At 32.9% G+C, this 279441-nt stretch overlaps 90 protein-coding genes, 2 non-coding genes and 21 pseudogenes across 113 annotated transcripts in view, besides 39 other annotated features; 56 read left to right on the top strand and 57 right to left on the bottom strand.

Annotated features, from left to right (window-relative positions):
* TVAGG3_0176780 (ER to Golgi vesicle-mediated transport) overlaps positions 1-1662 on the top strand; it is a gene marked incomplete at both ends in the record, with an annotated part of 1920 nt that extends 258 nt beyond the window's left edge. The window contains one exon of the mRNA XM_001309293.1: positions 1-1662. This exon is cut by the window's left edge and continues 258 nt beyond it. Within this exon, the coding sequence (XP_001309294.1) occupies positions 1-1662 (1662 nt within the window).
* A 1962-nt stretch (positions 1663-3624) lies between these two features.
* Positions 3625-10351, bottom strand: TVAGG3_0176770 (uncharacterized protein; the record flags this gene model as incomplete). Its single annotated transcript, XM_001309294.1, has 1 exon — positions 3647-10351. One exon carries the CDS (start codon positions 10349-10351, stop codon positions 3647-3649), a length of 6705 nt encoding a protein of 2234 aa, XP_001309295.1.
* Positions 10352-11119: 768 nt separating this feature from the next.
* On the bottom strand, positions 11120-12829 carry TVAGG3_0176760 (neurofilament triplet H protein family; the record flags this gene model as incomplete). Its single annotated transcript, XM_001309295.1, has 1 exon — positions 11120-12829. The coding sequence occupies one exon, from the start codon at positions 12827-12829 to the stop codon at positions 11120-11122; it is 1710 nt and encodes a 569-aa protein (XP_001309296.1).
* Positions 12830-12905: 76 nt separating this feature from the next.
* Positions 12906-13969, top strand: TVAGG3_0176750 (uncharacterized protein; the record flags this gene model as incomplete). Its single annotated transcript, XM_001309296.1, has 1 exon — positions 12947-13957. One exon carries the CDS (start codon positions 12947-12949, stop codon positions 13955-13957), a length of 1011 nt encoding a protein of 336 aa, XP_001309297.1.
* Positions 13970-14169: 200 nt separating this feature from the next.
* On the top strand, positions 14170-14243 carry TVAGG3_0176740. Its single transcript has one exon. It is a non-coding gene; the product is annotated as a tRNA-Lys (tRNA).
* Positions 14244-14552: 309 nt separating this feature from the next.
* TVAGG3_0176730 lies at positions 14553-14626 on the top strand. Its single transcript has one exon. It is a non-coding gene; the product is annotated as a tRNA-Lys (tRNA).
* A 51-nt stretch (positions 14627-14677) lies between these two features.
* On the bottom strand, positions 14678-15841 carry TVAGG3_0176720 (glycine-rich protein family; the record flags this gene model as incomplete). The annotated part of the gene is made up of 1 exon (XM_001309297.1): positions 14703-15629. One exon carries the CDS (start codon positions 15627-15629, stop codon positions 14703-14705), a length of 927 nt encoding a protein of 308 aa, XP_001309298.1.
* A 247-nt stretch (positions 15842-16088) lies between these two features.
* Positions 16089-17223, top strand: TVAGG3_0176710 (STKc MAPK domain-containing protein; the record flags this gene model as incomplete). The annotated part of the gene is made up of 1 exon (XM_001309298.1): positions 16096-17193. The coding sequence occupies one exon, from the start codon at positions 16096-16098 to the stop codon at positions 17191-17193; it is 1098 nt and encodes a 365-aa protein (XP_001309299.1).
* Positions 17224-19029: 1806 nt separating this feature from the next.
* On the top strand, positions 19030-21996 carry TVAGG3_0176700 (uncharacterized protein; the record flags this gene model as incomplete). The annotated part of the gene is made up of 1 exon (XM_001309299.2): positions 19030-21996. The coding sequence occupies one exon, from the start codon at positions 19030-19032 to the stop codon at positions 21994-21996; it is 2967 nt and encodes a 988-aa protein (XP_001309300.1).
* Positions 21997-22059: 63 nt separating this feature from the next.
* Positions 22060-22174: a mobile genetic element.
* A 1685-nt stretch (positions 22175-23859) lies between these two features.
* Positions 23860-24302, bottom strand: TVAGG3_0176680 (uncharacterized protein; the record flags this gene model as incomplete). The annotated part of the gene is made up of 1 exon (XM_051225483.1): positions 23860-24302. A coding segment is annotated over one exon (443 nt), but the record flags the coding sequence as incomplete, so codon positions are not given.
* A 448-nt stretch (positions 24303-24750) lies between these two features.
* Positions 24751-25367, bottom strand: TVAGG3_0176670 (uncharacterized protein; the record flags this gene model as incomplete). The annotated part of the gene is made up of 1 exon (XM_051225482.1): positions 24751-25367. A coding segment is annotated over one exon (617 nt), but the record flags the coding sequence as incomplete, so codon positions are not given.
* Positions 25368-30415: 5048 nt separating this feature from the next.
* Positions 30416-30452: a terminal%2Cinverted (terminal inverted repeat of MuDR-5/MuDR-7_TvMULE4 transposon ID:TVAGG3_0176660).
* Positions 30416-31243: a mobile genetic element.
* Positions 31242-31269: a terminal%2Cinverted (terminal inverted repeat of Mariner transposon ID:TVAGG3_0176640).
* Positions 31242-32541: a mobile genetic element.
* On the top strand, positions 31338-32461 carry TVAGG3_0176650 (annotated as a pseudogene). Its single transcript has one exon. A coding segment is annotated over exon 1 (1124 nt).
* Positions 32514-32541: a terminal%2Cinverted (terminal inverted repeat of Mariner transposon ID:TVAGG3_0176640).
* Positions 32541-32671: a mobile genetic element.
* Positions 32634-32671: a terminal%2Cinverted (terminal inverted repeat of MuDR-5_TvMULE4 transposon ID:TVAGG3_0176630).
* A 2480-nt stretch (positions 32672-35151) lies between these two features.
* TVAGG3_0176620 lies at positions 35152-36099 on the top strand (annotated as a pseudogene). The gene has a single exon. A coding segment is annotated over exon 1 (948 nt).
* A 58-nt stretch (positions 36100-36157) lies between these two features.
* TVAGG3_0176610 lies at positions 36158-36975 on the top strand (annotated as a pseudogene). The gene has a single exon. A coding segment is annotated over exon 1 (818 nt).
* Positions 36976-37278: 303 nt separating this feature from the next.
* TVAGG3_0176600 lies at positions 37279-38133 on the top strand (annotated as a pseudogene). The gene has a single exon. A coding segment is annotated over exon 1 (855 nt).
* Positions 38134-42207: 4074 nt separating this feature from the next.
* Positions 42208-47197: a mobile genetic element.
* TVAGG3_0176590 (uncharacterized protein) lies at positions 43210-44215 on the bottom strand (the record flags this gene model as incomplete). Its single annotated transcript, XM_051225481.1, has 1 exon — positions 43210-44215. A coding segment is annotated over one exon (1006 nt), but the record flags the coding sequence as incomplete, so codon positions are not given.
* TVAGG3_0176580 lies at positions 44387-45372 on the bottom strand (annotated as a pseudogene). Its single transcript has one exon. A coding segment is annotated over exon 1 (986 nt).
* On the bottom strand, positions 45992-46474 carry TVAGG3_0176570 (KilA, N-terminal/APSES-type HTH, DNA-binding family; the record flags this gene model as incomplete). The annotated part of the gene is made up of 1 exon (XM_051225480.1): positions 45992-46474. A coding segment is annotated over one exon (483 nt), but the record flags the coding sequence as incomplete, so codon positions are not given.
* A 2855-nt stretch (positions 47198-50052) lies between the features above and the next one.
* Positions 50053-51317, bottom strand: TVAGG3_0176550 (kinase-related family; the record flags this gene model as incomplete). Its single annotated transcript, XM_051225479.1, has 1 exon — positions 50053-51317. A coding segment is annotated over one exon (1265 nt), but the record flags the coding sequence as incomplete, so codon positions are not given.
* Positions 51318-53335: 2018 nt separating this feature from the next.
* Positions 53336-55327, top strand: TVAGG3_0176540 (ribonuclease H-like family; the record flags this gene model as incomplete). The annotated part of the gene is made up of 1 exon (XM_001284565.2): positions 53336-55327. The coding sequence occupies one exon, from the start codon at positions 53336-53338 to the stop codon at positions 55325-55327; it is 1992 nt and encodes a 663-aa protein (XP_001284566.2).
* Positions 55328-55572: 245 nt separating this feature from the next.
* Positions 55573-55610: a terminal%2Cinverted (terminal inverted repeat of MuDR-5_TvMULE4 transposon ID:TVAGG3_0176530).
* Positions 55573-56647: a mobile genetic element.
* Positions 56611-56647: a terminal%2Cinverted (terminal inverted repeat of MuDR-5_TvMULE4 transposon ID:TVAGG3_0176530).
* A 439-nt stretch (positions 56648-57086) lies between these two features.
* TVAGG3_0176520 (uncharacterized protein) lies at positions 57087-57884 on the bottom strand (the record flags this gene model as incomplete). Its single annotated transcript, XM_051225478.1, has 1 exon — positions 57087-57884. One exon carries the CDS (start codon positions 57882-57884, stop codon positions 57087-57089), a length of 798 nt encoding a protein of 265 aa, XP_051110464.1.
* A 1129-nt stretch (positions 57885-59013) lies between these two features.
* Positions 59014-59081: a mobile genetic element.
* A 464-nt stretch (positions 59082-59545) lies between these two features.
* TVAGG3_0176500 lies at positions 59546-59871 on the bottom strand (annotated as a pseudogene). Its single transcript has one exon. A coding segment is annotated over exon 1 (326 nt).
* A 145-nt stretch (positions 59872-60016) lies between these two features.
* TVAGG3_0176490 (uncharacterized protein) lies at positions 60017-60253 on the bottom strand (the record flags this gene model as incomplete). Its single annotated transcript, XM_051225477.1, has 1 exon — positions 60017-60253. One exon carries the CDS (start codon positions 60251-60253, stop codon positions 60017-60019), a length of 237 nt encoding a protein of 78 aa, XP_051110463.1.
* A 706-nt stretch (positions 60254-60959) lies between these two features.
* Positions 60960-61409, bottom strand: TVAGG3_0176480 (uncharacterized protein; the record flags this gene model as incomplete). The annotated part of the gene is made up of 1 exon (XM_051225476.1): positions 60960-61409. One exon carries the CDS (start codon positions 61407-61409, stop codon positions 60960-60962), a length of 450 nt encoding a protein of 149 aa, XP_051110462.1.
* A 36-nt stretch (positions 61410-61445) lies between these two features.
* Positions 61446-62962: a mobile genetic element.
* Positions 62963-63584: 622 nt separating this feature from the next.
* TVAGG3_0176460 (His-Me finger endonucleases family) lies at positions 63585-64289 on the top strand (the record flags this gene model as incomplete). The annotated part of the gene is made up of 1 exon (XM_051225475.1): positions 63585-64289. One exon carries the CDS (start codon positions 63585-63587, stop codon positions 64287-64289), a length of 705 nt encoding a protein of 234 aa, XP_051110461.1.
* A 12005-nt stretch (positions 64290-76294) lies between these two features.
* Positions 76295-77812: a mobile genetic element.
* On the top strand, positions 76319-77156 carry TVAGG3_0176450 (uncharacterized protein; the record flags this gene model as incomplete). The annotated part of the gene is made up of 1 exon (XM_051225474.1): positions 76319-77156. A coding segment is annotated over one exon (838 nt), but the record flags the coding sequence as incomplete, so codon positions are not given.
* Positions 77813-77848: 36 nt separating the features above from the next.
* On the top strand, positions 77849-78202 carry TVAGG3_0176430 (uncharacterized protein; the record flags this gene model as incomplete). Its single annotated transcript, XM_051225473.1, has 1 exon — positions 77849-78202. One exon carries the CDS (start codon positions 77849-77851, stop codon positions 78200-78202), a length of 354 nt encoding a protein of 117 aa, XP_051110459.1.
* Positions 78203-79829: 1627 nt separating this feature from the next.
* Positions 79830-79866: a mobile genetic element.
* Positions 79830-79866: a terminal%2Cinverted (terminal inverted repeat of Banshee-A3 transposon ID:TVAGG3_0176420).
* A 1059-nt stretch (positions 79867-80925) lies between these two features.
* Positions 80926-81118: a mobile genetic element.
* Positions 81119-81297: 179 nt separating this feature from the next.
* TVAGG3_0176400 (uncharacterized protein) lies at positions 81298-81624 on the top strand (the record flags this gene model as incomplete). The annotated part of the gene is made up of 1 exon (XM_001288146.1): positions 81298-81624. The coding sequence occupies one exon, from the start codon at positions 81298-81300 to the stop codon at positions 81622-81624; it is 327 nt and encodes a 108-aa protein (XP_001288147.1).
* A 3219-nt stretch (positions 81625-84843) lies between these two features.
* TVAGG3_0176390 lies at positions 84844-85687 on the bottom strand (annotated as a pseudogene). The gene has a single exon. A coding segment is annotated over exon 1 (844 nt).
* Positions 85688-86137: 450 nt separating this feature from the next.
* Positions 86138-108264: a mobile genetic element.
* On the top strand, positions 86980-87827 carry TVAGG3_0176380 (annotated as a pseudogene). Its single transcript has one exon. A coding segment is annotated over exon 1 (848 nt).
* On the top strand, positions 89212-89364 carry TVAGG3_0176370 (uncharacterized protein; the record flags this gene model as incomplete). The annotated part of the gene is made up of 1 exon (XM_051225472.1): positions 89212-89364. The coding sequence occupies one exon, from the start codon at positions 89212-89214 to the stop codon at positions 89362-89364; it is 153 nt and encodes a 50-aa protein (XP_051110458.1).
* TVAGG3_0176360 (phage tail repeat-like family) lies at positions 89384-89968 on the top strand (the record flags this gene model as incomplete). Its single annotated transcript, XM_051225471.1, has 1 exon — positions 89384-89968. The coding sequence occupies one exon, from the start codon at positions 89384-89386 to the stop codon at positions 89966-89968; it is 585 nt and encodes a 194-aa protein (XP_051110457.1).
* TVAGG3_0176350 lies at positions 90016-92154 on the top strand (annotated as a pseudogene). The gene has a single exon. A coding segment is annotated over exon 1 (2139 nt).
* On the top strand, positions 92344-92607 carry TVAGG3_0176340 (uncharacterized protein; the record flags this gene model as incomplete). Its single annotated transcript, XM_051225470.1, has 1 exon — positions 92344-92607. The coding sequence occupies one exon, from the start codon at positions 92344-92346 to the stop codon at positions 92605-92607; it is 264 nt and encodes an 87-aa protein (XP_051110456.1).
* TVAGG3_0176330 (HNH endonuclease family) lies at positions 92657-93340 on the bottom strand (the record flags this gene model as incomplete). Its single annotated transcript, XM_051225469.1, has 1 exon — positions 92657-93340. One exon carries the CDS (start codon positions 93338-93340, stop codon positions 92657-92659), a length of 684 nt encoding a protein of 227 aa, XP_051110455.1.
* Positions 93373-93957, bottom strand: TVAGG3_0176320 (uncharacterized protein; the record flags this gene model as incomplete). Its single annotated transcript, XM_051225468.1, has 1 exon — positions 93373-93957. The coding sequence occupies one exon, from the start codon at positions 93955-93957 to the stop codon at positions 93373-93375; it is 585 nt and encodes a 194-aa protein (XP_051110454.1).
* Positions 94702-95280, top strand: TVAGG3_0176310 (uncharacterized protein; the record flags this gene model as incomplete). The annotated part of the gene is made up of 1 exon (XM_051225467.1): positions 94702-95280. One exon carries the CDS (start codon positions 94702-94704, stop codon positions 95278-95280), a length of 579 nt encoding a protein of 192 aa, XP_051110453.1.
* TVAGG3_0176300 (uncharacterized protein) lies at positions 95309-95509 on the bottom strand (the record flags this gene model as incomplete). Its single annotated transcript, XM_051225466.1, has 1 exon — positions 95309-95509. The coding sequence occupies one exon, from the start codon at positions 95507-95509 to the stop codon at positions 95309-95311; it is 201 nt and encodes a 66-aa protein (XP_051110452.1).
* TVAGG3_0176290 lies at positions 96031-96507 on the top strand (annotated as a pseudogene). Its single transcript has one exon. A coding segment is annotated over exon 1 (477 nt).
* Positions 100258-100706, bottom strand: TVAGG3_0176280 (uncharacterized protein; the record flags this gene model as incomplete). The annotated part of the gene is made up of 1 exon (XM_051225465.1): positions 100258-100706. A coding segment is annotated over one exon (449 nt), but the record flags the coding sequence as incomplete, so codon positions are not given.
* Positions 100737-101551, bottom strand: TVAGG3_0176270 (annotated as a pseudogene). The gene has a single exon. A coding segment is annotated over exon 1 (815 nt).
* Positions 101556-102092, bottom strand: TVAGG3_0176260 (protein of unknown function, DUF4106 family; the record flags this gene model as incomplete). Its single annotated transcript, XM_051225464.1, has 1 exon — positions 101556-102092. One exon carries the CDS (start codon positions 102090-102092, stop codon positions 101556-101558), a length of 537 nt encoding a protein of 178 aa, XP_051110450.1.
* Positions 103415-104373: a mobile genetic element.
* Positions 103415-104373: a terminal%2Cinverted (terminal inverted repeat of MuDRx-1_TV_TvPhantom-3 transposon ID:TVAGG3_0176250).
* Positions 104397-106515: a mobile genetic element.
* Positions 105678-106501: a mobile genetic element.
* Positions 105678-106501: a terminal%2Cinverted (terminal inverted repeat of MuDRx-1_TV_TvPhantom-3 transposon ID:TVAGG3_0176240).
* On the bottom strand, positions 107219-108024 carry TVAGG3_0176220 (annotated as a pseudogene). The gene has a single exon. A coding segment is annotated over exon 1 (806 nt).
* A 353-nt stretch (positions 108265-108617) lies between the features above and the next one.
* On the bottom strand, positions 108618-110606 carry TVAGG3_0176200 (protein of unknown function, DUF4106 family; the record flags this gene model as incomplete). Its single annotated transcript, XM_051225463.1, has 1 exon — positions 108618-110606. A coding segment is annotated over one exon (1989 nt), but the record flags the coding sequence as incomplete, so codon positions are not given.
* Positions 110607-111374: 768 nt separating this feature from the next.
* Positions 111375-111411: a mobile genetic element.
* Positions 111375-111411: a terminal%2Cinverted (terminal inverted repeat of Banshee-A3 transposon ID:TVAGG3_0176190).
* A 1114-nt stretch (positions 111412-112525) lies between these two features.
* Positions 112526-113044: a mobile genetic element.
* A 5403-nt stretch (positions 113045-118447) lies between these two features.
* Positions 118448-118959, top strand: TVAGG3_0176170 (phage tail repeat-like family; the record flags this gene model as incomplete). Its single annotated transcript, XM_051225462.1, has 1 exon — positions 118448-118959. A coding segment is annotated over one exon (512 nt), but the record flags the coding sequence as incomplete, so codon positions are not given.
* A 446-nt stretch (positions 118960-119405) lies between these two features.
* Positions 119406-119768, top strand: TVAGG3_0176160 (uncharacterized protein; the record flags this gene model as incomplete). Its single annotated transcript, XM_051225461.1, has 1 exon — positions 119406-119768. One exon carries the CDS (start codon positions 119406-119408, stop codon positions 119766-119768), a length of 363 nt encoding a protein of 120 aa, XP_051110447.1.
* A 94-nt stretch (positions 119769-119862) lies between these two features.
* Positions 119863-140623: a mobile genetic element.
* On the top strand, positions 120788-121774 carry TVAGG3_0176150 (annotated as a pseudogene). Its single transcript has one exon. A coding segment is annotated over exon 1 (987 nt).
* On the top strand, positions 124005-124980 carry TVAGG3_0176140 (annotated as a pseudogene). Its single transcript has one exon. A coding segment is annotated over exon 1 (976 nt).
* On the bottom strand, positions 127137-127438 carry TVAGG3_0176130 (annotated as a pseudogene). Its single transcript has one exon. A coding segment is annotated over exon 1 (302 nt).
* TVAGG3_0176120 (uncharacterized protein) lies at positions 127815-128055 on the bottom strand (the record flags this gene model as incomplete). The annotated part of the gene is made up of 1 exon (XM_051225460.1): positions 127815-128055. A coding segment is annotated over one exon (241 nt), but the record flags the coding sequence as incomplete, so codon positions are not given.
* On the bottom strand, positions 128083-128472 carry TVAGG3_0176110 (uncharacterized protein; the record flags this gene model as incomplete). The annotated part of the gene is made up of 1 exon (XM_051225459.1): positions 128083-128472. One exon carries the CDS (start codon positions 128470-128472, stop codon positions 128083-128085), a length of 390 nt encoding a protein of 129 aa, XP_051110445.1.
* Positions 128698-129303, top strand: TVAGG3_0176100 (uncharacterized protein; the record flags this gene model as incomplete). The annotated part of the gene is made up of 1 exon (XM_051225458.1): positions 128698-129303. One exon carries the CDS (start codon positions 128698-128700, stop codon positions 129301-129303), a length of 606 nt encoding a protein of 201 aa, XP_051110444.1.
* TVAGG3_0176090 lies at positions 129332-129531 on the bottom strand (annotated as a pseudogene). Its single transcript has one exon. A coding segment is annotated over exon 1 (200 nt).
* On the top strand, positions 130340-131000 carry TVAGG3_0176080 (annotated as a pseudogene). Its single transcript has one exon. A coding segment is annotated over exon 1 (661 nt).
* Positions 132398-132817, bottom strand: TVAGG3_0176070 (protein of unknown function, DUF4108 family; the record flags this gene model as incomplete). Its single annotated transcript, XM_051225457.1, has 1 exon — positions 132398-132817. The coding sequence occupies one exon, from the start codon at positions 132815-132817 to the stop codon at positions 132398-132400; it is 420 nt and encodes a 139-aa protein (XP_051110443.1).
* TVAGG3_0176060 lies at positions 132854-133849 on the bottom strand (annotated as a pseudogene). Its single transcript has one exon. A coding segment is annotated over exon 1 (996 nt).
* On the bottom strand, positions 134118-134914 carry TVAGG3_0176050 (annotated as a pseudogene). The gene has a single exon. A coding segment is annotated over exon 1 (797 nt).
* On the bottom strand, positions 135162-135699 carry TVAGG3_0176040 (annotated as a pseudogene). The gene has a single exon. A coding segment is annotated over exon 1 (538 nt).
* Positions 136076-137683, bottom strand: TVAGG3_0176030 (protein of unknown function, DUF4106 family; the record flags this gene model as incomplete). Its single annotated transcript, XM_051225456.1, has 1 exon — positions 136076-137683. One exon carries the CDS (start codon positions 137681-137683, stop codon positions 136076-136078), a length of 1608 nt encoding a protein of 535 aa, XP_051110442.1.
* TVAGG3_0176020 (protein of unknown function, DUF4106 family) lies at positions 137901-138965 on the bottom strand (the record flags this gene model as incomplete). Its single annotated transcript, XM_051225455.1, has 1 exon — positions 137901-138965. A coding segment is annotated over one exon (1065 nt), but the record flags the coding sequence as incomplete, so codon positions are not given.
* A 950-nt stretch (positions 140624-141573) lies between the features above and the next one.
* On the top strand, positions 141574-142758 carry TVAGG3_0176000 (attachment subunit-related family; the record flags this gene model as incomplete). The annotated part of the gene is made up of 1 exon (XM_001582235.1): positions 141574-142758. One exon carries the CDS (start codon positions 141574-141576, stop codon positions 142756-142758), a length of 1185 nt encoding a protein of 394 aa, XP_001582285.1.
* Positions 142759-145430: 2672 nt separating this feature from the next.
* Positions 145431-145478: a mobile genetic element.
* Positions 145479-146978: 1500 nt separating this feature from the next.
* On the top strand, positions 146979-148526 carry TVAGG3_0175980 (DNA-directed 5'-3' RNA polymerase protein; the record flags this gene model as incomplete). The annotated part of the gene is made up of 1 exon (XM_001582236.1): positions 146979-148526. One exon carries the CDS (start codon positions 146979-146981, stop codon positions 148524-148526), a length of 1548 nt encoding a protein of 515 aa, XP_001582286.1.
* A 344-nt stretch (positions 148527-148870) lies between these two features.
* Positions 148871-151903, bottom strand: TVAGG3_0175970 (mannose-6-phosphate receptor family member family; the record flags this gene model as incomplete). Its single annotated transcript, XM_001582237.2, has 1 exon — positions 148871-151654. The coding sequence occupies one exon, from the start codon at positions 151652-151654 to the stop codon at positions 148871-148873; it is 2784 nt and encodes a 927-aa protein (XP_001582287.1).
* A 40-nt stretch (positions 151904-151943) lies between these two features.
* Positions 151944-152702, bottom strand: TVAGG3_0175960 (metal dependent phosphohydrolases with conserved 'HD' motif family; the record flags this gene model as incomplete). The annotated part of the gene is made up of 1 exon (XM_001582238.2): positions 152041-152700. The coding sequence occupies one exon, from the start codon at positions 152698-152700 to the stop codon at positions 152041-152043; it is 660 nt and encodes a 219-aa protein (XP_001582288.1).
* Positions 152703-153593: 891 nt separating this feature from the next.
* TVAGG3_0175950 (RNA-binding domain, RBD family-containing protein) lies at positions 153594-155294 on the top strand (the record flags this gene model as incomplete). The annotated part of the gene is made up of 1 exon (XM_001582239.1): positions 153903-155075. The coding sequence occupies one exon, from the start codon at positions 153903-153905 to the stop codon at positions 155073-155075; it is 1173 nt and encodes a 390-aa protein (XP_001582289.1).
* Positions 155295-155449: 155 nt separating this feature from the next.
* Positions 155450-156932, top strand: TVAGG3_0175940 (spectrin binding; the record flags this gene model as incomplete). Its single annotated transcript, XM_001582240.1, has 1 exon — positions 155477-156883. The coding sequence occupies one exon, from the start codon at positions 155477-155479 to the stop codon at positions 156881-156883; it is 1407 nt and encodes a 468-aa protein (XP_001582290.1).
* Positions 156933-157852: 920 nt separating this feature from the next.
* TVAGG3_0175930 (pectin lyase-like family) lies at positions 157853-160473 on the top strand (the record flags this gene model as incomplete). Its single annotated transcript, XM_001582241.2, has 1 exon — positions 157875-160154. One exon carries the CDS (start codon positions 157875-157877, stop codon positions 160152-160154), a length of 2280 nt encoding a protein of 759 aa, XP_001582291.1.
* A 1636-nt stretch (positions 160474-162109) lies between these two features.
* TVAGG3_0175920 (spectrin binding) lies at positions 162110-163168 on the bottom strand (the record flags this gene model as incomplete). The annotated part of the gene is made up of 1 exon (XM_001582242.1): positions 162110-163150. One exon carries the CDS (start codon positions 163148-163150, stop codon positions 162110-162112), a length of 1041 nt encoding a protein of 346 aa, XP_001582292.1.
* A 459-nt stretch (positions 163169-163627) lies between these two features.
* Positions 163628-165782, bottom strand: TVAGG3_0175910 (AAA-family ATPase family; the record flags this gene model as incomplete). The annotated part of the gene is made up of 1 exon (XM_001582243.1): positions 163707-165749. One exon carries the CDS (start codon positions 165747-165749, stop codon positions 163707-163709), a length of 2043 nt encoding a protein of 680 aa, XP_001582293.1.
* Positions 165783-165876: 94 nt separating this feature from the next.
* TVAGG3_0175900 (uncharacterized protein) lies at positions 165877-166635 on the top strand (the record flags this gene model as incomplete). Its single annotated transcript, XM_001582244.1, has 1 exon — positions 165888-166601. The coding sequence occupies one exon, from the start codon at positions 165888-165890 to the stop codon at positions 166599-166601; it is 714 nt and encodes a 237-aa protein (XP_001582294.1).
* A 31-nt stretch (positions 166636-166666) lies between these two features.
* Positions 166667-167560, bottom strand: TVAGG3_0175890 (protein kinase superfamily; the record flags this gene model as incomplete). The annotated part of the gene is made up of 1 exon (XM_001582245.1): positions 166698-167552. One exon carries the CDS (start codon positions 167550-167552, stop codon positions 166698-166700), a length of 855 nt encoding a protein of 284 aa, XP_001582295.1.
* A 1167-nt stretch (positions 167561-168727) lies between these two features.
* Positions 168728-169769: a mobile genetic element.
* Positions 169770-170030: 261 nt separating this feature from the next.
* TVAGG3_0175870 (Listeria-Bacteroides repeat domain (List Bact rpt) family) lies at positions 170031-172439 on the top strand (the record flags this gene model as incomplete). Its single annotated transcript, XM_001582246.2, has 1 exon — positions 170049-172295. One exon carries the CDS (start codon positions 170049-170051, stop codon positions 172293-172295), a length of 2247 nt encoding a protein of 748 aa, XP_001582296.1.
* Positions 172440-173082: 643 nt separating this feature from the next.
* Positions 173083-173120: a terminal%2Cinverted (terminal inverted repeat of MuDR-5_TvMULE4 transposon ID:TVAGG3_0175860).
* Positions 173083-173795: a mobile genetic element.
* Positions 173758-173795: a terminal%2Cinverted (terminal inverted repeat of MuDR-5_TvMULE4 transposon ID:TVAGG3_0175860).
* Positions 173796-178291: a mobile genetic element.
* Positions 174199-174548, bottom strand: TVAGG3_0175850 (uncharacterized protein; the record flags this gene model as incomplete). The annotated part of the gene is made up of 1 exon (XM_001281309.2): positions 174199-174548. A coding segment is annotated over one exon (350 nt), but the record flags the coding sequence as incomplete, so codon positions are not given.
* Positions 174696-175567, bottom strand: TVAGG3_0175840 (annotated as a pseudogene). The gene has a single exon. A coding segment is annotated over exon 1 (872 nt).
* A 331-nt stretch (positions 178292-178622) lies between the features above and the next one.
* TVAGG3_0175820 (WD repeat-containing protein family) lies at positions 178623-180285 on the bottom strand (the record flags this gene model as incomplete). Its single annotated transcript, XM_001582249.1, has 1 exon — positions 178830-180011. The coding sequence occupies one exon, from the start codon at positions 180009-180011 to the stop codon at positions 178830-178832; it is 1182 nt and encodes a 393-aa protein (XP_001582299.1).
* A 624-nt stretch (positions 180286-180909) lies between these two features.
* Positions 180910-180972: a mobile genetic element.
* Positions 180973-181123: 151 nt separating this feature from the next.
* Positions 181124-181251: a mobile genetic element.
* A 312-nt stretch (positions 181252-181563) lies between these two features.
* Positions 181564-182496, top strand: TVAGG3_0175790 (uncharacterized protein; the record flags this gene model as incomplete). The annotated part of the gene is made up of 1 exon (XM_001582250.1): positions 181564-182358. The coding sequence occupies one exon, from the start codon at positions 181564-181566 to the stop codon at positions 182356-182358; it is 795 nt and encodes a 264-aa protein (XP_001582300.1).
* Positions 182497-182838: 342 nt separating this feature from the next.
* Positions 182839-183204, top strand: TVAGG3_0175780 (negative regulation of mRNA splicing, via spliceosome; the record flags this gene model as incomplete). The annotated part of the gene is made up of 1 exon (XM_001582251.1): positions 182839-183204. One exon carries the CDS (start codon positions 182839-182841, stop codon positions 183202-183204), a length of 366 nt encoding a protein of 121 aa, XP_001582301.1.
* A 111-nt stretch (positions 183205-183315) lies between these two features.
* Positions 183316-184572, top strand: TVAGG3_0175770 (uncharacterized protein; the record flags this gene model as incomplete). The annotated part of the gene is made up of 1 exon (XM_001582252.2): positions 183316-184572. One exon carries the CDS (start codon positions 183316-183318, stop codon positions 184570-184572), a length of 1257 nt encoding a protein of 418 aa, XP_001582302.2.
* Positions 184573-185038: 466 nt separating this feature from the next.
* On the bottom strand, positions 185039-186131 carry TVAGG3_0175760 (uncharacterized protein; the record flags this gene model as incomplete). The annotated part of the gene is made up of 1 exon (XM_001582253.1): positions 185066-186088. One exon carries the CDS (start codon positions 186086-186088, stop codon positions 185066-185068), a length of 1023 nt encoding a protein of 340 aa, XP_001582303.1.
* Positions 186132-186185: 54 nt separating this feature from the next.
* Positions 186186-186890, top strand: TVAGG3_0175750 (RNA binding; the record flags this gene model as incomplete). Its single annotated transcript, XM_001582254.2, has 1 exon — positions 186213-186821. The coding sequence occupies one exon, from the start codon at positions 186213-186215 to the stop codon at positions 186819-186821; it is 609 nt and encodes a 202-aa protein (XP_001582304.1).
* Positions 186891-187044: 154 nt separating this feature from the next.
* TVAGG3_0175740 (uncharacterized protein) lies at positions 187045-187737 on the bottom strand (the record flags this gene model as incomplete). The annotated part of the gene is made up of 1 exon (XM_001582255.1): positions 187045-187737. One exon carries the CDS (start codon positions 187735-187737, stop codon positions 187045-187047), a length of 693 nt encoding a protein of 230 aa, XP_001582305.1.
* Positions 187738-187954: 217 nt separating this feature from the next.
* TVAGG3_0175730 (protein of unknown function (DUF3447)) lies at positions 187955-189088 on the top strand (the record flags this gene model as incomplete). Its single annotated transcript, XM_001582256.1, has 1 exon — positions 187955-189088. The coding sequence occupies one exon, from the start codon at positions 187955-187957 to the stop codon at positions 189086-189088; it is 1134 nt and encodes a 377-aa protein (XP_001582306.1).
* Positions 189089-189183: 95 nt separating this feature from the next.
* TVAGG3_0175720 (spectrin binding) lies at positions 189184-189474 on the top strand (the record flags this gene model as incomplete). Its single annotated transcript, XM_001582257.1, has 1 exon — positions 189184-189474. The coding sequence occupies one exon, from the start codon at positions 189184-189186 to the stop codon at positions 189472-189474; it is 291 nt and encodes a 96-aa protein (XP_001582307.1).
* Positions 189474-190466, top strand: TVAGG3_0175710 (spectrin binding; the record flags this gene model as incomplete). The annotated part of the gene is made up of 1 exon (XM_001582258.1): positions 189474-190466. The coding sequence occupies one exon, from the start codon at positions 189474-189476 to the stop codon at positions 190464-190466; it is 993 nt and encodes a 330-aa protein (XP_001582308.1).
* Positions 190467-192226: 1760 nt separating this feature from the next.
* On the bottom strand, positions 192227-195430 carry TVAGG3_0175700 (eukaryotic translation initiation factor 2alpha kinase protein; the record flags this gene model as incomplete). Its single annotated transcript, XM_001582259.1, has 1 exon — positions 192865-195417. One exon carries the CDS (start codon positions 195415-195417, stop codon positions 192865-192867), a length of 2553 nt encoding a protein of 850 aa, XP_001582309.1.
* An 87-nt stretch (positions 195431-195517) lies between these two features.
* Positions 195518-195919: a mobile genetic element.
* Positions 195920-196063: 144 nt separating this feature from the next.
* On the top strand, positions 196064-197733 carry TVAGG3_0175680 (maturation of SSU-rRNA; the record flags this gene model as incomplete). The annotated part of the gene is made up of 1 exon (XM_001582260.2): positions 196075-197643. The coding sequence occupies one exon, from the start codon at positions 196075-196077 to the stop codon at positions 197641-197643; it is 1569 nt and encodes a 522-aa protein (XP_001582310.1).
* Positions 197734-198255: 522 nt separating this feature from the next.
* On the top strand, positions 198256-199221 carry TVAGG3_0175670 (RelA-associated inhibitor family; the record flags this gene model as incomplete). The annotated part of the gene is made up of 1 exon (XM_001582261.1): positions 198256-199221. The coding sequence occupies one exon, from the start codon at positions 198256-198258 to the stop codon at positions 199219-199221; it is 966 nt and encodes a 321-aa protein (XP_001582311.1).
* Positions 199222-199280: 59 nt separating this feature from the next.
* Positions 199281-202685, bottom strand: TVAGG3_0175660 (Rad25/XP-B DNA repair helicase family; the record flags this gene model as incomplete). Its single annotated transcript, XM_001582262.1, has 1 exon — positions 200449-202671. One exon carries the CDS (start codon positions 202669-202671, stop codon positions 200449-200451), a length of 2223 nt encoding a protein of 740 aa, XP_001582312.1.
* Positions 202686-203084: 399 nt separating this feature from the next.
* TVAGG3_0175650 (nuclear export signal receptor protein) lies at positions 203085-206106 on the top strand (the record flags this gene model as incomplete). Its single annotated transcript, XM_001582263.1, has 1 exon — positions 203092-206106. The coding sequence occupies one exon, from the start codon at positions 203092-203094 to the stop codon at positions 206104-206106; it is 3015 nt and encodes a 1004-aa protein (XP_001582313.1).
* Positions 206107-206478: 372 nt separating this feature from the next.
* On the bottom strand, positions 206479-211294 carry TVAGG3_0175640 (armadillo (ARM) repeat-containing protein family; the record flags this gene model as incomplete). The annotated part of the gene is made up of 1 exon (XM_001582264.1): positions 206668-211182. The coding sequence occupies one exon, from the start codon at positions 211180-211182 to the stop codon at positions 206668-206670; it is 4515 nt and encodes a 1504-aa protein (XP_001582314.1).
* Positions 211295-211534: 240 nt separating this feature from the next.
* On the bottom strand, positions 211535-212387 carry TVAGG3_0175630 (ADP-glucose pyrophosphohydrolase protein; the record flags this gene model as incomplete). Its single annotated transcript, XM_001582265.2, has 1 exon — positions 211644-212369. The coding sequence occupies one exon, from the start codon at positions 212367-212369 to the stop codon at positions 211644-211646; it is 726 nt and encodes a 241-aa protein (XP_001582315.1).
* A 312-nt stretch (positions 212388-212699) lies between these two features.
* TVAGG3_0175620 (SCF-dependent proteasomal ubiquitin-dependent protein catabolic process) lies at positions 212700-214340 on the top strand (the record flags this gene model as incomplete). The annotated part of the gene is made up of 1 exon (XM_001582266.1): positions 212700-214340. One exon carries the CDS (start codon positions 212700-212702, stop codon positions 214338-214340), a length of 1641 nt encoding a protein of 546 aa, XP_001582316.1.
* Positions 214341-214637: 297 nt separating this feature from the next.
* Positions 214638-214871: a mobile genetic element.
* A 1704-nt stretch (positions 214872-216575) lies between these two features.
* On the top strand, positions 216576-217670 carry TVAGG3_0175600 (uncharacterized protein; the record flags this gene model as incomplete). The annotated part of the gene is made up of 1 exon (XM_001582267.1): positions 216576-217232. One exon carries the CDS (start codon positions 216576-216578, stop codon positions 217230-217232), a length of 657 nt encoding a protein of 218 aa, XP_001582317.1.
* An 865-nt stretch (positions 217671-218535) lies between these two features.
* TVAGG3_0175590 (protein serine/threonine kinase protein) lies at positions 218536-220086 on the bottom strand (the record flags this gene model as incomplete). The annotated part of the gene is made up of 1 exon (XM_001582268.1): positions 218536-220086. The coding sequence occupies one exon, from the start codon at positions 220084-220086 to the stop codon at positions 218536-218538; it is 1551 nt and encodes a 516-aa protein (XP_001582318.1).
* Positions 220087-221899: 1813 nt separating this feature from the next.
* TVAGG3_0175580 (beta-tubulin cofactor D family) lies at positions 221900-225434 on the top strand (the record flags this gene model as incomplete). Its single annotated transcript, XM_001582269.1, has 1 exon — positions 221928-225341. One exon carries the CDS (start codon positions 221928-221930, stop codon positions 225339-225341), a length of 3414 nt encoding a protein of 1137 aa, XP_001582319.1.
* Positions 225435-225888: 454 nt separating this feature from the next.
* On the bottom strand, positions 225889-227154 carry TVAGG3_0175570 (O-acyltransferase protein; the record flags this gene model as incomplete). The annotated part of the gene is made up of 1 exon (XM_001582270.1): positions 225889-227154. The coding sequence occupies one exon, from the start codon at positions 227152-227154 to the stop codon at positions 225889-225891; it is 1266 nt and encodes a 421-aa protein (XP_001582320.1).
* Positions 227155-227364: 210 nt separating this feature from the next.
* On the bottom strand, positions 227365-228354 carry TVAGG3_0175560 (O-acyltransferase protein; the record flags this gene model as incomplete). Its single annotated transcript, XM_001582271.1, has 1 exon — positions 227365-228354. One exon carries the CDS (start codon positions 228352-228354, stop codon positions 227365-227367), a length of 990 nt encoding a protein of 329 aa, XP_001582321.1.
* Positions 228355-229728: 1374 nt separating this feature from the next.
* Positions 229729-233739, top strand: TVAGG3_0175550 (spectrin binding; the record flags this gene model as incomplete). Its single annotated transcript, XM_001582272.2, has 1 exon — positions 229746-233594. One exon carries the CDS (start codon positions 229746-229748, stop codon positions 233592-233594), a length of 3849 nt encoding a protein of 1282 aa, XP_001582322.2.
* Positions 233740-235890: 2151 nt separating this feature from the next.
* On the bottom strand, positions 235891-236624 carry TVAGG3_0175540 (uncharacterized protein; the record flags this gene model as incomplete). The annotated part of the gene is made up of 1 exon (XM_001582273.1): positions 235944-236624. The coding sequence occupies one exon, from the start codon at positions 236622-236624 to the stop codon at positions 235944-235946; it is 681 nt and encodes a 226-aa protein (XP_001582323.1).
* Positions 236625-237121: 497 nt separating this feature from the next.
* Positions 237122-238821, bottom strand: TVAGG3_0175530 (imidazolonepropionase family; the record flags this gene model as incomplete). The annotated part of the gene is made up of 1 exon (XM_001582274.2): positions 237205-238821. One exon carries the CDS (start codon positions 238819-238821, stop codon positions 237205-237207), a length of 1617 nt encoding a protein of 538 aa, XP_001582324.1.
* A 1998-nt stretch (positions 238822-240819) lies between these two features.
* TVAGG3_0175520 (thioredoxin-like domain family) lies at positions 240820-241767 on the bottom strand (the record flags this gene model as incomplete). The annotated part of the gene is made up of 1 exon (XM_001582275.1): positions 240820-241767. One exon carries the CDS (start codon positions 241765-241767, stop codon positions 240820-240822), a length of 948 nt encoding a protein of 315 aa, XP_001582325.1.
* A 444-nt stretch (positions 241768-242211) lies between these two features.
* Positions 242212-243432, bottom strand: TVAGG3_0175510 (spectrin binding; the record flags this gene model as incomplete). The annotated part of the gene is made up of 1 exon (XM_001582276.1): positions 242212-243432. One exon carries the CDS (start codon positions 243430-243432, stop codon positions 242212-242214), a length of 1221 nt encoding a protein of 406 aa, XP_001582326.1.
* Positions 243433-246956: 3524 nt separating this feature from the next.
* Positions 246957-250632: a mobile genetic element.
* TVAGG3_0175500 (uncharacterized protein) lies at positions 248048-250360 on the top strand (the record flags this gene model as incomplete). Its single annotated transcript, XM_051225454.1, has 1 exon — positions 248048-250360. The coding sequence occupies one exon, from the start codon at positions 248048-248050 to the stop codon at positions 250358-250360; it is 2313 nt and encodes a 770-aa protein (XP_051110440.1).
* Positions 250633-251472: 840 nt separating the features above from the next.
* On the top strand, positions 251473-252627 carry TVAGG3_0175480 (uncharacterized protein; the record flags this gene model as incomplete). The annotated part of the gene is made up of 1 exon (XM_001582277.1): positions 251473-252627. The coding sequence occupies one exon, from the start codon at positions 251473-251475 to the stop codon at positions 252625-252627; it is 1155 nt and encodes a 384-aa protein (XP_001582327.1).
* Positions 252628-252963: 336 nt separating this feature from the next.
* Positions 252964-253995, top strand: TVAGG3_0175470 (lactonase, 7-bladed beta-propeller; the record flags this gene model as incomplete). The annotated part of the gene is made up of 1 exon (XM_001582278.1): positions 252964-253995. One exon carries the CDS (start codon positions 252964-252966, stop codon positions 253993-253995), a length of 1032 nt encoding a protein of 343 aa, XP_001582328.1.
* A 237-nt stretch (positions 253996-254232) lies between these two features.
* Positions 254233-255880, bottom strand: TVAGG3_0175460 (uncharacterized protein; the record flags this gene model as incomplete). The annotated part of the gene is made up of 1 exon (XM_001582279.1): positions 254252-255673. The coding sequence occupies one exon, from the start codon at positions 255671-255673 to the stop codon at positions 254252-254254; it is 1422 nt and encodes a 473-aa protein (XP_001582329.1).
* Positions 255881-255936: 56 nt separating this feature from the next.
* TVAGG3_0175450 (uncharacterized protein) lies at positions 255937-257997 on the top strand (the record flags this gene model as incomplete). The annotated part of the gene is made up of 1 exon (XM_001582280.1): positions 255959-257965. The coding sequence occupies one exon, from the start codon at positions 255959-255961 to the stop codon at positions 257963-257965; it is 2007 nt and encodes a 668-aa protein (XP_001582330.1).
* Positions 257998-258365: 368 nt separating this feature from the next.
* TVAGG3_0175440 (NAD(P)H-dependent FMN-containing OXIDOreductase YWQN-related family) lies at positions 258366-259031 on the bottom strand (the record flags this gene model as incomplete). The annotated part of the gene is made up of 1 exon (XM_001582281.1): positions 258366-259031. One exon carries the CDS (start codon positions 259029-259031, stop codon positions 258366-258368), a length of 666 nt encoding a protein of 221 aa, XP_001582331.1.
* A 494-nt stretch (positions 259032-259525) lies between these two features.
* Positions 259526-260861, bottom strand: TVAGG3_0175430 (uncharacterized protein; the record flags this gene model as incomplete). The annotated part of the gene is made up of 1 exon (XM_001582282.1): positions 259599-260861. The coding sequence occupies one exon, from the start codon at positions 260859-260861 to the stop codon at positions 259599-259601; it is 1263 nt and encodes a 420-aa protein (XP_001582332.1).
* Positions 260862-261438: 577 nt separating this feature from the next.
* TVAGG3_0175420 (DNA ligase/mRNA capping enzyme domain-containing protein) lies at positions 261439-263371 on the top strand (the record flags this gene model as incomplete). Its single annotated transcript, XM_001582283.1, has 1 exon — positions 261594-263060. The coding sequence occupies one exon, from the start codon at positions 261594-261596 to the stop codon at positions 263058-263060; it is 1467 nt and encodes a 488-aa protein (XP_001582333.1).
* A 55-nt stretch (positions 263372-263426) lies between these two features.
* On the top strand, positions 263427-265325 carry TVAGG3_0175410 (glycosyltransferase family; the record flags this gene model as incomplete). Its single annotated transcript, XM_001582284.1, has 1 exon — positions 263427-264767. The coding sequence occupies one exon, from the start codon at positions 263427-263429 to the stop codon at positions 264765-264767; it is 1341 nt and encodes a 446-aa protein (XP_001582334.1).
* A 5342-nt stretch (positions 265326-270667) lies between these two features.
* TVAGG3_0175400 (uncharacterized protein) lies at positions 270668-273398 on the bottom strand (the record flags this gene model as incomplete). Its single annotated transcript, XM_001582285.2, has 1 exon — positions 270668-272923. The coding sequence occupies one exon, from the start codon at positions 272921-272923 to the stop codon at positions 270668-270670; it is 2256 nt and encodes a 751-aa protein (XP_001582335.1).
* A 112-nt stretch (positions 273399-273510) lies between these two features.
* On the top strand, positions 273511-275257 carry TVAGG3_0175390 (HSP60/chaperonin protein GroEL; the record flags this gene model as incomplete). The annotated part of the gene is made up of 1 exon (XM_001582286.2): positions 273545-275224. One exon carries the CDS (start codon positions 273545-273547, stop codon positions 275222-275224), a length of 1680 nt encoding a protein of 559 aa, XP_001582336.1.
* Between the last annotated feature and the right edge of the window lie 4184 nt (positions 275258-279441).

Genomic DNA, 279441 nt, shown 5'->3' with positions numbered 1-279441 from the left:
TCAACCCAATACATTCCTAAATGCTTTTCATGTGGTGCATATCCAAACATATGCTGCAGAAAGGTGCCTGATAAAAACTCTGTTATTTGTCCTATCTGTGGAAGCGAAATTACACTTCCAAAAGATATGGACGTTCAAAAGCACCAATTTTTCACATCTCCTGTATATGATGTAATCTTACAAGAAAGTACAGAACATTTAAGTTTATTAAATTACGTAATTTTGATTGATACTTCAAAATATGCCGTAGAATCAGGAATGACAAGAGATTTTTGCACGTCATTGATCAAAATGGTTAAGACTTGCAATGAAAATGCATCTTTTGGTATCATTACTTTCGATGAAACGCTTCAATATTATGATTCTTTGAAAAACAGAGTTATTCAGATTTCGGACCTCGATCATTTCCAGTTTCCACCATTAAAACTCAGAACACTATCTGAAAACAGGCAATGGATCTTAGATTCTCTCGAAAAAATTTCAAATACAAAAAGTTCTTCATCTGCTGACAATTGCTTCCCATCAGCATTACTAGCAACTCTTAGACTATTAAATGATGCTGGAGGCTCCATAATTGCTTCAGTTTACGGAAATCCAAATTATGGTCCTTTTTGTTTGCCAAAATCAGCGCCACAACTGAACGATTTCAGTGATTTACTATACAAAGAGACCAAACAAAACGATTTCTACTTGAATTTAGGAAAAAGTTTTAATATTTCCGGAATTTCGCTTCATTTATTTGCCTGTGTTGATGGAAGTGATAACATGAACATCTTCGGACTTATGCCTGGTGTTTCGTCCGGAAATCTTCGAGTTGTAGAGAAATATTCAACTGAAAAAGATTTTCCGAAATTAGACTGCTTTATTAACAAAATCGCTAATACTCCTTACTTCTACAACGCTACGTCTACTCTTTTGTTCGATACTGATGTCTTTTCCATTGATAATATTTCATCAAATGGAATTTTCTCGGATACTAAGGAATTATCACTCGGAAACTTCCCATATAGCTCTTCCTTGTTCTACGACCTCAATATGCACCAGCCAACTAAAATTGGAGTCGTATTTTTCCAGCATTTGATGAAATACAAGGATTACAAGGGAAATTCCAGGGTCAGAGTATCAACGCAATGGTACTTAGTATCAAACGACCCAACCTGCGTGAAAACTAACATAGATCCCGGTGCATTTTTGGATTATGTTGGCAGAATGTTCGCAAACAGCCTACTTTGCGGTGATTTAAACAAATGTCTGCCAATGATCAAGTCAATAGGCGAACAATTGATAAATTCTTTGATTGATTACATGAAAAATTCCGAAATTGCCCAAAAGATCCACAAATTGGGAGTTGATGGAAGAATTCAGGATATCATATATATAAGAAACTCTAATGTGTTTGATTTCCTCCTTTATTTGCATCCAAGAACAAAATCATTCGGACCAAACAACTGTATCAAGGCAAAACAAGACATTGATGACATTTTCTTCCAAGTTTCGAAGAAATCTAATTTAAACTACATCAAAAACGCTTTTGGTTGTGAAGATTTGAACTCCCTTCCTTCTGACCTTCCTCAAATTGATTCTCAAGAGAATGCAGAGCTCTGGAAATTTGTTAGAAGATATCCACACGTTTGCCAGGCAAAAATTAAACTTGTTGAATAAAAAAAAAGTTTTTTATTTGTTTTAGAAATACGAATTTTTTCATATAGAGAATTTATCTGAGTAGTAGAATTTATAATTTAAAAATAAATATATAGATCCAATAATTATAGTTCACAATCTTGTCCTGGTGTAACATTTGAACATCTGCTCAATTAATTAAAGATTATTCATGATGAAAATACTCATGAGAACAGTTTATTACGGAACTTCTGCCTTTCCTTGATTCATTAGAAATCTTCAATATTGTCTTCATAGATAATCATTCGAAGTATCTCTAAAAATGAACACATCCCGCCATTTCAGTTCTCTCCTTTCAAATTGTATTTATAATATATTTTGAGGTGTATCACTATTGTAGCTAAAACATTATTTACAAACTGTAAGAGCATTCTTCTATTAAAAAATTGGTTATCTTTTGAGACTCTTCCAATTCTTTGGTTATTCATCTCGTAATTCATGATTTATGTACATTTGATTTATTAAAATATTTATTTCATTCACTATATTCAAAATGTTATTGGTATCTTCTTTCTATTTAAAAATGATTATTAAAATGGTTTATAGTTTAATACGATTGGTACAAAACAATGTTGATTAAGTTTTCTATTACTTTTATTGATATTTTCAAATTCTGCTTGACAATTTCCAGTTGAAAGATGAACCAATCTGTTAGTGAAATATGCTTTTGAATTTTTAGGCAATACATTTTTATAAAATGTATTTGGAATCAAATCATCAATATAGCAATTCCAAATCGTTAGCTCATTATAGTTACATATTAAAAATGAACCTTCAGGAGCAGTGTTTTTAATAAAAGAACAGCCAGAAGCAGAAAGAGTTTTTCCAGAATGAACAATAATACCCGAATCTGATTTTGATATACTATTATTTATTATATTGCAAGACTCAATCAACGAATTATAACGAATACCTAGAATTGTATTGTAATCATTTGTTGACTTACTATTAATAACAGTAGTATAGTTAAATTTTGTTTTGTAGTCATCTAAAAATGTATCAAAATATCCCATAACTTCTCTTGTACCTTTACAAGAGGAAAAATTTGATGATGAAATTAAGATATTGCCATCTAGAACGAAAATTCCTCGTTCACCAGCATTTTCATTTCCTAAATCGAAAAGTGAACTGTCAATAATAAAGTTTAAGTTTCTTTGGCCTACTGATGTATATGAAAAATGACCATTTTTAGAGCTTTGGCACCTTGTACAACAGAATTTTCGTTGAACAATTGAAGTATCGTTTTTTGAAAGGTAGTAAATACAGCATCCGTCTTCTGTTGAAACACAATTATTAAAAGAACAGCGATTATGTAGAAACAATGAACTCGCAATTTCGCTGAAATTGATAATATGGTCATTGTCATCAAAAAAACTGCAGTCATCTAAGTAATATTGACTTTTCCCGGCTGTAATATTGCAGTTTATACATGATTTGGTTTGTACCCCTGTAAATTGACTTGTGAAATAACTATTCCATAGATCGTCATCTCTTAAAGATGACTTTCCAGCATTCTTACACAATATGACATAAATATAACGGTTTTTTATCCATTATTTGTAAAATATGAACATTGAAGTATCAATATAAATTATATGAAATAAATGGGAAAATAATGGAGAATTTAACCATCAAACTTGTTCTATCGCAACTTCGATTGTTTTTAATCTTGTATTCTCCTAGAATTTTAAAATTTCTTGTAGTTTGAGAATATTATCATTGAGAATTTTTTTTCTCACTAAAGGGTGATTTTTCCTACTCTAACAAAATGACTGGATTCTACAGAAAGAAATCCAAACACTTCGAACATATATTAAAGAAGGAAATACTTCACTTATTTGTGCATCAAGAGATCATCATACCCTTAAAAATTCACATCGCTTCACTTCGAGAGATAAATTGAGTTTAAATTTTTCCTCATACAAAAAAAATCTGGATCCAGAATTAAAATAAATAAATATCTTTTTTATCCGACTAATTTGATAGCCTTGATTATTCCTGTCAAAGCCTTTTGGATGATCTTTGTTAACTTGTCATCTGATATTCTCTGGAATCCGAACTTCGTGGCTGTTTCTGTGTAATCAACACCAGAGTCTGGAATAGACATGAACAAAGCAGAAATTGTTGCGTAAAGGTCCAAATCTTCGAATGTAATTGTCTTTGCATCAATCATTCTCCAGCATCTACTTACAACATTAGCTTTGAATGGCTTGAAGAATGGAGGGAACTTCTGTGCGCCGTATGTCAAAACTTCTGCAATTCTAGATGTGTTATTCTTGCATGCGCCGTCAGCAACACAGTTTGTCATGTAAGCAGCAATGTAAACTTGATCTAACTCTCTTCTCTGTTCGAAGTTTTCGAAGATGATTTCTGCTGGTGTCGTCATCTGAGAGAAACAAGAACAGATAGGAACAATGTCTTCGCTCGTGTAGCAAATCAATGGCATAACAAAATGTGTTGCCAGGAAAGGCCTGTCTTTAAGAGCGTTGATACATGTTTTGGCGACATTTATTGCTTCCGCTTGTGTCTCCAATAACTCGAAACCTCTTGACAAAGCTTGTGACAATGTGTAAATGAAGGAATTATCTTTGTCACTTCCGAAAGAATCCTTGAAATTAGACAATGTCTTTGTCAATTGCTCTGAGATATATGTTGTTGTCTCAATACCACCGATGTTCTTGAAATCGCCGTGGTCGTAAGCAAATTGCAAACAGACATTTAACAGTTTCAAAGCTGAATTTCTCAACTGCATATTCAAGTGGCAAGAAGAGTAAAGAGCCGGCCAAACCAAGATCAAAGGAACTAAAGATGTACTTTCCATCAAAGGAATGATGGAGCTGAGAGTTTCGAAGCAGAGTTCCAGACGAAGATGTCCAGGCTTGAGAGCGAAAAGAGAAGGCAACAAATCAACGAATTTGTTGACAAACGATGTATCTCTGTTTCCATTTTGAACCATAGCAGCTGCTTTGATGTACCACATATTTGGATTCTCTCCTGGCTCCTGGGATTTGATGAATCCCTCGTATCTGGCTTTTTCTTGTGGAGAGAAAGCTTGGCACAATTCTATACCAGCTGTAACAAGATTGGAAACAATCATTTCTCTGTGGTGTTCCAATAATTTCTCAATGACTTGGAAACGTGTTAATATTATACCGCTTTTCTCTGGATACTTCTTTTCCATGCAAACAGCCGTTGATCTCAAGAAAGTAATGATGGAATTCGTGTCTTTCTCGACGTGGACAGATCCGAAAACAGAAGAGAAAACAAGAGGAGCAATATGCCCTTCAACAAATTGAGGACAATCGAAAGGAAGATGCTGCAAAGCACCGAAGATTCTTCTTGATTTGATTGAGTTTCCGAATGGATTTCTTCTGATGTTTCCATCCAAAATTTTCTCGATCAAAAGATTGCCCATGTATTCTGGATCTGAATCAACGAATTGCTTGAAAACATAAGCAACTGTTGTCTTTGGAACTTTGTTTCTCAAGAGTTCTGCACAAGCGATTTCGATTGCTTCTCTTGATGTGATTTTGCTCCAAAGGAATCTGTTGATCATGTATCTCAATCTCTGCAAAGGTCCTGTAAGTTCTTTCTCTTGATTCATTGGAATTCCTGGTGCCAATGGACCATTAAGAGACTTAGTTCTGTTTGTTGTTGCGCTTGTGTTTTGGGACCTTGATCTACTTGTTGATTTGGATTTACTCTCTTCATCTTCGTTAGTTGTCATCATGCATTTGATGATGTTCAAGATAACTCTTGATAATTTCTCAGTGTTCTTTTCAACATTGAGATATTCAACCAAAAGAGAAAGAAGAGGAACACATGAATAAGGAGATGAAGGAAGATAATCAGACAATCTCGGAACAACATCATCAACGAGATTTGAGTTTTGCAACTCTTTGAAGAAAGCGGAATAAGTTGCAACAGGACCAAGAGGGAAATAAGAATCTGGAGAATATTTCGTGTTCTTGATCGCTGTTTCAAATAAATGAATTGCTGAAGTAACTAAAGCATTTGATTTAACGGAAATCAAATGTAATGCTAAAGCAGCGCATTCTCCTCTTATTGATTTAGTGCAGATCAATTCGATTTCTGTTGGGCTCAACGGTTGTTTGAATTTCTTGAAATTGACAATCGCTTTAAATGTGTTGATAAACAAATCAGGAGCGATTGTTTTCAGTCTCAAGATATTGATCTTCTTATCTGCTCTGTAATTGATTGTTATTCCGCCGTCTTCATTGATGATTTCTGTCACTTCAGAGATATATATTTCATGGAAAGTAGAAATGTTTTTGTCCATTAATTTCGGAGATGTTGGAGATTGTTGGTTTTTAATAATGATTTCGGAATCATTCATTATCAATCTCGCTGTTGCTCCTGATGGAGTTGTTACCAATCCATAGCATCTGGCTGTTTCTTGTGGATCTAATGCCCATATTGGTAATGTTATTTGTGGTGAATCTCTGAAGAGTTCAGCGATATCTTCACAAAGATTTACTTTGTCACCGAGTTTTTGGAATTCAACATCTTTGATTTTTCCAAAGTAATAAGTAGAAACTCTTGTAATATGGATCTTTCTGAGTCTCGTGTTGAATTCTTCAGTCATTTGGCCGAGGAATGGTTGGAATCCGTTTGTTATGTGTTCAGGAGTTCTATCTACATAAACAACTAAATCAAAAATAGGATAAGGATTCGTACAAATGATTAAATGTGAAGCTACAGCGTGAGGATGAACAGGAGGAATCTTAGAAAGTCTTAATAAGAAAACAGGAACATTTTCATTGTTTGTTCCAGCGAATTCAATCCATCTTGAGTTCTGTAACAACAACATATCATTTGCAACAACAGGAATAGATGATGTAAGTGTTTTAGGAATGTAAACTGTTGATTTGTATTTTCCTACAACTGATAAAACAACTTCTCTGTCATAAGCAATTGTTGGAACATTGATATGACATAAAATTGGTTCCATCTTGAGAATTCCGCCTACAGCGAAATCTAATGCTTCTGAGACTTTGATCATATTAATAAACATGTTCAAATCTCCTGTTATACTTGCAGTTTTTACGTTGTAATCCATCGGACACATCAAATAAGGTCTGATGAAACATTCAACGTATAATTCTTTGCATAATTCCTTAGAGTTCGTGATTTGGAAGAATTTCACGAAATAATACGCCCAATAATAATTTGGCTGCATTGATTCCATGAACTTCTGTGGATTTGGATTGATCGCGTGGTGTAAAGGTGTTGCCAAATCCCAGTTAGAAACCATTGCAAGGAAGAAACTTTCGAAAAAGAACTTGAGATTATCAGGAAGTTTTGTCATTCCAACGCATTTCTTTGCCATGTGATCAAAGAGTTCATGGATCTGTGGACTCATGGCTAAACATCTAACGCATGATGCCAAAATTTTTGATTTGTTTGTAGGAGGATTTTCGAAGAAAGCGAAACCGTTTTCACACAAAATATCTGTTAAAACTTTTGGTTCTTTTTGTGTGAAATCAAGTTTGGATTGTTTCCTTAATGATCTTGCGTATTGGATCAAATTCTGGATGACGTATTTCTCTTTCTTCAATAATTCCTTTGGACTCAACTGTTCTTTTTCTTGTACAAGGTTATCGGGATCGAGAGATTGAACTTTTTGTATTTGTTCATCATTTAATTTAGTGACAACACTAAATCTCATGCCCAAATACTCTGTCAATGCTTCAACAATCAAAATAGACATAACTTGCCCTGTTTGTTGTGCAATGACAATCAATGTGCGCCATCCTGTTCCTGGATTTGCTGCAAGTATCTCAAGACATGAATCGTAAATGTAATTTACGAGTTTTGGTGATAAACATGTCTTGAAACATTGATCAAAAGCATTAATGACATAAAACATTGTTTGTGTTGCATAAACTTGCAAATCGTTATCAGGAATATGCGCTGTATTTTCGGCGCCATCGAATTTGAAGTTATGCAAAATAACAGGGAATATTTTTGCCATTAATTCAAGTTTTTCTTGGCTAAAACCGCCAACTCTTCTATCGGCAAATCTCACTAAAACATCAGCAAGTGAAGTGACTGTCAAATGCCATCTCAAATGGTTCACTTCATTTTTGTTTTCGTAGACAGCTTTGACGTAATGGTAAAGTGCTTTAGTGAGTTCTGCTTCGAACTTGAAGAACTGCTGGATTGAATACAAAGAAATAAACTGGCAAATTGTTTCTTGTAAAATGTTAAATGATTCTTGTGACAAACTCTGATCACTCGCTCTTCCCGTGCACATTTGGATGTAGTTCACCCAGTAATTGGTAGATGCAAAGCGGCTGTTTAAGTAGGCGTTGAATCCATGTGACTTCAATGAGTCATTAAACGTTTTGTCGACACTCGGATGGAGGTGTGAAAAGCCTTGGCCAAATCTCTTGTCCAAAATTTTGACACGAGAAATAAATTGAAAGGCAGCATTGAAGAAACACTCTGCTGTCGGGCCACAGACCTTTCCATCTGTTAATGTGAGTGTTGTATTGTCGACATAGCGCGTAATGAACTCTGTCATCACGGAAATACGCTCAGGAGATGGAATATTTGTCGGATTTCGTTCGGCACCTTTGATAATTCCACGGGTAAAGGCAGCAATGTAGCCGAACCATGCGCGGAGAACGATGTTGATGGCTGGCATAGCTGGAATTTGGCTCGAATCTGTACTTGTCGTGTAAGGATATCTGATAAGTGGTGGCATCTCGAAAACTTTGAAGATTCTGTCGAGAGTGTCCTCGCAAATGTCATAAGCTCTTGATTTACCGCATGTTCCACGTAAAAGAGCGACGACAATGATACAATTATCTTGGGATGTAGATTTGAAGGTCGCTCCTTCGATCTTCTTGTCACCGTGAGCACGGCTACGTCTAAGTAAGATTGTTTCCGCCCATCTGAGGAAGGAAAGGAAGATTCCGGGTAAGATATCGAGAGATTGAGAATTATTATTCACGGCATCAACAACGGAGTTGCGGATTTCGGATGAAAGATCGTTAACTAATGTACATGTTAAATTAATATTCTCTTTGGACCAAAATGGAGTATTTGCCCAAATAATAAGTAATAATGGAATTAATTCGGTAACAATGTTATGCGCTGAGTTTGCAATTGCCTTGAATAACGAACAGAGAATTTTTGAGCTTGTACTGTTGTCGCGGATCGCATTCAAAAATGTTGTTAAGGTAGTTGTTGGTTCCCATGTATTTACAGGGTCACCACGAGCTATAGTAAGAGCGGCAACGATTGGATCTCCATGTAAACCTTGTGTAAGGTATCTGGCGATTGATGTTGCGGCCAAAGCGGCATTTTCGTATTTCTCTTTATCGTTTGTAGGAGTTAAGATTGTATCGAGTGCCTCTGATAAGCGTGAGCCAAGAGCTTGGTACCTACTTGTCTCAAATTTAAGATTTGCTGTTGGTAAAGGATATCCGGCAGTAACGATGTAATGGAATTGGGCCATTGGTCCCCATCCGTATAATGACGTATTCGATATTTCTTGAAGGAACTGCATTGCTGGACCATCGACTTTTTTAGAGAAATCGCAAGCTCCGAAACGAGGAGCGAACTCTTCGATCAAGCGAGGATCTGTGTAAAGTAATTTATCTTTCTGGTTGAAAATTGCTTTCTCGAACTTTTCCTGGTGTTTTTTGAGGAAATTTTGTAAAGGAGAGGCGTAGTCTGCTTTGATATTTTCGAGATGGATCACTGCGGTGTATAATTCAAGATAAGCAAAGCAAGCTGGTATGAAATTCTGGTTCTTCTTAAATTTAACATCTCCCAACATTTTCAAGATGGCGTGGTATGGGCTCTTCTTATTTGCCTTCATATCCATGAGGCATGTCTTGCAGAGAGGAAGCAAGGCACATAATACAGGGAGTTCTTCTGTTTCGTTTGAAGTCTTCCAGGAAAGGATGCCATCGATAACCATTTGGGCTTGGTTAACTGTCAATGTAAGCATTTCATGGTGCATATCGGGATGTTCAACGTTGAAAGAGCCAAGAATATTATAAAATTCAATGCAAAATTCTTTTCTCGATTCAAGAGCAAGGTTATTAATGTAGGACATAATCGCACCAAGTACGCAACGAAAAGCTGAAACATTATGTGTTCCAACCTTCACAGATCTTAATAAACCAATAATGTCGCTATTTTGCTTAACAAGTAGGAGGCCTGGGATGGGGTTCGAGCCAGCAATAACTGACAGCCTGATGACTTTGTCAATAGCTTCGTAAACGAGATTTTGGAATTCCTTTGAAACGATTTCGGTTGAAAATCTTGCTTGAAGAAGATCTGTAAGTGCGATGTTAATATTTGGCGATGTCTTGTGAACAGGAAGGAGCATGATTAATTCGCATAAAACAAGAATGAATTTAATTTCAGAAGCGGTTGGGCCTTCCTGCTTAGTCATGAGCTTAATTTTATCGCGAAGAAGAGAGATCATGACTGAATAAGGCACATTCGGGCCGAGAATAGCAAAAGATGATATATCTGCAGCATAATTTGTAAAAGATGATTGAAGCCAGCAGAGAGGTTCGAAACTGTATGTAGAATCTAAACCTGTCTCTGATTCTTCAATATCCCTTTGTAATTTTTGGCAAAGTGTAACAATCTCTTTGGTGAGAAAGTTATCTTCTTTGTCTCCCATATTGATTTTAGATGTCTTTTGAATAGAAAACGATTATTTTCTCTTTTGAAAAAAAAATTAATGTAATCTGTTAAGATTAATTGATGGGATTTGCGTGTGTATGCTAGCATTCTAGAATTTAATTCCTTGATTTCCTTTTCACTTTTTTATCGAAATTCATTTTGACAAAGCATATCAATTTTCAAATGGTTTATCAGTTTTAATTTACCTCTTATTCTAATGGTACCATTATGAAAAATTGTCAGTTATAAAAATTTTTATCAGAATTCAAGGTTATTTTTTCAAAGAGATTTTAGAATTGGATGCAATTTCATTTTATTGGAATACTAAAATGAGTAACGGCTGCCTAATAAATCAATATAGAACTGTTTTGGATGACTTTATCTGTTTATTAAATGAAAAATCCCATTCTTGATATGTTCATCAAAATTATTGATACTCTGTCTAGTATTAGAAATGAATTAACTTGCTGTACAATATCTTTAGCCGATGATCGGAGGGAGATTTATCAATACATGTATAATAAAAATTAAAGTTCATAATTAAGTACAAAATCATTCTTTAACTCCTCAATCAACTCGATTCTTTTAGCTCCTTTGTCATGTTTTCTAAGTATGAATACCATGGAGCCTGAGAAGAATTTCAATTATTGTGTATTTGTCATTAAAGATTCAGTAGTTTTAATAATAACAATATTTATTCATACAATAAAAACATTAAATGCCCATAAAATGAGTAACTATGTGTCAAATAAAAAAATTATTTTTCTTATTTCTTGCTGGATGATTTGCTATACGAATAGCTAACGCTACTGCTGCTTGTTTCTTCATTATCATGCTTGTCACTGTCATCTTTCGGTTTATTTTCATCAGATTTTGGTTTTTCTTCCGGTTTTGGCTTTGGTTTATCTTCGCTTGGTTTTTCTGCTTCATCCTTTGGTTTCTGCTCATCTGGTTTAGGTTTCTCTTCTTCTTCCTTTGGTTTTTCTTCATCAGATTTCGGTTTTTCTTCCTCTGGTTTGTTTTCTTCAGCTTTTGGTTTCTCTTCTTCATCTTTAGGCTTTGTTTCAGCTGTTTCTGGTTTTTGTTCTTCAGCTTTAGGCTTTTCTTCTTCAGGTTTTGGTTTTTCTTCTGGAGGAGGCTGAACTCCAAGTAATTTACGAGATTCAGCAATAATATCCTGAACAAAAGTCTTTATTGGTGAATATTTGGTCTTATCGTAGCAATCGAAGCTGTGTAAATAAAGATTTCCCAAAGCACGGAAAACTTTGAGGACATTCTTATGTGCAACACCTGGATTTTGGCTGACAGAGCGTCTGTTTGGATATTCAACCTCTGTGTCAAAGTTCTTCCTAATGATTTCTTTTAATCTTGTTTGATTAGCAGTAAGTTCTTGTTTCTGTGGTTCAAACAAGATGAATTTGATAAGTTCATCATTCTGGGAATCTATTTTTGCTCTTTTGATTTCATAAAGATGCTTAATAAAATATCCAAGGAAATATCTCGAGCAAGTCTTAAGTGCATCATCTTCTCCGTACTTTTCCTTGACCAAATGATATAATTGAGATCCAATATATTGTAATTCCTGCTTGAAATTGAAATTAGAAAAGAAATTCACCAAAATATTGGCCTTTGTAGCTAAATCGGCATCACTTCTATAACCAGGTGCAATAATGGTGCATCCATCACGTAATGAACGGCCAAAAGCATCAATAGAAGCTTGTAAAAATGGAAGCAAAAATTCGGATTTTTTGTAAAAGTCTTCAGAGTTATCGTACTGCAATGAAATATAGCGTATAATGTTTGTGAAGGCATAAGCAAATGATCCAGCTGAGTGTGCTAATGAAAAAGTGGTGTATCCTAAGAAAAATTTGAATTTTCCATTTACATCTGAGCTGATGCTTCTAAATACGAAGTCCATGGTTGGACTGAATAGGCATGGTGAAAGAATTGAACGAAGGTCTGGGAAAATATCAAAAGGATAACGAGCTTCGGAAAATGAAGCAAGTAAAAATTCATAATAAGGAGGTTTGTTGTCAGAATAAAGACTACGAACGTAAGGTTCTAGTACATCAATATCATGATTTGCAACAAATTTCAAGAAAAGCTTGGATTCAAATAAAACTTGTAATTTTGTCTTTGATTTAATTGAAATATCGACAACGTTAGATTTGAATGATATCTTTTTTGAATTTTTGATATCATAAGCAATCATTTTGCGATCTGTTGTAAATATAAGGAAAAATGTTGATTCTTTTGTAGTTTCTGGATGTACAAATACAAAAATAAATGGTTCAGGTTCATAATGTGACTTTATAGATGCTTTTTCGATCTTTCTAACAACAGAATCGATGTCTGTTATTTTGGAAATTGATTCTAGTTGATCTTTTGAGAGTTTTGATGCAAAATCCTTAGCTGATGCTGCATGGCAAATATCGCGTGGCTTTAAGACTGAAAGATAGATAGGTTTTTCCGACATTTTGAAAGAATTTATAAAAAAATGTCAAATTAGAAAATCATAGTCAATTCCATATTTGAGACTCTCATTGTATTGACTAGTTTTATTCAAATTAAAATCATAATTGCGGAATGGAAAATGTTTTCAATTTTCTTTATCTTCGAGTTGTTGAGTAAAGAAGAAATTCAAGCAGCACAATCAAAAGACCATGATATGAAAGAAGCATCCATGAACAGTAAAAGCTCTGTTATTATATCAATGAGATGGCTTTCAATTGAAGAACAGTTTCATCACTTGGTATTCGCAATAACAATTTCCCAGCTCTTAAATCTTCCATTTCAGGTCGACTATTTAAGATATCCTGAGAATGGAGAACAACCTCAAGATTATTTTAATATGAAACAATATTTGTTGACAAAATCTTATGAAAACAACTTTAATAGGCTTAGAGTTGATAAAGAATTAACATGTAAAGCCTCTGATTTCTTCACAAAAAATTCATCGAAAAATATCCTCATTAGGAACTATTTGGACATCGCTGTTTTATATGGTAACAAGCATTTTCATAACATATTAGTATCACAATATGGTTCTCGAGCAGTTTATCAAATTGCAAATCAATTCATTCTTAGAGAGAGAACAAAGTATAATTCCACATTTTTGTATGGAATTGATATAACAGTTTTTAAATCTAAGAAACTTAAGAACCTCTCTGATGTATCAAACATCATCCAATCTTTTGAAAAAATATTTAATGATCTGAACATTCATAAAGATAACTATCCTGATATGCTATTCACTTCTAATGAACCTAAACTCCTTAAGAAGCTCAAAAAGAAGTATCCAAAGTGTACTTTTATGCTACATGGAAAAGATTCATTCTTTAATTTAATAAATTGTAGAACATTCATAGGAACATATAGATCTGAGTTTTCAAATGCTATCATACAGTCAAGAGCTGAAGGAAATAATATGATTGATTATGGCGATGTCAAAATTGAAAAGATCAACAATGAAATGCCCGAGTTAATTTATAATATATTAGATGAATGCGAAATATGTGCTGATATTTATTCATATACACTCAGAGTATGTGGAGATAATGATGCTGAGTTAGCTTATGTCAGCAATAATTTTGTTCATAAATAGATGACTGTGTTAAGGTTAAAGATACTTGTGTAATTGGTATAAATATTGTTTATAATTTTATAATTTTTTGGTTTAATCAACGAATTGAGAACAAAGCAAAAAACAAACTATAGTATACATCGGAATAGTGTTCTTAGGATAAATTTGTCAATTCATTTGTAAAAAGCGCTATTTAATTATTACAAATACTGAAAGACTTAATGAAATGTAAAGCTTTCCTAGCTCAACAGGATAGAGCTTTGGACTTTTAATCCAAGGGTTTGGGGTTCGAGTCCCCAGGATAGCGTTTTTTATATATTATTTTTTTCGATTGTTCCAAATATTTTGGATAGAGATACTAAGATGAATAATTATAGTTATTTATTCGACATTTGTTTCGAAAGCCAAAACATAATAGTCCAATAATAAAATTATTATATGATTAATAAAAGGACATTATGAGTAAAAGCTAGTATCTAGGACGGTGATTACAAGCCTTCCATTGCCAGCCCAAACGTATGGATACCCATCATTCAAACTGAAGAAATACGATATAAAAGTTATGAAAAGTGCATTTCAAATATGATAGTTACTAATTCAGGTCAAAAATCGTGAAGCTTTCCTAGCTCAACAGGATAGAGCTTTGGACTTTTAATCCAAGGGTTTGGGGTTCGAGTCCCCAGGATAGCGTTTTTTTAATCATTATTATTATTAACAGGAACTCAAAGAATTATGAGGAGAAAAAAAACTCTTTAATATATTATTTTTAGTTTGAATTAGATTCGATCAAGATGATAAACAAAACAGAATATGAAATGTGCATACAGCTCAAAGTCAAAGATGGATATATAATGGAGTCGAGAATAGTTATTACTAGTCTACCATTTCCTTCCCAGATACCCGGAATTGATTTAACATCACTGAAAACATATCCATCATTCAAGCTGAAGTAGTAAGGATGACTTTCGGATTCGTTGTAATAACTCCCTTTTGCAGGAATATTGCCAGGTGGGATTATTGCATCAGCAGAGAGTGCCCAAGAGCTTCCCCCTCCTGCACCCCCATTTTCATTGTGCCCAGCAAATCCACCAAACCAACCACTTCCTGCACCAGGTTTATCTGTATCCCCAACCGGTTGGCGGACTCCATATTGGCTTTGAGACCCAAATTGTTGAGCTGATTCGCCATATCCAAATGTAAAGCCAAATGTTGAATTTGCTAATCTTTCAGAGTTCAGGATCCCATTAACCCAATAACCTTGAGCGGTAACACCACCTCCAGAGCCTCCTGATCCATCATCTTCCATTGTATCTTTAGTAAAGCCGTTATCTGACCCGCCTCCAGCGCCGCTCACAATCACGCGATGCCAAAGGTCATTTGCCAGAAATTTAACAGCAGTTTGACCTCCACCACTTCCAAAATCTTGAGAATATTGTTCAGGATTATAATTAGATGCAGAGCCCCCACCTCCATAGCCACCTTTCATTATTTTAGTTCCACTTGCGAATTTAACTGTTCCCTTTCCACCTATCGTCGCATAAGCGATTAATCGGTGTGAAAGCTTGATTATGCCTGAAATATAGCCTCCAGCACCACCACGACTTCCAACTTTGTTGCATTTTGTGTTTCCATGATATATCTCAACAATAGCATCGTTGATGCAATTACCATTACTATCTATGAATGAAGACATAAGTCCCTCATTTGCACCTCCTGAAGCTCCATAAAGCTCAAATTTATATATTCCTGGGTGAAATTTAATGACATAATCTGTACAATCATAATTTAAGGGGCATGGGTAATCGAATATATATGTCTTTGAGTCTCTACTTTCATTTACTTTACTTTGGTAATGTAGATTGTCGTCTAAACTATATGATAATATTTAAAACGAAACCCTTGTTTGAATGGAAATTTAGAAAAATGAATAATCTAACTGTAAAAACGTGTGAAAATATATATGTTCGTATATTTTAATGATTATTCTTGTTTTTTAGGTTCAAAACTCAAGGAAAATTTGATTTGGACAATAACGTTTCAAAATTTAACATTTTGAAGATGAAATATAACTCTATTATTTGTTTTTCGTCAAAATATCAAATATAAATGCCTCAACTTTTCTTACATCCTATAAAATTTACAATAACCGTTGACAGCTAATGAACGAAGATACAAAGCATATCATAGCAGAACTTGAAGAAGTAACCGAAGGGCGTTATGAAATTAAACGTCGATTAGGAAGAGGTGCATATGGAGTTGTTTTTGCAGCAAAAGATAAGAAAACTAAAAAGATGGTTGCCATCAAAAAAGTTGAACACATCTTTGATACACTTTTAGATGCAAAAAGATGTCTTCGTGAAGTGTGCATACTTTCGCATTTCAATCATGACAATATAACGAATTTAATTGATGTCACATCACCTTCGGACTACAACAAATTCAATTACTTAATTATCATCATGGATTTAATGGAAACCGATTTGCATCGTATTATTAGTAGTAATCAACCTATTACGGTTGAACATCATAGATTTTTCATTTATCAAATCCTTCGAGGTCTTAAATACATTCATTCCGCAAATGTACTCCATAGAGACTTGAAACCTGCTAATATTCTTGTAAACGCAAACTGTGATTTAAAGATTACAGATTTCGGTCTTGCCAGAGTAAGCGAGTTAAACGATGATAGCGATTTCCTTTCTGAATACGTGGCCACTAGATATTACAGACCTCCGGAAGTTCTTTTGAATTATAATACTTATGGACCTGCTCTTGATGTTTGGAGCGTTGGCTGTATCCTTGCTGAAATGATTCTTAGAAGACCTTTATTACCGGGTAAGAATACTCTCGATCAGATTGCTTTAATTGTGAATTTAATTGGATCTCCTTCAGAACAAGATTTAGAAGAATGTCCAGCTCAAAACGCAAAGAAATACGTACAAAGTCTTGGTGAGAAAAAGAAAGTTGCATGGAAAACAATTTTCAGAGGTAAATTATACATTGATGAAGAGTTAGACCTTCTTGATAGAATGCTTACATGGGATCCACGCAAGAGAATCACTGTTGACGAGGCTTTGGAGCATCCTTTCTTAAATTCATTACATGATCCAACAGATGAACCAGAAACATTCCCTCTTGAAGAATTCGAATTTGAAACAGATAAAATACACCTCAGAGACCTGAAAAGAAGACTCTGGGAAGAAGTTATTCAATATCATCCTGAATTTGGAGAGGCACCTCCTGTTAAGGAGACCTAATTATTACATGTAAAGAATTGCGTTTATTTGTTTTCAAACTTAAACTTTTTCTTAATAAAAAAATCTCGAAATATACTCTCAAAGAATTGGTTTTATTATGGTCAGGTATTGAATGTCCATCACAAAACTTTAATTGTTTATCATTAATTAAGAATATATGATAGACAATTTTCTTATCAAGTTGCTACAGCATTCATATAAGTTTCCGCATTATATAAAAAGATTAGAAAACTCTTTAAATAATCAAATCTTGTTTTAATTCTATAGATACGCTGCTTTCAGTGAAAGAATTTAAGGTCTTTTTTCATTTAAGGTACCCTATTCAAAAAATGAAAGGGGGTCCCTCACAAAATTGAAGGGGTATCATTCAAATTCTATCGAAATAGTACCTTAATTAAAAAAGCTCTCAACCGGTACCATTCAAATTCCCTCAAAAATATTGAAAAGATTTTAGGTATGCTGCTAATATAGTTAGTAGCATCATACAGAATGCATAGACAAATTTTTTACTAATTATTTTTTCTTAGAACCATAAGCATAATAATTTTGCAAAAGGTATGGGAATAATTTGAAAATTAAATTCAAAATTATTAATACTAGTGCAAGCTAGTGTAAGCATGTAAATGCATATTTGTGCACTGATTCGATACTCTTTTTTGGAAATTGTACTTTATCTTAAATTTCGAATGCAAATTTTTTGAATATGTGTATTGAAACTGTAACCTTTTGTCTAAGTTGCATTCTAATATAGCTCGAATTCTAAAAATGGGACTTTACTCCTCTTTCTTTGAGAAAATTTTAGACAATAGCCAAATTGCTAATTTTGTTGGAGTAATACCTGCATTGGGAGGTATAATATATTGTTCAGGGTTGAAACAAGGAGGTAGTTAGTGATAAAGCATAGTTACCACATGAAATGCAGTAAAATTTTGAGTCTAAACGTCTTTTAAACCATCAAGTATAAATTATAGAAAAAGATACTTTATATATAGTTAAAATAAAAATGATTAGAAAATAGCGTTTTTGATCAAAATTTCAAATTTTTATTTCCGAATATCTCTATTTGTGTCTAATTAGAGACATTTCTATAATTTTAGTGCGCAGCATATGCAATTCCTCTTTGGTTATTGCATTAATTTCTCAAAAAGAAAAAAGTCTTCAATAATTTTTTCAACAATACAGTACTAAAGCTAAGAACTTCTAAACACATGAAAAGTTATATCATTCTCGTTAATATGTAGATTATCAATGAAAAGAATATTGTGAAATTTGAATATTTTTTAAAATAGAATGTAGAAATACTTATCAATGCTTAAAATAGAGATATGTGAGAGCTAGATCCGTATTTATTTACGTTTTCGTGCATATTTTGAATATCAAATTAAATTAATTTTAAGATTTTATTATTGGTAGGAGAAATTTTTCAACTTGGGAGACAAATTTGAGTGTCACCTCCGATGAACAAAATACACGATAGTAATTTTCTTTGTTTTTATTTTTTGGGGCATTCAAAATTTTTTCTGGTCTTGTTTTTTAGGGGTATTATTATTGTCGTCTGGCGGTTTTAGACGACAATGCGAATTTTCAAATAATAGGATTTTTAGCCAGATAAAGAGCTACTCCATATATCATGCGTGTTTGCATACTATATACATAGATGGAATTGATGTTCTTCCTTTATTTAGGTACCGAAACATGCTTGAAAAATCTATTTTTTAGACGACAATGATAATTTTGTCACTTTTCCAGACGACAATAATAATTTGTCACCTTTTTAGACGACAATAATAATTTTGTCACTTTTTCCAGACGACAATAAAACATCCTCTGTTTTTTATGATACCATCCGATCCAAGCAATGTTCCACTTGGAGAGGTAGTTGAGCTGAGAACGTTGCTTTTTGGAGCACTGAGTTACGTAGAAAATTCTTTGAATTCTCTTGTAAATTCTCCAAAAACATACTCATCTAAGCTAAAACTTACAGAAAAACTGTACAAATCACAAATAGTTTTAGCTCGATACTTAACTCTCCTCAGATGGTATCGAAAAAACAAAAGTATATATCGATTTTTATTATCTAATAAAACGAATTCTGATGGTTCGATTAATACTCAAAAATTCTTAAAGTCAACGCAACAACAGATTCAGCAATTACATAAAAACGAAAGAATTCAAACATATAAGCCAGATTTATCGATATATAACTTCAATCCTCAACCATCTAAAGAACAAATACGTTTATTCTATGTTATGTTACTCATGCGAAAGCCTGCTTCTAGGCGTCTTCGTAATTTTACACAAGTTTCAATTAACGAATTTGCTTTTCCAAATGAGGAATATATGTTGCAGATTAAAATCGATTCTAGTCAGTTTTTACAGATAACAAGAGTGGACGTTCTATGGCCGAAAGAAATTCCTTCAAAGAAAGATTTTATTCGAAATTCTATCAGTCCTTACATCAGACTTGACTTGAAACTATTTGAACAGCTGAAAGATCTCGATATTTCATTACACCATATATACTTAATCGGTCAATATTCGCATTTTGCAAACTTATTATTGAAATATCAAGATGAATTCAATTTTGTTTTAAAAAGACACGAAGATTGTATATTAATACAGTTTTTAGGATACTATGGCTCTCGTTGTACCTTCGGAGTTTACATTCGTAACGAAAATGTCCAAATTATCAGTAAAATTCCAGTTTTAGAGATCCCGAGTAATCTTAAAACTGCTGAAAGTAACTTTAGTTCATCAAACGATACTCCAATGAAGTTCAACAGAAAGATTTTGTCGATAAATATTGGAAAGAATCCAGATGTTCAATCAATTCTTACGAAATTACGCGATACAATGATATTTACTCACATTCACAACATATATTTCTTGATTTGCAGATCCCTCGCTTTTTCTCCTTTTTCATTATTCAAAATCTCTTTAATATTTCCGAATACGAACGTTACGTGCGGACGTATTTCGATTATATACGCTGGATTCCCTGTTACAAGTGTCACTTTCTCTTCAAAAACAGGATGTCCATCCACCATCTCAGAATTTCTACCTGCTGGCAACGTCGCTCATCTTGCAAAGGCTCTTAGACTTGGTCCTCGTGATGTTGCCGACTCAATCAGCGCTCTTGCCATGAATCTTTGGTCATTCAGAGTTATTCGCATTGCACAGAACCCGAAAGCCTCTCTTCCGCCTGTTCCAATACAGAACCTTTCAAGGGCTGCCGCTTTGTCCATCTGCGTTTCGTATTCGTTCGCTCAGAACTTCAAATTGATCGCAACAAGACTTCCTCAGAAATTTTTGGTAAAAGTGATCGATAAAAACGGTTTTCGCATTCAAAATTATCGATCAATTGTATTTGAAAACAAAGGTGTCACAGAGTTCCAAAAAGTTAATGAGCACATTAACAGTTCTATGTTTTCCATTTTGCTTCTTTCTCTTGAAGAAAAAATGAAAGGAACAGCATTGAACATTGTCAGAAACGAGAATTCGATTGCCGCAACGTTTCATCCACACATGTACGTGAAATTCAAGATCCACAAGACAGGCAGTTGGAAATTACACGTTGACAGAAGAACATTTCCTTTCTTATCGTTTGGCGGCATCGTTTTCATTGGCCAACAAATAACGATGAGATTTGATGAGTACATCATGTATTTGATAACTTCTGTACAGTTCATTGGCTTGTATTTGAACAGAGTTACAGGTACATGTGTCGAACTCAAACCAGATAACATCACGTACATCAATGACTTGAATTTCTCAATCAGAGCTGCACAAATGACTTTGCACATGAGTTTCGCGGAAAACAATGATAATTACAAAGTTGGAAATTACGCGCTCGTGTTCAAAGACATAACAGGAATTGCTCCAATCCCTAATTTCTCATTCACCCCGCAATTTCCTCTCAACTTCCCTCTTCTTCCTCTGAAATATTCTGTCGCTGAATCGTTTGGAGCAATTATTTCCAGACGATTAAGTTCGTTAGTTCAATTCAGAAGAATTTTCAATAGAAGAGGATGGTTGATAACAAGCATTGACCCCAACCTCTGTTTCTCATTGATATTCACCAAGCCTCCTTCAACAGCTTTGACGTTGAACATCCAACTCAAGTCTGTGAGAGATTTCGCAGTTGTTGTTCCAACAATTGGTCAAAGCACAAAATTAAAATTGCCACTGTCACGTTTTCCGAGATTATTCAAGTCCATTCCTTTGTCGCATGCAGCTTTCAGGATCAAAATGGAGCAGTGTCTCGAGATGCGCACTTACATCGAGACATACATCAAAGAAGATGATTACATGAGAATGAGAGGTTTCGTTGGAACAGAAGAAAGCGATTTCACAATAAATTACAGGAATTCAAAGAACGATGTAACTGTTCATCACACTGCAGAAGGTTTCGAAATCAATTCGCCAAGATATCCGGGACTTAATGAGTTGTCAATGTCTTTGGTCGAATTGATTTCTGATCGACAAATAAGAACTGCAATCGCAACTCTTTTGATTGAATGCGCTTCTTCAATGGACCAAGATATTGCTTCTTTCGTGTTCACATTGGTAAGTTCATTGACTCATATAAGTGACAAAATGAACTGGATTGGATTGTTTAAATCCATTTCAACAAAGAAAGGAGTTTTTCAATGTAATGTTATATGTGGTCAGCCTGAATTTACTATTCTTGCAAATAATGCAAATGGAATTACTCACTTTCTTGCAATGAGTGGCATTAATACGCTGTTTCAATGTCAAGACAGTGAAATTTTCATGAATTGGTTTAATAATTACGTTAGATAAAATTTGTTTATTTTGTTTTTTGTTTTATATATAAATGAATGTTTTTTTCTTATCCCTTAAAGGTGCACTTACACCCATCTGACTTTAATTCAAATTTCTGACAACTGGCGTGAAGCGCCATTGAAATTAAACCCTAAAAACCAGAATTGAGTGCTAAGTCATACGGGCGTAAGTGCACACTTAATTGAAGAATTTTTTTGAAAGAAAAATTAAGTAGTTTCCATTTATCTTAGGATAATATTTTGAATACATAATAATGAGTTAGATCTTAGCAATTTTCAACACGCGAGGACATAATGGATAGATAATTGAGAACCACATTAAGTGATATAAGTAATTCTCTTAATTCCTTGCAGAATGTTTCATCCAATCATTTTCTGACCACTACTTTCTTCTAAACATTGGTCAGAAAATTTTCTCACAATGATATCTGAAGATGTAAAATAAGAAGTTTTGCTTCCAATATAATGAGGAACTTTATTACAACATGCAATTTTGGAATCGAGACTTCTCGATATTGAATAAGAATTTTGAAAACTATTGTACTTCACTATCGACACCTACAGAGATAAGATATTTGACAACTTCATGGTGACCTTTTTCTGTAGCAATCAAGAGTGCTGTCTTTCCATTTTTATCCTTTGCTTCTTTATTTGCCCCAATAAAGATAAGATATTTAACAGTTTCAATATGATTTCGAGATGCTGCCAAGATGAGTATAGATCCAAGGTGAAGTCATTTTTCTATCCCTGGGATAGACGATACACCCAAAATGTCACCTTTTTGGGATTCTGTTTTTTTTTGTTTTTTTAAGGTTCTCGCTGGCGACCCCCCACGTTCGTCGAAAAAAATTGGTGATTGGGGGGGTCGCCAGCAAAAATCAAATTTTTTCGACGAACGGGGGGTCGCCAGCGAGAACCTTAAAAATAAACCTCTGAAATTTTAAAAAAGAAAAAAGTGTGAAAATCCCCTTGATTCGAACCAATGGACTTTACGATTATACTATGACTCTTACCATTGAACTATGACTCTAAGGGTTCGAAAATTTATTTGGTGATAATATAAACTTTAATGAAAAATTAATCAGATCAATTTAGAAATATTTATTTCATAATATTGAATGAATGTATAAATCTAAATAGTATATTATCAAAAAAAAAATAAAAAAATAAAAAATAAAAAAAAATAAAAAAAAATAAAAATAAAAAATTAATAATAATAGTACCATCACCACAATTAGCAAATTCAAAAGATATATGAATTGCTATCGATCTCTTTCAAACAAACACATAGAAATTTTGATTAAGTATTTCAAATTTTTATATGAGATAAATATTGAACAGATAAAATATAAAACAATTTTTAATAATAAATATAGATATTTATTTTGTAGCCATTAAAATTTCTCGGCTATCTAATAAAATTTTGTGAGAACGTAATCTTTTCAAATTTAGTATCAATCTTTGGTCTTTTATTGTTCTCTCACATGTTGCTTCTGAAGGTGAAGCGGAGATAACACGAAGGGCGATATCTGCAAAGATTGATACATTGCCATCTCTATGAGAGATTTCTTCCCAACCGTATTCTTGACGTTCTTGAATCATATCATCAGAGAAGATATCATTATCACTATTAATATACGTGTTAAATAGTGTAATAATATCTGTTATTGTTTGACCCGGAATACGAAATTGTTCCAAAATACTTTTGAGATACTGCCTAGCTGCAACAAAATGGTTAACCGGCTGATTTGAACTAGATGTTACATCTGCGAGATCAAGCATAGGAGGGTCAATTGTAGCAGTTACCTGACGAATTGATCCCTCCTCAACCATATCAAGAGAAACTTCAGTCGAACCTTCTTCAAAGATAGAGTCCATATAGATAGATTGAATGTCTTCTACTGGATTAACGAAAGTTACGTTTGTAATATCAAATGAATTAATTGCCGGAGATTCGTTGATCTGCGCTCCGTGGACGAATTTTTGGTTGAAATAATACCTACCTTTCGGTGTAAAAGCGAAGGCTAAGCACCAAAGACCTCCAAAGTCCGATCCAAGGGTATAGTTCAACAACGATCTTGAAAGGATTCCAGCAAAAGGATTGTTGTTGCTGCTGGAAAGGTATTGGAGTGCTTCAATACCCTTGCAAAGCCATACGTAGCAATCAGATATCTTGGTTTTATCTGATTCGAACGTGGAAATAAGCTTCTTGAGAATTGCCAAGCAGTCTCTTAAGAACTTGATGTTTTCAATATCAATACGCGTATATCTTGAAATTTTGTCTTGATACTTGATAATAAACATACAAATATTATAATCATAGATCCACCTGGTGGATACATGCTTTGGACAGAGAGCTCCGATGTCTTCAACATGGATTCTACAAAGAGCTGATATTTCGTGGATATGTTTCACAATTGCTCCTAATGCTACGTCTTTTGTTGTCATATATTGATAACAATTATGAATCCTGTGGCATAAACACGGGATAAACAAGATTTTGAATAACCTTGGGTCATTTGAGTTGTAGAACGATTGATTCCATCCTTTCTGAAAACATTTCAATTGCGCTTTATTGCCATCGCAAACTACACTGCTGATCTTAACATCTCTAATGAAGATTCTGTTAAATCCTTGAGTAAGCGAGTGGATATAATCTTCAGATGTTCCACCATTCATTTGGATTGACTCAACAGGATAGGGCCGCTTGCTTTGCAGAGGATTTGTGAGGGAGAAGTCCAGATTGTGAAACTGCTGAGTCTTCCCCTCATCAATGGCAACACAGGTACAGGCAAGCTTAGCAAACTCATCAACTTTTGCAACATGGATTGAATTTGCAATTTGTATCATTGTTTGCCTTAGTTTGTCAGTTGAAATAGGCTGGTATATTTGAGAAGCTAGTTTATCAACATTGATGTTAACATTGTGTAACTGTGGGAACTTCAATATCATCGAGTCTGCAGTATACATTATAATGGTTTTAACTAGCTTTGTAAACTCTGGGCTTGAGAAGGTATTCAGAGCCAAGTTAAATCTTCCAGTAAATGTAGCAAGCTGTTCATAGATATCCCCTAACGATATAGGTGTAAGCCCTGTTGCTGGGACGTTTTGATAGTATTGATCGATTGTTTGTTGTGATGCTACTTCTCCTGGTGTGCATATGTGCCGTTTGTTTTGGATCCATTTTTTGAAATGATCCTCACGCATTTCTTCCATTGCACAGTGGCATATAGTTCCGTCAGGACGCTTTACTAGTTCATTGCATTTAACATAATATTTTCCGTACTTGTCGCCTTTTTTATATCTAAGATACTGATGCTTAGTACCGACCTCAATGTCTTTATAGTACATCGGTACTGCATCAATCATTGTTGAAATAATGAAGTGATTACTTAAGCATTTTTATTCTCAATTTGTTTTGAATAAATTCAATTTTTTAATGCATAATTTTTAAAAATTCTCTAATATACCTTAGATATAGATACATTTATTATCAATTCAAAAATTTCAATACAGTTTTGGGATGGGTAGCCCATCCCATATATTCAAATTTTCAATGATTTTGGGTTGGGATTCCCAGACCAGAATAATTTCTAATTATAATTCGTAAAAATATATGTATATCTCATTATTACATCATTTAATATATTTTTAGTTAAATAGTCACTATTTTCACAATTTTTATTATTAATTACTGAACTAAACAGGTTTCAAATAGAAAGAGTATAAAAGATAAGTGTTTTTCTACATGTGTTTCGATAAGAATTATAATAATTGATGGTTTTTACAGCCAAATTTATTTTATTATTTAAATTTCAATGAAAAAAGATAAGAATTTTTTAATAAAAATTTTTTATTAAGAATTTTTTTTTGTAAAATTGACATTGGGATGACGATAGGGCTGGGATCTTATCCACCCCGTTCATTTGGGAAAATTGCAGATCTATAAGATGAGTGGAGTATATCCGGTCTGATTTCTTGATTCTTTATCATATCTAATAGTGATAAAAAATCTAACAACTTCTAGTTGACAATTTTCTGCTGCAGATTTTAATTTTACGTATTCTTCTTTTATTATCAAAACTTCAATTCCAATCTTGCCAAATCTCACTCTGATTATTGTTTTATGCTTGATTTCAATTGAATATAGCATCCATTTCTTGAGGAGTCATATTGATTGAAATAATTTAACTATTTAAGCCTTTTTGGGATCTGCCATTTTATACGATCAATTAAGAACCCGTAAATTTGGATAATTTAGAGAGTACCTTCGCTCATTATTGATTCGATAACTTCGCTGTTATCTTCTCTTATTTTCATTAGTGAAGGTGAGCAGTTCCTCAGAAAATTAACATCATTCAAAAAGTACCAGAATGATAGAATTCTATTTCAGTCCATATTACAATAGATTTCTTATAAATTCTGAAATTTATCTCAAAAACTGACATATCTAAAAGTTGTTGCAAGCCATGTCAGCTTCAGAACAATTACCAAATGGAGGCGAACATTTCTTTAGCAGAACTACGCTAATTGAAGAATTCAAATACCCTAGCCAAGCTTCGAAAATTATAAGGAACGTAAATTCCACTAATATTTTACAAACAACATCACAAATCAATGATCTCATTAGAACTAACAAAATACCTATCCAAATGGCACTTTATTTGATTGACAATTTTCGAAAATTCGTGTTAAAGAAATTGAATTATTTGCGGAACTTTATCAAAAGATTTCAAACGAATTTTCATTTATCATCAAACCGAATAATGAGAGGTTAGCAACAATTTTACATTATAAAGGTCTCCATTTCGAAAATTTCGTTGCAAAATTATCACAAGAAGAAATTCTCAAATTATATCCAACAGAGTCACCTTTATTCTACATTGCATGGGATAAAGTTGATGACCTTAACAGTAAGTTCCCAAGTCTTGATATTAACATGATAATAAATGAAATCACTACACTTGATTGTGCAATTAAATACGGCTCAGAATTATGTTTCAATTACCTTAAGAGCAGGGGTGCCCGATACACAGATCACTCCGAAAAATATGCTGTTCAAGGCGGAAAACAAAGCATTTTTATGCAAATGTTACAAGAAGGTAAAACATTTGATAAGATGATTAATGCAGCATTGGATTATCAAAACTATGAAATTGCTGATTACCTTCAATCACATTATGGACAACAACCTGATTCAATAGCAGAAAGCATGTATTTCGGAAATTATGATGTTGCATCTTATTTACTTTCTCTTGGAGGTGATCTCAACAAAAATTACATCATTTTTCTTTTAATGTCTATCATCGTTTTACCGTATTATTTTTCTATTGATGTTCTTCATTACTTTTTGCAATTCTCTTTATATTCATACTTATCATTGTTTTATGAAATTGTCTTTCTTTTTATGTTTATCATTGTTTTATGAAATTGTCTTTCTTTTTATGTTTATCATTGTTTTATACAATTCTCTTTCTCTTCATATCTATCATCGTTTTATTGGATTCTCTTGATATTAATGAATGCGCTCTTAGTTTAGCAGTCAAAGCCAATTCTATAGCAATCGTCGAATTCTTAGTAGAACATGGTGCTGATGTTAACTTGAAACTTATTCTCTTTCTTTTCATATCTATCATACTTTTATGGTATTATCTTTCTTTTCAAATTTATTATTGTTTTATCAAATTCTCTTTCTTTTCATATCTATCATTTTTTTATAGAATTTTCCTTTTTTTTATACGTTAACCTTAAGGTTTATCATTTATTTATATAATTATTTTTCTTTTCATATTTATCACTATTTTATGGCATTTATTTTCTTTTCATATTAATCAATACTTTATTACAATCTCTTTCTTTTCATTTTTATCATTATTTTATTACAATCTCTTTCTTTTCATATTTATCATTATTTTATTACAATCTCTTTCTTTTCATATTTATCATTGTTTTTTGATATTCTCTAAATATTAATGAATGCCCTCTTAGTCTTGCAATCAAAGAAAATTCTACAGAAATTGTCACATACTTTGTTGATCATGGTGCTAATGTTAACATGAAACTTATTCTCTTTCTTTTCATATTTATTATTGGTTTACAACATTCTCTTTCTTTTCATATCTATCATTTTTTTAGAGAATTTTCCTTATTTTCATATTTATTAATGATTTATGGAATTATTTTTCTTTTCATATCTATCATTATTGAATTGCATTATATATCTTTTTATATTTATCATATATTTACACAATTCTCTTTCTTTTCATATTAATCTTTGTTTGATATAATTCTCTTTCTTTTTAGATTTATCATGTTTTTATAGAATTCTCTTTCCTTTAATATTTATCGTTGTTTTTTGGTATATTGTTTACTTTCATATTCTTTAGTGTTTTATGAAATTTCCTTTCTTTTCATATTTATTGTTGTTTTATTACATTATATATCTTGTTATACTATTCTCTTTCCTTTCATGTCTATCATTGTTTTATGACATTATCTTATCTTTCATTTTAATTATTATTTTATGAAATCTTCTTTCTTTTCATCTCTATCATTATTTTATTACATTACTTATCTATTCATATTTATCTTTTACTTTTTATATTCAGCATTGCTTTATTACATTCTTTTTCTTTTCATATCTATAATTGTTTTATGAAATTATCTCGCTATTAATGAATCCCCGTTTTCCCGTGCAATTAAAGCAAATTCCGCAGAAACTGTCAGATTCTTAGTTGAACATGGTGCTGATGTTAACATGATATTCATTCTTTTTCCTTTCATATTAATCATTGATTTATAATATTTTCTATCCTTTCATATTTATCATTGAATTACCAAATTCTCTTATTTTTCATATACATCATTGTTTCAAACAATTCTCTTCTTTTTCATATCTATCTTTAATTTAGAATATTATCTTTCATTTCATATTTATCATTGGATTATGGAATTATTTTTCTTTTCATATTTGTCATTGGATTATAGAATCTTCTTTCTTTTCATATCTATCATTGTTTAATACAATTCGTTTTTCTTTCATATTTCTCATTGATTAATGTTCTTCTTTTTCTATTCAAGTTTATCATCTCTCTCATATCTTTTATTGTTTTACAGTATTATCTTTCTTTTTATATTCATCATTGTTTGATGCTATTTTCTATCTTTTCATATTTATCATTGTTTTAATCAATTCTCTTTCTTTCCATGCTTATCATATTTTTATAAAATTCTTTTTATTTCCATGTTTATCATTATTTAATACCATAATATATCTTTTTACATTTATCATATTTTTATGATATTCTCTTATTTTTTCATATTTATTAATGCTTTATAAAATTCTTTTTCTTTTCACATTTATCATTGCTTTATGACATTCTATTTCTTTTCATATTTATTATAGAGTTATGAAATTTTTATTCATTCCATATCAGTCATTGCTTTATGAAATTCTCTTGATTTTAATGAATGCCCTCTTACTTTTGCAATCAAAGCAAATTCAATTGAGATTGTCCATATCTTAGTTGAGAAAGGTGCTGATGTTAACATGAAACTTATTCTCTTTATTTTCATATTTATCATTGTTTTATAACATTCTCTATCTTTTCATATTTAATAGCATTTTATACAATTCTCTTTCTCTTAATATTTCTCATTGTTTTATGAAATTCTTTTTCTTTTCATATTTATCATTGTTTTATGTAGTTCTTTTTCTTTTCATGTCTTTCATTGTTTAAAACAATTCTTTATCTTTTCATATTTTCTATAGTTTTATCACATTGTCTTTCTTTTCATATTTTTTATAAATTTATCACATTCTCTTATCTTTTATATTTATCATTTTTTTAAACAATTCATTCACTTCTCATATCAATCATTGTTTTATTACATAATCCATCCTTTCATGTTTGTCTTTTTCTTATGCAATTCTTTTTCTTTTCATATTTTTCATTGCTTTTTGGAATTCTTTTTCTTTTCAAATTGATTATTGTTTTATGGCATTATCTTTCTTTTCATATTTATTATTGCTTTAGACAATTCCTTTTCTTTCCATGTTTATCATCATTTTAGACAAATCTTTTTCTTTCCATGTCTTTCATAACTTTAGACAATTATTTTTCTATTCATACAATTCTATTTCTTTTCATATCAATCATCGTTTTATGAAATACTTTTTCTTTTCATATCAATCATCGTTTTATGAAATACTTTTTCTTTTCATATCAATCATCGTTTTATGAAATACTTTTTCTTTTCATATCAATCATCGTTTTATGAAATACTTTTTCTTTTCATGTCAATCATTGTTTTGCAAAATTCTTTTCCTTTTCATATTTATCATTGAATTATGGAATTTTTATTTATTTCATATCAATCATTGTTTTATGAAATTCTCTTGATATTAATGAATGCCCGAGTGGGGGACAAACTCGCCCATTGTCACTTTTCATTAACCTTAAACTTGTAATTTTCATTATTTTTAATTAACCTTATTTCTTTCCCAATTCCTGATTTATTTTATTCACTTACTATTAAAAGTCACATTTTAATAAAATATAATAATTTATTTATAGCATTTTTTACTATACTGTAATAAAAAATTAATTATAATAAATTAAATGTTTATTAAATCAAATGTTTTCTTTGCAATAATATTTTTAATGTTGAGTAAACAATGTTGGGATCAAGTGTATCATTTTTCAGATCTTTCTGAACAGCTTCAAGCATACTGATGCATTCGACTTTTTAAAATTGTGTCATTTCTTCGAAATCTCTTGTGACTTTTTTGATAACTTTAACACTTCTCTCTGAATCCAGACCTTTAATTTGCAACTTAATCAGGAATGAAGGAACAACACTGGAATATAACTCGATGACAAGTTCATCGAGTCGAAGATTTGGTTGTACACCATTTGTATGTGCCGGATACCATTGTGTCAAATTTTTTCTGAAATTAACTTTAAAAGTACTAAGTAAGATCATGAGATATAGCAATATATGTTTAAACTAACTTATATTTTGGTTGTACACCACTTGTATGTGCCGGATACCATTGTGTCAAATTTTTTCTGAAATTAACTTTAAAAGTACTAAGTAAGATCATGAGATATAGCAATATATGTTTAAACTAACTTATATTTTGGTTGTACACCACTTGTATGTGCCGGATACCATTGTGTCAAATTTTTTCTGAAATTAACTTTAAAAGTACTAAGTAAGATCATTTATTTTTGCATAATATAGGGTGTCCAAAGGTGCGTTTAGCACAGCGCTCTATATGAGACTATTAAAGGAGATATATGCTGATTATAAATATATAATAAAAAATATGAATATATGTATATGATGAGTAAGTTGTATTTTGGCGCCATGCCGGGATATAAAATGAATTTTGAGACAAGAGGCGGTTTCGCGGGAAATTTTGGCGGGATTTTTTTCATTTTTTTAATGAATCATAAAGAAAACATCCTCGCTCTTGCAAAAAAATGCAAAGACTGTAAAAAAATCTACGAGACATTGGTAAAATGCTTCGGTATAGATGCTCCTAGCTATTCCACTGTAACATATCATGTTAGGATGTATCACTTCATGAACAAAAAGGCGCCCATCATAAAAATTGACAAAAAATCGCCGGATCAAAGAAAAATCAAAGCAATTCTTCAAGCGCTAGATGAAGACCAAGAGCATCACTCAGAAGGATAGAGGAGATGACAAAGATACCACGTACAACAGTCAGTTATTATCTGCACAATTATTTGAACTACAAACTAGCGTATACACGTTGGGTTCCGCACAACCTTAATTCAGTTCAAAAAAAATCTAGAGTCCAATCTTCGAAAGAGCTCCTCTCTATATTGGGTGCGTATCAATCCAAGAAGTTTCGCTTTTTAGTAACAGGGATGAGTCTTGGTTTCAATATGCAACAGAAGCCAAAATCATGTGGATCCCGAAGGATGAAAATCCGCAAACATTCCCGAAGAAAAAAATTGACACACAATGATGATGTTGTCGTTTTTTGGGGCGTGAATGGCATCATCGCAATTGATATTCTTCAAAAACCTAATACGATGAATGCTCAGTATCTAATTGACAATGTTCTTACTCAAATTATCAATTCTGATGAGTTTGAGAAATCCAAACAACAAAAACAAAAGTTTGCAATTCATTTTGATAATTCAAGAGTTCACAAAAGTCATAAGGTAATGAATTACTTGTTGGAAAACAATGTCAAAGTTGTTCCAAACCCAATTTATTCACCTGATATTGCACCCTCTGACTTTTATTTATTCGGCACGCTAAAAAAGAGAGCTGAAGGACGCGAATTCGCGAGTCCAGATGATCTTGAAAATTTTGTAAGAGAGCAATTTGAGCAATTTTCTCATGATGATTTAAAGCGTGTCTTTCAAGCCTGGATCGATCGCTGCGAACGCGTGATTGAATCCAATGGTGATTATATTTAAATAAACTTTATATATATGTAACTTGTTTATTTCTATTCGCAGTATTCAGGTTTGTGCTAAACACACCTTTGGACACCCTATATAATGCCAATATGGTTTCTTTTGATTTTATTTCATTTATAAGCAAATCAGATTTACCCAAAAACTCCACTCCATAAGCGTTCATTTGCTAAATTAAAAAGTGACAATGGGCTAGTCTGTCCCTTTCTCATGAATGCCCTCTTAATATTGCAATCAAAGCAAATTCAACTGAGATTTTGAATTTATAACGATGATACGGATATAATATTGGTAATATATTATATTCTTATAAAACTATATAGCATTTTCACGATATTAATTATTCAGAATGCAAAGATGAAAGCGATTCTGATTTTTACATTGGTAATAAGATATCTTAGAATTTAGATGGAAAATGGAATAACAAAATTAAAAACGTGATCGTAAATCTGAATTTCAGATTTTACAAGTGATCTTTTCCTGGTAAATTACTCTCACAATGACAAACACATATATTGTAACAAAATGAGCATTATATGACTCTTTAATGATCGAATAAAGGGATAATTATAACAAAATAGGAATGGTGGCTTGGTGCTTCATTGCGCTAAACTTTTAATAATGAGTAGTGGAAATATTGAACAAACGAATCATATAATCACTGTTTTAAAAATCTGTATTAAAATATTCTGGAGTAGTAGGGTATGATGGGTTGTGTGACTTTTTTTGTTACATCTATATATAGACGATGCATTAAAATATATTTATTTATAAACACATTAAAAAATTAACATTAATTTTAAAATAATTTATTTTTTATCTTTTATAAAAGAAGTTATATATAGATGATGTCAGATATTCCGCGATTAATTAAACATTGTTTAAATCCTGAATGGGTTAAACTTCAATTTAAAAATGAAGATTGTGAATTATTAAATGAATATGAAAGCCAAAATAAGCTAATGAGGTATAAATATAATGATAAAGAATATTTAATTTCATGGAATCAATGGAGTCATAATCAAAGACCTCATAAACGAGAAGAAGAAATTGAAAATAATGAAATGGAAATCATTGATGACATTAAAGAGGATGGAATTCCTAAATTTTGTAGAAAAACCTTTAGAACTAAGTTAGGAGCATATAAACGTAGAGTATTAAATCCTGAATATCTTAAACATCAATTTAAAAAGGAAGACTGTGAATTATTAAACGTTAATGAATATGAAAATGCTAAATCAAAACTGAGATATAAATATATTGGAAGTGATGAAAGGTGTAAAGATAAAGATAAAGTTTATTCAGTTTCATATAATAACTGGCACACGTTAGGGATAAGAAAACATTTAGGAGATTATGGGAAATGTTCTGAATTCTTCAAATCTAGTATGTACGAGAGAGTAAAAGAAATTAGAAATAATTATTTTCATGAATAAAATAAACTTTAAAAATTCATGTCTTACATTTTTGAATAATTTATTTTTTATTTAATGATAAATGAGTATAACAACTAATTCATTGAAATCTTTAAAGTTCACTAATTCAGAATTAGAAAATATTTTAGAAAATTTTGGAGACGGTTCTTATCCAACATATATGCAGAATGTGAAAGAGTTTTCCAGATTGTTGAATGAATTTAAATATAACGGACCAATTACTAAAAAGGCTATAATGAGATATTTATATCCCAAAAAAGTTGAAAAACAGGAGAATATTCCTCTTTATGGTCCAGAGGACCTGGGCTCAGAGAGCCTTGAAACACCTCCTGAATATTTTGAAGAAAAAATTAAACAAGATGAATATTATAACGATGAGATTGAGAAATTGGAACAATTAAGAAATGAAATAGATGAAAGAATTAGTGAATTGAGAAATGCTGAAAATGAAGTAGAGGGTTTAATGAATATCCCAGCTTCAGAATCAGAAGTTCAAAAATCACATGAGGAAAGATATAAAAATTACTTTTTGGAATCTACTAAAAATTTATTAGATGGTGATATTGACGAAACACTTTCAGAAGAAGGCACAAAATTTATTCGTAAACATAAGCTTCAGTTTATTGACGATGGAGATTATCCATGTATATTACTTTCACCTCCTCTTGATTCTGAAAAATTCAAAAAAAGCACTGAAAAATGTAACATATGCAACAAATAACAATTAAGAAAGAAGACCATGATATTTACACAAATTATTATTTAAATAAATGTACAGGTGTTGATAAAGTTTTTGATTTGTTAGATAAAATATCAAAGAAACAATTGGAACCATAAAATTTTATGTGATTGTGGTTTCATTATTGAAGATACCAATAATGTTTCATATGAAAGAACAGCACCGAAGGAAGACGAAGTGGAAAGGTCTATACATTCGTTATTAAGAACATAAAAGATATGAAAACTTATAAGCATTATATTTATTCATTTATTTCAGAAAAAATGAAGCAACCCATAAAACATCATCTCATCATTTTATAGCTATTCATACATTCCTTTTCAAAGTTGTGAAATTAAATAAGACAGGAATTAGATTTAATGTATCAGGGTAACGCATTCTTGAGTAAATTAAAATGTATTCGTCACGTCGCGGATGATAAAATTTATGTGTCTTAATTCATTTTATGGACTTTAGCCCTGGACTTTAAAGAATAAACTTTATTTTATTTATTTTTAATTTTTATTCTTACATAAATGAACAAAAATGGAACAGCTAAAATGAATGATAATCAAATTAGAGCAGAAGGTAGAAGGTTATTTAAACACTTCTATAACATTCCTGATAGTGTTAATCCTAAACTCGTAGAAGCTATTTAAATGAAGCCATAGATGCATATGAAGGATTTGACATTTCATCAGAAGTGAGAGGTTAGCAAGAATGTTAAACGTTAATATTGATTTCTATTATTGTGATCCTCAACCAGAAGACGTGGACATAAATAAGGTAGACTTTCCATTAGTGGAATCAATAATGATAGATCCAGAATTTGAAACAGTAAATATTTTATTAACACAGAGTCCATGTGGAAACTTCACGCTGACAGAAAACAGACGTTGAAGACTCACGGGATATAAAGTTTGCCCTTTTGCAAAGAAGAAGTATATTCTATCCGTGATGATCCAGAAAGGAAAAACAAAGAAGATTTTTAAAGCATTGTGAGAAATGTAAAGAAAATAATGAAGATTAATTCAGACGTTCAATTGCAAAAGACACAGAACCATATGCACCACATATTACAAACAGAAGATATATCAGTGGTTATTAGCTCATAATTTGCAGGAATATTATCAACCGACAAGATATTATATTACTTTTGACTTCGAAACATTAGAGACTAAAGAAGAATTACAACTTTCTGAGTGTGCAACTTTGACGCTTACTTAAAACCATTCATGGTATCATCAACGGTTAAATTAAACGATAACATATACGAGGAATTTTTGCTTAACTTCGAGTGATTCTTTTATTTCTGATTGGATTGAGTTTTTATTTTCAACCTGTTCATTAGTTGCTAAATCAAATATTGAACAATATGAGAATTATTGAAGTCGCAAACATTAAATGAAAACAGAAGGAAGCATTTAAAGAACTTCTAGATGAAGAATTTAATAAAGTGAATATCATTGGTTTAATTCGGGAAAGTTTGATTTAAATTTAATTCTTCGTGATTTAAACACTGCAAAATGGAAAATAAAATCAATGCTGGGTTCTTCTTCTCAATTTAAGCAAGTCATTGTAAAGAAAACAAACGTTCCATATGAATTGAGATTATTGACATCAGAAATTATATAGCGGGTGGGACATTAGACCAATTCACTCAAGATTTCGGAAACAATAAATCACGTGTTAAATCCTTTTTCCCTTATCAATTCATCACATGGGAAATTACGAAGAAGAATTATATAAAGAGGAACCATTCACGAAAGATTCATTTTATTCAGCATTAACACAAGAAACAATATCCGATTCAGATTATCAAATATATCTCAATGATGCTAAAAATTTTAAGAATAGATTAGAATATTTTATTCATTATTGCAATAAAGACGTTGAAATTATGATTGACCCAATTGATAAAATTATCGAAGAAACATTTGTTTATAAAATTGATATGCTTCATAATCTTTCTTTATCATCGAATGCTTCAATGATTCGTTACGCTTTAGCATATAAAGACTTTAATCCTAATGAAACATATCCAGAAGAAGAAAATGTGGAATCAAGTTTTGAATTAACAAAAAAGTATTGGAAATATAAAATTGAATCATATAAGAAACAAGATGAAAAAGCAGAAAGGGATACTAAAAACAATGTTTCAATGGATGACTATCAATACTATCATGATTTAATCCTTTCATCTAAATGCAAAATGTGTGGTAAAGCGTTTACATATGCAAATAAACCAACATTGGATAGAATCGATAATGAAAAACCACATACCAAAGAAAATTGTCAGTTAATGTGTTGTTATTGCAATGTCGTAAAATCAAATAAAGATGAAGATGTTCAACGTTTAAGAATCAATTTAAGAAATTATGCATTAAAAAAATAATTTACCAATGACTTAGATTCGTTGAAGCTATACATTCTCCGTAATGGAAATTACTGGTGGTCTATCAAATGTTCAACATCGTGTTAATCTTAAAGGAATCACGCACATTAATAAACTTTCATATAATCCAGAAACTAAAACTGTATCAAATGAGGACACCACCAACATTATGACTCATTTCGTTGGAGTTGACTTTAATTCATTATATCCTTCATCATTTTCATCTAATCCTCATGATTTCATTCAATATACTGACCATAAAATGTATATGCCGGGAAGATTGAATGGTGTTATCATTTGTGATACAGCAACAAAGAAGCAAAAGCACTGGGAATTATTAGAAAGAAAAATACTTTATTCGTGGCTGAAGTAAAGGGTCACATTGATGAAAAATACATTAATGATTACATAAACTTTTTACCGATAATAAGAAACTTAGATATTATCACAGATGAAAAACAATTGGCAGTTTTATGTATAATTACATGAAATCAAACAATCTACCAGTTGACCAGAAACAGAGAAAATTAACTCAGTTAGCATCAACACACAACCAATATCAACCATTTTCTTCTTATTATCTTTGGTATCTAATAGACAGATTTCATTTTATCATCGATGATATTCAATCAATTTTAACATTTACGAAAAACACTTGTTTTAATGAATTTGCGAACAAATTCATGAACGAAAGACAAAAGGCTGAATTAGAAGGAAATAAAGGAAAAAGTTTATTTTGCAAGATTTCACTTAATGGATCATATGGTTACGATGCAATGAATACACAAAATTACACAAAGACTAAAATAATGAATGCACAGAAGTCACGCGTTGCATGTATGTCAAATAAGTTTAAAAACATAAGAGAAATAGGTGAAGATACATATCAAGTGATGCTTAAAGATAGATTTTATAGATGTGATACATGTTTACAAGAGGCATTCTTCACTTTAGATAATGCTAAATACTGGTATTTGGTTTTCATTTATGATTTTATGTATAAATGCATGAATGTTAATCGTTTTCATTTCATTGAAGGTGATACTGATTCATCTTATTGGGCAATCGCTGGTGATCCAAATCTTCCTAACACTCAAGCATTTCAAGCAATTGTTACCGATAAACAATTTTATGATAAAAATATTTTCAAATTCGCACCATTTGATTTCTTCTGTTTTGATGAGAAATTTAAACCTAAATTAAAGAATAAAGCTGAAGAAAAAGCACATGAGAAGAAGTTATTGGGTTTAGCAATTGAGAAACAACAATAACATGGTTGCTTTATGTCCTAAGTGTTATACATCATTCAATGGTTCAATTGATGGAAGTGATTTTAAAAAGATTGCACAAAAAATGAAAGGTGTTAGTTTACGACAAAATAAACAATTAACACCTAAAAATTATTTGGATATAATAAATGATAAAGTGATATTTGATGGTCAGAATATTAATTTACAACTTAAAAACGGGTCTATGACTCGCTTAACAATCGGTAAGACTGCATTAACAGGAGCACACACTAAGGCTGTATGTTGTGAAAATGGATGTTGTATGCCATTTATTTAATAAAATACCACAGAAGAGACAAAAGGAACCGTTAATGATGGTTTTGATTCTTGATCAAAGAGGTGGGCACCCTTAAAACATTGATTTTATTTTTATATAAATGGATAACGTACATTTAAAAAATTTAATTGCTGATTTAGTACTTAATCAAAAATTTCTTAATTATTATGATTTAAAAGCATATCTCCAAAAATATGATAACAATATAACGGGTGATGATATGGAATATTATTATCCATATTATAAAAATGAAAATTTGAAATATCATGATAAAATAATTTCTAAAATTAAAGACAAAATTAAAAATAATGAATATTAAAGGGAAAAACTAAATCAAACTTAAACAATTGAAAGATTTCAAAAATAAAGTATTAACAGAAGAAGATATTGATGGATTATATAAATTATATAATCCCGAGCCGCAAAAAACAAAGGTGCAAAACGCCCAGGTCATTCAGACCATAAATGAAGCACAAGCTTTAATTTATGATTCATTAGTTAAACCACACTCAGCCCGACTTTTAAATGAAGATCAACTTTTGGAATTCATCCTTCAACATAAACTCGAAGTGGGAAAGTATATCAAACCTTTATATACAGCATATTTAAAACAAATGAATAGAATACATCCAGAATTAATGAAAGGAGGAATGAAATCCAAAATCAAAGCAGATAAAATTAAACCACTTACAACACCAAAACCTCCAACGACAGTACCGCCTCCTCCTTCAGTTAATCCTTCATCATTCACTTTATTATATCCATTTCAAACATTAAAGAAGCAAAAAGATTTTAAAAAGGATTTCAAGATATTAAAAAACCAATTGACCAAAAATTCAACCGTTAAAGGAAAAATTTAGTCGACCTTCATTTGCTCCATATCCATATTCATACGAAATTGATCATCTGGAATATTCAAAAGGAAACGTTACTTATTTATTTGCCATTAACATTAACACTAGATATTTATATTGCATTCCGGTGAAAGGGAAAACAGAACAGGAAACAAGAAGAGCTATTCAATACTTACTAGATCATGAAAGAGTAGATAATATCAGGGGTGATGGTGATAAAGGATTTCAGGCAGCTATGGCTCATTATTTCCCACAAATTAATTTTACTTTTCATCCTCTCCATATACGTTTCATAATAAAAATGTTGATGCGGTAATGAGAACTCTTAGAGATGCGTTAGGGTTAACGGTCAGATATACTGGGATGGAAATCATGACTCCATCATACAGCAGTTTATATTATTATAATAATACATGGCATAGAACTATAAACATGAAACCAGTGGAAATGAAAAATGATATTTCAAAAGAATGGGAATATATTAGAAAGCAAATGGAAAAGTTAAATGATGTTAAACGTGAACAAATTAATTCGGGGCTCATGAATTTTAAACAAGGAAATAAAGTTTTAATTCATCTCGATTATGGAAAAACTGATAAATCAATGACAAAAAGAAGACGAAGATTTGACACAATAGCTGAATTTGTTAGATATATTAACGGCAATGCATTAGTTGAGTTGACAATAAATTAATAGAAATTCCGATTTATTTTATTACTCCATTATATTTAATAATATTTAATTTTTTTATTTCGTAAGAAATGAGTGGCAACGAAGCAGCCAAGAGTCCAGACGATATATAAAAAGAAACTAAACAAAATTAAATCAAAAATATGCTATTACAAAAGAAGCCACAATGCGGTGGGGTTGAAAACGATAAAGAAATAATCGAAAAATTAGAAACTTACCGTTCAATCCTTAAACTGAGTGAAGCAAAAATAAAAGAATTTAATAGAATAAATAAATTTGGAAGAGATGAATTTAAAAGATGAATTTTTAAACTCAATCCAAATTTAATTTTTATTCTCTTCGACAACATCTCTTTTCCATCATTACTGCATAACCACATTTTCTCAATTTTAGTGGTTTGTATTATTTTTAACATGTTCTTGCCATCATTTTTATCATTTCCTCCCTTGTTATGATTCGTGGTAAATTTTGAGCTGTTTGTGGTGGTATTCATTTATGATAAAATAAAAATTTAAATTATGCCGTTCTAAAGTTTGAGACAACATGACATTTTGAAACATCATGGGTTATTCAATAATTAATTATTTTGAAGAACTGAAGGGGTCACCGGGTCACCAGGTCACCAGGTAATTTAACTTTTCTGAAAAAATGAGACAACATGACATTTTGACAACATCATGGGTTATTCAATAATTAATTATTTTTGAAGAACTGAAGGGTCACCGGGTCACCAGGTCACCAGGTAATTTAACTTTTCTGAAAAAATGAGGACAACATGACATTTTGACAACATCATGCGGTTATTCAATAATTAATTATTTTTTGAAGAACTGAACTGGGGTCACCGGGTCACCAGGTCACCAGGTAATTTAACTTTTCTGAAAAAATGAGACAACATGACATTTTGACAACATCATGGGTTATTCAATAATTAATTATTTTTGAAGAACTGAAGGGGTCACCAGGTCACCAGGTCACCAGGTAATTTAACTTTTCTGAAAAAATGAGACAACATGACATTTTGACAACATCATGGGTTATTCAATAATTAATTATTTTTGAAGAACTGAAGGGGTCACCGGGTCACCAGGTCACCAGGTAATTTAACTTTTCTGAAAAAATGAGACAACATGACATTTTGACAACATCATGGGTTATTCAATAATTAATTATTTTTGAAGAACTGAAGGGGTCACCAGGTCACCAGGTCACCAGGTAATTTAACTTTTCTGAAAAAATGAGACAACATGACATTTTGACAACATCATGGGTTATTCAATAATTAATTATTTTTGAAGAACTGAAGGGGTCACCAGGTCACCAGGTCACCAGGTAATTTAACTTTTCTGAAAAAATGAGACAACATGACATTTTGACAACATCATGGGTTATTCAATAATTAATTATTTTTGAAGAACTGAAGGGTCACCGGGTCACCAGGTCACCAGGTAATTTAACTTTTCTGAAAAAATGAGACAACATGACATTTTGACAACATCATGGGTTATTCAATAATTAATTATTTTTGAAGAACTGAAGGGGTCACCAGGTCACCAGGTCACCAGGTAATTTAACTTTTCTGAAAAAATGAGACAACATGACATTTTGACAACATCATGGGTTATTCAATAATTAATTATTTTTGAAGAACTGAAGGGGTCACCGGGTCACCAGGTCACCAGGTAATTTAACTTTTCTGAAAAAATGAGACAACATGACATTTTGACAACATCATGGGTTATTCAATAATTAATTATTTTTGAAGAACTGAAGGGGTCACCGGGTCACCAGGTCACCAGGTAATTTAACTTTTCTGAAAAAATGAGACAACATGACATTTTGACAACATCATGGGTTATTCAATAATTAATTATTTTTGAAGAACTGAAGGGGTCACCGGGTCACCAGGTCACCAGGTAATTTAACTTTTCTGAAAAAATGAGACAACATGACATTTTGACAACATCATGGGTTATTCAATAATTAATTATTTTTGAAGAACTGAAGGGGTCACCAGGTCACCAGGTCACCAGGTAATTTAACTTTTCTGAAAAAATGAGACAACATGACATTTTGACAACATCATGGGTTATTCAATAATTAATTATTTTTGAAGAACTGAAGGGTCACCAGGTCACCAGGTCACCAGGTAATTTAACTTTTCTGAAAAAATGAGACAACATGACATTTTGACAACATCATGGGTTATTCAATAATTAATTATTTTTGAAGAACTGAAGGGTCACCGGGTCACCAGGTCACCAGGTAATTTAACTTTTCTGAAAAAATGAGACAACATGACATTTTGACAACATCATGGGTTATTCAATAATTAATTATTTTTGAAGAACTGAAGGGGTCACCAGGTCACCAGGTCACCAGGTAATTTAACTTTTCTGAAAAAATGAGACAACATGACATTTTGACAACATCATGGGTTATTCAATAATTAATTATTTTTGAAGAACTGAAGGGGTCACCGGGTCACCAGGTCACCAGGTAATTTAACTTTTCTGAAAAAATGAGACAACATGACATTTTGACAACATCATGGTTATTCAATAATTAATTATTTTTGAAGAACTGAAGGGGTCACCAGGTCACCAGGTCACCAGGTAATTTAACTTTTCTGAAAAAATGAGACAACATGACATTTTGACAACATCATGGGTTATTCAATAATTAATTATTTTTGAAGAACTGAAGGGTCACCAGGTCACCAGGTCACCAGGTAATTTAACTTTTCTGAAAAAATGAGACAACATGACATTTTGACAACATCATGGGTTATTCAATAATTAATTATTTTTGAAGAACTGAAGGGGTCACCGGGTCACCAGGTCACCAGGTAATTTAACTTTTCTGAAAAAATGAGACAACATGACATTTTGACAACATCACAGCAGGATTAATGTAAAAATAAATTCAAATCACACTTTATAAAGCTTCATTTACAGGTATTTCATCGTCAGTAAATGATTCCTCATTATCGTTTGGTTCAATTTGTTTATATAATCCTTTCATTTCTTCTTTCAAAACATAATACCATGTTTGTTTACCATCTATTTTTCTTTGTTTCCTTTCACATTTATCCTTAATGCTCATTTGGAAATTCTTGTCTTTCATGTCTGATGGTTTGCAAAATAGAGCATTTTTACACGTCATACCTGCACATAATTCATCATAATGTGTATTTATCCATTCATCTAAAGGATTTGTTGATAATTCAATTAAATCTTGTTTGGCTTCAGTCATCGGTATGATTCGTACATTAAATGATGAAAGGTCATATTGCATAAAATATGTTAAAAGGTTATCATAAAATTCCTTAGTGCATGAATCCATTAAATTCTTGAAGTAATCAAATTGACCCTTGAATTTACCATTAACCCTTAAAACTACGTATCTTCTGTCTCCAACTTCAATTTTGACAGGGTAGACGTTGTTAGTTACGAAAACAAAGTTTGCAACATTCTGAGCAGTTCTTCTGGGTTGATTCTTTTCATTAATTCTAATCTCATTATCCGTAATAATTGATTTCAAAGCGTTGAAGTTTGCGAGTCTGTCTTCACCTACATTCTTGAGTTCATTAAGTACAAGAAACATTTTATTTTCAACAACCGAATTGAAATTACCCGTTAGCTCACCTATTTCGGTAATGTTTTTACATGAATAACCAGCGAGAAGTTCAGAAATAATATCTGTAAATCTGTTTTTACCCGTTCCCTGAAGTCCTTTCAAAATAATTGCTGTTTCATTCTTGATTCCAGGATGTTGAATCATTGATGCAATCCAGCCGAGAAGGTATTTATACACTTCATCGTTATTATCACAAATGGCTTCTTTAATGAAATCCATAAACATCTCAATTTTTGAGTAATCAGGCTTTTCAAGAATGTTGTATTTATAACCCTGAAACGTTGAGAAAACATCTGGAGAATCAGATTTAAAGCAAACACCCTTAACGGTTAATGAAGACAATTGATTTAGTAGTACGTCCCATGCTGTTATTGTTTTACCTTCTTCTTTAAATAATTTAATCATTTTGAGTGACTCTTTCATGTTTGATTGAAGAACGAATGATATTTGATTCATTTTGTCGTGTATGTTGTAATCTTTCTGAATGAAATATTTATTTCCACAATCTACAAAACGGATTACACGTGATAAATCCTCAATTACTTCAGAACTGTTTTTATACTGATGATTTTCAGCCTTGCGTCTAATATCTGTTATCAAAAACGAGTCATCAAGTTTGATATCAAATGTTATTTTTGGCTTACGTAATAAAGGCAAAACATATTCATCATAATATTCCTTTTGATAAAGTTTTAGAATCTTCACCAAAACAAATGGAGAAGTCATTAAATGTGCATATCTACTACGTGCTTTTTCAAAATTACTTTTTGCATTTTCAGTTAAGTTGCAGAAGTTATAAACGTTATCGTATGCTTCATTAATTAAATGATCCGGTAACGAATTAATTGCTTGAAACAGTGTGAATAATGTAACTTCTTTTTCTAAATTCATGTTTCCACCGTCATTATGTACTTCAAAATCACAGATGCCATCGACTATGCTCTGGGCAAGTTTATCGTCAATGTTTACATCTTTGTTTTCATTCATTATACTCTTTATTTCTTCATTCTTCTGTTCAACTCTTACCTTAATATTCAAATCATTTAATATATCATTCACTGTTCTGGTTAATGTTGAATCATAACTTCCACGAATGAATGAGTATGTATTGATTGGTTCTGATGCATTCTTGCGAACTCTTGAATCAGCCATAACCACTAATGAACGCTTTGAATCATCAATAGAAGTCATTATATCAATATCATAATCATTGCAGGAATAACATTTAATCATTCTGTTCGAGGTTGAATAGAAGAAATTAGTGTTGCAATAAATGTGAAGACCTCCTGAAGCAGTTTTAACGATAACATCTTTATCCAAAGTTTTGATAAAATGTCTTTTCTAACTGTTTCTTTAAGTTCATCATTGTATGATTTATTGATATCAACATCTATAATCGTTAAATTTGAAATTTTATTTACTAATAAAGCTGTACCAGTTTTCCTTCCTCTTCCCCCATCATGTTTGAGGTAGTTATGTAAATCAATCTTGTTTTCACCAATTCTTTCGTTGAGGGCTTTAGTTTCTGCCACAACTAATTCCTCAGCTAATGAATCAATAACTTTTTCATCAGAAATGATATAGTTGCTGTTGCTGTTGTTTGTTGCTGTCATTTATATAGGAATAAAAAAATAAAAATAATTTTAAAACTAACTTTATTTTTGGACTGCATCAAATTTCCAGTGATGTTGTCTAAATGTCATGTTGTCTCATTTTTTCAGAAAAGTTAAATTACCTGGTGACCTGGTGACCCGGTGACCCCTTCAGTTCTTCAAAAATAATTAATTATTGAATAACCCATGATGTTGTCTAAATGTCATGTTGTCTCATTTTTTCAGAAAAGTTAAATTACCTGGTGACCTGGTGACCTGGTGACCCCTTCAGTTCTTCAAAAATAATTAATTATTGAATAACTGGGGAAAGGAATTTACGTCAAATGTGCAATTTATAAAATCTTATGTCGACGAGCGTTCATTGAACTCTATACCATTAACGTAACCATTAATGATAACATATATTTCTGGTCGTTTATGATAAAAATAAATGGTTCATTTACTCACAATATTTTTGTACAAAACAACCCCAAGCTTTTAACTTCTTTTCTGCAGCTTCTAATGCTATCTTAGCGAGTTCATATTCTCTAAATTCTCTCTTTAAATCTTCTTGTTCCCATTGGTCTAGTTCGTATGGGGAATCTCTATAACCATAACATATCTCACGTTCATGTTCTAATTGTTTTTCGCGCATTTTTCCAACTTCTTCTTCAAACAAATGTTTAGCATTCTCTACTGTATCTTTCGAGTCTTCTTCATCTAATTTCTCATGAACTTTCTTGTCTATGGAGTCCATAATTTTTCCAACTGCTATGCAATATTTTGGAGAAGCCCACATTGCTATATAGTTTATAAGTCTTGGGTCTACATACGTTCCTCTAACCTGTTTGATTTCATCAGGAATTCCTGCATGAATTTTGTATAAAAAGCAACTGTCGGAATTCCGGCGGTTGCTATATTCTTCACAAAATGCCTTATAATACTCTTCCCAGGACTTATTTTCCAACAACTTTCTAAAGTCTTTCCTAAACTGCTGACACATCTTTGTTGCATTAATGTAACCATCCTTGTCTCTACGTAAGACTTCAATACCGTTATAAGTGCCTTTTGTGAATGTTTCACCATTAGATTTGTTCGTGAATGTTTTTGCTTCGACTGACATTTCTGTTCTTACATACAAAATAAAAAAAATAAATAAAAATAATTTTAAAACTAACTTTATTTTTGGACTACATCAAATTTTCGTAAATGTTGTCTAAATGTCATGTTGTCTCATTTTTTCATAGAAGTTAAATTACCCGGTGACCACCTGGTGACCTGGTGACCCCTTCAGTTCTTCAAAAATAATTAATTATTGAATAACCTAAAAACATTAACGTAAACATATATTTCTGCAGTTCATCAATTACTTCATTACCTAATTAATTACAGACATAAAATATATTTAGTTCATTCAATAAATGCGGTACCATGCGAATACAGTCATAAATGGTGGCATATAATCTTTACCCAAGCCTGTTGGATTTGTTGTGAAAGTGTGTGAATGATTTCCTCCTGGTTCAGTTGGTCGAAAAGTCTTTTTTGCCGAATGGTTATAATCTGGAGATAAAACGTCATTGCCAGCATAATATTCTGAGTTGTATAATGGATGATCTCTTAATGAGTGACTATGGTCGCCAGAAAAGTTTGTCGTTCCTGTATGAGTGTGCGGTGGAAGGTTTGCTTCAGTAATTTTCTTCGAACCACCCATTTCCTTTGAAGAGTTTGCACAATACAAAAACCTGTCGACTATTTGTTCCCATGCACCAACACCAAACATTGCTTGAGGACCTCTCACATCCATAGATGTATAAATAGAACCTACTGGGTTCATTAAATCAAACATATGAGATAATATAGGATTGTCTCTTTTGAACTTAAAATATAATGCAACAATTTCGGGTTTCTTCTGGTTTGTGTCAGAATATTTTTTATAATATAATCTTATGTTTTCAGGGTAGGTAAAATCTTGACTATAATATTTATTTCCGTCATCTATATAATAGTATACTATTCTCGTTTTTTCTATTGCATTATATCTTTTATATCTATAATAATCTAAATATAATGTTTGCTTTTGTTCATCTGCGTGTAGTGTTCTGTCGTCATCTCCATAGTCATAATAATATGGTGCTGGAGCTGGGTCAGGCAATGTCATATCTGCCATTTCATAAACTCTTAAATATTTCTTTTGTTCGTCTCCATATAAGTTTAAGTAACAGTTGTTGTCTAATGGAACTTTAACTTGTGTGTCATCATTCTTTTTATAACTTACATACATTTCATTGTTATTTTTCGGAATGAGTTTATACCGTATACCATTTCTTAAGGAGTGTACAAACTGCCATCTAAAATATTTATTTTCTTCATTGACGGAAAAGTCACCAGCAATAGTTTCAATATTTTTAGTTGTTCCTATCAAACTTTGGTATATTTCATTCACACAATCCTTATCTGCCTTCTTCATTAACTCACTGTTGACATAAGTTTTATCCGCTTTAAGGTCTAAACATCCTAAAACCCATCCTGTATCGGCTTTAGTTTTTAAAATCTTTGATGTCCATTCATGATACCTTTCAACCCTTTCTTTAATTTCATTATCTTTTTCATTAACATATTCCTTATCTGCTTTCTTCATTAATGCACTAGCCACAAGTCCCTTATCTACCTTCTCCTCTAACTCACTAACCACATATTCCTTATCTGCTTTCATCTCTAACTCACTGTTGACATATTCCTTATCTGCTTTCTTCATTAACTCACTGTTGACATATTCCTTATCTGCTTTCTTCATTAACTCACTAACCACATATTCCTTATCTGCTTTCATCTCTAACTCACTGTTGACATATTCCTTATCTGCTTTCTTCATTAACTCACTGTTGACATATTCCTTATTTGCCTTCTTCATTAACTCACTGTTGACATATTCCTTATCTGCTTTCTTCATTATGTCATTTAGGAAACCTTTTATGAATTCCTCATTTAAATTAAATCTTCCAATCTTCAAAACTTTAGGAAATGCATTTAATGCGTAATATCTCTGTTCTTCTGGTGGAATTGATGTTATATCATCCGTTATACCTTTAATTTTTGAATTCATAAATAAAATTTCTTTTATATTTGATATCACCGCACCACCTTTGCAAACGAATTCGAAATGGTCATTTTTCAATACTATCTCCAAATCTCCATATTTCAACCTTTGCGTTTGTTCTGCCGTCTTTGAATTATATGCATATGTGGCGTATGTAATGGTCTGTGCCTTAAGTTGTCGTGGTTGTTGTTGTTTAATCATTTATTATGATTTAAAAATAAATATTTAATCTGTTATCTCATCACCTATTTTTTCTATTTGAAATTGCCATAATATTTCATTCATGAATTCTAAATCACAATCAAATAGGTCAGTTATTCTAAATTTAATATTTGATAAATCTTTTGAATGAAGAATAAATGAATTCCCGGATAATTGAAACGGATATGATAAAGAAAATATGTTTAAGTTGATGGATAAAATGTTTTGTATTGATGGGTAAGAGTTAGGGTCTAATGTTTGATGTGAAAATCTCATTGGGGTATTAACTTTATCACATTTGATTAAAATGAAATTGGAACCAGTGTCAGAATACAAAACATCCCCAACATCTTTTTCAAAATTTAATATCCCCAACAATGAACGAAGATGAGGAGTACAAAATTTAATTTTCAGCGGAAATTTAATAAGGTTATTTATTTCATCAAGTTCAAAAAGTTTATCAGGTTTTGATTTAAAATTTTCTTCATACCATACGATAAATGATTCGTTTAAATAACTTAAAATCGTGTTAATATCCCATTTCGTTATCACATTATTTATATGCATATCATACGTTTTTTCATGGTCACCTTTAATAAATGATATATAATCTGAAGGGTCTAAAAGAATGGGATTAAATTTACCACTCACAGAAACGAGAGTAACATTATAAATTCCGCTAACTGTTAAATTTAATTCACAGTTATTATTCGAAATAATATTGATAATTGACATTTTTATTACGATTAAAAATATGGTAAAGCGTTATTTTCCAGTGATAAATAAAACTAGAATAAGATTACCTCAAGAATTCATAAATTCAACGAATAAGAAATTCATTCATGTTATAAATTTTAGTGTTTTCAGAAAATATGAGTCAATGTCATATTCATCAACAGGTTATATTTCACTTCATTCAAATTTAGTTCAATCAAATCCATATAATGACCATTTCATAAGATTTTCAGATGGTATTAAAAATGTAATTGATAGATTAAAATATGAACAGATTGACAATATCGAATTTTTGGAATTTTGGTTTAAATATCCTGATGGAAAAAAGATTGAAGTTAAAGATAAAGCTGATACTATAACAAAAACAATTACAATGACCGATCCAGATAGTGGGAACAAAAAGAAATAAAACAAACGATAGAAACCGGTGAAAGGTCAATTATTATTGATTATGATTCAAAGGATTATTATTCAATAATGTTAATGCTTGAATATTAAATAGTCTTAACAAAGAATTTTTCAAGTGATATTTATATTCATCAACTATTTTATTATAAATATCATTATATGTTAAATGAAGTTCAGTTGTTGTTCCGTTCTTTGATATCTTAATTGTGCTAATATCCTTTATAGGATTTATTTTTGCAACTGTTCCACAGCATGAAACCTCATCATCTATGAAAAATTGAATCTTAACGTCTGAATCTTGAACATCACAAAGAATGGCGATAATGTGAATTAATGATTCATAAGGTAAAATAATTAAACCGGATTGATCAATTAAATTTATTATTGAATCATAATTATTAATTATTATATCACGGTAAATTTTCATTAATTCTGAATTAATGTCTATTTTATATGGGTTCTCAATGTTTGATGAAAGAGGCGGGGGGTATGTTGGATAAGTGGGAATTTCAACAGGTTCTTTACCGGGTTCAGATAAAATGATTGGGTCTCCATTCTCATGGTTTTCTTCATTCTCCTCATTCTTCGGTAAGTCACGAGTTAATAAATTTGGTTGAGTTGCTGACCTTGTTAATTCAGGGCTAACATTAACTTTAACTGTTGGTTGTGGTGCAGTGTTTTGAACTGTTGGTTGTGGTGCAGTGTTTTGAACTGTTGGTTGTTGTGTTGGTTGTTGTGTTGGTTTTGGTGCATGCCTGTGTCTGTGTCCATGTGACGATGTAAATGTTTTAGGTAGTCCTGGTGCAGGTGCTTCTCTTGGAGGGTTTGGTGGTATATAAGTTCCACCAGCTGGCACATATGTTCCATCTGCAGCATAATGTCCTACCTGACTTTTCGTTCTTAAGAAAGCATTTACTAGGTCTGTTTTGGTCTGTTGTAACTCTTTTTCTTGACTTTCCACAACAGTTGCTCTAACGGCGTCATAGGCACTTTGAACTGCCTGTCTCGTTGCTGCATCTGTTATTTTCGTCATATTTTGTGCTACTTCTCTTAACTCGTTGTCGAAACCTTCAGACTTCAGTTTCTTTCCAGATGAGAAGTCGTTCACTAGTTTCACCTTACTATGAAGAGCTTCGAAGGCGTTCTTAAAGTCAGCATTCATTAAAGCTTCATTTGAACTGTCTTCATCCGCTTGTATTTTTGTCCTTATTGACCCTATAAGTTGGGCTGCTTTAGCGTTGGCTTGGGCATCTAACCAGTCATTATTAGCTTTTATATATTCTGCGCTTTTCATTACCTTTTGCATGGCTGCGTCGTTATTTTTACTTTCTTGTGCTAAGTTTTCATACTGTACGGTTTGGTTTTGCAACTGTAAAAGTTTTTCTGCCTTTACATTTGCTTCAACTTCTTTTTTATACTCATCGCTATCCATATATGTCTTCAGGGCTTTTTGTTTTATTTCTTCATCTTTCAGTACTTTATATTGAGTAGTATGGTTTTTCAAATTTATAACATCTTGTTCCATTTTTGCTACTTCTGCTGCTTTTTCTGACACTTTTTTCGCATATTCCTCTGTACTTAGTTCTTTCAGTTGTTCTTCTTTCTTCTTTTTCTCTACGTTTAACTCATTGAGTTTCTTTGTGTGTCTGTCATATTCTAGTTTCTTTTCGTTTTCACTTTATTTGTTTCTGTATGTCTATGTTTGACTTTTTGACATCTGTTATTTGATTTTTGAGTGAACTCAAATTCATTTGACTTTGAGGGTTATAAGCTGTTCCGTCTGCAGCTCCACCATAGCCTGCCATTTTCGCTAAAAGTGCCGCTCTTAAACCTCCACTCTGTGCACCAATAACTCGGTTTAAAAGCATAGGGTTGCTTGACATTTGTTGCAACATAGTGGGGTCATTCATAATTTGTTGTTGCAACTGTTGTTGTGGTGTCAGTTTTACTATTGGATGTTTCAATGCTCCCTTCCTCTTACGTATATTCTTACGTAGCTTACGTGGCATTTTAAGTGAAGTAAAAAACGGTTTTTGACAGATGTTTATATGACACTTTTTGTTCAGCACAAAAAACTACTCGGTCAAAGTGTTGTCAGTTTTGTAAAATAACCGTCCTATCTCATTCTATAAGGGGGAAAGGCTTCTCAAAGTATACTTCCTTGGAACGCCTGTAACTTTTCCTGTAGCGACGATAGACCCTTACTTGTCCGGACAAAGTTATACTAAACATCTTCAGGGCTAGAGGGCATGAAGTGCCTGGAGGCCCCAATACCTTTTTTTTTAATATATAACTATTTTATATAAAAATCAAATTCAATGATCTTAAAAGCGAAGGATAAACCTCAAAATTTACGAATATAATGAGTGGGAATATAATGCTTATCTATCATAAAACCATATGAAATATCAATTTTTGCTTTACGTCTAATTTTTGACGACAATTAGCAAAAAATGTTAAATGTTAACACTCAGTCCATTTGAATATGAAAAATAAAATTGACTTTGATTAAATGTTTTTATTTATCATGCAATTCTTCTTGCGACCAAAGATTTGAATAAAAGTTCAAAAAATAAGATAGCTTAAAAAATAATATACGGTAGTGTTTACTAATAGATGAATAGTATATAAATTCTATTAAAATGGATTTGATCCAAAAAAATATATAAAATTTGATCATAAATAAAATTGTTTAGTAGTCATTTAAAATGCATTCGTCTTTGATATATAACTCCCATTTTTGCATTTCTGGCTCGTACCAAAATTTTGAAACTTCGAATAATTCGTTAGGAGTGTAATTACTATTCGTTTTTGGATTAATATCGAGAGATAAATGTGGTGTATTGTTGTATTTTTCAATGAACTGTTGAACTGAGTCCTTGATTTGTTGAATATCATCCAACTCGTCTGGCAAAAACTTTTCTAAGCTTGGCCACAGGCGCTCCACCTTGCCGTTCTGTCTTGGTATAGATCTGCAATTTTCCCAAATGAACGGGGTGGATAAGATCTTAGCCCTATCGTCATCCCAGTGTCAATTTTACAAAAAAAATTCTTAATAAAAAATTTTTATTAAAAAATTCTTATCTTTTTTCATTGAAATTTAAATAATAAAATAAATTTGGCTGTAAAAACCATCAATTATTATAATTCTTATCGAAACACATGTAGAAAAACACTTATCTTTTATACTCTTTCTATTTGAAACCTGTTTAGTTCAGTAATTAATAATAAAAATTGTGAAAATAGTGACTATTTAACTAAAAATATATTAAATGATGTAATAATGAGATATACATATATTTTTACGAATTATAATTAGAAATTATTCTGGTCTGGGAATCCCAACCCAAAATCATTGAAAATTTGAATATATGGGATGGGCTACCCATCCCAAAACTATATTGAAATTTTTGAATTGATAATAAATGTATCTATATCTAAGGTATATTAGAGAATTTTTAAAAATTATGCATTAAAAAATTGAATTTATTCAAAACAAATTGAGAATAAAAATGCTTAAGTAATCACTTCATTATTTCAACAATGATTGATGCAGTACCGACGTACTATAAAGACATTGAGGTCGGTACTAAGCATCAGTATCTTAGATATAAAAAACCAGGCGACAAGTACGGAAAATATTATGTTAAATGCAATGAACTAGTAAAGCGTCCTGACGGAACTATATGCCACTGTGCAATGGAAGAAATGCGTGAGGATCATTTCAAAAAATGGATCCAAAACAAACGGCACATATGCACACCAGGAGAAGTAGCATCACAACAAACAATCGATCAATACTATCAAAACGTCCCAGCAACAGGGCTTACACCTATATCGTTAGGGGATATCTATGAACAGCTTGCTACATTTACTGGAAGATTTAACTTGGCTCTGAATACCTTCTCAAGCCCAGAGTTTACAAAGCTAGTTAAAACCATTATAATGTATACTGCAGACTCGATGATATTGAAGTTCCCACAGTTACACAATGTTAACATCAATGTTGATAAACTAGCTTCTCAAATATACCAGCCTATTTCAACTGACAAACTAAGGCAAACAATGATACAAATTGCAAATTCAATCCATGTTGCAAAAGTTGATGAGTTTGCTAAGCTTGCCTGTACCTGTGTTGCCATTGATGAGGGGAAGACTCAGCAGTTTCACAATCTGGACTTCTCCCTCACAAATCCTCTGCAAAGCAAGCGGCCCTATCCTGTTGAGTCAATCCAAATGAATGGTGGAACATCTGAAGATTATATCCACTCGCTTACTCAAGGATTTAACAGAATCTTCATTAGAGATGTTAAGATCAGCAGTGTAGTTTGCGATGGCAATAAAGCGCAATTGAAATGTTTTCAGAAAGGATGGAATCAATCGTTCTACAACTCAAATGACCCAAGGTTATTCAAAATCTTGTTTATCCCGTGTTTATGCCACAGGATTCATAATTGTTATCAATATATGACAACAAAAGACGTAGCATTAGGAGCAATTGTGAAACATATCCACGAAATATCAGCTCTTTGTAGAATCCATGTTGAAGACATCGGAGCTCTCTGTCCAAAGCATGTATCCACCAGGTGGATCTATGATTATAATATTTGTATGTTTATTATCAAGTATCAAGACAAAATTTCAAGATATACGCGTATTGATATTGAAAACATCAAGTTCTTAAGAGACTGCTTGGCAATTCTCAAGAAGCTTATTTCCACGTTCGAATCAGATAAAACCAAGATATCTGATTGCTACGTATGGCTTTGCAAGGGTATTGAAGCACTCCAATACCTTTCCAGCAGCAACAACAATCCTTTTGCTGGAATCCTTTCAAGATCGTTGTTGAACTATACCCTTGGATCGGACTTTGGAGGTCTTTGGTGCTTAGCCTTCGCTTTTACACCGAAAGGTAGGTATTATTTCAACCAAAAATTCGTCCACGGAGCGCAGATCAACGAATCTCCGGCAATTAATTCATTTGATATTACAAACGTAACTTTCGTTAATCCAGTAGAAGACATTCAATCTATCTATATGGACTCTATCTTTGAAGAAGGTTCGACTGAAGTTTCTCTTGATATGGTTGAGGAGGGATCAATTCGTCAGGTAACTGCTACAATTGACCCTCCTATGCTTGATCTCGCAGATGTAACATCTAGTTCAAATCAGCCGGTTAACCATTTTGTTGCAGCTAGGCAGTATCTCAAAAGTATTTTGGAACAATTTCGTATTCCGGGTCAAACAATAACAGATATTATTACACTATTTAACACGTATATTAATAGTGATAATGATATCTTCTCTGATGATATGATTCAAGAACGTCAAGAATACGGTTGGGAAGAAATCTCTCATAGAGATGGCAATGTATCAATCTTTGCAGATATCGCCCTTCGTGTTATCTCCGCTTCACCTTCAGAAGCAACATGTGAGAGAACAATAAAAGACCAAAGATTGATACTAAATTTGAAAAGATTACGTTCTCACAAAATTTTATTAGATAGCCGAGAAATTTTAATGGCTACAAAATAAATATCTATATTTATTATTAAAAATTGTTTTATATTTTATCTGTTCAATATTTATCTCATATAAAAATTTGAAATACTTAATCAAAATTTCTATGTGTTTGTTTGAAAGAGATCGATAGCAATTCATATATCTTTTGAATTTGCTAATTGTGGTGATGGTACTATTATTATTAATTTTTTATTTTTATTTTTATTTTTATTTTTTTTTATTTTTTATTTTTTTTTTATTTTTATTTTTTTTTTGATGAGAAAGGGACAGACTAGCCCATTGTCACTTTTTAATTTAGCAAATGAACGCTTATGGAGTGGAGTTTTTGGGTAAATCTGATTTGCTTATAAATGAAATAAAATCAAAAGAAACCATATTGGCATTATATTATGCAAAAATAAATGATCTTACTTAGTACTTTTAAAGTTAATTTCAGAAAAAATTTGACACAATGGTATCCGGCACATACAAGTGGTGTACAACCAAAATATAAGTTAGTTTAAACATATATTGCTATATCTCATGATCTTACTTAGTACTTTTAAAGTTAATTTCAGAAAAAATTTGACACAATGGTATCCGGCACATACAAGTGGTGTACAACCAAAATATAAGTTAGTTTAAACATATATTGCTATATCTCATGATCTTACTTAGTACTTTTAAAGTTAATTTCAGAAAAAATTTGACACAATGGTATCCGGCACATACAAGTGGTGTACAACCAAAATATAAGTTAGTTTAAACATATATTGCTATATCTCATGATCTTACTTAGTACTTTTAAAGTTAATTTCAGAAAAAATTTGACACAATGGTATCCGGCACATACAAGTGGTGTACAACCAAATCTTCGACTCGATGAACTTGTCATCGAGTTATATTCCAGTGTTGTTCCTTCATTCCTGATTAAGTTGCAAATTAAAGGTCTGGATTCAGAGAGAAGTGTTAAAGTTATCAAAAAAGTCACAAGAGATTTCGAAGAAATGACACAATTTAAAAAAGTCGAATGCATCAGTATGCTTGAAGCTGTTCAGAAAGGTCTGAAAAAATATACACTTGATCCCAACATTGTTTACTCAACATTAAAAATATTATTGCAAAGAAAACATTTGATTTAATAAACATTTAATTTATTATAATTAATTTTTTATTACAGTATAGTAAAAAATGCTATAAATAAATTATTATATTTTATTAAAATGTGACTTTTAATAGTAAGTGAATAAAATAAATCAGGAATTGGGAAAGAAATAAGGTTAATTAAAAATAATGAAAATTACAAGTTTAAGGTTAATGAAAAGTGACAATGGGCGAGTTTGTCCCCCACTCTTTTTTTGATAATATACTATTTAGATTTATACATTCATTCAATATTATGAAATAAATATTTCTAAATTGATCTGATTAATTTTTCATTAAAGTTTATATTATCACCAAATAAATTTTCGAACCCTTAGAGTCATAGTTCAATGGTAAGAGTCATAGTATAATCGTAAAGTCCATTGGTTCGAATCAAGGGGATTTTCACACTTTTTTCTTTTTTAAAATTTCAGAGGTTTATTTTTAAGGTTCTCGCTGGTGACCCCCCGTTCGTCGAAAAAAAATTTGATTTTTGCTGGCGACCCCCCCCAATCACCAATTTTTTTCGACGAACGTGGGGGGTCGCCAGCGAGAACCTTAAAAAAACAAAAAAAAACAGAATCCCAAAAAGGTGACATTTTGGGTGTATCGTCTATCCCAGGGATAGAAAAATGACTTCACCTTGGATTTATAGTCTTGGCATATACGGCAAGGTGTGCTTCCAAACTATTCCGTTTTCCTGCATAACCTGGCCGAATTCACCGCGGTTTTCACCGCCGTTATCGGTCCAGATGCAGTAAAGAATAAACTCCTCTAAAAGTTTTCTTAAAACCTTCGCTGTTGAGTTGGAAGACTTGCTTTTCAATAATTTAGTTTTGAGAACTTTACGTGTCATATCATCCAATATGGCAAAAAATGGAAAAGAAACATTACCGTGAAGGTAATGAATATCGCAGTGCCATATCAAATTCTTTGATATGGCACGATATTTGGTAGGTGGATCTGCTGGTTTGTAATCTCTTTTTGAAGATAAACCTGATTCCATCATAAATTTTTCCACTTGATGATGCTTTATTTTTTGTAAATTGTCAAAAATTTGATCTTTTGTCAAATCTTCTATATTTTCAAATTCTTTTGCAATTTCTTCTTTTTCTTTCTCACAATCGGGATTTTGAGCAATATTTTGAAACCTTTTAATCAATAAATAAGTTTTTAAAATTCCTCCTTTATATTGTGAAACACAAGAATTAATTAATTGTTTTTGCTCAAATGTTGGTGGATTTGGTTTTCTGCCGCGACTAACTTTTGGTAATTCGATTTCTTGAAGTTGAAATGCTCTTCTTATTGTATTTTCGGCAACATTCAATTTAATTTTACCGTTTTCCAATTCAACTTCCTTTCCCACACTTTTGTAAGATTCACCTTCTTCTATTCTTCTTTTAGCTTCAAATAGCCATTCTCTGCTTATAGATTTGGCAGTAGTCATAAAAGTGGTCCTTCTTTTGTGATAAGATTCAAATTTGAATGTGGATGATAAATATAAAACCAAAAATAATTGTTATAATTTAAATGAAGAAGTAATTTAAAACGATTTTATTTATGATCAAATTTTATATATTTTTTTGGATCAAATCCATTTTAATAGAATTTATGTTGCATGCTAAGTTCGGTCAACGATAGGAATTGAGGGGAAATTAATCGTCGAGGAAGTACGATTATGTAAAGTAACAAAATGTTGTGGGATTTTTAATATTGTATATAATTTTATAATAAAATTTTTGTGAGACATTTTAAGAAGCACATATAATTTTTTGAATTTAAAAATTAAAGTAGTGTTGAATGAATTTATTGATTAATTTAATACGGATATTTCTCAAAATTAATCAAAAATAGGTTTTCAGAGAACTTTTGAGATATCTTTTCAAAATGTCTTTTTGAAAATATATAAGTATTATATCAAATTGAAAAAAGGTATTTATCAAAATTCTAAATTCTTAATAAAAAATAACTTTTCAGAGGATTGTGATTTTGAAAGCATGAGTAATAAGTAAAAATATCTACAATTTTAATGAGGGAATTGTTCCTTATGAGGTATACATTATAACTATATACCTCATAAGGAACAATTCCCTCTTGATAGCTGGGAAACTTTCTCTGAATAACTTATCATTTGGAGAAAGTTTCCCAGCTATCTATTAGAAACTAAAGGCTGTGAGGCACTAATTTTAATCAGTGCCTCATAGCCTTTAGTTTGTTATTAAAAACGAGAAAACTTGTTCGAAATGATAAACAATTTCGAACAAGTTTTCTCGTTTTAAGGAGGGAATTGTTCCTTATGAAGTATACAGTATGAATATATACCTCATAAGGAACAATTCTTTCTTTAAATGGGAGAAACTTTGTCCGAATGTTAAACTATTCGGACAAAGTTTCTCCAATTTGTAGTGGAGATGGAAGGCTTTGAGGTATATTATATTAATATGTACCCCAAAGCCTTCCATCTCAACTTGAAAGTTCCAAAACTTTGGGTTAATGTCTTGCAATTAACCCAAAGTTTTGGAACTTTCTAGAAGGAATTGCAGGGTAAGAGGTATATATTCATACTATGTACCTCTTACCCTGCAATTCCTTCTTAAAATGGGAGAAACTTTGTCCGAATGTTAAACTATTCGGACAAAGTTTCTCCAATTTGTAGTGGAGATGGAAGGCTTTGAGGTATATTATATTAATATGTACCCCAAAGCCTTCCATCTTTATTGTACAATTTAAAAATTCAGGAAAAATGTAATAAGATTTTTATAAAAATTAAGCGTTTATTCGTAATTGTGTATTCAATGGTTCGGTATTTCTTTGATTTCGAAGTGTCCATCAATCATAACTCTCCAAAATGGCGTTTCACCCTGTTTCCAATGTGGTGTCTCATTGTAACACTCTTCTGGAGTCATGGGGCGAAAACCCTTTTTGGGAGTTAGTATACATATCAAGTGTACGGAGGCACTGCGAGCCTCCTTACACCTGATATGTGAATTTGACACTTTACAAAACCGTTAACGTATATTTTACAACACAAACACAAACACCAACTTAACCTTAAATATTTATAAAGCCGCCAACCACTTCACCTTACTACTGTAAAAATAAACGTTCTCACTTACAAAAGTATTGCAACTCTTCCCATTGCTGTGCTTCACACAATAGTTCATATTCTTCAGTATCGCTGCTGTCGCTCAATCGTCAGAGTCAAAATCACTGTCATAGTTTATACCTGTAAGTTTTGACAAAGCTAATGAAACACGCTGACCGTTTGTATCGTATGCTTGTATAAACTTTCCATTCTTCATTCCTTCATAAACGCTCAAACTAACTTTACCCTTTCTCCCTCGTATCTGATAGAATGTATTTTCACGAGGAACGAAGAACAAATTCTTGAACTCATGACCGTTGTAGTTTGTTATCTCAATAGTTTTCGTCATTTATATAAAAATAAAATAAAAATAAAATAAAAAATTAATGATATCACCACTCCCACACGTATGAAAACATCCATTTAAATTTAGGGTAGAAGGTTAGATCTAACCTCATTTCTACCCTCATTTCTACCCTGTTGAATTCATTGCTTTATAACTCTCTTCCTTTCTCCAACTCTTCTAACTTCTTCCTAAGTTCAGCAATGTTGTCCTCATGAAGTTTAATCTTCCTTAATATACCTTCTTTATCTAATGGTTGCTTTATCTTTCTAAACTGAACTCTACCATCCTTCATAGTATGAATGTAAAAACCTTCTGGAATAGTTCCTGATTTAATGTATTCTACCAAAAACTTTTGTTTCATTGCTTCAGTGACTTTAGTCGTCATTTCAATCAAAGGTGAAGCTAGCACAGCGATAATGGATTTCATGACTTTTTAGTATTTCATGCAATCTTAACAGATAGCCTTACAAGTACTTCCAGTGTCCCTAGCTGCCCTCCTTTTTATATAACTCCATGACATTTATAATCTCGCGAAACTTAACAGGTAGCATAACAGATTAAAATCAGATGAGGTTTTGAACCAAAATTTCTAAGCAACGTTGTCAAGGATTTTGAGGAACTAGGGACAGAGTGTGGCAAAGTCCAAGATTTAATTTATCTTCATCTGTTTCATCAGCTATCTCATCTAATATGCCAATATTTTATTCATAACTCGTGGCAAACTCACTAACTTTCATTATGTTCATCTGCATGCTTCATCTGATAGAAAGTATGACTTTCATTAACTCTGTGAGATAATGAAAACTACTAGGGACAGAGACCATGGCAAAGTTTATGACTTTCATTATTTCCAGAACTTAATGAAAACTACTAGGGACAGAGGCCATGGCAAAGTTCATGATTTAATTTATTCTCTCACTAACAACAAACACAAACTCCAACACTAACATCAAGTACTAACTTCAGCACAAATGACAAACACTAACAACAAACACAAACTCCAACACTAGCATCAAGTACTAACTTCAGCACAAATGACAAACACTAACAACAAACACAAACTCCAACACTAACGACAAAAATAAATGTCCTCACTTCTTAACAAAGTAATATGTGCTTCTTACACCACCATAGCTCAAACGTTTCTTTTCAAACATCGATTGAAACTTATTTTGAGCCATTGGCTTTAGTCTCTTTTTCTTCAAATACGCCAAGAAATCTTCTTCACATCTTTTCACTTCATAGCCTTCTTTAAACTCCTCCTTGTTAAGTTCTATGAAATCCTTTATATCATTCTTTGTTGCAATGGCTTCTTCACGAACGACATCGTGAACTATTTCATCATTGCATTCATGTATGACCTCCTCACTGTTCTCATGAACTATTTCAACACTGTTCTCATGAACGACCTCCTTACTGTCTTTCATAAGCGTTTCAAAGTCTCCTTTACTCATTACTTCAATCTCATGCTGTTCACAGTAGTACTTAAACTCACTGTATATGTCTTTGTTGTATGTTATATTGCTTCCCATGTACTCCATGAATTTTTCAAGCACTTCCTCATAATTCACTGTTTCTTTCTTTCCACGACCTTCTAATATCATACTTGCTTCGTAAATATAACTTCTTGCAGAACCGTCTCGCTTTCTACTTCTCTTCACAAATTCTCTCATCTTGCCACCAAATACATTTGAACTACATGCAAAGAATTCATTCTCCTTCGCAAATTCTTTATATCTTCTGTAGCACTCTGTACAATTCCATCCGGATACAAACTTTTCATAGAACTCCTCGTAAAACATTTGGTAAGGTGTTTTGTTCATTTCGATGAGTTCTTGTTTAGCCCTGGTGAATGGTATCTTCCTTACATCAAATTCACTTAAATCTTTCTTCATGAAGTACGTCAGTAAGTTTGAATAAAACTCTTCATTAAAGCTTTCAATGAGATTTGAGAAATATTCGTAATTTCCTTTGTATCTGCTGCTTACGTCAATGACAACAAATCTTCTGTCGTCTTTGTCAATCTTTACTGAGTTGAAGTTGTTAGATATCATGATGATATTACAAACATTCTCTATCTTTCTTACTGGCTGACACTTCTGATTTAAGTCCAACTGAGTCTCTGTTACTATTGACTTTAGTGCGTCGTGGTTCATGACCTTAGACGTATCGCATGAGCTTAGTTCATTGCATACGATGAGCTTCATGTTCTCAATAGCAGCATTGAATCTACCAACCACATTCTCTATTGCCGTTATATTATTGTTGGCGTACTTGCTAATGAGCTCGCATAGAACATTACTAAGTACATTCTTACCAGTTCCTTGCTTTCCTATTAACAAAAGTACTGTTCCAGTCTTTCCACAAGGATTTTGAACGATGTAGGCGAACCAGTTCAAAACATACTCATAAAGCTCTTCATCCTCATTACATATGACATCGTGAACATGTTTCAAATATCCTTCAATAAGCTTTCATCTACTTCATTCAGTACCTCATACTCATATCCTCTGAAATAGCTGTAAATGTCATCTCTTTCGTCAAAGAATCTCATGCCTGACTTCATAAGATAGTTCTTGTTCTGACCCGCTTCATAAATCATCAGTGCGTTCACATCCTTCTCCTCAATACGTCCTACATAAACACTCTTCATGAGCTTATTGAATTCCTTGCTATCTACTGACACAAGTGTTGTTGTGTCTCGTATTCCATCATAATCTTTCACTAGATATGTCATACGTGCTCCGTCAATAACGACAACACATCTTCTTAAGTCATTTATAACACTAGCTATGTCAATACCTTCACTCATGTACTTATTTCTTCTCAAGTCCTTTAGTGTGAAAGTGTCTCTAAGTTCTATTTCAAGCAATTCATTTACACATCCTTTGCAATACTTCTCTATAAAATATTTCTGTCGTTCTTTACTAAGTTTCTTAACAGCTCTGAAGAACCATGTGTTTTGACTCAAACATCCTTCACAACTTCTCTCATTCATTCCTAGTTCTTTCATGTCATTATCTTCAACCTCTATGGTCTCATTGACTAAGGTCAAAGGGTTCTTAGTCATTGCTGGTCTTATCTGAAACAATGTTTGTGCAACAGGTTTAACTAGTTCAGCAACGTCCTTCCTTAATATGAATAGCTGTTTCCACTCATCTTTGCTAACAGTTCTTTCATAACCACTGACAGTAATGATTTCATTTGCTGACCTTAGACACTTATGTTCTATCATTTGTATTGCTTTTGTGTAAGGCTTTCGTGAGCATAGGTTGTATATGTCATTCCTGCAATGTTCATTCATGCCAATAGTACTAAATCCTTTCTTTGCTGTTGAGTGCATAATATCCATTAGTTCCTGTGTTCGTATTGCTGTCTCATAAAATACAACAAGACCTTTGTCATCTATGACGTACTTACCGAAAACATTGCTTATATTCTTTAACCATGAAATAACATCCTCATTCATGCTGTCAAACATGAAGTAAGGTCTTACATACTCTTCACTTATAAGATACTCCACAAAGTACTTGTTAAGCTCTATGTCCTCGTGAGCGATTTCATTAGGTTTGATATTAGTTCCTTTTGTCATTGCTGTCATGTACTTCACTCTCATAGTTCCTTTCAATAGCGTAAAAATACTTCATTGTTTCATAACTGCTCTAAATTCTGTTCAAAATTCGTACAACATAACTTTTTAACATTAGTGAAAGAACATGAGCGAAACAACAACATCTAACATTACAGAAGAAGTCAATGACAATGCCGATGAAAACATTACAGAAGGAGCTAGTGAAAATATTGACGAGTTCAGTGAGGAAGAAGATATTGAGGACGTCAATGAGAACGTTAGTGGGGAACAAACTCAATGGGAAACATTGAGAAATCATGAAGATTATGAGATTTGTACGACATATCCTTTTACTATTCGTCGAAAGAAAAACAAACATATTAAGAGTGAATGCTTAAATAATCATGGTTATATTGAGCTTAGTTTAAACAACAAAACACATTTAAAGCATAGAATTATTGCAGAACAGTGGATTGAAAATCCAAACAATTTGAAAGAAATAGACCATATAAATCATGATAGAACGGACAACAGAATCTCAAACCTTCGTTGGTGTTCTAAATCTGAAAACAATAGAAATAAAAGCAAGTATGGCGATATAGTTTATGAGTTCGTTGATGAAATATCTGACGAAGCTGTTGAAATAACAGATTATGGTAAGCATTCGTTTGAGTTCTACTACTATGTTGAGAATGAGGACGCATTCTATTATTATACAGGTCTTAACTATCGAAAACTTCATATAAACTTTACAAAAACAGGTGCTGCTTATGTTTGTATGATAGATACAGAAAACAAGAGAGTAATCTTATGCATAAACAAATTCAAACGCTTGTACGGCTTCATGTAGGACAAACATTATTTTTCAACACTAACGCCAACACGTAGGACAAACATTCATGACTAACATTACTGTATAACATAAATGTTTTGTCATGATTTCATCGTAAATGTTTTGTCATGATTTCATCGTAAATGATTTGTCAAACATGAACGTATATGTTTTGTCATGATTTCATCGTAATGAGTGTAAATGACCCAAAAATAATGTTTATGTTAGAATGTTAGATCTAACCTCATTTCTACCCTCTTTTCTACCCTCTTGAATTTTCATACGGAATCTCTTCTCTCGGTTTTCCGAGGGAAGCAATCATATGAGGAAATTCTTCTAAAAGTTCTTTTGTCTGTTGGTTTTCAAACCAATGATATGCTTGCTTTGTAGAACGAAGAGTATTATAAGGCATTTTGTGAAGAATATAACAACCGCCTGAATTCAGACGGTTGGTTTTTATACAAAATTCACGCAGGAAAATTCTTGAGTTTTGGTTGAAAGAATACGGTGGAGCCAAAAGTGGCTCGACCTCAAAACAAACATTTTATGAGCTTACTAAGGCATTTATGAATGAATTCAAAGGTATTTGCATACATCCTGACCTCGTTCATTTTGTTGTTGAATTCAGCAAAAATAATGTTTAGGGTAGATGGTTTTTAGGTGTCACTACGTCACCATGTGTCACTCGGTTAATGAACTTCTCTTAAAATTACTGACAACATGACATTTAGACAACAGTCCAGGAAATAAACTTCTTCGTACATGTTTTGTCGAAACTAAACGTATATGTTTTGTCGAAACTAAACGTATATGTTTTGTCATGATTTCTTCATCGTACATGTTTTGTCGAAACTTCTTCTTCGTAATGAGCGTACATGTTTTGTCATGATTTCTTCATCGTAATGAGCGTACATGTTTTGTCAAGGTTTCATCGTACATGTTTTGTCGAAACTTCTTCTTCGTAAATGTTTTGTCAAGACTTCTTCGTACATGTTTTGTCATGATTTCTTCATCGTAATGAGCGTACATGTTTTGTCAAGGTTTCATCGTACATGTTTTGTCGAAACTTCTTCATCGTATATGTTTTGTCATGATTTCTTCGTAAATGATTTGTCGAAACTAAACGTATATGTTTTGTCATGATTTCTTCGTTTATGTTTTGTCATGATTTCTTCATCGTAATGAGTGTAAATGTTTTGTCAAGACTTCTTCATCGTAATGAGCTAAATGACCCAAAAATAATGTTTATGTTAGAATGTTAGATCTAACACCTTTTCTAACATGTTTTCTCACCTCATGAATTTTCATGACTTCTTCATCGTAATGAGCGTACATGATTTGTCGAAACTTCTTCATCGTAATGAGCGTACATGTTTTGTCGAAACTAAACGTATATGTTTTGTCGAAACTTCATCGTACATGATTTGTCGAAACTTCTTCTTCGTACATGTTTTGTCATGATTTCTTCATCGTAATGAGTGTAAATGTTTTGCAATATGTACCAAATGCAAAGTATTTTGACAGCATGTTTTGTCGAAACTTCATCGTACATGATTTGTCGAAACTTCTTCATCGTAATGAGCGTACATGATTTGTCGAAACTTCTTCATCGTAAATGTTTTGTCATGATTTAATCGTATATGTTTTGTCATGATTTATTCGTATATGTTTTGTCATGATTTCATCGTTTATGTTTTGTCATGATTTAATCGTATATGTTTTTGTCAAACATGAACGTAAATGTTTTGTCAAACATGAACGTAAATGTTTTGTCATGATTTAATCGTAATGAGTGTAAATGACCCAAAAATAATGTTTAGGTGAAGAGATGAGATCTCACCTCTTTTCTCACCTCTTTTCTCACCTCATGAATTTTCATGATTTCTTCGTAAATGATTTGTCAAACATGAACGTAAATGTTTTGTCATGATTTCTTCATCGTAATGAGTGTAAATGTTTTGTCAAACATGAACGTAAATGTTTTGTCATGATTTCATCGTTTATGTTTTGTCATGATTTAATCGTAATGAGTGTAAATGACCCAAAAATAATGTTTAGGTGAAGAGATGAGATCTCACCTCTTTTCTCACCTCATGAATTTTCATGATTTCTTCATCGTAATGAGCGTATATGTTTTGTCATGATTTCTTCATCGTATATGTTTTGTCATGATTTATTCGTATATGTTTTGTCATGATTTCTTCGTAAATGATTTGTCGAAACTAAACGTATATGTTTTGTCAAACATGAACGTATATGTTTTGTCAAACATGAGTGTAAATGATTTGTCATGATTTCTTCGTAAATGTTTTGTCATGATTTCTTCATCGTAATGAGCGTAAATGACCCAAAAATAATGTTTAGGTGAAGAGATGAGATCTCACCTCTTTTCTCACCTCTTTTCTCACCTCATGAATTTTCATACGGAATCTCTTCGTAAATGATTTGTCATGATTTCTTCATCGTAATGAGCGTAAATGTTTTGTCATGATTTCTTCATCGTACATGTTTTGTCGAAACTAAACGTATATGTTTTGTCGAAACTAAACGTATATGTTTTGTCATGATTTCTTCGTTTATGTTTTGTCGAAACTAAACGTATATGTTTTGTCGAAACTTCATCGTACATGAATTTTCATACGGAATCTCTTCGTAAATGATTTGTCGAAACTAAACGTATATGTTTTGTCATGATTTCTTCGTACATGTTTTGTCATGATTTCTTCGTAAATGATTTGTCGAAACTTCTTCATCGTAATGAGCGTATATTGCTTTGTCGAAACTTCTTCATCGTAATGAGCGTAAATGTTTTGTCATGATTTCTTCATCGTACATGTTTTGTCGAAACTTCTTCATCGTAATGAGCGTAAATGATCCAAAAATAATGTTTAGGGTAGATGGTTAGATCTAACCTCTTTTCTCACCTCTTTTCTACCCTCATTGAATTTTCATGATTTCTTCATCGTACATGTTTTGTCGAAACTAAACGTAAATGATTTGTCGAAACTAAACGTATATGTTTTGTCATGATTTCTTCATCGTAATGAGCGTAAATGATCCAAAAATAATGTTTAGGGTAGATGGTTAGATCTAACCTCTTTTCTCACCTCTTTTCTACCCTCATTGAATTTTCATGATTTCTTCATCGTACATGTTTTGTCGAAACTAAACGTATATGTTTTGTCGAAACTTCTTCGTTTATGTTTTGTCAAGGTTTCATCGTAAATGATTTGTCGAAACTTCTTCATCGTAATGAGCGTACATGATTTGTCGAAACTTCTTCATCGTAATGAGCGTAAATGTTTTGTCATGATTTCTTCATCGTAATGAGCGTACATGTTTTGTCAAACATGAGCGTAAATGACCCAAAAATAATGTTTAGGGTAGATGGTTAGATCTAACCTCATTTCTACCCTCATTTCTACCCTCATGAATTTTCATACGGAATCTCTTCGTAAATGTTTTGTCATGATTTCTTCATCGTAAATGTTTTGTCATGATTTCTTCATCGTAATGAGCGTAAATGATCCAAAAATAATGTTTAGGGTAGATGGTTAGATCTAACCTCATTTCTACCCTCATTTCTACCCTCATGAATTTTCATACGGAATCTCTTCGTAAATGTTTTGTCATGATTTCTTCATCGTAAATTTTTGTCATGATTTCTTCATCGTAATGAGCGTAAATGTTTTGTCAAACATGAGCGTAAATGAATCCAAAAATAATGTTTAGGGTAGATGGTTAGATCTAACCTCATTTCTACCCTCATTTCTACCCTCATGATTTCTTCGTAAATGTTTTGTCAAACATGAGCGTAAATGACCCAAAAATAATGTTTAGGGTAGATGGTTAGATCTAACCTCATTTCTACCCTCATTTCTACCCTCATGATTTCTTCGTACGGAATCTCTTCGTACATGAATTTTCATGATTTCTTCATCGTAAATGTTTTGTCATGATTTCTTCATCGTAATGAGCGTAAATGATCCAAAAATAATGTTTAGGGTAGATGGTTAGATCTAACCTCATTTCTACCCTCATTTCTACCCTCATGAATTTTCATACGGAATCTCTTCGTAAATGTTTTGTCGAAACTTCTTCATCGTATATGTTTTGTCGAAACTTCATCGTAATGAACGTATATTCTTTGTCAAACATGAGCGTAAATGTTTTGTCAAACATGAGCGTAAATGACCCAAAAATAATGTTTAGGGTAGATGGTTAGATCTAACCTCATTTCTACCCTCATTTCTACCCTCATTTCTACCCTCATGAATTTTCATACGGAATCTCTTCGTAAATGTTTTGTCATGATTTCTTCATCGTAAATGTTTTGTCATGATTTCTTCATCGTAATGAGCGTAAATGTTTTGTCAAACATGAGCGTAAATGATCCAAAAATAATGTTTAGGGTAGATGGTTAGATCTAACCTCATTTCTACCCTCATTTCTACCCTCATTTCTACCCTCATGATTTCTTCGTAAATGTTTTGTCAAACATGAGCGTAAATGACCCAAAAATAATGTTTAGGGTAGATGGTTAGATCTAACCTCATTTCTACCCTCATTTCTACCCTCATGAATTTTCATACGGAATCTCTTCGTAAATGTTTTGTCATGATTTCTTCATCGGAATGAGCGTAAATGTTTTGTCGAAACTTCTTCGTAAATGATTTGTCGAAACTTCTTCATCGTAATGAACGTATATTCTTTGTCATGATTTCTTCATCGTAATGAGCGTAAATGTTTTGTCATGATTTCTTCATCGTATATGTTTTGTCATGATTTCATCGTAATGAGCGTATATGTTTTGTCAAACATGAACGTATATGTTTTGTCATGATTTCTTCATCGGAATGAGCGTATATGACCCAAAAATAATGTTTATGTTAGAATGTTAGATCTAACACCTTTTCTAACATGTTTTCTAACATGGAGGATTTCATTAGATATAAATATTCTTCCTTCATTTCATTCTATACACAATTTACATCATAGACGATTTAATAGATATAATACTTTACTGTTTCATCTGATATACACATTCTTCCTTCATTTCATTCTATACACAATTTACATCATAGACGATTTAATAGATATAATACTTTACTGTTTCATCTGATATACACATTCTTCCTCCATTTCATTCTATACATAATTTACATCATAGACGATTTAATAGATATAATACTTTACTGTTTCATCTGATATAAACATTATTTGTTGAAAGTATCCTAAAAATATTTGATGGACTTTAACTAAAATAATGTTTAGGAAGAATATTTATATCTAATGAAATCCTCCATGTTAGAAAACATGTTAGAAAAGGTGTTAGATCTAACATTCTAACATAAACATTATTTTTGGGTCATATACGCTCATTCCGATGAAGAAATCATGACAAAACATATACGTTCATGTTTGACAAAACATATACGCTCATTACGATGAAATCATGACAAAACATATACGATGAAGAAATCATGACAAAACATTTACGCTCATTACGATGAAGAAATCATGACAAAGAATATACGTTCATTACGATGAAGAAGTTTCGACAAATCATTTACGAAGAAGTTTCGACAAAACATTTACGCTCATTCCGATGAAGAAATCATGAAAATTCATGTACGAAGAGATTCCGTACGAAGAAATCATGAGGGTAGAAATGAGGGTAGAAATGAGGTTAGATCTAACCATCTACCCTAAACATTATTTTTGGGTCATTTACGCTCATGTTTGACAAAACATTTACGAAGAAATCATGAGGGTAGAAATGAGGGTAGAAATGAGGTTAGATCTAACCATCTACCCTAAACATTATTTTTGGATCATTTACGCTCATGTTTGACAAAACATTTACGCTCATTACGATGAAGAAATCATGACAAAACATTTACGATGAAGAAATCATGACAAAACATTTACGAAGAGATTCCGTATGAAAATTCATGAGGGTAGAAATGAGGGTAGAAATGAGGTTAGATCTAACCATCTACCCTAAACATTATTTTTGGGTCATTTACGCTCATGTTTGACAAAACATTTACGCTCATGTTTGACAAAGAATATACGTTCATTACGATGAAGTTTCGACAAAACATATACGATGAAGAAGTTTCGACAAAACATTTACGAAGAGATTCCGTATGAAAATTCATGAGGGTAGAAATGAGGGTAGAAATGAGGTTAGATCTAACCATCTACCCTAAACATTATTTTTGGATCATTTACGCTCATTACGATGAAGAAATCATGACAAAACATTTACGATGAAGAAATCATGAAAATTCATGTACGAAGAGATTCCGTACGAAGAAATCATGAGGGTAGAAATGAGGGTAGAAATGAGGTTAGATCTAACCATCTACCCTAAACATTATTTTTGGGTCATTTACGCTCATGTTTGACAAAACATTTACGAAGAAATCATGAGGGTAGAAATGAGGGTAGAAATGAGGTTAGATCTAACCATCTACCCTAAACATTATTTTTGGATCATTTACGCTCATGTTTGACAAAACATTTACGCTCATTACGATGAAGAAATCATGACAAAACATTTACGATGAAGAAATCATGACAAAACATTTACGAAGAGATTCCGTATGAAAATTCATGAGGGTAGAAATGAGGGTAGAAATGAGGGTAGAAATGAGGTTAGATCTAACCATCTACCCTAAACATTATTTTTGGGTCATTTACGCTCATGTTTGACAAAACATTTACGCTCATGTTTGACAAAGAATATACGTTCATTACGATGAAGTTTCGACAAAACATATACGATGAAGAAGTTTCGACAAAACATTTACGAAGAGATTCCGTATGAAAATTCATGAGGGTAGAAATGAGGGTAGAAATGAGGTTAGATCTAACCATCTACCCTAAAACATTATTTTTGGATCATTTACGCTCATTACGATGAAGAAACATGACAAAACATTTACGATGAAGAAATCATGAAAATTCATGTACGAAGAGATTCCGTACGAAGAAATCATGAGGGTAGAAATGAGGGTAGAAATGAGGTTAGATCTAACCATCTACCCTAAACATTATTTTTGGGTCATTTACGCTCATGTTTGACAAAACATTTACGAAGAAATCATGAGGGTAGAAATGAGGGTAGAAATGAGGTTAGATCTAACCATCTACCCTAAACATTATTTTTGGATCATTTACGCTCATTACGATGAAGAAATCATGACAAAACATTTACGATGAAGAAATCATGACAAAACATTTACGAAGAGATTCCGTATGAAAATTCATGAGGGTAGAAATGAGGTTAGATCTAACCATCTACCCTAAACATTATTTTTGGGTCATTTACGCTCATGTTTGACAAAACATGTACGCTCATTACGATGAAGAAATCATGACAAAACATTTACGCTCATTACGATGAAGAAGTTTCGACAAATCATGTACGCTCATTACGATGAAGAAGTTTCGACAAATCATTTACGATGAAACCTTGACAAAAACATAAACGAAGAAGTTTCGACAAAACATATACGTTTAGTTTCGACAAAACATGTACGATGAAGAAATCATGAAAATTCAATGAGGGTAGAAAAGAGGTGAGAAAAGAGGTTAGATCTAACCATCTACCCTAAACATTATTTTTGGATCATTTACGCTCATTACGATGAAGAAATCATGACAAATCATTTACGATGAAGAAATCATGACAAAACATATACGTTTAGTTTCGACAAATCATTTACGTTTAGTTTCGACAAAACATGTACGATGAAGAAATCATGAAAATTCAATGAGGGTAGAAAAGAGGTGAGAAAAGAGGTTAGATCTAACCCATCTACCCTAAACATTATTTTTGGATCATTTAGCTCATTACGATGAAGAAGTTTCGACAAAAACATGTACGATGAAGAAATCATGACAAAACATTTACGCTCATTACGATGAAGAAGTTTCGACAAAGCAATATACGCTCATTACGATGAAGAAGTTTCGACAAATCATTTACGAAGAAATCATGACAAAACATGTACGAAGAAATCATGACAAAACATATACGTTTAGTTTCGACAAATCATTTACGAAGAGATTCCGTATGAAAATTCATGTACGATGAAGTTTCGACAAAACATATACGTTTAGTTTCGACAAAACATATACGTTTAGTTTCGACAAAACATGTACGATGAAGAAATCATGACAAAACATTTACGCTCATTACGATGAAGAAATCATGACAAATCATTTACGAAGAGATTCCGTATGAAAATTCATGAGGTGAGAAAAGAGGTGAGAAAAGAGGTGAGATCTCATCTCTTCACCTAAACATTATTTTTGGGTCATTTACGCTCATTACGATGAAGAAATCATGACAAAACATTTACGAAGAAATCATGACAAATCATTTACACTCATGTTTGACAAAACATATACGTTCATGTTTGACAAAACATATACGTTTAGTTTCGACAAATCATTTACGAAGAAATCATGACAAAACATATACGAATAAATCATGACAAAACATATACGATGAAGAAATCATGACAAAACATATACGCTCATTACGATGAAGAAATCATGAAAATTCATGAGGTGAGAAAAGAGGTGAGAAAAGAGGTGAGATCTCATCTCTTCACCTAAACATTATTTTTGGGTCATTTACACTCATTACGATTAAATCATGACAAAACATAAACGATGAAATCATGACAAAACATTTACGTTCATGTTTGACAAAACATTTACACTCATTACGATGAAGAAATCATGACAAAACATTTACGTTCATGTTTGACAAATCATTTACGAAGAAATCATGAAAATTCATGAGGTGAGAAAAGAGGTGAGAAAAGAGGTGAGATCTCATCTCTTCACCTAAACATTATTTTTGGGTCATTTACACTCATTACGATTAAATCATGACAAAACATTTACGTTCATGTTTGACAAAACATTTACGTTCATGTTTGACAAAACATTTACGTTCATGTTTGACAAAAACATATACGATTAAATCATGACAAAACATAAACGATGAAATCATGACAAAACATATACGAATAAATCATGACAAAACATATACGATTAAATCATGACAAAACATTTACGATGAAGAAGTTTCGACAAATCATGTACGCTCATTACGATGAAGAAGTTTCGACAAATCATGTACGATGAAGTTTCGACAAAACATGCTGTCAAAATACTTTGCATTTGGTACATATTGCAAAACATTTACACTCATTACGATGAAGAAATCATGACAAAACATGTACGAAGAAGAAGTTTCGACAAATCATGTACGATGAAGTTTCGACAAAACATATACGTTTAGTTTCGACAAAACATGTACGCTCATTACGATGAAGAAGTTTCGACAAATCATGTACGCTCATTACGATGAAGAAGTCATGAAAATTCATGAGGTGAGAAAACATGTTAGAAAAGGTGTTAGATCTAACATTCTAACATAAACATTATTTTTGGGTCATTTACGCTCATTACGATGAAGAAGTCTTGACAAAACATTTACACTCATTACGATGAAGAAATCATGACAAAACATAAACGAAGAAATCATGACAAAACATATACGTTTAGTTTCGACAAATCATTTACGAAGAAATCATGACAAAACATATACGATGAAGAAGTTTCGACAAAACATGTACGATGAAACCTTGACAAAACATGTACGCTCATTACGATGAAGAAATCATGACAAAACATGTACGAAGAAGTCTTGACAAAACATTTACGAAGAAGAAGTTTCGACAAAACATGTACGATGAAACCTTGACAAAACATGTACGCTCATTACGATGAAGAAATCATGACAAAACATGTACGCTCATTACGAGAAGAAGTTTCGACAAAACATGTACGATGAAGAAATCATGACAAAACATATACGTTTAGTTTCGACAAAACATATACGTTTAGTTTCGACAAAACATGTACGAAGAAGTTTATTTCCTGGACTGTTGTCTAAATGTCATGTTGTCAGTAATTTTAAGAGAAGTTCATTAACCGAGTGACACATGGTGACGTAGTGACACCTAAAAACCATCTACCCTAAACATTATTTTTGCTGAATTCAACAACAAAATGAACGAGGTCAGGATGTAATGCAAATACCTTTGAATTCATTCATAAATGCCCTTAGTAAGCTCATAAAATGTTTGTTTTGAGGTCGAGCCACTTTTTGGCTCCACCGTATTCTTTCAACCAAAAACTCAAGAATTTTCCTGCGTGAATTTTGTAATAAAACCAACCGTCTGAATTCAGGCGGTTGTTATATTCTTCACAAAATGCCTTATAATACTCTTCGTTCTACAAAGCAAGCATATCATTGGTTTGAAAACCAACAGACAAAAGAACTTTTAGAAGAATTTCCTCATATGATTGCTTCCCTCGGAAAACCGAGAGAAGAAGATTCCGTATGAAAATTCAAGAGGGTAGAAAAGAGGGTAGAAATGAGGTTAGATCTAACATTCTAACATAAACATTATTTTTGGGTCATTTACACTCATTACGATGAAATCATGACAAACATATACGTTCATGTTTGACAAATCATTTACGATGAAATCATGACAAAACATTTACGATGAAATCATGACAAAACATTTATGTTATACAGTAATGTTAGTCATGAATGTTTGTCCTACGTGTTGGCGTTAGTGTTGAAAAATAATGTTTGTCCTACATGAAGCCGTACAAGCGTTTGAATTTGTTTATGCATAAGATTACTCTCTTGTTTTCTGTATCTATCATACAAACATAAGCAGCACCTGTTTTTGTAAAGTTTATATGAAGTTTTCGATAGTTAAGACCTGTATAATAATAGAATGCGTCCTCATTCTCAACATAGTAGTAGAACTCAAACGAATGCTTACCATAATCTGTTATTTCAACAGCTTCGTCAGATAATTTCATCAACGAACTCATAAACTATATCGGCCCATACTTGCTTTTATTTCTATTGTTTTCAGATTTAGAACACCACGAAGGTTTGAGATTCTGTTGTCCGTTCTATCATGATTTATATGGTCTATTTCTTTCAATTGTTTGGATTTTCAATCCACTGTTCTGCAATAATTCTATGCTTTAAATGTGTTTTGTTGTTTAAACTAGCTCAATATAACCATGATTATTTAAGCATTCACTCTTAATATGTTTGTTTTTCTTTCGACGAATAGTAAAAGGATATGTCGTACAAATCTCATAATCTTCATGATTTCTCATGTTTCCCATTGAGTTTGTTCCCCACTAACGTTCTCATTGACGTCTTCAATATCTTCTTCCTCACTGACTCGTCAATATTTTCACTAGCTCCTTCTGTAATGTTTTCATCGGCATTGTCATTGACTTCTTCTGTAATGTTAGATGTTGTTGTTTCGCTCATGTTCTTTCACTAATGTTAAAAAGTTATGTTGTACGAATTTTTGAACAGAATTTAGAGCAGTTATGAAACAATGAAGTATTTTTACGCTATTGAAAGGAACTATGAGAGTGAAGTACATGACAGCAATGACAAAAGGAACTAATATCAAACCTAATGAAATCGCTCACGAGGACATAGAGTTAACAAGTACTTTGTGGAGTATCTTATAAGTGAAGAGTATGTAAGACCTTACTTCATGTTTGACAGCATGAATGAGGATGTTATTTCATGGTTAAAGAATATAAGCAATGTTTTCGGTAAGTACGTATAGATGACAAAGGTCTTGTTGTATTTTTATGAGACAGCAATACGAACACAGGAACTAATGGATATTATGCACTCAACAGCAAAGAAAGGATTTAGTACTATTGGCATGAATGAACATTGCAGGAATGACATATACAACCTATGCTCACGAAAGCCTTACACAAAAGCAATACAAATGATAGAACATAAGTGTCTAAGGTCAGCAAATGAAATCATTACTGTCAGTGGTTATGAAAGAACTGTTAGCAAAGATGAGTGGAAACAGCTATTCATATTAAGGAAGGACGTTGCTGAACTAGTTAAACCTGTTGCACAAACATTGTTTCAGATAAGACCAGCAATGACTAAGAACCCTTTGACCTTAGTCAATGAGACCATAGAGGTTGAAGATAATGACATGAAAGAACTAGGAATGAATGAGAGAAGTTGTGAAGGATGTTTGAGTCAAAACACATGGTTCTTCAGAGCTGTTAAGAAACTTAGTAAAGAACGACAGAAATATTTTATAGAGAAGTATTGCAAAGGATGTGTAAATGAATTGCTTGAAATAGAACTTAGAGACACTTTCACACTAAAGGACTTGAGAAGAAATAAGTACATGAGTGAAGGTATTGACATAGCTAGTGTTATAAATGACTTAAGAAGATGTGTTGTCGTTATTGACGGAGCACGTATGACATATCTAGTGAAAGATTATGATGGAATACGAGACACAACAACACTTGTGTCAGTAGATAGCAAGGAATTCAATAAGCTCATGAAGAGTGTTTATGTAGGACGTATTGAGGAGAAGGATGTGAACGCACTGATGATTTATGAAGCGGGTCAGAACAAGAACTATCTTATGAAGTCAGGCATGAGATTCTTTGACGAAAGAGATGACATTTACAGCTATTTCAGAGGATATGAGTATGAGGTACTGAATGAAGTAGATGAAAGCATTATTGAAGGATATTTGAAACATGTTCACGATGTCATATGTAATGAGGATGAAGAGCTTTATGAGTATGTTTTGAACTGGTTCGCCTACATCGTTCAAAATCCTTGTGGAAAGACTGGAACAGTACTTTTGTTAATAGGAAAGCAAGGAACTGGTAAGAATGTACTTAGTAATGTTCTATGCGAGCTCATTAGCAAGTACGCCAACAATAATATAACGGCAATAGAGAATGTGGTTGGTAGATTCAATGCTGCTATTGAGAACATGAAGCTCATCGTATGCAATGAACTAAGCTCATGCGATACGTCTAAGGTCATGAACCACGACGCACTAAAGTCAATAGTAACAGAGACTCAGTTGGACTTAAATCAGAAGTGTCAGCCAGTAAGAAAGATAGAGAATGTTTGTAATATCATCATGATATCTAACAACTTCAACTCAGTAAAGATTGACAAAGACGACAGAAGATTTGTTGTCATTGACGTAAGCAGCAGATACAAAGGAAATTACGAATATTTCTCAAATCTCATTGAAAGCTTTAATGAAGAGTTTTATTCAAACTTACTGACGTACTTCATGAAGAAAGATTTAAGTGAATTTGATGTAAGGAAGATACCATTCACCAGGGCTAAACAAGAACTCATCGAAATGAACAAAACACCTTACCAAATGTTTTACGAGGAGTTCTATGAAAAGTTTGTATCCGGATGGAATTGTACAGAGTGCTACAGAAGATATAAAGAATTTGCGAAGGAGAATGAATTCTTTGCATGTAGTTCAAATGTATTTGGTGGCAAGATGAGAGAATTTGTGAAGAGAAGTAGAAAGCGAGACGGTTCTGCAAGAAGTTATATTTACGAAGCAAGTATGATATTAGAAGGTCGTGGAAAGAAAGAAACAGTGAATTATGAGGAAGTGCTTGAAAAATTCATGGAGTACATGGGAAGCAATATAACATACAACAAAGACATATACAGTGAGTTTAAGTACTACTGTGAACAGCATGAGATTGAAGTAATGAGTAAAGGAGACTTTGAAACGCTTATGAAAGACAGTAAGGAGGTCGTTCATGAGAACAGTGTTGAAATAGTTCATGAGAACAGTGAGGAGGTCATACATGAATGCAATGATGAAATAGTTCACGATGTCGTTCGTGAAGAAGCCATTGCAACAAAGAATGATATAAAGGATTTCATAGAACTTAACAAGGAGGAGTTTAAAGAAGGCTATGAAGTGAAAAGATGTGAAGAAGATTTCTTGGCGTATTTGAAGAAAAAGAACTAAAGCCAATGGCTCAAAATAAGTTTCAATCGATGTTTGAAAAGAAACGTTTGAGCTATGGTGGTGTAAGAAGCACATATTACTTTGTTAAGAAGTGAGGACATTAATTTTTTTGTCTTAGTGTTGGAGTTTGTGTTTGTTGTTAGTGTTTTGTCATTTGTGCTGAAGTTAGTACTTGATGCTAGTGTTGGAGTTTGTGTTTGTTGTTAGTGTTTGTCATTTGTGCTGAAGTTAGTACTTGATGTTAGTGTTGGAGTTTGTGTTTGTTGTTAGTGAGAGAATAAATTAAATCATGAACTTTGCCATGGCCTCTGTCCCTAGTAGTTTTCATTAAGTTCTGGAAATAATGAAAGTCATAAACTTTGCCATGGTCTCTGTCCCTAGTAGTTTTCATTATCTCACAGAGTTAATGAAAGTCATACTTTCTATCAGATGAAGCATGCAGATGAACATAATGAAAGTTAGTGAGTTTGCCACGAGTTATGAATAAAATATTGGCATATTAGATGAGATAGCTGATGAAACAGATGAAGATAAATTAAATCTTGGACTTTGCCACACTCTGTCCCTAGTTCCTCAAAATCCTTGACAACGTTGCTTAGAAATTTTGGTTCAAAACCTCATCTGATTTTAATCTGTTATGCTACCTGTTAAGTTTCGCGAGATTATAAATGTCATGGAGTTATATAAAAAGGAGGGCAGCTAGGGACACTGGAAGTACTTGTAAGGCTATCTGTTAAGATTGCATGAAATACTAAAAAGTCATGAAATCCATTATCGCTGTGCTAGCTTCACCTTTGATTGAAATGACGACTAAAGTCACTGAAGCAATGAAACAAAAGTTTTTGGTAGAATACATTAAATCAGGAACTATTCCAGAAGGTTTTTACATTCATACTATGAAGGATGGTAGAGTTCAGTTTAGAAAGATAAAGCAACCATTAGATAAAGAAGGTATATTAAGGAAGATTAAACTTCATGAGGACAACATTGCTGAACTTAGGAAGAAGTTAGAAGTATGGCATTCCAAACGGGAACCGCGGTTGGTTACCATGGATTTCCGTCACCGGTCACATTTTAAAGATTTTTAAAGCCTTATAAAAATATGCTTTGTAAATCATTTTTTGTAAATCGGCAAAAATTTGGTAATTTTCTTCAACTAATAAATCTGCGAATAGCATTTATAATACAAGAACAATCTTTTAAAATGCGTTTGATTCATTTTTGTATAATTTCATATAGGCACATATATTCTTCCGGGACTTTCCGTGATTTTACCGTAAATCATTAGTTTACACCAATTTTTTCCGTATTTTGAATAGTTTACTGCACTTTTCCGTAAAATTGAGTTACGGGAATCCGCAAAATTTCCGGACCTCATTTTCATAGAATATAATAATAATATTTGATAAAAAGATATATTATTTATATTTTGATTTTTGAATTACGGAAAAAGTGAATTGATAACTTGATTTTTTATATGGTGAATTTTTCAAATGATATTATGAAGATCTAAAATATTAAAAGTAAAAAATTGAATTACGGAAAAAGTGAGGTCAAAAGTGAAATAAATTTGCAGAACAATTTTCATTGAAATAAGCTTTATTTTTCATTATTAATAACAATGCTGTAATAAACAGAAATTCATCAAAAGTGACAGCTCTCAATTTTTTGACATTTGTAAATTTCTAAATTGAATGAGAAAAATGAAATAATACTAAGCATAATACAATATTCTAGATTTAATTATAATTAGGAAAAAGTTAGTTTTGAGAGTACTTTTCATAGGCATATAGAATGAAATCTTCTGAAAAATAATATCACATAAACTCATATTATTTTCTAATATATAACTATTTTATATAAAAATCAAATTCAATGATCTTAAAAGCGAAGGATAAACCTCAAAATTTACGAATATAATGAGTGTGAATATAATGCTTATCTATCATAAAACCATATGAAATATCAATTTTTGCTTTACGCCTAATTTTGACGACAATTAGCAAAAAATGTTAAATGTTAACACTCAGTCCATTTGAATATGAAAAAATAAAATTGACTTTGATTAAATGTTTTTATTTATCATGCAATTCTTCTTGCGACCAAAGATTTGAATAAAATTTCAAAAAATAAGATAGCTTAAAAAATAATATACGGTAGTGTTTACTAATAGATGAATAGTATATAAATTCTATTAAAATGGATTTGATCCAAAAAAATATATAAAATTTGATCATAAATAAAATCGTTTTAAATTACTTCTTCATTTAAATTATAACAATTATTTTTGGTTTTATAGTTTTTTAAAGCTCATGTGGTTTTTTAACCACAGAATACTTATGTGCTGTAGCAAGCTTGCAATCCAAAGCTCACGTTAGACAACAAGAGTCATGAAGTCTCATACTAAGGGATATCCAACATATATTTTAATAATCTAATGTTTGTGAAATATTCAACATAAAATTAAGTTTTCGTTTCGTTACAAGGCATTCATACTTTGGAGATATCATATTTAATGTACAGAAAAGTTAATATTAAACAATACATGCTAAAGAATTAATAAATAAGATAATAAAATAAATTTATACGTAATTACTTTCATTTAATATGCTTTATGCTGTATAATATTGATTAAGAGGCATTAAAAGGTTCCATAATCTGCTTTTATAGGCAAGATTTTTGATAAAAATTTTAAATTTTGAAAAATGATGAGAAAAGGAAAAAAAAGGTAAATGAGAGCAAGAGGAGGGAAAAAAAGAAAAAGAAAAGGAAGGGAAGGGAAAAATAAAAGAAAGAAGGACATATAAAAATTTAGATGCGCATTCTTAATGCCGAGGCGGCTTGCCGCCGAGGCGCGATTTTTTTAGGCCTCTACGGTAACCCGGCAATGTTTTTTTAAATCTTGTACAGCCCTAGTTAGAAGAGTTGGAGAAAGGAAGAGAGTTATAAAGCAATGAATTCAACAGGGTAGAAATGAGGGTAGAAATGAGGTTAGATCTAACCTTCTACCCTAAATTTAAATGGATGTTTTCATACGTGTGGGAGTGGTGATATCATTAATTTTTAAGTTTATTTTTTATTTTATTTTTATATAAATGACGAAAACTATTGAGATAACAAACTACAACGGTCATGAGTTCAAGAATTTGTTCTTCGTTCCTCGTGAAAATACATTCTATCAGATACGAGGGAGAAAGGGTAAAGTTAGTTTGAGCGTTTATGAAGGAATGAAGAATGGAAAGTTTATACAAGCATACGATACAAACGGTAAGCGTGTTTCATTAGCTTTGTCAAAACTTACAGGTATAAACTATGACAGTGATTTTGACTCTGACGATTGGAGCGACAGCAGCGATACTGAAGAATATGAACTATTGTGTGAAGCACAGCAATGGGAAGAGTTGCAATACTTTTGTAAGTGAGAACGTTTATTTTTACAGTAGTAAGGTGAAGTGGTTGGCGGCTTTATAAATATTTAAGGTTAAGTTGATGTTTGTGTTTGTGTTGTAAAATATACGTTAACGGTTTTGTAAAGTGTCAAATTCACATATCAGGTGTAAGGAGGCTCGCAGTGCCTCCGTACACTTGATATGTATACTAACTTTGGGAAGGGTTTTATGTGGTACTGAGTTGTAATTTTTCCTGAATTTATCAAGAAATTCTTGAATTTGTTTTGCATTTGAAGACCGGCCGACATTTCTTTCAAGAGACGGCCAGAGCCTTTCAATCTTGCCGTTCTGGCGCGGCATATGGGGGAGAGTGTGGCGGATTTGAATGTTGTTTCGCATGAGCCAATTATAAAATTGGCCCATATTCTCTCCCCCGGTGTCGGACCAGAAACAAAATGGCTTTTGATATAAGCCAATCGTTTCTTCGGCAACTCTTGTTGTAGATTCGGAAAATTTATTGGCAAAATTTTTAAAGCCAAACAAAAACCGAGATTTATCGTCTATTATACCATAAACAGGTAACCTCTGTGAACCGTATAAAAAATGAACATCTACATGCCATAATGGCATCAGGTTTTGTTTTGCTTCATATGGCGTATAATATTTTTGAGGGGGCCTGTCACTTTTTGGTTCTTTGATCTCCAAAATACTGTAAATTCTTCTGAGTTTATTGTAGGAAACTGAATAAACATTTTGATCCATGTTTAAACGCCAAAACATCTTTTGGATTCCGCACTTATATTCCTGAAATTTTTGGAGAACATATTGCAAATTTTCAGGAGTAATATCATCTGGTGCCGGACCAGGTTTAACGTTTGGGGGTGTTAAATTTGCATTTGTGTATGCTGCTTTAAGTGTGTTTTTCGAAATTGATCTAAATTCACACTTCATTTCATCCTCGGATGGAACTCGCTTACACGCAATTAAATAATTGAGTTCGCGAGATTCAAGTTTTTCGCGTGTTTGAATTAACCACCAAGAAGGAATGGTTGGTCTACTCATAATAAAAAATGAAAAGCCAAATTCTCTCAAAAAGTTAAGTAGGACCAATTTTTATAAAAAAAATCCAATTCCATTATGAATGTTAATTAATTTATATAATTATTGAATAAAAAATTTTCTTTGAGATTATGAAAAGTTCTTTGAAAAGTTATTTTTTCTCATTTTTAAATATTGTATTAGCCTATTTATTTATATAAATCTTTAAATTCAATATTTAAAGAATAATTTTGAAGGAATTGAGTTACTTTCCCCGACGATAAAATTGAGAGGTTTACATTTTGACCGAACTTAGCATGCAACATTTATATACTATTCATCTATTAGTAAACACTACCGTAAAAAAAAGGTAGTGGGGCTTCCAGGCACTTCGTGCCCTCTAGCCCCGAAGATGTTTAGTATAAATGAAGTTTTTATTCGGAAAATTGTTAGTCTTCTGGTGTGAATTCGGAGGACTCTTCTTCTTCCTCCATTGCTTCTGGGAAGAAGCCTTCTTCTGGGTCGAAAACATTATATAATGTTTCACTTTTCACAAATTATATATGTTTTCATGCTTTGTCACTTTTCTGTCACTTTTCGGGTAAAAACATTTTTATTATTATATATAAATGAATTTTACAAAACCACCGTTACCGTTCTTTGGAAATAAGAGTAAATGTAAAGATATTATATTGAGAGAACTTAAGAAACTACCGAATGGTCTAACATTTGTAGATTTGTTCGGTGGAAGTTTCTATATATCCCATTTGTGCCATACAATATTCCAGACTCAAAGATTATATGCAATGACTTCGACAACTATATGGACCGTCTCAAACATATACCAGACACAAACAATATATTGAAAGAGTTAAAAGAAAAGATACCTATAGGTAAGATGGAACGTATACCATTAGATAAGAAAAATATTGTGAGAGAGGTTTTGAAAAAAGCAGAATATATAGACTGGGATAGTATATCTGCTAGACTATTATATAGTGGTTCTATAAGAGTTCATGACATTGAAACACTTATGTCAAACGTTTTATATCTTAACTATACAAATGTTTTCAAAGAGGACATAGAAAAATATATTGAGGGTATAGAGTTTGTGAGATGTTAATGGACAGAGTTGTATGAAAATATAAAGACAAGGAAAATGTTTTCTTTATAGTGGACCCGCCGTTCTATAACACATGGGATTTTCAATACCAAGTAGACTGGACTTTGAGAGACTCTTTAGAAACTTTAGACGTTTTACATAACCATCCATGCTTTTACTTTACATCCGATAAAAGTGGTTTGGAAACCGTTATGAGATGGTTAGAGGACATACATGACTATGAGTTTAGATATGACAAATAGAATATGAGAGAGGTCCTATAAACCGGAGAAAGTGTCATAACAAAGAAATTTTATTAGTAAGTAAATGTGGTTTGAAATAGGACTACTTGTTTTAGGTTTTTTCCATTGTGTCATTTATTTATTTGACGTGGCAGAAAGATATAGAGAATATGAAGATGAACCAATGCCTGCAAATGTTCAGTATATGTACTCGTAAGAGATATTTTTTATCTAATATTAAATGGACGCACAGAACTTAGCGAATGCGCAGCAACCTGGACAACCAAACCCAGAGAATATTCCAAATGAAGTTAGAATACAAACTGCAATGGCAAACTATGGTCAAGTGCCAACAGATGTACAAATGCAAACTGCCATGTCAAATGACGCTGCGTTAGGTTTGCCACCATGGTATGCAAATATGAGATGGAAAGAGTTTTTATACAAACCCTGAAGTGGGATATAAACAACTTTATGCAGATGACGCGAACACAGGAGTTGACCCAGAATATGTTTTCTACCAGAGGAGAAACAGAATGTATGAGCTCCAGTTAAAGAATGCTATGGAACTCAACAGGAAACGTAAGAGACTAGGCGGACATTAGAATTTTTACATATAGTAAAATGGGTTTCTTCAGTAAGATAGGAAACTTCTTTCGAAATGTTGGAAGAGGTATATGGAATGGAATAAAAACCGTAGGAAGAGGAATTTGAACGGAGTCAAAAATATTGGTAAAAGAGTAGGTCAGTTCGTTGGTATTATACCTAAAGACCCTGAACCAGAAGAACAAGCTCCTGTTATACAACAGCCTGAACCTGCACCACAGTCTAGTTGGCAACCAAATCCAACACCTCAACCGTATTAAAAAATTATATTTTTACCGTTCGATAGTAGTTGTATATGAAACTAAGTTCTAAGTAAAACGCATGGTATAATGGAATTATTCTTTTTCTTCCATCTGTAGTAAACCATACTTGAAAGTCTGAAATACTTCCACTTGGTGGTTCGTATAACTTTGTAGGTTTTTCGTAAAAGTCATTTGCCAAGCATAAGAAAGAGTTTTGGGCGCCAGAAAATGAAGCATGAACAATAATAGCAGCTGGGTCGAAAACATTTTCATATGTTCCATTAGGTTTTCGACTTCATAAAAGTCTGGGTGTACTGGATATGCTGCAGGCTGATTTAACATCCTCATAAATCTATACCATGCCAAGTTATATTTTGTAGAAATATAAACGTTTCTCCAAGGTCTTCTATTCTATTGATTTTAACAGTTGCATTTTTCCTGTCATAAATAATATCGAGATGGTATTTCTCCTTCGTCAATGTTATACTGTTTTGCATATTCGATATAGATATCGTTTATTTTTTCTTGAAAAGCTTGAAGAGTTGTTTCTAAGTTTACAAGCAAACTAACTTGTAAAAGTTTTCCCTGTTCAAATTTCTCATACATACGTTTTCTTTGTTATAGTATCGAACTTCAAAACCGACCGTAAATGGGAAACCATGTATGGCTTCTGAAATGAACTTCATTCTACGAAAGCCAATAGCTTTTGTGACAGATGGGTCTCTTAGCCATCTTAATGGGTAGTCAAAACGATAGCCTTCATGCTTTACGGTCTCTGTCTCAAACTTTTGACCGACATTAGTAAAAAGTTCATCTAATGGTTTAGTTGTAGCAACTCTTGAATTTTCTTTTTCTATTGGAAGCATATTTATCTAGAATAAAAATGTCAAATGAAACAGCGTCTATGAGAGAAATACAACACAACCGACAACTCATTATGCAAGCTCTAAATAAGAACACAACAAGCTTTTCAAACTATTCTAAGATATCTGAGTCATTGAAAGAAGGAAACTTAAAACTGACATTAAACCCAATGACAGATGAGTTTCTGTTTCAAGACAATAAGAACCATACTGTCTGTATAAATCCAACAAAAGGAACTTTAAACGAGAAACCTATAAATGAACTTTTTGAAAGCAGATGTTGACAACAAAGCTGACAAAGAATATGTAGACGATGCAATAGCAAAAGAAGAAGAAAGAGCTAACAATGCTTATGCAACAAAAGAACATACTCATCCTGAACTAGCAGACAAAACATATGTTGACAATAAAATGTCAAGTGAAGTGACAAGAGCTGAAAACGAATATTCTAAAAAGACTCATACACATTCTATATCTGAAATAACAGACTTACAAGAAACCTTAAACAGTAAAAGTGCCGTTGGACATACACATACCATTGCAAATATTACAAACTTACAAGAAACCTTAAACAGTAAAAGTGACGTTGGACATACACATACCATTGCAAATATTACAAACTTACAAGAAACCTTAAACAGGAAAAGTGCCGTTGGGACATACACATTCTATATCTGAAATAACAGACTTAAACGTTAGCCTTGAAAAGAAAGCAGACAAGAACCATACACATACCATTGCAAATATTACAAACTTACAAGAAACCTTAAACAGGAAAAGTGCCGTTGGACATACACATTCTATATCTGAAATAACAGACTTAAACGTTAGCCTTGAAAAGAAAGCAGACAAGAAACCATACACATACCATTGCAAATATTACAAACTTACAAGAAACCTTAAACAGGAAAAGTGCCGTTGGACATACACATTCTATATCTGAAATAACAGACTTAAACGTTAGCCTTGAAAAGAAAGCAGACAAGAACCATACACATACCATTGCAAATATTACAAACTTACAAGAAACCTTAAACAGTAAAAGTGACGTTGGACATACACATACCATTGCAAATATTACAAACTTACAAGAAACCTTAAACAGGAAAAGTGCCGTTGGACATACACATTCTATATCTGAAATAACAGACTTAAACGTTAGCCTTGAAAAGAAAGCAGACAAGAACCATACACATACCATTGCAAATATTACAAACTTACAAGAAACCTTAAACAGGAAAAGTGCCGTTGGACATACACATTCTATATCTGAAATAACAGACTTAAACGTTAGCCTTGAAAAGAAAGCAGACAAGAACCATACACATACCATTGCAAATATTACAAACTTACAAGAAACCTTAAACAGGAAAAGTGCCGTTGGACATACACATTCTATATATGAAATAACAGACTTAAACGTTAGCCTGAAAAAGAAAGCAGACAAGAACCATACACATGATTTCTTCACAACTGTTGCTATAGAAATATTGAAGGAACGGTTGAAGAAACTGGTGGGGATGCATTATATTGTAAACCCCTAACTTTCCACAAGGTTTAACATCGGATGACGACATAACGACGATGAGAAACATTAGATGTAAAGATGTTTATGTCATGAAGGATGAACAAAATATTAAATTCACTGCTCAAGATTTATATGACAAGAAAGCAGACAAAACGAGCTTCAAACATTAAAGACAGAAATACTTCAAACATTATATCCTATAGGCTCTATTTATACGTCAATGAACTCTACCAGACCAGAAACAGTTCTGGGTTTTGGAACTTGACTCAAATAGTCGACAGGTTTTTGTATTGTGCAAACTCTTCAAAGGAAACAGGTGGAAGTAAAACATTTCAGGTGAAAATTTTACCTGCACACAGTCACTACATAGATTTAAGTACATCTCAAGCAGGTTGGCATAAGCATAGATATTGGGATTGGTCAGCAATGATAAAAGGTAAAGGATATGATGTTAAAGAGGACGTTAAGTTTGCTATAAATTGTTACTTGGAATAACACTGAGGGAGGAGGAAACCATACACATCACGTTTCAGGATATACGCAAACAACGGGACAAAAGTAAAGAATACATTGCCACCTTACATGACAGTTTACGCATGGTATAGAAATGCTTAGTCGTCATTTTCAACTTCTTTAGCATATTCGTCAGGAGTTGTCTTATATTTGTTAGGAACTGTCTTTGAAAGTATACCACCTTGAACTTTGACAAGTTTGAAACGAGGTCTGACAATAGTAGTTTTATCTTCTGCTTGCAGTGTGTACATTTTTGCCATGTTTGCCTAAAACTTCATAATATTCTCTTGTATACTTTCTTCTATTTTTACGAACACGAATGTGAGTACCTGTCGGGTTCCCATTGTTGTCATAGTCAATAGTATTTTCATATGGGTCGCGTTTAGGTATTTCTATTTTTACTTTGTCACCTTTCTGAAGTTTGAAGCCCGGCATTCTTTCTTGTTTGTCTCTTTTGACTAAATTATTAAATATATAGTCTTTCTCTAAGTCAGGGTTGTTTTTCATTTCTTCGGGGATGGTTTCCCAAACCTTTTTTGTTTACGGCTATTGTAAATATTTAAAACTTGTCTCATCTTTGCCATGGAGAAGTGTCTATATTTGTCGTCATATGACATTTCATTTGCTTCACACCTGGTTTAAGTCTCTTATAACATTTATACAACCGTCAATGACACCAAGAGCAGAATGGTTTTGGTCGACAATGAAATATTGGTTTACATTTTTTGAACGCAGATAGTTTTTTACATCATCTGATTTGAAAGAACTTTCACAGTCAGATGTCAGTTTTGTTGGATGTATTTGTCAACGAATATTGTCAAAGCAGTTTTCACATCTAAAATATTTTTGGACCATAATGGTATGGCTTCACAGTATCTTGTGTTTTGACCGACAAATATTAGCCAGTATGGTGGTCCATCTGTTCTAACTCTCGGAATGTTTTCCAAAATATCCATAAACCAAGCATTTGGTGTTGAACTAAAGATTTTTATCATGAGTGCTTTTTTTGTCGCTTTAGAAACATAGGGGTCCTTGTTTGGATTCGTCATTTTTATCCTATAAGAAATGGGTTTATTTGGCGCATTAGCAGGAGTTGCATCCAGATTTTTGCCCGCAGTGGGAACAATAGCCAGAGGTGTATTTGGAGTTGGAAGGAAGATTTTGAGTACATTAGGTATACTTAAAGAGAAAGCACAACCTATTATACAAACTGTACAGAAAGGTTGGGATGTAGCACGAGATGCAACAAATCTTATTCCAAATCCTGAAACAAGAGGAAAAGTTCAAGGATGGATGGACAATGTAGGAAGACAAGCAGGAAACTATTATAACAAAGCAAATGACTACTATAACCAAGCAGGACACTATATGGACCAAGGTGAAAGATTCTTTAACAGAGGATATAACCATGCACAACAATGGGTAAACAATAACCAACCTCAACCGCCTCAAACGTGGGGAATGTAAAGTTTTTTACTGAGATGAAATGAACAATACAGCATTGAGACAAATGGGTTCAAGATGGATTTGTCGACTTCCAGCAGTTACACCACGTGTTTGTCAAGTTCTTCCTATACCTCAGGAAGTTTTAGACCGACTTAAAAAACAACAACAACCAGTTGAAAACAAACCAAACTAAAATTTTTTACTGAGATGAAATGACCGAAGAAGTTGAAACGGTAGATTTGACACCACAAACAAAAAGTTCAGAACCATTGTCAAAACCTGTCAAAGAACTTACAGATGAAGAGAAAAATTCAATAATAGAAAGTGCCAGGTCTGGAAATACAAACCCTAACTACAAAGTCACTTTTCATAAAAATGGAACGGCAAGTATCTCAAAAAAGAAACAGACTCTCACAAATAAAATATTGAAGTCTGAAGGAGCTTTCGAGACAACAGATGGAAAAGTTTACTTCACTGACCAACAGTTCATTATAGAACATCTCATTGACTTAGAGTCGAAATATTCTAAACTTTACAACAAACACAAAAAGTTGAAAGGAAAACAAAAACAAATGGCATATGATATTTATGAAGATGTTGACGACACAACTGTTCCTGCAAGTGAAGTAAAGTCAGAGGAACCGAAAAGTGACGAAAAACCGATAGAAGAAGAAAAACCAAAAACTGAAGATAAACCAAAACCAAAGTTTAGTTTGGAAACTAAACCAAGTCAACCTTCATTAGCTGGTATGGGTTGGCGTCAAAGACTTATGGCAGCAGGCGGTTATGTTAAGTAAAGAAAAAAATATTTTTTTTTATTTTTATAAAAATGCCCCCATATAGAATGGATAGAAAATCTGCTAGAATAAAAGCAGAGTTGCAAAGATATGGTTGGAGAGTTTCGAAGAATTTTAAATATAGGAAGGGAAGACCCATAAAAGTCTATGACAAATTGTCTGGTCTTCGCTACGAAATGGATTTGGAAACAGCACGTGCAAATTATCCAAACAGACTAGAGAGGTTAGAAGAAGAACGTCTTATGGACATGCCTTTCGATGTTAGTGAACCTCAAGTTGAAGGACACGACGGCTTTGCCAGATTCTACTGGAAACATGACGAACAATTGCATCCTTTGAGAAGGAAAAAAGGTAGTGCAGAGGATGGTCATGCTCCCATGGAAAGAACAAGATATGCATATGAGAAGTACCGTGAAGTTAGAAGTCAAATTACATCTGGTCGAACCTTTACAGTAAACTTTGACGAAGGAAAGAACAAAGAAGGCTTCATGGGTGTACTTGCTGCCATACAAGACGGAAATAAGAAAGGACACAATCTCAGATTGACCATAACAGATTTGGATGGTCACATTTACTATGCACATGGCAATGTCACAACAGCTGCAATGCTTCTTGACGCTTTCAAGACTACAAGAGAGAGAACAAATGGTTGACTCCGACTCAGACATTTTGAATGCAATTGAAGGAATTGCAAGTGTCAAGTTCGAATGGTACCAACCTAACCCTCAAGCAGTCAGACAACATGCTGGATACTTCCCGTTCATAAATAAGTCTGACATTGACTTGACAAGGTATGGAATTTACAATTCAATTGAAACAATTGTCAATGAACCTTGCATTCTTACATGTCTCAGGAACTCTGGTCTTGTTACAGAAGAGAAGATGAAGTATCTTGAGTCATGTGTGAAGACAAGGTACATTCTCAGAGGTCAATTGGCAAAAATTGCACCGTTGGCAAATGTCAATATCCGAGTCAACATACCTACAGCTAAAGGTTCTTCACATGACGACTATGTTGTTGAGTTCAATTTACCATGGTTGAAGATTGTAATTGTCCACAACCACTTCATGTTGAACGAAAGTCTTACAAACCCATTGTTCGGAAAAGGCAAGTGCAACATTGTCAGAGCTGTAAACATTCTTTTCGAGAAAGGTTTGTTGGAACCAATTCCAGATGACAAGCTGACAGAAACTTTTGTACCAAAAGACGAAACAAACTTTTCACTGTTAGCAAGACCAAAAGTTGTTCCAGACAAAGTTCTAGTACAAAAGAAGTACACAATTCCACAAGGAGTTGGATTGTTCGGATACCAACCTGAACCAGAAGAACTTCCAATGAGGTTGCAAGAACTTCAAGATGCTATAAACAAACTTCCATTGAGACATCCAATTGACGTCAAATTGTATTGGAGAGCATCTGAGTTAGGTCAGAAGGTTTTATATGAAACAGGTTGCTTCGACGATGTTTATGAGATAACAGGAGAAGTTTCTCAGAAGATAAGAGACTCACTTGAATTTCCACAAACTGGACCAATTGGTTGCGACAAGTTCGACTCAGATGAAAAGATATACTATGTCGACCTTAACGCTGCATACATGAGGTTTGTCCAATATATTCCGACTGGAATTCCAAACGAAGATGGTGAGTTCCCGGGAAGGAACTATACAGTTGGAAAAGTCATACAACAACTGTATGATATTAGGAAAGCTTCAAACCCCAAACTTGCAATGACACTCAAATTGCTTATGAATTCGACATGGGGATATTCCATTAAGAAACCTCAAGAGATGAAGAGTAAACATTATGAGAAGGTCGACAACTTTGTTGAAAGGTTTTCTCCTTTTGTTTTGAAGTACGAATTCACTCAAGGTCAAAGTGGCTTAGTAACCACATTAAAACCTATTGTCGAACATTGGTCTTACCCTCAGTTCGCAAAGCAGTCCTTGACAACTACAACAAATTCTTCTCCGAAGTCAAATCGAAAGTCAAGGTTTACTATGAGAACATTGACGCACTCATGACGAACGAAGAAGGATACAACAAACTCATTGAAATGGGTATGGTCGGTGAAAAGATGGGTCGATTCAAATTGGACAAAATTTTCACCGAAGTTCATGTCCTCTCCAAGCGTAAGTATTGGGGCATACTTGAAGACGGCACAGAAATAAAACATTGCATGAAATAAAAAATTTTTATATTCCTTCCTAGCTAATTTCCGTTTAATTTCATGGTCGCCCTCGGAGTCTTTGAATCGGACAGGTCGAGTTACACCATTCTTGGTCTCAAACTCATATATAACCTGTTTGTCTGTATTTTCGTCGACTATGGCACGAGACACAAACATTGACCAAACGGACAAAAAGTGTCATTTCGGATGGTCAAGCAGCCAATCGCATTCGAGCACTTCGAAGAAGCCTTACGTTCCAAGGGAGAGGGTGTCTGGTGCAAGGCAGAGGTCATGAAACTCTACGAGCAGTACATCCTCAATGCCTGGGAGGACAAATCGTCCTTGGATTGGCAATTCTACCAACTCCTCTGGGACGACCTCCTACGCAACTGGGATAACGAAAGAGCCCAATTCAAAGGTCGGGAACTAATTTTGCAAATTACCCTTAATTTAACATACTTATCCAAATAAACACCTAAATTTACTTGGGGTTTCCCCCTAAAATAAATTTTTTTTACTCTTAGAACCACTCGAGGTTCTCCTTACGGTTGTTGAGCTTGTCACCGTCAATGTGTCTGACCCTCGTCTTCTTGTCTGGATTTGGAACCCATTGCATACCGACAAGCCTTCCCATGGAAATTGAACCGTAATTCCGAAGGTTAAGGTTCAAGTGTCCCAAGTTGTTGAGGACTGGGGTAAGAACCTTGCCTGTCTCCTTGTTGCGGATTTGGTATGGGTAGGGTTGGGAAATTTCGTAAGCGTCATCGACAACAAGGGTTGCCCAAACTTCCTTTTCTTCGTGTTTCTCTTCTTCTTCCTCTTCTTCCTCTTCTTTGATAATACCTTCGGCAATTCTGTGTTCACGAAGTACGGTGTTGCATGTTCTGTCCTTTCCGAGTACCTTCCAGATGGCGTCTATCTCTTCGAAGAAACGGTAGATGAGTCGGGCAAGGTTTTGGTTCTCTATGTTGTATTGGCGCAAGGTTTCCGCGAAATCGTTCAGGACTTTCTTATTGGAAGCTTGGTTCGTGAGGACTTCGACTTTGAGATTGGTTATCTCTTCCATAAGACTACTTTGGAGAGTCTTAATGGTGTTTGACAGATGAGCGTTCAATTGGGCAATTTGAATTTGAACTGGGCGCTTGTCTGGCAACCTTGAAAGGACATCTGCCATTGAGTTTGGCTTCGGTGCTTGTTCGGACATCGAAAAAATGAAGTGGTTTGAGAATGGCGGTTTTACTTCAAAAAGCTTGTTATGACAGTTATGTCATACAACAAGTTTAAAATAATATCTTGTTCTTCTTCTGAACGTTTGTTGTCTCTTCCGATAAAAGTTTGGAACATGAGAACCAAAAAACGTTTTTTGAGGAACCGAAAGAGTTCAGGCAAACGTTCATATTCCGGATATGTTGGGAGCAGTTCGAAACATCTGAGCTGACTTTCGGACAAAATTGGGACAATGTCAACAAATTCATCTTTGGTCGGACTGCTTGAAGGTAAGTCCCTTACATGTAAGTAGCTCTGGTAAAGTCTTCTCATTTCTGCTAACTTTTGGAGTATAGCTTCGTAGTTTAGAAGTTTTAATTTTAATTGTCTTATTCCACTCTTGACATCTAAACGGTAACTATCCATGAGGTCAAGAGTAGCTTTGGTAGCTTTAAGTGGAGCTATCTGTTCCTTGACCTCTGCAATTTTGGTTGCAATTGTGATTTGAGCTCCTTTAAGTTCGCCGTCTATGTCGTTCTCAACGTCTTCAACGATGGCTTGAAACTCTTCATCGGTCCATTGAGATTGGTGTGGGACGAATTTAACTTGCTTCATTCAAAAAATGAAAAAAAATGTTTTTACTCTAAACGTTAAGGTTTACTGAACTGGTTGGATGTCGCCTTCACAGGTTATGTAGAACGGCTGACCCGAGAAGTGAAGGAGACCCTGAGAATTTGGTTCATTCTTGGGAAAGGGTTCTCTCTGTTTGGAAGTTGTATCCAAGACGCTTTGCAAAGAACTTGAGAAGAGCTTCTTTCTTTGCTTGCTTTATGTCGTCGTAGGCTGTCCCGTCTGGTATTTGAATTGGAATTCCAGTCGAAGTCTCGAGATTCAAGGCAGCCCTTCCGTTATCCAACGTTAACAAAGCTTGCCTTTTACATTCTGCCTGAGGAAGTCTTTAACAAGCTCGTTAATTTCAATTAGGTAAATTGCCTCGTCGGTAGGTTTCGACCTCGACCATTGCTACTGTCAGAAAAAGTACTGCTACTGTCAGTAAAAGTACTGCTACTGTCAGTAAAAAGGAAAATTTGAGAGGGTTTTCGAACGATAAAGTACTGCTACTGTCAGTAAAAGTACTGCTACTGTCAGAAAAAGTACTGCTACTGTCAGTAAAAGTACTGCTACTGTCAGAAAAAGTACTGCTACTGTCAGAAAAAGTACTGCTACTGTCAGAAAAAAGTACTGCTACTGTCAGAAAAAAGTACTGCTACTGTCAGTAAAAGTACTGCTACTGTCAGTAGCAGTACTGCTAGTAGCAGAGATTTTTATCGTTGTGGTCCGACGGTTAAGCCACAACGAATGTCCGACGTCCCACCAACCGAGTCCATTCCCAAACCAGAGGAACCTAAAGAACCACAACAGTCTCCTCAGCAACCTCAGTTCCAGCAAGTACCTCCGATTTACTACCAATTTCCACCTCAAGGTTACTACCCACCACAAGGCTTCCCGAACTACCCTCCTCTGCCTATGCCTTACTTCCCCAACCCTTGGATGTTCCAGCAAGCTCCACCCCAGCAATTCCAATCTCAATCCAAATCGAAGAGAGACCAAGAGTTCGAAGAAGGTCTGAACCGTTTACGCAAAGATTATGCCACAGTCCCGATGGAAGACGACAGGCTTTCAGTCTCTTCCCTCAAATCGACCGATTCGACTCGTACCACAGATTCGGTTCGTGACCGTGACGACTACCTCAAGCAGTCTGAGAGACTCTTCATCCTACAATCATTTACAGTTGGAGCTCTCAAGAACATGCACAATTACGAAGGTCAGACACCAGCTGGAGACCGCAAAACAGACATACTCACAAGAGCCGTCCAACTGGTCAAGACAAAGACTGAGATAGTCGACTTCATTCTTGCAGCTGGCCCTTACAAGTAAAAAAATAAACAATTACGAATTAAACTTTTTACTCTTTCTTTTCTGAGTTGTTTAGAGCTGGTTTCTCTTGTAGGAACCTTTCGTACTCTTCCATGGTCATGTAATTGCGAATTTTGTACGCAATTCCAGGTTCGTTGTTTTTGAACCTTACGTATGTAACGCTTCCATCCTCCTCAGGGAAGTAAGCTGCTAACATCTGACCAAGTTTTCTCGGTGACTCGGAGCTCATTAAAAATGTCACTTTTTAAACGTTAAGTTTTTAGTCTTATTTTACCCTTTGTTTGTCAAGGTAGTATTGGAGCGCAATTTCTCCAAATTCTCTGTGTCGGAGTTCTTCAGCATTTTCCAAGGTGTACCTGGAGAACTCAAAGAAGTTGTCAAGAACATACTGCCATGCTGCTCTTCTGAGTTCGTCGGTATTTTGGAAGCGTTGCACCTTCGAGTCTTCTGACATGAAAAAAATGACACTTTTTCATTTTTTTGTATTTGACGAGAATGTCGGGTAGATGGTTAGATCTCACCTCTTTTTTCACCTCTTGAATTTGTCAAGACTTCTTCGTAAATGTTTTGTCAAGACTTCTTCGTAATGAGTGTAAAGGACCCAAAAATATAATTTAGGTGAAGAGGTGAGATCTCACCTGTTTTTTCACCTCTTTTTTCACCTCTTGAATTTTCATGAATTTTCCCGAAATAAAAAATAAAGTTAGTTTTATTTTTTTTTATTTTTTTATTTTGTATAAAAAAATAAAAATGTCAACAATCGGCACAACAACAATTCAAACAACAGCACCAAACTCTTTAGTCATGAATCCAACATCTATGTTAGTAGAGATGAAAAGCTTCATTCCTTCTTCATATACTTTTGAAACAGAAATCCAGAAGATAAAGCAAGAACTTTTAACATGTAATTTAGACTGTAGTGCGAAAGATGAAACAAATGAACAGTATCTTTATGAAATGCAGGACCTCATCGCCATTTACCCAAATTGCCTGAAATCCAACAACAAAAACTCACTATTCCTGAATTCGACGAAATTGAAGTCAAAGCAACTGACTCAGTAGAAATAAAGAAGTTCATACGAAAGGTAAACTATGAGTTTCTAGGATTTCATTGCAACCATAAGGTTATGGACAAAGATTGCGACATGGTATATAAGAATGTTTCTGACATATATAAATCTGAAGAATTTAAGACCTACGACAACTTTGTTTCGTTAGTTGCTGAATGTGTATGGCAGATAAGAGATAAAGATAGAAGAGGCAAAGTATGGAACAAACAAATAAGACCCGCTATGTTTGAGATGAAGAGAGCAATTGACGCTTTAGTTGTTTTAGCTGGTAAGGTTTCAGAATATAACGCAAAAATGAACCCGCAATGTTCTAAATGTAAAGCAGCAATGAGGAGATATAACTACTCCGTCAAAGAGATAGAAATGAGAAAACGACTATGCAGATTTAAAGAAAGAAGCAGAAAAACCAGCAAAGAAGATAAAATGGACATGTTAGAATTTCTGAACAAAAACTATCCAACAGCAGAAGATTTCCTTCTATCTGACGTCAAGAAGAAATATAAAGAAACCTTCGGCATAGTTAAAACATTCGATGTACTAAAAGAAGAAATAGAGGCTACAAAACTGTTTAGGATTTCAAATATACATCGTACAATTCATGTAAAACGCTTGTGAAAAAAAGAGGTGAGAAAACAGGTGAGAAAACAGGTGAGATCTCACCTCTTCACCTAAACATTATTTTTGCTGAATTCAGCACAAAATTCTGAGTAAAATAATTTTTAGGGCTTGTGTCCAACCGTTGAGTTTTTCACAAAAATTCCAAAAATAACGTTTACCATGTAAAACGCTTATAAAATAACTGAGGTGAAAAAACAGGTGAGAAAACGGGTGAGATCTCACCTCTTCACCTAAACATTATTTTTGCTGAAAAATGACCAAATTTCATGAATTTCCTCATATGCTTGCTTCCCTCGGAAAACCGAGAGAAGAGATTCCGTACGAAAACAGTGAAGAACAGCGAGTAAGTAAAAAACCCCAGTCGCCAAAACTCTATGAAAACAGTGAAAAATAACAGAGTATTTTGACAACTTCAAACAAGTAGGGTAGATGACACTTTTCTATTAAACCGTTTTGACATTTCTCATGAGTGAGTATAGTTCTGCCGAACCATTGGAAGAGAAGAAGTACCCTTGCTGCAAAAGACAAAAATAGTTGCCTTAGTTGTCATTGCAATTGTACTCGTAATTGAATTCATTGTACTTCTCTTCACGTACCTAAAACTCAAGGACGGCATATGCTTTAAGAAGCTACCATCTTACTAAGACTAACACTTAGATTTTTCAAGCTTGACTTTTTACAATTTGAACTTTGTTTGCGTAGATATGAATTCTGAAAGAAGTATGAGGGTCTTGTATGACTTATACTTCTCCCATAGTTCATATCTGTCAAACTTACCTGCCATGGACTCTTTCATAAGTTCCATGAAATCGTCTTCGGACAATCCAGGAAAAGTATAATGTCAGTAAGTATTCTTTTAACATCCTTACTTAAACTCTTTGCTGTCTGTACACAAATGACAACTGAGATGTTAAAGTGTCTGAGCTTCTTAAGAATTCGACACATGTCTTGTTCTCTGTTCTTTAACAAAGGATGAGAAGCAAAGTCATCTAAGATAAGAAGACATCTATGAGGTAAGTCTTCCAATCGTAAGATTGCAATTTCTTCGAAATGTATTCTATCTCTTTCTGTTTGTTTCTGAAGTGTTTCTTCTCTAATATCTCTGCATTTCCTCATTTGGGTCTTTAAACTTAGAATTTATATACTCATTTATAGCATTTATACTTCAAAACTCTTCTTTGGTACTTCTTTATCCAATCCAACAACTCAGAGTCTTTTATACATACTACTTAGACTTCTTTATAATATCTTTGAACGAATTGACGGTTTGGTCAAATTGACCAGAAGTACTACAAATGACAACTAACTCATAGAATGGGTTTTCTTCTCATCTAGTTCTTTGTTGTTTGCAGCCATTTTAAGATAAGTGAAAGTCTTACCCGACCCAGGTGGTGCAATTAGACCTGTTATAACCATTCTGAGCAAATAAGAACTTGTCATGTATAGGTTTTATCTGAGCATTTTCTCTTCCTCCTCTTGTTCTTGTTTAAAACATTCTCAATTTTTTGTCAATGTCAGCAAACTTTTTTCTAAACATTTTTTAGAAAAATTAAAATTTTTATCTTTTAGAAAATGTCTAGCGATTTCGCTATCTATATTCGAGACAAGCTTTTCGACAGCAAAACACTGTCGACCATAAAATCTTCATAGTGTAAACAAAGAAAGGGGAATTTGTTCTAAAGTTCTGTTTCTGGGAATATGACAAGAACCATAAAACATTAGGCAGAGAAGTCTTAAAATTTGTCAATGACAGACTTGTTGACAGAGATGACGCCTCTTGGAGAGATAAGTCCAACAAAACTTCTTAGAATGCAAAGAAGACACATGCGCCGTTCTTGAAGATGAAATAGAAAAACAGAATAGATGAGCTATTAAAGGACAAAGAACTTTTACATAAATATAGTTGCGCCAAATTTGACATAACTCCACCAGAAAAGAAGAAGAAAGAAAAGAAAGAAAAGAAAGTAGAAGAAGAGAAGAAAGAACCTGAACCAGTTCCAGAGAAAAGAAATTTGACATGTAAAAATAAAATTTTATTTTTAGAACATTTCTGGGTCAATGTCAATGTTCTCTTCCTCTTTAGGAGTAAACACTGGCTTAGACTCTAAAATCTTTTTACCCAATTTACCTTGAACTTCTACAACTTTAGACTCATAATATTCATAGTCGTCTGCTTTCTTTGGTTCATAAGGTATAACAAGTTTTGTATGCTTTGCCTTCTTTAAGGTTTGAAAACCTCTGTCAAAACTTTCTTTGACTGCTAACAAACCTTCTATGTCTAAGTCTTCAAATTTCGCACCATTTTTAGTCACAATAGCAAACTTAAACTGGTTCGATGTTCCAAACTTTGCTGAATGAAGACTTTTCAAAATGGTAGAAGTAAACATTCAAATATGTGAATGGGTCTAGTTTCTTCTTAAGTCCTGACATGTACTTGTTTACTGAGATGAATTTTGCCAATCTTTTTCTATCGGATAAAAAAATATTTTTTTTAAAATTTACTCATAAAAATTTTTCTTTGTATATACACCTTTCTGTACGTCTAAAAGACTTTTGACATTTGCCAAAGAATTTTCGTTTAGACGCTGTCATATAACCATATTCTTGACAATTTTGTTTTATACGAATCGTACAATGACCTTTCATCTAAACACTCAAAGTCAGTTTCATCTATGAACAGTTCATATACACTCTTGTTTGCTTCTAACAATGTTTGTCTCTCTTCGGTATGTGGAATTTGTCTTGGATTGAACTTTGAAATATCTAATGTCATAAAGTATGAGAAACAAGTGGTTGTAAAAGTCAGATGTCAAAGTTTTCTGCTAAGTCGTCAAAATATTCTGTATCTTGCATATGAGAATCTGACGTTCTGACAACTACATATCTTCTGTCAGAACTTTCTAACTTCATCGGAACAGCATTGTTTGAAACCATAATGAAGTTTGCAACATTCTCACAAACTCTTTGGTCTTTATACTTTCTTTCAACAACTCCAACTTTATCTGTTATAAGACTCTTCAAAGCATCTGAGTTCAAAATTTTTGTTGTATCTATACTTTGAAGTTCATTGCAAACTATAAGTTTCATATTCTCAATAGAAGAGTTAAATTTACCGCAGATGTTTTCTAAGTTTGTCATATTCGGATTCGAATAACCTTCTAACAGTTTGCACAAGATATCTGTAAAGAAAGTATTCTTACCAGTTCCTTGTTTTCCAATTATAATGAGAGCAGTTTCATTTTTAGCACTTGGATGTTGTAAGATGTTTGCAAACCAACATAAGATATACTCATAAACCTTTTCGTTTCCATTGCATATAATTTCTTTGACATGGTCTAACCAAGCTTCTATAATATTTTCTTTCCATTCTACTTGTTCATATTTATATCCAGTGAAGATAGAATAGAAGTTTGGAGAAGGTGTATAGAACTTTATACCTCGAACTGAAAAATCTTCTAACTTTGACAATAAGATATCCCAAGCATCTAACATCTTCATGCCAACTTGTACGACTTTTATTTTCTTAAGTTTCTGTCTACATTCTTGTTCAGACACTATTGTTGCTCTTGGTTTGTTAAAGACAACATCCCATTCTTTCATGACATAACATTCTGGGGCAGAGTCAACATAAATGACTAAACGTTTCAAATTCTCGACTGCTTTGTTATAGTCTCGAAATGGACACATATTTCTGAATGCTTGGAAGTCATAAAAATCTGAAACATCTATTCTGTACATTTTTATAAAAATAAAAAAAATATTATTTTTTTATTCTTGACTTTGTTGTTCCATTTGTTCCATTTGTTCCATTTGTTGCATTTGTTGTTCTTGAGCTATTTGTTGTTGAAGTTGTTCTTGTAATACAATACTTTCACCAGTTGCATCTTCCAATTCGAAACTTTCTGCCGTCATTGACAAATACATAGGACATAAAAGTTTTACAGGAACAAAGTTTGCGTCAACTAATGTCAACGTTATACTTGCCAAAGTGTTTGAGTTCACTAAGGTTGAAAATTCAGCATTCGAATGAACAATAGGCAAACCAGCAGAGAAAGTATTGTTTATACGCATAAGTATCTTTTGGTCATAATAGTTTCTGTCGACATTCGAATAACACTTTGAACCTAAGTTTGAAACAATATATAAGATTGGTGTGCTTAATGTCAATGGAATAGACATTCCTTGTATGACACCTTTTCCTGTTATAGGAAACTGTTGGTAGTAAAAACCAGAAATAAGTTTTGTATTATAGCTCATATCGTTTATAGTAAACTCAGTCGGACATCCAAACATAATGAAACCTGCTCTAGTTGCAGCACATGTTACACCCGTCCTTAAAGTATTAAATAAGTCAACAAAACCTGTTGGTGGTATATCTGAGTAAGTATCTTCAAAGGAGTATTTTTTACCATTCACAACAATAAAGTCTTCTGGTGTCAAAAGAGCAAAACAGGCTTTAGTCGTCATTGTGTTTAAAGTTAGTTTACAATACCGTCCTTGAGGACTTTGTAAGTTTGTTGTTAAGAATTATATGACTCAGGGTTTTTAGTCGTAATAGTATAAACCATTATATCTTCTGCCATTTACTTAGCAAATAAATTTTAATGAAATGTTGTGGTCGTCAAATATTTTTATGACGTCTGGGAAACTATACTTTAAGTTCAACGTTTCACCTCCTTTCATAACGTATATCTTGTCAATGACATTATATGAAACACCACAGCAACTAATGTCGGGTTCTATTTCTTTGATGTTTATATCGTCTGCCTCTGTCAAAAGTTTCAATAGTTCTTTCAAAACTTCATGAGGTGCAATGACATATGAGTTCACTTTTACAGGGTTGTGTTCGACCAAGTTTAACATTATACTTAAAGCTTGACAAATCTTCTCCTGAGTTTGAAGTTTGTCTTTCAGTTGTTGGTAGTCGTTTCGAATATCTGCAACAGAACTTAAGTCTCTGCTAACTTCAGGATATGTTGGTTGTTCTTTTACAGGAACAATTGTTATACCATCTTCGTCTTCGTATGGTTTCCCCACTTCAACATCTCTGTCTTTGACATTGACAATAACACTTTGACTGTTTGTTTGAGTTGGTGAATTTAACTTCACATCTGCCACCGCCATTAAACCTTTTGAAACACTTACGCTTCTATTTTTCGGAAATGACATTTTACTTAGAATAAAAAGATGGACGTATTCGGATATCTCTTCGAATTGAAGCAGAACAAAGTTTACACACACAAACAATACAAATACATTGACAGAATAGTTCTTTACACAAACAATGGAAAATGTTATAGAATAGCAATATTTGCTGAACCAAAATATTTTCATAAAGCAAAGAAAGTTGGTATAACTGAAATGGTGAAAGTTCTTGACGTTGACAAAAATATAACTTCAAAACTTACAGATATTTCTAAAGGTAAGTTTATCTTACAATATTATGTCAAAACTGGCGTACTGTCAATATTTGACGGAGAGAAGTCAGTTCAAGAACAACTTACTGACCTGCTGCCAAAATCTGCTCGATGGAAGCTGTCGTTATGCCAATCTGAGGAGCCCCAGCAGGTTTCATCGAACGAATCTTCAAAAGAGCATCTTCCGTGAAAAGTGCTATTGGTTTTGTAAACTTCTTTGCTCTCAGTTCATCTGGACCGTCTCTGTCACCAGTATATTGTATTTGTACAGTACCAACAGTTGAAATACCACCCATAAAGTCTTCTGAGTCAGCAAATGGAATGCCAAGCCAAAAGTTTGAACGGTCTCCATTTGTATATTGAGTTTTTTGACCTCCTGTATGAGTCCATACTTTCACATATGGCATAATAGAACTTTGCATTTCAGGGTTAATGGTTGTTGTGAAGTTGTTGTTAAAGTTCATAGCATCTAATGTCAAGTTGTATGACCTCATATCCTCAACTGTAGAATATTCTTCTCTTGGATAATATTTGCCATCTATGTTTATATGATATTTAATACCGGGGTTGTAGAAACAAGAATAGTCATTTATAGTTCGTCTGAACAGTACAAACATAGTATCTGCATGTTTCATTGCAGTTGTTAAAGCAATATCTGTTCTTGCACCTGGGTCAGCACTTTGGTTTCCAACTTCACCTGCAAAGTCTTTGACAGATATTTGGTGTATAGGGAACATAAGTGGAACTGCAATATATTTGGCAGCTAAAGCATTTGAAATATCTGGGTCCAACATATAGACTGCAAGTCTGCTTTCTATTCTCTTGCATTCAAATTTTTCGCATGTAAACTTAACTGGGTCCCAAGCAGTTCCAGCAGCATTGAAATAATAGTTTACTTCATTGTTGAAGTTTGAGAAACCAAAGTCTAAGTCAACTTTGTCTTTGCAAAATTCGGCGAATGACGTTTGATTTGTTCCCTTTACGTCTGTAATAGTGAATGGGTCTTGTGTTGGTGCAATGACTAAGTTAGAGAAAAAAACATAGCACACATTTGCACACATTTTGACACTTTTTCTGACAAACATCATTCAAATTTGAAGAAAAACCTCTAAATTTCATTCAAATTTCTGTCAAAATGTGTGCAAAATTGAAATAGGCACACATTTTGACATACGATTATTTATATACGTTATTTTAATGGTTTCAGAGAAATCTTCGTTACACATTATTGAAGATTACTCAATATTTAAGTGAATGACTCACTACCACCTGTTTAGAAAAATGGTAGCATAAAATCCAAATGTCACATATATTATTTCTTATTTCATACAAATAAACTTACAATTATAACCTCAACTTGTTTGCAAAGCAGAAACTCAATATAAGCAATCGATCAGTAGTGTATTTAAAAGTCGAATTTAAATTTAAAAATTTATAATCTTATTTCGGAACCAAATAGTATAAATTTAGGACAAAAAGCTACGTGGTGTTGATAACAACTATTAAAATTCAAATATTACTACCATGAACAATACAATGGCTCATATTGATAATTGATAAACGTGCATATAAATTGCATATATCATCAATGTCATTAAGTAAAATACATGTATATAAATAGATTAGAAATATTTTTCGGTTAGAATTAAAATCTATGTAATAAAAAATAAGTTATAAAAATAAATACCGAATTTTTATTTGTAATATAAACTGCTACAATATGCTAGTGTATACAAATGTATTTGTCGTATTGATTTGAAAGATCTTCAACATGGTTCAGATCTAAATTTGAAACTCGTAAAATAAAGCGAATCTTTATTTATAATATAAACTGCTACAATATGCTAGTGTATACAAATGTATTTGTCGTATTGATTTGAAAGATCTTCAACATGGTTCAGATCTAAATTTGAAACTCGTAAAATAAAGCGAATCTTTATTTATAATATAAACTGCTACAATATGCTAGTGTGTACAAATGTGTTTGTACAAATGTATAACTCTTTGTCAACATATTTGAGCGTGATAACCATATCAAAAATGAATAACCTTAATTTATAAATCTGAATTTGATTTTAATAATAAAAATAATATATATATATATGTAATTCATGAGTTATATTTTTACACTTCATTTTACCTGAACAAATATAGCTGATATCAAATAACAATTTAATATAGAAATTGAAATTGTTATATATGCAATGTAAATACACATAATACATATATTATAATTTATCAATGATTATTGTCTAGACCAAAATTTGTAGATGGAATTATGCAATTTCTCAATTTAAAGTCCCAGCTGTTTGTATAACAACTTCATATTGAAATTTACTAATAAACACGGTAAGTTTCATAATTTTTATTATGATGATCTTACATTTGATTAAAATCGACGATTTTTCAATTGGAAAATAGTGCAAAGTAATAAAGAATATATTTAGCAAATTTTAAATTTTTTTCAAAAATTTTAGAATGAATCTTATAGAAGGACTAGCAAAGATTTAAAGGAAATTTGAATAAACTCATAGAATTTTTGAAAGAAGAAGGGAGATTTGAGAGGATTTTTGGTCAGAAAAATATAGAATTAAATGAATAATTGGGTATGATAAGATAAGTGAAGGTAAAAGATAATTTTAGTAAACGAAAACGTGTAAAGTTGAAGCAAGGTAATATTTTAATCATTTAAAAAAGAAAAAGAGGAAAACTTGTTCTTGAATCTTCTTGGTGAAAGACAAAATTCAATGAAACAATGTTGATTGATGTACATTGACACAGAAACATTGATTGTGTAATCAATCTATTGAAACTACAAAACTTTGTTCTTGAATCTTCTTGGTGAAAGACAAAATTCAATGAAACAATGTTGATTGATGTACATTGACACAGAAACATTGATTGTGTAATCAATCTATAAAAATTCATTAAACTATTTTAGCTTTCCTTTAATTAATTTTATTATTTTAATTATTTGATCATTAAGTCTCATTGTTTTACAACATCCCCATTCTCTCATTATCTTCGTTTAAATTAATATCTATTTTTAGATTTATTATTATATGAACTTTTGTTTAGGTTCTTTTAAAATAAGTTTCTTTGCGAGAATTAATTATTTTTTGTTTTCCGAAACTTACACATTTATAATGAACATTCAAGCTAAATCGACATTGTTTTGATAATTAAATATGCATTTAATGAAAATATTAATTGTCACTTTTTATATTTGTTAATGAAAATGATTTTTAAGTTATAAGGTGCCATAACAATTGACAAAGAGTTATACATTTGTACAAACACATTTGTACACACTAGCATATTGTAGCAGTTTATATTATAAATAAAGATTCGCTTTATTTTACGAGTTTCAAATTTAGATCTGAACCATGTTGAAGATCTTTCAAATCAATACGACAAATACATTTGTATACACTAGCATATTGTAGCAGTTTATATTACAAATAAAAATTCGGTATTTATTTTTATAACTTATTTTTTATTACATAGATTTTAATTCTAACCGAAAAATATTTCTAATCTATTTATATACATGTATTTTACTTAATGACATTGATGATATATGCAATTTATATGCACGTTTATCAATTATCAATATGAGCCATTGTATTGTTCATGGTAGTAATATTTGAATTTTAATAGTTGTTATCAACACCACGTAGCTTTTTGTCCTAAATTTATACTATTTGGTTCCGAAATAAGATTATAAATTTTTAAATTTAAATTCGACTTTTAAATACACTACTGATCGATTGCTTATATTGAGTTTCTGCTTTGCAAACAAGTTGAGGTTATAATTGTAAGTTTATTTGTATGAAATAAGAAATAATATATGTGACATTTGGATTTTATGCTACCATTTTTCTAAACAGGTGGTAGTGAGTCATTCACTTAAATATTGAGTAATCTTCAATAATGTGTAACGAAGATTTCTCTGAAACCATTAAAATAACGTATATAAATAATCGTATGTCAAAATGTGTGCCTATTTCAATTTTGCACACATTTTGACAGAAATTTGAATGAAATTTAGAGGTTTTTCTTCAAATTTGAATGATGTTTGTCAGAAAAAGTGTCAAAATGTGTGCAAATGTGTGCATTTTATCCATCTCACTAAGTTATTTTTGCTTGGAGTAAGTTCGATAGAAATTTTTCCTGCCCAGTTTGGCAAGTATCTTAAAAACCTGAAGATGAGGAAAGATGACAAAGGAACTCTAAGTTTCAGTTTTACTTTGGTTACTGCTGCTGCAGTTTGTCCAGAAAGGTTAACATAAACTCCTGGAACGTTAGGGTCAAGTCTTCTTATTTTCTCAATATTTGCATACTGGTCTGTTTGTTCTCTAGCTTGTGGTTGTACTGAGTTTCTCAAAGCGAACCATTCATAGTTTGCCCATGTTACTGTTTGAACTAAGTCAGAGTTAGAATATATCTTATATCCCATGAAAACTTCTGGAGCATATTGGTATCCGACATAGAAAATTCCATTGCAACCTTTCTTGTCAGACAACTTGGCAGAAGGTTTTATTTCAATGTCTTGTTCCACGTATAAGAATGAGTTGTCAATAGAAATAATATGAAACCTGTCGCAAGCAATATCTACTGTTGTTGAAGAACCTTCTCCAAACTCACCTACATTTCCATAAGAAACAGCAGTTGTATATTCGTAAGTTCCAGGAACTATTTCTGACCTTCTAATGGCATTGTCGCATTCGTTATACCATTCGGAAACATTTCCGTTCATGGCATCCAAAACTGTTGGCGTTATATTCTGAGCGGCGTACATTTCATATGGGTAAAAATATAGAATAGTTGGATTTATGTGTCATAATAGAACCCACTCGTACCAAGCTTTACTTTCTTCCTGACTGAGTTTTTAACTCTTCTTTTTCCTTCATTGCCACTACTTTCACTAGATGAAGTTACTTCTTCACTACTTTCACTTTGTTCTACTCTTCTCTTCTTCTTTGGTGTCGCTTTTGGTAACTTGCCCTCTGCTTCAAGTTGTAGCATCTTTGCCTCATGTTCACCTAGTATGTTGTAAATTTCCCATGTCCTTTTTGCCTTTGGGCTCTGGTCGCCCATCTCAGGTAACCAATATCCTAGAAAGATTTTGTCATAGTTTGTATTTGAGTCTTCGCGTATTGTTTGCATGACTCTTTCCTGAGTTTCCGGTTCAAGCTCTTCAAACAGAGCTTGTCCATATGGAATAAGCTCGTTTCCAAATATATGTTTTTGTAGCCATTCTGGTTTTCTTTCCATGTTACCAATAATATCTTTTGTGAATGGGAAAGCTTTTACCCAATGTTTCAGTCTTGCGTCATTTATTTCTGTAGTTGGTTTTATTTTGTCAAGGAACATGTTTTTCAATACTAACATTTCATTTGGTACTGTCCATTTGAGTTTTCTTAAATATTCATCCTTCTCAGTTCATTGTCTGCAAAGTAAGTTTTTATGACATTTTGTAAACTTTCGTTTGCAATGTCATGTACAATAGGTTCTCTTCCTTCTATCTCCCTAACTTTCTTTCTAAACTCTTCACCAAATATACCATCTCTATGGTTCTGTGTAGTTCTTTGAGATAAATGTTTTAGAACGTCAGGTGTTATATTTCCATCAGCCATGTTCATTTCATACTGGTCCAAAATATCTGCATGTTTCATATCTTTCAATGGCATTAACGCCGCGCTGAAAATACCAGCTATATCTGGTTCACCATTCACTTCCATTGCGTCTACAACTTCTTGGAATTGTGGTTGTAAGTTTATGAACCACCTATCCGGATTAGCTTTATGACCCCATCTCATTGTAGTTCCATAGTCTGCAGAAACAAAAGTAGGTTTGTTTCCATATTGGTTAGGTTCTGAATGAACTTTAAACAATGTTTCATTTCTATATGTTTTGGTGAAATTTAACCTTTTATTTTCACCGAGTTCAGCCAAAGATTGAACGTTATATGGTCGTAAGTAAAAAGGATTGTTGTATTTGCGTACACTTTCTTTCAGTTCTTCCATTCTATGCTGAATATTTTCATCTGATGTTGGAGTCTTTTGTATGTCGGCGAACATTTTTCGATATTCTTCTACTATGTCAGCTGAATTTTTCTTAGACTCTTGGAAAGATTCCATATTCTCCGCATACACTTGTTGAGGGTCAAGATTTTTCGGCTGTTCCAAATCTTCATCTAGTTCTGTGAAGTTAGTTTCCAAAGGAGGACTTGTTCGTTTCCTTCTGGCTCTTCTAGCTGTTGTTGCTGAACTATTTCTTCCATGTCTGGTTGTATCTGAACTTCTTCCTGTGGAGTTTCTTGTACCTCATCTGCTGGCATTTCATATATTCCGAGACCGTTTTTAACAAGTTCCCTATTTAAGTCATCCGCATTCATAACCCTTTCTTCTTTCGTTCCGTCTCTATTTTTTACGCGTTTCATGAAGATAGTTGACTTATCATTTATCTCTGACACCAAATATCTCGGAGTAAATTCATCCATGTCATTTGGATGATATGCTATTAAATCATATCCCTTAGCGAGCTTGTATTTTCCAGGTTTGAAATTATATCCCATTTGGTGCTGAACCATAAAGCTAAATAGGTTCGGGTCAGTATTTCCTTCCTTGAACTTTCTAATAGCTTCTTTATATCTGTCACTAAAGTCAAGAGTATCTGGGTAACCATAATTTTCCTTAAGCATTTTTAAGAATTCTTGGTTTCCTTGTTCTCTACTTCTTTTATGTCCTTGCTCTGTTTGTGGTTGTTGTTGTGCAGTGTTTTGAACTGTTGGTTGTGGTGCAGTGTTTTGAACTGTTGGTTGTGGTGCAGTGTTTTGAACTGTTGGTTGTGGTGCAGTGTTTTGAACTGTTGGTTGTGGTGCAGTGTTTTGAACTGTTGGTTGTGGTGCAGTGTTTTGAACTGTTGGTTGTTGTGTTGGTTGTTGTGTTGGTTTTGGTGCATGCCTGTGTCTGTGTCCATGTGACGATGTAAATGTTTTAGGTAGTCCTGGTGCAGGTGCTTCTCTTGGAGGGTTTGGTGGTATATAAGTTCCACCAGCTGGCACATATGTTCCATCTGCAGCATAATGTCCTACCTGACTTTTCGTTCTTAAGAAAGCATTTACTAGGTCTGTTTTGGTCTGTTGTAACTCTTTTTCTTGACTTTCCACAACAGTTGCTCTAACGGCGTCATAGGCACTTTGAACTGCCTGTCTCGTTGCTGCATCTGTTATTTTCGTCATATTTTGTGCTACTTCTCTTAACTCTTTGTCGAAACCTTCAGACTTCAGTTTCTTTCCAGATGAGAAGTCGTTCACTAGTTTCACCTTACTATGAAGAGCTTCGAAGGCATTCTTAAAGTCAGCATTCATTAAAGCTTCATTTGAACTGTCTTCATCCGCTTGTATTTTTGTCCTTATTGACCCTATAAGTTGGGCTGCTTTAGCGTTGGCTTGGGCATCTAACCAGTCATTATTAGCTTTTATATATTCTGCGCTTTTCATTACCTTTTGCATGGCTGCGTCGTTATTTTTACTTTCTTGTGCTAAGTTTTCATACTGTACGGTTTGGTTTTGCAACTGTAAAAGTTTTTCTGCCTTTACATTTGCTTCAACTTCTTTTTTATACTCATCGCTATCCATATATGTCTTCAGGGCTTTTTGTTTTATTTCTTCATCTTTCAGTACTTTATATTGAGTAGTATGGTTTTTCAAATTTATAACATCTTGTTCCATTTTTGCTACTTCTGCTGCTTTTTCTGACACTTTTTTCGCATATTCCTCTGTACTTAGTTCTTTCAGTTGTTCTTCTTTCTTCTTTTTCTCTACGTTTAACTCATTGAGTTTCTTTGTGTGTCTGTCATATTCTAGTTTCTTTTCGTTTTCACTTATTTGTTTCTGTATGTCTATGTTTGACTTTTTGACATCTGTTATTTGATTTTTGAGTGAACTCAAATTCATTTGACTTTGAGGGTTATAAGCTGTTCCGTCTGCAGCTCCACCATAGCCTGCCATTTTCGCTAAAAGTGCCGCTCTTAAACCTCCACTCTGTGCACCAATAACTCGGTTTAAAAGCATAGGGTTGCTTGACATTTGTTGCAACATAGTGGGGTCATTCATCATTTGTTGTTGCAACTGTTGTTGTGGTGTCAGTTTTACTATTGGATGTTTCAATGCTCCCTTCCTCTTACGTATATTCTTACGTAGCTTACGTGGCATTTTAAGTGAAGTAAAAAGCGGTTTTTGACAGATGTTTATATGACACTTTTTGTTCAGCACAAAAAACTACTCGGTCAAAGTGTTGTCAGTTTTGTAAAATAACCATCCTATCTCATTCTATAAGGGGGAAAGTCTTCTCAAAGTATACTTCCTTGGAACGCCTGTAACTTTTCCTGTAGCGACGATAGACCCTTACTTGTCCGGACAAAGTTATACTAAACATCTTCAGGGCTAGAGGGCACGAAGTGCCTGGAGGCCCCAATACCCTTTTTTTTACCGTATATTATTTTTTAAGCTATCTTATTTTTTGAAATTTGATTCAAATCTTTGGTCGCAAGAAGAATTGCATGATAAATAAAAACATTTAATCAAAGTCAATTTTATTTTTCATATTCAAATGGACTGAGTGTTAACATTTAACATTTTTTGCTAATTGTCGTCAAAAATTAGACGTAAAGCAAAAATTGATATTTCATATGGTTTTATGATAGATAAGCATTATATTCCCACTCATTATATTCGTAAATTTTGAGGTTTATCCTTCGCTTTTAAGATCATTGAATTTGATTTTTATATAAAATAGTTATATATTAGAAAATAATATGAGTTTATGTGATATTATTTTTCAGAAGATTTCATTCTATATGCCTATGAAAAGTACTCTCAAAACTAACTTTTTCCTAATTATAATTAAATCTAGAATATTGTATTATGCTTAGTATTATTTCATTTTTCTCATTCAATTTAGAATTGACAAATGTCAAAAAATTGAGAGCTGTCACTTTTGATGAATTTCTGTTTATTACAATGCTATGATATTTTTATGCCTTATTTCATTTCTCTTATACCCTACGTTCCCAACTTCTGGAAAACGGTTTTTCACCTTTATGATCAGTTTCAGACACTTTGGGAGTCTCCCAAACTTTGATATTTTGCATTATGATAGAGAAACGTGTCTAGTTTAACGCACAGTTGTTTTAAAGGCAAATGATGATATCACATGAAATTATCAAATTATCAAATTTTGAAGTACAAGTCCAAAGGGTTAATTAGATCCTACACAGATGTGCGATAGTGAAACATATGTGTTCTTGATTTGAGAAGTCCTACTGATAGAGGTATGAATCTCACAGCTTTGTGTGAGTGTGTCTGACACTTGTATAGAGTGGAATATGCGCCGACATATATTATATAATAACATGTAGTTGATAATTATGAAAAAATAGAATTTGATGCGAATGATATTGAAAGTTGTTTTGTAATTTGATATTTTTCTTATATGTGTTAATTAGTAAATGGCTTGTTTGTTGTGATCGTACTGTGAAAAATGAAAGGTATTTTAAATTAAAAAAATGAGATTTTGAGATATCTCTAGAATTAAGAATTTATTATGTATTTGACTTTTATATAACTATGTGTAAAGGATCTCGATGTCTATATGCTTTAAATAAAATTAAATAAAATGAGATAAAAAATTAAAATGGACAAGAAGATATATGGAAATGTAATTTGTATTGTATTGGTTGTTGGCAAAATGATTTTAATACAGATTTAAGGATTTGGAATGGATTTGAAATTAAATGATTTTTATTCAAGGAATAATAAGATTTTGAACTGGTTTTTATTTTGAGAATGTAAACTCCTTCCATAGGATATGTATTAGAAAGATCAATGTCAAACTTTTTGAAAGAATTGTTTTTTTGTTGAGCGATTTTCTCTCATTTGATAATATTTTTAAGTTGGCGTATCTTACTCCCTTCCAAAAATATGTATTAGAAAGATCAATGTCAAACTTTTTGAAAGAATTGTTTTTTTGTTGAGTGATTTTCTCTCATTTGATAATATTTTTAAGTTGGCGTATCTTACGCCCTTCCAAATATTTCTTAAAAATTTAAATTTGTCTCATCTCCAATTCTTAAGGGTGGCTTCCGACCAAATTGTCACTTTTTAGCCCAAGTGAGAAAATTTCGTAATTTATAACCAAGTTTTTTAAAATCTATATTTAATAAAGATTCTATTTTTCTTATTAAATTTCAAAAATGAGGGGGTTCGGAATCGTCCACAAATTGCCGAAAGGGTTTTTGCCAGTTTTGAATCCGCTTATTTTTATCGACCAAAATTATAATAAATATAATTTTCGATAAGTATTCTACCCAAATGATTCTTCAAAAAATTATTTTTCGGATTTTATTCCGTAAAAAAAAGTTACAGAAAACACTTATAAAATTTCGAATTTTCCCTAAAAAATTCAGTGCAGGTCGATTTAAGAGATTTTTCAAAAATAATCATATCAGTAGATAGGGTATAATATAGAGGAGCTTTATGAATAACTCAAAATCCGGGAAACTCAATATTCAACGAGAAAAACGCTTAACGAATCTCACTTTTGGTGTAAACATCACAAAAAATTGAGAGAGCTTTCTGGTCGGAAGCCTCCCTTAATTTAAAAAAATTTCAAAATCCATAATAGTAAACATTTCTTATTTTTATTTAAATCTGAAAAAAAAATAAATTTAAACAATTTCTCTACACACGACGGTTTCGGCGGTTTTCAGAATGGTTGACAACTGAATTCATCAGGATAATGTCGGTTGGGGTGCCCTTCTTGGCCTCCTGAGTACTCACCAAGATACCCCCAGCTCCCGCAAAACACCTCCCATAGGTGAGCATTAACTGATGAAGTTATTGACAACTTTATCTGATTTTTTTCTTTGTTTTTTTGTTAAGATTTCTTAACCAAAGACTCGAAAACAAAACTTCGCTTCAAGTTGCTGTCTTCCCAGTTACTCTGTCGCAATCTTTTGTCTGATTGCGTGCAAAGTTCTGCTCCTTTGAGACTTTGCCCGACAGATGCATCTGGGAAACAGCATCCAAGCAGCTTATCGCTTCAAGTTGCTGTCTTCCCAGTTACTCTGTCGCAATCTTTTGTCTGATTGCGTGCAAAGTTCTGCTCCTTTGAGACTTTGCCCGACAGATGCATCTGGGAAACAGCACCCAAGCAGCTTATCGCTTCAAGTTGCTGTCTTCCCAGTTACTCTGTCGCAATCTTTTGTCTGATTGCGTGCAAAGTTCTGCTCCATGAATTATCAAATATGTGCCCTTTCAGGAGAGATAACAAGCTCATGCCTCCTGGAATGGCGGATTGTTCAACAATCTTCTTCTGATTGCAGAACTTTCAACTGACAAGAGTGCACAATACACTCCTGTCGGTCAAAGTTTCGCATTCAAGTTATGAATGGGGAACTTGATATCATTCTGGGAGACATTCAGTGACAATGTCTCCCAGAATGAGACACTGTGACCGACAAGAGTGCACAATACACTCCTGTCGGTCAAAGTTTTGCAATCACATTCTGATTGCAGAAGATTGTCTCATTCTGGGAGACATTCAGAGGCAATGTCTCCCGGAATGAGACACTGTAACCGACAAGAGTGCACAATACACTCCTGTCGGTCAAAGTTTCGCATTCAAGTTATGAATGGGGAACTTGATATCATTCTGGGAGACATGCAGTGACAATGTCTCCCGGAATGAGACACTGTGACCGACAAGAGTGCACAATACACTCCTGTCGGTCAAAGTTTTGCAATCACATTCTGATTGCAGAAGATTGTCTCATTCTGGGAGACATTCAGAGGCAATGTCTCCCGGAATGAGACACTGTAACCGACAAGAGTGCACAATACACTCCTGTCGGTCAAAGTTTCGCATTCAAGTTATGAATGGGGAACTTGATATCATTCTGGGAGACATGCAGTGACAATGTCTCCCGGAATGAGACACTGTGACCGACAAGAGTGCACAATACACTCCTGTCGGTCAAAGTTTCGCATTCAAGTTATGAATGGGGAACTTGATATCATTCTGGGAGACATTCAGAGGCAATGTCTCCCGGAATGAGACACTGTAACCGACAAGAGTGCACAATACACTCCTGTCGGTCAAAGTTTCGCATTCAAGTTATGAATGGGGAACTTGATATCATTCTGGGAGACATTCAGTGACAATGTCTCCCAGAATGAGACACTGTGACCGACAAGAGTGCACAATACACTCCTGTCGGTCAAAGTTTTGCAATCACATTCTGATTGCAGAAGATTGTCTCATTCTGGGAGACATTCAGAGGCAATGTCTCCCGGAATGAGACACTGTAACCGACAAGAGTGCACAATACACTCCTGTCGGTCAAAGTTTCGCATTCAAGTTATGAATGGGGAACTTGATATCATTCTGGGAGACATGCAGTGACAATGTCTCCCGGAATGAGACACTGTGACCGACAAGAGTGCACAATACACTCCTGTCGGTCAAAGTTTTGCAATCACATTCTGATTGCAGAAGATTGTCTCATTCTGGGAGACATTCAGAGGCAATGTCTCCCGGAATGAGACACTGTAACCGACAAGAGTGCACAATACACTCCTGTCGGTCAAAGTTCCGCATTCAAGTTATGAATGGGGAACTTGATATCATTCTGGGAGACATGCAGTGACAATGTCTCCCGAATGAGACACTGTACCGACAAGAGTGCACAATACACCCTGTCGGTCAAAGTTTTGCAATCACATTCTGATTGCAGAAGATTGTCTCATTCTGGGAGACATTCAGAGGCAATGTCTCCCGGAATGAGACACTGTAACCGACAAGAGTGCACAATACACTCCTGTCGGTCAAAGTTTCGCATTCAAGTTATGAATGGGGAACTTGATATCATTCTGGGAGACATTCAGTGACAATGTCTCCCAGAATGAGACACTGTGACCGACAAGAGTGCACAATACACTCCTGTCGGTCAAAGTTTTGCAATCACATTCTGATTGCAGAAGATTGTCTCATTCTGGGAGACATTCAGAGGCAATGTCTCCCGGAATGAGACACTGTAACCGACAAGAGTGCACAATACACTCCTGTCGGTCAAAGTTTCGCATTCAAGTTATGAATGGGGAACTTGATATCATTCTGGGAGACATGCAGTGACAATGTCTCCCGGAATGAGACACTGTGACCGACAAGAGTGCACAATACACTCCTGTCGGTCAAAGTTTTGCAATCACATTCTGATTGCAGAAGATTGTCTCATTCTGGGAGACATTCAGAGGCAATGTCTCCCGGAATGAGACACTGTAACCGACAAGAGTGCACAATACACTCCTGTCGGTCAAAGTTTCGCATTCAAGTTATGAATGGGGAACTTGATATCATTCTGGGAGACATGCAGTGACAATGTCTCCCGGAATGAGACACTGTGACCGACAAGAGTGCACAATACACTCCTGTCGGTCAAAGTTTCGCATTCAAGTTATGAATGGGGAACTTGATATCATTCTGGGAGACATTCAGTGACAATGTCTCCCAGAATGAGACACTGTGACCGACAAGAGTGCACAATACACTCCTGTCGGTCAAAGTTTTGCAATCACATTCTGATTGCAGAAGATTGTCTCATTCTGGGAGACATTCAGAGGCAATGTCTCCCGGAATGAGACACTGTGACCGACAAGAGTGCACAATACACTCCTGTCGGTCAAAGTTTCGCATTCAAGTTATGAATGGGGAACTTGATATCATTCTGGGAGACATGCAGTGACAATGTCTCCCAGAATGAGACACTGTGACCGACAAGAGTGCACAATACACTCCTGTCGGTCAAAGTTTTGCAATCACATTCTGATTGCAGAAGATTGTCTCATTCTGGGAGACATTCAGAGGCAATGTCTCCCGGAATGAGACACTGTGACCGACAAGAGTGCACAATACACTCCTGTCGGTCAAAGTTTCGCATTCAAGTTATGAATGGGGAACTTGATATCATTCTGGGAGACATTCAGTGACAATGTCTCCCAGAATGAGACACTGTGACCGACAAGAGTGCACAATACACTCCTGTCGGTCAAAGTTTTGCAATCACATTCTGATTGCAGAAGATTGTCTCATTCTGGGAGACATTCAGAGGCAATGTCTCCCGGAATGAGACACTGTAACCGACAAGAGTGCACAATACACTCCTGTCGGTCAAAGTTCCGCATTCAAGTTATGAATGGGGAACTTGATATCATTCTGGGAGACATGCAGTGACAATGTCTCCCAGAATGAGACACTGTGACCGACAAGAGTGCACAATACACTCCTGTCGGTCAAAGTTTTGCAATCACATTCTGATTGCAGAAGATTGTCTCATTCTGGGAGACATTCAGAGGCAATGTCTCCCGGAATGAGACACTGTAACCGACAAGAGTGCACAATACACTTAATGTTTTCAAATTTTCAGATTTAAATTTAATCTTTATTTTCATCATCATTTATAGTCTTGTTCCTTTATACAGTTATAATAAATTATCGTCAGATTCTAATATTTAAGATTCTTACTACTCAATTCAATATAATTATGTTAGTCACTCATATTCAGGAGAATAATTTAAAAATCTATAGCTCATATTTTGATAGTTATATATTTAGATGATATATATTGCAATTCCGGTTTCAACACGATCAAATGCCAAACCAAGACAAAATATATATGAATTTTCAAAATATCGATTTACATTAGAATCTATATCTAATTTTATCAATACACAAGTAGTGAATGTTCAATACATCTTTGAGCAACGTGAATAGCACAATTTTATAGGATTATTAGTTGATTATATAAAATATAAGCCAAATCGAATCTGCTGTATAGTACTTTAGTTTATCATTGAATGTTAAATGTGTTCATATAAATATTTGTGTCAGATATTGCATTTTCTAATTTCAAAATTTATCTCATGAAGTTAGAATTTATTTGATCATACAACATCATGTTAGTCAAACCAGAGTTCAATGGCGATTCTAAAATGGAACAAATGCTTGTTTTATCAAATTGTTAAAATATTAATCTAAAAAACTTAATATCTAACCAAACCATTCTAGAATTATTATATACAGGTATGGACAATCTAAATGCACACAGAATTCGGAAAATTAAAAAGAATATTTATGAGATTATTAAATCTTATGTAATTCAATGAAAAGTAGATAATATGAATATCCATAGGCTATATATCAAAATATGAGTTTTTGGTTTGACCAATACTATACTAATGTGATCAAATTAATCTGATTTCTTAGATTTTCATTTGAAGCATTTGCAGTAGTAGGGTACCTTTATATATTAACATATTAAAAAATTGCGCTCCGATTCGCAGTTTCTTCATGATTTTGAGATTGCATTAGATTTCGCGATGCAGAAAAAAATCACTTTAGATCCCCGTCAAACTCTAAGTATAAGCATGTCTCGATATGTAGAAACTGTCTGCGCTATTTATTTCCCGGCTCAAAAAACCACGGTGTCTGTGTGAGGAAAATACCCATTTTAGGACCCTGGGTAGGGGGTCATGAAAATTTTCCAAGAGTTGGAAATATAGGGTATTTGATAATCTGGTAAAATATAGTTCAGACTATAATCATTTTAGATTATTGATATATTTATATAGGTTAGAATAAAATTAGTTTCATTTTCTACTTTTATTTTGAATATAAATATGGGACAAATATACTCAAATACTTATAAAAAAGGAACTTAAAAAAAAAAAAAAAAAAAAGGTAGTGGGGCTTCCAGGCACTTCGTGCCCTCTAGCCCCGAAGATGTTTAGTATAAATGAAGTTTTTATTCGGAAAATTGTTAGTCTTCTGGTGTGAATTCGGAGGACTCTTCTTCTTCCTCCATTGCTTCTGGGAAGAAGCCTTCTTCTGGGTCGAAAACATTATATAATGTGTCGCTTTTCACAAATTATATATGTTTTCATGTTTTGTCACTTTTCTGTCACTTTTCGGGTAAAAACATTTTTATTATTATATATAAATGAATTTTACAAAACCACCGTTACCGTTCTTTGGAAATAAGAGTAAATGTAAAGATATTATATTGAGAGAACTTAAGAAACTACCGAATGGTCTAACATTTGTAGATTTGTTCGGTGGAAGTTTCTATATATCCCATTTGTGCCATATAATATTCCCAGACTCAAAGATTATATGCAATGACTTCGACAACTATATGGACCGTCTCAAACATATTCCAGACACAAACAATATATTGAAAGAGTTAAAAGAAAAGATACCTATAGGTAAGATGGAACGTATACCATTAGATAAGAAAAATATTGTGAGAGAGGTTTTGAAAAAAGCAGAATATATAGACTGGGATAGTATATCTGCTAGACTATTATATAGTGGTGCTATAAGAGTTCATGACATTGAAACACTTATGTCAAAAGTTTTATATCTTAACTATACAAATGTTTTCAAAGAGGACATAGAAAAATATATTGAGGGTATAGAGTTTGTGAGATGTCATTGGACAGAGTTGTATGAAAAATATAAAGACAAGGAAAATGTTTTCTTTATAGTGGACCCGCCGTTCTATAACACATGGGATTTTCAATACCAAGTAGACTGGACTTTGAGAGACTCTTTAGAAACTTTAGACGTTTTACATAACCATCCATGCTTTTACTTTACATCCGATAAAAGTGGTTTGGAAACCGTTATGAGATGGTTAGAGGACATACATGACTATGAGTTTAGATATGACAAGATAGAATATGAGAGAGGTCCTATAAACTGGAGAAAGTGTCACAATAAAGAAATTTTATTAGTAAGTAAATGTGGTTTGAAATCGGACTACTTGTTTTAGGTTTTTTCCATTGTGTCATTTATTTATTTGACGTGGCAGAAAAGTACAGAGAATATGAAGATGAACCAATGCCTGCAAATGTTCAGTATATGTACTCGTAAGAGATATTTTTATCTAATATTAAATGGACGCACAGAACTTAGCGAATGCACAGCAACCTGGACAACCAAACCCAGAGAATATTCCAAATGAAGTTAGAATACAAACTGCAATGGCAAACTATGGTCAAGTGCCAACAGATGTACAAATGCAAACTGCCATGTCAAATGACGCTGCGTTAGGTTTGCCACCATGGTATGCAAATATGAGATGGAAAGAGTTTTATACAAACCCTGAAGTGGGATATAAACAACTTTATGCAGATGACGCGAACACAGGAGTTGACCCAGAATATGTTTTCTACCAGAGGAGAAACAGAATGTATGAGCTCCAGTTAAAGAATGCTATGGAACTCAACAGGAAACGTAAGAGACTAGGCGGACATTAGATTTTTACATATAGTAAAATGGGTTTCTTCAGTAAGATAGGAAACTTCTTTCGAAATGTTGGAAGAGGTATATGGAATGGAATATAATGGAATTATAATACCATGACATTGCAGTGAATTCTGTATATATTTGTTCGTCTTTCTTTGGATTGTCTTCGTAGATTTGAAATGACACTTGTGAATTTTGTTTGTCATATACAATTCTCACATAAAGTGTGCTCTCGGTATTTGCATATTCATCAGCATATTTTGCATAACATGAATTTATTTTATCTTCTATATTTTTTAACGCAGTCTGTAGAGAAGATGAAAGGTCAACTTGTATTAGCTCAATTTCTTCCCACATTTTTCGTTTCCCTTCAGATATATAATCTATATGAAACCTTACAATAAATGGAAAACTTTTATCTTCTACAGACACAAACTTCATTCTACGAAAGCCAATAGCTTTTGTGACAGATGGGTCTCTTAGCCATCTTAATGGGTAGTCAAACGATAGCCTTCATGCTTTACGGTCTCTGTCTCAAACTTTTGACCGACATTAGTAAAAAGTTCATCTAATGGTTTAGTTGTAGCAACTCTTGAATTTTCTTTTTCTATTGGAAGCATATTTTATCTAGAATAAAAATGTCGAAAGATATTGCTTCCATGAGAGAAATACAACACAACGACAACTCATTATGCAAGCTCTAAATAAGAACACAACAAACTTTTCAAACTATTCTAAGATATCTGAGTCATTGAAAGAAGGAAACTTAAAACTGACAATAAACCCAATGACAGATGAGTTTCTGTTTCAAGACAATAAGAACCATACTGTCTGTATAAATCCAACAAAAGGAACTTTAAACGAGAAACCTATAAATGAACTTCTTTTGAAAGCAGATGTTTGACAACAAAGCTGACAAAGAATATGTAGACGATGCAATAGCAAAAGAGAAGAAAGAGCTAACAATGCTTATGCAACAAAAGAACATACTCATCCTGAACTAGCAGACAAAACATATGTTGACAATAAAATGTCAAGTGAAGTGACGAGAGCTGAAAACGAATATTCTAAAAAGACTCATACACATTCTATATCTGAAATAACAGACTTAAACGTTAGCCTTGAAAATAAGGTAGATAAGGGACTTATGGCTAGTGTGTTAGTGAAGAAGGCGGATAAGGAATATGTGGATGAAAAAGATAAAGAAATTATAGAAAGGGTTGACTGGTACCATGAACGGACATCGAAGATTTTAAAAACTAAAGCCGATACAGGATGGGTTTCAGGATGTTTAGACCTTAAAGCAGATAAAACTTATGTTAACGATGAGTTAGAGAAGAAGCAGATAAGAACCATACACATACAAGTTTTACAACTGTTGCTATAGAAAGTATTGAAGGAACGGTTGAAGAAACTGGTGGGGATGTATTATATTGTAAACCTCCTAACTTTCCACAAGGTTTAACATCGGATGACGACATAACGACGATGAGAAACATTAGATGTAAAGATGTTTATGTCATGAAGGATGAACATAATATTAAATTCACTGCTCAAGATTTATATGACAAGAAAGCAGACAAAACAGAGCTTCAAACATTAAAGACAGAAATACTTCAAACATTATATCCTATAGGCTCTATTTATACGTCAATGAACTCTACCAGACCAGAAACAGTTCTGGGTTTGGAACTTGGACTCAAATAGTCGACAGGTTTTTGTATTGTTGCAAACTCTTCAAAGGAAACAGGTGGAAGTAAAACGATTTCAGGTGCCAAATTTACCTGCACACAGTCACTACATAGATTTAAGTACATCTCAAGCAGGTTTGCATAGTCATAGATTTTGGGATTGGTCAGGAATGACAAAGGTAAAGGATATGATGTTAAAGAGGACGTTAAGTTTGCTATAAATTGTTACTGGAATAACACTGAGGGAGGAGGAATCCATACACATCGCGTTTCAGGATATACGCAAACAACGGGACAAAGTAAAGAATACATGCCACCTTACATGACAGTTTACGCATGGTATAGAAATGCTTAGTCGTCATTTTCAACTTCTTTAGCATATTCGTCAGGAGTTGTCTTATATTTGTTAGGAACTGTCTTTGAAAGTATACCACCTTGAACTTTGACAAGTTTGAAACGAGGTCTGACAATAGTAGTTTATCTTCTGCTTGCAGTGTGTACATTTTGCCATGTTTGCCTAAAACTTCATAATATTCTCTTGTATACTTTCTTCTATTTTTACGAACACGAATGTGAGTACCTGTCGGGTTCCCATTGTTGTCATAGTCAATAGTATTTTCATATGGGTCGCGTTTAGGTATTTCTATTTTTACTTTGTCACCTTTCTGAAGTTTGAAGCCCGGCATTCTTTTCTTGTTTGTCTCTTTTGACTAAATTATTAAATATATAGTCTTTCTCTAAGTCAGGGTTGTTTTCATTTCTTCGGGGGGAGTGGTTTCCCAAACCTTTTTGTTTACGGCTATTGTAAATATTTAAAACTTGTCTCATCTTTGCCATGGAGAAGTGTCTATATTTGTCGTCATATGACATTTCATTTGCTTCACCACCTTGTGGTTGGTTTAAGTCTCTTAACATTTTTATACAACCGTCAATGACACCAAGAGCAGAATGGTTTTGGTCGACAATGAAATATTGGTTTACATTTTTTGAACGCAGATAGTTTTTTACATCATCTGATTTGAAAGAACTTTCACAGTCAGATGTCAGTTTTGTTGGATGGTATTTGTCAACGAATATTGTCAAAGCAGTTTTCACATCTAAAATATTTTTTGGACCATAATGGTATGGCTTCACAGTATCTTGTGTTTTGACCGACAAATATTAACCAGTATGGTGGTCCATCTTCTCTATACCTCGGAATGTTTTCCAAGATATCCATAAACCAAGCATTTGGTGTTGAACTAAAGATTTTTTATCATGAGTGCTTTTTTTGTCGCTTTAGAAACATAGGGGTCCTTGTTTGGATTCGTCATTTTTATCCTATAAGAAATGGGTTTATTTGGCGCATTAGCAGGAGTTTGCATCCAGATTTTTTGCCCGCAGTGGGACAATAGCCAGAGGTGTATTTGGAGTTGGAAGGAAGATTTTGAGTACATTAGGTATACTTAAAAGAGAAAGCACAACCTATTATACAAACTGTACAGAAAGGTTGGGATGTAGCACGAGATGCAACAAATCTTATTCCAAATCCTGAAACAAGAGGAAAAGTTCAAGGATGGATGGACAATGTAGGAAGACAAGCAGGAAACTATTATAACAAAGCAAATGACTACTATAACCAAGCAGGACACTATATGGACCAAGGTGAAAGATTCTTTAACAGAGGATATAACCATGCACAACAATGGGTAAACAATAACCAACCTCAACCGCCTCAAACGTGGGGAATGTAAAGTTTTTTACTGAGATGAAATGAACAATACAGCATTGAGACAAATGGGCTCAAGATGGATTTGTCGGCTTCCAGCAGTTACACCACGTGTTTGTCAAGTTCTTCCTATACCTCAGGAAGTTTTAGACCGACTTAAAAAACCTAAACAACCAGTTTGAAAAACAAACCAAACTAAAATTTTTTACTGAGATGAAATGACCGAAGAAGTTGAAACGGTAGATTTGACACCACAAACAAAAAGTTCAAACCATTGTCAAAACCTGTCAAAGAACTTACCGATGAAGAGAAAAATTCAATAATAGAAAGTGCCAGGTCTGGAAATACAAACCCTAACTACAAAGTCACTTTTCATAAAAATGGAACGGCAGTATCTCAAAAAAGAAACAGACTCTCACAAATAAAATATTGAAGTCTGAAGGAGCTTTCGAGACAACAGATGGAAAAGTTTACTTCACTGACCAACAGTTCATTATAGAACATCTCATTGACTTAGAGTCGAAATATTCTAAACTTTACAACAAACACAAAAAGTTGAAAGGAAAACAAAAACAAATGGCATATGATATTTATGAAGATGTTGACGACACAACTGTTCCTGCAAGTGAAGTAAAGTCAGAGGAACCGAAAAGTGACGAAAAACCGATAGAAGAAGAAAAAACCAAAAACTGAAGATAAACCAAAACCAAAGTTTTAGTTTCCAAACTAAACCAAGTCAACCTTCATTAGCTGGTATGGGTTGGCGTCAAAGACTTATGGCAGCAGGCGGTTATGTAAAGTAAAGAAAAAAATATTTTTTTATTTTTATAAAAATGCCCCCATATAGAATGGATAGAAAATCTGCTAGAATAAAAGCAGAGTTGCAAAGATATGGTTGGAGAGTTTCGAAGAAGTTTAAATAATAAGACAGGAAGACCCATAAAAGTCTATGACAAACTGGCTGGTCTTCGCTACGAAATGGATTTGGAAACAGCACGTGCAAATTATCCAAACAGACTAGAGAGGTTAGAAGAAGAACGTCTTATGAACATGCCTTTCGATGTTAGTGAACCTCAAGTTGAAGGACACGACGGCTTTGCCAGATTCTTACTGGAAACATGACGAACAATTGCATCCTTTGAGAAGGAAAAAAGGTAGTGCAGAGGATGGTCATGCTCCCATGGAAAGAACAAGATATGCATATGAGAAGTACCGTGAAGTTAGAAGTCAAATTACATCTGGTCGAACCTTTACAGTAAACTTTGACGAAGGAAAGAACAAAGAAGGCTTCATGGGAGTACTTGCTGCAATTCAAGACGGAAATAAGAAAGGACACAATCTCAGATTGACCATAACAGATTTGGATGGTCACATTTACTATGCAAATGGCAATGAACAAACAGCTGCAAAACTTCTTGACGCTTTCAAGACTACAAAGAGAGAACAAATGGTTGACTCCGACTCAGACATTTTGAATGCAATTGAAGGAATTGCAAGTGTCAAGTTCGAATGGTACCAACCTAACCCTCAAGCAGTCAGACAACATGCTGGATACTTCCCGTTCATAAATAAGTCTGACATTGACTTGACAAGGTATGGAATTTACAATTCAATTGAAACAATTGTCAACGAACCTTGCATTCTTACATGTCTCAGGAACTCTGGTCTTGTTACAGAAGAGAAGATGAAGTATCTTGAGTCATGTGTGAAGACAAGGTACATTCTCAGAGGTCAATTGGCAAAAATTGCACCGTTGGCAAATGTCAATATCCGAGTCAACATACCTACAGCTAAAGGTTCTTCACATGACGACTATGTTGTTGAGTTCAATTTACCATGGTTGAAGATTGTAATTGTCCACAACCACTTCATGTTGAACGAAAGTCTTACAAACCCATTGTTCGGAAAAGGCAAGTGCAACATTGTCAGAGCTGTAAACATTCTTTCGAGAAAGGTTTGTTGGAACCAATTCCAGATGACAAGCTGACAGAAACTTTTGTACCAAAAGACGAAACAAACTTTTCACTGTTAGCAAGACCAAAAGTTGTTCCAGACAAAGTTCTAGTACAAAAGAAGTACACAATTCCACAAGGAGTTGGATTGTTCGGATACCAACCTGAACCAGAAGAACTTCCAATGAGGTTGCAAGAACTTCAAGATGCTATAAACAAACTTCCATTGAGACATCCAATTGACGTCAAATTGTATTGGAGAGCATCTGAGTTAGGTCAGAAGGTTTTATATGAAACAGGTTGCTTCGACGATGTTTATGAGATAACAGGAGAAGTTTCTCAGAAGATAAGAGACTCACTTGAATTTCCACAAACTGGACCAATTGGTTGCGACAAGTTCGACTCAAACGAAAAGATATACTATGTCGACCTTAACGCTGCATACATGAGGTTTGTCCAATATATTCCGACTGGAATTCCAAACGAAGATGGTGAGTTCCCGGGAAGGAACTATACAGTTGGAAAAGTCATACAACAACTGTATGATATTAGGAAAGCTTCAAACCCAAACTTGCAATGACACTCAAATTGCTTATGAATTCGACATGGGGATATTCCATTAAGAAACCTCAAGAGATGAAGAGTAAACATTATGAGAAGGTCGACAACTTTGTTGAAAGGTTTTCTCCTTTTGTTTTGAAGTACGAATTCACTCAAGGTCAAAGTGGCTTAGTAACCACATTAAACCTATTGTCGAACATTGGTCTTACCCTCAGTTCGCAAAAGCAGTCCTTGACAACTACAAACAAATTCTTCTCCGAAGTCAAATCGAAAGTTGTGGTTTACTATGAGAACATTGACGCACTCATGACGAACGAAGAAGGGTACAACAAACTCATTGAAATGGGTTTAGTCGGTGAGAAGATGGGTCAATTCAAATTGGACAAAATTTTCACCGAAGTTCAATGTCCTCTCCAAGCGTAAGTACTGGGCATACTTGAAGACGGCACAGAAATAAAACATTGCATGAAATAAAAAATTTTTATTCGAATTGAATTAAAAATGTGGGAATTCTTGGGAACGGGAAAGGCTTATTTACTTGAGGAACAGGTAAAGGTGGTGGAGGTGGAGGTGGTGGCAACCAGTCCATTTTATATTCCTTCCTAGCTAATTTCCGTTTAATTTCATGGTCGCCCTCGGAGTCTTTGAATCGGACAGGTCGAGTTACACCATTCTTGGTCTCAACTCATATATAACCTGTTTGTCTGTATTTTCATCGACTATGGCACGAGACACAAACATTGACCAAACGGACAAAAAGTGTCATTTCGGATGGTCACGCAGCCAATCGCATCGAGCACTTCGAAGAAGCCTTACGTTCCAAGGGAGAGGGTGTCTGGTGCAAGGCAGAGGTCATGAAACTCTACGAGCATACATCCTCAATGCCTGGGAGGACAAATCGTCCTTGGATTGGCAAATTCTACCAACTCCTCTGGGACGACCTCCTACGCAACTGGGATAACGAAAGAGCCCAATTCAAAGGTCGGAACTAATTTTGCAAATTACCCTTATTTAACATACTTATCCAAATAAACACCTAAATTTACTTGGGGTTCCCCCTAAAATAAAATTTTTTTACTCTTAGAACCACTCGAGTTCTCCTTACGGTTGTTGAGCTTGTCACCGTCAATGTGTCTGACCTTCGTCTTCTTGCCTGGATTGGAACCCATTGAATTGCGACAAGCTTGCCCATGGAGATTGAACCGCGATTCCGAAGGTTAAGGTTCAAGTGTCCCAAGTTGTTGAGGACTGGGGTAAGAACCTTGCCTGTCTCCTTGTTGCGGATTTGGTATGGGTAGGGTTGGGAATTTCGTAACCGTCATCGGCAACAAGGGTTGACCAAAAACTTCCTTTTCTTCGTGTTTCTCTTCTTCTTCTTCCTCTTCTTCCTCTTCTTCCTCGACAATTCCTTCTTCAATTTGGTACTCACGAAGTACGGTGTTGCATGTTCTGTCCTTTCCGAGTACCTTTCCAGATGGCGTCTATCTCTTCGAAGAAACGGTAGATGAGTCTGGCAAGGTCTCGGTTCTCTCTCTCGTAATTGCGCAAGGTTTCCGTGAAATTGTTCAGGCATTTCTCATTGGAAGCTGGTTCATGAGGACATCGGCTTTAAGTTTCCTTCATCTCTGTCATAAGACTACTTTGGAGAGTCTTAATATGTTTGTCAGATGAGCTTTCAATTGGGCAATTTGAATTTGAACTGGGCGCTTGTCTGGCAACCTTGAAAGGACATCTGCTATTGTGTTCGGCTTCGGTGCTTGTTCGGACATCGAAAAAATGAAGTGGTTTGAGAATGGCGGTTTTACTTCAAAAAGCTTGTTATGACAGTTATGTCATACAACAAGTTTAAAATAATATCTTGTTCTTCTTCTGAACGTTTGTTGTCTCTTCCGATAAAAGTTTCGAACATGAGAACCAAAAAACGTTTTTTGAGATTGCGGAAGAGTTCAGGCAAACGTTCATATTCTGGATATGTTGGGAGCAGTTCAAAACATCTGAGCTGACTTTCGGACAAAATTGGGACAATGTCAGAAAATTCATCTTTGGTCGGACTGCTTGAAGGTAAGTCCCTTACATGTAAGTAGCTCTGGTAAAGTCTTCTCATTTCTGCTAACTTTTGGAGTATAGCTTCGTAGTTTAGAAGTTTTAATTTTAATTGTCTTATTCCACTCTTGACATCTAAACGGTAACTATCCATGAGGTCAAGAGTAGCTTTGGTAGCTTTAAGTGGAGCTATCTGTTCCTTGACCTCTGCAATTTTGGTTGCAATTGTGATTTGAGCTCCTTCAAGTTCGCCGTCTATGTCGTTCTCAACGCCTTCAACCATGGCTTGAAACTCTTCATCGGTCCATTGAGATTGGTGTGGGACGAATTTAACTTGCTTCATTCAAAAAATGAAAAAAAATGTTTTTACTCAAAACGTTAAGGTTGACTGAACTGGTTGGATGTCGCCTTCACAGGTTATGTAGAACGGCTGACCCGAGAAGTTAAGGAGAGACTGAATTGCCAATTTCATATGGGGTAGGGGGTTCTCCTTGTTTGGTATTTTTATCCAAGGACGTTTGTTTAGGAACTTAACAAGAGCTTCTCTTTTGGCGTCCTTTATGCCATCGAAAGGAGTGTTTTCTGGTATTTGAATTGGAATTCCAGTCGAAGTCTCGAGATTCAAGACAGCCCTTCCAGAAATAGCGGTGAACTTGACCTTGGGCTTCATTACCCTGCGCAAGTACTGCTTAACAACTTCATTTATCTCTATAAGGTAAATTGCCTCGTCAAATCCTTCTGGCATTCCGAGTCCTTCCATCCGACAGGAAAATATTTTCCCGACAACTGGAAAAAATTTTCCGGACAAAGGGAAAAATTTTTCCTTCCGACAGGAAGAACTCTTCCAGTTGTCCGTCCGTAAACCATTCAAATTTTCGAAAATTGAGAACTTTTTGGTCGAACTTCAGGAAAAATTTTTCCTTCCGACAGGAAAAGTTTTTCCTTCCGACAGGAAAATATTTTCCATCCGACAGGACACAAACGAATGACTGACGTTCCTCTTCCTGAATGCCTTCCAAAGCCAGAAGAACCGAAAGCTGCAGAACCACAACAGTCTCCTCAGCAACCTCAGTTCCAGCAAGTCCCTCCACCAAATTACTACCAATTTCCATCTCAAGGTTACTACCAATTTCCACCTCAAGGTTACTACCCACCACAAGGCTTCCCGAACTACCCTCCTCAGCCTATGCCTTACTTCCCCAACCCTTGGATGTTCCAGCAAGCTCCACCCCAGCAATTCCAATCTCAATCTCAAGAGAGACCAAGACTTCGAAGAAGGTCTGAACCGCTTACGCAAAGAGTATGCTACAGCCCAATGGAAGACGACAGGCTTTCAGTCTCTTCCCTCAAATCGACCGATTCGACTCGTACCACAGATTCAGTTCGTGACCGTGAAGACTACCTCAAGCAGTCTGAGAGACTCTTCATCCTACAATCATTTACAGTTGGAGCTCTCAAGAACATGCGCAATTACGAAGGTCAGACACCAGCTGGAGACCGCAAAACAGACGTACTCGCAAGAGCCGTCCAGCTCGTCAAAACAAAGACGGAGGTAGTCGACTTCATACTTGCAGCTTGCCCATACAAGTAAAAAAATAAACAATTACGAGTTAAACTTTTTACTCTTTCTTTTCTGAGTTGTTTAGAGCTGGTTTCTCTTGTAGAACCTTTCGTACTCTTCCATGGTCATGCAATTGCGAATTTGGTACGCAATTCCAGGTTCGTTGTTTTTGAACCTTATGTATGTAACGCTTCCATCCTCCTCAGGGAAGTAAGCTGCTAACATCTGACCAAGTTTTCTCGGTGACTCGGAGCTCATTAAAAATGTCACTTTTTAAACGTTAAGTTTTTAGTCTTATTTTACCCTTTGTTTACCCTTTGTTTGTCAAGGTAGTATTGGAGTGCAATTTCTCCAAATTCTCTGTGTCGGAGTTCTTCAGCATTTTCCAAGGTGTTCCTGGAGAACTCAAAGAAGTTGTCAAGAATACTGCCATGCTGCTCTTCTGAGTTCGTCGGTATTTTGGAAGTGTTGCACCTTCGAGTCTTCGGACATGAAAAAATGACACTTTTTCTATTAAACCGTTTTGGCATTTCTCATGAGTGAGTATAGTTCTGCCGAACCATTGGAAGAGAAGAAGTACCCTTGCTGGCAAAAGACAAAAATAGTTGCCTTAGTTGTCATTGCAATTGTACTCGTAATTGAATTCATTGTACTTCTCTTCACGTACATAAAACTCAGCAATGGTATTTGCTTTAAGAAGCTACCATCTTACTAAGACTAAACACTTAGATTTTTCAAGCTTGACTTTTTACAATTTGAATTTTGTTGCTGAATTCAGTAAAAATATAATTTAGGGTAGAAGGTTAGATCTAACCTCATTTCTACCCTCATTTCTACCCTCTGAATTTTCATGAATTTTCCCGAAATAAAAAATAAAGTTATTTTTATTTTTTTTATTTTTTTATCCGGAATATAAAGACAGATATGTCAACAACCGAGAACACAACAACAGTTATAGTCCATGAAGCTATAATGAAGAATACGAGTACATACAGTTTAACAAACAATTGCGTCTAATTCGTTCGGTCAAAGACGATATGTACCAAATGCAAAGTATTTTGACTGCATGTTTTGCTCCAGATACCAAACACGCAGACGATTGGTTCAAAAACCGAAGCACACAAGAACTTTTGAGTGAAATTTCTCTAGACCGAGAATTCTCGGTCTTGCATAAAACACATGAAAATCGTAAAAATTTGCCAATAAATTTAAGAGGATATTATGTACATAGACTTCTTGTAAATGCTGTTGCAATGTGGGCTTCGCCTCGTTATGCTTGGTATATTTACAGACTTCTTGACGAAATTCATAGACAAGAACGTGAAGAGCTAGAGAACAAGCTTGAAGCAAAAGACAAAAGCATTCAGAAAAGAATACCACGTTCGGTACCAAAAGGAAAGGAAAAGAACTATAAGTATATGATTTATACTGAAGAGATGGAAAATGAAGAAGACAGAGATATGGTTATGTTGCATTTAGTCAGAAGAAACAACAAAAGCTTTTACGACCTTGCTAAGATTTACAAATCTGACAGAAATTGGTTCTATCGCGAAAACTTACCGATTTCAATGACCCCAAATGAAGATGTGAAACAAATAGTTCAAGATACGTTACCTCAAACACACTATGATATGAAAGGTTGTACAATACTTACCTTCAAAGAAGATTACCGCTACTGAAAGGAAAAAATAACAGAGTATTTTGACAACTTCAAACAAGCAGAGTAAATGAACTCTTTATTTTTCAAGCTTGACTTTTTACAATTTGAACTTTGTTTGCGTAGATATGAATTCTGAAAGAAGTATGAGGGTCTTGTATGACTTTGTACTTCTCCCATAGTTCATGTCTGTCAAACTTACCTGCCATGGACTCTTTCATAAGTTCCATGAAATCGTCTTCGGACAATCCGGGGAAAAGTATTATGTCAGTAAGTATTCTCTTTACATCCTTACTTAAACTCTTTGCTGTCTGTACACATATTACGACTGAGATGTTAAAGTGTCTGAGCTTCTTAAGAATTCGACACATATCTTGTTCTCTGTTCTTTAACAAAGGATGAGAGCCGAAATCATCTAAGATAAGAAGACATCTATGAGGGTAAGTCTTCCAATCGTAAGATTGCAATTTCTTCGAAATGTATTCTATCTCTTTCTGTTTGTTTCTGAAGTGTTTCTTCTCTAATATTCTCTGCATTTCCTCATTTGGGTCTTTAAACTTAGAATTTATATACTCATTTATAGCATTATACTTCAAAACTCTTCTTTGGTACTTCTTTATCCAATCTAACAACTCAGTATCCTTTATACATACTAACTTAGACTTCTTTATAATATCTTTGAACGAATTGACGGTTTGGTCAAATTGACCAGAAGTACTACAAATGACAACTAACTCATAGAATGGGTTCTTCTCATCTAGTTCTTGTTGTTGTGCAGCCATTTTAAGATAAGTGAAAGTCTTACCCGACCCAGGTGGTGCAATTAGACCTGTTATACCATTCTGAGCAAATAAGAACTTGTCATGTATAGGTTTTATCTGAGCATTTTCTAACTTCCTCTTGTTCTTGTTTAAAACATTCTCAAATTTCTTGTCAATGTCAGCAAACTTTTTTTCTAACATATTTTTAGAAAAATTAAAATTTTTATCTTTTAGAAAATGTCTAGCGATTTCGCTATCTATATTCGAGACAAACTTTTTGACAGCAAAACATCTGTCGACCATAAAATCTTACATAGTGTAAACAAGAAAGGTGAATTTGTTCTAAAGTTCTGTTTCTGGGAATATGACAAGAACCATAAAACATTACAAAGAGCAGTCTTAAAATTTGTCAATGACAGACTTGTTGACAGAGATGACGCCTCTTGGAGAGATGAAGTCCAACAAAATTTCTTAGAATGCAAAGAAGACACATGCGCTGTTCTTGAAGATGAAATAGAAAACAGAATAGAAGAGCTATTAAAGGACAAAGAACTTTTACATAAATATGGTTGCGCCAAATTTGACATAACTCCACCAGAAAAGAAGAAGAGAGAAAAGAAAGAAAAGAAAGTAGAAGAAGAGAAGAAAGAACCTGAACCAGTTCCAGAGAAAAAGAAATTTGACATGTAAAAATAAAATTTTATTTTTAGAACATTTCTGGGTCAATGTCAATGTTCTCTTCCTCTTTAGGAGCAAACACTGGCTTAGACTCTAAAATCTTTTTACCCAATTTACCTTGAACTTCAACTATCTTAGACTCATAATATTCATAGTCGTCTGTCTTCTTTGGTTCATAAGGTATAACAAGTTTGTATGCTTTGCCTTCTTTAAGGTTTGAAAACCTTCTGTCAAAACTTTCTTTGACTGCTAACAAACCTTCTATGTCTAAGTCTTCAAATTTCGCACCATTTTTAGTCACAATAGCAAACTTAACTGGTTCGATGTTCCAAACTTTGCTGAATGAAGACTTTTCAAAATGGTAGAAGTAAACATTCAAATATGTGAATGGGTCTAGTTCTTCTTTAAGTCCTGACATGTACTTATTTACTGAGATGAATTTTGCCATCTTTTCTATCGGATAAAAAAATATTTTTTTTAAAATTTACTCATAAAAATTTTTCTTTGTATATACACCATTCTGTACGTCTAAAAGACTTTTGACATTTGCCAAGAATGTTCGTTTAGACGCTGTCATATAACCATATTCTTGACAATATTGTTTATACGAATCGTACAATGACCTTTCATCTAAACACTCAAAGTCAGTTTCATCTATGAACAGTTCATATACACTCTTGTTTGCTTCTAACAATGTTTGTCTCTCTTCGGTATGTGGAATTTGTCTTGGATTGAACTTTGAAATATCTAATGTCATAAAATATGAGAACAAGTGGTTGTAAAAGTCAGATGTCAAAGTTTCTGCTAAGTCGTCAAAATATTCTGTATCTTGCATATGAGAATTCTGACGTTCTGACAACTACATATCTTCTGTCAGAACTTTCTAACTTCATCGGAACAGAATTGTTTGAAACCATAATGAAGTTTGCAACATTTTCACAAACTCTTTGGTCTTTATATTTTCTTTCAACAACTCCAACTTTGTCTGTTATAAGACTCTTCAAAGCATCTGAGTTTAAAACTTTTGTTGTATCTATACTTTGAAGTTCATTGCAAACTATAAGTTTCATATTCTCTATTGAGGAGTTAAACTTGCCACAGATGTTTTTCTAAGTTTGTCATATTCGGGTTCGAATAGCCTCTAACAGTTTGCAAAAATATCTGTAAAGAATGTGTTCTTACCAGTTCCTTGTTTTCCAATTATAATGAGAGCAGTTTCATTTTTAGCACTTGGATGTTGTAAGATGTTTGCAAACCAACATAAGATATACTCATAAACCTTTTCGTTTCCATTGCATATAATTTCTTTGACATGGTCTAACCAAGCTTCTATAATATTTTCTTTCCATTCTACTTGTTCGTATTTATATCCAGTGAAGATAGAATAGAAGTTTGGAGAAGGTGTATAGAACTTTATACCTCGAACTGAAAAATCTTCTAACTTTGACAATAAGATATCCCAAGCATCTAACATCTTCATGCCAACTTGTACGACTTTTATTTTCTTAAGTTTCTGTCTACATTCTTGTTCTGAAACTATTGTTGCTCTTGGTTTGTTAAAGACAACATCCCATTCTTTCATACATAACATTCTGGGGCAGAGTCAACATAAATGACTAAACGTTTCAAATTCTCGACTGCTTTGTTATAGTCTCGAAATGGACACATATTTCTGAATGCTTGGAAGTCATAAAAATCTGAAACATCTATTCTGTACATTTTTAAAAAAAAAAAAAAAATTATTTTTTTTATTCTTGACTTTGTTGTTGCATTTGTTGCATTTGTTGTTCTTGAGCTATTTGTTGTTGAAGTTGTTCTTGTAATACAATACTTTCACCAGTTGCATCTTCCAATTCGAAACTTTCTGCCGTCATTGACAAATACATAGGACATAAAAGTTTTACAGGAACAAAGTTTGCGTCAACTAATGTCAACGTTATACTTGCCAAAGTGTTTGAGTTCACTAAGGTTGAAAATTCTGCATTCGAATGAACAATAGGCAAACCAGCAGAGAAAGTATTGTTTATACGCATAAGTATCTTTTGGTCATAATAGTTTCTGTCGACATTCGAATAACACTTTGAACCTAAGTTTGAAACAATATATAAGATTGGTGTGCTTAATGTCAATGGAATAGACATTCCTTGTATGACACCTTTTCCTGTTATAGGAAACTGTTGGTAGTAAAAACCAGAAATAAGTTTTGTATTATAGCTCATATCGTTTATAGTAAACTCAGTCGGACATCCAAACATAATGAAACCTGCTCTAGTTGCAGCACATGTTACACCCGTACTTAAAGTATTAAATAAGTCAACAAAACCTGTTGGTGGTATATCTGAGTAAGTATCTTCAAAGGAGTATTTTTTACCATTCACAACAATAAAGTCTTCTGGTGTCAAAAGAGCAAAACAGGCTTTAGTCGTCATTGTGTTTAAGTTAGTTTACAATACCGTCCTTGAGGACTTTGTAAGTTTGTTGTTATAGAATTATATGACTCAGGGTTTTTAGTCGTAATAGTATAAACCATTATATCTTCTGCCATTTATATATATTTAAAAGTTTTTCTGAAAGTGGAGAAGAACTTCATCTAAACTTTCACATGGCGTTTCTTGAAGTTCTCTGTCTAAGAAGTTCAAATATTTTGTAAAGACATAGAACTTTCCTTTGTCTACACGAACAAACAAAACAGGGTCTTTCATATCGTTCAAAAGTGTGTAAAGTCCTTTACATGAAATAAAGTCTATATTATTTTTCTTCAAACATCTTTCAAGAAGTTTTGACATTTTTACTTAGCAAATAAATTTTAATGAAATGTTGTGGTCGTCAAATATTTTTATGACGTCTGGGAAACTATACTTTTAAGTTCAACGTTTCACCTCCTTTCATAACGTATATCTTGTCAATGACATTATATGAAACACCACAGCAACTAATGTCGGGTTCTATTTCTTTGATGTTTATATCGTCTGCCTCTGTCAAAAGTTTCAATAGTTCTTTCAAAACTTCATGAGGTGCAATGACATATGAGTTCACTTTTACAGGGTTGTGTTCGACCAAGTTTAACATTATACTTAAAGCTTGACAAATCTTCTCCTGAGTTTGAAGTTTGTCTTTCAGTTGTTGGTAGTCGTTTCGAATATCTGCAACAGAACTTAAGTCTCTGCTAACTTCAGGATATGTTGGTTGTTCTTTTACAGGAACAATTGTTATACCATCTTCGTCTTCGTATGGTTTCCCCACTTCAACATCTCTGTCTTTGACATTGACAACAACACTTTGACTGTTTGTTTGAGTTGGTGAATTTAACTTCACATCTGCCACCGCCATTAAACCTTTTGAAACACTCACGCTTCTATTTTTCGGAAATGACATTTTACTTAGAATAAAAAGATGGACGTATTCGAGTATCTCTTCGAATTGAAGCAGAACAAAGTTTACACACACAAACAATACAAATACATTGACAGAATAGTTCTTTATACAAACAATGGTAAATGTTATAGAATAGCAATATTTGCTGAACCAAAATATTTTCATAAAGCAAAGAAAGTTGGTATAACTGAAATGGTGAAAGTTCTTGACGTTGACAAAAATATAACAACAAAACTTACAGATATTTCTAAAGGTAAGTTTATCTTACAATATTATGTCAAAACTGGCGTACTGTCAATATTTGACGGAGAGAAGTCAGTTCAAGAACAACTTACTGACCTGCTGCCAAAATCTGCTCGATGGAAGCTGTCGTTATGCCAATCTGAGGAGCCCCAGCAGGTTTCATCGAACGAATCTTCAAAAGAGCATCTTCCGTGAAAAGTGCTATTGGTTTTGTAAACTTCTTTGCTCTCAGTTCATCTGGACCGTCTCTGTCACCAGTATATTGTATTTGTACAGTACCAACAGTTGAAATACCACCCATAAAGTCTTCTGAGTCAGCAAATGGAATGCCAAGCCAAAAGTTTGAACGGTCTCCATTTGTATATTGAGTTTTTTGACCTCCTGTATGAGTCCATACTTTCACATATGGCATAATAGAACTTTGCATTTCAGGGTTAATGGTTGTTGTGAAGTTGTTGTTAAAGTTCATAGCATCTAATGTCAAGTTGTATGACCTCATATCCTCAACTGTAGAATATTCTTCTCTTGGATAATATTTGCCATCTATGTTTATATGATATTTAATACCGGGGTTGTAGAAACAAGAATAGTCATTTATAGTTCGTCTGAACAGTACAAACATAGTATCTGCATGTTTCATTGCAGTTGTTAAAGCAATATCTGTTCTTGCACCTGGGTCAGCACTTTGGTTTCCAACTTCACCTGCAAAGTCTTTGACAGATATTTGGTGTATAGGGAACATAAGTGGAACTGCAATATATTTGGCAGCTAAAGCATTTGAAATATCTGGGTCCAACATATAGACTGCAAGTCTGCTTTCTATTCTCTTGCATTCAAATTTTTCGCATGTGAACTTAACTGGGTCCCAAGCAGTTCCAGCAGCATTGAAATAATAGTTTACTTCATTGTTGAAGTTTGAGAAACCAAAGTCTAAGTCAACTTTGTCTTTGCAAAATTCGGCGAATGACGTTTGATTTGTTCCCTTTACGTCTGTAATAGTGAATGGGTCTTGTGTTGGTGCAATGACTAAGTTATTTTTGCTTGGAGTAAGTTCGATAGAAATTTTTCCTGCCCAGTTTGGCAAGTATCTTAAAAACCTGAAGATGAGGAAAGATGACAAAGGAACTCTAAGTTTCAGTTTTACTTTGGTTACTGCTGCTGCAGTTTGTCCAGAAAGGTTAACATAAACTCCTGGAACGTTAGGGTCAAGTCTTCTTATTTTCTCAATATTTGCATACTGGTCTGTTTGTTCTCTAGCTTGTGGTTGTACTGAGTTTCTCAAAGCGAACCATTCATAGTTTGCCCATGTTACTGTTTGAACTAAGTCAGAGTTAGAATATATCTTATATCCCATGAAAACTTCTGGAGCATATTGGTATCCGACATAGAAAATTCCATTGCAACCTTTCTTGTCAGACAACTTGGCAGAAGGTTTTATTTCAATGTCTTGTTCCACGTATAAGAATGAGTTGTCAATAGAAATAATATGAAACCTGTCGCAAGCAATATCTACTGTTGTTGAAGAACCTTCTCCAAACTCACCTACGTTTCCATAAGAAACAGCAGTTGTATATTCGTAAGTTCCAGGAACTATTTCTGACCTTCTAATGGCATTGTCGCATTCGTTATACCATTCGGAAACATTTCCGTTCATGGCATCCAAAACTGTTGGCGTTATATTCTGAGCGGCGTACATTTCATATGGGTAAAAATATAGAATAGTTGGATTTATGTGTCATAATAGAACCCACTCGACCAAGCTTTACTTTCTTCCTGACTGAGTTTTTAACTCTTCTTTTTCCTTCATTGCCACTACTTTCACTAGATGAAGTTACTTCTTCACTACTTTCACTTTGTTCTACTCTTCTCTTCTTCTTTGGTGTCGCTTTTGGTAACTTGCCCTCTGCTTCAAGTTGTTGCATCTTTGCCTCATGTTCACCTAGTATGTTGTAAATTTCCCATGTCCTTTTTGCCTTTGGGCTCTGGTCGCCCATCTCAGGTAACCTATATCCTAGAAAGATTTTGTCATAGTTTGTATTTGAGTCTTCGCGTATTGTTTGCATGACTCTTTCCTGAGTTTCCGGTTCAAGCTCTTCAAACAGAGCTTGTCCATATGGAATAAGCTCGTTTCCAAATATATGTTTTTGTAGCCATTCTGGTTTTCTTTCCATGTTACCAATAATATCTTTTGTGAATGGGAAAGCTTTTACCCAATGTTTCAGTCTTGCGTCATTTATTTCTGTAGTTGGTTTTATTTTGTCAAGGAACATGTTTTTCAATACTAACATTTCATTTGGTACTGTCCATTTGAGTTTTCTTAAATATTCATCCCTTCTCAGTTCATTGTCTGCAAAGTAAGTTTTTATGACATTTTGTAAACTTTCGTTTGCAAGGTCATGTACAATAGGTTCTCTTCCTTCTATCTCCCTAACTTTCTTTCTAAACTCTTCACCAAATATACCATCTCTATGGTTCTGTGTAGTTCTTTGAGATAAATGTTCTAGAACGTCAGGTGTTATATTTCCATCAGCCATGTTCATTTCATACTGGTCCAAAATATCTGCATGTTTCATATCTTTCAATGGCATTAAAGCCGCGCTGAAAATACCAGCTATATCTGGTTCACCATTCACTTCCATTGCGTCTACAACTTCTTGGAATTGTGGTTGTAAGTTTATGAACCACCTATCCGGATTAGCTTTATGACCCCATCTCATTGTAGTTCCATAGTCTGCAGAAACAAAAGTAGGTTTGTTTCCATATTGGTTAGGTTCTGAATGAACTTTAAACAATGTTTCATTTCTATATGTTTTGTTGAAATTTAACCTTTTATTTTCACCGAGTTCAGCCAAAGATTGAACGTTATATGGTCGTAAGTAAAAAGGATTGTTGTATTTGCGTACACTTTCTTTCAGTTCTTCCATTCTATGCTGAATATTTTCATCTGATGTTGGAGTCTTTTGTATGTCGGCGAACATTTTTCGATATTCTTCTACTATGTCAGCCGAATTTTTCTTAGACTCTTGGAAAGATTCCATATTCTCCGCATACTCTTGTTGAGGGTCAAGATTTTTCGGCTGTTCCAAATCTTCATCTAGTTCTGTGAAGTTAGTTTCCAAAGGAGGGACTTGTTCGTTTCCTTCAGGCTCTTCTAGCTGTTGTTGCTGAACTATTTCTTCCATGTCTGGTTGTATCTGAACTTCTTCCTGTGGAGTTTCTTGTACCTCATCTGCTGGCATTTCATATATTCCGAGACCGTTTTTAACAAGTTCCCTATTTAAGTCATCCGCATTCATAACCCTTTCTTCTTTCGTTCCGTCTCTATTTTTTACGCGTTTCATGAAGATAGTTGAATTATCATTTATCTCTGACACCAAATATCTCGGAGTAAATTCATCCATGTCATTTGGATGATATGCTATTAAATCATATCCCTTAGCGAGCTTGTATTTTCCAGGTTTGAAATTATATCGCATTTGGTGCTGAACCATAAAGCTAAATAGGTTCGGGTCAGTATTTCCTTCCTTGAACTTTCTAATAGCTTCTTTATATCTGTCACTAAAGTCAAGAGTATCTGGGTAACCATAGTCTTCCTTAAGCATTTTTAAGAATTCTTGGTTTCCTTGTTCTCTACTTCTTTTATGTCCTTGCTCTGTTTGTGGTTGTTGTGGTGCAGTGTTTTGAACTGTTGGTTGTGGTGCAGTGTTTTGAACTGTTGGTTGTGGTGCAGTGTTTTGAACTGTTGGTTGTGGTGCAGTGTTTTGAACTGTTGGTTGTGGTGCTGGATTTTGAACTGTTGGTTGTGGTGCAGTGTTTTGAACTGTTGGTTTTGGTGCAGTGTTTTGAACTGTTGGTTTTGGTGCATGCCTGTGTCTGTGTCCATGTGACGATGTAAATGTTTTAGGTAGTCCTGGTGCAGGTGCTTCTCTTGGAGGGTTTGGTGGTATATAAGTTCCACCAGCTGGCACATATGTTCCATCTGCAGCATAATGTCCTACCTGACTTTTCGTTCTTAAGAAAGCATTTACTAGGTCTGTTTTGGTCTGTTGTAACTCTTTTTCTTGACTTTCCACAACAGTTGCTCTAACGGCGTCATAGGCACTTTGAACTGCCTGTCTCGTTGCTGCATCTGTTATTTTCGTCATATTTTGTGCTACTTCTCTTAACTCGTTGTCGAAACCTTCAGACTTCAGTTTCTTTCCAGATGAGAAGTCGTTCACTAGTTTCACCTTACTATGAAGAGCTTCGAAGGCGTTCTTAAAGTCAGCATTCATTAAAGCTTCATTTGAACTGTCTTCATCCGCTTGTATTTTTGTCCTTATTGACCCTATAAGTTGGGCTGCTTTAGCGTTGGCTTGGGCATCTAACCAGTCATTATTAGCTTTTATATATTCTGCGCTTTTCATTGCCTTTTGCATGGCTGCGTCGTTATTTTTACTTTCTTGTGCTAAGTTTTCATACTGTACGGTTTGGTTTTGCAACTGTAAAAGTTTTTCTGCCTTTACATTTGCTTCAACTTCTTTTTTATACTCATCGCTATCCATATATGTCTTCAGGGCTTTTTGTTTTATCTCTTCATCTTTCAGTACTTTATATTGAGTAGTATGGTTTTTCAAATTTATAACATCTTGTTCCATTTTTGCTACTTCTGCTGCTTTTTCTGACACTTTTTTCGCATATTCCTCTGTACTTAGTTCTTTCAGTTGTTCTTCTTTCTTCTTTTTCTCTACGTTTAACTCATTGAGTTTCTTTGTGTGTCTGTCATATTCTAGTTTCTTTTCGTTTTCACTTATTTGTTTCTGTATGTCTATGTTTGACTTTTTGACATCTGTTATTTGATTTTTGAGTGAACTCAAATTCATTTGACTTTGAGGGTTATAAGCTGTTCCGTCTGCAGCTCCACCATAGCCTGCCATTTTCGCTAAAAGTGCCGCTCTTAAACCTCCACTCTGTGCACCAATAACTCGGTTTAAAAGCATAGGGTTGCTTGACATTTGTTGCAACATAGTGGGGTCATTCATCATTTGTTGTTGCAACTGTTGTGTGTGTTAGTTTTACTATTGGATGTTTCAATGCTCCCTTCCTCTTACGTATATTCTTACGTAGCTTACGTGGCATTTTAAGTGAAGTTAAAAAGCGGTTTTTGACAGATGTTTATATGACACTTTTGTTCAGCACAAAAAACTACTCGGTCAAAGTGTTGTCAGTTTTGTAAAATAACCGTCCTATCTCATTCTATAAGGGGAAAAGGCTTCTCAAAGTATACTTCCTTGGAACGCCTGTAACTTTTCCTGTAGCGACGATAGACCCTTACTTGTCCGGACAAAGTTATACTATTTTGAGTGCTCTACAAAAAAGTCAACGCGACGACTCTCAAAAACCGTTGTGTAAAAAGTTTTACCGTTGGACAAAAAAGTATATATAGAAAACAAAAAACGTTTATAGTTCATTCAATATTTGAGATGGAACGGTTTGCCAACGGTAACTATTAAATAAAATAAAAAAATAGAGGGGTCTCCGTTGGTAAAAACCGTTTATTTTAAACTTTTCTATGAGTAGTCCGAAAAAAACAGTTTATTTTTCATAATGGAAGGAAGAAAAAGTGTCGCAAACAATTCGTCGACTACCTCTGCAGTTAAAGTTCCTACAACTTATGTCTCACCATTCTCAAAACCCTTACGACCTCCTATAATACCAAAGCAACTTCCTCATACAATTCAAGACAATTTGTCCAACAATTTGAGTTCTTCTTCTCAAAACACAACAGATACAGTTGTCCAAACAGCACCAGAACAAGTTTCACATAGTTCTACAATTCAAGACAAATTGTCCAACAATTTGAGTTCTTCTTCTTCTCAAAACACAACAGAAACATCTGAAACAGATTTACAACCAGCACCAGAACAAGTTTCACATAGTTCTACAAGTATGTTAACAAGAGCACAATTTCAAGATTTAATTTCTCTTGAACAATATTCGAGTAACGAAACACAAACCGACGACTGTAACCTCTCGCTACCCGAATCCATTCAAAGAAAATACGCCATGAAAAGACTGAAATTGTTGTATAAACTTCTTAACAATTGGGGGGTCGAAGACAACACAGATTATAGTGAAATGTTTAACAAAGTCATAGAATCTGTTAAACCAATTGAAAACGACATAAAAAATCCCGGTGTTCTTGTAGACCTTTTCGCCTCAAAATTACCAGTTACAACCAATCTAATAGCAACACAAGCTATAGAGCAATTTATTTTATGTTTTCCCAAGCAATATAGACAACACCTGAGGGAAACAAGAATAGGAAAATTTCAATTGGTGTATCCTACAACATACAACTATTACGAAGAAGCAAATGAATATGGAGAACTCTCATTCCATTTCACACTTTCAGTTCCTGAGGGAGAAGAAAAAGCAATCTATCATGTACAATCTCTTGCAGGATGTGAAGGAAAACCCCACATAATAACTACTGTTGCAATTGACAAACCTGCAAGAGTCGAAGACGATGTTTTGTTCGCGTCCATTGCTGGTTTTGGCATGGGAGAACCAATTCCAATTTCCCATTTCACAGAATACTCAGCACAACATTTTCAAAATGTAGAATTCGTGTTCTACGACCATCAAAAGTTCCTGCTAACAAAACCAAAGAAACAATTTGTCTCAATATTTGTTGCTGGTCATGTGGCTGACAAAGAGCCATCAGATACTGACTATGAAGAAGAGGAGGAGGAAGAAGAAAACGATAGCGATGTCGTTCTTATCGAATAAAAACTTTAATTTCTTACTATATAATTTTTTAGTTCTCCTCTAGGTTTTTTAGGGGCTAGAAGGGGCGCAGCCCCTGGAAGCCCCACTACCCTTTTTTTTTTTTTTTTTTTTTTGATCTGATAATTATTTTCCGGAATAATCATTCCGAAGAATGCACTGATTCAGAAAAATTTTATAATTAAAATGATATCTACATCATATTTGCATAGTTATTTATATTGAAGCTCGATCAAATCTTTCACAAAAATAAAGTAACCGATTTTTTTTATAACAGGTAAGGTTAATATTGCAACAAGAATGAAAAAGTAAATATGTTTTTAGAATTATTGACTGAAATATAAATTCAATGTAGGGAAGACGATACGATTTATGTGGTCGCATTGTTGATTTAAATGGTCGGACTTTTCAATCGGTTTGGATTTTTTGTTATGAGTAATTTTAAAAAACAGATATATACATAAAAGAAACCATAACTCATTTAAATATCGATTGAAGCTGATAAACTTTCCCATAAAATTTTTTTGAAAATCTTTAGTATTCTATTTAAATATGCCATTATAATTTGATTACAATTTTTTAGTCAATTTTGATATTTTCATTGAAAACTTCAATTTTCAATTTTAACCGCTGAATCACTAATTTTTAGAGAAAATATGTATGTAAAATTAATTAAATTTATTCTTTTTAAAAACTCATTAAGAAGCATTCAATTTATAAATCATCTAAATTTTCATTTCATATATTACCCACTTCAATAACACACCCGATAATAAAAATATATTGATTGAGTGAGAGTTATTTGAGAGTAATTCACACAATTTCGATTTTCAATACCTATTTAAATTGCTAACTTAGGAACTGATTATAAATCACTAAAGATTTGTATACATTAAAATTTGATATTTGGTGCTCGAAAACTGTCTGATGGGACTCCTCCAAAATGAACCAATCTATCGCTGAGGACCAAATTAGATGATGTGGATGGTGTATTCTCTAATTCTAACTTAGGAAGAATGGGAACAAAACGAATGACGACAACAACATGTCAAACATAGATTAAATATCTATGAATCAATAAAGTATACGTGCATTGAAGGTGATAACGATCACTTGAGGCTTATAACTCTTTGACTAAATTATGCAATAATTAAATATAATCATTTTTATATTTTTATACTGATAGTAATTAATATACTATCCTGCTTAATAAATGGTATGATCAAATTTGTTTGAAAATTTAATTATGTATATGAAACTATGTCTTCTATATAAAAATCAAAATTTTCGGACGAACCTAGATTGAACCTTTATGAAAATCTATCATTTTTGTTAATTGAGTTAATATGAATCTTTTACATATGTATATATAGCATTGATAGCTTATATAATCATGGTTTATTCCATATTAACATATTTTTTCAGTTAAATTTGTTAATAATATCATGTAACAAATTAATTCAAGATTAGAATGTCTACAAAATGCTAACAAATAAGAACAAAATACGATTTCTCGACTTAAATTTTAATATGGAGTAGTTTTTCGTTTAAATCTAATTAAAAATGAATAAAAACTTATCTTGTACTATTTTCATTCAAAGATTTTAATAATGTAAATCATGCATTTTCATAATTCAGTACAGTTCTTTTTAGAATTAAAGTTGATGAGGATGATATTTGTGATTTAAAATAATTTGTTAATGTTCACCTTTTATTCATCACCTTGTGGTATGCCCTAAAGCAATAGCATTATCAATTCTGCTGAATTGATCAACTCAAAATTCCAAAAAAAATTCAAAATTTCAAAAATGAAATTAAACAATTTGAATTTTCACATGAAAAAATCAATTTCGAAAAAAATTTGGAAAATCAAAGTATTTGATAATTAGTCAAATAATCAATTTACATCGTTTTTACTCATAAAAAACAACTAATTTTTGATTTTGATATCATATTTGATAAATACTCATTCCAGAGTTGACGTAATGTATTAATTATTGTTAGAGATATTGCTTTCGCAGCAAAATTCTTATTTCATGAAAGAAAAAAAAAATGATTTTATTCCAACAAAAACAAGTAAACAGATGAATGGAAACGTACTATATTTTCATAAATGTAGTAATCAGCGTGTCGGCTTTTGTTTATCATGTTCGAGTCAAAATGTATTAACTTGTAATAAGAAATATTCGAAGATTATATGAAGTATTGAGCATTCTTTGTAGAAATATTTGTAATTCATTACTAACATATATAATAAAGTTGTTTTTTTTTCCTTATTGCAATAATTTTGTCTGATTTTAATAACTTTTCATGTATACGAGTTGTGTGAATATGCATCATAATATGCGTAAATATACTTATTTGCGACGAATAATGTGGTTGCATAATGGAGGTGCTAAATTTTGATTTTTAATATGGGGCTTTGGTATGTATAATCATGTTCTTATCTCAACGTAGGAGTATTGGTGCAATATGATTAAAATTTACGAGGTTGATCTTAAATTGAATAATTCTGGAGTATAAATCACAATGCAGCTAATTCTATGTTAAAGATAGATACAGATTGTAGTAATCAATTAGGGAGTACAAATTCATTCTTTCATTTCTGTCGTATTGAGCAGAAAGGAAGAGATCATAACCCTAGGAAAAAAAGCCCAAATTTGTCACTTTTCATAGTACGTTAAACTCAATTCGCTCGGCGAATGCCGAGCACACGTACTCATCATTCAACATAATATTCTCATTCTTTGGTTATTATAGTGCCAGACAACACAAGATTTCAAAGAATTACTTGAGTTTTCAATTAATCTTAATCCGATTTTAGATTTATCGAGAACTCCATCATCACAATCACATACTTCAGTGCGGTAACTACAATTATCCATATACAGAAGGAAGTTCTTTTCGAACAACTCATTTGGAGTCTGTTTTGGAAAGAACTTCTTTCTGTCCGACTTAATTTCATAGTTCCTGATCAACCAAAAGACAGAAACCACACACTATCTACTTAGGAAAGGAGTTCTTTCTAAATCTTCCTTAAATTGAGATTTTACGAGAGATAACCCTTCTATTGCACTTAAAAATGAACATTTTGATATCTTTAGTATCACACATGGTCATATATAGTATTTCATCTACATGAATACATTCATCTTTCGAAGTCTCTCATTAAATGGAGGCTTCGAAAGATGAATCGTTTTATTCATACAACTTTAAATCTCGAACACATTTAGAGAGTGAGTATATCATTTTATTCTTGTTTTGAGTTTATTCTGATTCAAAATTGCAGTGAAAACAGAAGTTCACACATCATATCTGAATGTGAGCTCATCTATACTTATACGATCTCAATACCTCCACTCTAAGCATAAGAGGTGAAGTTATATAAAAATTATCAGATGCGTTGAAGTCTCAAAAGTATTGCCTGAATGCTTGTTTCATATTTGTCCAAGTAGTTTCAATGAATAAATGTATTGTTTTTTATAATTTCGATTTATTTTTAGAAAATATTCAATATAAACCTTTATTGTGTTATTTACATCTCATAAATTCTCTGTCTAAATCATATAAAAGCGCGTTTTACCCCTATGAATCAAGAAATTCATTCAATATTCATGGTATATTTATTAAATTTATACGATTTACTAATAATCAATATTATGTCCTCATAAATAGCAATATATTTTGGTAATCTATGATAATCATATACAATATTTGAAATCAAATTTTCATTAGTTTAGGTTCCTTGTTAATAGTAAACCATTATATTTATTACTAATAATAAAATCTATGTGTCGTATTGAAATTCAATAAAATTACTTATTCGGTCCAAAAAAACAAATTAGATAAAATTTTTCTTTTTTTATGTAATTTTTGTTTTTCATTTTTCTCAGGATCCTAAGTTATGTTCTAACTTTTGACATCATATCCTATCATGCTAGGCTATATATTATAGCATATCCAAAAGGCAAGGAAATCTATCAGAGAAGCCTTTTTGACCTATCGTTGCCCTACCTCTGTTGCCACTCAATCCTCTGAAAAGTCTGAGGTAATTTGCAAAATTTGCTAATCGAAGAAATTGTTCAATAACAATATCTCACTAGATCATGTAATAGTTAATTTTATTCATATTTGTGAATGTATTCAATTTTGAAAACTTTTATGAATCTCTCATAATTAAATTCAAAAGGCATTCACAAAAAATCGAGTTCAATTTTTTCATTATGTTCTCTCTCTTCTGTATTGCAGAAGTTGTTGAATTTCCTCAAACTCAGAATCGCAAATTCGATACTGTATGCGCCAACCATGAATACTACGAGAAGATTCTATTCCCATGGGAAAGTGCATGGGATTATTCAGTAGATGATTCTACTGATGGAATCGATGTTTCAGGCTTACATGTATCCGACGCCAACAATGAATCGTGTAAAAACAATTTACAAGTAAGTGAAGGGATTAGAACGCGTTCGATTGACATTTTTAATAGAATTCGTTGGCTTACTGGTTATCAAAGGAATCAAACATACATCACAGATGATGAATCAAAGGCATGTCAGTGTTCTTTTGTTTCTTTTGCTAATAATGGTGCATCTGGACACAGCGGCGAAGGTAGATGCACAGCAGAGAATCCCGATGCAGCAACTTATTGTGGAAAATCAAACCTTGCTACATTCCAACACAAAAAATTGGCTAATGGCATTGTAAATCTTTACAATGAAGGTACTGTCACTCTTGGGCACCGACAAATCATATTATCTCCAATGATGAAGGGAACTACTGTTTGCAGTGCCTATGGTGATCGTAAACAAACAACTACTACAATTGGTGGAACTGAATATACAACAACTCAGCCTGCATCTGATTTCTATACAATGGGAATAACATATGATACTGAAAATACCGAAGAACTCCCATTCATTGCTGCTCCGCCACCAGGATTTGTTCCTTACTATTTGATTCCAAGAATCTTCAGTTTCCAATCAAAGGACATTACTAATCCACAACTTAGTGATATTAAAGTTTATAGAAATGGAACTCGACTCACTGCCGGTGGTTATTCATCTGTTATTCAAAATAACTACGCCACACAAGGTACATATGCCGGATATATTTTCATTCCAACAGAAAAAATCCAAGAAACTTCCTTCGCAACAAGTGGTACACAATTAGCAAAAATATTCCCATATCCAGGAACAGTATTCTCATTCGAAATCACTAATAATGGAAAGACATATAGATATAACACGACAGTTGTTGATTGCAGACAACCAAACACATATCCAGATCCTCCTGAAATTGAAACTTCACCAACAAATACTGAAGAAAACGAGACCCAAAATAGTACAAATACTAACACACCAACAACAGATGGAAATGAAACAAATAGTACAAATACTAACACACCAACAACAGATGGAAATGAAACAAATAGTACAAATACTAACACATCAACAACAGATGGAAATGAAACAAATAGTACAAATACTAACACACCAACAACAGATGGAAATGGAGATTCTAAAAACAACACAACCACAACAACAACTGCATCACCAGAAAGTAGCAATCCACAAAAAGGAGATAATAATGGAGATAATCAGAGTTCAGGTTTGACAAAGGGTCAAAAGGCAGGAATCAGCATCGGTGTTATCTTAGGTGTTGCAGTTATTGTTGGTGTTGTTGTTGCCATCTTATTTGTCAAAGGTGTTATTGGTGCAGGTGGCGCTGCTGCCGCCGGTGATGCTGCTGCAGATGAAGCTGTTGATGTTTAAATTAATTTTTTTGTTGTAGATACAATGTACATAAAAATTTTGTGATCTCTAAAATACTTTTTTTTAAGTAATGTTTGATTTCATCTAGTGTGAATTTACTAATTATATACACAAGTCCATATTCTATAGGAAATTTCCAATAAACCGTTATAAAAGTGCACTTACGCCCATTAATTCTGGCAATAAAAGTGAAGCAACATTAAAAGTTAAGCAACGTCATTGAATGCAATGTCATATTATTAAATAAATCTTTAATAAGTTATTCAAATGGAGTCTTTAAAAATAAAAATAAAATAAAAAAATTTTAATTGATAAAAAAAAAGTTATATTTATTTAAAATTGATTTAGATTGCATCATAAGAAGAAGCAGCATCATTTCTAACTTTGTTGCAAGTGATGATAGACAATAAGTTTCTAGTGTACTTAGGGACATCGCTCCAGAACTCTGCGTTCGGGAGTTCCAAGCGTCCAAACACAGTGAAGTTGAACAAAACTCCACCAACGAAGTATAGAGAAATAATAAGAACCAAAACAGAGAAGAAGATGAATCCTCCTGATGTTGGTTTCTTATTTCCTGGGCAGAACATCTTTGAATGTCCAACTAAATCCAACTGATAATCCTCTGTTTCGATACTGAAATCAGATAAAACTAAATCAGAAATCGAAAGATTTTCTTCGCATGTTGGATAGAACAGAACAGAAGAGTTTGCATATCCACCTTTGTACAAAATCCTGTTATCAGACATTGATTCAGTCTTATATCTTGTATCAGCGTAAGACATGCAGAACTTTCCTGTTTCGTTTGTCCAACACTTCCAGCAACTTGATTTCTCAACACCTGCGCAATTTGCATCGGAAGGACAATTTTCAACTTCTTGTGGATTGAAAATCAACTGGACTTTCTGCATTCCCAAAGAGTTGAAGGACTTAAAGACCTTCATTTCCATGTCAACTCTCTTTAACTTGCTGTAATCGTACCATAATGATTCCTCTTCATTTTTGATTGGATATGGTTTGTTCGCTGGTTTCGGTGTTGGTTGTTTTGGCTTTGGAGGGAAAATTGGTTCACTTGCGCCTTCATCTGGACATGCTTCTGCCCAATTAAGACTAACTGTGTATTTGTTTGTTCCGTCGTATTCAATGATAGTGTGAACCATTGGCTTCTTTCGACTTTCATCACAGGAAATGTCTAAAACTAAATTCGTATCGTAATAACCGTTGGCTGACAAAATTGCACCGTCAAATTCGGATCTTGTTCTGTGTTTCAGACCTTGTTTCCTTGCGTCCATCATTGGATAACAGTTTCCGCTCCAGCACAGCCAGAAATCGCTCTCGTGATGTCCATTGCAATTCATAGATGGAGGACAGATTACTGGATTGAATGGACTTGAAACAACTTTGGCAGAAACTGTGTGGTCGTTCCAATCGATGTAGACATCGTCGCTGACAAATAGTAATTGGTCAATCATGAAAGCGATGTTGTGGGAAGCGTTGGAGATGTCGAATTGTACACTTGTGTCCTGTTTCGGTTTGGGAGAAACTGTTGGAGAAGGTGTCGGAGGAGCCCAGCCTGGAGTTGGTGGAGATGTTGGCTGTGGTGTCGGCTGTGGAACTGGTGGTTCGCCAATGCAAACATCGCGTGTGGCAGCTGTGATGGCGATTTCTGTGTTGAATTCGTCATTAAAGAAAACTTCTGGTCTGTACTTGATTTCGCCGGCTTTCAAGTTCCAATCACAGATCATTCTGACGGTGGCTGATGAATTTGTGCCTTCATATTTGGCAGCAACGCCATTTGATAATGTTGTTCCGTGGTAGAGCTCGATATCGACCATTTTCCTGTAAAGTCCGAAATCGTCACATGTTACTTGGCCATCGACATCGTCCCAGCAGAGCCAAACGGTTGCGGCGGTTGAATCTGGGCAAATGTCGCCTGGACATGGAAGTGGACCACATGGCTGAGTGACAATCCAATGGTGATGCGATAATGGCCATGCGGCGTTGGTAACATCGAATTTTGTACCACCTTTGATATTATATTTTGTAAGATCTACGTTAACTGTGTAGTTTTCTGCATCCATGAGGGTCTTTGCGCATTGTTCTGGTGATGGCTGGATCAATGGCTTCATACAGGCCTCGTTTGTCCTTGCGCGGATTTTGAGTGTGGAAGCATCGACCAATTGGGCCTTTTCGATCCAGATCTCGTTCTCTTGGAGTTCGAAATCGCATGTAAAGTCGACAGTTAAGTGGTTATCGTCTTGTTGCATGTAATTGATGCGGAAACCTTCATCTGGATCTTCGTAAAGCCTGTTGAAGGTAGCACGTGGATTGGAGAAGCCTTCGCACCATGTTCCATTGCGATGGCAAACCCAGGCAGCTGAAGATTTGTAACCGCTGCAATTAAAATCGGTTGGGCAGTTAGAAAAGCCACATGGTTGGTAGAGGACGAGTGTATCTGGGTCGCCGTCGATATGAGCTGGAACGCCGTGAGCTCCGTAGTTCATCTTGTAGAGATTTAAGTTAATACCGTATGGATAGACCTTTTCTGAGTCGTAGATGTACTTGCATGTTGGTGGAAGCGGTGGATCCGGCGGTGGATCAACCTCTGTTGGAATGGCAAGTGGAGTAATGAAATATAATGAAATAATGAGGGCGTCTCCTTGTGGAATTGTCATGATAGTTGGCTCAACATCATCATTAGTAGCCATTGGCTCATTTACGAAATCAAAAACGACGTTGAAATACTTGTATTTTGAATATGGATTTGTTGCTTGAGCTGATGTTTTAATAATAAATCCATTTTTAGGATTTTGACTACTATCATAATCGTATGTTTGTGTGTCGTGAAAAGCGATTGGCTCTACAAATTTAGTATTCTTATCGATTCGTATGCCATTAACGCCAAATGGAATAGTAATACCTTTCGGAAGTTGATCATGTGTTAAATCGTCGCATAGTCTCATGTAATAATCTGCATCCTCATCGGAGTAAGTATAAACTTTGTTATTTGCAGCAATTTCAGAGACATTGTAAAGGTAACCATCAATATTAGCACCGCATCTATATGGCTCTATTGGTGTGCTTCTTAAAGAAGCTTCAAAGCTTCTGTATGTAAAGAAAGATAAAAACATATAACTTCTGTGATAAAAAAAATTATTTGAACGAAACCAAAATAATAGTTTTGGTTTGAAAATAAAAGCATGCAAAAGGTAACTAGAAAAACATATTTTTGCTTTCTTATTTCATCGGTTTGTAACCTAAAGTTATGAAATCAGTTTTTTATTTGAGACGTCAACTCTCTCAATTTGTATTGAATTTCTTATCCGATACGGAAAAGCTAATGTACAATTTTTTGAATAGTACAATCATTCAGATCATGAACAACTAAATTTATTGCATAAATTGGGAATTAGATACACAAACTTGATGATACTTGAATAAATAATGATTAAAATTCGTATCAATATATATTTTATTTAGGCTTATACATGTTATTGCTCTAATATTGAAAAATTCTCTACTCAAGAACTTCCTTTATGTCATTACCATACCACTCATCGATGAATTTCTGCTTAAAATCAGCTAAATATTTGTGTCTTAATTCAGCAACCTTCTTACCGCTCTCAGTTTGCATGAGGTCTTTAATGAGTAGTAATTTTTCATCAAAATGATTCAAAGTTGAAGATTTTGCAGATCGATATTCTGCTTCATTCTTATATGTTTGCGGAGCAATTGATGGATCCCACATTAATCTCTCATTAGCTCCTCCAAAAGCAAAAGCTCTTGCAACACCAATTGCGCCAATTGCATCAAGACGATCTGCATCTTGGACGATCTTTCCTTCCAATGTATCCATTTCGCGTTTTGCAATGTTACCTTTGAAACCTAAAGTTTCAATAATATGCATTACGTGCTCAATTCTTTTTTCATCCATACCACAACGGGCAAGAACTTGCTTGCATTCAAGTTTTGTCTCAGGAATGGACTTGCAAACTTTTGGATCAGGAACATCATGAAGAAGCGCAGCGCAAACGACAACTTCGATATCTGCAGAATTTTCATGTTTAGCAATTGAAAGTGCTGTATTTCTGACACGCAAAGCGTGAAAATAGTCATGTCCAGATGAATCCGAACCCATTTTTTGGACCATATAAGCCTCTACTGCTTCGAGATCCATTTCCTCTGAATTCTGTCTTCACATACGTTTAAAAATTTTGAATATACACAAAAGCAAAGAAAGTAGGGTTGTTAGATTCCCGACGATAGGTGTCTTGGAAGATTTGCCTGGTGTCATCATAGTGTCTTTAAATCAAAAATTTTATTTTGGAGTTAGTTTGATTGATTTTTCAATAAAAAACATTTCTAAAACAAGAAAATAAAACGATAAAATATTTATATTTTATATAAGGATCTTATATATTTAAAATAAATATCATTTTATTTTTTTCATTGGTGTCTGTCAAACCATAATACACTATTCAAAAATTCAATGTGTCTTGCGGTTTCAAAAGACACCTTCAAATTGAACGATAGCACAGACACTATTGAATTTTACCCATTGTATTTAGTTTTTACCCTTTTTATTTTTAAGAATTAATGACTGAAACAGCCGTTTTGCTATGACCTCAATCACTTTTATTTATTATTTTAAATATTATTTAATTTTATTATTTGAATAGGCCAACTTATATTTGAGAAGCTCAATTTGAGACCACTTAATACATTGAAATATCATAAATATTGAAATATTAAAAAGTGTATTTCAAAATATTGAAATTATAAAAATTTATAATACTGAAATTGAGACAAATTAATAAATTCAATGTGTTTTTTTTGAAATAACTCTCAAATATTATTTTTTTGTTTATTTAATGATGAATAAATATGATTGCTTTAGTCAATCATAAAAACTAATTTAAGTTTAAAATAATGAAAGGATAATTTGATCATTTTTTAAAATACAATTATTTTTGATGATTTGCAAGAATCTTTGAAAAGAATATAATATAGGTTCTATTTTTGTAAAATTTATCCAAATCATGTATTACATAAATTACGATTAAAACGATGAAAGAACCAAAAAGTGTGTTTTGTGTTTTGTTGTTGCGTGTTGGATGCGGGATCCTGTTATTTCCGAAATCGACAAAAAATTTGGAAATTTAATTTCCGAAATCGAAATTATATTAATGTTTTTAATATTCTTATATCAAAAGGATTAAAGTTCATTAAGAGAAAAACAATTCTTCTTCTTCAATCTATTGGCGCATTTATTTCTACACGCCAATAAGGAAGGGAAAATTATAAGACACCATGGTGTCTTCAAAACGCTAATTTTTGATATTTTTAACAAACCCTAAAAGAAAGGGATTTTTTTGCAAAATGAGAGGTCGGAAATGCCGAGTTCGTCGGAACAACAGTCGACTTAGGCAAAGAGACACTCCTACCCTCGGAAATAGATCTATATATCATAAAAATGATGAAAATAACGCAGATTTACTATTTTTCAGGCCTGGCACACGTCAAGAAAACAAAAAGGAATCCATATTATCAGAATACTACCAGGTTAAAAGAGATATATGTCGTTTGAAAATTGCTGTTAGAGATGATAATCAAAGAGTAAAGGAATTGCAAGAAAAAATTGCCAAACTTGAAAAATCGGAAATAGCTTTCGCACATCAATTTATTCCTGGCGAATCCGCAAATCAAATCTATGACGAAAGAAAGAAAAAAGAAGAAATAGCAAAATTACAAAATCAATACGATGAAAACATGGATAAGATTAATTATTACACAATACTATACTCTGACAAAAAGATTATTGAATTTAATAATGATGTCATGAAGATGAGGATTGAATCCAATAATTTTTCGAAAGAAGTTCGAGAACAGCAGAACCGTATATCAGAAATTATGTTTGAAATTGAAAGGTTTAAAATCTCAGATGAATACCTACAAGTTAATCAGCAACAGCAGATTATTGAAGAATATCAAAAAGCACTCAATAAAATGGTCGCAAAATACAATAATTTGAAAACAGAATGCCAAACTCTGGGTGCCGATAATGATGATGAGGTTGAAAATTCTCCTTTAATACAAGGATTTTTATCTAGTTTAAAGGAGAAAAAGAAAAGATATAAAGAACTTAAGAAGAGTTATAAACAACTCCAAATAGATCAAAAAGAAGAATTTGAACAAGCACAGGAAGATTTGGATGAAAAATCACGAATACACCAAATTAATGTAGATAATTTAATAATGGCGTATCCCATACCAGATGATGCTACAAAAGAAACCGTATGTCAATGGTTTGCAGATATTGCTCCAATTGAAGGATTAATGTTCTCACCTGAAGATTATACTCCAAGATCTGTTAGAATTCAATTCTATTCGAGAGATGATGCTATTAGGGCAGTTGAACTCAAAGACGGATTTCAAATCAACGATGAAATTCTTACGGTTGAATTAGAAAAGCCAGTTACTGTGAAAGAGCCTGTTCAAGCAAATAAAAAGTCTAAATCAGCTCCCCGAAAATTTGAGCGTCATCCCAAATAACTATATTGTTTGTTTATATTATTAAATAAATTCATTCTGTTTGAAGCGTATTTTAGTATATGAAACTCATTATTAGGAACAAATTGTTTCACAAAAGAACATATATTAATACGGAGATGTGAGTAATACATTATAAGCTAGAAATTTATCTAAATTTATCCTCAAAGGTGAAATGAAGCAGGATTGCACGGCGTATACATAAAATTGAAAGAAATGTATATTGATCATATATGATATCAAACTGTATTTTAAAAAATTAGTAAATTTTTTATCCATTACAAGAATTTTTTTTTGCGAAATCTTGCTAATCGTAATTACCACTAAGTTCCTTTCTCTATTCTATCAGCAATTAACACTTGTGTATTGATGACGATAGATATAATGTTCGGCCAAGTAAAACTATGTCTAGCGAACCAGCTAAGACTGTTGACCAAATAATTGCCAACGAAACATTCTTTGGCGTTTACGGAACCTTTGAGGCAGCTATTTCCGCTCTTGCTGAAACAAAACTCAACACAAAAGAAGCAACATATATCCTTGAAGGTGCTATGAAGCGTTACAATCAACAACAATGCTACGAAATGTTCACCAAGATGAATGTCGATTTCAGTGCAGAATCTCCTGCCAATTCAAAGCACTTTTTCGAATTCCTTCATTCAATGAGCTCCGTTGTTCAGGCTAACTCAGTTGATCCTCTTATCAATCACATCCAAGGCCTCAACACAAAGTTATTACAAGCCGAAGCATCAAATGAAGATCTCAAGAAGCAAATTGCTGCTCTTCAGACAAAGGTTCATGCCTTAGAGACTGCTGCCAACCAGAAGGCAGAAGGTATCAACCCAGCTGAATACTTAGCTAAGCTTGAAGTTGTTCTTGCTCAATCCGCCGAATTCAAGAACGTCACAGCTGAAAATGTTCAGCACTTGAACAGTTCTCTTTCCCAATCCATCAAGTACGGCAGAAGCTTCGCCCAATACGAAGAGATTGTTAAGATTATGGCTGCCAACGACTTCAAGGCTGCCTATTCCTATCTTAACAACCTTTCCAAGCGTGGTGATGCCCAATCCATGGCTGCTGTCTGCAAACTCGGCCTCAGCGAAGTTGCAAACAACAATAATTTCACAGCTCTCTTAGGCGCATGCCTCTCCGGCAATGTCCGCCTTGTCAAGTCCCTCATTGAAGGTGGCTGCAACAAGAATGTCGTTGACAACTTCGGAAACAACGCATTACTCAATGCAGCTGGTAACGGCAAGACAGAAGTCATCAGATACCTCATTACACAAGGATTCGATAAGAACTACAGAAAGGAATCGAGTGGTTTCGATTCAATTCTACTTGCATCTCAGGAAGGATTTCTCGAAACTGTTCAATTCTTATCATTGCTTGGCTGCGATGTCAATTCTAAGAACAAGGATGGCGCAAACTGCGCTTACTTTGCTGCAAAGAAGGGACATCTCGAAGTTCTCAAATTCCTTCACCAGAAAGGTGCAGATTTGAAGGTCAAGAACGTCAACGGATGGTCAACAATCATCGAAGCTGCTGGCGCTAATAGTGTTCCAGTCTTAGAATTCCTTGTTTCCCAGGGATGCAGCGTTGATGACAAGGCAAACAACAATACAACACCTCTCCACTACGCAGCTGAGAAGAGAAGTGTCCTCGCAGTCGAATTCCTTATCAAGAATGGTGCTAAAGTTAACGAAAAGAATAACGACGGTAAGACACCACTTGACATCGCTAAGGAGAAGGCTGAGTCTGGTGAGAACTTCGCTAAGATCCGTGACTTACTTACTGCTGCTGGAGCTCAATAGAAAAAATTAAAATATCTTTCCTCATTTTTTTTTAGAATTTAAAGAGTTGATTTTATAGAATATGTCTAACTTGTAAATAAAAGAATGTACTAAAAGCTATTATACTTGTATGATTATCTTTATTTTAAGAAATTCAAGTAAAACTCATGAGTTTTATCTCTTGTTCATGTTTTGATATTGATGTTTTCATGATTCGTTTCAATAAAATCATTTTGTATGAAAACTAAAATAATATAACAGTATTTTTCTTTGTATTTTGGAAAATTATAGTATAAATATCTTAGAATTACAATAATAGAGTACCAGTGTCGTTTTAAAATGTAAAATAAAGTTTTACTAAATTAGAAATTTGAATTTTATTTAATTTTTTAACCTTATTGTCCAAAAAATTTCAAATAACTAAAAATCAATATAAATCTTTGAAGTTTTACCAATATATTTTTTTTTGAATTCTGATAATTTTGGAAAAATCAAGCCCACATAAGTTGCAATGATAGTCCAAAGTCAACTGAATTAAGTCAAATATACACAAAATTTAGAAATTTATATTTCATTTTTCTTTTATTCGCTTAATTTAGCTTAAATTCTACGATCTCATGCACTTTTAGCGATAGTGCTGATGTTAAGAATTCGTAAAAATGTGCTAATTAGTAAGCAGAACACAAATATTTCTAAAAATACGTATTATATCTCGAAATAAAACTTAAGTAATTCCAAATATCTCTCTAACAAGATCAATCAGGAATAAATATTGTTCAATTGAGATAAATGCATAAAAAATGAGTAAAAACAGTTGAAGAATGGCATTATAGCAAACGAGACAGTAGAAAGCCAGTGAGAACATAGTATTACCAACAATAGATAGATTTTCTTGAGATCAACTTTATAAATGTCAAATAATTGTCGTTTACAAATGTCAAAAAATTGTAAATAAAAAACAAAACTTTTATCACGCTGTTTTGAATCATTTTTTGTCAAAAATTTTATCAATATGGATGATTTAGCAACTCTGCACTTGAAACTGAAATCAGTGCCACAACCTCTTACACAAACAGAAATGGAGACACTGGATAAAATTATATGTGCTCTTAAAAGCAAAGATACTAAAAATTCAGACAGTATTCGTCCATTAGATAAACCAGAGTTCAAATGGATAGAAAAAGCCGAAAATTTCAAGTTCAACCAAGAAAGTCCAGAAACAATTTCATCAACAGAATACGAAACTTCGAATACAATTGTTGTAGATAAAAGCTCTTTAGATGGAGTTAATTCTATTACCACGGCTATCCAAATGGCTAAGGATAATACAACAATCATCGTAGAAAAAGGTATTTATTCCGATAATATTATCTCTGACAAGACAATTCATATAATTGGTCGTGAAGGAGCGAAATTACTAAATCAGCACATAGAAGTTAAGAGTGGTTTATTAACAATTAAAGGTTTCTCCATTAAATCAGATTTAGATATCGTTTCTATCATAGATGGTACATTTGCAATGAAAGATTGCACCTTGGAGTCATCATCTATGAAAGCATGCATCAATGTCGGACCGAATACATCTCTCGAAATTCAAAATTGCTCTATCGTAACTACAAAAGCTATTGATGCCGCTCCTGGTACGATTGTTACAATTATCTCCTCATCTATAGTAGGAAATAACCACTTTTTCAAGTCAGATGTCAGGTTTATTCACTCAAAATTTTCTCATCCCTCCGGTATTTGCTTTGAAGCCTCATCAACCAGCGCAAAAGTCGATAGATGCCTTATACAAGATTGCCGTGATATCGCTTTCTCATTACGTGAACACAGCTCGATCAGTTTAGAAACAACCGAATTTTCGAACATAAAAGGCGCAGGTATTCTTTTACATAGCCAGTCGCAGATGATCTGTAAGAACATAAGAATATTCAATTGCGCCAAAGCTGGTTTAATTATTTCTCGTGGAGCCTCAGGCGAAGTTACAGGTTCCGTAATTTGCAATTGCAGGTTATCAGGATGCGAAGTTCTTTACAGCGCCCAGTTAACTCTTAACGAATCTTGGATATCTGATGTCAAAGGCTCATGTATCTTCTGTGAAGACCGCTCGATGATTTCTACGACAAGATCGGTAATCTCATCTGCAGGAGGCCACGGAGTTGAAGCAGGAAATGGCTGCGTTCTCAGATTAAAAGATACTTTATGCAGCAACTGCAATGGAACAGGAATCCTTGCAAGCTCATCAAACCTGACGGCCCAGATGTGCGAGTTCAGCGGCCACAAGGAAGCTTGTATCTTCGGAGAAGACGCAATTATCGAATTAACAAACTGTGCAGTTTGCAAAGGTAAGAGCGATGGCATATTTACTGAACCAGGAAGTACTATCAGTATTAACGCTTGCTACTTCTCAGGATGCATGGGAAATCACATTTTCTCTCGTCAACCAAAAGATACGAAGATTGTCGAATCAACCTTCTTAGAATCAATATATACAGTTGCTGGAGAGCCTAAATCATTCGAAGAAATCAAGTTTGATAAAACTCGTCAAATCCAATATCTTATTTTCGGCGGTTTGACTTTCGATAGTGCAGATATGATCATTATTGATTCCTGCTATATTTGTAGGAACATGATCCGCATGCTTGGCGTTAAAAATGGCATTATTACTCAATCTCATATTATTTATGCCATTTCTAAGCATCCGAAGGAGCCAACTCGTACTGTAGAAATTTCTGATGAGTCATCTGTCACTATAGAAAGCTCTTCCATTGATCAGACAAGTATCACAACTAATAATGCCAAATTAGCAATTAGAAAATGCACTATAACTAACTCAGGCAACTTTGCATTACAAGGAGCCAACAGTGCTAAACTTATTATAGAAAATAACGAGTTTTCAGATTGCAGATCTATTTCTACGATCAAAGACAACACAAACATTATTTTCTCATACAACAATGTTAAGAATGTCAAGAGATCGAAGAATGCTGCAAAAGCAGGTGAAACATCAACACTTAGAAGTGCAAATCTGCAGAGAACTAAGGCAATTAACATTAAAGAGTTCTCGTCTGGAACAATTGAAGGAAACTTTTTCAGCGGTGATTATGACTATGCAATATTTATTGATGGACAGTCTAAAGTCGACTGCCTGACAAACCAAGTCCAAACGGGTACTAAAGGTGGCATTATTTATGCGGGAATGAGTTATGGAAGATGCGAAGAAAATGAGTTCTCTGGTAAGGTAACTCAGATAGAATTTATCCACAAGTTTACTCCTGCTCAACCTATCTAAAACATTTGAAATATATATTATTATATTTTTTTTTCTGAAATTTTATTTTTTATCACTATTAGAAATTAATCATTTAATAGCACCATGATCAACTAAGAATCTAACTATATCTATCGAATTTTGCTTAATAGCAATGGAAAGTGGTGTTTCAATATTTCAAAATATATTTCATTTAACTATGATTGATATGAAATGAAAGAGAATTTGGTATAATAATAATTGATATTAAATGAAAGAGTATTCCATAAAATAATGATTGATATGAAATGAAAGAGAATTCTATATATTAATGATTGATATCAAATGAAAGGGAATTAAATATATTAATGATTGATGTGAAATAAAAGAAAATTCTATATATTAATGATTGATATCAAATGAAAGGGAATTAAATATATTAATGACTGATATGATATAAAAGAGAATTAAATATATTAATTATTGATATTAAATGAAAGAGAATGTAATATATTAATGATTGATATAAAATGAAATAAATTAAGTTTAGCATTGACATCAGAGCCATGATTAACTAAGAATCTAACCATGTCTATCGAATTTTGCTTAATAGCAATGGAAAGTGGTGTTTCAATATTTCAAAATATATTTCATTTAATAATGATTGATATGAAATAAAAGAGTATTCCATAGAATAATAATTGATATGAAATAAAAGAGAATTTCATAGAATAATGATTGATATGAAATAAAAGAGAATTCTATATATTAATGATTGATATCAAATGAAAGGGAATTAAATATATTAATGATTGATGTGAAATAAAAGAGAATTCCATAGAATAATGATTGATATAAAATGAAATAAAATAAGTTTAGCATTGACATCAGAGCCATGATTAACTAAGAATCTAACCATGTCTATCGAATTTTGCTTAATAGCAATGGAAAGTGGTGTTTCAATATTTCAAAATATATTTCATTTAATAATGATTGATATGAAATGATAGAGAATGCAATATAATAATAATTGATATGAAATGAAAGAGAACATGATATGTTAATGATTGATATCAAATAAAAGAGAATTCCATAGAATAATGATTGATATGAAATGAAAGGGAATGTGATATGTTAATGATTGATATAAAACGAAATAAAATAAGTTTAGCATTGACATCAGAGCCATGATTAACTAAGAATCTAACCATGTCTATCGAATTTTGCTTAATAGCAATGGAAAGTGGTGTTTCAATATTTCAAAATATATTTCATTTAATAATGATTGATATGAAATGATAGAGAATTTGGTATAATAATTGATATTAAATGAAAGAGTATTCCATAGAATAATGATTGATATGAAATAAAAGAGAATTTCATAGAATAATGATTGATGTGAAATAAAAGAGAATTCCATAGAATAATGATTGATATAAAATGAAATAAAATAAGTTTAGCATTGACATCAGAGCCATGATTAACTAAGAATCTAACCATGTCTATCGAATTTTGCTTAATAGCAATGGAAAGTGGTGTTTCAATATTTCAAAATATATTTCATTTAATAATGATTGATATGAAATGATAGAGAATTTGGTATAATAATTGATATTAAATGAAAGAGTATTCCATAGAATAATGATTGATATGAAATAAAAGAGAATTTCATAGAATAATGATTGATGTGAAATAAAAGAGAATTCCATAGAATAATGATTGATATAAAATGAAATAAAATAAGTTTAGCATTGACATCAGAGCCATGATTAACTAAGAATCTAACCATGTCTATCGAATTTTGCTTAATAGCAATGGAAAGTGGTGTTTCAATATTTCAAAATATATTTCATTTAATAATGATTGATATGAAATGATAGAGAATGCAATATAATAATAATTGATATGAAATGAAAGAGAATGCAATATAATAATAATTGATATTAAATGAAAGAGTATTCCATAGAATAATGATTGATATGAAACGAAAGAGAATTTTATATAACAATGATTGATATAAAACGAAATAAAATAAGTTTAGCATTGACATCAGCACCTAATGAAACAAGAATTCTTGTTGCATCTATATTATTATACATTGCGGCGTAATGAAGAGCAGTCATTTCATATACATCGCGATAATCAGCATCAATTTTGTTAGTTGAGGAATATAAAAATTTGAAGATATCAGAATTTTGTGACATGCATGCATAATGTAGAATATTTCTCTTCTTATAATCAATTTTATCAAGAAATTTTTCGTTTTTGAGAATATCTATTGTTTGAGGAAACGCAGCACACCAAGGAACGATGAAATTTCTCTCTCTATCGAAAAGTAGAAATACTGCTTTCAAGTTTTGGTATTTGATAATATCTTCGTAGATAGCTGTTGAATGTATGTCTTCTCCATCGAAATCTTTATATGTAAAAATATTTTTCTCTAAAACAAATTCAAGCATTTCGTTATTATGCGAACATATAATGTCTCTGAGACAATCTTTGTCCATCTGATTTTCCTTTAAACATTCGCTGATGATGTCTGTATTTCTACCAATTAATGCATATTGAAGACATTTTTTTGATATTGCATACTTTTGGTTTGAAATTAAGAAAAAGAAAATGTTTGCAGATCCAAAATATGCACATGTTTCAATTAATGATAACTTGAATCTCTCTAATTCATGTGTTTTATAAATTTCTAAAAAATTATCATTTTTAAGTTCTTTTTGAGAAATATATTCTTTAAATTTATCAATTTGATCATGCATAACAACAAATTCGATTGAACCCTCCAATGGGAGTGTTAATTCCGAAAAATACTCGAGTATTTTTATATAATTTTCCTTTGAAGCATAATTGTATTGTAGTGCTTTTAAAATGATCGTTGAGAGTTGGCTTTTGGAAAGTTGATATTTCGAAATCAAAACATTTTTGATGATATTGCACATGTCTTCGACAGATTCATTGGATTTTATTAGAAAAAGCTTTTCAAATGCTCCTATAAAGTCTGAATATGGTTTTGCATAGTCAGAACTCATGATTTTTTTTTATTTTTTTATTTTTTTTTACAATTTATTTTAGACTACATTGCGTTTATGTAAATCATACAATGTATCTTGAAAAGTCTCTCTTTAAATTAGAGTTTTTGTGATGGCTTTACCTAAAAGTACTCTTACTTATTTATGACACTTGTAGGAAAACCACAATTATAATTTATTAATCATGATGATTGATTATGATAACTTGATGCAAAATCCAGATTATTTAGATTTATTAGATGCTGTATAAACATATATAATGGATGGGTCCCAAATTTTCAATTAGTAAAAAAGATTTCTAAAGTTTATCATAGTAGAGTTTGAAGTTAATCGATTAGATAACAATTCTACTAATGGAATTTTGTAGATGAAAACAATAATAATCATCTGTCACTATAGAAAGCTCTTCCATTGACCAAACAAGCTAAATTAGCAATTAAAAAAATACACATATTAAAAAAATAAAAATTATAAGTATTATAAGACAAAAATAACTCTATTTTAAAATTAATATATAAATAAATAAAGATGATAGTATAGTATATACATATATAAGTTAATACTTTCTTTGAGCTTCGAAGTTAGCATAAAAATCGAGCAAAGACTTTGGAGTTCTTGGTTTCACAGTTTCCAAAGCTTTTTCAATGTGTCTTTTCTCAACAATGTCAGCAGGAGGTTCTTCTCTCAATGCGTTCATTGCAGACTCTCTGCAGACAGCAGCAATCTCTGCGCCACTGTATCCCTCAGTTCTCTTGCTAAGTTCATCAATGTCAGTATCCGTAGAAAACCTCATTTTTGCGATGTGAACTTTGAAAATTTCTTTTCTCGCATCTTCATTTGGCAGAGAAACATAAACAAGTCTGTCGAATCTTCCGGGTCTTAGCAATGCAGAATCCAAGAGATCAGGTCTATTCGTGGCAGCAATAACAACAACTGACTGATCGAATTTCGTTGAAACTCCATCCATTTCTGTCAAAAGTTGTGTCAAAACTCTGTCAGTGACATTACTTCCACTTTCTAAACCAGAACCTCTTTTTGTGGCCATCGCATCGATTTCATCAAAGAACACAATAGACGGGGCAGCACTTCTCGCCTTCTTGAAGACTCCTGCAACAGCTTTTTCACTTTCTCCGACGAATTTCGAGAAAAGTTCAGGACCTTTCACAGCAATGAAATTCATTCGACTTTCTGTTGCAACGGCTTTTGCCATCAATGTCTTCGAGCATCCTGGAGGTCCAAACAAAAGAACACCCCTAGGAGGACGAACACCAAGCCTTGTAAAGGCTTCTGGTTTCTCTAGAGGCAATGTAACACTTTCTTTGAGTTTCTGTTTCACATCTTCATAACCGCCAATGTCCGACCACTTAACTGTCGGAATTTCTAGAGTAATGTGTCTCAAACTGGCCGGTTTGACTCTGGAAAGTGCTTTCGTGAGGCTGAGTGATGATTGGTCGTATGAATCAATGATCGCTTCGCTGCACAATCTTTGTAAATCTCCACCAACAAAACCGGTTGCTGCTGTGGCTGCAGCTTTGACATCTGTGTCATCGTATTTGATTCCGGAATCATCGAGAATCTGTTTAAGGATCATTTCGCGTTCAGTGGCGCTTGGAGCTTGTAATTCGATATTTTCGGATATTCGACCGCCTTGTCTGAGTATTCTTGGGAAGGAATCAATATCTGTGGTGGTAGCAATGATGGTCGTATGCTCGGAAATTGTTGCTATTGATGAAATTAATCTTCTTGAGACTTCATCTGAAGAAAGTACTTCCATGTTCTCGAGAATTATAATATCTCTGTTCCTGGCAGCACGGAGTGATCGTTCTGCAGCTCCAAATGTGCCAGAAAGTATTGATGGAATCGAAAAAAGTGCAAATGAGAGAGATGTGTTTTGATTGACTATAGCCGATGTAAGTACCGTCTTTCCTGAACCAGATGGTCCATGTAAAATGAATGATTTTCGAGGATTGGATGTAATAAATTTTTGAATTTCATCAAATTGAGGTTGCAATGATTTTGGAACTGCTGTAACTGAAACAACAGAAGATACAAATGCTGTTTGAGATGTTACTCTAAAATGAGGTGCTGTTTCTGGACCTCCAGATAAAATTGAAAATTGTCTAGTTCCAAAAAAGACTGTTGAGCCCTCAGTAACAACAATACCATCATAAACTGATGGAAGGATCTTGCAAATTGTATCAGGACAGTTCCCAAGAACAACTCTATCAGCATCAACAAATTCATCTATAGGAGTAAGCGTAATTTTTGCTGCCTTTGGTAAGTCAAGATACTTTATAATTGTTTCATCGAGACCTATGTCAGAAACACCTGATTTTGGTGAAGGCCAACCATGAACAATGATTTTTTTGCCATTATTTTCGATCAAAAGTGGTAAATCAGTATGTAAACCATGTACAGCCATTGTGTTTGTATGTAAAAGACATCGCATGAATGGGGGTTTTCCTTCAATTGCTCTTAAACTTGTTTGTGGAAAAGTTAAAGAGCTTAAAGTTAGAGTAACAGGTGAAGGTTCAACTGGCCATCCACTTGGCTTCACAGGTCCGCTTACTTTTGGTTTTTTTTCTCGCTTATTACTCATTTTATTTCGAATACTAAAATCTTTCTCTCAAATATGAAAAAAGTGACAAATTTTAATAATCTATAGATTTATAATATCCATCAATAATAAATAATTTTTGAAATTATTTTTCCATCAATTTTTTGGCAATTTTTTATCATGTCTTTTTCATTAGCTCCTCTAGTTAAAGGGAAGGAAACAAAGGAAATTAAAAATGAGTTGACAACATCTCAAAAGAACCCAGTTTATCAATCTGATCTATTTAGATCTCAAAATTCAAGTTCAATTAATATTAAACAAGAAACTTCCCAAGATAATCAAACCGTTCAATTATATATCCACAAGATTAATAAACAAAAAATCACACCTATGACAACTGCTGATCCATCTAAGCAATATTTAATGCAAATTTATTCACAAATTATAGAAACGGTTGATCCTATATCAGAAAAATCTCTTTTTAGCTATATGATAGCACAACCTGAAGCCCTATGCTTAAAAAATCAAAATGCAAAATTCGATCAATTACAAACTTGGCTTGGCATATTATCAAAGAGATTTAGCGTGGAAATGACATACATTGACAGTCAAGAAGAGGCCAACGCTGGAAGCTTTTTTTTAGGCAAATACGTTCTTTTTCATCAAAAAAATCAAAATTATACCTCACCTCAATTTGATCAAACAAAGAAATTCAAAAATGGTGTTTATAAGTTATTATGGATAGTTACCGGTCCACCAATTTCTGAGGACGGAACGCACAGAAATGAGGGAAGCTCAGTCTATATGCTTTCTGAAGACGAAAAACACAGTGATGAAATAATAACATCAAACGAGTATTATTTGTTTTATGATTATGATCATGCCGTAATATAAATTAACTTTATAATTTTTTAACTTTATTTGAAAGAAAATATGTTATGATTCAAAAAGCTTGCTGTATTTTTTTATGAGTAAAGATAGATTATATTTTTATTGATTTTGAATGTTTTTAAAAATAGGAAGTTTCAAAGAATCAGCTGCCGATATTCTTTTTGAAGGATCTACTTCAAGAAGAGCGAGTACTAGCTGTAAAAGCTCTGGATTTGTATTCGGAATAATATTTTGAAGGCCAACAGGTTGTAATACATCAGATTGCTTCTTTATTTCCGGAAAAGCTCTTTCAACTGCTTCAGAACCAAACAATACTGTAACTTTTTCCATCAATTCCTCATTAGAAGCGCATTGGAACAATGGCTGGCCAGTAATCATCTCTACAATGACACATCCAGCACTCCAAACGTCTACAGGGAATCCGTAATTCTGATTTCCAAGGAGAATCTCAGGAGGACGATACCATCGCGTTATGACTTCTGTAGAAAGAGAGTCAACAGGAATGAATGTCGATCTAGCTAATCCAAAATCTGCTAATTTGAGCTCGCCTTTTCTATTTAATAAAATATTTTGAGGTTTAACATCTCTGTGAATTATATATTTGGAATGAATAAATTCAAGAGCACGTAATAACTGGTATGAAAATGATATTATTTCTTCTTGAGATAACATGTTATTTTTGGATTGCATGTATCGGCGTAAATCCCAATCGCAATACTCGAAAATAAGCGTTAGAGTATGCTGCGAATGAACGACATCGTATAATTGAACGATATTTGGATGCTTGAGCTCTTTCAAAAGCGCAATTTCGCGAATGGCTGTTGAAGGAATGCCTTCTTCTTGGCTTTCGAACTTAATGCGTTTGATAGCTACAATCTCCTTGTTTTGGGTGTTTTGTGCCTTATAAACAACACCATAAGTTCCTTGGCCAATTCGATTGAGCTTAGTATACATGTTTTTTGTTTGGATTGTTTAAGGTTATTAATTCATCAAGAAGAGGGTTATCTAATCTATAAAAATAGAAAGGCCTATTAAAGGTATTTTAAAAAAATTGTTTAAAGATATGAATTATGAAGAAATTTCATCGATTATACTCAATAAATTATTAAAAGTCTTTAAAATTTGATTTCATTGCAAATTTAAATTATACGTAGGTATTTTGAATGGATAAAAAATGAAAATCAAATTATCGAAAATCAGAGTTTCTTCAATTTTTTTAGGAAAAAAAACCGATAAAAAATTGAAGATTTTTCCATAACGGATGAATTCCACAAAGATCATGATTATAAATAGAAATTAAAATTTTTAATATTTTAAGCTGATTCAAATTTTTTCAATACTTTGAAATTTAATAATCAATGAACCAGGAGTCAAAAGATCATATTATTCTTATTTGAATCGTGTCTGAATGGAATATCAATATTTGAAAGCAAATATTTAAAGAAAAAGTATCGATTTTGTTTTCAAACCATAAATTTCGAAAATTAACATGACCAATTTCATTTTTGGTATTTTTGATTACTACTGGAGAGAAATTAGGATTAATGACATTTGGTCAGTTTTCAAATTGAATTTAGTACTAATTGAAAGAAAAATAATCGCTATTCATGATGGTTGAACTCGGAATAAAATCGGAAGTAAATTATGAAATAGCACATAATATGTCAATTCGATTTAGAGATCAGAATTGGAAAATTCAAATAAAATAAATATATGGATCAGGAAAATAGAATTTTAAAAGAACAAGTACTATCTTTCTATTCTTATGTTTCGCGGACAATCCCGGCAAAAATATTCAATAATTTTGATAACTTCACATTTTAATTCAATAAAAATATTTGATCGCACATGCTTGTATATATAAATCACGATAAATTTATAATTTTAATATTTCTTTTTTGAGTAATTTATTTTGATAGTTTTGATAAGACTTTCAATTTTATTATCTTTTAATTCCGATATAAATTGATATCGGTCTAATTTTATAAGATAATATTACTATAACATTTTTAACCTGTCTTGCTTTTTTTTATCTTAATATTTTTTTATTCATCAGAATCGCTTTTTTCATAAATTATTCTTCTCAGTAAACTAATTATTATTTTCATTATTCCCAATTTCAACGTTAAGGGTGCACCCGCATGTACGTTTATTTGAGAGGAGGAGGATTACCCTCTCAATTTTGAAAGCTTCGTTAACTTAATATCTCGATGAATATTGTATTAAAATTGAATTTGCACATACCAATATATCTGATACAATATCCTTAAGTTTTACTAAAAAGAATTTTTTAAAATCCCTGCAGATTCGGGGATTTTTAAATTTTTTGATTTTTTTCGAAAATTTTTCGGAAAAAAAAATATTTTCAGAAGAGCCTTAACGGCTAAGTTTTATGTTTAATGTTGAGTATCAAAAAGAATGGGCATCTGATATAGCCATCATATATCCCAGAAGCAAATAAAAATTCTGACTTTTTAAGCATAAAAAATGAAATTTTATTTTTTGCAAAAAACAGGCCACACGGATGTACGTTTATTTGAGAGGAGGAGGATTAAATTTTTGAAAGCACTAAAATTTGTAAATATGCTAGTTATATAATAATATGCATTATTTTAAAAAATAAAAATTAAAGCACGTTAAAATCTTTTTTGATGAATTTTTACAAAAGCTACTCAGGATAATGCAAGATATGAGTAGTTAAACATAAATTTCAAATCAGATTTTACTTATAATAAATATTTTAAATTTCCGAAAATTAAGTTCAGATCGACTCTATACGTAGTCAATACTAAATAAGGTGCCAAAAACCTATTAAACAGTATCAAAACTATCAAGATTGTAATGTTTTTGAAGAAAAATTTATAGAATTATAGACTTCAAACAGATATTATGTAAATAAAAATAATATAATGAATTTATTTATTCGTATAATAGCAGTAATAAGTCGATTATTCACTTCTACTTCTGAGATTTGAATGTAATTTCGACAGAAAAAGATATTCAAGAGGAAAATACTAGGGGATACAAACAGCCACCATGACAGGATTATTATGGAGCCAAGTTGTATTTTTTGATATTTTTAAAGTTTTCCTACCTTATTTAGGTACCAAGTTATTGCTTAAAAATTAAGGTTCTAAATTCTGAAGTTTACACGATCCTCCCGGGCGCACCCTTAACCTATATTTTTATATCAATTTACTATCTCAGAAAGATATGTATTTTTATCCTAATTTTTTATTATTTTAATTTGATAAAATTTTACGCCTTCAAAGTTGACAAATTTATATATTGGAAAAAAATTGATAGAATTGCTCCACTTGCGGTATAGTATTTTTTTAAACCAACGATAATTAAATCATATAGCGGTTTTTCTCAATTCTGAACTTTTCACTACAAATTTTCAAATTCTTTCAATTTTTCAAATCAAAAAAAAATCATTAATTCCAATAGATGTTACCACTATTTTACACATTAATTTCATCCGACGATTACATTGTAAAGACCAAATACCTAAGAGCATATTACTGCAGACACTATTACTACGATCCATGGACTGATATTAACATTCAATATAATGAAAGAGCAGACTCAACAAGTGGAGGTGAAAGATGGGTTCCAACAACATATTCAGATGGTGGATGGTTCCCCATCTTCAAAGTTGACGATGATCCAACCAAAGTCAGAATCTTGGGAAGTAACAGGGGTGTTTCAAACTACAAAGGAATCTATGCATCAACAAATGTCACATATCACCCAGAAATAGGTGAAAAGTACCTTCTGATCACCTATTCATTCAAGAATCAAGACACCCGTCCACACACCCTTCATGTTGCATCACACACAGATGTTCAAATTAGGTCTAATGATCGTGCTACATGCAAATGGTATTATGGAAAACGTGGCTTAACTATGAAAGATCCAGGAACAGGTATCACATTAACACTTCTTATTAAGGGTGGCTATCATGTTACAGATGTTGATACATTCTGGTTCGGAAGATGGCAGGGCCCTAATACAAATCTTCACTACTTTGACAATTATACTGATTCAGGTGATAATGATCTTGTAAATACTGACTCTGCATTTTCAATCGGTTGGCTCAATCGTCACATTTATCCAAACGAGACACTTGATTTCTCTGTCCTTTTGGGTGTTGGTGCTAACCTGAAGAACCCAGCTGTTTTGACAGTTAACGATAACTTTGCTGATAACAACATGCCAAATCAGGAAATCACTGTTACAGGAACAGTCAACGATTTTGATCCAGATGAAAACGTAACGGTTTATTATCAGTTCAATGGTGGTCCTGAAACAAAGGTTGAAACATTCCCCACAGGAGCAAGTGGAGGAATTTCAAACGGTGCATTCTCATTCAAGGTTACACTTGGCCCCGACGTTGCACAGTATCCATTGAAAGTTTATGCAAGAGATTCTTTTGGCTTGACATCCAACGTATTTGAGAAGAATCTTCTTGTCAACGAAATTCCTAGACTTGTTCTCACAAGAGCACCTCCTTCCACCTTCTTCACAGGCGGTACAGTTATCCTTGAAGGTACAATCTGGGATGACAGAAAGGCCACCCTCAAATACCAGGTTGACAATGGCTACAACTGGAATACAGGCGATGAAGAATTTGTCTGCAACAGAGCTACAAAGCCATTCCGTAAGTCCTTCCCAATCCAGGAAGATTACATTAACTATGGCCACCACGTTATTAAGATCTGGGCACAAGATGATTTCGGCGTTCAATCAGAACCAATTATCGCTGAATTCGACTATGTCCAGCTTCACGCTCCCGAAATGAAACCTTCCCAAGCTCAAACAAGTATTCCAGAAGTTCATGTTGGTAAAAAATTTACTATTTCTGGTCAAGCCAGAGATATTGATTCAGGCGAAAGAGTCAGCGTTTACTATAAATATCCAGAAGACACACCTGGAACTCAACCACGCCCACTTTTCACCTTCGATTCAAATACAGGTTGGCAGGAATGGGAAATCGAATATGAAGTTCCTGATAGAAAACTTCCATTTGACCAAGAAGTCAAAGTTATTTTATATGCCGAAGATACACGTGGTGGTACTTCTGCTGATTTGGAGTTCAAGTTCATTGTTAAGAAAGTACAAACAATTCCACCAACACCATATGACGGTGAGGTTCCACCAAACCCATCTGATAATCCAAACATCCCTGATTCATCATATTCAGGACTTACTGCAACATCAGAAGTCCCAACAATTGTTTGCGAAGAGCATACAGATGTTAACGGAGATACATATACACGATGTGATTTGGGAACAACATATATCGTTATTACGACAGATGCTACACCAGCTCCTACACAATCAGCAACACCTTCTGCATCACCAGAGCCAGGAGCCTTCCCGGAGGAGGATAACGCAAAGGAAGTATCAGCTTCTAAAGAAAAGTCTAATAAGAAGAAGATGCTCATTATCGGCTTAGCTGCTGGTGGTGTTGCCGCCGCAGCTGTTGTTGCAGCAGCAATCATCATCCATGAGGCTACAAAGGCACCAAAGGACTTCGTTTTCAACGAAGAAAACGGAGAATTCATGGAAGTTGATGGCGATGCTTGCCAAGATGCAGATAACCCAATTTATGATGAGAACGGAGCTGACGATCCATTCGCTAACGAATTCGATGAAGATGACGGTCCAGTCGAAGGAATCTTCCCAGCTTAAAATTAAATTTCACCAAACTTTGGTTTTACCTAACTTAATTATCTTTTTTTCATTATAACTTTTTATGATTTAAGGATACCCTTACATTGCGTAGTTAGAAAGAGAATATGATATTGTCATGATTGCTAAAGTTTTAGGCTCCAGAAATGAATATACATCAAACTGAAACAATTGATAAATTGAATGAACTTTTGAGAGGTTCTCAAATAAAAAAAATTATCTAATTTTTTACAATATTACTATTATTTTATCCACATATGTATATATAGTAATTTGAGAAAACTTTTAGGAAAAAATAAGTTTAATAAAAATCTGAATTTTACTTGTTGTGGGATTGTTATTAATTGACACTCCAGACGTATTACTAATAGTTATGCGTATGCAATTAAAGTATTTCTGATGGACAAAATGTGAGATTTATATCAGATAATTCATTTCTACTATTAAGTTATTCATTTATGAGTTTGCACTTATTCGCACTAAATAAATAACTATTAAAAATTGTTTTAATTAATTGACACCATATAATAGAGTGAATTTTGTTTGATCAAACAACAATAGATGATAGATATAAAACCAAGAAACTTGCTATTAATATGCTCTACTTGCTATTTCAATGTAAGTATGATATTTTCTAAATGTTTCGTTCAGATAACTTAGATATATTAGTCAAAATTTGAAATTTTAATAGCACATATATTAAAAATAATTATTATTCATAAAAGATTAATGAAATAGTAAAAAAAAAATCAATCAAATTATAAAAATACAACATATGGTTTTTTATGAGAAAAGGACAGACTAGCCCATTGTCACTTTTTAATTTAGCAAATGAACGCTTATGGAGTGGAGTTTTTGGGTAAATCTGATTTGCTTATAAATGAAATAAAATCAAAAGAAACCATATTGGCATTATATTATGCAAAAATAAATGATCTTACTTAGTACTTTTAAAGTTAATTTCAGAAAAAATTTGACACAATGGTATCCGGCACATACAAGTGGTGTACAACCAAATCTTCGACTCGATGAACTTGTCATCGAGTTATATTCCAGTGTTGTTCCTTCATTCCTGATTAAGTTGCAAATTAAAGGTCTGGATTCAGAGAGAAGTGTTAAAGTTATCAAAAAAGTCACAAGAGATTTCGAAGAAATGACACAATTTAAAAAAGTCGAATGCATCAGTATGCTTGAAGCTGTTCAGAAAGGTCTGAAAAATGATACACTTGATCCCAACATTGTTTACTCAACATTAAAAATATTATTGCAAAGAAAACATTTGATTTAATAAACATTTAATTTATTATAATTAATTTTTTATTACAGTATAGTAAAAAATGCTATAAATAAATTATTATATTTTATTAAAATGTGACTTTTAATAGTAAGTGAATAAAATAAATCAGGAATTGGGAAAGAAATAAGGTTAATTAAAAATAATGAAAATTACAAGTTTAAGGTTAATGAAAAAGTGACAATGGGCGAGTTTGTCCCCCACTCGTTTTTTATGGTTGTCTCATAATAGCATTTCATGAGAAAAAATATAATACTATTTATTTTTGCATAGTTCAATTTTTTTAAATAATGCAAGATATCCCACCATTAGTTTTCATGAAATAATCCAAAAATCAGCATACACTTGAGAACATAGCAGCTCTACATGTTTTCGCTATTTATTTTCCAATAATATGAGGGGTTCACGGGATAAAGCTTCATTAAGCATAATTGATTACAATATCATCATATATATACCGAACATATAACAAATGGGATATTTGTATACTAAAATAAAAAAGGAGCAAATTATATAATTTTAGTCATGCTACTTATAGGTTCAAAAATCTTATAATATAAAAATATTTTCAAATACAAAGAAAATATGTGTTTATTTCAAATTTGAAAATTAGATATCTTGTGGGGTCCACTTTCCTCCTCTGTAATCACCTGTAGGGTTATCCTTAGGAAATCTTTTTGCATTTCTTGCCTTGTTGATCTCTTTTCTTGTTTCTGGTGTAGCTTTCTTTTGATTTCTGGATTTATTTTTCTCATATTCAAGTTTTTGGAGTTCGCGGATTGAAGGAGATATTTGGTAATTATTGACACGATTGTATATTTCTTGTTTGCATTTCTCTCCTTCGTTTTTTTGTAAAATTGTAACAGCCGTACGCATTTCAAACGATTTTGCGTTGTTTCCTTTGGGACACTGAGTAAGCATTGAGTGATGTATCGATTCATTTTGTTGTGTTTGAGCATTAGGATCAATTTCTGGAATCAACTTTGCGGCATCATCTGTAAAACGTTGAAATTGCTTCGCTAAATCAGGTTTTGTAAGTGGCTGAAACACAGGATATTCTTTGTCTTTTTCGTGAAGGCAATTTTCATGCCTTCCGAAAAAATGATTTAATGTATTCTTCCATAGGAAAATTTTTTTCGTTGTTTCAATTGGAAGCATGATAATAAAAGTGAACCACTTAATAACTTTCGAATATATCTGATGAAATACTTTTTTCTTGGTGTTTTAATGGTCTTCCACGTTTCTTCGGCTCTTCTGCTTTAGATTTGATTGGGAATGCTGGCTGTGATTCACTTTCTTTCTGTTGATTAACAGTTTCTTTTCCTGCTGCTTCTTTATATCCACCATTTTCAAGCTTTTCGAAAGCTCTGCCAACTGCACGTACACAATGACGAGGATCAAGTGTAATTTTAGCATTCGGAGCATATTGCTGGATGATGGCTTTCGTTTTATTGTCATTGTCATGAACCACTGTGGAAACATTTGTAAAGTCAAAATTTGACATCATCCTCTTTGTACATTCTGTTTCCATCATGTTGGATGGGCCTTCAAAGTCTCCTCCAGAGCTCTTTTTTATAACAGTTGTTTCACCAACAACTTTTCCACGGTTGTCCATCATTAAACTTTGGCACGCTGTAGCATTTCTGCCAACATTATAATGCGAATCAGTGCTTAAAAATGTATCTTTCTTCATTGTTTGTTGAGCATTTTTAATAGATTGCTCTTTATATTCTAGTATTACCTTACCTATTTCTTTTTGATGACGGTAAAACTCTTTTTCACTCGGCACTTTAATATTGTTATCTTGAAATAAATTCCTTGCTCGAGTATAAGAGTCACCATTAACAATTACAGAAGCAGTCCAGTGTTTTGGATCGACTTCCTTTGGCGCATTCTTTTCTTGGGAGTTTTTTCTTGCTTCAATTGATTTTTCGTTAGCTTCACGACTTTGTTGTTTGCGTCTGCTTGGTGGAGGCATATTACGTAAATGGTCGGCAAAAAATGTAATAAACGTAGTGAATAATTAAAAAGATTGCTTTATATAACAAATATAATCATTTTTTCCTTAGAAATCCCATTATTTGCATAACAATATTTAAAAATATTTTTTTGATATAGTTTACAGTCACATCAATATGAACTATATTAAACTATCAGAAACTTATGTATGTTATTAGTAAAGTTGAAATTTTTATCATATTTACACATTAAATTTAATTTTCATGCATATTTAAGTTTTTTTCAACACAATCTTGTATTGTTAGTACCGACAATATGAAAGAAAGTTATACTGTATTTAATTTTAGCAATAAACAAAAAAATCTAAATTATATCTTTAGATACTAGGATTGATTTAATGACTAAGAACGTTTTTATCAATAATACCATGATTCATAACATATAGACATAACCTAAATATACCAAAGCATTTCTACTTGGAACTAGCGCATCGCCAAAATAATGGGTCAATATTCATTTGACGTAATGCTGATCGAGAGAAGTCTTTATATATAAGCCTTATCACAATGCCACGAATGCACCCAGCTGCAGGCGTGTCTTGTTTAACATTCATTCCTATATATGATGGAACATTAATCAATAATCATGGAAGTATCACTTTTCAAATAACATCATTGTTAAATGAAAGAAAATTGTATGCAAAATTACATTTTGGTAATGGTGAGACGCAATATGTTGAAGTATATATCATTATTATTTAATATACAAACAAACTCTAGTACAAAATTGTATTAATTCAACTTTCATGTCTAATATAAAAACTTTTTTTAAAAAAAGAGATATAATCGTGTATAATATGAGAAAAATGAATATCAATACAAAATAAAATATCAATTAGCTATTGCTGATGACATATCATGAATATTGATCATTTGATTTGATTAATTTTGATAAATATTAGGCTTTTTGCTAGTTACATATTACAATAAGGCTTTTAAATGGATATTTATTGATATGAGCTTATTTCAAAATGACAGTCTTTGATTTATCCACTAATAAGATTTGATGTCACAAAAATCTAGATTTTGGGGCATAAAAACCTAACACCAAATCATAACTTCTGTGCATATACTAAATTGAGTACAGAAATATGTTAATTTTCAGTATTTTTAGAAGAATTCTTATTATCCTTCAAAAAGTCAGTATTTCTGCTGTAATTTTCTACAACATTGTAGTTATTGCACTTTGTCTATGGATTTGTATATATGTTATATATAAATTATATATCTAAACTGCCCATAAGTGCAATTTTTATATAAATTGTTTATTTCTTTAACAATTTCATATGAAATATGCTTTTTTAAGCGTATCAAAGCTGTGTTCTTAATGTGCATGGATATATCAAGAAAAATGTCGAAAAAAAATGTGAATTCACAAATTCACTGAATTTTCACCGTTTTTTGAATTTTGCTACAGCACTAATATTAAATAATACTAAAATCTTCTGTCTTTGTAAAAGAATAAATTCTGACAAAAAGTGCTCGTTTAAATTTAATGATCATCTGTATGACTAAGTGGTAAAAAGTGTTTATGACCAAAAAAGGGTTACATGCTTAGTCTATTTTTCTGACAGGATACTCTAGATTTACATGATCTCTATTTCATATCTCCGTTTTTAGATTCTTCGACAGATTTTATGATAGAAAACCAAGATTAACAAATTTCCGGCATGTTAATGAAGAAATCTGCAGCTACCCTCAATATTATTTCAATAATCAGTATCGTTTCTCTTACAATTTATTTTTTTCTCAATAATTTAACAAGAAATAACAATACACACTTGGTTTTACGTATAAAAGCTAAGTGTCGAACTTAATCAACTTTACTTACTTAGCAAATGAATATTTTTGTGGTTGCGAGTTCTGAATGCTGAAGTTTTAGATTTCTCTATAAATGATATCATTGCACTTACAATGTTGTTCCAGCCTATCGCATAAATCATAGAAAATCCAAAAAAAAAATAATATAAAGAAAATTCATGTCATGAAGTTCAAAAAATACCGTGTAACATTAAAATTTGTTATGCATAATACATTTTAGCTATTATTGATTTTTTTTAATTTTCGAGAAATTGAATGGTGAGTCCGATAGAGAAATTTTTAAAAATCCTAGTCCCTCATAGAAGTAATTTCCCTCGTCTCCCATACTTCCAAATGTATGCATATGACATAAACTTTTATGCATTACACAAGTGGCCAATAATATCTATAGAGTAAAAAATTAGAAATTTAATTTTTTTATATGATAGTTATATTTCAGATTTGCGAGCGTAACTTTTTTCTCCATGGCATACTTGTTTTAAGAGCAAATGATCAAAATCGTCCTTCAATTATTGAAGGAGCTGATATCTTTTGAAAATTGAATTGAAAGGGTATTCAATTTTCAAATTTCCTCTCAATTTTGGAAACATATCAACTCTATGAATTAACAATTATGTGCCTTCACAGTTTATCAGTCATATAAGGTGCTTATAAAGAAAAAAGTTACGCTCGCAAAATATGTTTTTATATAGATTTCACATAAAATAATTATGTAATTTCTAAAAAGAATATTTTTGTTCTTGAATATTAAAGTGTATTGTAGTTTAAAAAGTTTTAAATATGTTGCTAAAATTTCAGGTTTATAGCTCATGTCTAGCATGACTTCTTCGTATGCGCAAAAAATCTGACACGTAAGGGTATCCTTAATCTTTAAAAGCAATTATATGTATTTCAATTTCATATTGAATCTAATTTCATTGAAATAATTAAAATTATATATTAATTAAAGTATGTAAATATGAGCAACCTATTGCTTTCATATGTGTTGTAGATTAAATTTAATGCTTTTGCTGATTTTTATTCAATTATCCTGCAAAAACCAACCGTTGCTAAAAGACATTTAGCAGGCTGCAACCTGAATTGATTTTATTATAGGTTCCCAAATGTCATGGCCAAATACCAAATTTTCTCGTTCATATAAATTAACGTTGGTAGGATTTTATCGTAGAACATTAATACGCTAATGGACTATTCCATGCTTCCTTCACACAATCATAGTTCGCCACCTCTTTTACTGATTTATTGACATAAAGCAATCAATAAATATGGAATTATTGTTTAATGAATGAAATATGAGCCAAATTGCTAAAAATATACAAATAGATTTTATTCATATAAAGATTTTTCTCTGAATAACAATTTACAAAAGGTATATAAAATTATCTTCGCCAAGATTTGAATTTATTTATTTACAATAGTATATGAGGTAATACATATTGACCCATCTCCGGAGCACGAAATGATCTGATTCCTTGTAGGATGATGAGAAACTGCAAAAACTGTATTATGATGACAAGTCAATGTAGCAAGCATTTCTCCTGTTTCTACGTCCCAAACTCGTATTGTTTCGTCCTTTGATGCTGTAAAAACGAGTTTCCCGTCAGGGGAAAACTCAACTCCGATAATATAATCTGTATGACCAACCAAGTTCTTTTCCAATCTAAATTTTCCGACTAAATTAAATAATTTAGCGTTAGGATCCTGCGCTGCTATGCAAAGATATGTTGAACTACGCGATAATGCGCCGCTGTAAACGAATGTTGATTCTGCCGAAACAATCTGAGGTTCTTGAGCTAAGTTAGAATCGTAAAAGCATATATCGCTATTAGATGCCAGAACAATAACGCTGCTGTCGCCATTTGTTATCAAAACTGAAACAATATTTTGGTTTTTCGCGAATTTAACACTCTTAATAAGTTCGAACTGTGGTAAACTCCATAGATTGATGACGCCATTTTTGTTGGTTGTAATGAGTCGTTTACCGTCGTTGAAAAACGCAATTGCTGCGGCCGCTTCTGATGATTTTTGAATGGTTGCAGCATGAGTAAGCATTGGGACGTTGAATGCGAAAATTGAAAAGTCTGCGGCACAAACAACCAAATACTTGCTATCTGGTGAAAAAACTACGTCTCTTGTGGCCTTTTCGTAAGCTTTGCTGGTATCAAAAGGAAGGGAGACTGCTTGTATGCATTCGTTTTTGTTCGCATCGTATAAAAATAATTTTAGATAAGTTGAAAATGCGAAATACGCACCATTTTTCGAATATTTGACCGAGCATAAAACATCATTCATAGGAATCTGTGAAGTAATGCTGAATTGGACAATGTAATTTCTCAATAATTTTAACGTCGGCTGACTTTCGTTAGATAATGGAATTTGAGCATGAAGAACCGCTTTGGAATTCATTGCAGTTTTAAATTTAAGTAAGCATGATTTTAATTCGGTTATATCATCTTGGAATTGTTTAACACAAATCAAACAAGAGTTTTTTACTTCCGTTAATGAGCTGATTTTTGCTTGCTGTTCTAGAATAGCTTTTGTTAAAACATCTAATCCTAAAAAACTCTTTTGCCTCTTCGACATCTGTAATCAGCTCAGGAAAAAAAAACTACAAATAATCATCTTCCTTTGAATCCAAAATAAGAAAAAAAGATTCTCAAACTGACTTGACATGTGAAATAATGATTGAGTATTGTAATGCAGGTCGTTATTGACTTGGTCCAAAATTTAGAGAACTTTGAATAGCGTCTATTCAAAATGATTCACTAATTTTAACGAAACCCTTTTCAATCCAAATATTTCTTTTCTGTATTGTTGATCATAATGCAATGTGCAAGATTTATGAAGGAAAACTTTTAAGAGGTCATTTAATTTTTACTGAACAAATATACATTAATGTTTGTAAATTATCTTTTATAAATATTCTAAATTTGTTTTGTGAGAGCATTGAATTTTAATATTTCGTGTTTTTATGCTCTCACGAACTCAGCCTTTATCAAATTATAGCATGCTGATGATTTGGAATATCTCATGCAATTGATGTTCACCAAGCTTTGCGGAGAAGATAGCCTGAAATCGTTTCTCATTTTTGTTTCCATTTATGTTTTTTTCAAAACTTGGGAGTTGGGTGTTTCTCCCCAAATTTGCCGTTTTTAGTTTACAAAATTTACTTTTGTAATGTGTCAAATTTTTGGAATTCAAAGGTTGCTATCAAAACAACAAAAAATGCCATTTTCTTATGGTAGACTACATATAGAGTCACCTCTAACTGTTAACTGGTTAATCATAGTATTGTCCCATCCATATCATGGAAATCCCCAATTTATATTCCATGAGAATTCTAAAAGGCAAAGACACGACTTTTGTGTAGTCTAGATTCAAGGGCATAAGAGCAAAGCTGCATAATTATTGTGTTTCTTGGGATATTAGTTATACGTTATTCCTCTCACTCGCTATACTATTACTCTCTGATTCAACAGGGGTCAAGGATGTTAATTTATTCGAATGGGGCAAAGTTCTATACGAAGCCTCTCATTTAATGAGAGGATTCGTAAAGGCTTTCCTTTAATGATCTTTTACTAGTGATACCCGGCTCTCAAGTGACCAATTAATCAGTATTTGATCGAATAGGGCAGACTTTTTCTGAAACATCTCATTTGATCACCGGTGTCCATGGGAAGTTCTCTGCCCAAGCATAATGTGTTTGTGGTATATGTTCCAAAGAGAGCTCAAAAATTTATCTGTAATTCGTTTATACTGAAGTTTTCTTGGAGTAAATCAAATAAAGAGCGGTATCCAGAAAATTCCAGCATAAGCTAATTCTATTGTGATCATATAGCTCTTCATATACAAGAGAACTTGAAAGTAGTTCCTGGTGGGAAGAGTTTCGATGTGTCTCTATACAATGCAAATAAATATATTAATATGTGTTTTTATATAACAAGTATGACTTATTTTGCAACAAATGATAAGCTAACAACATATTTTTACAGTATTGCCAGTAGAAGGAAAGAATGAGATATATTTCATGTATCAAAAGGTCATTGTATAGGAGCATAATGAAAAAATTTAATAACCATAGCCACATGCTTGCAATAAACTTATTATAGTGAAAGTAATTTTTATTTTCAAAGTCATGAAAGTAAACTTCAGAAATTTTGTTCTTAACGTCTGGATAATGGATTTCTACGATTCTAAGGCAGCTGTTGATGCCATGGCGGCACTCCAAGCTCGCATCCGTGAGCTAGAAGCTGGTAATGCTAAGCTCAGGAAGGAAGCTTCAAGGCTGAGAGTGCTTGCAGATGAAGATGAATCAAAATTACAAGAAAGAGAGCTTTCTTTGATGGAAGCATCAGACAGAGCACAAAAGATGCTTGAAGGAGCTTCTGAAACTTTAACTGAATTAAGAAGAATTAAAAAAGAAAATAGATCGTTAGAAAAAGAAATTGCAGAATTACAAGAACAATTAACAAGAAAGGTAGATTCAGAACGTAAATCAGCAAATTCACTTGCATCAATGGAAAAACAGCGAAAACATGCTAAGAAGCTTATTGCTGAATACGAAGCTTTATTTAAAGAAATATTAACACCTCCTGCTCTTGATTTACAGAGAATAGACGGCGTTCCATTCAATAATACAGCAATTACAGCTAATACACACTCATTACCTGCCACACTTCAAACTGTAATTCAAATAATTCAAACGCTGCCATTCCCATTCAGAGATCAGAAGCTTGAAAAGAAGAGAGAAATCATAGTTGAACTTTTGAAAGCAAGAGATATCTCTGCTAGAATTGCTGACGAAATTCATGAACTTGAGCTCCAAAAACGAGATATGGGCAATTCTAGACGCATACAAGCTGAAATCGATGTTAAGGCATCACATTATTATTTAATCACTCAGGCTATGTCTCGTTTCAGATTTGAATGAAACGCTTAATGTAGTATTTTTCTTTTGTTGGGTATTCTAGCGACTATAAAATTCAGATATTTGTTCATTTTTATGATAAACTCAAACCTTTTTGATAGAACTTCACTATGAATTGTGCTTAGTAGAGGCATATCTGTGATCACCATTATCATATAATAAAATAATGCCCATATATGAATTCAATAAAATATTGGATTTTATCTGGAAATGATTATCTTGAGATTGTTTACTCAGAATTATCTTCTCATGGTGAAAAATTATTGAGGAATTTCAGTATCATAACATGATCCAAATAATAATTATGGAGTGATGATTTACCTAGGCTAGAATATATTGAACAAAATATTGTTGTATGTATATAATTCATGTTGATGATCATCAATCCCATCTAGCACATGCGAACAAGGAGTTAATGAATTATTATTGATTTTTTTGACATAATAAATTTCAAGTTGTCAAAAAATATTGTAAACTGTCAAAATGACTGTTGTTGACCGAATTGAAGTTTGCCCAACACTTATCCGAACATTCTTCCAAAAGGACAACCATCACACAGTCGCAGAATTTGCAAAAGAATTCCCTTCTCCAGAGGCATATGTCTATACATGGAAAGATGCAACCTTACGTGAATTATCGTACACAATCATTAGAACAGCAAAGCTCAGCGATGTGAAAACATTATCATTCATGATGGTAATACCAAACATGACAGAAGGAGGCTGGCAAATGCAAAATTTAGGAACAATAGATTTAGAAGATATGAATTTAGTAGAAACTACAACTTTAGAAGGTTATGACTTCGTTCCAGGTTTCATGCTTGATATAGCCTATACCACAAATGAATAAATTTGTTATTTATTTTTTTGTTGTTTCTGTAAAAATAGATCTTGTTCTTATTATCAATACTTTAATATAATTGTTTATATATTTTTACCTATAAAATCATTTTTCTTTATCATGCCTAGTGAAATCGAACTGAACGATGTCGAAATTACCAATAAAAGCCAAACAGAGATGCTAACAGAAATGTATGAACTAATGAAACCGCGATCACTCCTTTTAATGGGTTTTATTTACGTGTTTGCAGCAGGATTATTAGTTTTAACAATAATATTAATTCCTTCTCAACAAGTTAATTTAATATCTTATGCCAATAAGTCTATAAGTGACAATTTCGAACTCAGTACAATCCTATCTGGCCTCAAACCATATTTCAAAAATGTGAAATTCGGTTTTACTTCAAGAAGCCTTTTTTCGAAGCCATTAATAGCTGTTGCATCAGGAGTATTTACAGAAGAATTCAATAATTCAAAAGTTAACCAAGTAGACGTTGCAGAAAAATCGTATTACATAAAAAGAGGCCAATTTTCACAATTCTATACAGCATCTAACTTTACAAAGGATAGTATATCTTCAAAATTCAATTTCAACCTCTTAGAAGGTTCTTTAATTGAACTTACAATGATTTGGAAGTACGACAACTTAGTTTTCTTCCTTATTAACATCACATTCCAATCCATTATATACATAGCCTTTGTTATGATCTTCCATTCATATATTAGAGCCAATTTCAGCATAAATAGGAAACAACCAACACTAATTCATCAAATTATATCATTTGCAAACACAGTTTCTCTCGTATTTCTATTTCCAATCAATCCAATACTTAGTTTAATTAACGAAGAAAAATATAAATTATTTATTCAAATAAATAACAGATTATCACATTCCTTTTACTTTGCCATATTCAACATATTAACATGGGCGTATATTTACAGAAGACAATCCGATATTAAGTACTTAAAATACATTTTCCAATTTCATTTAGCAATTACGTTCTTATACTTACTTCCTTTGTATATAACTGGTATAGAGATTGAATATATTCTTGATGATACTATTTTATTTGGCTTATTAGCTTTAGTTTGCTTAAATTCACTCAGATTACCTTTAAGTGTTGACAGCAGATCAACAGAGCTATATTCATCACTTATACATGTTATTATATTGCTTCTTACTTCTGGAGCTTCCATTTATTCTATGATGGTTCAAAGAGAACCAAAATTTACTCTTTATTCGAAATTAATTGATGGAATTTCTCTTTGTTTCATCTGTTTCTTGCATTGGCCTGTAGATGAGACACAGACAGCTTACGAACAGGCTGATCATCAACAAGAACCACAAGGAGAACTTCTTGATGATCTTGAAGAATAATTTTTTTAAAAAATATCTTATTTTTGTTGTTAGAAATAAAAAATCAAAACTTGTAAATATGAGTTTGCTCCTTTTTATTATTGTGATGAACAAAGTACAAGTTAATCAAAAATATTAAGTAACAGAACTAGTTTTGGTGAAATATAATTGACACGCTTACATAACTATGAAGTAAAATCAAAGAATTTCTACATTTTAAAGCCTTTTAACTCAATCATTCTAGAATTTTCATTAAAAAGAAGATTTCTAATCTTCTAATGAAAAACTACTAAGCACCACTATGGACAAAGCAACAAATTTTGTTCATGTTCATTTATAACTTTTTCAATGCCCATTTTTGTTCAAAAGATATATATAATTCATATCTAGCTAACAAAAAAGCAAGTTTTCTATGAACATGTCTTAATAACGAACAATAGTTCTTTTAGCTAAAAATAAAAAAAAGAAATCAATTAGAAAGAAGGATAAATTTACATACAAAATAAAGATATATTCAAACATCAAGATTAGCCGTATACATGATAAGCCCGATGCTGAAAACGATCAAATCAGGAAGCTTTTCACTGGCGATTATCTCCAAAGTGTCAGTACCAGTTTTTCTGACTGAACAAAGATCAGGTGAGTTCTGTCCTTTGGATTGGTCAAAGAATATGGCATTCTTTTCGCTTGGAAGTGTAAAATGGTTGTGAAAATCCAGAGCAAACATACCATTTCTAAGCATTTTTGGCGTTCTGGTTACTAATACTTGCTTAGGAATGCCAGATTCCTCTTCAATATTGATAGTAATTAGTCTAGGACGAAGTAAATTTTGCATATTATGAGTTACTTGAGCAGACATTAATATTGGACCATCAATAGCAGATTTTCTCAATTTAAACTCAGTCGATGAGTTTTCTGGGATCATGTAAAGATCGCAAGGCTGTGACATATGTACTTCTGGTCCATTTTTGATTGCTATTGCACTTTTAGGGTGTCTACCTTTGCACTTAGCAGAAATAATAACTTCATCGCCTTGTGCTGCTTGCACTTCATTTTCTAAAGGTACTTTTGTAAATTCAAAAGTAAAAACTGCTTTCAGACGTGATTTTTTGCGGATCAATGCGTAAGAAATCGACTTAACTGGCTCTGGTTGAGAAATAACTATACTTACTGCGTCATCTTCTTGAGGTTTTGAAGAAATAATTCTCGGATTTTCTTTTGCTGATTCTGCAGGTGGATTAATTGGTTCAGATATCGGCTTTGGTTGTTCTTTCTGCTCATTTTTGTTGTCTTCTGACGATCCTGAGTCTGATATACTTGGATTTCGTGGAGTTTGTTGGCGATTTCGCTTACGCTTTACTCTTGCTTTGTTGGATTTTGGATTTTCTCGTCTTTTAGTTGTTTTTTTACTAATAACGACATCTGAACTTGAACTTTCATCATTGCTTATATCTAATGGCACATCTTGACTCTCACTTTCTTCATTTTTTGATTTTTCTTCTGGAGCATGTAGACTACTTGATGATTTTGAACTCATGCATCAAAAATAAAAAATTTTTTATTTTAGAAAAAGTTCTAATCCTAAAAAAGTGCTATCGATATTTTAATTTTGACAAAACCCCCTTTTAATTTAATATAGCTCCCTATTTATTTCAGAAATTATGTACACACTCTTCGTAAGACCAATTAACCATGTTAGCAAGGAGTTCCTACTTTCAAGGTTTAGTGAATATGGTGAAGTAAAAGATTTATACATTCCAAAAGACTTCAAATCAGGCCGCAGAAGAACAATTGCATATGTCAAATACGATGACAAAGTAGAAGCTTCAAAAGCTATAGAAGGACTTAATGGAAAGGAAATTAATGGGAAAGAGATATATGTTAGCTGGTCATCTGAAAAACAAAAAACTCCAGATGAAATGGAAGCAGCAAAAGCTCAAAGACAACTTGAAAGGCAAGAAAATCCGAAACCTCCGAAGTATACACCAGAAGAGCATGAGCTTTATCTTAAGAAGAAACATTTCGCTGAAGGAGAATTTCATGAAAAATACTTCACAGCAGTTGACTATCCATTGGGTGTTGGCGAAGAATATACACCAGTCTTCCAGCGTGGATTAAAGCCAATTGGTGAGAGAAAAACATTCTTTACTTGGCAATTTATCCCAGAGGATAAAATACAGATGATAATAGAACAAGAAATACTGCGCTCAAAGGAAGGAAAGAAACCAACAGAAGAAAAAACAGAACAACCAGAAGAACCACAGGTTTGAAAAATATAATTTTCAAACAACCGAAATCAATATTAAGAAATGCATTTTTACTCGGACTATGCATTTTCCTTCGATTTTACTATAATATTGTTTTTTATTTACTAAAATATAAGTTTTGACTTTAAAAACATATAAATTTTCTTTTCTATACGTGAAGAAAATTCCAATTAAGACATAATCTATTTATTCAAACAGGAAAATGATGGTAATTTAAAAAAAATTATTATTCTTTGCTTCTCCAATCTACAACAGGCTTAGTACCAGTGACATTTTGTTGCCAACCCATCTGTGTGAACTGATCTGGGAAGCAAATATTTAATTTATTCGTCAATGATTCTCCTAAGAACTCTGATGTGTTTTGCCTTGATAAGAGATCACTTCTAATCAAAGTAGCTGCTCTGAAAACAGGTGGGTTGATTGGCAAGTCAGCAATAACAGGAAGTGCGTGTTGTACATCTTTTACGAGGCTCATCATTGAATTGTAGTAAGCTCTAGCAAGATTATCACGCGCTGATAAGAGATCTGACTTTTCATTCTGAGTCATTGGTGAATCGCTTGTATATTCTGTAAGTAGGGCAATTTCTGCAGCTTTTGTACTAATTTTCTTGCACATTGGGAAACCTAGTTGAAATTGGAAACGTGCTGATTTATCTGGTGGAACTGGCGTAGATAAAGTGCGCTTTGAAATTGGAGGAACAGAAATTTCTGGATTTAAAGTAGTGTTAGGTAAGGGGCTTTGAGGTGGATTTACAGGAGTACTGAATTGCCTAATTGGAGATTTATTGAAATCATTTGGTTCACGGGTTCGAAATTTACGGTCATGGCTTTTATGATAGTATTTGTGGCCAGATTCTTCTGAAGTAGGAGAAGAAATTTGAACACTATTTGTTCGATCTGATCTTTTTCCGGGAATCATCCACAAAAAATGAGTATTTTGAAATGATATTCAATAATGTATCTTGAAACATCAATATTATAAAACACAATTATGTGCTTATTAAATATTTTTCTATGAAATTTGATAAATTTATAAATTTACTTTTCATATGGTTTTTAACATAAAAATAAATATAGTGAAGAGCATATCTATGTAAATGTAAACTTTGTGAGAAATATTTTTATTTAACATCTGTATGTTTGTTAATAAGGACGAGCATACGAAGTATGCAGAACTTTTGGTAACATACAAAGACTATGTTGAAACATTTAACTCATTGTATCAGCTTAAGTCAGAAAACGAAGAAGAAATTAACAAGTTATTCAATATGATCAAAACAAATCTTATCGATACCAAATATTTTGGTGTAGACCAGATCATAAAAATATTTAGTAATATAATTATTTACAGGAATGGTTACTTAAAATCATATTTCGCACTTTTCAAAAAATTTTACGAAGAATATCATCCAAAACAAGTTCCTGGAATTTCAGTAATTTTTAATTACTTTGCATATAAAAAATATGGCATTGTTTTAGATAATATGCGCAAGTCTTCAATCAATCAACTGGAAAAACAAAATTTATCATTGGATGTTCATGAAGAAAACACAATCTACAGATCAATTATGAATGATGACAAAGAGCGCTTTATTGCATTCACAGAAACTCCAGAATTTGATGAAAAACAATTATTCAAAAGTGAATTATATCCATATAACAAAGAAGGATATAATCTGATTGAATTATGTTGTTATCATGGAGCAGTTAATTGCTTTAAGTTTCTTAGAACCAAATATAAATCTCCAATCACAGAAACATGTCTTCAATTTTCTTTCTTGAGTGGAAAGCCTGATATCATGAGTGAATGCATGAAAGCTCGGCGCCCATATGATAGTTGTATGCGATATGCAATTATTTCACACAATATTGATTTTATTTGTTTCTTGATGAATGAATACAATATCAGAATTTCCCTTGAAAACTGTTGTGAATTTAAAAATCTCCAAGCATTTTTGGTATTTTTAGACCAAACGGAATATATACAAACGGCATTTACTTATTCAGCAAGCTTTAATATTCCAGAACTTTGCAAATATCTAATTCAATGCGATTCTAATATATTATTAACCATGAACAATGCATACCCGAATACAAACACAGCTATTAATTACGCTGTTGAAGGAAATTCTGTTGAAACTGCAAAATTTTTATTTGATAATGGAGCGAAATTTAACAGATTTCACTCTGAGAAGTATGAGCTTCATATTGCAATAATAAATAATTGTAAAAAATGGTCGAATTACTTCTTTCTAAAGGCGCCGAAATAAATAAAAGAACTTCATATCATGAGAATCTTGATGGATATGGCAAAGATGTTGTTGCTCTTAATATAGCAGCAGAATTAAATTTCGACGATATTGCAATGCTACTTATTTCTCACGGTGCAGATCTTAATGTATCAAATGATCGTGGTAACATACCACTTCATTTTGCTGTCAAAAATAATAATATGCAATTAGTTCAATTTCTTCTTTCGCATGGCGCATTTGTAGATTCAAAAACCAACAAACAGAAAACTCCTCTCCATCGTGCCGCAAAGAAATCAAAAGAAATGGTAGAACTTCTCATCAAACATGGCGCAAATATAAATGAAACTGCACATGATTTCAAAACTCCACTTTATTATGCCATATCAAAAATAAACAAGAAATAATGGAATTTCTTTTATCTCATGGTGCAAATATAAATGAAAAATATCAAAATTCAGTAACACCACTGTGCTTAACTTTGGAAAATAAAAATCAAAAACTTGCATTAGAGCTGATCGAGCTCAATGCTGATATCTCTTTGACAAATTTATCTGGCGAATCCTATCTTCACATTGCCACCAGAGAAAATTGCAAAATGATTGTAGAAACTCTTATTTCTCGCGGTTTAAACGTAAATGCAAAAGATAATAAAGGTGGATCTCCTCTTCATATTGCTACACGAATGAACTTTAATGATATTATGAAGATTCTTCTTAAAAATGGAGCAGATCCAAATGCAATCTGTAAAAATGACACTACTCCTCTTTATATTGCCGCAGAAAATGATTCAAAAGAACAAACAGAGCTTCTTAAATCATACGGTGCAGACATAAATTCTAAATTAAAAAATGGAATCAATGCACTATTTCTTGCCTCAGAAAATAATAATGTTGAAGCTTCACAATTTCTTATTTCAGAAGGAATTGATGTTAAATTAATCGACAAATCCGGCAAAAACGTTCTTCACTACGCAGCGGGAAAGAATTCATTCAATGTCATCAATCTTTTTGTTTCTCATGGAGTAAATATTAACGCTAAAGATATGTACGAAAAAACACCTCTTCATTACGCTGCAATAAATGATTGCACAAAAGCAGTTGAATCTCTCCTTTCTCACGGTGCAGCTGTTAATATAAAAAATAAGATTTGGAAAACGCCTCTGCATTATGCATCTGAAAGGAAATACAAAGATATTCCAAGTTTCCGATTTACTAAGGATAACAATCTTATGGCTAGGACAATTGAGAAATCATCAGAAACAGTAGAAGTTCTTCTTTCTCATGGGGCAGATATTTATGCAAAAGATAAATTTGGGAAAACTGCTTATTACTATGCACAACAATGTGGTGCCCTACATATTTATAATCTTATTATTACTAAGTTTTGGCTTGAATAAAATGGAGTCTAATTGAAAACATGATTTTATTTTACTCTCTTTTACTGGATATAATATTTGATGTTCTGTGCTATCTTATGATCAGAACTCATCTATTCCATGCATTGACATCTGGAATGAAGTTTTCATTGGTGATTTTTCACAATTTTTTTTCCTTTGAGAAAATGACTTTGTAACTTTATCAGCTGAATTGTAAAAGATCGATATAAAATTGTACTTATGATTGATGTCAATATCATATCATGATGTCATGTAAATCTCTTGAATCTATTTTGTTTTAAATTGATAATGTGAAAATAGTACTTTGGTTATCATTAGAAATTGCATAAGGTTGACATTGGTGTGATATTTCGAAAAAAATAAAGGTATTATCTTTATTCGAAGTTAATAACATCGATTAATAAAGGTATGATGAGTTAAACATAGAATAATTGGATGTTTGCAATATTGTCATTCTTAAATAACTAGTGTATCATTGTTCCATATTAATAACGCAGGTCAATTCAATTTCAATGATGGAACGATTTTGAATGATTTACAAAAATTTTCCAGATGAAAATAAAAGAAATTTTTAAAATGCTGCTATTTCATTTCTAGATCAAAATAATGATTATTGAAATCATGTTGCTAACAATCAGTATTTTCAGAAGTTACATAGAATTCTCCCCATTTCTCACACAGATTGGGACGAATTCTTCGATTCTTCAATCAATTACAAATCATACAGAAACGAAACCAAATATTTCAATGTTAATGCAAACGATAACTATTACGTCACTCTTTGTCTCTTTATTTGCCTTAATTCATCAGGTGCTGTTCGTATCTCTACACAAACAAGCACTAAACTCAAATTCCTCATTGATACTAGCTCATTTGACCAGTGTGAGCATACTAGCGCCAATGGTGGGTCTTTATACATAAGTTCTACTACAAGTGAGTGTATTCAAGACCGAATCTGCAGTTTTGGCTCTAAAACACCGAATGAAGGTGTTTATTGTCATGTTACCGTTTCTTATTCATCACCATTTAAGAATTATCTCCTTGATTCCACAATTTCTTCAAGTAGTACTGTAAATTCAGAAGGATATAATAATATTTGCTTGTTGAATGGTGAAATAAATATGAAATCAATCAATATTTCAAATTCAAATCTAGAATATAGAAATTTCTACCGTGTTTATTGTAGATCTAACTCAAATTTAACTTATTCAACATTTTCAAACTGCACATCCACAGCTACAAGTTCCTATGAAGCATATCATGCAGGATTATCTTCAGTTAAAGAATTTAAAATTTCTTTTTGTAATTACTTCGAAAACAAATGCTATAGGTTTATTTGGAGTTATTATAATCTCGATATCATTAATTGCAGTTTTTATAATAATGACATCAAAACTGAATATTTCTCTGTAAATAGTCCCTATCAAATTCAAGTTAAAGGATGTTATTTCGACATTTCGAAACCTGGTACATATGGATCTGTTACAATTACAGAGAATGCAGGTTCAGTTTATCCAGTAAATCATCATTTGTCTACTGGTTTATGTTTTGCAGAAGTCGAACTTGAATTTCCAGAAAAAACAAAAGAAGAAACAAAGACAAAAATCGAAGAAGAAATCAAAGTTAACTACAAACGAAAAAATAAACTATTCTTCATTGTTTTTCTTGTTTATTCAAAATCTAAATAAAAACATGTTTTATTTTTTCTAATATAGATGAATCAGGTGTGTTAATATATTGAGATCGAATAGATTAAAGCTACCGAGATAATTAGCTTATAAAACAGTCATTTATCACTCTTGAAACGATTTTCCAAAAGATTATAGAAATTGTTTGAAATCAATCAGTCTCACGAATTGAGAGAAGTCTGTGTTTCTTGCTGATATGAATGAATGTATTGAAAGTTTACCATTAGAATCCATATTTAGAAGGGTAACGAAGAAGATTATATTTAAGATTCTCTTACAAAAGCAAAATTGAGGGTAATTCTATATTTTATACTTTGAAGACGAAGTTTTTTCCTCTGCTTTATTGAAGTAGCGATTCTTTGATATGCATATTCATAAGAAGAATAATTTTCAAAATAATTAAAAATATTTTAAAATAAAACATACATTTAACAGATAACAATAAAATAAAAGAAATAAAATTAAATAATTAAAGTAAATCATTTTCCAGTTTCATCAATGACATCGTAACCACCTTCGGATAGAGATCGGAACAAATCATCCTTGATATCGGAATATTCTTGAAAATATGCACTGAAGATGTAGTGTTGTGAATTAAGTGCTGTTTTAACTAATCGAGCATCGTAATTAGGTTTAAGTTGTTCATCTGAGATTCGAACAACATATCCTTTGCAATGCAAGTGTTTGATCAATGGACGTAATGATGCATACTAAACAAGTTTGTCTTTCTGGCTCAGACTTGAAATACCTTTAACTGTAACTTGGATCATGTTTCGTTTAGATGTGGTTTGTTTTCCAATCTGATGCAAAAAGTCTAGAATCTTGATATGAACTGATGTGATGGATGCATCATGTTGTTGGTCCCGCATTTGGAAGATGGTAGCAATAGGGACATCATTAACAATCTTAAGTGTCATGCGCATGCTACTCGTTTTCATTTCGTGGAAATTAGGACTGACAAATTTAATATGTTTGTATTCTAACCCACATGAATTGACAAACATATCAATATCACGAGAAGCTTGAAGATATCGTGCATCTTTAGAGTTTTCAAGATGTCGAATAACTTCGCGTGAGCCTTGTTGGAAAATATTATAATTGTCTTTAAGAAATTCTTCAACAATAGGATGGAAAATATCACATCGGATCTGTGTGTTGCTAATAAACTTATGAAACAATGTAATGGCTGTCATAGCGCATTCGATGTAATATTCAATAGAATCTGTTGGTTCAATAACGGAATATGTGAAGTTCTCTTCTTCCTCAACTTGTGAGTGCTTATCATTAGACTCCCAGTTGAACTGAAGCATGCAACTAAATAACCGTTTAGATCGAACTGAGTTTTCCTGCATCCATTGTTCGTATGTATCGGTAAGGTTGCTACGAAGATCAATAAGACTGCTATCCGGTAACATAAGTGTGACTGAGTCTTTAGATGGTTTGCCGCTGACGTTGCGGATGAATGGTGTGTTGAAATAAAGTGCGTTGTTCTTACTGCAGATGTCATACCATGAACGCATAACTTGACCTCGAATTTCAAATGTTTGGTTCTGGCTGTTACTAGACTCTCGGAAATCGTCAAAACGGAATGGAAGACGACGTGTATCGGAAAAGAATGTGGAAATAACTTCGCGGAAATATTTACCTGGCTTTTCCGACTCTGATGTTAAAAAACCCATGTATTTAGAAATGTCTTTGTTCGTTTTCTCTTTAGGATTAGTTTTGATGATTTTCCATTGAAGTAAATCAAGTGCAGATGGACGTTTATTAGGCTGAACTAATAATGAGACAATCTTAGCTTCAATAGGGAATGCAAATGACCAGTCTGTTGGTAACTTACCAAGACGGATGTCTTCAAGTGTAGTTTCCGTAGAACGTGTGTAGAAAAGCTTGAACAAGATATATGCAAATGATTCCATATCACTTTTCGTGTTAACTGCGCTGTCTGGGTTAACAATGGTATTAAGACCAAAACCACCAAGTTTGATGATGTAGTTGTCATCAACGTATATACAATCGGTAGAAAGATTGTTGTGCACAATCCCATTGCTGTGAATATAGTGCAATATTTCTAAGATTTGTCGTGTGATCTCTGATTTGTTGATATCGGGATATGACATGTCCTGAAGGATATCTGTGAGAGATCTGTTGTGGCAATATTCTGTTTGGATAAAGAAATATGTTGTTAACTCTGGGTTTTCTGGATTTTCTTCTTCTTCCTCTAATTCGCCGTAATCTTGAGTAATTGTTGAGAAATCAATGGCTTCTTCGCGGGTTAATGATCGCTTTTGGTTCTTTTTGACTAATTTGAAATCATCATTAATTAATTTGGCCAAAGCGCCATCGCATGTCTCTACCCATGAGTTGTAGTATCGAACGAGGTTGCGATGCTGTAAAGAAGTAAGTGCTTTAACGACTTCTTTAATCTTTTTTTCTTCTTCGGGTTTCTTGATGATCATGCATTGAACTGTGTATACTCTGTTATCTACAATGTTACTGGCTTTAATATAACCGACGCCAAATGGATAAATAATTGAAAAATCATCAGTAAATCTTGAAGACAAATTATTTTCTTTTCCGTTCATGTATTTACGCTGAACTATAAATAACTGTTTGATTGATGGCGCGATATTGTCTTGACTGAAAGCTTCGACGATTGTATTTTCAATTTGGTCTTTTGTAGGTTTGCTTTCCATAAAGAAATTGAAATTCTTCTCTAGAAACTCTTTGCACTTCTCTAGAGGTTTTTCTCCATTCAATGCTGAATAGAGAGAATATAAAAGAAATTGTTGCTCATAATCAACAAAATTATGCTGTACATTAATGCGAGCATTCTTTTGTTCTGAAAACCATTGCTTTCTGTAATCCTCGGCAAGCCTGGCTTGGATTTGAAGTTTTAATGTTTCAAAAGCATCGGAAATATGATCTGCTTGGTCGATAGTACTACCATGACCCTTGAGTTGAAATGATATTTCGTTAGCAATAGTTGATAAGTAATCTGTATTTTTAGATTGAAGAAGAATTTTTGAAATAATACTTGTATCTACAGGATTATCTGATATATCTTTATTCTTCTTCTTGCTAGATTCTGTGAATGATACCGATGGAGGTATACGAGGATATTTAATAGGAATTATAAATTTTAATGAATGAATCGACTTGTCATTATGATTGAAAGTTACCGAATATGGAGAAATAATGCCTTCGTAGGTGAATTCACCCTTCAAAATATCATCAATCTCTTCCTGATAACCACGATTCATTTCAAAAGTAAAAAAAAATCATCTCACTGATTTTGAGATAAAAAAAATTATATCATTATCATCACATAAGGGATGAGACCACATTTAGCTTACTAAAAGGAAAGGTACATTCACTGATTTTGACAAAATTTTAAAATTTCATGGGGTTGTAAATCATATAATAACTAGATGAATAAAGAATAAATGCCAGCTTGATGTGCACCATTATATTAAACACTATATGTATGTCTAGTGGTTCTCTTAACATCTATGAAGATCTTTAGTTTTTGAGCAGATAAATTTGATAATTTCCAAAACTCTTATATTTCAAGATCATAGTGTGTACCTGCATTGAAATGAAAATAAAAAGAGAAATGCACTGTTAAAACCAAGTGTTAATTTACAATTAATTCGTATCAAAGGAACTATGCAATAAATGCGGCTATCTTTCTTTGCAATTATGTAACATCGCACATATAATATAATGGTTAGGGTTTGGGCAAAAGTTACTCGAGAATTATTGGCGTTGAGGTCAACTGTTTGAAATTGAGCATATATGATTGATGAATAATGAGATTCGATATTTTCTTTTTCTAAATTCGAGAGAAACATTGATGTCTTTTATAGAGCACAAAATCTAGTGACGATAAAAGTGAAAAATTTTAGAGTCCAAAGGTGATGTTCGAGGAAATTCATAATGACTCTTCGATCATCATTGGAGGAAATGAAGAACAAGCAGATTTCTTCTTGGAGATGGCATCTGCTTTCTTCACAGCCACTAAAGAAAGTGAAATTTCACCAAATGCAGCCGGAAAACTCGATAAATTAATCACAAAAGGCTTCGGACAATTCGCTATCTGGCAACAAATCAATGTACAAAATAAAGCAGTATTAGAATCAGCAAGAAATGCAATTGAAGAATTAAATCAACAAGAAGAGCATGAAAATCAAGAAAACATTCAAAACGAAGAAGAAGATGAGGAAGACGATGAAGATATTAAGAATCTTTTGAAAGAACGCAATGAAAATCAAGAAAATGAAGAAGATTTTAACGAAAACAACGAGGAAGAAGAACAAAAACAAGGAGAAGATGAAGAATACAATTACAGCGACTTCGAATTCGACAAAGATGGCATTCAAAACGCTCATCTTTCTGATGAAAATCTTGAAGAAGAAGATGATGAAGATATGTACGGAGAAGAAGAAGACGGACTTGCTCCAGAAGGTGAAGAAGACGATGACGATACTCTTTCTGCAATTATTAAAGGAGAAGCCGGTGAAAATGACGATGCAAAATATATGTCATACAAAGACTTCTATGGCGATGAAGATCCAGATGCTTTGGATGCTGATAATCGCAAAGCCATGGAAGACGAAGAAGCAGAAGAAACAGGCGAGAAAGATGAAATTCAACAACAGATTTCTGAGATTGAGAAGCAAATGCTTGAACCTAAGCCATGGCACTTGATGGGTGAAGCTTCTGCAGGCGATCGTCCAAAGGATTCTTTGGCTGATATCGAAATTGACTTTGCCGTTTCGAATTCTTTGCCTCCTGACCCATTACCAGCCAAGGAACTCGAAGCCCTTCTTATTAGACGTATTGAAGCAATGAATTTCGACGATGTCGTAAGAAAACGTCGTCCAACACGAAATCCACAAGAACTTGAACAAATATCATCCGCCAAAAGCAAGAAATCACTTACCGAACTTTACGAGGAAGAACTTACTAAAACTCGTGAAGAATTTCAGAATGAAGGACCACAATTCACTCAACAACAAACAGAAGCCATCGAAATGTGGAAATCCCTCGAGCACGAACTCAACAGATTTACAGAAAAGCGATTTATGGCTAGAAGACCACCTACAAAGATCCAAATTACGAATAACAAGGACGCTGCTACTCTTGATGCCGAAAGTAGGCCAGAGGACACAAAGGCCCCGGAGGAGATCATGAAGCCGGTCAAGACAACCCGCGAAATGAAGGGAGAAGCGGAAGAAACCCACCAAGAAAGGCGTTCAGACAGAAGAATGTACAAGCAGCACTACAAGAAGAACCAGGAGAAGAGAGATGCAAAGAAAGGTGTCCTTTATTCACAATCTGGAAAAGATGGAGCGGAAGTCCAGGTAATGAACGAAGTAAAGAAGCTCCAGGAAGGAAAGTTGACTGGTATAGAAGTTTATGGTGCTGGACAGACAATCCCAGACGAGCAGAAGAAGAAAGAAGTCAAGAAGAATTATCTTCTTTAATTTGCTTATTTTTAAATAGAATATATATTACGAATAACTTAATATCACTTATGGTTTTTATATTTATATGATTTTTTAAATTTTACTCCAAAATTCTATAAAAATATTATTTCCACTCTGGAAATTTGATATAAAAATTATCTTTATCACCTTTAATCAATATGCAAACATTGTTTTATCATTCTTAATCAATATACAAGAAATTTTTGTCAATTTTGAATGATTGTGTATAAATTATAGATCGAAATCAAAACAAAGGTTCAAATAAAGTAAAATGGAATAGATTTCAGAATGATTTTTGCAAAAAAAAATTATTTCAGTAAGTGTCAAAAAATGCTAAAGGTGTTTTGAAAAAAATATTTTGATTCATCTCACTAAAATAGATAAATTCTTCGGCATATTTGGTAGTGAAAAATAATGGAAAATGAGATGATGAAGTTATCTTCCACCAAAAAAAAATAACCATCATACTCAATATTTTAAAAGGCCAGAGTCAATGTAATTATTGCATTACTATCACATTATTTGACAAAATTGAAATAAAAAAATTTGAATGTATTCAATTTCCATTTGTGATTTTTGAGAAGGTTTTTTTCCACTACATTTTTTTCGATGTCTAACATTGACTTCCAATATTATGGCAAGAATATATATACATATTCAAGAGATGCAGAGTTTATGCAGATGAGAACCGTTGAAGAAATGCGAAATATTATGAAAAACGCAAATTTACCAGTATCTCAATTTTCAGATGTATTTAGTAGGATTAAAAGGTATTTCACTGTAAAGGAAATATTTGAAATGCTACGGAACACAAATATCACTATAGGAAGTAATATTTCTGATACATTATCATTGATTAACTCTCTTTCAAACATTTTAGGTCTTAAAATGTTTTCTGACATGGAAAATTCTCTCAGATCATACATTAACTCCACGGAAAGAACATTATCAGAGCCAAAATTAATAAGCTCATTAAGGAAATGCAGCAGAATCAATAATGTAGATAATCTTAATAGAATTTATAAAATACTAACAGTTGCTGCAGAAGAAAGCGATAATGAAACAATTAAATATGCAATTAACAATGGATATACAGATGTTAAAGGTGATATCTATTATGAGTTCATAGGAACGAAATGGAGATTGCTTCAATCAAATGCATTGATAAAGGCTGCATATGAAGGGGATTTACAACTTGTAAAATGCCTTCAAAAGAACAGAGTAAATATGAGATATAGAACAACAGATGCTGAATCTATTCTCCATGCTTTTTGTTTGTCAGGAAATGCTGAAGGTGTGAAATATGCACTAAATTTCTTTAACATCAATGATGTAACTAATTGCAATGAAACTCCTTTATTTGCAGCTGTTTGGTCTATTCAATTAGATGTTCTTAAATATCTACTTGATCAATCAAATGTGGATATGAATATCACTGCAGAATCCGGATCTATAGCCGATATCGCATGTTTCAGAGCAAGACAACTCCAGAAACTTTCTTCAGTATTCATAAGAAGAGAATTAAGCTCATCCTCATTCATTTTCTTTGCAGGATTCTTAGCGCTATCACAATAACATATCTTTTTGAATTGAAATTTCATAAATCAAATTTTTTTCTCAAATTTTTCTGTGAATGAAAACTCATTCACATATGATTTCATTTTTAATATTCAATTGCTAACATAGTATTAAGTAGATATGGTTTCCAATCGCATCATTCATGGAGCGATTTCTTCAGAAACAAAGAAACTAAATTTAATAAATTTGTTCAAAAATGAACTTTCAGTGTTGAAAACAACAATTATATCAAGTGCTCCACCTTCAGAAACTGTAAGCAAGTTCCTATTTTAATTAATAATGCTGAATCCAATTTTAATAACTCTATTGAGTATTGTAAATTTATTCATAATAGCTATTTACTTCAGCCATCATCTGTTTTAATAATTTCGAATGGCGACATCATTCAAAATTACATTTACTCGACTAATAATTTTAATTCCAAGCATTGTCATTCACTAACTAATACTAAAAAGAAAAATATCATCAATTACGAATCTATTCATAATTGCAATGCATCTGATTCGATTGTTACGTTGTTTGGAAGTATTGAGAAAAATATGAGTAACTTAACATTAAATAATGCACGACAAATGTCCGTAGGATTTCTTGAAGGTGATTTAAGTGTCACAGATCATTTTATTGTTTTTCATAATGAGACTGAAACCGAAGCATTGTTTATTGACAAATCTAAGAATACAACACATTATAATATGATGCTACTTGGAGAAAACTTCAGTTTTGATGCATTAGAAAATAATTTTTATAATTGTGAATTTCCAGGCATTAATAGTTTGATATTTCGCAATGGAATATACAATTTTACTAATTCATGCATTTACGTGAACGAATTTATTGTTCATAATTATGTAACAATATACGTGAAAAATAAAAGTAATATTACTGCTAATTCTGTTAGTTTTGATGAATACGCAGATATCATTGGTGAAACAGAAGATTTAGATGAGGGCGATTTTATATGTGATGAAAATCCTTTTGCCAATGGAAATTTTGATCAAATAATTCAGTTTTTCCCATTAAACATTACTCCATACATTTATTCGAGCAGAAAAAGGTATTTTATTGTCTTGATGCAGCTTATTTCATCAAAAAGATAAATTCCAAATTATCATTACATTTTAATTTAAAAAAATTAACTAAAAATATTAAGCTTTATGTTTACATAATTATTAATCCTAATTTTCGATCAAAAATAAACTAATTTTTAAAATATTCTAATTTTATTTATTTAACAATAGCTTTAAATTGGTTTCTTTGTCCACCACCCTGAGGAACATCAAATGATCGATCCTCATCAGGAACAGTTGCATCAGCATCCAATCCGAGAGAATCATCAGTGTCCATCATCTGTCTGAGCCAGTCTTCTCTCTTCTCTTGAGTATCAAGAGACAATGGTGCAGAGTTTGGCCACCTCTCCATTGCGTTTACGACTGGTTCGTAAGAATAGCCTTGATCGACCAAGAACTGCTGTCTTTTGGCCGAGTAATAGATCTCTTCTGTGTCCTGAGATACCAATGTGTAGAAGAAAGCGTTGTATTCGTCTGTTCTTCCTGGTTTTGGCCTCAAAACTCTGCCAAGTCTTTGGCTTTCCTGCATTCTTGCTCCGAAGTGGGAGCAGAGCTGTATAAGAACGTTCGCTGATGGTAAGTCGATGGCTTTGTCACCAATTTTAGATAAAATAATCGTATTGACTTTCTTTGTTGTTTTGAACTTGTTGAATAGTTTTGTTCTTTCGTTGTTTGAAATTCCACCATGAAGATGTGGTCTGTCTAATCTTCTAGCAAGTTTTTCAATAATTTGAAGATAATCGCAGAAAACAAGAATCTTATCGCCTCTTGCTTCATGGTATTGTAGTAATGATTCGAGAACATCAATCTTGTTAGGGTTGGAAGCAGCTAATACTCTTCTTTTGATTGGATCTTTGTCCAAAGTCAAATATTTCTTGTAGAATTCCTGTGACATTGTAACAAGGATTTCGAAGCATTTGACGCGAGCTAAGTAGCCGCTTTCGGATAATTCGATCCAATTTGCTTCGTAAAGTTTTGGACCGACCAAGTACTTCAGATCGTCGATCTTTCCATCCTCTCTGACCATTGTAGCTGTAAGGCCCAATCTGGTGTGCGCTTTGACCATATCTGTAACATTTCGGAATTTTTCAGCGGCGGCTTCTTGAACTTCGTCCATAACCAAGATTCCCCAGTCTCTACCGGTAATTTGGTCGATGACTTTTTGGGATTCTGCTGATCTTCTCGCACTGCTTGTCAACATACCATAAGTAGTGACCAGAATGCATGGCTTATCAGGTAGTGCTTGCTTGTTTTCGGAGGTAAGGACTACGACGACACCGCCTGGAACGTTTGTCCAGAGATTAAATTGGTTGGCCCATTGTTTAACTGGTTCTACGGAGTTGCAGACGACAACAGCTGGTTTGTTGATAGTAGCAACTGCTGTGATACCAACAAGTGTCTTGCCAGCGCCGCAAGGAAGGACAATGATTCCAGATTTTGCACGGCCACCAGAGAACATCTTAGAAAGAGCTTTCTCTTGGTAAGGACGAATGTTTGTTTCTGTACGGAGCCGAATATTGAGGTTTTTGAGAGATTTGTCATTCATGAAGTCATATTCATCAGAAAGGAACAAGTTATTATCAACAGCGTGCTTCCTAACATCTCTGACTGTTTCTGGCTTAAGCTCAAAGCGATATATCTTCGGCTTTTCGACTTCAAAAATTTCATCGAATCCTTCTGTAAGTCTTTGAACGGAACCGTAGTATGCGGCCTGACCGACACCGGAAATGATAGTATCTGCTTCTTTTTCGTCGACAATCATGATCTTTGGGTACTTTGGATGAGTCATTACGCCAGAAGGTGGCGAAACGATCTTTTCTGCAAAGAATCTCTCCTTGATAAGCTCGCTGATTAATTTTTCTTCGATTGATTCAATGTAGTACTTTTGTTCCTTAAGAACAAGTTTTAATTTGCCAACTGCTTGGCAGCAATTAATGATGTGCTCTTTGAAAGTGTCTGTGAGTGCTGTTTTGCTGATTAAAGATAAAACATGGACAATTTTATCACCGGTTAAACCAATTGAAACAGCAGCGAAGAGTGAATAAGGGCTGATTTGATATTCTTGCATGTATTTTGGTCTGGAACATGGCTCGGCAATAGCAATGATAAAATCTACTGTTTTTGAGTAAAATGGTGAAAATGTTTCCAAGAAAATGTGGCCATCTGGGAAAACAATAGCTGGTCTGTTTTCTGAACCAGGAATGAATGTTAAATCATCGAATGATTTAGAAACTTCTGATCTGGCTGAAGTTTCTCCATTAAAATATTCGTTTGTGATGTTTTCTAATTTGATTTTGTTTTCACTTTTGCGTTTCCTGTTTTGACGTGAGTGACCAACATCAAGATTTTTCAAATTCTCATGATATTCTGCATCACTCATTAAAAGTAAAAAAAATTGAGAAAAAGTGACGCAAAATAGTGTTTACCATCAAACATGAAGCTTCAACAATAAAGATTTATATTATCTACTTGTTACTAAATCAAAATCCAAGAGCTAAATCAAGATTGATCAAGAAACAATTTTATCGAATATCAAGAAAACCAGCCAATATCCAATTCTTTGATGAGCATTCGCATAGTATAGTTTAAATCCTTATTGATAGTTACTGAAAAGCTACAAAATTTAATTAAATTTGCAACATCTCAAAAATTTACCATATAAACATATGATTTTAATTGATTTTCCTCGATTCTTATCATGTGAGTATGCATTATTCTAACAGATCAATTATGTGGAAATAATTGCTTTTATGGAGACTCAATTTTTTTTCCCAATTCAAAATTTTTTTAATTCTGAAACATGCAATCTGATCCTGCTTTTGATTGGAATTCTAAATGCGATAGAGCTATTGGATCAGGTGATCAAACTGCATTAACTCAACTCGATAAGTTTGCAGAAGATCAAGAATGTCTTCAAAAATCTATTGCTATTATGCATGGTAACCTCAGCCAGCGCGGCTGTGCGATGCTTATGACACAACTTAAGAAATACATATGCAAATATTGGCATTCTGAAGAAGAAATTTGCCAACAATTCAAAAACCTCATTCTTCAATTCATGTTCAGTAATTTAGAAAGAGACGAAGCTACATTGAATCAAATGGCATTAGTGGTTGTCGAAATTGCTGTTTTTGAGTGGCCAGAAAATTGGGAAGACTTTACACAAATAATTTCTCAACCAGAACAAGATATATTGCCTATGATGCAATCATTAAAGATAATTTCGATGTTAGCAGCAAAACTTAACGAGTGCAACGAAAATGTTGGTGTTACTGGACCTAGACTCTCAATTATGAATGCAGCTTTCTTAGAACAAGCAGATTCCGTCTTAAGCCTTTTACTTGCGGCTTTAGGAAAGAATTTCGATAACATGGAACAACTTATACCTTTATATCAAGCAGCTCTTCAGACATTAGATGCGATTTGCAGTCGTGTTGACTGTTCATACATTTTCAAATCGAATATACTTGTTGAAATTCTAAACAAATCAAAGCAACCAGGACTCGAATCATTATACCCTTCTGCAGTCAAAGTCATTGCAGAAGTCATCAGTACTGGATACATGGATGAAGATGAGACACCTCTGCTTATCGGAATCTTCCAAGAAATCGCTACATTCATTAGCGAAAACTTTACAGAAGAATTATACAATTTGCCATGGATAGAAGGTCTTCTTTGCATCACTATACCTCATATGTTCGAACAATATAGCGAGACTCTCGAAACTGCCGATAATCAGGAATATTTACGACCAGTCATTCACGTTATCGTTGGTCTGACACGAATTATCGCAGAAAAAGTTGCAGAAGGTGACGATAGCAGTCGCGAAACTTTCGAAAAGTGCGTTGACTTTTGGTATAAAACAACTCAACGAATGATGACTTATTTGAGGTCAACAGCAGAAGAAACAGCATACATGGTATACAGAGATTTTATTCCGGACCTTCTTGAAATCTTTATCCGATACATTGTTGAGCCAATTCAAGTAAATTTGAACGATGACAACAGTTTAGAGCTCGAAAGCCAAATGAAATGGGGAGACTTATACTCAATGATGAAACAGACAATCGGATACCTCGCAAGAATGGAGCCACGTTTAACAATTCAAATTTTGAATATGATTATGGAAGCTCTCAGCCACGATTTCGATGTTACATTATATCAGAAGTTATGCTGGGCCGGAGGAGCTGTTGTACAAGTCCTTAACGAGCAATCAGACAAAACTTTTGTAGATAATATGTATGTCCAAGTCGCACAAATATTTGAACCACTTAAAGACGTAATCAGGAGTAATGACTTCAAGGAAGAAGGCGAAGAAGCTATTGCTATCATTCAAACTTGCTGTGCTTACGCTTTCTTATGTTCTCAAGGCGAAAAATTCTATGTTTACGATAAAGCTTTGCTAGAAACTGTTGTACAGAACTTATTGGTCATGTTCGAAGCAAGATCTCCTAAGCTACAAATGGTGGCCATTGAATGTTTCTCAATCCTTTCAAATTCAAAGATAAAAAGCAGTTTCATTGAAAAGTCATCGGAGGGAAGTTCCCCGGCGGAATATTTAATAAACGCCTGTCAAGATTACATTCCAGCCTTACCTCCAAGCAGTGCCGCTACACTTGTTAGTGTTATATCACAGATGGCTAAGCACCTGTACTCAGAACAGACAGATACAATCACTCCAATTCTTCAAGTTGTATTACAGATTTTACAAGATGCGATCAAATCCCTTGATTTGCAAAATGACCAATCAATTATCAATCTCATGAATGCCTGCCAAATATCTTCAGCGGCATCTTCCCTTGGAAGCAACTTTTTCAACTCATTTAACCCATTAGCTTCCGAATTGTTCTCAATTTACCAGGCATCATGCCAATCCATCCTCGAGATCATCCAGATATCAGGACATTTAGAGACAGACCAAGAAGCACAGAGAAAATGCCGAATTTTCCAATCCCTACAAAAATCAACGAGCCAAATCATCTCCAGCATACTTTGCTTGTCTCCAACAGGCGAAGCAGCTAACGAAACAGTCATGCAGCCATTCATTGCCATGTGCGAGTTCTACGAACAATCAAACGACATCGTGAAATCCCCTTCATTTTTCGATGTCGCTTCTTCAATCGCGAGGAAGTTCCCCCAGCAGTTTCTCTCAATTTTTGAGACCTTTTACAATTCTGTTTATGGTCCAACGATAAACATGATATGTAATGATTATACATCTAATTATCACTTTAGATTACCATTGTTCAAGATGATGAGAACAATAATCAATGCATTACCTACATTGTTCATGAATATGCCATTTAACCAAAGTTGTGGCCTGATTGATAACATGATATCAATTGGATGCAATCATCCAACACACGAAGTAAGTGAAGTTGCACATGACATTGTTAGAGACATGATTTGTTTTGCGAGAACGAAATATTCGAAAGAATTTAGTCATGAATTTTGGATGAATTATTTGAGAGAGAAATTCATGGAAATAATAAGAATTGCAACAGATACAATTCATATGTTTTGTATCAATAAACAGGCAATGATTATTTCCGAAATCTTCAAATTTGATGAAGCAAAACAAGACATTGACTTTTTGTTTGAGCAATTATCATCAAATTTCACATCAGTTCCACCTGAAAATATGATGGATATTCTGCAAGGATTTGTTAATGATAAAACTGTTGATGCTTTGAATGATTTGTTGATATTGATGAGACATATATCAAGAATCAATGCATTGACAGCAGAAGCAAGAAAGGAAAGACTGGATATGATTAAGAAACAAGCAGATCAAGCTTTGGAGAATCAAAATTAATATTATATATTTATTTTGTTTATTTTCAAAAAAAGAAAAAAGTTTTTTTGAATTTATATATATATTTATAAACAATTCTAATATAAAAAAAGTAATGTGAATATTTTCTATGAAAAAATAAAAGAGTGAAATACCAACGCAAATAAAAAATTGTGGATTTTGAAAGGGCATTGAAATTTAGAGTTGTCTATTCAATTTAAAAAAAATTATATTTAATATTTCTCTATCAAGTAAATTTCCCAGACAATATATCCATTAAAGAAGTGTTAAAAAATTCAAATATTTATTGAGTTATTTGAAATTTTTAAATTTCAATCATATCATATTTACCATTCTTATATTTAATTTATATTAAATCATAAAATCTCCTAAGTTTATTCCTACTATCTAATTAATGTCCATTAAGGGAATATTTCTATCGCATGTCCATAAATACAAGTAAGTATTCCTATGTCAAATAAAATACTCTTTTTTATATTTTGAAGATCAAAAAATCTAATTGAAAACAAATCTATAAAATGAAGTATTTATAAACAAACAATAAATATAATACATAAAAATTTATGATTTTGGAGGAGTCAATATCTCTATAAACTCCTTTAGATTTGGATTTCCATTCAAAAGCGAAGCCATGAGCTTCTTATCCGAAATAGAGATCAATAAAACTAAGTGTGAAATCAGTTCTTTGTCGCCTTTTGCAGCAAACAAACTGTTCAAGCAAAACTGGCAAATTTCAAATTCCCAGCTTTCTGATGGAATAATCTTTCGAATTCTGTCAGTTGCAACAAGTAAAAAGTCAATAATCTTGTGATTTATCTCCTTTGGATGTTTTGTTCCAAAAATGAAATCAGCAATAGACAATCGAAGCAAATTCAAGCCTAAATAAACTGTCCTGTTTTCAATGACCGAAAATGCTAAAAACTCTAATCCGCCCTTATCGAAAAAGAAAAGAATTAATCGTGATAAATCTTCCATAGAATTCAATTGATAACCGCCATTGAAAATGATAAGTTTTCTGAGAATTCTAAATTTGACATCAATTTCCAATCTCAATCTGATTACATGCGAAATAATTCTGTCTATAATATTGACATCCAAAAGAGGAAACAGAATATCAAACAAACAAAACGTTTCTTCACAAATCTGATTTAAATAAAAAGATACAATTGTAAAAGCAATTTTTTGGATTCTTTCACGATTACTTATTTTAAGTAAACGACAAATTGCTAATTGTGAGAAACCATTTGACAGTGACATTGACAAAATATTCGAAAAAGTGTCTTCATTTTTATCATCTGTCAAATTTGACGATAAAACCGCCAAAAAACTTGCAATCGTCTTTTTAATTTTGTTTGTTTTGTAGATATCATTTGAAAAAGTCAAAGACGATTTGTAAAAGTTTGAACGATAAACAACCGCCAAAGTGAAGTCACTTATATCTTTTGAGATTTTGTTTTTTGCAGCCAAAAAGTTGAATAGTTCCAAATACGCCTGATTTACCTCGAAAACTTCCATTTCTCTAAGTAAAATCAAAAAGAATGGCCACTCTAAAGGTTCATCACGTTTTAACTTAAAGTAAATTTCGATGATACTTTTTGCATCTTCTGATAATTCATAAATGAATTTGACCTGTTTGCAAACATCTGTAATAAATGAATTAGAGAAATCAATGAATGTTTGGGCAATTTCTTTGACAGGTTTGTTCAGATTTTGCATCAGTTTTCCACTGATTTTTGTAAAATTGATTTTGTCAAATTTTTGAATCAAAATCAAATTTTGGACAATTGATTCTGTTGCGTTTTCCAAGTACTTATCATTGTTAGTAACTAAAAACAAATGGAAAGTTAAACAGAAGTTGCTTTCCCTCACGAATTTTTGGGAACTTTCGAAAACTGAGTTGAAAACCATCAAAAATTTGTCATAAAATCTATAAATCAATTTTGGATTTTTCATGTAACAAAAAACAAATTCTGAGAGCATTTTGATGGCGAAATTATGGCTTACGATGTCTTTGAGTTTTAGAACTTCCATTGACGAAGAAACAATCAGATCCAAAACAGCTTCATCTTCAATTTTTTCTTGGCAAATCAAAGTACAAATCATCATCATTGCTTTTATCAAATTATTTGAGGGACAAATTTTTCCTTCGAATTGAAAATTGAAAGGAACTTGACCATTTATAATTATTTGGTCTAAAAACTGTAAAAACAAATTAACATTCTTTGTTGATAAAAACAAATACCTTAAATGTTCAATTGTGTCTTCAGAACAGCCTTGTTGTATCAAATCAATCAAATAAACTAAATCTTTTGGAGATGATGTCAAAAATTTTGAATAGGACGATAGAAAAGTTCTGGGTCTTTCCAAACCATAACCTTTTCTGTCCAAAGGAGGTCTCTGATGTTTAGACATCAACCACAAACCTTTTGCCATTGAAAATGTCTTGTTGACAGGAAAACGACAAAAAACTTTTGCCAAATTTTGGCGGTTTACGTCATTTTCTGACAAAAGTTTATGGATACATTCTGCCAAGTAATTTATATTCTCGGGAACAAGCATTGCATCGGAGTACATGAATTGTTCGACGATAGAAACTGTTTGTTGTAAAAATTCGTCAGGAATTTGTTTGTTTTCTATCAAATGAAGCAAAGCAAATAAAACCAAAGGAGAAGGATCATTTATCAGCAATCTCTGGAGACAAAGCATGCATCTTATGCTTTCATTTCTTCTTGACTCCGGGAACTTCAACTCCGAAATTACAGCTGAAATAATTTGAGAGTTAATTTTTGGATTTTCAATGAATTCCATCAAAGCATCAAATTTTTCTTGATTCACATTTACGTAAGCAGCAATTGCGGCACCCAAAACTCTGATTGTTCTTGTATCCTTTGGATTGAAACTGAACAAAACTCTCAGAGCGTCATTCCTTATAAAAGTAACAATGTGTGGTCTCGTGACAATTGATCCGACCAATGTTAATCTGAGCATGAATAAAACTTGGTCCGGTTCTTGATATGTTGAAAACAATTGTGACAAAATTGTTTTTTTCAAAGGATTGGCGGATAATATCGACCAAGCACAGTAATCTTTAAGAACAACATTAACAAGTTCATCTCTCATTGGTGTTCTAACATCAGCAACTAACAAAGTATAGATTGTCTCCATTTTATCAGTGACAATCGATGAATAATGTTTTGGAAGATTTGTTTGATACAAATAATCACAAATATCAACTTCATCTGTTGATTGTCGCATTCCCCAATCGTATTTATTCTCTTCCGCACTAAAAAACCTTGCAAGGATTGTTGGTGTAGCGTTCATCATCGTTTGTGGTAACGAGATATGCCATGCTGGTTTGCATTTCGGAATTGATAACCATAAACTTAATAATGTTGGAGCGGAAAGAACTCCTGAGTTATGGGCAATGGAGATTGCGATCTGTTGGATAGTTGGATAGAGACTTGGCAATGTCTCTGAGTTGGATAAGATGATTTGCTTCATTAAAATTGATCCGAATTTCATTGGACTCATAATTTTTTCATCGTTTTCGCCAATTTTTTCTCCGGATTTAAACAAACGAGAAAGAGCACGAAAAGCAACTAATATCAATTGCATTGGTACATCAGATTGTGATCTCTTGAATGATGATGCAATTAGAAGTAACGCTGATGAAAATCTCTCATCTGTCGGTTCAACATTTTCATTCAGCCATTTTCTACAAATTTCGTAGATTTTTTGCATGGAATCATCATTTATAGAACTCGTCATGACCAAGATCGATATACCACGTAAAAATCCATTGATTTCGGATGGTTTCGCGTCTTCTTCTTGGATCCAATTCAAAAAGGAATCGACCAAAATTTGAGATGCTTTAGATTCTCTCCGACCAAGTATGACAAAGAAGGACAATATCATGCGGATGATATCTCTATCGGCTGTTGCAAGTAATGGATAGAATGTTTTGGCCGCTTTTGTGATAGTTTTTGTAGATGCTCGGAAATTTATCAAAGTATCAAGTGTCATCATGGTATGGATTGTAGAAAACCCTGCTTTCCTCGATTCTTCATACATATAGTGGCAAATTAATGGTTCATAAGTGTTTCCAATAACTGATGATATCGCTTTGAAAACTGTTCTAGAAAACGCACAGGAACGTACTATAGAGATACTAAATGGTACAATTGCAAGCGCAAATTTGACAAATAGACTGATTTTTTTGGATAATTCAAATGGTGGAATAAAACGAACCCAAATCATCATGGAATGACAGAGAACTGGTATGTTACGGTCAATTTGTGCATATTGGAGTATTGTATTGAAAAAGATTTTATAAATTTTTTTGGGATCGTTGATAGGAGTTCGAGAAGGGCCGATATATGGCTGTATTCCTGTATAATAAAGTATTTTGGCTAGTGTTTTTGCTAATGTATAACGTAATTTCCTTGATGGTAAAGAAAAAAACGAATCTATTGAATTTATCAACTGTTTGTATGTGTATTGATGTGTTTCTAGTATAATAGGAAGTGTTTTGACTGCTTCTATCTTAGTTTCGATATTCTGTGATGATAAACATGAAATTATAAAATCGTTGATGTCTTGATAGAGTGTTCTAAGCGCAGTTTTGGTATTTTTAAGAATTCGTCTAAAACATTGACATATATATGGATACTTGGTCGTATCATTAGAACGAATTAAAATTGGAATTGGGATTTGAAGTTGTTGTATAAAGGACGTTCCACCTCTTTTTGAGAATGATCCGAGAATTACTATAGCTTGTAATGTATTTTTCGCAATTTCATCTTGTAAAGGTAAAGTTACTTTCCAAAATTCTGGATTTTCGCGAGTTTTATAGCATATTGACATCAAAATCCCAGTAAAATTTGCGTTTGTAATACTAAGATCCTTTAAAATTGTTGTCATTATCAATACAAGCAATGGTTCTAAATCGACATTGTTTATAGGAGTTGTTGCTGATAAATCTATTATATTCTGTAGCATCTTACCAAGTATAAGATTTGTATTTTGCAGATGCCCCGTCTTCAAAAGGTTTTGAAGATCGGTAACAAGAGGCTCCATACAAAATCTTCACAAACTAAAATTCACTCGATGGCCACATCAACAAAAGAGTGGAGACCATTAGTACATTGATACTATTTGTCTATAGAAAAGATTAGATCTTGAATATTGCAACCAATATAAATGGAAATTAATTTGAAGAAGATTTATCATACTCGTTGCTATATGTTAATATGTGTTTTTTGTGTACATACTTATGTAAGTCATTATCTGAATAACATAACGTTCAGATGATTCTCTTGAAACGAGATATCTTGCAAATATGTTAAGAAGTTATTAGAATTCCCTTGAATAGAAAATCTAATACATCTTATATGGAATGTTTAAAGTTATGCTTAAATAGATTGAAATATTTTTGAAAAAAATTATATATTTTTGCTTTTATTCAGATAAAGCCGTATTATTATTGCGTTAAGCATATTGTTTACTGTCCTAACATAACTATCATGTTTTTCATGAGATTAAATTTGGCCATTTGCAGAAAGAACTTGAGCTAAGTGGAGAGCTGTTAAACTCTTTGTATCTGCTGTATATTTCCAAACATCGCTGTATTTCACGATTTTGAGAACGATTTGCTCATGAGCATCTTCTCCTCCTAATTTCTCATTGAGAGCAAGGATCTTTTCGTGAGGCATTGTTGTTCTCCAGAGGAACAATCTCAAGAACTCATCAAGAAGTCCAGGAGAAGTGTAAACACCTGGGAATGAATCGCCATAAGCTTTTTGCGTTAAATCAATAAGATCAGATTCCTTGGCGACTAAATTGCATTCCTCTTCTAACTCTTTAATTGCTACTCCTTTCAAGTTACCGGATCCATCAATCATTCCTGCTGGGATTTCAAGTAAGATTTTGCCTGTAGGTACACGTGGCTGTGATGTTAAGACAGAGTATTTCTCACCTGTTTGCTCATCAGTGATTTCGAGTAACATTCCAACAGCTCCACCACGAAGCATGCAAATTCCTGGTATTTTGATACCATTTCTTTCTGTATGGGTAGAAATCTTAACAAATCCGACACGTCCATTTCCGAATTTGTCAACAGATTGGACTTCAACTTTCTTGAGATCTAATGATGGATCTAAACTATTTGTCCAGTTCTTAACGAGATCTGTCATCAATGCAACTTCAATATCTGGTGTTGTTGCAGCTGTTACTGGGATTGTATTTCCGCGAAATTGAAGACTCATTTAAGTGAAAAAGGTGACAAGGTGCAAGCAAGTAATGAATGTCAAATTCTGTTTTCTTTATAGAAAATTGATATTTAACAGCTGTCAAATTCAAATTACGTCTATTGGTTAATTTCGATCAAATCTAATTTTAATTCTCGGAAAACCTGGCTTTGAATGGACAAAAACAAGATGGATTTATTAAAATTGCTCTAAGTATTCAAAATATTTGCTCAGAATGTTCCAATATAGCACAAATCAATATAAAAATCGGAGTGAAAAGTTAAAATCTAAATCCTCACAATTTTCGGGGGTTTTGACGGTTGTATGTTTTATTGTGGAAGATTTTAAATGAAATCTAATTACATCGATGATGACAACAAGGAAGCACGCTACTTTCCGACGGAAACAGAGATGCCCATCCTTGTTAACTACTTGCAAATGTACTTTTCTCATCCTGAGCGGTCGTTACAACGTTCTCGGGTTGTGCAAAGTGTTGTTTCCGTTTTGAATCCAACAAACAAGCACTGGTCTCATCGTACAGTTCGTCTATGGTTTAATAACAATAAAAGAGTATTTTATCATCCTACAATGCTAGCAAACGCAGTACAACAGCAACCAGAAAGAAAAGAAACACCACAACAACCAGTACAACCAAAGAAAGTCATTCCACAGCAGCCTCCAAGATCTCTTTCAGTTGCACAATTTCCGCCAAGATTTGATCACACAAACAGAATATTTGACGAAAGAAATCAAGTTATTCCGAAGATACAACCTCCTCCAATACCATTACCAACTCAACAAATGATGATTCAGCCTCAATCTTCAATGCCTCCGCCAAATTCTTTACCAAACATGATTTTTCATGAAAGAGAAACCATCATGACATTAGCAGATGATAACCCATCAGCACAACTAGAATCAGCCTCTCACATTACTAAAAAACTCATAAAAATGAATGATCAGCATTACGACGAATTTGTTTCAGCGCAAGGAATGAAATTACATGCAATTACAGATCAGCAATCGATGCCAACTATGCTTGATCAATCAGATACTTCTTCTCTTCTCAAAAAAACCGAAATTGTCGAGCAATATCCTTTTATCGAAGCAGGACTCTTCATTGCAAACAAACCAGCTATTATTACATACAATGACGATGATGGTAGCCAAATATTATACTACAAAGGCTCAAAAACCCCTGTTTTATTCAATTCCGCTGTATCATCTATTACATTTGACGAAGAAAGCCAAGAAATCTATATCTATTCAAGCGGAATGATGCGTTCTTTTCAAGAAGAAGACATAACCTCTACAAAATGCTTCGATACCGGCTTCCACAGTTCATTTTCATCATGTATGTGCTTTTGGGACCATTCTTTAGCACTTGCTGTTGGCTCTTGTGTTGTATTTTGGTCAAAAGAATCATTGCAAACAGAAGGGAAGCCACAATTTACAGCAATGTTTGATTTTATTTTACCAAAGATATCATCTTTGATAACATGCAAAGATTATCTTATTTGTGGCTCTACCGAACATCATACTCCTCATATCCTTGCTTCAAATGGTACAATTGTGGCTAGATCTATAGGACATGTTGGAGGAATTACAAGTCTTGCTTGTTATGACCAAAATTGCTTCCTTTCTGGTTCAGCAGATCAGACAGTAAGACTTTGGGACCTAAGAACTAATACAACTGCGCACACTTTCTGCAGACATAATGGAATTGTCACGGCATTGGCCGGAAGAGAGAACAGAGTTGTATCTGGAGGAACAGATGGCATTGTAAAGGTTTGGGACCTTAGAATGACCAACAAAACTTATCTTTCTTGCTCAATTGGAAATACGGCTCCTCTTGAGGTTGTAAATAACGAAACGAATATATTAGCAATCACAAGTGAGAAGGTATTCGACCAATATTACGACTTAGAGAAATACGGTGCTTCTAATGCGGATTTATCTCCTGACTCTTTTATTAATATCAATGTTTAATATGTTTTATTTTCGAATAAAGATATGAATTTGTTTTTACGAGATATATGTATATTTGAAAGAGGATCTAGATGATTTTTTTTTTCTCAACAGTCAATTTTTTGTATCAAAACCTTATTTTTCTTACTGTTATCTAAATAATACATCTTATACATAATACTTCAACGTTCCTCCGATATTGTGGGAAGTCAAATATTTAATATCAAGAAAAACTTGTATGAAATTCTCCATTGTACATATACATCAGGCAAAGCCCCAGAAAAATTTGAGATAAATGCGTGATGTCGAACTCTTTAAGGGTCCACGGTCGGGCCAAGCGAAATCTAACGTTAATGTTCAAAATTTATATGGCAAGGCCCATATCTATTTATATATTCTGATTTAATATCATATTTTAATGCTATTTTTAATATAATTTTTGGATTTCGTTAACCAGGAAGCTCCGAAAAATCGATTCAAGGTGAAGACGATAACGATAATTCTCATTTTAGCATTCAATTTTTGAATATTATTGAAAATGTACCGTGGACCCTTAAATTGTTTTAGTATCATGATTTCATATATAGAAAAAAGGGGATAATAAAAAATATTATGGGTTAATTGAGAGCCATGAATCTAATAAATATTATGTTCCATAAATATTTTATTGCCGAACAACATTTGAGGGGAAAAAATAATCGAATTCAAAGATCGTGTAACTATGTTATATATTGTTAATAAATGCTTTAGAATACTGTAAAAATATTTCAATATACATTTTATCGTCTTTTCGGATTTCCAGATTTAACCAGCAAATCCCTTTAATTTGTTATTACAAGGTATGCCAATTTTGGACTTTTTCTGGGGAAAATGAGACTTATAAAAAAAATCTAAACTGACGGACCAATTATGATTTCTGTTAATGTCAATTTTATAATACATTCTAACTTCTTCTGATGTATTCCGAAAAAAATAAAAGTTTTTGTGAATTTTTTTGTGAAAAAAGAGCGAACATTGAAATTTCTGGCCATGTAAAAATAACATTACTTATATTGTGATAATATATTCAATAAAAGCAATAAAAACTGTTAAATTTTGTCATAAAATTAATAAAAAACTTTAGATCATATAATTTAACAATAGTAAACCAGTTAGAAATTGCTTTTTCAATACAATTTTCAATTTATATTAAAGAATGTTGAAAAACCAAAGACTAGTTTTAAAAACCAAAGACTAATTTGAGAACTAATCTCTCAAAAAGCCACATCCTTTTGAATTTTTTGAGTTCCCTTCATAATTTGAGAGCTTGATCCAGGGTTGATGCCTCAATTGAAAATTAAAAAACGGCCATTTTTCTTCATTAATTAAAACATTTAAAAATATAATATTATGTAATATTTTTTCTCATATAATATAGTTCGTTTAGAATACTCGAAAAAGTAAACGATTTTATTCTGCATCGATTGAGAACATCATGCTGACACACCCTGTATGCTCTCCTAATCTGCTCTCAAGATAACTAGTCTTGAGCAACCAGAAAACACGATTTCTACTTATACAAGCCTGAATTTCATTTCAAAATGTAATTTTAGGCCTGCAATAGGTGAAATCATGGGAGATGTTCAAACCATTACAGGTTGTCTTCATTCATTCTCAATAAATGAATGGAGTTTACGATTATTTTTGCGAATAATCTGCAATTCTTCTGAGTAATTGCAGAATTTCGCCAAAAATTATTGATTCAAACATTCCTTTACTATACAAAACATCATATACTTAGATGATTATTCATTAGATATGCTTTTATTCAAAATTTCTCAAAATGTGAAAACTCAAAAGAGGAGTTAAATAAACATTACCTTATTATTAATTATGATAATATATTTTACTACTATAAGCAAATACCATATTATCTCTCTTGGCTTTCCAAAAGTCATATTTCAATGCCGTTTAAAAATATTTTTTCTGAGTTTTTTAATCATTGATTATCGATTTTAACACAAAATTTGTTATGATTCTTTGCAATAAATATTCTTGTTTAAAATGATTTAAAATCTTATGTTATATCTATTTTGATCAATTTATATTGCATTCGCATTGGCTTTCAGAGGGTCCTCAATCTGGTCTTTGGTTTTTGAGAGAAGTCTTTGGTTTTTCAACACACTTTATGTATAAATTCAAAAACCAAGCAATTCAAATTAGCTATTCAGAATTGTAAACGGAAAATTTTAATAATTTTTAATTGCTTCATTGATAATGGAACTACCCTCAGGGAATAAGCGCCGTTCTCATTCAGTAACACGTTCTGGTGAGGCATCTAAACGTAAAGCTGCAAGAGCTTTGGTGATCAACGATTGTATTTCTTCAAATAATATGATAGAAAACATTTATAAACCAATAACAGAAAAAGAAGTAACCAATAAAGAAACAGATCCTCTGAATAACCCTCCTGATGTTCACTATCCTCGAGGAATTGATGAATTATGTCCGAGCAAAATGACAGAAGAATATGCACTAAGTCATCAAGGATTACCTTTCATATTCTTTTTATACCAACTCTATCTACATGATAGTGAGCAGGATCTCTTAGATCTATGCAATCAAAATCTGCTAGAATTTGGCATGATGCTAGCATGCAAATTTCCTAGTCCATGTAACGCTTCTACCGTATTTGCTCTTGTTAACAAAGAACTCAAAAACATAGGCGCCTTTATGGCTGAGTATTGCCAAGTAAATGCAGAACCATTTATTTATGATTCGGCAATTTACCTCGCACCAGATTTTGAGCACAAAGTAACGAATTATCATTTGCTAAATTGCGGAGCAAATGCTTTATTCTATGCGATTTGTATGGATGAACCGAGTTTCAAAGATGAACAGAAATTATTACTTCTTCATCGCCAGATAACTTAAGTTCCAAAGACATCAATTCAATTAAGAATGATGTTGAATCTCTTAAGAAATCATTCAACCATATTAATGCAAGGCTTGATGCAGTGGATGGAAAACTCGATTCCATAGATGCAAAACTCGATTCCATAGATGCAAAACTCGATTCCATAGATGCAAAACTCGATGCCCTAGATGCAAAACTCGATGACTTTGGGAAAAATCACGATGCAAAACTCGATGACTTTGGGAAAAATCTCGATGCAAAACTCGATGACTTTGCGAAAAAACTCAATGACTTTGCGAAAAAATTCGATGATAAATTCAATGAGCTTAAAGAACTCATTAGAGCAAACTAAAATGATAAGATTGGAGTCATTCTTTCTCCTCCAATCTCGTCGCAGAAATGAAAATGATCCTAAATTAACGAACTGAATAATTGAGCAAGTTTTCGGAGTAAATCCAACAAAGACTACATTATTCTTATATCTACTTTGATATTTTTAAACTTATTTATTCATTTTGTTAGATGAAGCTAATGATTTATTATAGATAACTCATATAAGTTCTAATAATTAGAAGTCATTCAATGTACACTTGAAATTTATTTCAGCTAAATTCTTCAACTTCAAAAAGATTTTTCCTTCATCTATCGGCGCTGAAATAACTCAAATCAATATCTATGATCGCATCGAAATCAAATTACTAAATAAAACTATTAGATTTTCAAATATATTACAATTTTTTGTTATAGCTTAGACCTATTCTTCATTTGTGAACCAAACTTCAGCTCCAATTTTGTCAATTATCACGCCAATCTAATGCCTTACCGAAGTGTATTCATTTCATTTGAAAAATCTCTAAAATCTCAAATTGTTCTCTAAATTACTTCGATTTAGCTAAAAGTCTATCTTAAATTTTACATAATAATCTTTAAAATATAATATTAATCACTCACAATTAAATTTATTTGTATAAACTCATTTCCTATAATCATAATATGTTTATTTTGCCGAAATTGGCTAGGCTTGCCCGAAGGGCAAGCCTAGCCAACTGAGTCCCGAAATTATATTATATCAAATTTGATTTCTTACCTAAAGAATTGTTGCATGTTTATACATTCACGCTACAGATTATTACACTTTATTTAATTCATTCTGACAAAAAGCTTCATGACATGCTTGTATAAAAAAACAATTTATGTTTGGAATTTACAACAAAATTTCACTACTTGATATATGTTGAAAATTCGATGATGTTATTATAAAAATAAATAGAGTTATGTAAGAAATCATTACAAATTTAGAATAAACAAAGAAATATACAATTAAAAAATTAACCTTAGGTTTGTTTGTGTTTTTGACTTTGCAACCTTTTCATTCTTCTCCAAGAGCATTCTTAGCTGTTCTTGTCTTGTCATTTCTCTGGAAGATTTAGGTTCCTCGCCTGAACTTGGCTTCACAGCATCAAGATTCAGGTTAGGAGGTTGTACTTGTGGTTCTTGTATTATAACTTTCTCTGCTGGTGCTGGTGACCTTGATGTAAACTTTCTTTCGATACAAGAAGCTCTAGGCTGAATATTTTCTGGTCTGAATGGGCTAGTTGTAAGGCTAGTAGCTGATTTACATACAGGGTTATTTTCTTTTGCGATTGAAATCGGAGCTCTTTTATCATTTGGACTTTGAGCTGGTTTGCGCGTTGTTTCTGTATTCTGGGACATTGGCTGCATTTGACGTGGTGAACTGTTCGGATTTGGATTCTCGATACTGACGTTTTTTCCTATCCTTGAAAATTTCGGAGTAGTTTTGGCATTTTCTGCATCGGGGATATCTCCATTATCATTGTGATGTAAGTTCGATGATGGAAGCCATTTCGAGTAGGACTTTATTAAGTTGATATTATCTTGACGACATAAAATTTTGTATTCCACTGACTCGCGTGTTGAATTAAAGTTCTTAACATATATTTCAAGATTTTGGGAGTCTAGCGGGTTAATCATCTTTGAAACAACATTTTCACGGATTGGTAATCTTGAAATATTTGCTAATTTTGGAAGATCTGCAATACCTCCATATTTCCTAATCCATGGATGAGACCAGATTTCATGCAACGACAATCTTTGGGAAGGAGTCTTCTTTAATAGCTTCATTATTAAATCTTTGAGCTCCGGGCTTACATTAGAATTGAATTTTGGTTCCGTGTAAACGATTTTTTGCATTAATCTTTGAATGTTGTCGTCAACAAATGGCAAATTTCCAGTGGTAATTCCGTAAAGAAAAACGCCTGCGCTCCATACATCTGAGAGATGAGTAAATGGCTGATTCTTTAAGACTTCTGGGGGTGCATATGCCGGAGATCCGCATGGTCCGTTGATTACGGGTATTTTATTCGACATTATATGGGAAAATCCAAAATCAATCAATCGGATATTGTGATTTTCATCAATTAGAACATTTTCAGCTTTAAGATCTCTGTGAGCAATTCGGCATCGAGAATTGAGGTATTCTAATGTTTGAACTAACTGGCAAAAGTAATGTCTTGCTTCATCTTCTGTAAGCTTTCCAAATTTATTGATATATGACAAAATGCTGCCACCCTCTACAAACTCTAATGCGACAACAAAGTATTCCTTGTCGAAGAAAGCTTCGTAAAATTCAACAACCAAAGGATAGTCTATAAGTTTAAAAACATTAATTTCATTTTCTACCATTGCTCGCTGCATCGGTTCTTGTAGCGATGATGCTAAGACGACTTTTAAGGCAACTTTGATGCCAGTATCATTATGAACGGCTTGGTATACACTGGAGAATGCTCCGCGGCCTGTTAATTTCAAAATTGTGTAGTTTCCTAAGGTCATCCCACTCTGAATTTGCTGCATTTTTTATTTCTGAAAATAACTTTATCAAAATCAGAAATTTTGATGAAAGTTGATATATTTTAAATATATTGTTTACACTGAATATAAGACAATAACTTCTGTAAAAAAACGTTATTTCATAAAGAAAATTTTCATTATTACGCAATGAATATCCATTTTAAATCGATGATTTAGAAAGATTGTATTGAATTGATACGAGTTATAATTTTTTTCTTTTATTTCAAAAATTCAAAAACTTTTGTAATCCACGTAAAATAAATTGAATGCTTTATGGCCATTCAATTTTTATTGTCAAGCTCAAAACGTCTCGGGCGAAATAAAAAATATAAATGTCTGGCTAATGAGACACATGTTACCCATTAAATTTTTCTGATCGTTTATTTTATCTGAAATACCGAAAGCAGAATAAAATTTGAAGTCTGTAAGAAGAAATTCATTGCAGAAATGAAATTGGATATGTGTAAACTCGTGAGATAGTGACATCTCTCGTTTTGATCTCTTCCATTTTCTTCTGGCGGGAAATTAAAATTTATATATATAGTGTGTTTCAATAAATTACGTCTTTTGTACACTATTTATATTTTTATATCCAATATGGCTTCTTTGGTTAGATTTTGCCTCTTGAATAGACGATTATTTCTGCTGAATAAAGGTTGTCGCACACTTTTCAATTTTGCTAATAATCATATACTTACCACCTACTGTAAAACTTATATACATGGAAACACCGAATTTTATCGAGGAAAATTTAGATATTTTATTATTCAAATTTTATTTTTTTAGTTTATATGAAATAGATATTCATTTTATCAATGTGTTTGATGCGTTTTATTAAATTCTGGATTGCTATAGGAGTGAGAAAGATTCAAGTGATTTTATTGATGTTTAGATTCTCTTACTCTAACATATAATAAGATAATTAAGCATATTGAGGTAATAGAGTCCCATATGTGTAACTATACTAAAATTTAATTATTTAAAAGTTCGAATGTGCTTTATCCATATCATCCGAGGAAACCGAGATGGATTCTCCTGAATCTTGTATTGCTCCATTCTCGCTAAAAACAACATCATCCGAGATAATATTTCATTACCTTCTGGAACAAAAAAAAATGAAAAAGCAAGTATTTCTTCGAAATGTTGATAAAGAACCAAAAATAGATCAAATAAAGAACATAATGCATAATATAGCTTTAAACCTATGATATTAAATCTAAATTCATTTGCTCAATTTTGTAAAAAACTGTTTTAAATCAAAAATTATTGATCTTTATTTTTTTTCCCGACATAAAGTTTCTCTCAAAAATCTGATTGAAAAGAAACCGTGATACCTCTCAACAGTAAAATTTATCACTACTCGGTGATATTCTAGCCAAAATTCTAATAGATACAAATAATACCATATTTTATTCATAAAAAAAATGATATTCAAATAATATTTCATAATTCATATGGGGAAAAAAGTGCAAACATAACCTAGTGATGTAAACATAAATAACCCATAACCTTGAAATATGAAAAATACTGTCCCCATCAACATATAATCAGGGGATATAGTTATTGAAAAATACAAATTACACTTTTCATAATTATAAGATCATTCTATTGATATATTCCTAGTGCTCAATTCATGGAACATCTTATACAGATTATAAAATCAATAAAATTTTATAATTTTATTTAAACGCGAAAAACAATGATTAATGCATGCTGGATAAATCACCTAATTGAGTAAACGTCTTTTGCTTATAAGTGGTCAGGATAACTTCGTTACATTGTCGTGGCTACTTGATTTTTGAATAAAAAAAGTTGATTTGAATGCACGTTTACAAATTTTCATTATGAGTGATATTCGGCTAGGCGATGCTGACGAGGTATCTGCTCTTGTCATTTCTGAGAACAAAGAAAAGGTAGAGGAGCAGAAACCTTTAGTTAATGTTGATGATATCGTTCAAGATTCGACAATTATGATCGAAATGGCCCAAAGGCTTGCGAAAAACTACGAAGATGTTGAAGCGGCAGGTACACTTATCGAACTTGTTGCTCCTTATATTGAATTTCCACAACTTCTCGATTCAACTTTAAATAAATTAATGTCTTGCTTAACAAAAGCATGCATTGAGTCACTTGGAAAGAATGTTCCAAATATGATATACATGTGCATCTACAATTTATCAAATATTCGTGGTTTCAGAGAAATTCTTCCTCTCTTTCCTAACCAAGTAGAGCTTTTTGAACCAGTTACAAAAGTATTTTGCCAAGATATCCAATCATGGGAAGTCAAATTCGTACTTTGCTTATGGCTTTCTCAGCTTTCTTTAGTTCCTTTCGATATTGCAACAATTGGATCTACATTAGCTGATGATTTACTTGAGTGGGCAACTAAACTCCTTAGCTCCCCAACGAAAGCATCAGAATCTTCAGCATTTTTCCTTTCAAGACTTTTCCAACGAAAAGATATGGTTGAAAAGCGTGCAAACTTCATCAAACAAGCCTGTTCACATATTACAGATAAATCAGAGCGCTTAGTTACTAATTATCTCAGAACCCTTTTCTACATTTTTAATAATCAAGATTATAACTTAGTTCAGCAATTCGGAAATACCATGTATGACACATTAAGCATTCTCTCTGAATCACCATCAGCTCATCAGAGACTTTTCCAAATTAAAATCATCCAAAAAGTCGGTTTGGCTTTTCTTCCACCTCGTGTTGCCAAATGGAGATACCAACGTGGCTCCAGAACACTTAATCTCGACGGAAACCAGGCCAAACAATCGAATGGCCCAACAGAATCCGCATCAGATGCTCTTTACAAGAACGAAGACGATTTCTATGTAGATGAAATTGTCGAGAAAATTCTTGCCCTCTTATTTGATGCCTTGGAAAGCCACTTAACCGTTGTAAGATGGTCCGCATCAAAAGGTATTGCAAGAATTGTCGAACGCCTTCCATATGATGACGCCAGCCAAACAGTAGATTACTTATTTAAGTTATTTGAGCTTACAGATAACGACAATCTTATCCACGGAGCTTGTTTAACATTAGCCCAATTTACATTACGCGGAATCATCCTTCCATCTAACTTACCACGCGTTATTTCAGTAGTTATGAACTCCCTCATCTCCGATATCCCTCATGGCAACCATACTGTCGCTGAATCTGTTCGAGATGCCGGTTGTTTCATTTGCTGGGCCTTGGCGAGGTCATACGATGGTCCAACATTAGAACCATATGCATTGACATTAGCACAGCAACTTGTCAATGTTTTCCTCTTCGACAGATGTGTAAATATCCGAAGATCTGCATCCGCGGCCTTCCAAGAGAACGTTGGAAGACATGGTCGTTTCCCACATGGCCTAGAACTCATCCACATTGCAGATTTCGTCACTGTTTCCTCAAAGGCTGGCTGTTATTCAAGAATTACTCGTTTCGTGGCCCAATTCCCTGAATATTCAGAATCAATGGCCAAATATCTTGTCAATGACAGATTGACGCATTGGGACCAAGAAGTCAGAGAACTCGCATCAGGAGCCATTCAAATGCTTGCTTTAGAGTTCCCACACGTAATAACAATCAATCTTGTTGACGAGATCTGTATCCACTGCATGAGCATTGATGTAGACATCAGACACGGCGGCCTTGAATGTCTCGGAAGACTTTTAAAGGTAAGAGATGTTGAAGAAGAATGTTTAAAAGATTTGTTGAAATTAGATTCGAATTATCAAATTGACAATGTCAAATGTTCTTTCATAAGAATGCTCGCGGCTGCAGTTAAAAGAGGACACAAAGTTGATGATTACGCAGAACAAATGAAACAATGGATGACGGAAGGAACAAATGAAGTACAAAATGCTGTCGTTGATTCATTAAATTACTTAAATGAAGGTGAAGGAAATAATGTTTTAGATGACAATTTCTTTGATACAATGTTGAATGATTTGAAGTCTCCTGGTGTTGCAGCAGCATTAAGTTCATTCCCAAGCGAATTCGCTAAGAAGAAGATCAATGTAATAATAGATTCAATTAAAAAGATCTTTTCCGAAAAGGAATCAATTACAGACACGAAAAAGAATATCATGGAAAGTTTAGTTTATATTTCTCAATTTTGCAATGATGACAATTTGATTGAAATTCTCAAACTTGGATTAAATGACAGGACAACAACAAAGAAAGGTGATGAAGGATCATTAGTAAGAGGTCCTGCTTTGAAGACTTTGGATGCTTTGATTGCAAAACGAAATATTGGAAAAGAATTAGTTATTGATGTTTTGAAATTATGTTTAGACAAAATTACAGGAATAAGAGAATACGCTGTTAAGATATTACTTAAGATTGCTTATTATACTGAAGATTTACCAAACAGAGAAAGTGTTTTGAGACTCCTTAAATCTCAAAACAAAGCAAATGTTCCTGATGCAGATAAATTGCCACTTTTAGAAGATGTTTTGAAGATTTTGAACAAGGATCAAACAGCTCCTAAATGGCTTGAAGTCATGAGACTTGCTGAAGTACAGAATATATCTATAGAGCACTTCAACCAATTGATTGTTGTTCCGGATTACGCAGAAACTGTTGTTGAAGGATTGATTTCTTGCAGTGGAGCTTTTGCACCTGATTTATCTAAAAGAAGTAGAAATTCATTGTTGTCTTTCATGAGAAAGAAAGGCACTGATAACGCAAAACTTGTTTCTTCTATTATAATTCAATTGTACACAAAACAATGGGGAATTGTTAACTTCCAGAACTCTTTGTTCGCTTTCTTACCTTTGCTTTTGGGAAGTGGTGTTTTATCAGGCGAAAACTTGGCAGATTTCGCTGATAAGTTTTTGTCAGTTACAGAACAAAAATATTTCAATAAGAAGACACCACAAAAACTTTTGAGAATCACAAGAGTTCTTGGTTCATTGGCTGCTGTTTGCGATGGAAATGAAATGAAGAGAGCTTTCGCTTTGTTGGCTCCTTTATTCGTTTGCGAATACGCAAATGTAAGAGATTCTTCCGCAAATGAATTGTATTCGAATTTGAAGGCAAGATCTGTTTCAAGTAACCCATTGCCTTTCAGTTTCGAAGAGGCAGAAGCAGTTTTAACAAAGACACAATGGAGAGAAGTAGTAAGTCAGGAAGCAATCAATAAACTTTGCGGACTTTACGGAGTTGACGCTCCTGTTGTAACAGAAACTGATGAACAGAATGCAACAACAACAAAGAAGGAATCCTACAATTATGGATTACTCGCAAAGTCAATGTATTAATTTGATCTAAAAATATTTATAATATTTTTGACTTCTTATATAAATGAGAAAACATTTTTTAAATCGTGGTTTGCAATGGAAAATACTATTTAAAGGGATAGTTGGCAATTACTTGTTAATCTTTAAATTTTGTCTAAATCTGATTTCATATGAAGTTTCGATATCAATTTATCAGACATAAGATAATCTTAATTAGTTGTAATCAAGTTTCCGCTTCCAATGATAGCATTCTTTGAACATTGGAATAATTTCGAAATCAAGTATCAACTATCATAGATGAATATACACATTTTAAATATGATTCATTAAAATATGGTTTCGGAGGAATATGTCAGCTTGGAACATCACCACTATGTCGCAAGAATAAAATATCATTGTTCTCTTGCGAATTGGTACGCATTGGATATGATTATGATGTGGAAAGCTTACATATTGCTCACAAACCATATTTTATTGCTAAATATCAATTAAAAATTAAATGATTTATTTTATTAATATAAAATTAATACTAAATCTTAAAGAATAGAAAATCACGCATAACATAGCCTTATTTCTTAGCTTTCATCTGCTTCCAGCCTTCAGTGTTCGTTCCGGTAACAATATGAGGGCCAGGAACCATCCAAGATTCGTCTTTTGTGACTTTCCAGATGATATCAATGACAGATGGCTGAGAAAGTTGGCCAGCATGGCTAAATTTTTCATCATTAATTTGTAAATCGTGGCAAACAAGTGGATGACCATCATCCCAGTTCTTGCATGGATAGTATAATGATTCAGCAGATAATGTGTCATCTCCATTAGTGTAAATTACTTCAGGAACTGACCAATTTCCTGCTGCTGAGTAATTAAGTCCGTAAATTGTCTTTAGCACTGAGTTGAAGAGAATGTAAGTTGGAACACCAGTCGGCTCAATCTTATTTAAGATGACTTTCTTCTGAGCAAGAAGTAGAGTTTGTAAATTGTCTCCAGTTGCCTTTCCTTGGTCAATCATAAGTTGTGGAATGTCTTGTGCGTAATACTTGTGACCATCTGGACCAATGATGACTGGATCGGTGTTACTTGGAGCGTTGTGAAGATGAGCCCAAATTGTTGGAATAGAGAAAACCATATCGCGGAAGTTTTGGGTGTTAAATATTGATGGAATGAATCCAATATTTTGTAACCATAGAACAGAAAGTGCTTCGCCAGATCCACCATATGATGGACCATGAAGTAAAACTTGACGTATGTATTTGTCCTTCCAGTCTTGTGGTACAAATCGGCAGAACTTCTGAATGGTATTGCCGCCTCCCGAAATTCCGTACAAAGCAACTTTATTGTTTCCGGTCTGAGCATAAACTTTTTCAACGAGAGCTTTGAGCTCTGCTAAATAATCATCAAATGCTATTGGCATCATTCTCCAATCGTAAGGAGCTCCGAAAAGATCGACACCTTCAACATAACCTTCTTTTTCAAGTTTTTCGATAACGTAGATGAGCTCTGGAATGAAATGCTTACCAAATATTCCGCTATCGATATATTTCATTCCGTTAAGACCGCCAAAGTCCTTGGCATAAATGTATGTTTTGTTTCTGGAAGAAGGTAATCCAGATGTGTAGTTCCACTCAACTGTTAACCATGAGGCTAGACAATTGAAAAGAGGAGGGACGGCCATTGTGTCCTTTAACCAAATTAAGTGATCTTTAAAGTTTTTGGAACAATACCAATGCGTGCTGAGATCTGTGATGGATCCCATAAGCTCTGAGCCAAACATTGGCGGTACAAGAATTATAGGTTCTTGACTATACGCAGAAATAAGTAATAACGAAAGCATCATTGAAAAATGAAACTGTCACATTTCAATGAAATACTTGGAAAACAAATTATTATCTTTATTATGATAATCAGCAACTAGAAAAATTGTTAAAGATCTGAAATTCATTCAATTCGCAAACAATCAAGTTTGTTATTAAAATATTACTTATAATATTTACTACAGGAATTAAACATCGTTAGCGAAATTGAATGCATAATTATAATAACCTTATTTTTTGTTTCTCAACTTCTTCCAATCTCCAAGAGAATATATCACCTCAGGAATAGACCAATTTCCAGACCCTGAAAAATTAAGTCCATATACAGTTTCTAAGACTGAATTAAACAGGATATATGTTGGAACTCCTGTGGGCTCTATATCATGCATAATAACTTCCTTAGTAGCTAAATTTAAAGTCTGATGATTGTCTCCAACTGCCTTCCCATAGTCAATCATAAGCTGTGGAATATCTTGAGCAAAATAGTTATGACCATCTGGACCAACGAGGACTGGAGCAGTGTTACTTTTTGCATTATGTAGATGAGACCAAAAAGTAGGAATGGAAAATACCATGTTGCGGAAAGTTTGTGTATTAAAAATAGATGGGAGGAATCCAATGTTTTGGAACCAAAGGACATTAAGAGCTTCACCTGCACCGCCATAGGATGGTCCATGAAGTAGAACTTGGCGCAAATACTTGTCTTTCCATTCCTGAGCTACAGTTTGACAAAACTTTTGAATAACATTACCACCTCCGGAAATTCCATAAAGGGCAACTTTCTGATTACCTGTTTGTGAATAAACTTTTTCAATAAGTACTTTAAGATCTTCTAGATAACCATTAAAGTTCAGAGGCATCAATCGCCAATCATAAGGAGCACCAAAAAGGTCAAGTCCTTCAATATAGCCTTCTTCTTCAAGTTTATTGATAACATAGATAAGGTCAGCCATAATATGCTTACCAAATACGCCACCATCAATATATTTGATCTCGCTAAGTCCACCAAAATCTTTTGCATAAATTTGCGTTCTATTTCGTGAACATGGTAAACCAGATGTATAATTCCATTCTACAGTAAGCCAAGAAGCAAGACAGTTGAAAAGCGGAGGAATCAGCATTGTATCTTTTACATAAATTAAATGATCTTTAAAATTTTTCGAACAATACCAATGCGTGCTTAGATCTGTGATTGATCCCATAAGTTCAGAGCCGAACATCGGGGGAATGAGGATAATTGGTTCTTGGCTCTGAGAAAAGATAAATAAAAGCAATAGCATTTCTTTTTGAAATTTTTGTCACATTTGTTTGGATTCTTTGAATTTTAAGAAGATAGCAATTTTAATAATCTTGTTTTACTCAAACACTTATTTAATATGGTGCCAGTTTCGTCATTTAAAATATTCTTTACTGTTTCGATAATTTAATTCAGAGGCTACAGAAAAATTGAAAACAATTGGATCGGTATACAATTCATAGCTATGCATTTCCATGAAACATGATGAAATTTGGGAGCAATGCAGGATAAAAACATCAATTATCAGGCGAGAAACTAAATAAGACTTATTTTCAACTATGACGCGAGATCATATCATATCATTTGAATAATTTGTAAACTCTTCAATATTGTTTCCTGCTTCTAATCGAGTAAAATTCCCTACTAACCAATAGTTTTGCAAGTTCGATTATGCTGCTTTCAACAAATTCCCTACTAACCAAAAAAATATAAAACCAAAAATAATTGTTATAATTTAAATGAAGAAGTAATTTAAAACGATTTTATTTATGATCAAATTTTATATATTTTTTTGGATCAAATCCATTTTAATAGAATTTCTATACTATTCATCTATTAGTAAACACTACCGTATATTATTTTTTAAGCTATCTTATTTTTTGAACTTTTATTCAAATCTTTGGTCGCAAGAAGAATTGCATGATAAATAAAAACATTTAATCAAAGTCAATTTTATTTTTCATATTCAAATGGACTGAGTGTTAACATTTAACATTTTTTGCTAATTGTCGTCAAAAATTAGGCGTAAAGCAAAAATTAATATTTCATATGGTTTTATGATAGATAAGCATTATATTCCCACTCATTATATTCGTAAATTTTGAGGTTTATCCTTCGCTTTTAAGATCATTGAATTTGATTTTTATATAAAATAGTTATATATTAGAAAATAATATGAGTTTATGTGATATTATTTTTCAGAAGATTTCATTCTATATGCCTATGAAAAGTACTCTCAAAACTAACTTTTTCCTAATTATAATTAAATCTAGAATATTGTATTATGCTTAGTATTATTTCATTTTTCTCGTTCAATTTAGAATTTACAAATGTCAAAAAATTGAGAGCTGTTTATTACAACATTCTTATTCTATTATTAAATTACTCTAATAAAATATAAAAACTAGATTTACCTCATTGAAAAAACGATATGGGTATTAAATTTTGTAAAAAAAACAATTAATGGGAAAATATAATAACTGTATTATGCGCACTACAAATAATTTGGAAATTTTACTTTATTTTTCGATGAGTTCTTTGATAACACTCTCAAAAATCATTTTATTTCCTCTCAATTCCAAAACCTGAAAAAACATGTATAACATCTTCGATTTGATTCGAAGGAATGAAATACAGAAAATAGGTGGTATTAATGATTCTTTTCTAGACGTATACAACGAAGATGATTATACTCCTTTATTATTTGCAGTTGCTAATAGGAAACATCAGATTATACCAATTCTTCTTGAAAAAGGTGCGAACGTTAATGCATACCTCCCAAAATCAAAAGAAAACGGCCTACATATTGCAGCAAGGATTGATGACCTAGAAACAACACGAATTCTTCTTGCAAAAGGTATTGATTCAAATTGGAGGACCTCCGATGGTAAAACTGCAATGCATATAGCTGCTGAGCATGACTCCATCGAAGTTTTAAACGAATTAATCCTCCACAGAATTGATATTGATGCCAAAGCTAACAATGGATATACAGCATTACACTTTGGTGTCGCAAATAACCATTTACGAGTAGTCAAGTTTTTATATTGCAATAATGCAGATTTAAATAAGGAAGCGCCAGGCGTTGGCAAAGCAACAAATCTCATCAAAGATGAAGAAATCAAAGAATACTTCAAGAATGTCTCGATTTTCCAAAAAATACAGCATTATTTCAAAGAAAATAATACGTTTGAACTTTTACAGATTTTTGCTGAAAATCCTAAAATGATTAACTTCAGAGGAAATTCATATCTTACGCCATTAATTTTATCCGTTTTCAACAAGAATTTACCGATTGCCAATTATTTAATCAAAAATGGAGCCGATATGAACGCTTGCGATAAGACCGGCAACACCGCACTCCACTATGCAGTCGTAAGCAACTACATGTCTCTCGTACATTTGATATTTTTAAGTGGCGGCAATATTGATCGTGCCAATCCAATTACACAGGAGACACCAAGAGCAATGCTTCAAAGCCTTGGTATCACTTATTCACGTGACAAGCCTACTCTCAAAGAGGATAAATTTATGGAAATCTGTAAAGCTATTGAGAGCCATAATTCAGCCAAAGCCATGGAGTTACTTGTTACTTCAGATAGGATCTTCGACATCACCGATAAAAAAGGTAATAACCTTCTTCATTTAGCCGCTGCTGAAGGTTTGCACGAAGTTGTACTTTTTATAGCAACCGATAAACTTCACGACATGAACATCCAAAATAAAGACAAGAATACAGCTTTGATGATCGCATACCAGAAATATACTTCCATTAATAATAATAAGGACCTCTGGAAAGTCAATCCAAGAAATATGAACTACATGCTAGTAATGAAATCGCTTGCTTACTGTAACGCTGACTTGGCAGAACTCGATACTCTTATGAAACATGCAATCGAGTCAGGAGCAAGCGAAATGAACTTGATCCTCTTCCTCATGGACATTTGCCATCAATACAACCACAGGAAACTTCCTTCAGGCGAAACTTTCTTTATGTACGCCGTTCGACTCGGAAATCTCGAAGCTGTCTGCAACATGCACCCATATGGCTTCGATCCAGCAGATAGAAACCCAACAACAGGCATGACTTACCTCCATTACGCTTACGTTCACAAAAATAAAATTTTCCTTCACATGTTCCAGAACTTGATGCTCGATGATGAATCAGATAACCTCGGAGTTACAGCAACAGAAGTAAATAAGTTCATTAATAAGTGCGATTTGACAAGATACAATCATATCAAGTTATCAAACGAAACAGTGTTCGATTTCTACAGAGCATATGCCATGCAAGATACAAAAAGAATTTCAAGCATGCTATTTTTACATAAAAAACTACACAGATCTTGTTATGCAAATGAACTTCACGCTTTACACTTAGTTGCCATGCTTGATGACTACCCGCTTATAGATACATGTTTAGAAGCCGAAAAAGAGTCAGATTGCAGAGATATGCATGACATGCCTCCACTATTTTATTGTATCAAGAGTGGAAAGTTAGATACAGCCAAATACATGGTCAGTAAGAAGTGCAAACTCACAGTCAAAGGTCCGAAAGGCAGAAATGCTCTCCACTTCGCTGTTCTTTCATGTCATCAACCAACAATCGACTGGGTTATCTCGAAAGACATCGATTTGCTTGCAATGGATCACAACAAACGCAGTTGCTTGCATTACATGGTCATTAAATGCTCTACAAAGGTCTTAAAGGACACATTGAAAGGTAAATTCTTCTGTGTAGACGTAAATGACAAAGATAACAGAACTCCTTTATCTATAGCCTGTGAAATGGGCAATTACGACGCCGTTGACTTCCTTGTCAGTAACTTTGATGCATTTATCGACGCATGCGACGTAAAAGGTAACTCTCCGTTACTTTACGCTGCTGCAAATGGCCACGCTGATATTGTTCTTTACCTTCTCAAGCACAATCCACAGAAATTGCTGAATAATATGGGCCAATCCGCACTTCATCTTACAAATTCAGTTGAAGTACTCAATATTTTCATCCAAATGAATGCTAATACAAACTTACTTGACCTCAGAAACAGAACACCTCTACATTACAATGCTGCCAGAGGAAATACAAAATTAATTGAAGTTTTACTTGAAAATGGTGCTGATTGCAACATCCGTGACAAAGAAGGTTTCACTCCTCTCGAAGTTGCCATCTCATGCAGACAATTAGAAGCTGCAAGACTCCTCAAGACAACTGGCAGAGATACTTTGTCTCTTCCATTACACGCAGCAGTTCTTTCTGACAATCTCCAGATTGTCAAGGAGTGCGTGGCTGAAGATCCAGCTCGCATTAACCAGAAAGACGCTTTCGGTCGTTCTGCGATTCTGCTCACAGAAAACAACAAAAGTGCGGATATTCTCAAGTTCCTCATTTCGAAAGGCGCCGACATCAACGCAGTCAACGAAGAAGGCAGCAACATTGCTCACCTTGTTGCTTACAAGCTCAACCTTCCTCTCATCGACGCCATTCCTCAGGAGATCGTGAACAAACGCGAGAGAAAGAAGAACAACTCTCCATTGCATTTAGTTCTCCAGAGATTGTTGGATTCAGAAGCAAAGAGCGAGGATTACGATGAGGAACTCGAATACCAGCACAACAACACAGATGATCCAAACGGCATCGATCAGACTTTCGAGAGAAAGCCTCGCCGCGAGAGATTGGCTTTAGTTCACATTGCTGTCAACTCACTTTTGAAGAAAGGCGCAGACAAAACAGCGATGAACTCGAAATACACGACACCTCTTCACATGGCAGCATGTGTCGATGACTGGAAACTCACAGAACTTGTCATGGACAAGTTTATGCTCGATACATTGGATCAACAAGACAGAACACCTCTATACATCGCTGTCTCGATGAAGAACGAAGAAGCAGCAATAACATTATTAGAACACGGCTGCGGAATTCTCGGTGGCCCGCAAGGAAAAGCTCCTCCTCCATTTGTTGCCATTCAGAATGGAATGTGCAGAACATTGGAGATGATGTTCAAGATGGGATTGGAATACGGCTTGACTTATAAAGGCGAAACAATGATGGATGCTGCAGCACATCAAAAAGTATCCGAAGTTTCTGATGTCATCAAGAAGTACAAAGGATATAAAGCCAAGCCAAAAGTCAAGGAAATCAACAGTGACGATGGAAATAGAAGCCAGAGAAGGAAATCTAGACATCTTAGAAAAGATTCTATCGATCCTGCAATTAAAGAAGCAAGATTGCGCGAAGAACAAAGAAAGAAAGAAGAAGAACAAATGAAACTACAACAACAAGAAAGAGCACAATTAAATCAAATTCAAATTCAGGATTCTGAATCTTCTTCTTCATCGGATAGCACAACATCGGCACCTCCACCAAGAAAGAGGAAATGGAGTGAAAGTTCTAACAAATCATATGATTATAGCGACTTATCAAGCAACTCTGAGTCGTAAATTTATATTAGATTTTTTTATTAAGGATACCCTTACATTGCGTAGTTAGAAAGAGAATATGATATTGTCATGATTGCTAAAGTTTTAGGCTCCAGAAATGAATATACATCAAACTGAAACAATTGATAAATTGAATGAACTTTTGAGAGGTTCTCAAATAAAAAAAATTATCTAATTTTTTACAATATTACTATTATTTTATCCACATATGTATATATAGTAATTTGAGAAAACTTTTAGGAAAAAATAAGTTTAATAAAAATCTGAATTTTACTTGTTGTGGGATTGTTATTAATTGACACTCCAGACGTATTACTAATAGTTATGCGTATGCAATTAAAGTATTTCTGATGGACAAAATGTGAGATTTATATCAGATAATTCATTTCTACTATTAAGTTATTCATTTATGAGTTTGCACTTATTCGCACTAAATAAATAACTATTAAAAATTGTTTTAATTAATTGACACCATATAATAGAGTGAATTTTGTTTGATCAAACAACAATAGATGATAGATATAAAGCCAAGAAACTTGCTATTAATATGCTCTACTTGCTATTTCAATGTAAGTATGATATTTTCTAAATGTTTCGTTCAGATAACTTAGATATATTAGTCAAAATTTGAAATTTTAATAGCACATATATTAAAAATAATTATTATTCATAAAAGATTAATGAAATAGTAAAAAAAAATCAATCAAATTATAAAAATACAACATTTAGAAGAATTCTTATTATCCTTCAAAAAGTCAGTATTTCTGCTGTAATTTTCTACAACATTGTAGTTATTGCACTTTGTCTATGGATTTGTATATATGTTATATATAAATTATATATCTAAACTGCCCATAAGTGCAATTTTTATATAAATTGTTTATTTCTTTAACAATTTCATATGAAATATGCTTTTTTAAGCGTATCAAAGCTGTGTTCTTAATGTGCATGGATATATCAAGAAAAATGTCGAAAAAAATGTGAATTCACAAATTCACTGAATTTTCACCGTTTTTTGAATTTTGCTACAGCACTAATATTAAATAATACTAAAATCTTCTGTCTTTGTAAAAGAATAAATTCTGACAAAAAGTGCTCGTTTAAATTTAATGATCATCTGTATGACTAAGTGGTAAAAAGTGTTTATGACCAAAAAAGGGTTACATGCTTAGTCTATTTTTCTGACAGGATACTCTAGATTTACATGATCTCTATTTCATATCTCCGTTTTTAGATTCTTCGACAGATTTTATGATAGAAAACCAAGATTAACAAATTTCCGGCATGTTAATGAAGAAATCTGCAGCTACCCTCAATATTATTTCAATAATCAATATCGTTTCTCTTACAATTTATTTTTTTCTCAATAATTTAACAAGAAATAACAATACACACTTGGTTTTACGTATAAAAGCTAAGTGTCGAACTTAATCAACTTTACTTACTTAGCAAATGAATATTTTTGTGGTTGCGAGTTCTGAATGCTGAAGTTTTAGATTTCTCTATAAATGATATCATTGCACTTACAATGTTGTTCCAGCCTATCGCATAAATCATAGAAAATCCAAAAAAAAATAATATAAAGAAAATTCATGTCATGAAGTTCAAAAAATACCGTGTAACATTAAAATTTGTTATGCATAATACATTTTAGCTATTATTGATTTTTTTTAATTTTCGAGAAATTGAATGGTGAGTCCGATAGAGAAATTTTTAAAAATCCTAGTGCCTCATAGAAGTAATTTCCCTCGTCTCCCATACTTCCAAATGTATGCATATGACATAAACTTTTATGCATTACACAAGTGGCCAATAATATCTATAGAGTAAAAAATTAGAAATTTAATTTTTTTATATGATAGTTATATTTCAGATTTGCGAGCGTAACTTTTTTCTCCATGGCATACTTGTTTTAAGAGCAAATGATCAAAATCGTCCTTCAATTATTGAAGGAGCTGATATCTTTTGAAAATTGAATTGAAAGGGTATTCAATTTTTAAATTTCCTCTCAATTTTGGAAACATATCAACTCTATGAATTAACAATTATGTGCCTTCACAGTTTATCAGTCATATAAGGTGCTTATAAAGAAAAAAGTTACGCTCGCAAAATATGTTTTTATATAGATTTCACATAAAATAATTATGTAATTTCTAAAAAGAATATTTTTGTTCTTGAATATTAAAGTGTATTGTAGTTTAAAAAGTTTTAAATATGTTGCTAAAATTTCAGGTTTATAGCTCATGTCTAGCATGACTTCTTCGTATGCGCAAAAAATCTGACACGTAAGGGTATCCTTAATAAAAGTTTTTTTTTATTACTCAATGCGATTAATTGGCAAATCACTACTTATTTTTTAAACTTTAGTTTAAGAAGGCGCATTCTCTCTTCATTAAACTTATGCATCGCATCAAGAAACTTCTGATTTTCCAGAGCAAATCTCATGACATCAGTTGCCAGAGAGTTCTTCTTTGGAGTATGTGACTGCCAACGTTTAGCAAGCATTGCCATTGCTTTGCATCTTTCATCAAAACGCTTTACTTCATCAAGTATGGATTTAATATCAAATTTGAATGAGTTCTTCTTTGGGGTTGTGGCAGCCTTTTTCTTAAGAAGATCATAAAAACGCTTCATCATTCCTTCTTGAATTTTCCTTTCCCACTTTGCCTTTTCCATAAGATATTTATTGAGTGGAGGGATCTCGTACTTATGCTGAGGCTTAGTCTCCTTTTCTTCATCGGTATTGTGGTATCCAATTGTGAACTTGCCCCATGGTGAGTGGTATGTTAAGCTGATGTCCCAGTTGTCATCTTCTTCAGCTTCTTCTTCGTTGCTGCGATAGCCGAGGTAGAACTTGCCCCATGGTGAATGGTATGTGATTCCAATGCCCCAATTGTCATCATCATACGTTTCTTCCTCTTCATTCTTATCGATTCCGATTCGGAGAGGGCCCCATGGTGTTGGAATTGGGAACCAGATGTTATCATCATCTGCATTATAACTTCTACGGATAGCGAGAAGTGGTAACATTAAAAATAATGATTTTTATTCCTTTCAAAAAATTTTATATTGATATGGCAATTGAAACATTGTTGCCATAATAATTGCAAAAATCTATTTTGAAATACTCATAAAAATTGAGAATCTGGACTGTCAGATCAATGTCAAATGGCGGTTAATATTCAAAACGCCTAAATGGCGTGATCAGACACACATAAAAACGCGAAAATTTTATTGTATAGATAAAATAAATGAAATTCAACTTTCTTACAAAATCTGTGGTTGCTTTGTTAAAAATTCAGTAGTTGCTTCCAATTAGTAAAGTTTTGAAGTTTCTTCTTCATCAAATCAAGCAATCGCTTAATGATATTCAAAAATATTTTGGGAGAGAATATATTTTTTCGGCGATTTGCTAATACAAATGAATAAGAATAACGTTATAATAAAATATACCTTGAACACTACATATTCATTGATTTTAATAGGTTTCTGAGCCAATTCAAGTCAAATTAAAAAAATGAAAGAAATTTATTGAAAAACAAATATAGTAAATGTTTATTTTGATGATTTCTATTAAAATTATAAAATAAATCAACAAAAAACTAAAAAATTAAATTAAATTGCAGCAATTTGACTGAGATCCTGCATCCTTAGTGAACAATACATCACCTTCTCTAATGGTTGTTATAACCTTCAACTTGTTAAGGTTTTCAGGTGGCATTGTGAGAGGATTTGTGTTTAATACGATAAAGTCAGCTCTCTTTCCAACAGCGATAGAACCAACCTTATCTTCGATGAAGTACGTCTTAGCAGCGTATATTGTGCAGGCCTTGAGTGCTTCCAAGATCGGGATTCTCTCATCAAGTCCCATTGGCTGTCCAGACTTAGTTAATCTGTTTACAGCGTAGTAGATCGATGTAATCATGTCGCAAGGGAAAGCTGGTGTATCCTGGTGGAAATTGAAGGTAACTCCAAGATCTAAAGCAGATTTAGCTGGAGAACATCTATAAGCGAGCTCACCGAGGTTTCTAATATGGATATCACCCCAGTTGTATGCGTTTGTATTATAGAATGATACGACAATACCCATCCTTGCGCAGCGAACAAGTTGATCGTTTGTTACAAGCTGTGCATGAATAAGTACTGGTCTGTAGTTCTTGTTGCTTGGTCCGTAAACCTTTTCTACGGTATTTACGAACTGTTCGCAGGCGAGATCTCCATTTGCGTGGGCAATCATCTGTAAATGGTTTTCTTTTGCTTGTGTGAACAATTTGATGAGTTGTTCATCTGAATAAGTGTGTGTACCGCAGTTTCCTGGGTCTGTCTTGTATGGTTTTGAAACCCAAGCTGTTCTTTGCTGTGGACCACCATCGAGAATCAGTTTGTAGCCGGAAAGATGGAGATGTTCGTAATCTCTTTCACGTACTGTAAGTGGATAGTCTGCATCTCTGACCATATCGATGTAACAGTAGATATCTAGTTTAAGGAGGCCTTTTCTCTCAAGATCTTGGAGAATAATTAAGTCCTTCTTGAAGCAGAGACCTTCTTGAACAATTGTAAATCCATTTTGGATATAAGAATTCTGGGACATTCTTAATTGACGTTCAATTTCATCATCGGTAAGAGCTCTCCAACGTGGAGAGAGTTTTTCGAAAACTTCACCATCAATCCATCCAGTAAATTCGCCTGTATTTGGATCCCTTTGAAGATAAATGCCATCAGCATTTGGTAATTGAGGATTTAACAGGTCAAATCCAAGATTTCTGATAGCAAAACTATTGATAATGCCTGTCTTTCTGTTTTTATGTACAATAACACATGGATTGCAAGGACATACTGAATCGATAACATATTTCGGTGGGTGTGTCTTTTCAATCAAAAGCTTTTCATCGTAGTTTGTACCGACCACCCAGGTATCTTTTGTAACTGGCTTACTACGCATAATTCTTTTAATCTCATCACATATATCATCAAATGAACAACATTCATCAAGTCTGGCTCTACCAAGAACCTTTGTATATGCAACAATATGGCTATGTGGATCAATAAATGCTGGCATGAGGCATTTTCCTCTTAAATCTGTAAATTTCGTTTTTGAGTCAGCTAAAGCAAAAATTTCCTTTTTTGTACCTACTGCTTCTACGTAGCCATCGGTAACTAGTACAGCTTCAACTTGAACATCATCTTCCATAGTTAGGATGTCGCCACCATAGAAGACCTCTTTCATTATCTGAATTGAAATTTTTTTAAAATTTTGGGATCAAAATAAGTTTTATTAGACTTTGAATGTTAATTAGATATATTACGAAATAACGTTCACTTTGAAATATTTTTGAAAGAAATAATTAATGACGGCGATAGATTGAGAATAAGAATATCAATTCGATGACATTATATGATAAAAATTTAAACCGATATAATTCAAAATGATTTTTGAATACTACAGATTAATATAATGAAAATAATGATTGAAACATGAGTATAATTGAAGGGCAAATAACTTACGTTGTTCATTAATAGAATTATATGTAGTTGATACATTGTAATGATTTTAATAGTTGCTAACCAAATATTTTGAATAAATTGTGAAGATTATCTTTTCAATATACTCACAAAAATCCGAAGTTTATTGTTTGATGTTAGGACATTGTAAATATGCATAACTAATAAGTTTTTGAAACCTTAGATTTTTTTACTGTCATGCTCACAAAAGTGTTAAAATTTTAGTACAAAATTGTCAATGATCGAACTATTGACCATTTTGATACCAATTATGATTTTAGTTTCCTAAAAGCTTGATTCCATTTTTTCAGAAAATTATGTCATCAGAGCAAATTAATATTTCATCATTGGTATAGGCAAATATTCACTAAAAAAAGAGGTTAAAAATTGAAAGTGTGTTTACGTTTTTGAAATTACAATCAGCATTTCAATCGATTTTAATTTCGAAATTAAACTATCATAAGCACATACATTTCATTTCCGAGTTTAAAAGCATAATTGATGACATTTTTTTAGTTTCAATTTATTTTTGTGGATTTATATATCAAATTGGATGTGCTTAATTTATAAATCTTTTGGTATTGATATAACTAATTACTCTTTCGAATATCTAATTCAAATTACAAATTAAGTTAATTAATGCTTATTTTGTTGATAGCCAGTAGTATACATCTATCCAATAGTAATTTTTAAAATATCCATAATTTAAATTTCGAATGATCATAATATTTTAGATATTCAGCAGCCTTCTTTAATTGCAGCAGTAAAATTTAGGGTTGTAGTTTTTCTTCTAATTTTTCTTAATTTTTAATTTCAATTTTAAATTAACTTCTTTACTCAATTATCCATAAGTTTTCTTATTTAAGATCTATATCCAATTTCAAAAACAACTTGTACAAAATAATTTTTATTCATAAAATCTTCAATAATTCAGTTGAGGATGATGAGTTTCACTGACCAAATTTTAATATTTATCTTACCATAATATTTGAGTAATATTCCATACAAATAGCATTCAAATCAAAGATGTTTCAGAAATTGAAGGGAAATTGTCTAACCAACTATAGCGTAGCGCTACTTTAACTAGATAATTATCTTTCAGATAACTATTAGTATCAAGAAATATCAAATTTGGCCCTTGACTTTCTAATTGGTGTTTCAAATGTGGTTTGAAAAAGAATGGTATGACCTTAGATCATATTTTCTTTAAAATTTAGCTGAGTAATTAAAATACATATAATGATACATCAATAGAGAACATAAAAAACTAATTTATCTTCCAAATGTCGAATTTTGGAAATTTTTCATATATTCAATGGATGTGTATACATAATTGCTTTCAGGCTAACATAAAATACACAAATTAATACACTCTTTTCTAAAATTTGCTAAAAGCATCAAAATTTCCTGATATATTTGCATAATATACATAACTGATTTCCCAGTCATTATCTTTAGATTTTTAACCAATGTACATTTAGTAGCTTGCACGAAAGCTCATATTTTTTGCAATGTATGCTCTATTTGAGTAGACATAAATCTTCTTCATCATTTTTTCAACCACAGATCTAGGAATTAGTTTATAATTATTAGTATAGTGTTTGACTGTTCTTTGTTTTAACTTATTAAAAAAATTGCATGAAATTCATGGTATATAAAAGAAAAATATGTAAAACATAATTCAATTATATATTAAAAGAATAACACAATTACATTTTATATTTTAAAAGAATAATTCATTGATATTTGAAATACATTTCTGGTAAGTACTATTATAAACCAGAAGGAATATGGATGTTAATATAAGGAGTATAAAAGCTCCAAAAATTGCCCATCCGTTGTCCCAATCTTCTCCTTGTTCATAGAAATGAGTTACGTTGAGGACAAATTGATGAACAATCTGTGTATCTGGTCTTTTGAGAAGTTTGAATATTTTATGGTTAGTTCTATCAACATATGCAAATAATGTTGGATCTTCTGGGTCATTCTTGAAGGTTATGTTGTATCTACGATCAGAAAATGGATCCAACCATCCAAAAATGAACTTCCCACAGAGTTTCGATGAAACATCGCTTAGAATTGAAGCATATTCTTCACTTAATGGTCTTGTTGAGAGAATAGCAAGCATTGGAACATCAGGATGATATGTAGAGAATTGTTCATATGTAAATTTGTGCAAAATAGGGTATTTGTAGTCTTCCATAAACTTTAAAATTGATTTCTGGTTCATTGGTCCATTATATAGCAATCCACAATTAGGACTGATGTATATTTTCATGTGCTCCGATGAATCATAGTATGTAGCAAACGTACGGTTAGCTGCGTAAATGAAATTTGATAAATTGGTAAGAAATGGTATAAATTCTTCACCTTTTGGCTTAGCATTTGGACCAAAGTAAACTGGAACAGTTACGTTCATAAAACCATCAGAAAGTAAATCGATTGAACCTAAACTATCTAAATACTGGATTGGAGGATCAATAACTGTTTCAACAAAGGTAATCAATGAAGAAGGTGTAAAGTTTCCGTGATATAAACGATGATAAAAGCTATATACTGATCTCATTGCAATAATTGATGGAAAATATTGTGCATTTAAATCATTACATAACTCGAATTGTTCTGAACATTCTACTGAAAATCCAACTGCGCGATCTGTTGTTTGATTCATTAAATCTTTGTATCTTCCAATAACTCTCGTCGAAACAGGCTCTGATTCTAAATAAAATAACACAAAAACCGGTGTTTCTTCAACTTGTGTAATAGCTATATCGAACGCGGATCGTGAATATTCAAGAAAATATGAGTGACAAAATATGAAAAATAAAGAAAGCATTTTAAAAAGTGACATTTTAGAAGAAATTTCATATCAATCATTGCGAGCTGTTGGTATATTGATATTTTTAAGATATATAGTATTAGGATTCTGATGCTTGTATTAAGCATGTTGATCTGGCAATTTCTGGAGGAATATCGGAAATTTCAATTCGCTTTTTTTTTTGACAGATCTCCTTTGCTTCAAGCTTACTAGTTCATTTGTATGAATCAAAATTAAAATTTAAATCTTTATGAAAAACTAGGTAAAGTTGAGATCAATTCAAAATAAATAATGATTTTATTCAGGAAATCCTTTGCCTCGAAGAAGTACCTCTATACATCTACATTTGCAATCTTTTGCCACAGAAAGCGGAGTTTTGTTCTCATCATTTTTAGCATATTTATCGATTGTTGGTTTGCTACAAAGATATGCACAAACATAATAATTTTCATGATAAACAGCTTCATGAAGAGGCGTATATTTCCATGTATCCATCGCGTTAATATTGATGAAATGATGAGCAAATTTAACTCCTTCCAAGTTCCCTTTAATACAAAACCAATGAAGAACTGTTCTATTGAATTTGCTTTTACTTTTCATGTCTGCGCCATAATAAAACAATTGCTTTACAAGTCCGAGGTTATCTTTACTTGCTGCAAGAAGAATCATATTGTATCCATAGGTATCATAAACATCAGAATATTTTTTCTCTACCGCAAATTTAATTGTTGAGAGATCCTCTTCATTTGATGCTTTTTCAAGGATATAATAAATTTTATGAGAGTTTTCAACTGTTTTTGACAAGATCATTAACTTTCTAATATTTTCATTAGATAAATCGTTTCTGTGATATTCATTGATTGAAGAAATCTCTAGTTTTTGACAAATTGTTGGAAGATGAAGAAGTGCACGCTTGAATACTTGACTCGAAACAGACTTTAGCTTATTTTCTTCTGCAAAGTTTGAAATTTCTTCAATTACATCTTTACTACAAAATTCAACTTTGATGTACTTCAGCAACTCAAAGAAAACAATGTCATACATACTTAAAGATATGATTATTTTGCAGAGTGAATCTTGTGTTGATATCTTAAGGGATTTGGATGTTAATACTCCTTCCAAAAAGTCGTATCCATATATTTTTGTTGTGTCAATTATATATTCGGTATTGAGAGATCTCATTTTAGATGCAAAGAAAGTTATGCACTCGTTCATCTTTAACGTATCGTTTTGAACTGTAGCAATATCATAAAAATCGTAAAAGTTCTGGATGGTAATTTCAGGATAAGAATTAACAAAGTCTGAAAATATTTTGATCATCTTTTCGTTACCAATAGCTCTGCCGATTTCGAAAATATCCCTATTATGATTTCTGTCATTCTCAAAAACAGTTTTACCATTCTTAAAAAGATTCGAAATGATTTGTAGTGTATCATTGCATAATAAATTCAAAGTTAAGGCGAGTGAAGTAGATGTTGAATCAAGATGCAAAACATCACAGACTTTATTTGAGCTCATTATTGATTTGTTTAATGACGAAGTAATGCTTTCATTGTTGATTGTGATTGAGAAATTTTGATCATGTTTCATGAAATTCGCCCTCAAGAGTTCAGGATAGTCAAATAAGACTTTATCCATGAAATATGATTTTATTTTTTATATTTATAAAACTCAAAAGTAAACATGATGCAAATGATTATCCACATATATGCAAATTTAGATGATGAAAATAAATTTAATAAAAATAAAATATGAACTTTTTCTGAGTATTTTCAGAAAAAATATTCAAAGTGTATTGAAATACTCATCACTTCAGATTTCTCTGGTCATTACACGTTTATCAAAAATATTCGACCGTTAAATTTTGAATTGGTGGGAATTATTAATTTACCACGTTTTTGACACGACGACCAGAATTTGAATTAATGCGGATTATATTTTGAGATAATTCTCGAGGGTTTTAATTTCTTACATTTAATAATCAATCATATTAATGCTATGTGCAAATGTAGTAGAATATGACACAAATCAAAGTTTTATGAACGAAATCGAATGAAAAAGATTTTTTAAACTAATGAATATCATATTATTTATTAACATCAACAAAGAATTAATATTATCAAAACAATGGTAATTCCTAAAAGGTTAAAAACGGAATTGTTTCAAATCTCCAGATATAGGATGAAACTAATAAAGCCAATGTAAAAATAGTTGAATAAAGTATATTGTTATTAGAAACAACAACTAAAGAAATCAAAAGATAGGCGATAATTCTTAAATCGTAATAATTTGTGCTCCTGCATTCATTTGTAGAAATTCTGAGCTCAAATATTGTGCTCTTGAAGAACAAACCAATAAATCCTGGAATTAATATTGGAAAAATGTATTTCCAAATTTTATTTTGTCTATCGAAAACTGCATAGATAAAAATTAATGTAGTAATAGAGTTATTGCTAAGTTTGCATCTAATATGCTTTGAAACATCTGTTGGTGTGAAAATTAACGAATATATATCAACAACTCTAATTTTTATTGACTTGTAGAGTGGAAATGATGAAGTTATTATATCTGTTATTGCATAAGCTATTGAATAACTTAATAATGGAATAACTGACTGAGATAAAATTGTAATTTTGTTTTTTATTATAAAATAATTCGGAATTTTGAATAGACATGTAATTGATACAGATAATGATATAACAAATGGTAAAATATGCCATTCTATAACAATTATTGCAAAAATATTTGAAATTGCGAGATAAATGTAAACTGATCGCTTACTATTGCTTTCTTCGAATGATTTAATTGCTTTATATGCTGCAAAAACGGAAATAATTATGAAGGTGGAGTAATTATTTTGAATTGTAAATATTCCATCATGCGAGTATACTAACGATAGTACAAATGAGAGAATTAGCTTGTTTGAAGCGAAAACTAAGCAAATAAAAAGTATAACATTTGCCAGAGGGACGAACCCGTAATTTTGGATATGCTTCATATCTTTGTATGCCTTTAATATTGACGTGTTGAAGTTATCATAAACTTCAACTAAATCAATTGATTTAATTTTGTAATATTCATTGGTAAGATATATAAACTGAGAGTAAAAGTATACTACTGCAAGTAGTACAATGAATATTAGGCATCTCCCAATAAAAATATGAACACGAGATTTAGATAAATCCATTTATTTTTTAAATATTTTTTTTATTTGGATTTGTAAACTTCCAATAAAAAGTGACACTGAAAGAAAAATGTTCCAATATACTCCTAAAGATACTTTATACAATAGAACACGAAATGAAGGAAAAAGTCAATTCACAGCTGTAATAAAAGAACTTAATGAAGATGTAATTAATAAAGAAGCACAAATCAAATTACGAAAAGAAAAAAAGGAACAAAAGATTCAAAAAGAAAAAGAAGCATTAAGAGAACAGAGATTCCAACAACGGTGTATGCGAACAGAGCAAAAAATATTAGAAGAAGGAGCAAATTTAATATTAAATTGTAATTCTGTGTCAGTATTTGACCAATAATATTGCACACCATAATAATTTACCGAATGTGTCATGCTCACACTATTTTGAGAACAATTCAAAGGTATTAATACGTTTTTTAGAAGAAATTGCTTATTTCTTTGTCAAACTACGCTACTTCCAATTGGAAGTTTATTTCTTACTATGTTGATACCATGTATCAAGTGTATATTTTTTATTTTAATAATTTGTAAGTATATTTTATTTTGTTTATAAAATTGTGCATACTGATGCGAAGTATATTTTATTTTAATATATTAAAATCACTTCTGCCCAATTTATTTATGAATTTTTCAATATTTTATGGTCTATTTTGATACTTTACCGTTCCTACATTCATTTATAGTATCCTTCATTTCATCTCATCCAATTTATCACTTTTTTTAATTTTCTTGCATTTGAAATCAAAATTTCTAAATTGAGATTATAATTGTAAAAAATAAAGAAGGAAAAGGGGAAGAAAAGGAAAAAGAAAAGAAAAGAAGAAAGAAGGAAAAAAAAGAAAAAATAGGACAGTAGTAGGATATGACGGGTTTAGTGACTTTTTTTGTTACATCTATATATAGACGATGCATTAAAATATATTTATTTATAAATCATTAAAAAATTAACATTAATTTTAAAATAATTTATTTTTTATCTTTTATAAAAGAAGCTATATATAGATGATGTCAGATATTCCGCGATTAATTAAACATTGTTTAAATCCTGAATGGGTTAAACTTCAATTTAAAAATGAAGATTGTGAATTATTAAATGAATATGAAAGCCAAAATAAGCTAATGAGGTATAAATATAATGATAAATGGTTTAAACAACAAAACCACCTCACTAAAGTTCTTTGTAGATTAATGATTAAAACTGAGGAAAAAGAATTTAACGGGTTTAAATATCATCCATGTAAAATTTTAGAACTTGGTAACGAAAAACTATCAAAAGATAGAGTTGAAAGAGTAAATAAACTCGCTAAAGGTAATGGTAATGATGAAGAAGAATTTGATGAGTTCAACATAGAACTTTAAGAAACTAATGATTATTTGAATTTATGAAATCAATTATTTGATTCATTCTTTCTTCAATCTCTTCTATTCTTTTTGTTAAATCATCTATTTTCATTAATGAGGTGATTCTTGATTGAGGAATAGATTTCAAACTAACCACTCCTTTTATTTTTGAAATTTTGAATCCATCAACTTTAAACATTTTATTCAATTTACATGTTGTCAATTCTTCAAATAATTTTTTATTATTAGCATAATAGTCATTAAATTCTTCAACAGATGAAAAAATTTTTATTTCAGTAATTGGTTTAACAACGTTTATTTTTTGTTGAACATTTTCACTTTCATTTATTTCTTCCTCCTCTGTTTCATTTATTTTTAAAATCGGTTTCATTTATCATTAAATAAAAATTAGAATATAAGTGATGAAATATATTTTTTTAATTAATATTAAATCAGAAATGGCGGCGGGGAATTCATAGAAGGTTTCCTAAATGACATAATGAAGAAGGTGGATAAGGAATATGTGGATAGTGAGTTAATGAAGAAAGCAAATTTGGTTTATATTGATGAAAAAGATAATGAAATTAAAGAAAAGGTTGAATGGTATCATGAATGGACATCGGAGACTTTTAAAGTTAAAGCTGATACAGGATGGGTTTCAGGATGTTTAGACCTTAAAGCAGATAAAACTTATGTTGATGAAAATTATGCAAAGAAGTCGGAAGTAAATGATGTGATTACAAGCATGAAAAATGAAATACTTCAAACATTATATCCTGTTGGTTCTATTTATACGTCAATGAACTCAACAAATCCCGCAACAGTTTTGGGTTTTGGTACGTGGAAGCAGATTGTAGATAAATTCTTATACTGTGCTAGATATTCAAAGCAAACAGGAGGTTCGAAGAAAATTAAAGAAGCAAACCTTCCACCGCACACTCATACAGGAACTACAAACTTTTCTGGCGACCATAGCCACTCATTAAGAGACCACCCATTATACAACTCTGACTATGAAGCTGGTTATGATGTTTTATCTCCAGCTTATAACGATTCAACAAAAAAGACTTTTCGACAAACTGAACCAGGAGGAAATCATTCACACACTTTCACAACAAATCCAACAGGCTTGGGTAAAGATTACATGCCACCATTTGTGACTGTATTTGCATGGTACCGAATGAACTAAATATATTTTATGTCTGTAATTAATTAGGTAATGAAGTAATGGATGAACTGCAGAAATATATTTTATCGTTAATGGTTTTTAGGTTATTCAATAATTAATTATTTTTGAAGAACTGAAGGTGTCACTACGTCACTATGTGTCACCAGGTTAATTAACTTCTCTTAAAATTACTGACAACATGACATTTTGACAACAGTCCAGGAAATAAATTTTATCGTTTATGTTTACGTTAATGGTTTCATTAATTATGAAGGTGTCACTACGTCACCATGTGTCACCTGGTTAATTAACTCCTCTTAAAAAGTGTGACAACATGACATTTTGACAACAGTCCCGGAAATTTGATGCAGTCCAAAAATAAAGTTAGTTTTAAAATTATTTTTATTTTTTTTATTCCTATATAAATGACAGCAACAAACAACAACAGCAACTATATCGTTTCTGATGAAAAAGTTATTGATTCATTAGCTGAGGAATTAGTTGTGGCAGAAACTAAAACCCTCAACGAAAGAATTGGTGAAAACAAGATTGATTTACATAACTACCTCAAACACGATGGAGGAAGAGGAAGGAAAACTGGTATGGCTTTATTAGTAAATAAAATTTCAAATTTAACGATTATAGATGTTGATATCAATAAATCATACAATGATGAACTTAAAGAAACAGTTAGAAAAGATATTTTATCCAAACTTTCGGATAAAGATGTTATTGTTAAAACCGCTTCAGGAGGTCTTCACATTTATTGCAACACTAATTTCTTCTATGCAGTTTCGAACAGAATGATTAAATGTTATTCCTGCAATGATTATGATATCGATATCATGACTTCAATGGATGATTCAAAGCGTTCTTTAGTAGTTATGGCCGATTCAAGAGTTCGCAAGAATGCAACAGAACCAATCAAAACATACTCATTCATTCGTGGAAGTTATGATTCAACATTAACCAGAACAGTGAATGATATATTAAATGATTTGAATATTAAGGTAAGAGTTGAACAGAAGAACGAAGAAATAAAGACTATCATGAATGAAAACAAAGATGTAAACATTGACGATAAACTTGCCCAGAGCATAGTTGATGGCATCAGTGATTTTGAAGTACATAATGACGGTGGAAACATGAATTTAGAAAAAGAAGTTACATTATTCACACTGTTTCAAGCAATTAATTCGTTACCGGATCATTTGATTAATGAAGCATACGATAACGTTTATAACTTCTGCAGCTTAACTGAAAATGCAAAAAGTAATTTTGAAAAAGCACGTAATAGATATGCACATTTAATGACTTCTCCATTTGTTTTAGTGAAGATTCTAAAACTTTATCAAAAGGAATATTATGATGAATACGTTTTGCCTTTATTACGTAAGCCAAAAATAATATTTGATATAAAACTTGATGACTCGTTTTTGATAACAGATATTAGACGCAAGGCTGAAAATCATCAGTATAAAAACAGTTCTGAAGTAATTGAGGATTTATCACGCGTAATCCGTTTTGTAGATTGTGGAAACAAATACTTTATTCAGAAAGATTACAACATACACGACAAAATGAATCAAATATCATTCGTTCTTCAATCAAACATGAAAGAGTCACTCAAAATGATTAAATTATTTAAAGAAGAAGGTAAAACAATAACAGCATGGGATGTACTACTAAATCAATTATCCTCATTAACCGTTAAGGGTGTTTGCTTTAAATCTGATTCTCCAGATGTTTTCTCAACGTTTCAGGGTTATAAATACAACATTCTCGAAAAACCAGATTACTCAAAAATTGAGATGTTTATGAATTTCATTAAAGAAGCCATTTGTGATAATAACGATGAAGTGTATAAATACCTTCTCGGCTGGATTGCATCGATGATTCAACATCCTGGAATCAAGAATGAAACAGCAATTATTTTGAAAGGACTTCAGGGAACAGGTAAAAACAGATTCACAGACATTATTTCTGAACTTCTCGCTGGTTATTCATGTAAAAACATTACCGAAATAAGTGAGCTAACGGGTAATTTCAATTCGGTGGTTGAGAATAAAATGTTTCTTGTACTTAATGAACTCAAGAATGTAGGTAAAGACAGACTCGCAAACTTCAACGCTTTGAAATCAATTATTACGGATAATGAGATTAGAATTAATGAAAAGAATCAACCCAGAAGAACAGCACAGAATGTTGCCAATTTCATTTTGGTAACTAATAACGTCTACCCTGTCAAAATTGAAGTTGGAGACAGAAGATACGTAGTTTTAAGAGTTAATGGTAAATTCAAGGGTCAATTTGATTACTTCAAGAATTTAATGAATTCATGCACAAAGGAATTTTATGATAATTTACTGACGTATTTTATGCAATATGACCTTTCATCATTTAATGTACGAATCATACCGATGACTGAAGCCAAACAAGATTTAATTGAATTATCAACAAATCCTTTAGATGTATGGATAAATACACATTATGATGAATTGTGTGCAGGTATGACATGTAAAAATGCTCTATTCTGCAAACCATCAGACATGAAAGACAAAAACTTTCAAATGAGCATTAAGGATAAATGTGAAAGGAAACAGAGAAGAATAGATGGTAAACAAACATGGTGTTATGTTTTGAAAGAAGAAATGAAAGGATTATATAAACAGGTTGAACTAAACGATAATGAGGATTCATTTACTGATGATGAAATACCTGTAAATGAAGCTTTATAAAGTATGATTTGAATTTATTTTTGCATTAATCCTGCTGTGTTGTCAAAATGTCATGTTGTCGTCATTTTTAAGAGAAGTTAATTAACCAGGTGACACGTGGTGACGTAGTGACACCTTCAGTTCTTCAAAAATAATTCATAAATGCTTTCCTCCTTAATCCTGCTGTGTTGTCAAAATGTCATGTTGTCATCATTTTTAAGAGAAGTTAATTAACCGGGTGACACATGGTGACGTGGTGACACCTTCAGTTATTCAAAAATGCTTCATAAATGCCTTCTTCAAAAATAATTAATTATTTTGAAGAACCTAAAAACCATTAACGATAAAATAACTGATAACAAAATTTTATTTTTATATAAATGGATACCCCACAAGCTCAAAATTTACCACAATCTTCATTTTTAAATTGAAGTTTAACCCATTCAGGATTTAAACAATGTTTAATTAATCGCGGAATATCTGACATCATCTATATATAGCTTCTTTTATAAAAGATAAAAAATAAATTATTTTAAAATTAATGTTAATTTTTTAATGATTTATAAATAAATATATTTTAATGCATCGTCTATATATAGATGTAACAAAAAAAGTCACTAAACCCGTCATATCCTACTACTGTCCTATTTTTTCTTTTTTTTCCTTCTTTCTTCTTTTCTTTTCTTTTTCCTTTTCTTCCCCTTTTCCTTCTTTATTTTTTACAATTATAATCTCAATTTAGAAATTTTGATTTCAAATGCAAGAAAATTAAAAAAAGTGATAAATTGGATGAGATGAAATGAAGGATACTATAAATGAATGTAGGAACGGTAAAGTATCAAAATAGACCATAAAATATTGAAAAATTCATAAATAAATATATTTTAATGCATCGTCTATATATAGATGTAACAAAAAAAGTCACTAAACCCGTCATATCCTACTACTTAGGACATATTAAATTTAATACTCCGTAATTTATTTTGTTTCTGACACCGGGCCGGAGGCGGTGCGCGCCCGAAGGGCGCATCACCGCCGGAGGCCCGATTTTTTTTTGGAAATTAAATTTTGGGACTGGGACCCAGGAATTAAAAAATACTGGGAATTGGATAACAATTTTTGCAAAGGTCGCAATGCATAGTTTACGAGCTGAACTTGAGAGATTACAATTGAGGGCACAAAATTACAATCCATTTATTCGCATACAAGATAATGATTGGGAACAAGAGAGAAGGGACTTAATTGATCAAATTGATTCATTAGAGGATAAATTATCACAAGAGCAAATAAATAGAGAAAATTCAATTAATTCTCTAAACAATCAATTAGAAGAATATAGAAACATTATCGGACAACTCGGAAATGAAGCACAACCAAGAAATAGCGATGATACAATTAATTCTCTAATTAATCAATTAGAAGAATATAGAAACAGGATCAGACAACTCGAAAATGAAGCACAATCAAGAAACAATCAATTAGCAATATGCAAAAATAGAATCAAACAACTCGAAAATTTAGTACAAGCAAGAAATTGCGACAATACAATTACTTCTCTAAACAATCAATTAACGATACGTAGAAACAGAATCAGACAACTAGAAAATGAAGCAAGAAACAGAGATGATACAATTAATTCTCTAAATAATCAATTAACAATATGCAAAAATAGAATCAAACAACTCGAAAATGAAGCTCAAACAAGAGATAATGATGATACAATTAATTCTCTAAATAATCAATTAACAATATGCAAAAATAGAATCAAACAACTCGAAAATGAAGCTCAAACAAGAGATAATGATGATACAATTAATTCTCTAAATAATCAATTAACAATATGCAAAAATAGAATCAAACAACTCGAAAATGAAGCTCAAACAAGAGATAATGATGATACAATTAATTCTCTAAATAATCAATTAACAATATGCAAAAATAGAATCAAACAACTCGAAAATGAAGCTCAAACAAGAAATAGAGATATATCAGAGTTGCGTAATATCCAAGTTTTATTACAAGGAATTAGAATGCCTCAAGTTATACAAGTCCCTATAACCACAAATAAAGATAAGAAAGTATTTTATAAGTTTAAATCTATAATTGAAAATCAAGCAAATAAACCTAACAATTTTGGTGTTAAAGAAGATCTTTTAAGAGAAATGGTAGCCACGATTCAGAGTTTGTTAACAAAGAAAACATCACCAAATGCAGACGAAGTCGATAATTTCATACAAAGAATGACTGATGTCTTAAGTAAATTGGAAAGAATAATTAATTTCAATTAAAATATGGTACCCAAATCTGTATTTGTTAATTATGTTGAAAACGATGATCCATTCACCATTTATTTTAGTTCATCCAACGATTATATGATTTAATAATAATAAGGATGCCACTTTGGTTGCTTGTAAAGTGTCAGATTTTTTTGTAAAGTATATATATTCAAAAAAAGTATTCAATCGTTTTTTTATCCAAAATTTTGAGAGATGTCAGCCAAAACATTGTGAATCATTATCGCATGTATATTGATTTAATATCATTTTTAATAAGATATGTAATTATTCAATAAAAATTATTTAAGATATTCTATCGTAATTGATATAAAATTATTTTTCACAATTATGCTGACAGCAGTTGTTGGAACGTACACTGATAATGGAAGTAAAGGCATTTACTCTCTCAAAATTAGCCAGAATGATGGCAGTTTTTCCTTCCTTGAATCAGTTGAAGTAGATAATCCTTCTTATGTTATTTTAAATAGAAACAATACAAGAGTTTATGCAGTGAGTGAAATGCACAACGAGAAAGCGGCTCTTGTTGCGTTAGAGTTCGAAAAAATTAGTGGTCAATTTAAAGTCATCAATTCACAATTAACGCATGGAATGGATCCTTGCCATTTACTCCTTGGAGATGGTTTTGTTGTTACTGCTAACTATTCCAGTGGTAGTATTACTGTATTCCCATTGGATTCCAATGGTGGAATTCAAGAAGCAAGCCAAGTTATCAAATTTGAAGGAACGGGACCAGATAAAAGCAGACAAGAAATGCCTCATGCTCATCACGTATACTTTACACCAGATAGAAAATTCCTTCTTGTGAATGATTTAGGAACTGATAAAATTCACAAGTTTAAGGTCAATTCACAAGCACCATTTCTTTCTGAAACATATGAAGACATCAACGTTCAACCAGAATCAGGTCCTCGCCACTCAGTTTTTACGAAAAATGGAAAATATATGTATTTAATAAATGAACTCAACGGCCATGTGAATGCGTTTGTCAATCAGAATGGTACACTTTCCATGTTCCAGAGCATTATTTGCGATTCTGTTAGCGCAAGGGGTTCAGCTGATATTCATCTCTCCCCTGACGGGAAGTTTTTATATGCAAGCAACAGATTGAAACAAGATGGAATCTGTATTTACAAAATTGATAGTAGCAGTGGCTATCTTTCAAAAGTTGGCTACCAAATAACTGGAATTCATCCAAGAATATTCGATATTACTCCAAATGGTAAATTCCTATATGTTTGCTGCAGAGATAGCAATTGTATTGAAGTATACCAACGTAGTCTTGAATCAGGCTTATTGAGAAAAGATTCTGAAATCAAATTGCCTCATCCTGTTTGCATTAAGTTTGTTGAATTAAATTGATTTCACCCAAATAAAAATCTTCATTATATGCTTTATTTCCATATCTTTTTTAAATAATCAAGAATTTGTTAATAAAGTACATGACAACTAATTATGTATCGGAAAATTATAGTTAATACATCATGAAAGTAAAAAATTCTCAAAAATCTAATTCAAATTTCAGATTATTCATATGATTAAGACACATTTTTATAACCTAATAATGAAAGAAGTAAAAGTGAATTAAATACTAATGATTTATAATTAACAAACAAAATTATGATTTTCCCTCGATTTCTTTGATGTGTTTTGACAGTAGTTCTGTATTTTCGAACTCTTTTCCATAAGTTAGGATTGCCTCATTCAATTTCTTTCTGAATTTATCATCGTTTTCATAGAATGAAATCTTCAATCCTGGATTTAACCCTCTAACGTTCTTTGGCATAACTGATCTCCTTCTTGGACCTATTACCTGCAAAACCTGTGCATTTACAGACATTGCTGTATCCGGATATGTTAAATCTAACTTTGGGAACGGTATTTTGATTTTTTCTAGGTCAACTTCTTCATATTCAGGCGGAGTTCCGATATCTTTAATATCCATTTTAGTTGGTTTGAGGACAGAATCCTTCATCATCTTTAATTCTTCGAATAATTTATTTTTCTCTTCGCTCTTTCCCCATTTTTCATTTACAAGGGCCTCAAGCTTATCCATATTCTTTTCTAACTCAGCCATTGAGTCATCAAAGCTCTCTTCATAAAAAACTTGACCTCGAATTTCACCTTCCCAGACTCTGAGCCTTGAAGTGATCCATTCTATCTTAGATTCACAATTTAATATTCTCCAGAGAACTTCATCTCTCTTTTTAGCTGCTTTGTCGACTAAATCGTCAACTTGATCTTGAACTGTCGAATTGTTTTGTGTAAAATCGGTCCAATCATCGATCAACGTTCTTAGTGAGAATTTTCCTTCAGGGACAACTGGCGACATCAAGTCAAACATGATATCTGTAGTTTGATGAACGCGATCTTCAATCCATTTCATCTCATCGATAATTGTTTGCAATCTAGTCTTAATGGAATGATTTGTAGCAATTGTTCTCTTGAAGAAAGGCACTAAAATGGCAAGATCTGGTGATTGTTGGTACATTCCTAGTAATTCTTCGATTCTTCTATTAAATTCAAACTTATAGTCCATAACTTTGTTTAGTCTTTCTTCTGTATTCTCTTGAAAACGTGCATATACCTCATGATAACTCAAAATATTTGCTCTGTTGTGAGTTTTTTGAATTGGTACAACAAGATTGGCGCATGCTTTAGATTGTTCAACAATTTCATCAAATTTCTTCTTTAAATTATGTCCGAGATTCCGGTAGTGATTAATTTCATTTCCTAAATCAGTGAGATTCTTTGAAGATTGGTCCAAGCTAACGACAGATAGCATATCAGATAACTTTTGTATTTTGCCCATGCGATGAGTTAATGTTTTATTTGCTTTATCTATTTTTTCTTCTAATTCTTCGATATCTTCTTTGAGATGTTGATTGTCTCTCTCGAGAGTTAGAATTACTCCAGGAACTTTATCACGAAACAATCGATTGCCTTCTCCTACAAGCTCAAATGACTTTTGTTTCATGTATTTTATTTCTTTGCTCTTTGTATAATCTAATTTGTTTAATAGATTGTTTAAATCATTCATCAATAATGCTGATTTCGTTGAGATAGTTGTAGAGTCTCGTTGAAAATTCACTCCAAATTCTCGTAAATCAACAATTGAATCGATTGGATTCTCTCTGATTAGTATTTCCTTGGATATATTAAGAATTGTATCGTTTTTATCTTCGTTCTTCTTTGCAGGATCAAGCGGTGGTAGAGGTTGAGGAGACGACGTTATTTTAGGATTTTTGACAAAAATTCAACAAAATTTTTGACAATTCAAAAATCAATTTCTGACATGTTGTCAAAAAATATTTTTTTGTGAGAAATGAGTGTTGTTTTACTTTTTTCTGCATGTTGGTTTGGTTACGAACTGACAACATGCATCATACAAAACAGATTTGATTTTATATATCGCGCATCTTTAGGCGTTGGATTAGGAGTCGCGTTACAATCCTTATCTTTCTTTATTACATCAATGTTTTATCCATTAAACAGATTCCACGGCTATTTTATGTGCCTTACATACATGATTTTCTCTCTTTTACTTCATTTTATCAATATTAAAAGCAAACAATCATTAAAGTACAAAGGAACGTTATTTGAAACATACTTACTTATATTTTGTCCAGTTATTGTCGCACTTGCTGCAAAACACTGCTATTTACGAGATAAATACGTTGCAAGTGGCCCAACTTTTGCCGATTTACCATTTCATTTAAATATCATACGCTCTTTCTCAACAGGAATAAATTACAATCGATCATCTTTATTCGATGTTTGGTCTTCTTTTCAATCAAATTTATCTTTAGCTTATCCGATGTTTCACAACTTCTACATGGCTGCATTAATGAATACAGATGACAAAGGACCTGTTTTCATGCTACAACTTACAGCAGCATTGATGTGTTACGTTACAATAATTTTAATTCACGGATTAGCTTTAGTTTATACGAAAGATCATACGAATGCAGCCATATCTATCCTAGTATGGACCAATCTTGGTGGATTTGGCTACTGGTGTCTTTTTAAATACGGTACATCTTTTAATACAGCTGTTAATTTCATGAACCATCTTGGTACAGATACAAATGCATATACATTGCAACCACTTACGCAGATATTAATTCCCCAGCGTAGCTCTTTGTTTTCTTTCCCACTTGTTCTTGGAATTTTGATGTGTTTTGTCAAAATCACTCAAGAAAAGGAAATAAACATCAGATACATCATTCTTGCAGGCTTATGTACATGTACACTTCCTCAATTGCAAGTTCATAGCTTTGTTGCCATTGCTCAATACTCAATTTCTCTTTGTTTGATTTTTCTTTTCAAAACGAAAGAAAAATTTTGGCCATATTTCTTTAAATGGTCTCTTTATGGTCTGATCTCTTGTTCCATTGGAATTCCCTTAACATATCCATTCTGGGGACGTGCACATGAAGGAAAACTATTTTTAAACTACAAACCAATTTGGGATCAAAATGTTTACGGAAAATTCAAGTTCCCTTTGATCCAAGTTTGGTGGAATGGATATGGGCCATTTGGCTACATCATGATCTTGTTTGGATGGATTGCTGCTGATAAGACACAACTCTATCATTGGATAAGTTCTATGGTTGTTTGGTTTTTCGCTTCTTTCATTAGATATCAACCATGGGAAGGAGATAATCTAAAATTGTTTGCTGCTTGTTGGATACCTATTGCTGTTCCTTATGTCACACAGTTCTATTTATACGTGTACAGGAAAGCAAAACAGCATAAATACATCAGATATATTGTTATTTTCTTGATTGTTCAACAGATGTTTGCTGCTTTAATATCATTTCCTTTGGAGTTGTTGAAACCATTACAAGTCTATTTTCCTATTGACGAAGAAGCAGGATATTGGATACAAGAGAATATACCTACAGATGCTGTTATTTACAGTTATAGTTCTAGATTTAATCCTGCAACATCAATAGCAGGAAGACAGTTGTTTTATGGATTCATTTATTGGGTTTGTCAACATGGGGTTTACGCAAATAATAGAGCTCAAACAAATACGAATTTGTTGAATGAAAAATGGAATTGGAATATGTGGAAGAATCGGTCAATAGGATATGTACTTCAGAAGAAGAGAAATGCTCCTGTTTTCTCACATGAAGATAAGCCATTTTTGTTTTATTTGCAAAGTGAAAATGAAAAAGCTGTTTGGGAAACTATATTCGAAAATGAATGGTATTATATGTATAAACTATCGAAAGAGAATCCTTTCGAAAATACAAAGGTACAGCCAGAACATAAAGTAACCAAAAAGACGAAAAAGAGACATCCAAAAAGAACTTATAATATATAAATTTTTGTTTGTATATAAAAAAAGAGTTTTTTGCTACTATGAATTTTTCAATTCTACCTTTTCCTAAAATAGGAAAGTGTTAACAGCATTTGATTTCATAGTTCCTTAAAGAAAGTAAGTGTATATTTATTTAATTTTATCTTGGCATTGTAAAGATGGAGGAATTGACCATTTGGATCTACATTAGATGATTGACAAAAATTTTCGTTTAATAAACATAATCAACAGTTATTTTTTCCTTATTTTTGAGGAATTGAAGATTGGTTTATAGAGTATGAACGTTATAATTTCATTACTGATCAATGCGATATGAAAAATCTCGTTTGTTATAGATGTTTGGAACTGATACTTAAACAATGATGTTTTCATGAAAATAGTTAAGAAAATTATTTTAATCTATTTATTCGGAAGCGAGACTAACTCCCATGTCGAATGCTTGCTTTAAGATGTTTTCCTGATGTTCTTCAAACCACTTCTTCTTGAGGTCATTTGGCTCACCAGGGACCCACAACTTAGAAACATCTTTGGTTAGAAGTTGGAAGTAGTTGACAAGAACTTGGCACTTGCCTTTGAATACCATCTCAAGGTAATCTTTATTATGTTGGAATTGTGGAGCATAAATTCTTTCAAACATACTCTGTGGAGCTCCGCAGGTATATACAAGTCCAGTTTTTACTGGGCGTGTAAGGTTCGAGCGCTTTTCTTCGCAATAATTGAAATGGCAATATAAAAACCGCTGGAAGAAACTATAAAATGGACCAGTGAGATTTCCAAAGTAAACCGGTGATCCAATAACAAAAGCATCGGCGTTCTTAAGTTGCTCGATATACTTTGTGGCATCATCTTTAATGATACAAGATGCAGGGGCATTTGGTCTCTTGCATTGAAGGCATCCTTGGCATCCATGGAACTTCAATTTGTCTAAATGAACAATTTCTGCAGTTTTTCCAACTGATTCAACACCTTCCTTAATTGCTTTAAGGATGGTAACGGTGTTGTTGTTCTTTCTAGAACTGGCATTGAAGAGAAGAACATTTGCTGCAAACTTGCTTGGAGACGAAAGCATAGGAATGAACTGAAAAAAATTTAATTGAAATTTTTAAAGTCGATTGTTTGAAATTTGTATCGAATTGAATAAACATATGCGTTTCTAAAAAATTATGCTTTAAATACCAGTTTCCTTTATATTCTTAAAACCATAGATGATTAACGATAGATTTTCAGAATTTTGGAGAAACAAAAAGAATAATTCGTATTGATGAATTTTTTTGGAGATTTAACAATAATGTCATCCAATTATGCTATTTCAATAACCGAAGCTCTGATATAGTTTCAATATAATTTGTTGAAATTCTTCATTTTTTAAGTTTGCTTTTATGGTCGTGAGAATGTCTTTTTACATTAGCATAAAAGTATAGATGTTTATCCGAAATCTTGAAATATTTTTTTTCAATTGTCAATTTATTCCCAAATGCATATGTTAACAATATGAACACATGAAAAAACTAATGGCTCATAATATGTGAATGTTTATTTGTACCATTGTATTATGATGACCTAACTCAAAATTATTTCAAATTTGATTTTAATATTTTGTGAAAAAGATATTATTAAAGATAGATCATTAAAATGTTTAAAACTTGATACTCTTTGCAACAGTATCATATTTCTTCATGATTTGTTTCTGGAAATCTGTCAATTCTGCAACAGCATCGCCAATCTTAGTTTGTGGATTAATTTTTGAAACAGCATATTTAACGGAATTAATCCATGCTTTTGATTCCCTGAAACTGAAATATTGTGGAGAATGAGAGTGAACAAAATAGAAATCATTATCATTTGGTTTCTTAACATTGTACGAAAGAATGTTAAGACTTGGTCCATATTCTCCATTTCCTGTTGTTTGGAGCAAGAAATCTTTGACTGGTCCACCTGTTTTGAATTCACCAATAGATGACAGTACAGTGAAAGTACCTTCTTGAATCTTTCCATCAAAGTGATTGTCTCTGTATCCTCTTAATGATGCCCATGGTGCTCCTCTTTTGATCTGGTAGTTCATGTGCTCACGGAGTTTTGACATCAAAGTTTGTACATTGTCATTTTCCGTGACGTTTTCGGCATAAACATTGAAATTTGAGAAATATTGTCCTTGTGTAAGTTTATATCCTTTCTCTGCGTGCGGTCTGGTTCCAAACACTTCCCATAATCCTGTCTTATCGAATTTTCCATTAAAGGCAGACATAGATAGGATCATTGAAGAGAACATAGACTCTGTGAAGCCGTGTAACTTCTTATCTTTTTGACTGTAAACTTGAAAGTCGTTAATTTTGAGATGTTCGCGCATAGACATGATATATGGTGTTGTAGCAAGACGTTGTGGATCTTTGGTTGAAAATCTGACTGCTTTTTCATCGCATGGAATTGGAGGAAGATAATAATTCATTGAATTGATCTTCTCTATGAAAGGTTCGTATGTGGATGGATTAATTCCAATCTCTGGAATTGGTAAGTTCTGTACCATCAAGTTATTTAAGTATGTCAATGTACCGCCATCCAAAACGCAATGGCTTCCTACAATGGCAATCGCGTCTTCAGCAATTGCTATAGATGATAATGCTGTTGTCAATGGTCTTGTACAGTGTAGGTCAACATAATCTGCAATTTCATCTAAATTCTTTATTGCATCTGGAACTTTGAAGACTGGAACATCTCTCTTTTCGAATATAATGTGATTATTTTCAAAGTGGGAATGTAAACCAGCAAATGACTTACATAATTTTTCGAGATTCGAATCTCGGTCATTTTCGGAATTGAATTTCCATACACCAACTACATTGGTATTTGACTTCATCCACATTGTATCAATGTTGTCTGCTAAACGTCTCTGAATAGACATTCTACAAATGAAAAAATGATTGATTTTGAGATCAAATTCAAAATATCGAAAATTCAAATGAATTGAATGAGTATTCAATTTGATTAAGAATAACAGTCAATTGAGCTGCCATATAGTTACCATTTTCCAAAAGTATTAATGCATATTTTGTGAATATTTTAATTAATTATAACTAATATTCATCAGTCAAGAATATCACGAAGGAACATAATCCCCGTCATAGTTTCTGGTTGCAAATACATAAGGTAAACGTAGCCGTTCTTTATTAAGTTTACCAGCCACAAGGCAAGAAAAATGTTTGTACATTTATTTTTATTTTTTATTTTTTTTAATAAATATAAACACTTGACGTCAATACCTATTCTAAATATCCCTAAAGATATCACATAAATGGGTGTTATTAGGAAGAATGTATGAAATTATTCCAGCCGAAAAAAAAAATTACAAACAAGATAAACACTTTTAAAAACGCTTAACGTTTCAGATCGTTTTGGCAAAAAGAATATTATATTTTCTTGATCTGTTTACCAATTTGATTATTGAGACAAATTCCTAAAAAGTGACAGTATTTTGGCTTCATCAATACTAAATTCTAACTTTGTAATATTTTCATATCTTCCTCCTGATAGCACCCCTTTACGCGAAATTCGAAATATTCTTACTGATTCGTTAGTTCCACCACTTTTGATTTATCTAACTCATAGAGAATTAACTTTCCCACCAAATGTACAAATGCAAATTAAAGTCATCAAGATTCCAAAGGGAATAGTTCCTTCTGGAGCCCATTATTCTGAATTTAAAACAACTGTTTTTGATTTTCTTTTGTCAAATCCAAAAAATATTTCAAGAATTGGTGTTTGCTCAGCTCATGGTGATGATATTTGTCTTTATATGATGTGCAGATGGCTAATAGAAGAAGGAGGATTCACAGCACAAAGTTTCAAACAGCAAATTCAAGCTGTTCATGGATTAAGCTTCAGAAAACCAAAATATTTAATATCATTACAATCTTTATATGGAGAAATGCTGGTTGACAATCTAACATTGCAGTATTTTTCGGAAAAATTAATTGATCAAAATTTAATTCAAACTCAAAAACAATCTGAAGACAAAATTGTTGAACCAGTCCAAAAACATGAAATTCCTGTTAGTGTTGACATGATTCGTGTTGAATTCGACGAAAGCCGATTGAAATTAAATACAAAAGAAATTGATCCATTAATTAAATCTGTTGGAGTTGCTTTGGATCCTATTGATGAAGCAAACATCAAGAAAGATGTAGAATCGAATTTAACTGTTAAAAAAGAACGTTTGAATTTTGATAGATACTCATTAAAGGATATTGCTAACGAGAAAGACATATTTTGGATCATGGAAGATGCAAAAGGAGTTCATGTTTATCTTCTATTCAAATTAAGTTGTTGTTTTATTATTGGTGAACAAAATTGGGTCAGAAAAGTCAATCTTTACATGCCACCGTTAAATAGTAGTAACGAAACAATGCTTTATTCAATTTTCGAAGGTATTATATGGCATGATCCAAGTAAAAACAAATTGCAAATTATGTTTGTTGATATCATAAATAATGAAGCAAGTTCAACAATGTCACTTCCTTTTGCAGAAAGGGCTAATCTTATTGACCAAATATTAGCAAACAGGCAGCGAAAGATAGATGAGAATCAATTTGTTCATATTAGTAATGACTTTGATGTTCGCATAAGAAAATATTGTAGATTGAAATATTTGGATTTCTTGAAACAAAATTTCGAAGTACAAGATTCATCAATTTTGTTTAAATCAAAGGATGGAAGATACGGAAGCACTGAATACTTGTATGACGAAAATAATCCATTGATTATCACTGTAGAACTTAATATTTTGCTGGGTACTTTTTATGGTGTTGATAACGATGAAAAGCAATTTGTTATTTTCGATCATCCTACAAAAGAATTCGCAAAATATAATGAGTGTCTCATCGATATTATCTATAACAGAATGACAAATAAATGGGAAATGCTGTCATTGAGTAGTTCTAAAAGAGCAATGGATGGTGATCATTTAACAAATACAATTCTTGAAACAAGAAAACCTCCTTTGAATTTTGATATGCTCAAAAGGAAAATTGATAAGATCCTTCTAAAGCCGCAGTATGTTCAAGAAGAACTCGAAAGAGCAAAAATGAAATCATATGCTAAATAAAATACTTTTTATTTTTAATACATTTATTATTGCATTCATTTATTCTATTATTCATTGTAAGAACAAAACAAAAATGTCTCTCCTTTTTTTAAAATCAGCGGAGTGTATGATGTAGAAATGAAATTATCTGTCACACTATGAAAACGAAGATGTGTGTCACATTTCATGAATGTGCCTTTTTTTAAAACTCAATGAATCAATACACCCTTTCTTTTAAAATTCCTGATCTTTCAGGATGCGAATGTCCTTGTTATGCATTTACATAATGTGAAGGAAATGGCTTGTCCATGTAAGCCTAAACTATAAACAGGTTCTTTCTTATTCAACTTTTTTTTTTCTCCCCAAATTCTAAAAAATTATTTTTTGATGTTGATACGCACTTTCCGGAGTGCATTCAACGAAATTTCAATAATAATACTCTTAGCATTGATTATTTGCACTTCTATTGTTAATCAAGGACCAATAAATCGAGCACTTTCATACCATCCAAGGAAAATTATGTATAAAAAGCGATATCAACAAGTAGAAATGATTCACAATTTTACACTAAATGAAAGAATTTACACAGGCCGAGTTTTATTATCAAATAATACATTCACAAACGAATCTGTAAATTATGATAACAATTCTCTTGCATTTCAACATTCGATTCTTCAGCATTACATATTTTGTGACGTAAGTAGACAAGGAATTCGAACTTTTGGCGGAGAATTTTACATGCCAACAGATATTTTATTTCCTTGGAAAATATTACCATTCATAAATCATACCCTTCAAATATACGATAAAGCTGTTGTTGGATTTTGCTATCATCCGCAGTTTGGCCACGTTATTCAAGATATGATTGGTGGAATACTAAGTATTCCAAGCGAAATACTCAAAGGTTCGGAGATTTTCATACGATCTAATGAGTCACAGATCAAACAGTTCATGACAATTTTAGGTTTCGATCCAAATCATGTTCATGAGTTAAATGAAGAATGGATCTTTGTGAAAGATCTTTACATTGCTGTTGCAAGTTATCCTGTATCCAGTCTTCAAGTTTCTTTCAGAGATATTCATGATTTAATATATAAAGTGAATAATTTAACGGATATAGTGCCAACAGAGTACGTATTCATCAATAAAGAAAAGAACAATTGGGGATACGTCAAAAATATGGACGAATTATTTAATTTCACCAAAGATTTTTATAATAAATACAATTGGACGTTCCTTGCATCAGATTACGTGTTCAATATCTCAAATTCTATGAAGCAATTTTCACGTACAAAGGTTTTCGTGAGTGCAACAGGCTCCGCTTCGTTTAATATGATTTTTATGCATCCAAATTGCGGACTTTTGCTTATAGATTCGAGAGCATGCAACTCCCCATGCATAGCAATAGCTCATTCACTCGGAATATGGATGTACTACGTTGCTTCTGATCATATCAACAGAACTAAATTAACAGGAGGGAAAATTGAGTTAGAAATCTTCAACGAGACACTTTCATACGTATTAAGTGCAGTAGAAAATAAAAGATGGCCAGAAATAACTATTCCTTCACGTGAATTTATTGATTTTGACATTGAAGAAAAAAAGAAAATTGCGTTTTACGGAAAATATAAGGATAAGAAGACTTATTTCGTATACGAAAGATATATCGAGAATAATGTAATAACTAAGTACTATCCAAGAGCAAAAACTTATCTTGAACCAAAATAATTTTTATATTTATTGATTGCAAAGCTAATTTTTTGTTTTGTGTCAGATTTTCCTCCTAATTTTACGCGTCCACGTAAAATGACGCAATTATATGAAATACCCTACGTTCCCAACTTCTGGAAAACGGTTTTTCACCCTTATGATCAGTTTCAGACGCTTTGGGAGTCTCCCAAACTTTGATATTTTGCATTATGATAGAGAAACGCGTCTAGTTTAACGCACAGTTGTTTTAAAGGCAAATGATGATATCACATGAAATTATCAAATTATCAAATTTTGAAGTACCAGTCCAAAGGGTTAATTAGATCCTACACAGATGTGCGATAGTGAAACATATGTGTTCTTGATTTGAGAAGTCCTACTGATAGAGGTATGAATCTCACAGCTTTGTGTGAGTGTGTCTGACACTTGTATAGAGTGGAATATGCGCCGACATATATTATATAATAACATGTAGTTGATAATTATGAAAAAATAGAATTCGATGCGAATGATATTGAAAGTTGTTTTGTAATTTGATATTTTTCTTATATGTGTTAATTAGTAAATGGCTTGTTTGTTGTGATAGTACTGTGAAAAATGAAAGGTATTTTAAATTAAAAAAATGAGATTTTGAGATATCTCTAGAATTAAGAATTTATTATGTATTTGACTTTTATATAACTATGTGTAAAGGATTTCGATGTCTATATTCTTTAAATAAAATTAAATAAAATGAGATAAAAAATTAAAATGGACAAGAAGATATATGGAAATGTAATTTGTATTGTGTTAGTTGTTGGAAAAATGATTTTAATACAGATTTAAGGATTTGGAATGGATTTGAAATTAAATGATTTTAATTCAAGGAGTAATAAGATTTTGAACTGGTTTTTATTTTGTGAATGTAAACTCCTTCCATAGGATATGTATTAGAAAGATCAATGTCAAACTTTTTGAAAGAATTGTTTTTTTGTTGAGCGATTTTCTCATATTTAATAATATATTTCAGTTGGCGTATCTTACGCCCTTCCAAAAATATGTATTAGAAAGATGACTTATAATTTCATAAATTATTTTGTCCCGACGGTTTGAGAGGTTATCAGAATGGTTGCTTACACAATGCGTCAGCAAAATGTCGGTTGGGGTGCCCTTCTTGGCCTCCTGAGTACTCACCAAGATACCCCCAGCTCCCGCAAAACACCTCCCTTAGGTGCGCATTACCTGACGGCATTATTTTGCAATTATTTCAAATTTTTTAGATGTCTTTTGTTAAAGTTTGTTAACTAAAGACTTGAAAACAGCTTACCGCTTCAAGCTGCTCTCTTCCCGGTTCCTCTGCCGCAATCTTCTGTTTGATTGTGCGCAAAGCTCTCCTCCTTGTGAACCATGGCTGATAGAAAGAACTGAAAGACAGGATAGGAGGAACATGCCGGTTCAAGTTAACTTGCAATATGCTTCTGATTAGTGATTTTAGATGAAAGATTAGCGAAATCGCATTTAATTTGGATAGAAGGATTCAATTTTATGAAGCAGGCTCGTAGAAAATATGCAGGAATAGCACAATCTTTTGCAATCACAACGCGATTGCAAAACTTCGACCGACAAGAGTGTATTGTGCACTCTTGTCGGTCTGCATGTCTCATTCCGGGAGACATTGTCACTGCATGTCTCCCAGAATGAGACACTCTTCCGCATTCATAACTTGAATGCGGAAGTTTGACCGACAAGAGTGCACAATACACTCTTGTCGATCTAAATGTATCTTACAATCAAAGACACTTTCATACAATCTTTTCGAAGTTAAAAAAAAATTTAATTATTTCTTTCTTTTGTTTATTAAATCGCCTTACTCACGTACTAATCTCTTTTAGAGACTCTATCGAGCTATCCCCACATATAAACCTGTGACAATAATACATATTTACTCTCTTCATATTCTGATCTCATGACACATTATCGCAAAAACTATAATTATACAACACATCTCATAAAGTCTCATTTTAGCCCTATCTAAGCGTTCAAAACCTATTTTCCACACGTAATCTGATTCTTCTGGCTCCGCTGATTCGATTTCTGCTGTCAGATCGTGAAAATATGCATCACATAAAGAGATAAACACAACTCAAAATTATTGCTTTTTTTTTCAAATTGTCTATTCATCCATCTTTACATATTTATTATCTCCTCCGTTTCCCCTCACAAATTCTTTTAATTTTCTGAATAATACGTATAATAAAATGAATATCTCAAAAACTAAAACACAAAATTAATGTTGGAAAATGACTAGATATAATCTGAACTTTTGAATTCATACATTTTTGGAAAAAATTGAATTTTCAAAAAAAGAGCTTATTTGCTTTTTTTCTTCAATGTCAAAATCAATAAATTCACGTGAAGTTGTGCAATTTGCATTTATCTCTTTATGTGATGCAAAAAAAATTATTGATTTAGGTATGAACCTGAAGAGAAATTTTAAGGAAAATATTAAGTTGTGCAATTTGCATTTATCTCTTTATGTGATGCATATTTTCACGATCTGACAGCAGAAATCGAATCAGCGGAGCCAGAAGAATCAGATTACGTGTGGAAAATAGGTTTTGAACGCTTAGATAGGGCTAAAATGAGACTTTATGAGATGTGTTGTATAATTATAGTTTTTGCGATAATGTGTCATGAGATCAGAATATGAAGAGAGTAAATATGTATTATTGTCACAGGTTTATATGTGGGGATAGCTCGATAGAGTCTCTAAAAGAGATTAGTACGTGAGTAAGGCGATTTAATAAACAAAAGAAAGAAATAATTAAATTTTTTTTTTAACTTCGAAAAGATTGTATGAACGTGTCTTTGATTGTAAGATACATTTAGATCGACAAGAGTGTATTGTGCACTCTTGTCGGTCAAACTTCCGCATTCAAGTTATGAATGCGGAAGATTGTCTCATTCTGGGAGACATGCAGTGACAATGTCTCCCGGAATGAGACATGCAGACCGACAAGAGTGCACAATACACTCTTGTCGGTCAAACTTCCGCATTCAAGTTATGAATGCGGAAGAGTGTCTCATTCTGGGAGACATGCAGTGACAATGTCTCCCGGAATGAGACATGCAGACCGACAAGAGTGCACAATACACTCTTGTCGGTCAAACTTCCTAATACAAAATTTGATTCCCTTATTATCTTCTTAACAAAACTTAAGATTTCAATAATACATCATGAAAACATTCATTTACTACATTCACACTGTTATTCCTTTCTATAAATTAACTCATTTAATAGAATCTTGTTTTTATATCTTATTATTTTCTCATAATACTTCTAATTCCTCTATTTCCTCTTCCACATAAAATTTAATTTTGTAATGCTATCATATACACTTAATGTTTTCAAATTTTCAGATTTAAATTTAATCTTTATTTTCATCATCATTTATAATCTTGTTCCTATATAAAGTTATAATAAATTATCGTCAGATTCTAATATTTATGATTCTTACTACTCAATTCAATATAATTATGTTAGTCACTCATATTCAGGAGAATAATTTAAAAATCTATAGCTCATATTTTGATAGTTATATATTTAGATGATATATATTGCAATTCCGGTTTCAACACGATCAAATGCCAAACCAAGACAAAATATATATGAATTTTCAAAATATCGATTTACATTAGAATCTATATCTAATTTTATCAATACACAAGTAGGGAATGTTCAATACATCTTTGAGCAACGTGAATAGCACAATTTTATAGGATTATTTGTTGATTATATAAAATATAAGCCAAATCGAATCTGCTGTATAGTACTTTAGTTTATCATTGAATGTTAAATGTGTTCAGATAAATATTTGAGTCAGATATCGCATTTTCTAATTTCAAAATTTATCTCATGAAGTTAGAATTTATTTGATCATACAACATCATGTTAGTCAAACTAGAGTTCAATGGCGATTCTAAAATGGAACAAATGCTTGTTTTATCAAAATGTTAAAATATTAATCTAAAAAACTTAATATCTAATCAAATCATTCTAGAATTATTATATACAGGTATAGGCAATCTAAATGCACACGGAATTCGGAAAATTAAAAAGAATATTTATGAGATTATTAAATCTTATGTAATTCAATGAAAAGTAGATAATATGAATATCTATAGGCTATATATCAACATATGAGTTTTTGGTTTGACCAATACTATACTAATGTGATCAAATTAATCTGATTTCTTAGATTTTCATTTGAAGCATTTGCAGTAGTAGGGGTACCTTTATATATTAACATATTAAAAAATTGCGCTCCGATTCGCAGTTTCTTCATGATTTTGAGATTGCATTAGATTTCGCGATGCAGAAAAAAATCACTTTAGATTCCCGTCAAACTCTAAGTATAAGTCATGAAAATTTTCCAAGAGTTGGAAATATAGGGTATCTAGTATAAAAAATAAATTATGAATCTTATTTTTTTCATTCTCTCAAAATTGAATAGAAAATTTTACAAAATCATATTTAAGGAAACTTTGTACTACCAATTCTTTTCTAGATCAAGCTGATGATTATTGAAATTATAATGCTGACACTCAGTGTGTTCGTATATTGCATATATATCTATCAAATTCTCACGAAGAATGGGAAGATTTCTTCAATGCTTCAATCGATTATACACCATACAGAAATGAAAGCAAAGATCTTAGTGTTAACGCTGACAGCAGCTATTACATCTCTCTTTGTCTCTTTATTCGCCTTAATTCTTCAGGTGCCGTTCGTATCTCGTCTTCTACAAGCAATAATCTCAAATTCCTCATTGATACTAGCTCATTTGACGAATGTGAACACACTAGCGACAAAGGTGGGTCTTTATACATAAGTTCTTCTACAAGTGAATGCATTCAAGATCGAATCTGCAGTTTTGGCTCTAAATCACCAAAAGAAGGTGTTTACTGTTATGTTTACGTTTCTCGTACATCACCATGTAAGAATTATCTCCTTGATTCAACAATTTCTTCAAGTAGTACTCCATATTCAAACGGATATTCTAATCTTTATTTGCACAATGGTGAAATAAGTGTGAAGTCAATCAACATTTCATATTCAAAAATATTCTATAGAAATTTCTACAAGATTGATTGTAGTTCTAACTCAAATGTAACTTATTCAACATTTTCAAACTGCTCACCCGTATTTACAAGTAATTATGAAGCATATCATGATGGACATCCTTCACTTGAATTTAAAATTCTTTTTTGTAATTATTACGGCAACAAATGCAGATTGTTTATTGGCAGTGATTATGATCTCGATATCATTAATTGCAGTTTTTATAATAACGACATCAAAATTCGATATTTCGGTGTATATTATAGTCCATATCAAGTTCAAGTTAAAGGATGTTATTTCGACATTTCACAACTTAGTCCATATGCTTCTGTTACAATTACAGAAAATGCAAGTTCAATATATCCAAAAAATCATCATTTGTCAACTGGTCTATGTTTTGTAGAACTAGAACCTGAATTTCCAGAAAAAGCAAAAGAAGAAAAAAAGACAAAAATCAAAGTTAACTACAAGCAAAAAAATAAACTATTCTTCATTGTATTTCTTGTTTTTTTCACATCTAAATAAAAAATGATACAAAAGAATGGTTATTTATTTCCCTCAATTATGAAGTATCCCTTAACCATTTCCAATCTGTGAAAAGCCTCATTTTTAGATGATAGATAAAAGCAGCATTTCAATTTTGTGCCAATTTGAGATTTCATATATGTAAAAATTGAGAAGTATATAGCTACGATATAGATCAAGTTCAGACAAAATGAATAATGCAAGAATTAATAGATCTGTGTGAGATGTGCTGTATATATTAATTAAAAAGTATAAGAAATAAGAAATAATCAAACAAACAAATTAATTTTATTTAATAAGTATTAGATTGAAATTGTGCATCGTATTTTGCAATAAAGAAAGAAATGATTGAATTCCAGTTATTCATTTTTTGAAGATATTCGTATGTGTTATCTGGAAGTAGATTAATGAGGGATTTTGAATAAAAACAATCAACAATGAACATAACAGCAAAGTTTGTTATTTCTGTGAGTTGGAATTCTGCATTTTCTAAAATACAAATCGATTTTTCAAAGAATTTTTTGAAATAAAATTCCATTTTTTCCTTACTAAGAGCGAGAATGCATAAAACACTTAATTTGGCAAATGCTTCGCTGTTGTTCATCTCTTCAACTGTTTCTATGAATTCTAAAATAGCATCACAAACTTCAATAAGAAAATCATCTTGTTCATCAGATAAAATCATGAAATAATAAGCACAGCTGACGAATAAACTTGGATCAAATGCATTTTCCATGCTGACTTTAGAACACCAAACTAATCCTGATATAATTGATCGAGCAAACTTTTTTCCACCATGAAGGTAGATCAATGCACGCCATGCTCTGAATGTTTTATATAAATCATTGTTGTCCGTTAATCCCATACTTGTGACTCTTTCCAAACTTCGAACAATTAAAAACAAATTAATTGTTTGATGTGCTTCTGGTAATAATATCATCGTAAAAAAATCAGGAGCATCAATACTCCAGCCTGTGACAGGTGTTGGAAGTGCTGTGAATAATAACATCTGTGCAAGCATGAATTTATGGATATGAGTATTTGGAATCTTTTTTGTTGGTATCTGTCGCATCAATTGCGATTTAGTTCTCGTTCCCCAAATTAATGCAGGAAAATATAAATTTTGGTTTTCTTCAACTAATGCCAAAGCATGAATTAAATATGAATTGTTTGTTTCAGTGAATAAGTAACAAAGGTATTTTATACATTTATTAATTGGTATATATTCATTAATACACTCTTCAAGCGTTGGTTTTATATTAATTTCATTTTCAGACCAATTAATATCAGCCATTGCTTTCAAAAGTAAAATAGAAGGTGTATTTCTTGTTTTAAATAATTTCTGAATTTCACCTAAAAAATAAGGAGCTCCATCTGATATTTCAAGTCTAATTAGAGTAATAACAAGCGTCAAAGAATGATAGAAATATAATTCATCAGTAGTTCTTTCTGCTATATCTAAACAAGTATTAATTAATACATCAAGTTTGCCAATAGAAGCAAAATAATAAAGAAATTCACTTGGATTTTGGTAGATTTGCTGCATAATGGTAATAGAAGCTTGTATATCATTAGATCCAATGACTTCAAGAAATCTGTATCCAACTGAAGTCGACAAAGCTGGATAATGCTTAGTTTCTTCATAAAGTTTATCAACAGGAATATTTTCGGGACATTCAGAAAGGAATTTGTAAAGTTCTTCAAATGACACTGGTGGAAGTTTTGTAGATTTTTGATATAACTCCGTTAGGTAATCTCTAAGTAAATTACTGTTAAAAGGAGTTAATGTATAATCGAATATACCTCTTTTGTCGAAATTTAGAAAAAAATTTGTCAACATGAAAGCAGAACTTAGATCAAAGCTGTAAATAAAACGCGTAAGAAGTGATACGTAATAAGTGTAATTTAATTGTGGTAGATATGATTGAAATAAGTCGTTTTTGAGTAGCCATGGATAAATACAGAAAACTGCGGTGTTAACTAAGACTTGTATTTTAATAAACTTTTTTTGGGGCTCTAATTTGTTGAGTGTGATCTCTGGCATTTCGATTAAATTTCGTAAATCTTTAAATTGATCTGAAGAAAGATAAATTTGTTGGACATTTATAAATTCTTTGGTATCGAAAACACGTGAAGATGCTATAAGAATACGAAAGATTTGAGAACGATTGACTTGTATTAAAGTATTTTTTCTTAGCTCCGGAATTTTGCATAAGAGCAGAATTTTTAGAGCTACTAGTGAACAGTGAGCAGATTCGTATGTTCCTAATGTAATTGTATTGAATAATTGATCTCCATATTCAGCTAAAAGTTTCACGCATCCATTAATTTCATCATTATTTGTTAAATCTATATTAGTAAATGACCAATATGGATATTTTTCGAATATTGCATAAAAATAATACATAACGAAACTTTCTAAAGAGGAAGAAAGCTTGGATAATGCTTTGAATATTGCAAGTCGCTTCTCCTCATTGAATTCTTGATATTTTATAATGAATTCTTCTTTAGTCAACAAAGTATTCCAACAAGTCTTCAGAAAATCCATTAAAAATATGAAAATTACGATTTAAATTTCGGGATTTTCAGGCTCACCTATCATATTATTGGTTTGGAAATTATGCGATAATACAATGAAATTGATAATATTTTTCGTCTTTTTATTTGTCGTCGTAATTCCCCAGATAAAAACAGTCTCTTTGGTGTGATGATGACATAAGCATATGCAGCTTAATGAAGCTCAATTATATAAAGATATATGAACGAATTTTCTATATTACATCATTCTGACTATTAAAAGCTCATGATAATGCATTTTCCACAACAAGCATAGCTCATATGTCTTCTTATCATCAATTCGTCTTGCAATTCCTAATATTAAATATATTTCGGATAGATCTTCTCATGACACTATAACTCGAACCCCTAAATACCATAGAAAAAGTGAATAATCTACCGACCACTTAATCAAATTGAATTCAAACTTCTTAAGAAATCAAAAAAGTGACAAAATTTCTCCAAGAATAAAATCATAATTATGGTTATATATGCATATTCATAGCTAAATTTTCATTGAATTAATTGAATGCCCATCGAACAAATAAGGCTGAAAAAAATTTTTTTGAGACATGTATTCGGCCATTTCGATAGACAAAACAGTTTATTACTGATGTCTTTAATAGAAGCTGCTAAGCACTTTACTCGAGCTTTTGCTAAAGCCCGCGATCTTAAGTTCGGATCCGATGCTCGTGATCACTTACTCCTCGGCGTTGAAAAATTAGCCGATGCTGTTGTTTCAACACTTGGCCCAAAGGGTCGCAACGTTATGATTGAGCTCCCATACGGCCCGCCAAAAGTCACAAAGGATGGTGTTACAGTTGCTAAATCAATCGAATTCAAGGACAAGTGGCAAAATCTTGGTGCCCAGCTTGTTATCAATGTTGCCCAGAAGACAAACGATGTTGCTGGTGATGGCACAACAACAGCTACATTGCTTACCCGCGAATTATACAGAGAGTCAATTAAAGCGTTATCTGCCGGTCTTGATCCAAACAAGGTCCGCAAGGGCATGACACTTGCTGTCGATGCTGTCGTTAAGGAACTCGAGAAATCAACAAAGAAAGTCTCATCTCCAGACGAAATTTTCAATGTTGCCACAATCTCTGCCAATGGCAGCGAAAAGATCGGTCATCTCATTGCCGATGCCTTCAAGGCTGTCGGAAACGAGGGCGTTATCACGGTCGCTATGGGTAAGAAGTTCGACCACGAACTCGAAACAGTCCAAGGCATGAAAATTGACCGTGGCTACATATCCTCATACTTCCAGAATGATACAAAGTCCATGAAGTGCGAGTATGAGAATCCATATATCCTTATTACAGATATCAAGATCAATTCTTTCGCCCAGATCGCTCCAATCCTCGAAAAGATCATTACAACAGGTCGCCCACTCCTCATCATTGCCGATGATGTCGAAGGCGATGCTCTTGCTACATTAATCGTCAACAAAATCCGTGGATCCCTCAAAGTTGTTGCTATCAGAGCTCCAGGCTTCGGTGACAACAAGAAGAACACATTACAAGACATTGCCGTCGCTACAGGTGGCCAATACATCTCAGAAGAACTTGGTCTCAAACTTGAAGAAGCCACACAACAGATGCTCGGCCAATGCAACAAGATTACAGTTTCCAAGGACGACTGCATCATCCTCGGCGGTGCTGGCGACAAGGACGCAATGAAGGCCAGATCAGAAGATATCAAGAAGCAGCTTTCCAACACACAGAGCAAATACGAGACAGACAAACTCCGTGAGAGACTTGCCAAGCTCACTGGCGGTGTTGCTGTCATCTCCGTTGGCGGTGCAAACGAAGTCGAAGTCGGTGAAGAGAAAGACCTCATTGACGATGCATTGAATGCTACACGCGCTGCCATTGAAGAAGGTATTGTTGCCGGTGGTGGAACAGCTCTCCTTAGAGCATCAGCTGTTTTGGAACCACTCAAGAAGGACAAAGGTCTTGAGGAGAGAACAGGCATCGAAATCATCCAGAACGCCATCAAACAGCCAGTCATAGCCATTGCTAAGAATGCTGGAATTTCTGGTGATGTCGTTGCTGATAGAATCCTTAGAAACAATGATAAGAACTTCGGTTACGATGCAAGAAATAACCAGTACACAAATATGTTCGAGAAGGGAATTATCGACCCAACAAAGGTTGTTAGAATGGCTCTCCTTAACTCAGCTTCTGTTGCTTCATCAATGATGTCCGCTGGAGTTATGATCACTGAGTTACCAGAGAAACCAGCCGCTGCTGGACAACCAGCTATGCCACCAATGGATGGAATGTTCTAAATAATATTTTTCTATATAGAGGTTTTGAAGACTCATCAAAAAAAATTTAATAACTTTTTTTTCGAAATAAATTAAAAACTTTCTGAATCTAAAATAAATTAAGGAGACCACATCATTGATATCTTAAATGAATGTTATCTTCAAACATTCTCTACTTAAATTCCAAATTTCCTTTTAAAGCTAAATGTACAATTATTTTGTATGAAATCAAGATTTGAACAGTGGTGCTATAAACTCATAGTTAACTTGATAGTAAAAGTTGTGTATTTCTTTCGATTATAGTTATCCAAAAAGCTTATTCTATGAAAACTGGTTTTTAGAGCGCCTAAATAAAAAATACTATGAGTTGCCTTATTGTTCAATCAATCCTTTCGAGGCTTTTCAGAAAATCTCTAAATTATTTTAATGAAGTCTAATATTATAATCGGCTATTAAAAATCGGATTCCACTATTTTTGAGAATATGCGTTTATGATATTAGAGGTAACATATTCAAGCCTAATAATTTAGATTTTAAAATAAGTCTATTCACTAAGATTATATATCGTATTTTAAAGTACAAGTATGATATTACATGGAAAATGTTTGAATTTTGGTTCTCTTAATTGAAATTTTGTAGGCGTGTGGGCAATTTTAACGACATTTTTTAACGCGATACGAGCGTAAGTCCATAGAATGTGTTTTGAGGGAAACTATAAAAATCCAAAATAGAGGTAAGTGCGCCATTATTACCTGCGAAGTTACATGGAATAAATCGAAGAGTAAGTACAAGATGATCTTGCATCTTTCCAAGTAAATGAAATTTATTAAAATTAAGATGATAATATTCATTTATAGTATGTGTATGATGTTTTTTCAAAATTTCTTCAAATAAAATGCAATGATAATTTTTGAATAATTTTTTTCTTGTGTATATTTCATTTTTTATTAGTGAAAATATCATTACATCAATAAGGAAAGCACAATCCAAATTCATATTAGTTAAATTAATCTACGACCAAAAGCCCGCCAAATTTGAATTAAACACGTTTTTTGATAAAAGTGTCATTTATGATTGTTGCATTTAGGGATAGTAGCCAATTTCGGTACCAATCTTGAAAATGCCTCGCCATGCCCGCAACATGGAAGAGAAGTATTGGTCTGATATTGAACTATCAATCAATGCAAACTGAATCACCTTGTCATGTTGCTCCACAGATACAGCAGTCTGAGTCCCTCGCTTGGTCATGTTGCTCCACAGATACAGCAGTCTGAGTCCCTCGCTTGGTCATGTTGCTCCACAGATACAGCAGTCTGAGTCCCTCGCTTGGTCATGTTGCTCCACAGATACAGCAGTCTGAGTCCCTCGCTTGGTCATGTTGCTCCACAGATACAGCAGTCTGAGTCCCTCGCTTGGTCATGTTGCTCCACAGATACAGCAGTCTGAGTCCCTCGCTTGGTCATGTTGCTCCACAGATACAGCAGTCTGAGTCCCTCGCTTGGTCATATCACACCAGATAAATAAAAGTTCAGCTTCACAATACTTACCTGCTCTATTATGTGATTTTTTCCAACTATCATATGTTAGTTGTTGTATTGAAGTTGAGTATGAAAGAATAATGTTGCAAGATTTCTCACCAAATAAAAAATCATTAAAGAACATTTTATTCTTTGAAAATGTATTTATGTTGAAAATAATGGAAGATGTTATTCTTGTTAGTTAGTTTACGAAGTTCTTTTGGAAGAAATTTGTTGAATATCTTTATTTTGAATGGGAATGAACTTAGGAAATTCACCACGAGCTCTTGAATAGGCAGAATTGTAATGGATGATTAGCTATGATGGGATTATACGATGTTGGTTTGTTCTAGAATGATTAAAAAGTTTTCAGGTAATGTGCTGATGCATTACAAAAGATGGAAATTATTTAAATAATAACATAGTTTAATAATATTCAATTTAACTGATTAAATATTTGAAAAATTATCTAATTAGGATTTTTTTAGTTTGAAAAGTTAATTTTAGGCATAGTGTATAAAATAAAAAGCATCTACCGTGTCAGAAAATCGAAAAGTTTTCCAAAAAAATCATAAATTTCAAATTTTGAAATAAAAATTGGTACTTTTTAATATGTAAAATAAGAAAATGTATTTTTTTTGAAAAATTTAGATAGAGTAGTTCTCTTTGTATCTAAGAGGAGTGAATTTTTTTTCTTTAACAAGATCTGGAAACGAACAATTGAAATTTATTTTATCAATATCAGGAGGAAAAGTTAAGATTCAATATGGGATTGGTTGGGTGTAAGGTAGAGGAACTATTGTGTGATAGTTGATGCTTAGAGTTGAAATTGAAGGAAAATAAAACGATAAAAATAAAATGAATACTACCATGGACCCGTCAGTAATAGGTAGTGAAGAGAATAAATCATCCTTACCTCATACAACAACTCATCCTTAGCTGAGACAACAAGTCATCTTTACCTCAGACAACAACTCATCCTTACCTCAGTCATAACTCATCCTTACCTCAGACAAAATCATCCTTACCTCAGTCATTGTCATCCTTACCTCAGACAAAACTCATCCTTACCTCAGTCATAGACTCATCCTTACCTCAGTCATTGACTCATCCTTACCTCAGACAACAACTCATCCTTACCTCAGACAACAACTCATCCTTACCTCAGACAACAACTCATCCTTACCTCAGACAAAAAGTCATCCTTACCTCAGTCATAGACTCATCCTTACCTCAGTCATTGACTCATCCTTACCTCAGACAACAACTCATCCTTACCTCAGACAACAACTCATCCTTACCTCAGACAACAACTCATCCTTACCTCAGACAAAAAGTCATCCTTACCTCAGTCATAGACTCATCCTTACCTCAGTCATAGACTCATCCTTACCTCAGTCATAGACTCATCCTTACCTCAGACAACAACTCATCCTTACCTAAGTCATTGACTCATCCTTACCTCAGTCATAGACTCATCCTTACCTGAGACAACGACTCATCCTTACCTCAGTCATTGACTCATCCTTACCTCAGTCATAGACTCATCCTTACCTCAGTCATAGACTCATCCTTACCTTAAACAATAACTCATCCTTACCTCAGACAACAACTCATCCTTACCTCAAACAATAAACATCCTTACATCAATCATTGACTTATTCTTATCTAAGTCATTGACTCATAATTACCTCCGACATTTACTCATCCTTACCAGAACTTTACATTTAAATTCAAAATAATTTTATTATATTAAATTTTCAAAACCATATTTTAGTTCAATACTATTATAGATATAACTTTGTCAATAATGAATATTTTCGCGATTTGGATAAGTATTCATTGAGTTATCTAAGATTTTATTCGTGGGTATAAATTAATTAATATGTGAAATAATTATATAATAAGAGACGGATATCCAACACTCAGTCTCTCTTTGACATCCAACACTCAGTCTCTCTTTGACATCCAACACTCAGTCTCTCTTTGACATCCAACACTCAGTCTCTCTTTGACATCCAACACTCAGTCTCTCTTTGACATCCAACACTCAGTCTCTCTTTGACATCCAACACTCAGTCTCTCTTTGACATCCAACACTCAGTCTCTCTTTGACATCCAACACTCAGTCTCTCTTTGACATCCAACACTCAGTCTCTCTTTGACATCCAACACTCAGTCTCTCTCTTTGACATCCAACACTCAGTCTCTCTTTGACATCCAACACTCAGTCTCTCTTTGACATCCAACACTCAGTCTCTCTTTGACATCCAACACTCAGTCTCTCTTTGACATCCAACACTCAGTCTCTCTTTGACATCCAACACTCAGTCTCTCTTTGACATCCAACACTCAGTCTCTCTTTGACATCCAACACTCAGTCTCTCTTTGACATCCAACACTCAGTCTCTCTTTGACATCCAACACTCAGTCTCTCTTTGACATCCAACACTCAGTCTCTCTTTGACATCCAACACTCAGTCTCTCTTTGACATCCAACACTCAGTCTCTCTTTGACATCCAACACTCAGTCTCTCTTTGACATCCAACACTCAGTCTCTCTTTGACATCCAACACTCAGTCTCTCTTTGACATCCAACACTCAGTCTCTCTTTGACATCCAACACTCAGTCTCTCTTTGACATCCAACACTCAGTCTCTCTTTGACATCCAACACTCAGTCTCTCTTTGACATCCAACACTCAGTCTCTCTTTGACATC

Source organism: Trichomonas vaginalis, chromosome IV, assembly GCF_026262505.1.
Source record: "Trichomonas vaginalis G3 chromosome IV, whole genome shotgun sequence".
Taxonomy (NCBI): domain Eukaryota; phylum Parabasalia; order Trichomonadida; family Trichomonadidae; genus Trichomonas; species Trichomonas vaginalis.
Note: the sequence above shows the minus strand (reverse complement) of the source record. Positions and strands in the feature narration are given on the sequence as shown.